This window comes from Gouania willdenowi, unplaced genomic scaffold (genome assembly GCF_900634775.1).
Source record: "Gouania willdenowi unplaced genomic scaffold, fGouWil2.1 scaffold_55_arrow_ctg1, whole genome shotgun sequence".
NCBI classification, from domain to species: Eukaryota; Metazoa; Chordata; class Actinopteri; order Blenniiformes; family Gobiesocidae; genus Gouania; species Gouania willdenowi.
The window spans coordinates 706,641-976,906 of record NW_021145219.1 but is presented as its reverse complement, the minus strand read 5'-3'; the positions used below and the strand labels follow the sequence as shown (position 1 = coordinate 976,906).

The following is a 270,266-nucleotide window of genomic DNA, read 5'->3' as shown; positions in this document are numbered from 1 at the left end:
TGCATTTGATTGTTGTCTGGTCATTTCATTTTTTTTTAGTTTCACTATGTCCGTGGATCATTTTAAAAGTGTCCGTCAGGCCATTTAACTGCAAAGCTTAGATCTTACTACCACTCTGACTTTTTTGTGTAGTTGGTGTCACACAAAACACTGCTCTGCATTGTATCAACCCGCATTAAATATAACACTGACCTGCATGAAGTGCCTGGTGAAACAGAGCAGGAGAGACTTGCAGAAAAGCTATGAAAAGAAAAAGGAAATTAAGCATCAAAGTAACTCCATTACAGTAAAGTGAGTACTTTAATCCGTTACTTTCATCCCTGCACCTGAGTGAGGAAGGAGTACAAAGGGTAGATGAGTTAGGGAGGACAGGACAATTAGGGATGAGAGAAAAGCCTTTCTGCTCCAAGTGCAGTGACGTGCCTTGAGCACTAGGGTTGGGTAGGCAGGGCGTTGCACAACGAGACCACCAATGTCAACGCCAATGACAATTCCATCTTTTCTACATCTTGCATCACCTCAACTCCCCAGGGACCTACGCTAGGATCCCGTTTGTGGATTTTAGCTCTGCGTTCAACACCATCATCCCGAACATCCTTCACCAGAAACTCATCCAGCTCACAGTGCCAGCCTCCACCTGTCAGTGGATCACCAACTTCCTGACTGACAGGAAGCAGCAAGTAAGGCTGGGAAGCATCACATCCAGCACCCGGTCACTCAGCATTGGCGCCCCCCAGGGGTGTGTTCTCTCCCCACTGCTATTCTCCCTCTACACCAATGACTGCACCTCAGGGGACCCCTCTGTGAAACTCCTGAAGTTTGCAGACGACACCACCGTCATCGGTCTCCAGGTCGGGGACGAGTCTGCCTTCAGATGGGAGGTGGAACAGCTGGCTCGCTGGTGCAGTCAGAACCATCTGGAACTGAACCCGCTCAAGACTGTGGAGATGACAGTGGACTTCAGGAGAAATCCCCACCCCCTTTCAGAATGGTAAGGGGGGGGCCCTTATCATTCTGAATAGCACAGTGGCTACCATGGACTCTTTCAGGTTCCTGGGATCCACAATCTCACAGGACCTGAAGTGGACCTCTCACATAGTCACTGTCAGAAAAAAGGCACAGCTGTCCTCTGGGCAGTGCTGGCATCAGGGAGGTGTCTTGTGTTGGCGCGTGGGTGATCAGGGGTGGCCGCCATGGGGGGGGGGTTGTATCGTGGTGCCGTGCGGGCCTGTGCTGGCCCTAGTGCAGGCGCTGACCTCTCTCCTGCTTGGCCGCTCCCTGCTTTGGCGGGGCTGGCTGCTCTGGGCCGGCGGGGGGCGCCCCTGGACCGCTGGGGAATGTGGCTGGTGCCCGGCTGTGCCTGGGGGGTTCCGTTGTGGCCGGCTTGGTCTTGTGGGTGCCGCAGGTTGGGTATCCGGCTGTGCTGCTCGGCGCATCCCTGCGCCATCTACCCTCTCCGGTGGCCCACCATGTGGAAGGGCTGGGCTCATACCAGACAGGCCTCCTACATGGACACTTCACTTCACTCACTCCTAGCTGGTCTGGCTCACCCACCTGGTGCACCACAAACATATACCCAACCCTTTGGGGGCTGGATGGTGGGGCTAGGGGTGGAGGGGGCCGCCGCCTGTGCTACTAAGTAGTGGCGCGGGGCGACACTCCCACCTCTGGTTGCCCTACTAATCCCTCCAATTTTAATTACACCTCAACACACCACCCCCCACAGGGTGGGACAACCATTTCGACCCTCTGGAGCTATTGCACCACATACACATATATACACATAGGTTGGATGGGGTGCACCGCTGGAACAAACTGTCACTTGAGTGTTCATGTACATTTTAATTTAAATGTTCACCTGCACAACTGCAGTATTATTATTATTATTATTATTATTATTATTATTATTATTATTATTATTATTATTATTATTATTATTATTATTATTATTATTATTATCTTGTTATGTTATATTAATTGATTTTGTTTTGCACATATTAGTCTTGATTGTTAGTTGATTGTTATTATTTACATTGATAGAGAGAGCACAGTTCACCAAGTCAAATTCTTCGTGTGTATAACATACATTACATGGCCAATAAAGTTGATTCTGATATGTTTCTGCTGGCAAGTGTTAATTCAATTAAAATCAATTTTTTTTGTATAGCCCAATTTACGACAAAGCCATCTCAATGCGCTTATCAAAATAGAAAATTCATAATAAGAAAGAAAAAAACCCAACAAGATCCACGTGAACAAGCATTTAGCCATCTAACAAAATCAAGATCGTAAATCGTACCATTAAAGAAACGTAAAGAATTATTTAACATAGCCTCCATACTCTCCCAATAAGATATATCTCATGACACGGCAGCGCATCCGTTGTTTGTGTTGGAAAAACAGAAACACGGAGAAAATGACAACAACAACTCAGAACAGCCTCAGTGAGGAGCATCCACAACGCCAATCCTTCCTTTCACTGTGGAAAATACAAACTATTTTCTGACCTTACCTTTGCTGACTAGACCCCAATAAAAGCAAGGAAGTTCTGCGTGCATGTGTGTGTGGAGCAAATTTCTCCCCAACGCGTTTTGTTACTTTTCTGATTGGTCATCATTGACGTATTGATGTGAGCGCACATATTGAATTAATAAATATTACGCAATTATTGAAACACTTGAGTGTTACTCTGCTTGAGTAGTTTGAAATTCAAAGGTGCACTTTGACTGTGAATATTAACATGGTACTGGGGTGTCTTGATTTATTAATGACAATTAATTTATGAAATAATTAACTAATGTATTTGTATTTAGCATCTGTGTATATGCATAAATTGATTTTATTTTTGATACTGACTTGGTTATTTCAAATGCAATACTTACGTGTATTTTTGGCCTTTTAGGTCAGTTTTTTATTTTTTATTTTTTGGACCAACTTTAAAGCACGCACACAGAAGCATTTAGAGAGAGTGTTGTGACAACAGAAGTTCAAGATAGACTCAAATAGTTATTGGCGGGCAATGGCAGCGGCTGTGCTCAAAGCGAACAGCGACACATGCACATTTCTCCACGAACACCTCATTATAAACGCTGATATTTTCATCACCTGTTTATAACCTAAGTCATACCTTGGGGATGTACATGACATGTTTGTGTGTAATTAATTTTACCACTGGGTTTTTTTTAGTTTTTCTTTGCCGAAGGAGGGTCTAAGGACAGGGGATGCTCCGGGACATTTATTATCTATTTGCTTAAGTCCAGCAAACATTGGTGCAAAGTGAAAACCTATTTATCAATTTATCATGTGCATGTTCCATACAATTAAAGCAGGGAAATCTCACACTTTTATTTTATTTTGCACCTGCAAATAAATTTCTTTATAACACTACAGAAAATGTACACCTCTTTGTACATCCAACTTTCAAACACATACTCATTTGGCCATAAATGACAACTCTACTTAAGCTCCCACATGAATACCTACTTCTGATGAGCACCGTACTAGTGTGTTATAAACGCAACAACAAACAGATAAACAGGTAAAATAACACCAGTGACGTGTAGTCAGGGTAGGCAAGGTAGGCAGTGCCTACCCAAGGGTGAATTGATATTTTGATTATTTGTTTTAATTATAATATAAATATAAATGATTTATTTTTCAATTCCCGAACAGCCAACAGTACCTATAAGTTTGAAAGTGTCCGCATTTTGTGCGTTTCATAGCCCAAATTACTAAACAGCGCTATTTCCTGGAACAGCTGCACAGTCAAATTCCGCTGTAAGGCAGAGGGAGGCCACGTCCCCTCCCAAAGGCAAGTTGCTCTTCTGCCTCCATTCCCATTGCGTGTTTTTACGTGTTTGTGCATGCACAGTCAGGTCCCCAAGATGACAACCATTTGACAAGGCAGCTCGCTACGCTGCCTTTGGACGTAACTGCGCATATGCTAAATGCTATACGTAAGTTCACAGTGCATTATTGAATCAATGCCATGTGACCGCTGCTGCTACATTCTCTAGCTAGTGGGTGGGATGACACTACAACAGCTTTTAAAAGATGGGAGACCAACACCTGAGCTACCAGAGCTTCAGCAAAGGTAAGGTCAGAAAAAGTTTCATACTTTCCACAGTGAATGGTACAAAAGGAAGGATTGGCTTTGTGGATGCTCCTCACTGAGGCTGTTCCGAGATGTTGTCATTTTCTGTTTCCTTTTTTTTTTTTGTCTCTTGTCTGCACATGCTGTCAAAGGTCAACACTACAAGAAGTGCAATCATTATGAGACAGCAATGCATGTTTTGTTATTGCAATAAAATAAATTGATTTATTTTATTGCTTAATTGTGACCATCACCAGCCCTCCCTAAGGAAGGGTAAGAAATATTTTTATTACAAGGAGGATACAAAAAGGGAGAGCAGTGTTACACCTAGGTGGAGGGGGGGAGCAGGGAGGAGAGACTCAAGGTAGGAAATAGAAAGGGTGGGGAAGAATAGATTATTTTACAGTGAGGGTGAGATGTGAAGTTGTAGAACATATTGTGCTTATTATGTTGTGTAATCAAGCCAGTATAGTGACAAGTGTGAAGCTTAGCTATAATGGTGGTGGCTGTGGACAGGGGGAATGAGTGAGTGGTAGTACCTAAAGCAGGTATTTGGGATTAACGTGTCTAAAGTTAAGCCCAGTATGAGTTTTATCCCACATCCCAAGGCGTGCCAGTGCATCGTAGACCAGTATATGTGCAAAAACCGCTACCGCAAACCCAGGAACTGACCCGGGCCCGCAGATGCAGCCAGGCCAGCAGAAAGAGCGGGGGCCAAGGAGCCCCAGGCCACCCCCCCCCCCCCCCCCCCCCCCCACGGCCAAGCACCCAAGAACCCAGGCCGAGAGGCAGCCACTGCCCCCCACACACACATCCGAGGAAGCCCCAAGCAGCCGAGCATCTAGCGCATCCCCCCACTGACCCCAACCCCCAACCCCAAGGCCTCCCGCAAGCATCCCGCCCCCCCCACCCACCCACACCCAAGCACCCAACCCCCCGAGGGGAGGGCCCAGAGAGCCCTGAGTGTTGATATGTAATTAAATTTAGAGGGATTAGTAGGGCAGCCAGAGGTGGGAGTGGGAGCACCACTACTTAGTAGCACAGATGATCTGAAGGGTTTTATTTTGAAAAGTAACCGGATGTTTTAATGTTGAGTATGTGTTCAACTTCCTGTTTTGCTTTTGAAAAGTAACCGGATGTTTTAATGTTGAGTATGTGTTCAACTTCCTGTTTTGCTATATTTGCTCTGTGCTAAGTTGATGCGTCGTGCTCCAGTATCCGCCAGAAATAGAAGTCCTGCATATCTCTGGCGAAGGCCTCCCGACTATCGGAGCTGGGACAGAGCAGATACGCAGTGCACCAGACTCGGTGAAATTTAACACATAGACTAAAGTGAAACCTATCAGCTTAGCTTCTCACTCAGCTTTTGCTCACTGTCGTGGAAACAAGTTGTTTCCTGTGTTACTCACCTGGCCATTCAAGACGCAACCGTCCAGAGATGGGACACCCTCATCTCAGCAGTCAGCAGGGAAACTGAAAGATCTGCGTGTGGGGGAGGACAGTGTACAGTAGATCAGGTCAGTCAGCCTCCCACCTCACGCATAACTGACTTTGATGATTGTGATACATTGTATTGGAGCTATGCAAGCACTGTGTCATCAGGAAAGACTGTGATTGTGCAAAATCTGCGAAGACTCTCAAACACTGACGATCTATTTTACACAGATGTTAAGACTATGGCATTGTCCTTAAAGCCTTAGTGGACAGCGGATCGATGGCATATACCTTAAGTAAAGCGGCTGAAAGTGAACGTTCAAAATCCAACCAGAACATTGAAAAAAAAATGAGCAGAAAATTTTGTTATTTTTGGCTGTGGTGGTAACCTTGTCACACCTTCTGCCATATATGACCTCACCGTTGCTGTTTATGGCTTCAAAGTGATAGTTCCTGTTTTGGTTGTGCCAGGTCAAACTGATGACATGATTCTGGGCAGCAATGCCATTAAGTGACTTATTTCACAAATGAAGACCAAGGTCGATCATAAAAAAAAACCTTTCAGCTGACATGAACAGTACCCAGATTGCCAATCTGTCCCACTTAATGTCTCTGCTTTCCAACTCAGATAATCCTGAAGACAGAGCGATGCCAGCCAGAGTTGGTACAGCCAAACTTTTTTTTTTTAACTTGTCTGCACATGCTGTCAAAGGTCAACACTGGTACAGCCAAACTTAAGAGATGTGTCACCTTGCAGCCCATGTCTGAGCATTTAGTGTGGGCTAAGTTGCCTACATCTAAAGTTTCTGTTGCAGGTAGTACAGTTGTCATTGAACCCACCAGTTCAAGATCCAGACCAACACAAATCTTGGTGGGGCGAGTTATCACTAACTTATGAGGAGCTGGATACCAGTAAAAGTAGTGAATCCCACAGATAAGCCACTCATCCTTAAAAGAAATGCAAAGATTGCAGATGTATTTCCATGTCTTTCTGTGCAGGACTTCCCTGAACCAGTTCCTATCCAATCCAATGCACAGTTCACAAAAAGCTCATCTCATGCAATAAGATCGGAAGAGGAGTTGACATGAGTCATGGCTGAAATGGGTCTGTAGGATTTGGACATCTCATCTTGTGAAGTCTCTCCTGAGTGGAAAGATAAGCTATTGTAAATCATTGAAAATTATGAATCCATCTTTTCGAGGCACAAAATGGACTGCGGTGAGGCAAAGGACTTTGTTCAAAGAATCCGCCTTGTGGATGACAAACCCTTCAGACTCCCTTACAGAAGAGTTCCGCCAAGTCATTATGAAAAGCTATTATTATTATTATTATTATTATATTCATATTATCATTATTCATCTCTCCTTGTCCTAGTTGTGAAACCTACAGGCACCTACAGGCACCTACAGGCACCTACAGGCAATATGATTTCAGATGGTTGAATGCAAGGACAGTAAGATGCACATCTATTGCCACATCAGACAGATGACCTTGCTGTTCTGGGTGGGAATGTGTCTTTCTCCACTATGGACCTTACATCAGGTTTCTACAATTTTGGACTTCACGAAGAAGAATACACTGCGTTCTCCTTCCCATTTGGCCTCCATGAGTACAACAGGATGCCTCAGGGCCTGACGAACAGCCCTGCAACTTTTATGCGTATGATGATGTCGATATTTGGCAACGAGAACTTCACAAGCCTGTTGTGCTACTGGGTGATCTTATGGTTTATGCTCCCTCAAAACAGGTTGCACTTGAACATCTGCAGGTGGTTTTTGCACGCCTCGCTGCTAACAACTTGAAGCTCTCCCCAAAGAAGTGCCATTTTCTTCGTTGAACTGTTAAGTTCTTGGTACACATAGTATGTGAAAGTGGTGTTAAAACTGACCCAAGTAAAGTGCAGGCTATAAATGATGTGAAGGAAGTGGACCTGATGGAGCCTGATGGGAAGACACCTAGTGCTAAGAAAATTAGATCCTTCCTCGGAATGGTTATTATCAAAGAGCATCCGTAGCAGTGAAGGCACTCAATGAGGAAACCAGGCTCCAAGTTTTGATGCATCAGTTTATCTGTTTATTTTTAATTTACACCACAAGCACAGTGTACTTCAATCTCCACTTAGCCTGTACCAAGCATGGGGTGAATTTGCATATTAAAAGTACAACAAATATTTACACAAACAATTCCTAACAGACATTATCACAAACAATAACCCTGTATTAATATCATTAATCTTATTTACATCCCCTAAATTATTAAACTACATATTAACATTGAGCAACACACATCAAGCTCCCCTGTTCCTAGTCTCTGCTTGGTCTCTCCCACCTGGAACTATAAAAACGTGTCCAAAGCCCCTGGGGAATTCTTTTACCAGAACACCTCAGGAAAGAGGAAGAGAGCATGCACAGGTAAGCTTTGTTGAAGATCACATCTCAATCACATGCAGAATCCCAAAATATATTAAATTGTTTTATTTTTCATGTCACTGCTAAGTTATTTATCAATTAAACTGAAATGTATTTTCTGTGTTTATCACTAGATGAATCCTGTGGCCTGAACCATGTGCATCACCACCTGTCTTCCTGATTACATGACAAAAAAATTAATTAAACCAATACAACAAAATGTGTTTTCTTAATTTGATTAAGCACTGCAGTTTGTCACAGTTTTACAATTTACTTTTTTAAATTACAACAATTCATAAGTGTATCAGTCCATAAGTAACATCACCTCGTCGTTACAGTTATGTATTACCATAATTTCATTGAGCATTGTTCTGCTAGGGCTAAGCCATTGTTCGACCTTGTTGCTGAGCCTGCTAAGCCATGGACAAAAGGGAGAGGACATAAACCTAAATTCAAGATAGGCCACGTTAAACTGACCCCTGATGACTGGACTGATACGTGCAGGGAAGCCTTCAGTATCCTGAAAAATAAGCTAGTAAACAGTGTCACATTAGCCCACCCAGATTTTGAAGCCCCTTTAATTCTTGCTGTTGACGCCTCTTTCGATGGCAATGGCGCTGTGCTTTCACAGTTGCCTCCTGGTGGGAAAATCGCCAGACCAGTGGCATTTGCCAGCAAAACTCTATCACTCTCACAGCTGAACTATCCAGTGCACCACTTGGAGTTTATCGCTCAAAAATGGGTGATTTGTGACAAGTTTAGCCATTGGCTAAAAGGAAGCATTTTCACTGTCTGGACAGACAATAATCCTCTTACGTACATCTTAACCAAGCCCAGGTTAGATGCGTGCGAACAAAGATGGGTTTCAAAGCTTGCAGCATACAGTTTTACCCTGAAATATCATCCTGGTTGTCGATGCACTGAGTAGAGAGCCGTTTGTCCAGTCGTGCATGAGTCACATGCTAGTGACTGAACCCTATGCAATGTTGCTAAACCAAGTGAGTGGTGTACTGGACAAAACAGTGCAGGATGCTTTCAAATCTACAGTTTTTGATCAGTCTGAAGAGGAGGCTATAGCATCTCCATCGTCTTCTCTGGGTTCTCTCATCTCAGAGGACGTTCAAGCTGTACTGAATGCACATGATTCTGGTGGCATTGGTCAAATGAGAGGAGCGGCTCCTGATATCCCTCAGCTTTCCGGTATCGAGAACATTAGGACATTAGGGCCTGGATGGACCAAAATTTTCTTCTTCTTAACTCAGACAAGACTGAGGTCATAGTACTGGGCCCATGACACCTTAGAGAAACCTATGCTAGCCTCACTGCCCTAGATGGCATTACTCTGGCATGAAGCACAACTGTTAGAAACCTTGGGGTTCTATTTGATCAGGATTTATCCTTCAACTCTCACATAAAACAAACTTCAAGAACTTCCTTCTTTCATCTCCGTAACATTGCTAAAATCAGATCTATCCTGTCTCAGAGCGACGCCGAAAAGCTAGTCCATGCTTTTGTTACCTCTAGACTGGATTATTGTAATTCTCTTTTAGCAGGCTGCCCGAGCAAGTCGCTTAAGACACTTCAGCTGGTTCAAAATGCTGCAGCATGTATACTGACTAAAACTAGGAGAAGAGATCACATTACTCCTGTCTTAGCCTCTCTGCATTGTATCCATAAAATGAAGAGTCCGTCCTTAAAGACTGCTCTACTGTAAAGTGTCTTGCGATACCATTGGTTATGATTTGGCGCCATACAAAGAAAAGATTGATTGAAAAAGATTGATTGATCGACCGGCCTGCTTCTATTCCAAAGAGTGAACTGATTAACTTGCAAGAGCCCTCTTCTACATCCAGAGCCACAGGAGACCCACTAGGGGAGAACGTGCTGGTGAGCCCTGTGGTGTAGTCAAACTGCTGAGACATTGGCCCAAGCTATCCATCAAAGACAGCCTGTTGTATAGGACAAAGAAAGACAGACAAATGAACATGACACTCCAACAGTTTTTCATTCCAGATTCCCTGAAAGGCCAGGTGTTCCAAGGCCTCCATGACTCAGCTGGTCACCAAGGCCAAGCACGTACACTGTCTCTCGCTAGGCAAAGAATCTTTTGGACCTGGAATGGAACGTGACTTTGTTAATCATGTGAGAAACTGCTTTCGATGTGTGGTTGGGAAGATCCCTGAGCCCAAAGACGTGTCCCTCTTGAAAGTATTTGCACCACAGAACCAATGGAACTAGTCTGTATTGACTTTTGGACTGCAGAACACACCGACAAGAGAACTGTTGATGTTTTAGTTGTTACAGATCACTTCTCTAAGCTAGCCCATGCTTTCCCATGTAGAAATCAGTGAGCCAAATAGGTTGCTCGGCGTCTCTGGAATGACTTTTTCTGCATTTATTCCATGTTACGCCCCGGTCTAGGAGCTCCAGGACGCAACATAACAATGTAATGTAAATAAAACTCGGTCTCCAAAAACCACCGACGACGGGTTCCAAAAATTATCACAGATTCTTTTTGAAAATAAAGTGCACTATATATATACAGGTGACAAGTTTAACCAAAATAATAATCACTTCACAAACGGGGATCACAAAAGTACGAACAGATTTGGAGACAGAGTTTTTCATACGGAAAAAAGAGATGCTGTTGCTGTCAAGGTTGGTGAACCTCGACTGACAGTTGCGCTGGCTTTTTGAAAGTGGTGACATCCTCCTCAGCCAATCCGGGCTGCCCACCACTCGTCCTGCTGGCAGTCAATCCTGGGAAGCATCATCAAAGCTGTTCCATTTGGGGGGGCATCTCACTCTGTCACAGAAACACACCCCAGGCAGCAACAAACAACAAGAGCACAAACTAAACACTAAATAATACGGCGAGGGCCGTAACCCCCCCTCCCAAAATTAAACATTTCCCTCAGAATGTTTGATCCCAGAAAGTGGTCTACATTCTTGACAGGGCATTAGCCAACACATTTTCAGTACCTTTTTTATGTACAATAATTATATTAAAATCCTGAATTAACAAGGACCACCTCATTAGTCTCTGGTTGAAATTTCTCATCCGATTCAAGAACACGAGTGGGTTGTGGTCGGTGTAGACCACCACAGGCAAAGGACTGGACCCTACATAAACCTCAAAGTGCTGTAAAGCAAAAAGTAGTGACAATGCTTCTTTTTCGATGGTGCTATATCCCACGTGGTGTCGGTTGTATGTTTTAGAGAAATACCCGACGGGATGATCGATACCACACGCATCTTCCTGCAGCAGCACCGCACTTGCACCTCTATCGCTTGCATCTACCTTCAGCTTGAAGGGGCGCTCGAAGTCAGGTGCAGTCAGAACAGGTGCACTGCACAGAAGAGCTTTAGCAGACTTGAAAGCTGCTTGACAGGCAGGAGACCACACAAACGGTTTTGAGGGGCTGGTGAGGCTGGTGAGAGGAGCTACAACTTGGGCAACATTTTTACAAAACCCTCTATAATAGCCAGCCATGCCCAGAAAATGGCGCAGCTCCCGCCTATTCTGAGGAATGGGGAAACTAAAACTAGCTTGGACTTTATCAGCCAAAGCATGCACTTGACCCTGGCCCACCTGTTTCCCTAAATACGTTACCATTGCACGCCCGAAATCACATTTGGCCAGGTTTAATGTTAATGAGGCCTGCTTCAACTTTTCAAAAATGACGTACAGGATTTCCAAGTGCTCGGCCCACGTGTTGGAATACGCCACGATGCCATCCAAGTACACCTCGCAATTTTTGACACCACCCAAGACCTTATGCATTAGGCGTTGGAAGGTGGCAGGTGCATTCCTCAGGCCGAACGGCATCACTGTATACTGTAAAAACCTGTCGGGTGTGACAAAAGCTGAGATCTCCGAAGTTCGAGGTGTCAGAGGAACTTGCCAGTACCCCTTAAGTAAATCGAGCTTTGTAACAAATTTAGCTGAGCCCACACAGTCCACACAATCCTCCATCCTAGGCAAAGGATAGGAGTCTGCCTTCGTAACATTATTTAATTTTTGAAAGTCAGTGCAAAAGCGAGGTGTTTTGTCTCCTTTTGGCACAAGAATACATGGGGCACTCCACGCACTAGAGCTGGATACAGCTAACTTATTCTCCAACAAATATTCAACCTCCTTCTCGATGAGTGCACGTTTGGTTGGGTTAACCCGGTAGGCGTGCTGTTTTATGGCTCCCCCCATCAATGTCATGTGCAACAACATTCGTACGTGAGGGAGTATCATAGAAAAGAGGCAAGAAGTTATTGATCAGTTTACAAATATCTCTGCGAGATGAACTGTCTAAATGATTTAAACTGGCCTCTATATTTTTTAGGGAGTCTGAATTTTGGAGGCAAGAGCAAGGCTCCATATGGCTGAGATGCAAGCCATCGCTCTCCGGATAATATTGGGTCTGGGGTACCTGTGTTACAGTTGACACGACATTTTGAGGAACGGAGGAAGCGGAAGAACGGGCGAAATATGGCTTCAGCATATTAATGTGACACACACGGGACTTTCTACGACGGTCTCGGTGCGAATAACATAATCAGTGTCACTTAATTTTTTATCCACTTCATACGGACCACAAAACTTAACCTGAAGGGCTGAACCGGGAATTGGAAGGAGAGACAACACTTTGTTCCCAACTTCAAATTTCCTTTGAACTGCTCTTTTATCATAATGTTTCTTCATTTTTCCCAGGGACACAGACAGGGCACTGGGTGCAGCCTTGCACGCCTTGTGTAAACGCTCTCTAAAGGAGCACACGTAATCAAGCACATTGCGGGTCGTATTCGATTTATCAATCACTGACAAAAACTTTTCTTTCAGTGCCCGCAGAGGACCACGCACCGTGTGTCCGAACACCAGCTCTGCGGAACTGAAACCGGTGAACTCCTGCACACTCTCTCGTGCAGCTAAAAGAAGGAACGGTAACCCCTGTTTCCAAACAAAATTTCGTTAACATCGACTTTAATGTTTGGTGAAAACGTTCGAGTGCGCCCTGTGACTGTGGGTGATATGCGCTGGATGTATGGTGTTTAATGGCAAGTGATTTTAGGACCTGAGCAAAAAGTTTAGAAAGAAAATTCGAGCCTTGGTCTGTTTGAATGGATTTTGGCAACCCAAATGTTGAAAAAAATCCAACTAAAGCTTTAATGATCGCTTTAGTCCGAAGTGTGCAGAGTGGTATCGCTTCTGGGTAGCGCGTCGCGGCGCACATTAAGGTTAACAGGTATTGGTACCCAGACTTTGATTTTGGGAGCAGCCCTACACATTCAATAATTATGTGCTCGAATGGTTCACCCAACACCGAGATAGGATGCAGTGGAGCCGGAGGAATCATCGGATTCGGCTTACCACAAACCTGACTCGCGTGGCACGAGCGACAAAACCTAGTCACATCCCCTTTTAAACCTGGCCAAAAGAAATGGGGTAGGATACGATTGTAGGTCTTTCTAATCCCTAAATGACGTGCAAAATTATCATGCCCTAAACTATAAATTTGGGAACGAAATTTCCGTGGAACCACCACTTGTCTAACGGACTCCCAGCCCACACTAACAGATGAGGGAGGACACCAGTTGCGCATTAACACACCATCGTTAATGTTGTACTTCCCTGCACTGTCAGTCGTAGCGCTGGCAACGAATGAGAAACAACCCACCAGAGACGGGTCAGCCTGTTGCGCTTCAATGAACTCTGCTCTGTTACCAGAAAAACACATATTAGCCTCAGCAGGCAGTAAGTTCTCATACAAAGACTTTTGATTTTTTTCTGGTGACGTTTTTGTCGTTTTCACATAATTTAACACATCAGAACACAGGAATGAATCAGACAAATCCATTACATTACCAAATTTGCGCGTCTGTGCGCATGTGACAGCACAAGCTGGCAACACCAAACTCGGCTTGACAGCAGCAGGAACAAAAACAAGCGAACCAGCAACAGGAACTTCTATCACTTCAGGATTCGAAAAAACTTTCTCCCCGGCCAAATCGTTTCCTAGGATCATGCCCACTCCCTGGACAGGCAGTTTGGCACGCAATCCGATTTGTACTGGAGCAGAAAAGAGCGGAGAACGCAAAAACACAGTGTGCAGCGGAGCTCTCAATACATTCATTTGAACTCCCCACACGAAAGCATCGGAACCGCAAAAAAAATCGGAAGAAAAAGGCAATATTGACCGCAACATCAGAGACTGAGTTGTGCCCGTTTTGCGTAATATTGTGATCGGCACCTGATTTTCCTCCTCTCCCATCAGAGAGACAAACCCTTTGAGAATGAAAGGCCGATAACCTTCATCCCCATCATTCATTCCATCTGCAGGGACAGGAGACCTAACAGGCTGAACAAAATTCACGCCGACCGCGGGGGTGTGCTGATGTTGCACTGAAGGAAAAACCCCACGGTGCGTCAGTGCAAACTCATCCGCGCACACAGCAGCCTTTGAAAGGGAATCAAGCTTTTGCTTATTTAAATGAACCACGAATTTCTTTCCGGTAAACACGTCTTAAACTCCTCCAGTAAAATGAATTCACGGAGCTGAGGAAAGTTTACGGCCTTACTAGCGGCACACCACTTATCGAACAATACAGCCTTCTCATGGGCAAACTCGACATAAGTTTGGGTGACAGATTTTTCACATAATCGAAATCTCTGCCAGTATGCCTCAGAGACGAGCTCATAAGCTCTCAGAACTGTGGCCTTCACCACATCATAATCAAGGCTTTCATCCATCGATAAAGATGCACACACCTCCTGGGCTTTCCCCACTAATTTACATTGCAGTAATAAACTCCAAACGTCTTTGGGCCAGTTTAGAGTAGCGGCAATGCGTTCAAACGCATTAAAGTATGAATCCACCTCACTCTCTAAACGGTGGCACCAATGCAACGTGTCTGCTGATGTCAAACTGTTCATGAGTGGAATGTTTTTTTTTTTTTAAATTACTTTATTAATCCCTGAAGGGAAATTATGTTACACTCTGTTATTTTTAGGGACATGCTTCTCACACACACAGGCCCGAATCACACACATGCACAAACAGGACCTGTGGACATGCATCAATGGAGAGATGTCAGAGTGGGGCTGCTTCCACAATGAAGGGAGCACACCAGAGCAGTGTTGGGGTTGCCTTGCTCAAGGGCACCTCGACGATGCTCGAGAAGTGCCCTGGCACCTCTCCAGCTACCAGAACAACTTCTGTATTTTGGTCCACATTGGGACTTGAACCGGCCACCCTCCAGTTTCCAACCCATGTCTCTATGGACTGAGCTACTGTGGGGGGTGGGAGCACTGGGGTTTAGCTGGCATCTGGGGCGGGGTTGCTTGGTGCTCCGGGATGATGCTGTTTGCTTGGGGGCGGCGCTAACTGTTTCAATAATTGAGGTTGCTATCGGCCGCTTGGTTGGTCTATCCTGCTATCTGTAGACTGGTGAGTGGGTCCGGGGCACCTTTGTCTGGGGGCTGCTGTTCCGCACCGGATGTGTTCCGTTGGAGTGCCTCCTTCCCGCAGTGGTGGCCGCCGGTCGCTCGTGCGCCGGTGGGGAGCATTGGCTTGTGCTGTCCGGTGGGGGGGCGGGGCCTGGGCTGCTGTTCTTGTGCCAGCTGGGGCTGTGCAGTCCTGCTGGGCTGTGGCCGGTTCATGGCCTGGGGTGGGAGGCTTCGCCTGGGGGCTTGCCCTTGGGGGATTCGGCGGGCCTGGCCGGCGGGCTGGGCCGGTCCTCGTGGGGGTCTTCTGGGGCGGGTGGTGCGGGCCGAGCCCTTGCATGCCTGTGAGTGCAGCGTGGGGTGGCCCCTGCTTGGGCGGTGCCCTGCAATAAAATAAATAAATCTATTTATTTGCAATAACTAAACATGCATTGCTGTCTTAAAAAGATTGCAGTTCTTGGGGTGAGGCATCAGCACTGTAGCCAGGCTAACACAAAGTCAGAGCTCTATGGAGCCCATGATTCCTCTAGCCCTCAGCTGTGAGGACTTTATGACATTTTTTAACGATAAAATTCATAAGATTAGAGAAAAAATTAGCCACTCCCTGCCTTCACCTGGGCCTGCTGTACCCTTAAATGTAAATAGGCCTAACCTAAACTGTTTCACACATATAGGACTTCAGGCCTAACTGCCCTAGATGGCATTACTCTGGCATGAAGCACAACTGTTAGAAACCTTGGGGTTCTATTTGATCAGGATTTATCCTTCAACTCTCACATAAAACAAACTTCAAGAACTGCCTTCTTTCATCTCCGTAACATTGCTAAAATCAGATCTATCCTGTCTCAGGGCGACGCCGAAAAACTAGTCCATGCTTTTGTTACCTCTAGACTGGATTATTGTAATTCTCTTTTAGCAGGCTGCCCGAGCAAGTCGCTTAAGACACTTCAGCTGGTTCAAAATGCTGCAGCACGTGTACTGACTAAAACTAGGAGAAGAGATCACATTACTCCTGTATTAGCCTCTCTGCATTGGCTTCCCATAAAATATAGAATAGAATTCAAGATTCTTCTTCTCACTTATAAAGCCCTAAATGGACAGGCACCAGTCTATCTCAAGGAGCTTGTAGTGCCATACAATCCCCCCAGAACACTACGCTCTCAAAATGCTGGACTACTCGTTGTTCCACTTGTCTCTAAAAGTAGTATAGGAGGAAGAGCTTTCAGTTATCAGGCCCCATTTCTCTGGAACCATCTACCAACCACGGTTTGGGGGGCAGACACCCTCTCTACCTTTAAGGTTAGGCTCAAAACATTCCTCTTTGGTAAAGCTTTTAGTTAGGAACCAGCTCATAGCTCATAGTTAAGATGCAATAGGCATAGACTGCCGGTGGGGGGGGTCTGGCATGCTCGGTTGGAGAGAGGTTGGAGAGGGCGTTAAGAGAGAGGTCATTTAGGTTAGAGAGGGACCGGAGAGGGTCCATTCCTCTCTCTAACACCCCCTCTATGTCTGCTTCTTCCCTTGTGTGTTTATTTTTTATTTTATTTTATTTATTCAGTTCATTTCCGACATGGTTGCATTCACAGAAATTCATTTGACATTCAGAGCAAAATCCCATCATTGTTTTTTTTTTTTTTTTTTTATCCTTTTTCATGCCGGAAAGGGCGACGGAAAAAAGCATTATGCTTATCTAGATCCGTCCCCTAATTTGAACACAGATAATTTTACATCCAACCTCGTTTCTTCCCTTTTTTTTTTTTTTTTTTTTTTTTTGTGATGTGTTCTCGTCTGCAGTCATTGTTCCTGCTGTTACTCCTCATCACAGTCTTTTTCCCCCGTATTTCCACGAGCTTTCTTTTCCAGTCGTTGTTTACGTTCCTCCAACTCTCCAAACGTGAAGTTCTTCTTCTCTCTGAGAACCTTCATATCCTCTGAGAGTCGCCTCAGCTTACGATCCATCCGGAAGGCACATGCACAGACACATACCCCCATCATTAGCAGGCCAAAGATCATGACTCCTAGCAGATAGATGTCCTCCACATCTTCCACTTTCAGCTGGGAGAGACAGAGCATCTGGCTTCTCCCTCGTGCGTCCACGACATATCCACTTGGGTATGTGTCCTTTGGACACGGTATTTCGTGCTGAAGCAATTGCCTCGTTGAGAAGATTTTGTCAATGGTGCTCAATGACCAGTTGATGAGTTCCATGTCGTTGCTGTAGCGTTCAATGAAGAGTTGACTTGAGATCTGTATGTGTGTAAAAATGTCCTCCTCGTTTTGTCCTTAAATTGTTTCAGATTATCTGACTGTTGTGTCTCTTTGTCAAGGCTGTTCCAGAGGTTCATGGCTCTATACACAGTACTATGTTTGCCAACGTTTGATATGATCCTGTTTGGTCTAAACACATTATTATGTCTGAATTCGTAGGGATTTTGATTGTAAGTGAAACGTTTTTGGATTTGATGTGGTAATTTTTTTGATGAAGCCCTAAATGCATGTATTTGTGTGTTATAGTGTATTATTTCTTGCAGTTTTAGGTATTTTGACTTCTCAAATAAATCGTTTGTGTGTGTGTTGTGTGGTACTTTATGTAAAATTCTTATAGCTTTTTTTTGTTGTTTAAATAGTGGTTCAAGATACGTTTTGTAGTTATTACCCCATATTTCGGAGCAGTAATTTAAGTGCGATGCTATGAGTGAAGAATATATTGTTTTAAGTGATTTGGTATGTAGGATTTGTTGAAGTTTCCATAGGATGTAACTGCTTTTGGCCACTTTGTTTTTAACTATTTGTATATGTTTTTTCCAGGTCAGCTTGTCGTCCATCCACACTCCAAGTGCCCTATATTCTTTTACTTGTTCTATTATTTCCTTGTTTAGTTTCAGTCTTATATCTCCTGTTTTTTTTCTCTTTCCAAAGTTAATGAATTTTGTTTTACTGACGTTTAGGGATAGTTTATTTACATCTAACCATGTTTGAATTTTTAATAGTTCTTCATTTGTTGACTCTATTAAAGTGTTAATGTCTTTGCCTGAGCATAGAATGGTTGTGTCATCTGCAAACAATGTTAGTTTTAGGCAATTGGTGACTTTGAAAATGTCGTTTATGTATAGAATGAACAGTTTTGGCCCCAAAATTGAACCCTGAGGAACACCACACTGTATGGTTTGGCATTTTGATGTATGTTCTTCAAAGTCAACATATTGTCTTCTATTTGTCATATAGCCTTTAATCCATTTTAAGGCGTTACGCTTTATTCCGTAATTTTGAAGTTTTTCTTCTAGAATATCATGATTAATTGTGTCAAAGGCTTTTTTTAGGTCCAGAAAAATTCCAAATACAAATAGTTTTTTTTCTAATGCTTCTCTTATATTCTCCGTGATGTCAATTATAGCCATTGCTGTTGAACGTCCTTTTCTAAATCCATATTGTCCTTCATGTAGTATATTATTGTCTTCTATAAATTTGTCGAGTCTGTTCATGAACAGTTTTTCCAGAATTTTTGATAATTGTGGTAATATTGATATAGGTCGATAATTAGTGAAATTACATTTTTCTCCACCCTTGTAAATCGGTCTGATTTTTGCAATTTTCATTTTTTCTGGGAAAACCCCATTCTTGAATGATAGATTACTTATATATGTTAGTGGCGGGGTTATTTCAGCTGTTATGGTTTTTATTAGACTCATAGTTAGATTATTAACGTCTCTGGATTTTTTTGAGGTACTGGTAGTGATTATTCTGTCCACCTCTGCTTCTGTTACTTCTTCGAGTACAAGATACTTATCAATGTCTTTCTTCTCATTGTCAAAATGGTTCCATTTAAGTGTTGGGTGTTTATTTATCTCTTTCTCTATGTCTTTTCCAGTATTTATGAAAAAACTGTTGAGTTCTTGTGCTATTATGTTTTTATTGTGTTCTTTTACATTGTTTATTATAAAACGGTCTGCATTTTTTTCTTTGCATTTGCGCATGTTTATGTTATTTATTATTTCCCACAATTTTTTGTTTTTGTTTTTATTCTCTTTTAATTGTTTTTCATAATATTCCCTTTTTTTTTCTCTAAGTAAATTATTAACTTTGTTTCTGTATTTTTTATAACGTATTTCTGCTTTTAATGTTTTTTCTGTTATATATTTTTTATATAGTATGTTTTTCTTTTTGCATACGTTGGCTATTTTCTTATTAATCCATGGTACATTGTTTATTTTACTTTTGGTTGTTATTTGTTTCAAAGGGCAGCATTTATCGTATATTGTCGTTATTGTGTCTGTAAATGTGTCATATGCTACGTTCACGTCTTCTTCCTTGAAGACACTTTCCCACGTCTGTCTTTTTATCTGTTGTTTAAAGTTTTGTAATTGTTTTTCTCCTTCCAGTCTCCTGTATGTCTGTGTGTTATGATTTACACGGTTCTTCTTCTCTTTTGCGTTTAGTATCATAAATATTGGTAAATGATCAGAGATGTCATTTATTAATATACCACTCTTTACATCTGTGTTTTGTATGTTTGTGAAGATGTTATCTATCAGTGTTGAGCTGTGTTTATTAATTCTGGTTGGTTGCGTTATGAGAGGTTTTAATCCATTTGTGTACATGTAATTAGTAAAGTCTTCAATGTGTGTCTTTTTTAAAGGATTTAAAATGTTTATATTGAAGTCTCCACATATCAGTAATCTCTTATTTTTAATTTCTTCTATCATTTTGGTTAGTTTCTCATTAAATATGTCTATTTTACAGTCAGGTGCACGATACAAACAGCAGATTATTATCTTACGTCCCTCTGGACTTGTAATTTTCACTGTTATACATTCCATTACTTCTTCCACAGTTAAACTCAAAGACTCTATTATCTCCATATCTATATTTTCTTTTATGAATAGTGCTACCCCTCCTCCTGGCTTATGTAATCTGTTCTTATAGACAAATTTATATCCTTTTATCATAAAATCCATGCCTTTTTTTTCATTCATCCAAGTTTCTGATAGTGCTATTATGTCAAATCTATACAATGTAGAGATGTAATCCTTAATGTCTTCAAAATTTGCATACATACTGCGACAATTACAGTGAACAAGTGACAGACCTTTTTCGTTCTTATTTTCCACTTTGAAGTCATTCTCTGTGTAGTAATGGCTGTTCGTGTATTGTTTCCAATGTGAAAAGTTGTTTGGGTCCACTTCGTCTACTTGATTAATCTCCCGTTGTTGATGTTGATGATGTTGCGGATGATTTTTAGTGATTCTGTCCATATCCATGACCTTTATCAGTGTTCTTGACTTTTAGGCACCTCATTCGTATTTTTCCAGGTCTTCCATCCTTTCGACTAGAACGGGTTTTCCATTTTCTCCTCCTGGAGGTGTGATGTAAATCCTGCAGCCTCTGGTCCAGTTTTTCACAATTTTTCCTCCTTTCTTCAGTTGGCGTGCTTTCCATGCGATACTTGCATTCTGCTTCGTCAGGTTCTCGTTCATAAACACCATCGTTCCGGCCAGTTTTCTTCCTTGTTTCATTATTTCAGCTTTATATTTCACGTTGGTGAATGTAATTTTCACATCTCTGGTGTCTTTGCGTTTTGGCAGCAGCTGGCAGTAGTTGATGTTGTCTGGGTTCACTTCAATGCCTTTCGAGTCCAGGTAATCAATCACCTGTTCTTCAATCGATTTTTCATCTTCGCTGGTCTGATCCTCTGTTTGTCTTGTTGCACTGGCGTAGCTCCTTGGCCTTATCTTTAGGCCCGTGATGATGACATCCTTTTCTCTTTCTTTTCTTTCCAGTTCTTCAACCCTCGCATCCAATGTTTTTATCTTTTCTGCATTCTTTACATTTTCTTCTTTCAGTACCTTGACATCATTCTCCAGTATTTTCAATGATTTCTCCAAGGCATTCGTCATGTTCTCCATCTTCGTAGATAGTTCTTGTCTTAAGGACATGAGATCCTGTCTCATCTCCTGTTTCATCTCCTTAATCATTTCTTTAAGCTCTTCTTTGAATAGCTTAAAGTTCTCTTCCATTTTTGGTGGCATGTCTGGGCCCAGTTTTCTCTCTTCAGATGCAGCTGGTCGCTGCTCGCTGGTAGTCAAGGTCGCGTTATCAGACGGGAGTATAGCTTTCCCGGAGAGAGCTCTGAAAACACGTCTTTCTCCCTTCCCTTGCTCCTGTACTCCTTCTGGCTTTTGTCTTGCAGGTCCGTGGGATCCTTAGTGTGGAGTTACAGAGTCTCAGCGGCTCTGTCTCCACCCTTTCCTCTGCACACACCCAACACAGCATAACGTGGATGGCTGTTCATCATAGGAATGGGATCCACACAAGGTTCCTGCTGCTTAACAGAAGGTTTTCCTTGCCGCCATGATGAATTCATGTTGGGTGTGGGATACATATGTATGTGTATGTACGTATATATGTATATGTGTGTATCCATAAAATGAAGAGTCCGTCCTTAAGACTGCTCTACTGTAAAGTGTCTTGAGATACCATTGGTTATGATTTGGCGCTATACAAATAAAAGATTGATTGATTGATTGATTGCATAAAGATCATTTAGAAATCAACACCTGTTTTCATAAATTTTATTCCAAATTATATACTACAGAATCCCTGAAAGACGAGTCTTTGCTTAGTTCATTTTTTAAAGAACTAAAGATACCTAAAATTGATCATGAAGTTGCTACAGATTTGGGAAGACCATTCTCCACAGCAGAAGTGATAAATGCCATAAATTCAATGCAAAATGGAAAGTCTCCAGGTCCTGATGAATTTCCAAGTGAATTTTACAAAAGGTTTGGTTCCCAGCTTGCCCCTGCTCTTCTCCCTGTGTTTGAGGAATCCTTTACCAACTCCTCACTTCCCCCTACGATGCGCCAGGCGGTTATCTCGTTAATCCACAAAAAGGATAAAAATCCCTTGGAGTGTGGTTCGTATCGCCCTATTTCCATTCTAAATGTGGACAGCGAGATTCTAGACAAGATACTGGTACATCGGTTAAAATTTATTCTTCCTTCTATTATTTCTGATGACCAAACAGGGTTCATCAAAAATCGCCACTTTTTTCAATATACGACGCCTATTTAATATCATCTATGACCCCACTCCATCCAACATCCCAGAGATAGTTTTATCCTTGTATGCTGAAAAAGCTTTTGACAGGGTGGAGTGGGATTATTTGTTCTATACCCTTAAACAATTCGGCTTTGGCTCCAAATTTATTTCATGGATAAAAGTGTTATACTCCTCTCCAACAGCTGCTGTACGTACGAACAATAATCTGTCTGCCTGTTTTCCACTGTTACGTGGCACCAGACAGGGATGTCCACTATCGCCCCTATTATTTGCTGTAGCAGTTGAACCACTAGCTGTTGCACTACGTGGTAGAGCTGATATGAAGGGGATATGGCAAAATGGTTCAGAACATAGGATATCCCTTTACACTGATGATATACTTTTATTCTTGTCTGAACCCTTGACTGGCTTACCGATCATACTGAACACATTGGGAGAATTTGGCAAAATATCAGGGTTCAAAGTTAATTTATAAAAAAGTGAAATCATGCCACTTAATACTACTGCCAAATTGATTAATTTTGACCTTTTTTCCCTGAAAAATAACACATGCAAATTTAAAGATCTAGGAATCTGGATCACACATGATTTTAATGACATTTTCAAAGCTAATTTCCCCCCATTATTGTGTCATTTAAAACAAGACTTGGAATGGTGGAGTATGCTGCCTTTATCATTTGGAGGTAGAATCAATATAATCAAAATGAATGTGCTGCCTAAATTTTTGTATGTTTTTCAGAGCATTCCTCTGTTCCTGTCAAGATCTTTTTTCACATCAATTGATAAACTAATATCGGAGTTCATTTGGAATAAGAAAACACAGAGAATACGTAAAAATATGTTACAACGCCATTGTCAAAATGGTGGATTTTCCCTCCCGAACTTTTAATATTACTACTGGGCTGCCAACATACGAAATATACTCTACTGGAAAGGATCCCATAACTCTGATTCAACCCCTAAATGGCTTCAATTTGAAACATTTGTCCTGTCATTCTACCTCTTTAGATGCATTGCTTAATACACATCTTCCTTTACTTAAACGTATATCTGAATATTCTTCAAATACAATAATTAAACACTCTTTTAAAATATGGACGCAATTCCGAAGAGTTTTTTCATTAAAAGATATTTCAATCCATGCCCCTATAACAAAAAACCATCTCTTCAAACCATCAATCATGGACAAAGAGTTCAATGTCTGGGTTAAAGGAGGAGCTACTACAATTGGAAATATATTTATTTATGACACTTTTGCATCTTTTGATCAATTGACATCAAAATTCAATATTCCAAGGTCACATTTCTTCAGATATCTTCAGATTCGTAATTTTGTATGAACATTTATCTCCTCTTTTCCATCCACACCGACCAGCTCTCTCCAGACTCGGTTTTGAAACTGAACCCATCTTCTAAAGGCTCGATTGGACTTGTTTATTCTTTAATTAACACTCACGACTTGAAACCTTTGATCAGGTTGAAAAACTGTTGGGAGGAAGAATTGGGGTTAGAGCTTTCTGAGAGAATCTGGGAAGAAGCTGTGGGAAATATACACTCTTCCTCCATTTGTTTAAGACACGCCGTGATCCAATTTAAGGTTATGCATCGCCTCCACTGGTCCAAAATCAAACTATCTAAAATGTTTCCTGCATTGATCCCTTGTGTGACCGTTGTAGGCAAGCACCAGGCACTCTTACACACGTTTTGTCCTGCCCAAAACTGGATGGGTTTTGGAAACTGATATTTTCAACATTTACAGACGTCCTAAAAACGTCATTAATACCCACACCCATAGCGGCAATATTTGGGGTTATACCACCTGACTTGCATGTCAGTCGTCGGGCCAAAACTATGGTTGCTTTTGGTTCTCTTTTGGCACGCCAACTGATATTGTTTAAATGGAAAGACAAACATCCTCCGAGTTTTTCAATCATGGCTAAATGATATTGTTCATTTTTTGAAATATGAGAAAATACGATACACCACAAGGAGCAGTGCCCAGAAATTTTATACTATCTGGCAACCTTTTCTCACTTACATAGAGAAAATGGAAGCTAAGGATACTGTAAATTAGAGCTGATGATCCCACCACTTTTTGGGTAAATTATTTATTTTGTTGTTCACTCATTTTTTTTTTTCAATTCGTTTTTAGTTTATGTATGCATATATGTGGGCATGTGTTTACATATTGTCACGGCAAATTTGCGGTTGACCTCATTTGGAGACATGATTTATTGCTCTGGTTGAATGATGGAGTCCAGTCAAAAGATGAAAAAAATTTATTATAAAACTAAATTAAAAAAAAAAAAAAAAAAAAAAAAAGTACAAAGATGGACAAAAATCAGTGACCGTCCGGCCGGACGTCCGATGACAGAGTGGCCCACAGTTCTAACTCATCACGTATATTCCCCCTCTGTCCCCCTCCCTCCTCCCCCCAGGAGATAAAGAGGACAGAGGTGAAAGAAGAGGGTGAAAAGAGACATTTTCTTCTTAGGTCAAAACAACCTGGTAACAACTCTGGTATCTCCTGATTGTCAGCTGTGCTGGAGGTGTGTGCGTGTATGGTGCTTGTGTGTATGAATGGATGTGTATTGGGTGTGTATGATTATGTGAGTGTGTGTGTGTGTGTGTGTAATAATAGAGGATGCCTCTATGTCTGTCCTTGATGATTCATGTGTTTTGGGAAGATGACCTGACCCAGCTGGAAGTAGAGCAGGAGGCACAATGAAAGTTACAACTTAAGGCTTAAAGGAATAAGATACATGAGTAAATGTATTTATAAACATAACTAACAATTTTTGCCATAACAATATGCATGTATTTATTTTGTATACTTTCTATAATTTACCCTTTCTCAGCATGTTTGAACTTCCGTTATTGTTTATAAAACATGAGAATAGCTCAGCTGGAGCTATGGGGTGGGGGAGGGGCATGTTTCACAGTTCTTAATTGAAACATCATTGATGTTAATGTTTTTGTTTATATGTATGTATAATTGAAAAAGTAACAATAAAAAGACCTTGAAAAAAAAATAAATATTGCAGTTCTTGTAGTGTTGACCTTTGAGAGCATGTGCAGAAAAGTAAAAAGATTTAAAAAAAAAAAAAAAAAGACACTTTGGTAAGCTTTAATTTTGAAACTGTTCATCAGAATGTTTTGAAACGTATAGGTTCACACCATGAGGTTGTGTACTACAACCCTGAAGTGGAATTAGACTGTAATAACAGGACGTTTAAAAAAAAATATATATATATTTCAAAGTCATATGTAATAAGTCTCATTTTTGAAACTTTGACAGGCTTTTATTTTTGAAACTACACATCAGAATGTTTTGACACTTATAGGGTCACACTATGAGGTCGTGTACTACAACCCTGAAGTGGAATTTGACTATAATAATAGGGCGTTTTCTTTAAAAATGAATCCAAAGTCTTATACAGTATAATTAGTCTCATATTTGAACCTTTGGTGAGCTGTTATTTTGAAACTACACATCAGAACTTGCTAGAATTATCTTAGCCATTGTGTTCATTTTCATGTTGGACTTTTTATTCACACAGATAAAATGTCATGGCCTCCATCTTCTAAGTCTTCAATGTGATCAGAATCAGTTTGGTAAAATAATCAATAATCAATTATTTTACTCCTTAGATGTTAAATTTATTAGTAACTCAGCCATGTCCAAACATTTCCACAATGGGCCGATGTGACTGTAGGTTTTTGAAAAATGTAGTGTGCCTACTGCATAAACACGGAACATCGGTAAAAAATTCAGAACTTCTTGAGACTGAAGTGCTGCTTTCATTTGTTTCCACTCATTTGTGAAACTGCTCTCATTCATAATTCTTTAGTTGGAGTTTGAACCTCATCGTGTGAATCTAAACAACACCATCTTTAACCCTTTACTACTTTTAAAATGTTCAAACCACAGAACTTTATTTTCACTGCTCATTAACAGATGATGTCACGTCCTGTTGGTGTTGGCATTGGTTTCTATTGGCTGCATAATCAGCATAAAAGCTGCAGCGCATGCACCCTCACGTCTCTAAACATTAAATCTGTGATTGATTTTATGGGTCTCATAAAGACATCACTTAATCTAAACACTGTCAGCTGATTGGCTCAGCTGGGGGGCTCCAGAGCTATGGGCTGACTGAGTGGGTGTGTCTTACTGCTACAGCAGTGCCGCCCATAATCAAAGCATTTTTTGAAATTCCCTCCAAGTGGCAGGTCAGCAGAAAGCAGGGGTTTAGTTACTCTTTAAGTTTCCCATTTTTCTTTTTTCCCCAATTGAATCAGTGAAATAAATACACTTTTCCAAAGATATTCTAATGCACTCGGAACCCGAACAAAGAAATGAAAAAGTCAGCATTGGTTTTTGTCAGATTTATTCAATAAAGTCAAACATTCTTTGTCGTTCACACTTCAATCAAACACTTCTATCAGGTATTCCACACCACTAATTCAAGCTGATAGCATCATGTCTTTGTTAGCATTAGCTCAAACACAATCAAATGCAGTAAGACATTTTCACAGTGCAATTCATAATAAAAACAAGTGTAAAATTTAAAAACCGTTTTGGACAGCTTACATTATCAGCTGTAGATGTTATACTGAGCATGTTATCACTAGGTCTGGGCAATATATCCAGTTTTCTGTTTTGGTGCAATTGAAAATTAAATGTATTGGTGAGTGAGTCCTAACCCAGACCTTCACCTAAACAAGCCACACTACAGAACTCACTCACACATGCTGTCCCTTAGAGGAGAAAAACACACATTGTTCAGCTGTTGGTTCATAAATGTGCCTGTGTGGCATTTTGCATCAGCAAATTTAACCTAGAATTGTCTTTCTGAGAAGAATTTGTTCAGTTAAAAATATTGAGATTTATATGGTATATATCGCCATTTTAAGAAAAAATGTTGAGATATGAATTTTGGTCCATATCACTCAGCCCTGGTTATCACGCTGCATAAGGATGAAGAAGTTCTAGTATGGCTGAGGAACAAATCCTTTAGGATCACAGACAGAGTCCATGGCCTGCTGGATGCTGCAGGAAGAGACAACAACAACGCTGTCATTCCTACAAACACCAACATTTAAACAAAATACATATTTTCACATTGACAAAACTGCCTACATTTTTTTTTCCAGACTTAGGGCAGTGTTTCTCAAAGTTTGTGGGGTGCGACAAACAGGAGGACATTTTTAATTTCATGCTAATCTTCCTAAATGTCTTTGTTTATGGCCAATAAAGATTAACACTAAAAAAACGCCTACACAAAGAAAGAGCATTAAATCATTAGACTGCATTAGCTACGTAAGCAAATGTAACATTACTCTAAAGTACAAAAATAATGATTTATGTCGGCATGTATTTCACATACAGTAGAGCAGGACAATAAACAAACTTTCAATAGCTGACTTAAAACATTAGTATGGGCTGAGATTTGTGCCACTACAAACTGAATTTGAATAGGTGGTATTGAATTTGAAAGTAACAACTTGAAATTGACTGTTCTGAAACTGAATTAGTAACTTCAATTTTTTTCCTGTTGAAAAAAAAATCATCTTAAAGGGGACGTATCATGCTAAATCCACTTTTTTAGCCCTTAAATGCATTTTCTTGTATATTTAGAGTGTTCAGAAGTACAGAAAAGTTCAAATTAATCTCTTCAGGTGCTCCGTAGATATCTTTATATTCTGTTTTGGTCATATTTTTCAATCTGTTTCGATTTTTCTATTCTCTATTACGTTTTTTGAACAATAACGTCACAGTATTTGCAGCAGAACTGCCAAATTAGGACATCGACTCCAGGCCCAACACTTCTAGCAATCCGCCATTTTTATTTCTCGCTTTTATTTTGTAGTCCAAGTTACGAGAGGATAAGTCAAAATGTTCAGTTGCTGGATGTAGTAACCCACACGCTTCATTACACCGTCTCCCAGCATCAGAACCTTTTCAAAGTGCCTGGTTGAGTTTTATTTTTTATGGAAATGTATCCACATCTGTGGGTAAGGTCATTTTTGTGTGTGTGAAGCACTTCAAGGATGACTGCTTCAGCAACCTCCACCAGTATAAAGAAGGATTTGCCGAAAGACTTTGTCTGATTGAGGGGTCAATTCCTTCTATCTTTGGAGACGACGAACAGAGCACTTTGGTAAGCTGTAAATAACGCTAAAAAGTGTGATAAGACGTCCCTGTCATTGTTTTGTTAGCATTAGCAGTTGCACCGTCTTCATATGTTAGCGCTGTGTGCTCGTTTTAGATCCTTGATGATATGGCCTACGTGATTTAATTTAAGTCTAAAGTTTTCATTAGTCATTTCATTTTGCCGTTTTTGTCTCCGAAAAGACTGTATTAAAATGCATTTCGTGACGTTAGCTTGGCGCTAGCGTTAGCTCACTTGTTAGAGTTCTGCAGGTTCATCATTTTCATTTTCATCTCGCTCCGCCGGGTCAGACTCTGGCTCGAACATGTAAGGCTGGATGGACAAGTCTTCAGTTGTTGACATTTTGTAAATAACGTGTGAATAAAAATTTTCTGCACCGCTACATAATCGTATCTCTTCTATCAATTTACAAAAATGGCCGAACAGGGTGGAGTTGAACCGAGTGTCACCTCTGCAAACTGGAGAGGGGGCGGGGTATGGAGTGTCTCATTTGCATTTAAAGAGACCGCACCAAAACGAGTTGTTCTCAGAAGCACATCAGAAAAGGGGTAGAAAAGGGGCCTGTGGAGCTATAATAATGAGGAATTCAGACCCAAGCTTTGCAGTTCCGCTTTATATAGACCACAACTGTATGATTTATATGTAAAAAGGAAGGATTTAAAACCATGATATGTCTCCTTTAATACATTCCAAAAATTTAATATATTTTTGCTTCTCAAATTCAGATTCACTGCACGCAAATAAATGTCACTACACGAAGACACACTCGGTCAACAAGGTTGAGCAATCAATCACTGATTCACGGAACTCATGTTTACATCTACAAAAACTCCTTTTTAAGGCCCGTTGAGGGTGTGACCATAGATATTGCTCTGAATAAACTTCAGATGAGTACATTTGCATGGAAGTTATGTTAAGACTTTTTTATTTAACGTGTCTGTTGTGTTCACCTGTGTATGTATGCATATATTTGTATGCAGATATGTTTTTATGATTATGTTTTCCTCAGCCAAAGCTCACAAAGACACTTTACCTGAAATGTCCCATCGCTTGTTTTTTGTTCTTTGTGTGATCTGCGCAAAATAGGAAAACTAATCCATCCTCAGTTATGGAATATTGTTTTTTGTCAATATTAGTGGGAAACACTGCCCTCTGTCTTTAAGAGTTTCTCCTCATGATGTTTTTCTGCAGGTAAAAAAGGTCTCACTACGTGTAGTGTTAACCCAGTGATTCCAAAATGAAAAACTCTCAGGGACCCCCCCATCATGACAAAAAAAAGAAGTATGACCTTTTTTTTATAAAAAATAAAAAAAAATAAAAAAATTGGAATATTTTTATTTAAATCCCCTAAAAATAACTTGGAGAAAAAAAAAACATTTTTTTAAAGAAACATTTACATGACAACAGTATTGAGCATATTGTCAGTATCAACATAAATAACAAATAAAATAAATGTAAATTAAAAAAATAAAAATAGCCCTACCATTGCCCTATTTGTTAATAATGTTATTGTTTAACAGCTGCATTGCTAGGTGTGACACCCTGACTGTCATAGCATTTAGAACTGTAATTCATATTTTTATTTTATAAAAAATAACTCTTAATAACTAATAATTTTAGAAGAGTAATAAAGCTCTTTATTAATAACAACAACAATAATAATAATAATAATAATAATAAAGACCTCTCAGGCCACCCTACTATAACAACAAAATATTATTATTTTAAAAAGGTCACTTTTTTTTACCCTTTCTTTTTTTTTTTTTAAACTAAAAATTAGAATAATCTTCTTCAGATCTCATAAAAATAACTATTGATAACTAATAATTTTAGAACGGCACTAAAGCTCTTTATTAATAAAGTGCGTCACGCCCCCAGTTTGGGAATCACTGTGTTAACCTAAGACAACAAATCCAGTCATGGAGGAAGTTTTCATTTAAAAATAAGGTATAAAGACACTTGGTAATGTACAATTGTGTAATTTTAAATAATTAAAAAGTAATTATAGGTTATAAATAAAGGTAATAAACAAACCTGTCTGTAGAGTAGCCTCTCTCACACAGGTTGACCAGTGCGTATAGATGTCTCAGAGCGTATTCAAACTGAAACACACACACACGTGTCAGACTCGTTGCTGTGCTTACTGGTGATACTGGGACTGGGAGCTCAGCTCTACCTCTGCTTTGTGCCAGTTGAAGCAGGTGTTCTTGAAGTGAGTCAGTGCAGACTGGTAGCACTGGTGCTGAGTCAGCTCCACCTTCTCATTCAGGACCTCCTGAGCCTTGAAGCTGTTGCCTGTCACCCTCTGGACCACCAGGTTCATGGTGTCAGCCATCTTCTCCCTGACCTGAGCCACACACAGTCAGAGAACGTCCTTCATCATATCATAATCACAGCATCAAACTCACCTTGTAATGGTTCTCGATCTCCAGCAGCAGCTTCCTGGCCACTCTGATGTCATTGGAGGCCATCATCTTCCTCTTTAGGATGGCGAGGGGGACGTCAGGGCCGGGGATCAGGTCTGGATTCAGCACTGGGGGCAGTGCCAGTGGAGCAGCAGCAGCACCACCTTTGGACTGTCCCTGAAAGGCCACGACCTTCATATGGGCCAAAGTCTGTGGGAACACATGGTCTGCACGTCATTAAAAGTTCATTTTGGCTCTGAACCCTGTCATCTTGTCCAGTTTTGGCTACACGGCGTGCTCCGAGCACGTTGCAGTTAGCACTGTACGAGTGTCTGCGCTAGCTGTCCGTGCCAGCTGCTACATGTTTAGCATTGGGGTGCTAATGGGGGCTGCAAAGCTCTGGTTGTCGGCAAACTCTTTCTTGCTCGATTTGCTAACAACTAGGCTTGTGTTTCCCATCCAGTGTTTTTATTTAAGCCAAAATTAATGCAAACAAAGCTGAGAAGCTGGGCAGTCTTCTGTCTTATATTGTAGCCGGTGCATCAGTATTATGGGTATACCGGGAACTCTTGAAATGAGTCTCCACTGTTGTGGAGTGAGGAAAAAAGTGATTAACGGCATTCATTTTTTTGCCTGTTATTTTTTTCCTGTAGTTAATTAACTAATCGCAAATAATGCGATAAAGTGACAGCCCTAGTTTTTCTTCACCTCAGCTGTGATGATGCTGATTGTAATCTTGGAAACTTCTATTTCCTTGCCAATGTAAAGTCCCACGTTGGTCCTGTTGTACGACAATGTGCACTCAGATTTGCACCCATTTTCACATAAGATTGATAAATAAAGGCCAATGAGCTGTGTGTCCACACACACACACAACTAGAGATGTAAGGATATCCTAAAAAAGAGGGGATTCAAATGGATACAGCACAGTATGTGCTTCAATACTCTGCTTAAACAAATAAACAATAGGGGACTATGTGACTGTTTTAGTGCTGCTTGTTCTGAGGCCTGTCTTGGTTTCAGCCGCGTGTGTGCGTGTGTGTGTCAGAGAATTAATGGAAATGTAGAGACACAGAGAAACCACTCGGGCCTAAACATAACACCTTGTTTAATCTAGGAATCAATAATTATTCCAGCCAACATGTCCTGGGCAGTGTTGCACAAAACCAGGATAAAGCCTGGATAATCTGCTATCCTGGATAAAATTATCCCCAAACCGGTTGAACGAAAGCCAGCCAAGTTTATCCAGGACCAGTAACCATGGTGATTAAGCCTCTACAGCTAACTTGCTGCAGAGCAGGTTAACAACCAGGATAAAGTTATCCCTGTTGTGGCTTTGCTGTCAGTTCTGTGAGAAATGAGTGTTTTACAGAATGTCCATGGTTTTTATACATGTTTCTCCACCCAAATATTATTAACTAGTCATTTCATTTGTCTGTTGACTTTTGTTTATTATAATAGTTTTTATATCAAGATGTGAGAAAGCAGGCAGTTTGTTAGGAATATTTTCCTTATTAATAAAACCCTAACACACTAATTATCTCTAAAGTTAAAGATACAGAATAATCTGACTTTATTTATTATGTCTGCAATGTAACTGACAAAATTTTTTTTTAAGTGTGTCCTAAAAACATGAAAATCAATACTGTACCATTGGATCTGAAGGGTTTCACATTATTCTGACTTCACTTTAACTTTACAATAACTCCATTTATCTATTTTATTTTTCTGTCAGGCCGACGGCTATGTTGGAATACTCGGTTTAGACGGCTGTTTTGGTTTTGTTAAAACTTATTTTTATGTATATGCGACATTGTCTCGGTAACAAGCAGTTTTACGGTTATTGTAATGGTGAATCAGTGGTAGAGTTTTCACCTCCCATACGGGAGACCCAAGTTTGAGTCCCAGCTAATACACTACCTTTTTTGTGTGAGAATTTCCCCTTTTGAGGGATTAATAAATGCTTTAAAAAAAAATTTTCTCCTCCGTTTTCCTGTGATAACGACTTTATTTTCTCGAGATAATGAGATTTTGTTTTCCCGTGATAACGGGATAATTATCTTCAGATCTCAAGATAACGAAACAATACTGTAGTAAAATCATAAATCATTGCAGGAAACATCATTCAGTGTAACAATGTCAAAGGAGCAGGAGCATAGAGATCACTGCATCAGGACTTCAGTAAAGTTAGAAAGACTCAAATAATGTCTCATTATGAGATACTGTAGCCAATGAGCAACAAGCTGCAACACGCTGATCTTCAATACGATTATTGATCATTTCAGCAGGGAAAATCACATTGTTTCCTATAAGCAGCTGACGCTGAGACGTTGCGCTGAAACCGTCAACAAAGTGAACCACCAACACAATAAATATTGAATATTCAATAAGTCTGATCATGCATAGCAACGTGACCAAATTTACTGCGGACGTTGATGGTCTGCACTTGGTCATACTATAAATTACCCTACTCCTACTGGACTTGCACGGACACTCACCTTGTTTCCAAACTGCTGCACGTGGCTGGTGTTGGTGTGTTGCTTCACGATCTTAAACTGCTTCAGCAGAGTTTCCTTGCTCAGGTCCTCCTGAAGGCAAATATCCATAAAAACCAATGAAATGTTTCATATGGAGGCATCACTTCTGTCAAAGCCGTCCTAGCAGCACTTCTTTGTTCTGTGAGGCTCAGTCCAAAGCTACATCACTTCCTTCTTTCACCTTTGGGACACCAAATTGAAATCAAAATAATGAGGAACTTATGGATAGATATCATCCATGGGATTTATGTGATGAAGAAGATATCCTCTTCCCTCACAGTTGAAAGAGAATAATTTCTAAGAACGTGAAACCGATCAGATCTTATTTAAGTTGATTTTACAAGAATATGTCAGTATGAGTGGGTGCGCTCCCTAGTTATGTTCTGTTTGTCATTGTTTTCAACTTGTTATATTGTACAATATGTAAAAAAAAAAAAAGAAAGTAGTGGCAGTATGGACAGAATTTTCTGTATATATATATATATATATACACACATGACCATCCTTTTCTATACTTTGGAGTTAATATTGTTGTAAATAATGTTTGTGCGTGCTTTCTAAATAAAACACGCAGATACAATCTGCAATTGACAAAATTACTCCAAAAACAAACAAAATTGCTCAAAACACATACAAAAAGGACAAAATCAAATACACAAAATTACAAATAATTGCACAAAATACAAAAATACATTTAAAAAAATGTTACAAATATTTGCACAAAAGAAAAACAAAAATATAAATACACAAGACTACAAAATGGTTAAAAATGTCCGTTTGCATTCCCAGGACACAGTCAAATATTTACTCTGGACATTTCTGTGTTTTTCTAAATTATTTTGCTTTGTTTAATGATTCTTTAAATTCTCTTAATATGGATTTTATTTGATAATCTTTTGGTTTGTGTGTAGAGCTGGGCAATATATCCATTTAGTGCAAAACTGTGATTAACAACCAGCTTATTTTCACACAGGGCCCTTTTCATTCCAATATAAATAATCTAAGAATGTTTAAAATGTATTTCTGTACATATTGTATAAATAAAACAGACTTCTGAGGGCCCCCCCACCCCCAAACCCACCCACCCGTGGCCTGATGCCTTTAACAGTAAATGTCTAAAACATGAGGAATAATAAAGACAGTGACCCACAGCATCCGAGTCCTCCATCCAGTTGACGCTGTACCAGTCCCCCAGGTAGGTGTCTCTCTTCTCATCGTAGTAGCAGGCGTATGAGGACTCGTGGGCGTTGGCCGCTGTCGTGGCATACACTGAAAATTCCATACATTTCCATTAGATTTCAATGCTTTGGAAGGTAAAACATCCACTTTACAGAGGGCAGGTCTGATGGAAGTGGAGCCACAGGACCTTGGACGATATCACATGATGTCTCACACCTGACAGAGAGGCGATCACCATTAAAGTCAGCTGCTCATAACGCTGAGCACAGTCACACTGAAGTCACAGGTTACCAACGTACCACGTTATGAGCTCTGGTAAATGATTGTTCTCTTCTAACCTCAGAGCTGAAAACACACCAACAACTAACACTCAGTGGCTACGTTTATATGAGAGCTTTAATTCAGAATACAAATTAAATTCTCTTCAAAAAGATTAAAAATCACTATTGTGAACAACTAATTCCAATTTAAACTTAAATCTAAAGTAGTTGGCTGGTGTATTCTGATTTTAATTTCAAATTGAATAAGTCCTCGATCAGGTCATTTTAATTACAGCTCAATTATGATTACAATGACCAGCATTTTTGCGACAGTTAGCCTGTGCCTATCTCCGGCTCACACTGGGCGTTAAGCACTGGACAGGGCACCAGTCCATCGCAGGGCAACACACAGACAACCACTCACACTCACTCCTATGGGCAATTTAGAGACTCCAATCATGACTCCAACAGTCAGCCAGAGTACCCAGAGGAAAACCACGCAGCACGGGGAGAACATGCAAACTCCGCACAGAAAGGACCAAAGTGTCCACCCCAGGTGCTGTGAGGCGGGCATGCTAACCACAAAGCCACTGTGCTCGCTAAAAAGCAACAGATTTTTTCAATTACGTTTACAATTATAACTGACCCCAACACTGTCCTTGATCTTGTATACAGTCTTGGACCAAAGTATTTACCCCCCTGAAAATTCTACAGAAAAAAATAGCATTTCTCCCAGAAATTGTTCTAATTACAAATGTTTTTGGTATACACATGTTTATTTCCTTTATGTGCATTGAAAAAAAGACCAAAAAAAAGCAGAGAAAAAAGCAAAATATGCGCACATATTACACACGAATTGATAATCATGAGGTGAAATATTCCGATATATCGCTGAAACAAGTTTTTCTTACAGCCTTAGTTAAAACAGAGATTAAATCCTTACAGTTTATGAAATAACATTTCTATTACCAGTACATTTCTCTATAATGTTCAATATTCTGCCTTGTAACATGTTGAATTAAATTTAAAATAGAAACAAAAAAGGAAGTAAACCAAGTACAGTTGTACTGTTAATACTGTTAAAGTTCCAGAGTCACAGGTGAGAGCTGAGCTCCTCATTATTGATCTGCGCAGACCTGACCAGGATCAATGTTTAACTCACCATCAACGTCAGAAGGCAGGTCGCTCATCATGGAGCCCGACTCACATGCTTCGATGTAGAACACCATCTAAAGAGGGAATGAACAGTGAGACACTTTAGCCTCATCTGAGCACATTTTAACACTACAGTCACTATTCAAAGTCCTATTGTGCACCATTGAGTGCACAAAGACCTCAGACTCTAAGAGGTCAGAAACTGAAGAACAACAGGATGTGAATCATTAGACTACAAAAGGAACACAATTAACTTTGATATCACTTTCATAACAGAATGTGACCAAATTAGCAGTGGATAAGTCTGGAGCTAACGATGCAGACCAGACATGACACAGGATTGGCTCTTAGAGCTGCTCATTTACTCATATTCATCACATTGGCTCGTACAGTGAGGTGAAAGGTGATTTAGAGCCATAACACGAGGAATGACTTTGAGATGTAATGTCACATTCAGCCTGGACGGTAAAACTGATCACGATAGAGATGTAATCAATATCAATCGAAAATATGTGCGATAGAATGTTCGATAATTTCACTGAACTTCTTTACAAAAGGCCCGGAAACAACCCCTGTAGGCAGAGGAACAGCTTGAGCCACTCCAAAGTAGCTGTGTACATTAGTAGTTCTCATGTTTTACCACCTGAAAGGACGAGCTGAGCAAACGCAGAGGTCAGTGCATGCTGCGCATACAGACACACGGGCGCACTGAACTAAAGCATGCTAAGCTAACCCATCGACACATGAGATGGGGGTAAGAGCTAACCACTTTATAAAAGGAATACACTAAGTAAAAAGTACACGTCTTGCTGTCAAGTGTTAAATCTTACTTATGGTAAGATTTAACAAATATCAAAAAAAATAAAACAAAAAAGATTCAGCAGCAGTTTATATTATATCATGTTATTTTTTATTATTATGAAAAGAATTTCATTATAAATGAGGAAACAAATGCCAAAATTGCCGACATAATATTTTTTTTTTTTTTCACCTTGTCTGCACATGCTGTTGAAGGTTAACACTACAAGAAGTGCAATCTTTTAACAGCAATGCATATTTTATTATTGCAATTAAATAAATGAATTTATTTCATTGCATAATTGTGACCATCACCAGCCCTCCCTAGGGAAGGGTAAATACTTTATTAAAGGGAGGATGTAAAAAAGAGAGGGCAGTGTTACACCAGGGTGAGGGGGGTGGGGGGGGAGTTAACAGGGAGGAGGGATACAAGATAGGAAAACGAATGGGTGGGGAATAGTCAATAAGTTTCAAGTGATGTGATGTGAAATTGTGGTTGTGTATATTGTGCTTATTGTTGTGTTATCAAGCCAGTCTGGTGACCAGTGTGCGGCTTAGGAATAATGGTGGTGGCTGTGAGCAGAGGAGGAAGTGAGTGGAAGTTACATAAAACAGGTATTTGGGAACAACGTGTCTATGGTTGAGCCCAGTATGAGTGTTATCCCACAGCCCGAGGCTAGTGCGTCCATGACAAATGTGATTCCAAGAGCCGCTACTGCAAAACCCATGAGCCGCCCCCGGGCCCGAAGAAGCAGTCGGGCCAGCAGAAAGAGCGAGAGATCTAGGGGCCCCCGGCGACCACCCCACGGCCAAGCAGCCCCCCGAACGCCCCCAAGGTCCCAAGCCGAGAGGCTGCCATTGCCCCCCCATACACACCCGAAAAGCCCCCAAGGAGCCAAGGACCCAGCGCACCACGCCACCGACTCCAACCCAGTTCCCGGCCACAGCCCAGCAGGACCGCACAGCCCCAGACGGCACAAGGCCAGCAGCCCAGGGCCCGCCGCCCCCCGGACAGCGCAAACCACGGGGCAGCGCCCCCCGCCGGCCCGCGAGCAACCGGCGACCCCCACCGCGGGGACGGAGGCACCCCAACGGCACACATCCAGCGTGGGACAGCAGCCCCCAGCCAAAGATGCCCCGGACCCACCCACCAGTCCGCAGATGGCAGGACATACCCACCAGGCGGCCGAAAGCAACCTCAACCACCGGAACAGCTAACGCCGCCCCCCAGTAAACAGCATCATCCCGAGGCGCCAGACAACCCTGCCCCAACCCCGGTGAGGACACCAGCACCCCCCCAGCACACCCACCCCCCAAACCGGCGAGGCAGGCCACCCCGGGCCCGCACACCGCGGGGCCCGCCCCCAAGGCCACCAGGAGAGAAAGCAAGCACCAAGCCACACCCAAGGGGGAGAGGCACCCCCGCGCCCCACCCGGCCGACACAGCCCGGAAAGACCCCGCAAGGAGAGACCCCCCGAGACCCACCGCCACGCCCGACCGCACCATCTTGATGTACTTTTACTCTATGCAGTGGCCCAGCCACCAACAGAGGGGCCAGGCCCCCACCGGAGAGGCCCAAATATGTGTACCAACCCACCACCCTGTTATGGTGCCTCTCCATTCCCCAATGGAGAGGCACTTAACATAATATTTTCTTAATACCTAAGCTGCTGCTCGTTCAATGTCAGATGTTAGTTCTACCTAAGGTCTGCACTGATTTATAATTTACAAAATGCACATTTTCTTTGATTAAGCATTTATTTAATGTCAATATTTATACATTTAACAGTTCATTTTTTTAATTGAGTTTTTTTCCATAGTTTTGTGGACCTCTTTTTAAATGTTAAGGATTATGTTTAAAATAAAAGTTTTGATTACTTATTTTGAATAGGTAAAAAACGAAACAAATTATGATATCGACCGATATGAAACACTTATTCAGGCATATCGTCTAGCCTTATGTCACATATCCTACAGGCAGAGATAAACCATGTCTTGCTGCTCACCTCTTTGTATTTCTTGTTGCTGTGCATGTACTTGATTGCATCCTGGAGGTCTTTTACATTGAGCTGCAGAAAAAAGGGAACAATTTGGATCATTAATCAGGAAACTCTAGATATATTCCATCAAGGCAAGTGAAACCCACAAAGAATGAAATGGTATTTAAATTTGAATGAAAAGCATTCTACAGGCAAATGCTGCTTCAAAATAAACTCCATGTTTACTTCCAATGAATGTGAAAAATGCCTTGAATAACCAACCACCTGAAAACTAAAGTGTTTACATGTTCAGTGATTGTGTGAGGAGACATAAAATCAGGTCTGAAATATTTCCAAGTGAACTTTCAGTCCACAGGATTATTTAACTACACTCTGGTACCAATAGTTGATCGTTTAAAGTCAACAAAGCTCTGGATCTCTTACACTCTCTTCAGTCACATTCTTTCTAGCTATGTCACGATGAAACAAGCTCATGGTTGAGATAAAGCTTCACAATTAATCACATTTTAATTGTGATTATGATTTTGGCCTCCACGAATAAATTAACCTGATCGTCAGCGAGATTTACATTTAAAATGCTCCTCTAACTGTGGTTTTTTTAGGTGTAAACAACTAATTAGTATTAATTAATTAATCCAGCAGACACAAAAAATGTTGACAGGCCAGTGTTTCTTGCTCCAAACCTGTAGGCCTAATGTTCTTAACTCTTCTTTATTCGCTGTAATTGTTTTCAAGCAGTTGCACTCAGTGTATTTATAGTTAGCCCATAGTACATTTTGGGAAATTCTTGGGTACATTTTAGTATTTATCAATATTCTTGTTCCAAGCTTTTCTTTTGCACTGTAAACTGTTCACATATTGTTTTTTAAAAAGTAGTTAAATAAAAATACAGATATTTTCCCTAAAATGATGAATAATCAAGATTCAACTACTGATCAAAATAATCGTGATAATCATTTTGGCCATAATCTTGCAGCCCTAGATTGAGAGCAGATATGGGCAACTTTGATCACCGTGCATGATACAGAAATGTGAGGCCACATGATGAGAATTCACATCAGCATTTAGAATTTAATAGATCTTTATTTTTATTATTGGCCACGGTTACATGATGTTTTTTTTAATTCAAATTTGGATTTAAGTTGAATTTGGAATTAAATTTGCATTAGGAATTAAGTGTTTACAAGGTCAGTTTAAAGAGGATTTAACTTTTATTCTGAATTAAAGAGAAATTAAAAGCTCCCATGTAAACGTGGCCACTGTCATTCTTCTTGTTGTTTTGTGAAATTTTGTTGTCTTTTGTTTATGTGACCTTATTTTGGAGGCCACAAGTATTGAAGGGTGTGTTTGATCTGTAGTCACCACACTAAAAACATGGATGGTTTCTATGCTAATTAGTTCCTGGTTCTGTTTTTGAGCAAAAAATGCAGTTTGAAGGTTTTACTCACATCATCAGAGGGAAAAGCCAGAATACCGGGTGCGCCGTGATCGGTGAAGTACACAAAAACGTGATCGTTGGGGCCGCTGGTGAAGAACAAAACACCAAGCTTGACAAACAGCTTGACAAAGTTATAAAAGTCTTCCTCTTTCAGCTGCAGCTGAGTTTGGAACTCACCTCTGCAACACTTTTCCTGAGCCGCCTTTGACAGCGGCAGCGTCGCCCTTCAGCACCGCCAGGAAGTTGTCAGGAGTGACATCCTGCAGGAGAAAGTCAACACTCCTTTAACATCTCACACTTTCCACATTCACAGTGACACTCACCTCTCCTGTGTAGTCTTTAGGAACTCCCTTGTACACATCTGTACCGTTGGGCCTGTTGATCACGATGCCAGGGGTGGGGTTCCTGGGAAAATGGGACACAAATCAACCAAACGATTAGGATTAATGCACAGAGGAAACATTCTGTGATACAACTTTTAGGATTGGAAACAAAAAAACACTACATTTGTGGTGAAACTTTGAAAAGGCAACATGGTAAGAAGACTACACGCCTACAGAGATTAAACTACTTTAAGATGTGGACTGATGCCCAACACTGTCTATTATTTTTCTTACTATGGACTTTATATTTTGTTAAGCACAGTGAGATGACTTTGTTGTAATTTGCGCTATATAAATAAAGTTGAGCTGAGTACACTAATGCTTTCCACAGTTCCTTAATACAATAAAAAAAAGTGAAAATCTACTTTTAGAATGCAGAACTGAGATTTGAACAGGAGCGATTGGTTCATAAACACATCTCAGTATCTACGAAGCACTAATACAGTTACATGAATTAAAGTGATCAAAGGTTTTCTATAGCTTGTTATACTGCAGAGTGAGGTTAATTTTTTTTTTAGAAATGAGTCTTAAATCTCTGTCGATAAGCATAGGTTTGGTGACTCCAACTCAGATCTTTCACTCAGGCTCATTTGTCAGTAATGAATGAATCACTAAAATTGTTTCCTTGTGACTCATCTCAGGAGAACTCGTTCTGCGGCAGCTACATGTCAGATCACATGACCACTGTATTATAGTTCACAGAGTGATCCACAAACATGTGACTATATCTGATCTGACGGTCACATGATTGTTAGAACACAATCAAGTGCAGATGAATTCTACTCTGATTACTACTGCTGAATCAAAACAAACTGAATATAGAAACCTGAACCAAAGCTTTCTCAACAATGATATAGTTTTAACTATATATATATTTTATCATGTACACATATACATTGAACGTCACAGAGGGGCGAGGTCGGGCCACCCATGGGAGGTTCGTCCCCTAAGGGTACCAACCATTGCTAGGCTAAAGCTAAGTTATTGCTATTTCTAGGCTAATGCTAGCTAATGTCATTGGCCTTGGCCGACACCCCCAGCCCAAAAACCATCAAGCGACGGGGGCATGGCAAGCCAGAGAGAAGTCTCAAATTGGCCACGCCCAGAAATAACTCATAAGGACACGCACGAAAGTGATCAGCAGACGCCTCTGAGGAAGACTGTCAGTTGGCAATCGTGTTATGTTTACAGTTTGCCTGTTCTTACTTATTATGTTTAAAGTTTGACTATTGTTCTTATTTATTATCATGTTTACAGACTAGTGTGCCTGTTGTTCTAAATATTGTTTACACTCATGTAGACAACTTGACATTTATTTGTTACAAGTTAAAGTTTTTATATTTAATTTAGCAGTATTCTGCATCTTTGTCTTGTATCATATTTATGTATTATACGAATACGTGTGTTCTTTTTGAGTAAAGTGTCAAAATATGAATTTTGCTACATATCGCCCAGCCCTACTTTAAAATGTTGTTCTAGACTTCCAAGCAGAGGCCAACTTAGCAAATATTCACACAGTACATTTACTACATCACACAGAACCAAAAACGCTCAACTCACATTTTGTTATTGGCCAAGTCATCGTACATCATGACCACGATCTGCTCGTCTGGGATTCCGTTCCTGTGCACGATCTGGTAGGCATGGCAAGCATCGGCCTGACGGGAACCAAGAAGCATCAATATTAAACATCATTATTATATTATTGTTAAAATATTGATTCACCATTCATTACGTTTTCCTTTTTTGGTGACAATATAAAAGGGATCCTCCACTGTTTATACAAATGTGGCCTAAAACCTTTGAAATGTCCTTATTAGAAGCACTATGTCTAACAAAACACATTATTTTGCACCATATTCATTTTATTAACTTTTAAAAATGGGACTACTTACTCATATATATATATATATATATACACACACACACACACACACACACACACACATTCCAGAGTTATATTTGTTTTTTATACAATTATAGTGTAATTTGTATTCTACCCTGACTCTTCATTGTAAAGGGAGAAAATAATTGTTTTTCATTGTAATTGGGGAAAAAAAAAAAAAAAAAAGCGGTTTAACTTAATCGAAATCGACTTGAGATAAATTAATGGGTAATTGCAATTTCAAAATGTAATTGAGGCCAACCATGCCCTGCTCACCCTCTCACCTGGTGCCGGTAGTTGTACCAGCCGTTGGATCCAGCCACGATCAGAACCCAGTGTTTACCGCCGTCCTCCACCTCCTCCAGCGGGGACGGGAACCCACACACCAGCCCCAGGCTCAGGCCCAGCAGGGCGAACAGGACACTCCGACACATCCCCTCTGCTTCAGCGGAAATCCTTACCGGGAACCGGAGGAGTTCAGGCTCGACTGGACAACAACAACAAAGTGTCACATGACTACAGCGTCATTACCGGGAAGCTAACCACAACCTGCTAACAGAGTGATAATAGGACGAGGGAGAGAGTTTATCATGTTAAACAGCATGACAGTTACAGTCCCTCACACAAAATAACACGGTATATTTTAAAAGATGGTGTAGGTGAGCTTTAGTTACCTTAGTGAGCAAAGGACGAGGAAGAAGAGGATGAATCTACTGGACAAACATCGTCAGTGAGTTTATATGGAAACAGTGGGAAGGCGGCGCGTGGGAATGGGACTACAGCAGCCAATCAGCTCACTGGAGGGCGGAACCACCTCGCTGTAAACGCTCATGTGATTTGATATGATTTAAGTCACATGACAGATCACAGAGCCACACATGGTGGTTGGGGTTCCTTTCACACTGCAACTGCACGAATTGGGGGTGCGGTGGGGGGTCATAGGTCAAGAGACACCAACTACCAAGTCAAAGTAAAATTCCTCGTGCTGTCTGAAAACTGCACTTTGCATATAAAACATATTTGATTCTGATCCTCGGTGGGATTTTGTGACCACCATACATTATTATTTATTTATGATGAGTGTCTCTTGAATTTAATCCAAAGAAAAACTAACAAAAAGACCCTAAAATATCATAGTAACACTGACTCTACACATTGGCAAACGAGATTACTGCTACCTGCACTGATTTTTCATTACAAGGAGAGAGAAATAAGAAAGAGAGAGATCTGAAAAGTGAGATATAATGAAAGAGCGTTGATGATGTGAGAGAAAATGAGATACAGGACTTTGAAAGTTCTTTACTATTTCTCGGATGTAAATGAATTTCCTAAACGTAAGACTTCACAGCTGAGTTCATTATTTTACAGTTAGACTTTGCTATTGACTCGCAGAACCTACTTATTGTAAGGGGATGAAAATATATGACACTATAAATATACATTTTTGAATTTGTCACTTTCGGTCCTTGGTCTGTTTAGGTGTAGATTCAAAGCAAACACACAAAATAACAGAAAATACAGTTAATTACAAAAATACACATAGGGATTCAAAAAATGACAAAAAACACAGAAAAACTCAAAAACAGACAAAATGACAAAAATAAAAAAAAACACACACACAAAATGACAAATACACAAAAAGAAAATAACACTAAAAGGACCAAAACATAAAATGACAATAAAAACACACAATATGACTAACAAAAAACACCCTACACAAAATACCTTCAAAAAATACATGAAAATACACAAAAAAAAGCACACACTCTGCTGTTTCTTGTGTTAATGCTCAGATTGGTTGATATTCTAATGCTGACATGAATGTTGATCATGTGACATTCAGATGAGATACAATCACATTTTTGTGGCTGTGCTGTGATAAAAGCTGATCATCTCTGAGTTAGATCTTTTTCCTTCTTACTGAGGAAGACACATTTTCCCACAGATTGTGGTCAAACACTTGTATAATGTTTATGATGAGTCATGAAGTGTGAGCAGTAGACCACTGGACCCATGTGGAGTTTGCCTCGCTGCTTTCAAATAGATCCCAAGATGTCTGCGAGTTAATTAGTTCACTAACCAATATTCACAATGAAAAATTAAATGCAGATTCAAGAAATATCTGCTTTTGTGCAACCTGTAAAAACAAACCAAATAAACTGCAGAAGTGTAAATTATGTAATAAAGAGCAAACTTATTTTAATTTAACACAGATGAGGCTTTAATATTCAAAGGTAAAACAAGTTACACAAAATGTTTACAGTTATGCTTACAGAAGGTAAACAATTACATTAAATAAATCAACTGTAAAAACTTTTTTTTCCCTAACCACAGGTTTTTTGGACTTTTTCGCATTCCAACGTCAGCCAGCCCCCTCTTTGTTTACCCTTTGAGTAGGCCATGTGTGTGTGCCACAGCCATGTTCAATTTTTTATTAACAGCGCACTATGCTGAGATTAAGCTACTGTGAAGTTGCTGTTGCACTTTTGCTTAAACCTGGTTAAAGCTTGAAATTGTTAATGACAGGGACTTGGGATTGTTCTATGTATTTTAACGCTTGAGAACAATTACAGCAATAAAGTTGCACTCACCGATCAGTGAATTAAAAAAAAAAAAAAAAAAAAAAATCACAGATCCGATCATATAAATTCAAGTTGTTTTTTTTTTTTCAGGTACCAACCTATGGAATCAGAACAGTATCATAATGAATGAACTCTTGCAGGGTTTTTCACGAATGCACATGCTTTGTTTCACAGTTGTATTTCAGATTCATAAATGCACACGATCTGTTTCACAAATATTATTTTGAGGCACACGTGTAATATAAATCCACAGATAATGCAAATTGCTGAATATGCATTTACAAACCACTTCTGTGCTGTGAAACTTCTGTGTATTTGTGAAAGAAATCTCTGACAAATTGACAAATTCAGCCAATCAGATGTGCTTGCTTTCAGCCAATCATATGGCTTCTTACATTTTCTCCACACTTTTCACAAATCAGTAGCTCTACAATTGGTTTAAAAGTGTGGAGAAAATGTAAGAAGCCATATGATTGGCTGAAAGCAAACACATCTGATTGGCTGATGAATCTGTCAATCAGTGTCATTTGTGAAAAACCCTGCCAGAGTTCATTCATTATGATACTGTTCTGATTCCATACCGACCAAATTCCTTCGATACTACCTGATACAGATTCACAGAAAATCAAACGTTACCATTATTTTCGGACCAAAACGCAGCCTTGTGACTGTAAGGGAGTGAAAGAGTTGAAGATTTTCCAAGCAGGACATGAACATAACATTTGTTGCCAGAGTGTGTGTGTGTGTGGCACTTTAACTGCGAATGAATGTGCTGGTCGCTCGACCAGTGTGCAGAGTGAGGGAGCGCATGAGACCGGAGCAAATTGATTATAAGCTGTACTCCACTCGTAACATGCTCAGGCTGAATAAACAAAACAAGCACTCGTACACATACAAACACACACATACAAACCCACATGTACAAACACACACAGACACTAACAGAGCCTCAGACTGTGGAAGAAGTCCGGCGCTCAGCTGATCCACTCTAACGAGAGACATTTTTGCACAGTTTTCACCAAGTTTGCACAAATGCAACAGGGTTAGCATCTACAAAAAGTTTCATCACGACAATGACGTCATTGATCGGATCGACGAATTAAGACATTACAGCCGATCACATGCATTGCATAAAATGCAACATATCGGCCAATCTGATAAAGCCTACAAATAACATTTGAAAGCTCAGACTTTTGTTTATAACATTTACATGTCAAACATCACATTTAAATGGTTTTTCTCCTGTGTGCATTCTCATGTGTAAATTAAGGTCAGACTTACGAAAAAAACATTTACTACAAACCTCACATTTAAATGGTTTCTCTCCTGTGTGGAACCTCCTGTGTGACTGAAGGTGATGCTTTTGAATAAAACATTTACTACAAACCTCACATTTAAATGGTTTCTCTCCTGTGTGGATTCTCCTGTGTGACTGAAGGTGATGCTTTTGAATAAAACATTTACTACAAACATCACATTTAAATGGTTTCTCTCCTGTGTGGCATCTCATGTGTTTCTTAAGGTCAACCTTTTGAATAAAACATTTACTACAAACATCACATTTAAATGGTTTCTCTCCTGTGTGGATTCTCCTGTGTCGCGTAAGGTTGACGTTCCCGTTAAAACATTTACTACATACATCACATTTAAATGGTTTCTCTCCAGTGTGGATTCTCATGTGTTTCTTATGGTCAGACTTTTGAATAAAACATTTACTACATACATCACATTTAAATGGTTTCTCTCCAGTGTGGATTCTCATGTGTTTCTTATGGTCAGACTTCTGAATAAAACATTTACTACAAACATCGCATTTAAATGGTTTCTCTCCAGTGTGGATTCTCCTGTGTCGTTTAAGGTTGACGTTCCCGTTAAAACATTTACTACAAACATCACATTTAAATGGTTTCTCTCCTGTGTGGATTCTCATGTGTCGTTTAAGGTCGACGTTCCCGTTAAAACATTTACTACAAACATCACATTTAAATGGTTTCTCTCCTGTGTGGATTCTCATGTGTTTCTTATGGTCAGACTTTTGAATAAAACATTTACTACAAACATCGCATTTAAATGGTTTCTCTCCAGTGTGGATTCTCCTGTGTCGTTTAAGGTTGACGTTCCCGTTAAAACATTTACTACAAACATCACATTTAAATGGTTTCTCTCCTGTGTGGATCCTCATGTGTGACTGAAGGTGATGCTTTTGAATATAACATTTACTACAAACATCACATTTAAATGGTTTCTCTGCTATGTGGATTCTCAGTGTTGAAGCTGCACTAAGTGATGCCCTCTCACCACCCACACATTTAGATGTCATTTTTACCTGAATCTTCTTCTTTGAACACATCTGTTGAAATGAACTCCTCTGTGTTTTGGAAGCTTTACAACCTATTTCAGCATTTTTACTTGAGTCAGACATCTTTCTCTTTTTCCTGGTGGAGTCACAGTCAGCTTCATCTTCAGTTTCAGACTCTGACAGAGGTTTCTGCCAACAGTCTTCATCATCCTCCTCGCTACTATCTTCAGTCTGAGATGAGTCTGTTTCAGTTCCATCAGGACCTGGATCTGGGTTCTGGGCTGCTTCTGCTCCTTTGCTGGTAATTCCCACAGTTTGTCTTTTCATTAATTCATTTAAACTGCAGGTTGAAGGTTCCTCCTTCATGTTCATTTCTGTTAGTTGTCTCCAGTGTAGCTGGGAGGCCAGAGGCTTCTCCTCTTCATCTTCACATTTAACAGGACAAGCAGCACTGTTTGTCTCCTGCTGCACACAAAGCTGCTTTTCCTCCTGACCTTCACTGAGCATCTCTGGTTCCTCCTTTATGTGCAGACGCTCTGGGAGAAGCTGCTCCACATTCTTCCTGTCACTGAAAACACCATCAGTGACTGAAGGCTGCTGGAGCTGTAATCTGTGCAGGTGAACTTTGTGCATGAAGGCAGTCATTTTAAATGTTTCAGTTTCATCTGTATTTGGAACAGATTGGGGACAGAATTGTCTACTGGTGTTATGGTGGAGACTGATGTCAGGAAGGATCATTTTCATCTCAGCATCCACTGGAACATCTTGCTCTCCATGTTCAGTCTTGATGGCTCGTAACGGAGGGGATGTGTTCACTGATGTCCCTGCTGTCTTCTGATGGGACCAATATTGATTTCGTTCGAAGACAACATTTCTCTGTGGACTGCAGTGATCTTTAAAGGCTTGAAAAACATCCTCCATTGTCAGCTCATCTCTCTCACCTCTAACCATCAGTGTGTTGAACACTTCCAGTGCATCCTCGCCGATGGTGTGGAGTAAAATATCAATCTTTCCTTGTTCATCTTTCTCCCCTGAGGCCGCTATGTACCACCGAAAGCTTTGTTCCCAGCTGCACCAGTTGTCAGCATGGTTAGCGGTGAGAAACAGTGGAGACGGTGCTCTCAACTGCTCCATTTCCTCCTCTTTTTCTACTCTCTTTACTCTTCCATCCTGTAGCGTCTCGGTGGTGCTAGCTCCTCTGCTAGCTCGGTTAGCATCTGCTCCAGCCTCTCTGTGTCTGTAACTCCGTCTTCTGACACCGTGTTGTGCTCTTTACTTTCCACTGGAGTTTTAAGGCGCTATTATAGTGTGGTCTGAGTCCGTCTGTAGGCTGGATATTAACAACATTCACTGTTAGACTCACAGAGACACGTGTTGTTGCCCCGCCGCTCTTTCTTCTTCTGCTGTTCGAATAAGCCTTTTCACACTCTGGAACTGCGCATGCGTGACCTGTGGGGGTCATAGGATATCTGAGCACTTTAGAGAGAAACAGACCTTCTGCTTCCACTACTTTGACAAGCTTTTAACTTTTGATTGTTATGTATTTTCTGTATTTGCTGACTTCTGTTTCTGACTTGTGTAGTTGTTTTAACAACTGTAAAATGTTTTAAAGTTTTTGAAAAGTACTTATAAATAAAATGTATTATTATTATTGATGGGACAAGCAATATTTCTGAGTGTGAAAAGGACAGTATGAGTTCTCACTTTGAAAAGGTAAATGTACGAGCTCCACCATTCACTAACCAGATGCATGATTATTTTTATTGAGCTATTATCTTAATTTAATTTACACATTTGAAGGAAGTGCACAAGATGGACAGGTCGATAAGTGGAGTAACGACGCCATCAGCTGAAACAGTTTGAAAAGGCAGCATTAGCTTTAGCAGCAAACTCGGTCTTTCTGCCTCAGCGATGTTTACGCAAAAAATATTTTAAGGAATCAACGATAAACAGTACTGAATCATAACACAACCTAACCACTAGAGCGGATATGGGCTCGTCTGTGAACGGTCTCATTTACAGACCTTGGAGCCACTGTTAGCTTACCAATAAACAGAAAGAGATTTGTCAATTTTATAATAAGTATTGACTAGGCCACTGGGAGTGAGGCCCAAGGCCAAAGCAGGCTGGAATGATAATAATGTATCATGTTTTTCTGCAGTCAGTGCCTTCTCCTTGCCCTTCTCTGTCTGCTCTGTTTCAGGTGTCATGAAGCTGATGATGGCAGTTCCTGATCTGTGGTTCATGGCTCAACTAGTTTGGGACACTCTGATGTTCTATCTCTCTATCCTGTTCTGTTGGTCCTTCTGTCCACGAACCCCAACCAGTCCACGCAGATGGCTGCCACCTCTGAACCTGCTTCTGCTGGAGATTTAAATACTTGTTCATGTGGATCTTGTTGGGTTTTCTCTTTCTTATTATGAATTTTATATTTTGATAAGCACATTGAGATGACTTTGTTGTAAATTGCACTATACAAATAAAGTTGAATTGAACAATCCAACAGGTAAAATAATCTAAATCTCTGTCAGACTCGCTTCCTACAGCGTCAGCCATGGGGAGTTTATTCCTCTTGACCTTTGACCTAATGCAGAAGTACTGAACCAGTGCAAGAGTGTGGAAAAGGCTTATTATAATTGTAATTGCGTAATTGATAATTAAATACAATTATGCCATGATTACAATTGTAATTGAGTTTAGATAATTGACTTTTTAATTGTAATTCCCCTGAAAATTCTATAAAATGATTAAAACCCAAAGTCCAATATTGTTTTATTATTATTAATGTTCTGAGGAAAAAGTCAAAATTCTTAGATTAAAGTCAAAGTCAGAATTCTGACTTTCTTTTTCAGAATTCTAAAATTGAAGTCAGAATTCTGATATTAAAGTTTGCTTTTTTATTCCTCAAAATTCTGACATTAATCTCAGAATTTTGATCTTTTTTTTCATAATTCTGATTTTATTCCCAGAATTCTGACCTTTTTTTTTTTCCATAGTTCTGACTTTAATCTCAAAATTCTGACTTTTTCCCCAGAATTCCAACTTTTTTTTCTTCAAAATTCTGACTTAAATATCAGAGTTCTAACTTTAAATTTAGAGTCATTGTCAATTATAACTTAACGCAAAACTGGGGAACCATGTTATGTTACAGTTCTTTAAATGTGTAGTTAACAATTATTAAAGTATGTTTCATATCAAGCTTTCCCACATTTTACCAACACAAAAAAGGCTCAGATGCCCACAACAAATACCAATTAATACTAATATTTTCATTGATAAGGAAGCCTAATGAGGTAACCAATCGATAATAAAGAAATATAGATGATAGAAATGTGTTTAGTGTATTTTACAGCTGATTTAGGGCCCGTTATCATTAGAGATGCTAACAGAAAGCTAACACAAGAGGAAGGTCAACTTTTACCAGGTTGTTTATTCCAGGCTCAGTAATTGTGAATAATTGTAATTAAAATGTAGTAATTGAGATCGTAGTTGTAATTGACTTTAAAAAAAATGCTGGTCAGTGTAATTGTAATTGAACATAGGTAATTGAAAATGTAATTGTAACTGAAAAATATAATTTATTCCAACCCTGATCAATACTATCAATGACTTTGGATTTATTTATTTATCTCAAACATAAAAATGATTTGATTATAAAAAATAAATCACTGCGGACAATTTTTATGTTATATACAATAATACAATTACAATTAACATATATATATACATTTGAGTTATAATTGGTTTTTTATACAGTACAATTATAACTAATGTTATAATGTAATTATTATTCTAAACTCGCTCTTCATGTTTTATTTATTCCCAATGTGTGAATTGTTATTTTCTTTTACTTTTCTTGCAGCTGAAACAAACTAAAATTTCAAAGTTATTGACGTTTAAAGATAGAAAATGTTCTGTACATGTGATTTCATGCTTCCTCATTTTTCTTTCTTCCTATTTAAATGTTCACATCCTGATACATTTATCCATTTACATCTCAGAATGTAATGTAGGGTTAATTCTTATTTAATCCAATGTAGTATATACGGTTATTTAATTCACATGTCATTTTGGTGATGTTTATACCTCAATAATACAAGTATTAATAAAGACGTGTTAAATATTTTTATTATCTGTATAATAAGGCATCTCCAAACTCTTACCCCAAAATTGGAAGCATCAAATTGTCTAAAAGGTTTAGTAAAGTCGAGTACGGAACACTATTAGTGCCACTGAAAAAAAATAAAATAAAAACATAAGTCCAATTTGTATTTTAATTATTAATGTCCTGAGAAAGAAGTCAGAATTCTGACTTTTTTTGAAAAATTCGGCCTTTTTTTTCCCTCATAGTTGTGACTTCTTGTGTTTTGGTTATTTTTTATAGTTTGGTTGAAGGTTTTTCTTTTTGTGTGTGTTTTTAAAATGTTGTTTTACAAATATTCCACAAGCAGCAGAAAAGGAAGTGTCTCAATTCAACATGACCCTCAGCACTGAAGCAAAAATATCCCATTTTAATAACCGCTCAATGAAAACGGTGATAAATCAAGCTTTTATTTCTCCATATAGAAAAAAGTTCAGTTAAATAGTGAAACAGTCCCATCAAAAATTGGCATCTTGTCCTTAACCAATGGTCCTGCATACATAAACCATGTCCCAAAAAGAAGCAAAAAAAAGGTGTAATATGTTCACAGTAATAAATATGCAAAACAAAACTTTTATACATTGACATTATGTGTACGTATATATATTTATCTATATATGTATATCGATAACCATATACAGTAAAAAGTTATTTTCAAGTTTATCAAACATAAAATATTCAAATAAAAATGGCTGAAAAGGTGATTGCATTTGTTTTTTGTTCCCAAGACACTGGTAACCATGGCCATTCAGAGTCTTTAATAAATAACGTGATTTTATCTTAAGGATTGTAGTGCATCACTGTAAAGTAATCTAAACAATAAAGAAAAACATAGTGCAAGTTGTCTTTTTGCGCAAATTAATCTTGCAAACGTCTTAAAGTAAACCAAAAATAAATGGACAACGGGACAGATTGTGTTGAGGACAGTTTTTGACCTTTAGGAAGGTTGAGCCCAAAAAATAAGTCTTTGATTTCAACTCATGATGCAAACGTTTCCTTTGGTCTGGAAGTATTTTATGGTCATACAAATAAATATATCCAAAGACAAGTGAGATCACACTTTATATCGCAAATAGACGTGCTTTTTCAAAAATAGACGCCAATTTGCTTGAAAATATCTACAGCCCATATCTTTGCTTCTGTTATAGCAATAATGACACATTTGGTGTCAAAATGTATAATGTGGGGGTCAAGGAATTTAATAAAATAGGTTTAAAGTTTAAAAAAAACAACGGTTTTCCCCTTCCTATCACAAAGTAAGGGTATACATACACATTGCACATAAAGGTTGTGTCAGACTTTACCTAATTTCTCCTTAAAAAAACTGTTTTTTTTTTTTTGTTTTTTTTTGATCTAATGGTAGGGTAAGTAATTTTCTCCAGATGCACTTTTTAAGTTTTTGGTAGAAATTGTCTTTATGTCCTGACAGAAATTAAGACCTTATGTGCTCTGAAAAAGAAATGAAGAAAATCCATCATCTGTAGCAGCTGTAAAGTTTAAATCTGTAAAAACTTCAACCAATGAAAAAAGACGATTCGGGGAGGGGGGATGTAAAGGCGGAGCCCTCGGAGGATGCTACATTCAAAATCATGCTCGTTCTTGAAAATGATCTACCCTGCCTTTAAGTAATGCAGCTACGGTACTTCTGTATATTAAATTTCAATTAAAAAATTGCATATTTTACCTTGAACTATATCACAACAAGGGGAATACTAACTTAGAACCTATTTTATGGGATTCCTTGACACCAAAAATGTACAGTTTGACACCAAGTTTGTCATTTTAGCTCTAACAGAAGCAGAGATATGAGTCTCTCATGTATGGTCGTAGCCTTTTTAAGAAACATTTATATTTTTGGTATAAAGTGTGATCTCACTTGTGTCTTAGGGTAAATGTATTTCTATTGTGCTAAGGTACTTCCATGCCAAAGGGGACCTTTGCATTATGACTTGAAGTCAAAAGTCTCTAAGCCTCCTCTACTACTCAGTCTATTCTTCTTCACGACCTTTCTCAGCAAGGTAACAACAAAATAATAATCTCATGAGTAGGGAACTATGGGAGATCTTACACAGACTTATTTGGCATTTTTTTATAAAAGTAAAACAAAATGTGAAAAATCTCCACAAGTCCCGTACGCTCTGCTGTATCTGTGGTTCCAACTGAAGTCCTCCATGAAATGCATAGAAATCGATGAGTGACTGATGAAGCAAAGCAAGGCAGACGCTGTAGATGTAGATGTAGCTGTAGCTGTAGCCGTAGCCGTGTGTGACGGTTGATCCTCTGCCTGTGCTTACGCTTTTTCCTGGCTTCATTTCCCCTTGTCGCTGAGGAATGGGGGAGGGGGGAGGCCTCCCACTTCCTGTGTGTATGCACGCTCGGAAGGTCCTACGTCTCGGTCTTCGCACGAGCGTGCACATGTGGGTGTGAAGAGTGTGCCCGTGTCCACTTTTTCTCTCAAACTTCTGCACCCAACTCAATGACCCCTGTCTCAATAATGGGAACCAGCTTATCTTCCACCTGAACCAGCAGGATGGTCTTGTCCACATGGGAGCGAGTGGCTGGGTCTCGACTACAAGGCACCCACCGGTGAATCACCTGCAGAGCACAAAGGGGGAGGAGCCTCAGGTGAAAACTAATCACTGGGGTGCAATGAAATATAGTCAACTTTTTTTTTCCCCTTTCTGTTTAGTACTTATTGACCGTGGCTCAGGTGCTAGTGGGTCGTCTTCTGATCGAGAGGTTGGAGGTTCGATCCCAGTACCTGACTATGTGTCGAAGTGTCCTTGGGCAAGACACTGAACCCTAAGTTGCTCCCAGTGGTCGACTAGCGCCTTGCATGGCAGTCCTGTCCCACTGGTGTGTGAATGTGAGAGTGATTGGGTGAATGAGCTGATATGTAAAGCGCTTTGAGACTGCTTCAGTGTGGTGATAGAGCGCTATATAAAATCAACTCCATTTAGTCCATTTATTGTGTATTTCAAGTCCAAACAGACTATTTCTCTGTTAGAGTTTAATATACAAAAATAGTTTTTTTTTCTTCTTTTTGTGTTTTGTTTTCTTGTCCCTGCTAAAAAAAGAAAAAAAAAATAATTAAGTGAATGAATGAAAATTAACAAAAAATAAATAAATTCTCGATGAAGAGCAACAAATCTTTGTTGATGAAAAACATAGTGTGAGACAGTGTGTGAGAGTATTCAGCTTCACAAATACAGAATGAAAACAAGTTCAAGGCTGTGTTAAATCTGTATACTGTTTGTTCTTTGGTTTTTCTGTTTTAAAACCAAATCAAAATAACTAATAAAAGTTAATTCTGTCATTATGCTCTATAGTTGTTTTTTTTAAAGTTTTCTAAGCAAAATGTGGCTTTGCCGTGTAACCGCTGTACCTACTATTAATGGTACGTGAACGCGCCTGACTTCAGTCGATCAGCCAATAGTAACGCTCAAAACAGCTCATGGAACACTCTGTTGGTAGAAAGATCTCCGATTGGCTAAAATCCAGCTTCACGCTCCTGGATGTCTAAACTTAATTTGCAGGGCCAGGAGAAAGAGAATAGAACCAATGAAAGCGGATGGCTGCCACCTCTGGACCTTATACTGGTAATAAATTGAAGTTTGTGGAGCGGTGCTGGCTCCTATGTGTTTACGGTGGGAAGAGCAAATAAAAAGTACAATAAGGTTGAAAATGTAAGATATCTCAGACCAGTTTTATTAGTAAGAAATAATAAACAGCAAAAAAGTGCACACAGAACTCTCAGGCTGACGTGACTTACACACACACGGAGAGAGCGAGAGAGAGAGAGAGAGAGAGAGAGAGAGAGAGAGAGAGAGAGAGAGAGAGAGAGAGATGAGAGGAGGAGAGGAGAGAGAGAGATCAGCCAGTTTATGATAGAAAAAAAGAATAAACAGCATAAAGTTGCCAAATAAAACACGTTACGTTTGTTCAGAAGTGATGGTGTCTGGACTCGATCGTGATCGCTCCTGAGGTAATGGTGCATGGGGGCGGAGAGAGCGCTGTATCAGTCTGGTTCCAGTAGAAAGTGACCATAAAAAAGTGTAAATGGACTGATATGTAAACGTGGGGCAGTGAGGATGTGATTTCATATGGAGATGGAAACTCGTCAGTTGAAACTGATCAGAATACGTGGAAATACACAAAAACCTCTGTTAACAGGAGTACAGCAGCCCGCCTACCTGCCCGTTCTGATTGGCCGAGTCGTTTGAAGGGCACCCTCATCAGCCACAGGATGCGGCCAATGTCACGGAGCAGCTTTTACGTGGATTTTTCTTGGAAAATTGCTAAACTATTGGAATGCGGCCAATACAGCGGTGCGTTCAATAGCCCCGTAAAATACAGTACTTTTTTTTTTTTATACAGCAAATTATCTTTGATTTATTGATCGATAAGGCCTAAACTGTATTTATCCGATAATAAATGTTTTTTCTCCAGTAGTTTTAATGTTAAAACAGTGAGATGGTCAAAGTAAAAGTAGATGAAATGTGACGATCACTCACATGTCCTTCCATGCCCTCTAGGGGGCTCCACTCCCTCCAGCAGCTCCGTCCCGCCCTCAGTCTCACGGTCTCATCAGGCCACTGCAGCTCCTTCCTCTTCGATAAGTGAATGTTGTCCAACACCTGGCCTGTATCCACGATCTGGGACACATCACAAACGTTCAGCTGAGCTTGATTTTTCACTTGTATGGTTTACATTTTAGGACAGCAGTTCTCAAACATTTTTAGTTCATTTCTCCTTTTTCTGAATCCAAGTACCCCCTTTGTCCAACTACAACATTTTGCTCAGAATACCAATAATAGTGATAACATTTTTATGGAGCACTTTGCTAAAAGGTGGAATTACCCAGCCTTTTTGGACCGTGACCCCATTTTGATATCAAAAACTTCAGGCGGCCACAAAGACACTTTTTTTTTCTAGAATTAGTTTTTGATCAAATTTGGGTAACACTTTGTAATAACTACCTGTTATAATCGCTGCTTAATTTGTAAATCACAAGGTCGTGGAACACAGGCAGCGTGTTGTCCCGGCAGTAAGAGAGAGACAAAAATGTTCAATTTTCTTAAAGCGCTTTTTACAAACTAAATCAACCAATAATATCACGTGAACACAAACGGAGCACATCCGTCTCTATCTGAGTGACATCTGTCTCGTTGCCATGTTTTAACACCAAGTACAGCGCAAAATCAATACTAATTTAGCCACTTTCATCACAAAGGTTACCGAACTTTCAGAACACAAAAACCCAAAAATACTAAATATTTACAAACTTTTACACCCATAAAGGTGCGTTCACACAGAACGTGACTGAAGCAACTAGATTACATTCAAAATCAATGTAAATGACGCAACATAAAGCGACGCGACTTGCGTAATTTTATAGTTGAAAAATTTGAAATTTTCAAGCGACTTCAAGCAACAACTCCTCCGGCCGTCACTGTCTGTAGAGCTGAGGTAGCAGCCCCTCCCCCCCCGCTACAGTGAGACGGCCGCAGCGGGAGGGCTGTACTACAATTCCTCAACTTACCGGGGTAAAACTAAAGCGGTGAACTCCTTGAATTAGCCTACATTCTGAGTGAACTAATCCTTTAATAACTCTGTAAAGTTTGATCATTTATGATAAATGCTGTAAATGTACGGCAGGAGAAATGATTAGCCCTCTCGATGCAGCAGCCCTCTAAGCGCTCTTCCTCACTCGCGCTCAGTGTCTACATTCGATTTTGTGTGTACAATGAAAAAATTCAAAATACATTATAAAAGAAGTGTTTTGGAGAAATATGCAAATGACGTTAGACCATAGCTCTTTTCCAAGTGTAGGTAACCCTGTAATATTTAGAATTCATTTAAATGCTATATCATAAACACCAATATAATGTATGTATAAATGTGTGCAGTTTGTGATAATTCTGTGTGACGTCAAAATGTACTAAAATGCTTTTCTCTTGTTGATGTTGCTATTTGTATGTTTGTAATGATGTCTTCTAAGCGTACTGCTTTTGAGCTTTCATTAACGGCAAACGGTGGATGCTTTTAAGATAAGACTTAAAACTCATCTTTTTACACAAGCTTAGTTTAACAGTTAATGCCTCTTTTTTTAACAGCAAATGTTTGTTTTAGTGCTGTCTTTAAATGTATGTTGTGTAATATTGTTTTAATCTTGTAGCACTTTGAGATTTGGTATCAAATGTAAAGTTATTATTTATTATTATTATTATTATTATTATTATTATTATTATTAATGATGTAGCTTGTGTTTTGTAAATATTACGAATGTAAATTACTCAAATAAATTAAACAAAACATTATTTTCTTTGGGTTTAAATTTCAACTCTACATGTTGATCACTGGCGACGCCTAACGACTCGTGGCGCTCCCCCCACCAACCTGCACTCTGTAGGAGATGTCGTCTCTGCGCACCGTGGAGACCGTGGGGTTGTGCTGCTGTGGGTAGTGATGATGGTGATGATGATGAAGATGATGATGGCTGAGAGGATCAGTCACGGCGCCGCACAGGCCGTCGTTGCCCAACAGGCCGACCAGAGTGTGGCGTTTGCAGGGAGGAATGCTGTGGCTAGAGAGGGAGGCCGAGGGCCCGCTGGGGTCAGAGCCAGAGCCCAGTCGGAGCTGCAGGGACGTGGGCAGAGTGCGCAGGGACAGCTGGCTGGTGGACGAGCGCCTGCACGGCTCCAGGCCCGTGACCGAGGTCCTCAGGGACGAGTGGCGGCTGCTGCTGTAGCGATATGACGACGAGTGGCTGGCCATGGACGCACGAGCAGGAGAGTGACGCACCAGACCCGACTGGACCGAGTGGGAACTCTGACTGGTGCCTGACCATGAGGAAGAGGAAGAGGAAGAGAAAAAGATACGTAACAAATTAATCTCCATTAGGCCTGAGCAACATATCGAGCAGAGTTGGGCTCAATTACATTTTTCAGTTACAATTACGTTTTCAATTATCCATGTTCAATTACAAATGAATTATGATTACGAAAACCAGCATTTTTTCCAATGACAAGGATTTTTTATCCTCAGAAAGTCAATTACAATTATGTTCTCAATTACTAAAGTTCAATTAAAATCAATCACAATTACTGAGCCTGAAATAAATAACCTAATAAAAGTTAACCTTCCTCTTGTGTTAGATTTCTGTTAGCATCTCTAATGCTAACAGGTCCTAAATCAGCTGTAAAATACACTAAAAACATATATCATCTAATTTCTTTCCTATCTATCGGTTTCCTTGTTAGGCTTCCTAATCAATGAGAATATAGGTTATTTTAGGTGTGAATGTCAGAGCCTTTTTTTGTCAGTATACTCCTGGATTTATAGATTTTTAAACTGTAAAATGTGGGAAAGATTGATATGAAACATATTTTAATAATTATTAACTACATATATGTAGAACTGTACAGAGAACTGTAATAGGGTTCCCCAGTTTTGCGTTAAACTATAATTGACAATTTTCATGACAATTACAAAGTCAATTATCTAAACCCAATTACAATTTAATTACGATTACGACAGCCACAGATTTTTAAAATTACTATTTCAAATTATCAGTTACAATTATAATTGACCCCAACCCAGATATCGAGAGTCGAGATATATCGCGATTTCTATTTTGGCGATATAGAAAAATACAATATCACCTATAATCAATGGTTCTCAAACTTTGACTAGACCATTTTGCTCAGAATTCTGTGAAAAAACAACTATAGAGCATAATGATGAATGAATAACTGATAACACACATTTTAAAGAATCACATTTTGTAAATAAGTGGAATGAAACAGTATTTAGTGCCTATTTATTTGCATTGTTTTTATCATTTACGGTCATTTCCTGCCTGGTGTGGGCCCAAGACTGACTCTTGTATTTTCAGTTTATGTTCTAATCAAGATCATTTCTACCCTGATTTTGTGTTTTTTGTTATTTTGTTCTTTTTCTAATTTTTGTGTGTTGTTGGTATTATTTAAAATAGTCTGTGTGTGTGTGTGTGTGCGTGTGCGTTTGGTGTTGTTGCTTATGTCGTTTTGTACGTTTCTCTGTTATTTTTGTGTGTTTTGAGGGGATCTTGTGTATTTTTCTCTCATTTGTTGTCGTTTTGCGCATTGCTGGTAACAGTATTTTTCTCTCTTCTTGATGTCATTTTGTGTATTTTATTCTTGTTTGTCTGTTCTTTTTAATATTCAGTTTATTTTTCTGTTATTGTGTGTTTTTGTTGTCGTTTTGTGAGTTGCTGGTAATATTCTGTGATTGTGTGATTATCATTTTTAACTAAAAATAAACATTATAAAACCCCATATTTTATATAATGATTTAATTTGCTAATCTTCTCTTTCTCTCAAGTACCCTCTGTAGTGCCATCACGTACCCCCATTTGAGAAACACTGGCCTATATGGATATATTTTTATTTTATCTTGGGGGATAGCTGCCCACACCCTCTGGAACTCTCTCCTCCAAACATCTGTGCCTCTGACTCACCACAATCTTTCAAAACATAGTTAAAAACCAACCTGTTTACATAAGCATTCAACTAAATCATCTCCTCCACTCCTGCTGCTTCCTGTAAAGCGTCTGAATTTTCTTTGAAAAACTGACTTAATATTGTTATTATTTTATATCTTACTTTTTGTTCAAAAAACAAATTTTAGAAGTCTCTGCTTTCACTGCTTTTCAGAACATCATGAAAAGCACAGTTACCGTAGATGATCACTGAGTGCCTTCTAACCCACACCTAAACAAGCCACACTACTCACTCACACGTGCTGTCCCTTACAGGAGAAAAGGCCAAAAGTGGCACATATTGTGCAGCTGTTTGTTAATGAATATGTCTGTGTGGAATTCTGCATCAGCAAATTTAAACTAGAGTTTTCTTTCTGATCAGACTTTACTGAGTTAAAAATATTGACATTTACTGTATATCGTAAATCGCCATTTTGAGGAAAGGTGTTGAGATGTGAATTTTGATCCATATCGCCCAGTCCTAATCTCCGTGATTCAAAAATCGGACATTTCTGCGTTCTCAGTCTGGAATGAAGCACAGATGGGCTGGAAAAGACCTGAAGACTTTAAAGATTCAAATCGATCAAAAATAGGAGAATCAAAGAATCAAATATTTGCAGGTTTCTAATGATTGGATTTTGTGAGGAGTTTTTTACATTTTTTATCGCAACATTAAAATAAAAACTAAAGATTGAACCCTGACAAACAGACTAGGGCTGTGCATTGCCATGAATCTGACGATAAGATTCACGATTTGCATGTCACGATACGATATATTCCGATACTAAACAATACACATCAAGATATCTATAATTACAAATTTCACCTTTACACGAAAAAAATTGTATAAAATACAATTCATTCATTTTTTTTTTATTTTTTTTACAAGTAAATGATAACTAATACAAGCACCACTATCAAAATCAAGTGATGTGTATCAAACTGTTAAACTTTTGCTTCTACAACAGATTCTGATTGTGTAAAGTTCTCAAATAGCTTAAAAATGAACCACATACATCTATAGAAGTGCCCAGTGTGTTTTATGAAAATAAAGTGCAATCAACTTCCAGCTAAAATGCACTGAGTGACGTAGTTTAACAAGGTCTGACGTGGTTCACGACACCTAGTGACCTGGTGTTTACCTGCTATGCATACTATATAAACGCAATGAAATGGTTATTTTTCTTTACAAAAAACATGATAAATGGACATTTTTTGAATCTATACAATAATCGCACATAGGATTGGGCATCGTTTGGATTTTAACGATTCTGAATTTTGATTCTTGTTCTAAACGATTCTCGATTCAGATTCTTTGAGTTGTGCAGGTCAACAGGTCAAAGATTTCACAGGAGATTTATTTCATTTGAAAAAGCCTTTAAACAGGTAAATTTTGTTAATTCACTTAGTTGATAGAGTTTAATTTGGATGCTGTAATGTAACTAGGGTGTTCAGTTACAAAGGTCCCCAACTGTAACTGTAAAACTGAAACTTGCTGAAATAAAACTACAAACAAGTTGTCAGCAGTCTAAAAAACAAAGAGCTACAGCCCAGGTAGATGTGAAACGAAACAAAACAAACTCAAACCCTGGGGGGGTGTTCATGTGGATGGTGGCAGAGGGAAAGAAGCTGTTTTTGTGTCTGGAGATTCTGATCCTGATGGACCGAAACCTCCTTCCAGAGGGGAGCGAATGAAACAGTTTATGACCGGGGTGGGAGAGGTCGGCCACAATCTTTCCTGCACGCCTCAGAATCCTGGAGGCGTACAGGTCCTGGAGGGAGGGCAGATTGCAGCCGATGACCTTCTCTGCTGAGTGGATGATACGCTGCAGTCTCGCCATGTCCTTGGCCGTAGCTGCAGCGTACCAGATGGTGATGGAGGAGCAGAGGATGGACTGGATGATGGAGCTGTAGAAGTTCACCATCATCTTTGTTGGCAGACTGAACTTCTTCAGCTGCCGCAGGAAGTACATCCTCTGCTGAGCTTTTTTGATAAGGGAGCAGATGTTCAGCTTCCACTTGAGGTCCTGGGTGATGATGGTCCCCAGGAAGCAGAAGTACTCCACAGAGCTCACTGTAGAGTCTCCCAGAGTGAGGGGGGTGAGGGGGGCTGGGTTCTTCCTGAAGTCTGCTATCATCTCCACTGTCTTTAAAGGGGACATATCATGCCAAATCCACTTTTTTAGCCCTTAAATGCATTTTGTTGTATATTTAGATTGTTTAGAAGTACTGAAAAGTTCAAATTAGTCTCTTCAGGTGCTCCGTTGATATCTTTATAATCTGTTTCGATTTTTCGATTCTCTATTACGTTTTTTGAACAATGTCGTCACAGTATTTGCAGCGGAACTGCCAAAGTAGGACATCAACTCCAGACCCAACACTTCGAGCAATCCGTCATTTTTATTTCTCGCTTTTATTTTGTAGCCCACGGTCAAGGATGCCGAAGTTACGAGAGGATAAGTCAAAATGTTCGGTTGTTGGATGTAGTAACCCATACGCTTCATTACACCGTCTCCCAGCATCAATGCCTGGTTGAGTTTTATTTTTCACGGAAATGTACCCACATCTGTGGGTAAGGTCATTTTTGTGTGCGCGAAGCACTTCAAGGATGACTGCTTCAGCAACCTCAGCCGGTATAAAGAAGGATTTGCCGAACAGGGTGGAGTTGAACCGAGTGTCACCTCTGCAACCTGGAGATGGGGCGGGGTATGAAGTGTCTCATTTGCATTTAAAGAGACCGCACCAAAACGAGTTGCTCTTAGAAGCACATCAGAAAAGGGCAAAAAAAAGGGGCCTGTGGAGCTATAATAATGAGGAATTCAGACCCAAGCATTGCAGTTCCACTTTATATAGACCACAACTGTATGATTTATATGTAAAAAGGAAGGATTTAAATATATGATATGTCTCCTTTAAAGCGTTGAGCTCCAGGTTGTTCTGGCTGCACCAGGACACCAGTCGGTCTGTCTCCACCTGTAGTCCAACTCGTCTCCATCAGAGATGAGTCCGATGATGGTCGTGTCGTCTGCAAACTTCAGGAGTTTGACCGACTGGTGAGAGGAGGAGCAGCTGTTGGTGTACAGGGAGAAGAGCAGAGGAAAAAGAAAACTGCCCTGAGGAGATCCAGTGCTTATGGTAAGGGAAACAGAGATGGTTTTTCCCAGGTTCACGTGCTGCTTCCTGTCAGACAGGAAGTCTGTGATCCACCTGCAGGTGGAGTGTAGCACGTTCAGCTGGGAAAGCTTGTCCTGAAGGACAGCTGGGATTATTGTGTTGAAAGCAGAGCTGAAGTCCACAAACAGGATCCTGGCGTAGGAGCCTGGGGAGTCCAGGTGCTGGAGGATGAAGTGGATAGCCAGGTTTACAGCATCGTCTACAGACCTGTTGGATCTGTAGGCGAACTGCAGGGGGTCCAGGTGGGGGTCAGTGATGTCCTTGATGTGGGAGAGCATGAGGCGTTCAAAGGACTTCATGACATCAGATGTCAGAGCGATGGGTCTGTAGTCATTGAGTCCTGTGGTCCACAGCTTTTTAGGGACAGGAACGATGGTCTAGGCCTTAAAACAGGGGTGCATGTCTCCAGTGAGGTGTTAAAATGTCTGTGAACACTGGAGACAGCTGATCAGCACAGTGCTTTAAGATGGAAGGAGAGACAGAGTCAGGTCCACAAGCCTTACGGGGGTTTTGTCTCCTGAAAAGTCTATTTACATCTCTCTTTTTGATGATGGTGTCTCTGTGGGGGGGGGGGGGGGGGAGCCTCTGTGAGCAGCTGTGGTGAGACTCTAGCTGTGATTGGGGTGGGTGGGTGGGGGGGTGAAGGTGTTGGAGTGATGCTGGTCAGAGGTGTGAGGGGGGATGGCGTCAGGTCTGTCCCATTGTCTGTCGAATCTACAATAGAAGTTATTCAGACTGTTGGCCAGGAGGGGGTCGTTTGCAGCAGCAGGGCCTCTGGGCTTGTAGTTTGTTATTCGCCTGAGCCCTCTCCAGACAGAAGCAGAGTTGTTTGCAGAGAACTGGTGTTGTACCTTCTCTGAGTACAAAAGTTTGGCTTTTCTCACCTCCTTTCCAAACGTGTACTTTGACTGTACCTGGCTCTGTCTCTACTCCTGAAAGCGACCTCTTTGGCTGCCCTGTATTTGGGGAGCTGGTGTGAGAGGTTACCTTAAGTCACCAAGCACAATGATAAAAGAGTCCAGGTAGGTTCGCTCCATGCACAGGATCTGGTCGGTAAGTGTGCGCTGTGCCTCGCGCTCATCAGCTGACGGTGGGATATACACACCAACCAGGATGAATGAAGCGAACTCACGGGGAGAATAAAAGGGTTTGCTATTGATAATAAAAGATTCCAGGTGAGGAGAGAAGTGCTGACGGATCACTGTCACGTCGTTGAACCAGTTGTTGTTCACATAAAAGCACACTCCTCCACCTTTCATCTTCCCGGTGAGCTCTGCGTCCTGGTCCGCTCTGTTAAGTTGGAAGCCGGCCAACTGAGTCCGGTACCGCTCCACACAGCCACGTTTCCGTGAAGCACAGAACAGAGGATGAGGAGAAGTCTCTGTTTCTACCCAACAGCAGCTGGGGTTCGTCCACTTTGTTACACAGTGAGCGCACGTTGGAGAGGAAAATCCCCGGTAACGGTGTGCGTCGGCCGCGTAGGCGCACAAGCGCACCAGCTCGTTTTCCTCTCCTCCGGCACTTCACAGCATGAGCAAAGCTGAGCGCACCTTTGAGTAAAATGTCCAGTAATTCCACAGAGGAAGCGATGAAAGTGGGATATAAATCCTTGGGGATTGTTGCCCTGATGTTCAAGACAAAATAGTGCGCACCAACACACCACAGCAGCCATCCGTGGCGCCATCTTCCAAATGATATATAAAAGACATAGATATAATGAAAAGAGTCCATGGACAAAACCATAAACATGCAGACTGTCACACGGACTTATTAAACACACACGGACCTCGGTAAATGCAGTAAACGCAACATGCTTCACCGAACGGCTGGCACTAGGACCCAGAGACGGAGTAAATGCGTCCCATTTTACCAGTTGTTAGAGCTACTATCTTTACCAGGGAGCAACTATTTATACCTTTTGATTGTTTTCTGGAGGTTTTCTGGGCTTTTTACCAGTGATTAGTTCCTATCTCCCTTCCGCTCTGCTGTCCAAACTGAAATCATAGCCAGTCACTGCAGTCGCGTTCTGAACACACCTTTTACAAACCCTGCGTAAACAAACAGAGCATGCGCGGAAACAAACTCGTGCGAGCATTTAGGAAAAAAAATAAAAAAAACAATCAAAATGCAAACATCTTCGTAACAGTTCCTATTTAGAACCGGTTCTCGGTGCCCAACCCTAATAGCACGGTTAAATATCTCAATATATCGCCAAATGTTTTTTTTTTCTCACACCCTTAAAACAAACTGATGACACGTACCCAGAGCATGTGGCTGGTAGGTGTGAGGATGAACAGGTCCTGGGGGGCCACCATGGGACACTGAGCTGTGCTGAGAGTCTCCTCCTGTCCCGTTCCCACTGCCACACGACAAACCGCCGCCGTCAGAATCCTCTATATTCCCTCCACTGTTACAGCCGGCACCACAGCCTTTACGCAGCCTGAGAACAGAGGGGGAGGGGAACGTTGACTGAAGGCCAAACGTGACATGTTAAAACGGAGACAAAGCCACACACACACACACACCTGTGCCAGGTGCTCACGACGAAGCTGCGGATGTTCCCAATGCTGATGGCGCCTCCCAGGATGCGTGTGAGCTGAGGGTGGGAGTTGCAGTAGGAGGTAGTCAGAGGGGACACGTAGATGGGGTAGCCAATGGGCTGGTCGCACGATGAGTTGATCATGTTGCGTAGGGCCTGCTTGGCGTTCTGGATGCTGCCTCGCTCTGGGTTTCTGTTCCTCAGGAAAACCAACTCCTGCTGCTGCCCCGCCCACAGGCCACGGACGCATTCTTTGTTCACCTGCAGGAGGAGAAGTGAGAATGGCTCATTTCCACATTCAGCTGAAGGAGAAAGGTTAGGGTGCACCCAAATATTACCTCCTATCTCTTTTCGTATTAACTTTTCCTTAACTCCCAGAAGTGTTTAAGTGGTGGCCGTGAAAAGGAGCTCTAAAGGATTCTCTAAATACTAAGGAAAGGAGGCTCAATGCTTCCTTCATAACCTCCTTTAGCCTCGGAAACAATGATGCATCCTTTACCAATGGAGAACACATAATGCTGAACCCACAATTTTTGCAGCGACAACATTTAAAGGGACACGCACACCTGAGCGTTCACAAAAACTCACAAAGATTGAAAAGGGACACATATCATGTAAGTTACCAATGCAATAATATGCCTTGAACAAATTATTCACAGAATCTTTTGCACATATGTGAATTTTTCCATTTTGTTGAAGGGGACGTTTCCATTGCAGTGTGCTGGGCTGGGAAACACTTCTCAATCAGCTATATTTGCTTTTTAAAATGAATGTAGGCTGCAGTTTTAATGGCACAACAAAGAGGACGTCTCATCATAGTGACAGTGAAAAAGTCCCTGAAGCTTAAACTGTTGCTCTTAATTTGGAGCCCTTGACTGTTTTATGTGATCCACTTATCTGTTACACACAATAAATCATCTACAGCAGAGATGGACAACTTTTATCACAAACATGTGATTGTGTCTGGATTTAAAATGGCTCAATCTCGTTATGACTGTTTTACCACCAAGATGTACAGCAACAAATACAGATGTGAAATGTATGTATGTATGCACTGCAATACTCTGAAAAAATAAAATAAAATAAAACATTGAAGGGGATCTGGACCAATATACTCAGAGCTTAATTTGGCCTGGAGCAAGATCCGGCACCTCCCAGATTTTGACCGCCACTTATTTGATTGGACCCAGCACCTCGTTTATTTATTTATTTTTTCCAGCACCTCATTTGCTTTTCTGTGTTTTGATTAAATTTTGAAGTATTATATTTGGACAGCTGTCTTTTATTGAGTTGAAATCACTGGAAATGTCATTGTACAAAATCGAAAGTAAAAACTGAGTGTGAATGCGGAAGACAAGGCAAATACAGGCCACACCCACGCTACATCTAAAGTGTGATTTTCCACAAAAATTGTGTCTAGTCAGCTTGGAAGATGGTAGAAAATGGCTAAAAAAAAGCAGTTGGATTTAAAGAGTTTTTTAAGCCAATAAGTGAAGCTACTCTTGAGGTAAAGAACCACAAATTTGTTTCTGTGGAAATCACAGAGCAGCAGCAGCAGCACAGCAGCAGTTAGCGTAGCGAGTAGAAGCACCTGTAGCTATGATGCTAATGCAGGAGAACCTGCCTCTAACAAACAGGACACAGGAGGAGAACTATCCAGGAGACATGAGGAGGACTCAGGGACAGACAGAAGAGGAGACAACAGTGAAAGTTATGATATGACAGAGGTTCAGTTCAAAGCTAAAATGAGCTGCTGCTCTAGGTTTATGAAAGACAAGCCTCTGCAGTGAAACATGTAAAAAAGGATACAAAATTCTCCTTCTCCTTTGGACAAATAAAAGGTTAGCACATGTTTAATTTTACATTTCTGCTGTGCTGCTGATTCATTAGAGGAGTTATGGGGTAAAAGTTTGTAAATATTTTGAATTTGTGGGTTTTTATGTTCTGAAAGTTTAGTGACTAAATTAGCTGTGATTTAGCGCTGTCCTTGGTGGAGTGAGAGACAAGTATGCTCCGTAACGGGCGATTGTCCATGCTTCTTCAACGCTGCTTCATCATTCTTTTATTAATTATTGGAGCATTTAGTTAGCAAAAGGTGCTTTAAAAAAATGTTTTTAATCTGTGACATTTTTATCTCTCTCTTACTGTCGGAACAGCACACGGCTGGTGTTCTGGGAACTCATGATTTATAAATTAAGCAGTTTTAAAAATCTAAAAATCCACAACTCGCATCACTGGCTGCATTTCAAAAATTCATAACTTGGATCAAAATTCACAGATAATAATAAAATCCAGCCCACGGCCACTTCCTGCTTTATTTCTACTACAGTAAACAATGAAGAAGAAGAATGGTGAAAGAGGAAAAAACTGAAGAAGCTCAAAACCACCTAAACTTTTCACCAAAAACAAAGCAGTGATTTTAAGTGTAAACTCTGAAGTTCCGCTGTCAATCATGAAAGCACGACGGAGATACACGGAGGGAGGGAGGGAGGCCCAAAACAGAAACACAGCCTCGGTTTGTCCTCGGACCCAGAGAGGAGTGACATCACTACCGCTGATATTTACCCAATCTTTCATTTCTAATCACATGCAAATGTGTTTGTTAGCCGACAGTCAGTGATTCAAATAATTATTTATTAGTAATAGATTTTATTAGGTCTGTGTGTACGTCTGAAAGCATGTTTAGCTGTATTCATCAGATAGTTAGTAACGTACCTGCTTTGAAATAGTTTTTTCTGCTGATACTAATGTTTATTCTGAACAGTAAACCTCTTTAATTTATTATGAATTATGTGATTTGGATAACATTAATTATATATTTCTGAACTTGTAAGGATTCTTTCAAACAATATATTGTTATTTATTCTTTTATTTTATGGACTTGATTTAAGTAAAAGCAGCTCTGTGATTGGTTTAAACCTCATTACCTCCACAACCTGCCGGTTAGCTTCAGCTTTTTAACGTTACTTATTTACACTCTTTGTTTACTATTATTAGTTTGTTCAAGACCACTTAAACTTTAACTTTGTGATATTTAATTTATTCATGATTTTATTGTGATTTCAATGATATTTTGTGTTAAATATAACTACACTACAAATACATGTTTTATGTCATTGTTTTAATTTCTCTGTAAAACATGCTGTCACAGAACAACAGGGACACATTCACAGGTGGAGGATTTAAGCAGGTGCGCTAAAAAAGCAGTCCAAAATATGTGCTTCAAAACAGAAAAATCATTGTGACTAGTCGACTGCAAATTCCCCCTTGTGGGACGAATGAAGGACATCTCATCTCATTTCATCTAATTGTAAAAATAATGAAAAGATTAATAAACTACAGAAATAATCATTAGTTGCAGCTCTATTTTCAAGTCATTTTGTGCGTTTACTTTGGGGGCCGCACAAAAACAGTCTAAGGGCCACATATGGCCCCCGAGCTGCCTGTTGGCTATATCTGCTGTCCAATCATATTCAGTAAAAAAAAAATAAGGTGAGAAGTTGAGTGATGGCATTAGTTGGAGGTAAAGGGGAAGTGGAGGCTTACCTTGATGACGCGGAAGCTGAGGTAGCGTCGGTTGAGCGAGATGATTTTGTACTCGTTGGTGCCTTCGTCCAGGACGTGGCGCAGGGCCAGCAGCGACGGGGCGTTGGACAGCACGGCACTCCTCCAGGCCGGGTCGCCCTCATGAGCAATGACCAGGTTCTGCTGGTGGGAGGAGATTGCCTCGAACAGAACCGCCGGCTCCTCGTACTCGTCGGGGGACGTGAAGTGGTCCTGAGAGGAGAAGCCAACACTTTACCCTCTGAGTCTGATGAGATGCTAACGTGCTAACGACGCTGCAGCTCACCTGATGTAGTTTAAGGGACATTCGAATTCCAGGAACAACAACTTTCCTGAGCAGCTCCATGTCTGCAAAGATCCACTCGTCTCTCACTGAAGAGATCCTGAAATCTCCTTTAAACAAAGCATGAAGTCCGTAGAGAAAAGACTCCACGTTGCTGTCATGGAAAAAAGCAAATTAACAATTTAGGATTTCATTTTTAAATAATCTTCTTCTAATGGCTCACACATGAGAGCCATTAGAATAAAACCATACCTGGGTTCTCGCCAGCTCCTCCTACCCTATAAGAATGTGAGCTCCTCCCTCTCAAACTACCTCACAGATAAAACAAACACTGCGATTTAATATAAAATATATATTATACTTTATTGTCATATATGTAAAGCTACATCCATGACATGTGTTCTCTGCATTTAACCTTACCCTGAGGAGCAATGGGCGGCCACGGTGTAGGCCCCAAGGAGCAGTTCCATGTTTTGTAGCTGTTATACCGCCTTGTATCGCCTTTGATCTAACGTGTTTGTGACCCAATGCGATGCAGCGGTTAAACAAAACAACTGATTCTCACCTTAAATGCACTGTTCTTGTGGTTAAGAGAGGTGACGATGACAAAAAAGTGACTTAGCATCTTAACACTCCAGTGAGTGTTTGAAACAGCTGACTGACTCTGCTACTGCTGATGTGATAGACACACACCCTGGAGCAGTGCTGAGATGGACTCAAAATCACAATAACCGTTTAAATATCCATGTGTTTTACTGTAATGTACAGTTTTTTAGCTGAAAACAAAAACAACAGTGTGGATAGCAAAAGAAAATTGCTTTGGTGATCACTGATCTCCCTCGCAAGAGCGAGACATGAAGTCTGCCTCTACAGACACACCCACTCATGCATATGCATGAAGGCCCCAAAAAAGCCTGTTTATAGAAGCAGTCATTAAAGTGACTTTTCAGAGGCTAAAACTCCAGAAAACAGGTGAGTTTGGGAAAATCAACCTCAAATACTATGTTGTTGGGGTTCTTAGAACAAATGGAGATGGGTAAAAATGGCATAATACTAGACCTTTACGTATTTGTTATCAAGAGATAAATTAATTTTAAAACCTTATGCACAATAATACTATATTTATCTACTATAGTGTATTTTCCCATTATAAGGTAGATTCAAGAAAACATTAAGTACTTTGAGTATGCCAAGGTCAAGCCAAGTGTCCTCTATTTTGAAAATCAAAATCTGGCCACCCGGCCTAACGTAAAGAACAAGATGAATAATTAACCTGGACATGTGATGAGCTGCTGTTCCCAGGGCTCTCCTTCCCAGAACACACAGGCCAAAGCAGAGCAGCACCAGAGCAGAGTCCTTCTCCGAGTCCAGTGGCTGTAGAGCAAAGGTCAGAGGTTAGAGGTCAGACTCCAGTCCACCTCAGGAGATTAATCTGCATTTCATACATGGTCAATGACGTGACACCTAAATATTCTGGCCAACTGCATTCATTTAAATGCATAAAAAGATACCAAATAGATATTACTTACGAAATTACTTTTGTAAATGTCAAAATATCATATGGTGCCACTGTCTGGCCAAGATTGGTAGTTTGAAAAAATCTTTAAAATGACTTTAAATCTATTTTAATGTATTTTCTGCCCTATTTTAGTTCTATTATAGTCCTTTAGAAGATTTCAAAGTATTTCTATTTTTATTTCCATCATAATATTTATGCAAACCTTGGCCGATGACGGACCTTTTCTGAAATATTATGCAGTAAAAACCCTATACATCATTGACCCACAAGTTAAAAAGTATGTTTATAGGAAACGTGGGAAGAGAGACGATACTGAAAAACCAATATTTCTCCTGAGAATCTGATTTATTGATCTATAATTCTCCATGTGTCCATGTGTGTGTTCATAGGTTAACTCTACATGTGACTGTGATGTGCTTTGTTTTATGGAAATATGGCTCATACTGTATATAGTTATGAGAAGTTCATGATTACACTTGGTTTTTTAAAGAAGGAAAATAAGGAACTTATAATCACATTACTTATTTCTATCCAATCACAAAACAGCAACTCAATATATACCAGATCAGCACTCGGGTATCGTGATAAAATCGAATCTGAACAATAGCACATGGTCCCCAGCGCTAACATTAACACTTCATTGTACATTTTTATCGTCTCTTTTCCAACAAACCTAAAGATGAGCAGTAACAGACAAAAGCCATCCAGTAGGAACGCACGGACCAGTGCTGTTCAACCCTCCTATTATCCTCAAATATTACTAACACATTATACCATTGGGGTCAAACTGACCCCAGGGATATTTGCCAACCGAAAATTATTTCAAGAAAATTGTTGACCAAGTGTTTGTGTCAGACACTTTGTTTATTTGTTGAATACATAAATACCTCCTTGATAATGAAACCTTAACCTGTTCTATAACACCACCATCAGGACAAACTTTTAGATTAAAATTAATTTATCTTTCACAGTTTTTATATCAAACTTCATCGATGACCACAACAGTATGAACCCTGTTGGTTGAGGTGATGATATTTCAGTTTTAGAATTAGTGTTTTAGTTAGTGTTTCTTGAAAATATTTCATCCAATTTTTTTTAATTTGGGGTGCACATTCGCTAAGTCTACCCTGCTGTTGAAGTGCGGAAAGGGACCACATTATATTTCAATTTTTGAAAGGGATTGTGTCTGCTGTAGGGTCAACACTCTCATTCTCATCAGATGTAAATGCCTCAAAATGTCTTTAACATAATCCTCCGTCTCAGACATATCCTCCTCGAGGCCACTTTTACTGTGAAAGAGCTGTTCCAAAATCTCATGAACAGTTAACCTTTTCCTCGAGCAGTGGTTTTAAATCTTTTCAGCCCTCGATCCAAAAACTAAAGGTTCCAGAGATCGGGGACCTTCACTGTAGCTGAAGGTGGTTGAACACAGACATGAACATTGAAGAACAGTCATGTGGAGACAGGGTCATCTCGAAGGGGGAATAAAGGGGAGAGATTTTTGGGGCTCATCCATAAAGTCAGCAAAATGATGGTCTATTGTTCTTTGAATATGTGATAACCACATTTATTTATTTATATGAATAACATCCACTGTATATAGAAAGTTTATTATTTTTGGAACACAGTTTATAGTCATTTTAAATCCTTGTTTTAATCAGAAATAAAATGAGTTAAAAGTGACCAAAGATGGCGGAAAAGCTGGTGAAATGGGATTTTAAAAACCATTAATTAAAAGTTGCAAATTAGAGTGTCAGAATACAGACGGAAAAAGTGGCAAAAAGGATTAAAAGTGTTAGGCAAAAATGGGGGGGGTGAAGTAAATTAAAAAGTAGGAACAATTAGTTTAAACACGCAAATAATGGGCATGACAATTTGTGAATGTGATTAAATTGGCCATAATAAGCATGAAATATGGTGAAAAGAGGTTAAAAGTGACAATAATGAGCCAAAATATGTGACATTAGGTGGGGGAAGTGGGGGAAAGGGTTTATAAGTGCAGAAAATGTCTTGAAATGCACAAAATGCATTAAAAAGAGCAAAAATATGGCAAAAAAAAGGTTATGAAAGTGAAAATGGTTAAAATATGTGAAGTTTAGTGCAGTTGCAAAAAAGGGGTAAAAATAAGCAAAAATGGGCCCAAATGGCAAGTGGCAACCCCATCCAATCCCCTGTCCTAGAGGACAATTTCTAGGGAGCGAGAGAGAGTGTGTGCAGATTGCAATACACACAGAGCTCAATGAGGAATGATTTGGATAAAGGGCTGCCATGTAAGCTTTTATTTATTTGCTCCTCCTTTAGTTTGCATGAACAACCAATGTCTTTATGGGAATATCTGCCCTCCACAGTGTGGGAAATATCAGTTCTACTTTGACAGGTGTGAATATTAGGCAGGGTTGGGGTCAATTATAATTGTAATCACGTAACTGAAAATTCATTAGAATTATGGCTTAATTATAACTGTAATTGTATTTTCAAAAATCTGTTGTTGTCGTGATCAAAATTAAATTGTAATTGAGTTCAGAAAATTCACTTAATTGTAATTACCATGAAAATTCTATAAAAATTGTCAATTATAACTTAACGCAAAATTGGGGAACCATGTTCCAGTTCTATATGTAGTTAATGATTAAAATATAAGTTTCATATCAAGTTCTCCCACATTTTACCATTAAAAAAAAAATTAATCGAGGGGTATAGTGACACAAAAAAGGCGAAGACACCGACAACAAAAATATTAAAACCTATATTTTCATTGATTATGAAGTCTAACAAGGTAACCAATAGATAGGAAATAAATTAGATCACAGATATTTGTTTGAAGCGTATTTTACAGCTGATTTAGGGCCTGTTATCCTTTGATAAAAGAAGAGGAAAATTAAGTTTTATGGGGTTGTTTATTTCAGACTCACTTGTGATTAATTGTAATTGAACACAATTAGTAATTGAGAATGTAATTAAAATTGATGAGGAAAAATGTAATTGTAAATTACTTGTAAAAAACGATGGTCAATAATTGTAATTGAACATGGAAAATTGAAGATGTAATTGGTCACACATACAGTACACACACACACACATTCATCCCCATAATGTGGGAAAGTTTCCATGAGAATACAGTCTAAGCAGGAGTTACCTTGGTCCTCCTAGAGTTGCAGTACTGGATCCAGCCCAGGTAGACCGCACAGAAGCTGTCCCTGGAGATGCCTGCAAGACGATGGTCGTAGTCCTCGTCAATGTTAGGATTAAAGGTGGGATCCAGATCCACGTAGTTCCTCTCCCCACATCCCCGAAGGCTATCCTTCATGGTCTCGTTAGCCAGCCACTCCTCCAGTTTAGGGGAGGCGATGACGTAGTAGATGATCCCCTGAGGTCAGAGAGGTTTGATCAACTCCACACCAATAGTGTGAGCTGCTCTTCAACGGTCCATTGTGAGCACACAAACCTTCACGTAGTAGGTGGTGAGGATGCGTCGCAGCTCAAACACCTGCAGCATGGGGGCGGCGCAGTTATCAGTGATGCTGTAGCCCTCCAGGACGTATTTGGTGACCAGAACCTCCCACGCCAGCCAACGCTGTCCGAAGGCGGCGTTGAAGGACAGGATGTGTGGGAGATGGCCCGGCTCACAGCAGCAGCAGCCCTCGTCCTCCTCCACCCCCTCAGTGATGGCTTCCACCTCCCTCTGCTGGCAGTAGGTTCCTGTGGGGTTCAGCAGGTTCATGTCATGTTATACAAGTCTACTCCTTTGCATCTACAGAGGTGAAAGTAATATATTACAAATACTTACGTTACTGTAATTGAGTTGCTTTTATGGGTACTTGTACTTTTCTAAATCAGTAATTTTACTTGTACTAAAGTACATTTTAAAAGAAGTAAAGTAATTTGTTACATTTCTACACCCAAATAATCAACACACATTGTCAAACTACAAAAAATGAAATGACTGGACAACTAGGCTTTACATGATCAGGATTTTTGGGCCGATCACTGATCCGATCATGTGAATTAAGGTTGGTTTTCTTTAGGTAACTACCAAATTCCTTCGGTACTACCCGAAACAGATTCACGGAAAATCAAACGGTACTATGTTTCAGGACCTAAACGCAGCCGTGTGACTATGAGGGAGTGGAAGAGTTAAAGAATTTAATGCAAGACCTGAACACAACATTGCACACACAAGAGCGTCATGGCTCTGCTTTTTAAAATGCAATGCAGACCGAGCACTAAACTTAGCTAAACCATTTAATTTAGCCCCTAAACAGCAAACTGTGTTGACTACAAGAGAGTTGGAGATGAAGCTGTGGAGGCAGACTACACTGGAACTATGTAACGCCTCCATCAGCATTAGTGGAGGAAAGATTCCTGACTGTGGCATCGCAAAACTTGCTTATAGTCCGTATTCACAGATGCACAGCGGAGGTGGGGCGCACACACACGTGCGCACTTGCGTGTCCACCATAACCCTGAAACGGACAGAAGTGGCTGGTATGAAAGCAAAAGTAAACAGGAGCACATCGCTCCGCTCTATGACTCCATTTTAATATGCTCGGGCTGAATAAACAAAACAAGCACATGCACGCGCACACACGCACACACACACACACACACACACACACACACAAAGAGCAGATGCTTTCAGAGCCAGTAGCCTGGGGAACTAGACTAGACTGGCTAAGCCGCTTCGCTCCACCCGATCAACATTTTTTCCGTTTGCTCATAGGTTTTCACCTTTGTGCACTAATGCAAGTGAAATAAAGCCGTGTCACGTAAAGCAAACAACTCTGGTGTAAATGACAGGGATAAAACAATGCAATGGGAGCATCTATAGAAAGTTTCATCACGACAATGACGTCACTGATCGATTGGCAAATTAAGACATTACAGCCGATCACATTAATTACATAAAATGCAAAATATCGGCCGATCCTATATAGCCGATCAGATTGCTGTAAAACCTATAGACAACAATCAAATTCATCAAATCATAGCCGACCAATCTGATTAAACATAATGTACAGCACCAAAACACCATTAAATGCAGATTATTTTTAGAGTTAATACATGTAGTTATACTTAAAGCCTTAAAATCTTATTATATTTTGAACTGAATTCATTGGTTTTATTCTATTTTAAAAAGAATGCTTTTATTTTATACAGATGCCTTTGAGGAAAAAAATATTAAGTTCCAACTGTACAAGATTTGGTCTCTTCCTTTTTAAGTTTATACATGAGATGTTGTTTACTGTATGTAAAGGAACTGTGGCAAAATTTATTCCAAAAAATAAATGTGGGGATGAAAGAAATTATTAACTTTTATTTTAAGTACTGTATAATTGAGCTACTTTATACTTGTACTTGAGTATTTTATGTATGACTTACTTGTACTTGTACTTGAGTACAATTCCAATCAATTAACAGTACTTCTACTTGAGTAGGATCTATCAGTACTCTTTACACCTCTGTGCATCTATTAGTTTCAGATAGAGATCAAAAAAAAAATGAAACAAACCAACAACAAATCCCAATGTTATGGAAAATAAACTGGATCACTTGGAGAAGGAGATAACAGCCAAACATTATGAGTTTAGGTAGATTCTTTAGATCCATTTACAAACAGAAAAAACAGAGGAACCAAAAAGTCAAGCCTATGATGGACCAGGTGAAATTATAATGAACAATTTGAGAAAGCAGCACAAACGTAGCACTGATCTATGGAACTAAATTCCTTAACAACGGTACAAATGTTTCATTGGTGAGGGTGAAATGGCAGCTCCGCCCACTTTGAATGGAATCGTTCACAGGTGAGACTTTTGCAGATGTTTTTGTTGTTTAAATGACAAGGCCTTGTAAGGACAGCAAAAGGAAACTCTAGGATTGAAACCAAAACAACTATTCAATGTTCATTTTACCTCAGTATTAATTCATTTTTATCAAAGTTTCCATCACATCAATGAGGCTCTGCCTTAATGTTGACTGCAAACGCCAGAAATGATTTGTTATTCTAATTATTATTTGTAAATTATTTTGAACAAACAAGGAGCTATTTATGAAGGTCGATATGTTGCAAAATGGGTGAGCATGTAGAATGTGATGTGAGCTTGTGTATAAAAAATCCACACACGTGAAATAAGTTTCATGTCAAACATGTGTGATCTGAATGTGAAATAACAGAAAAAATATTCACAAATGTGTCGACTAATATTGAGACAAATAAAATGACAATTGCAAACTTGCAAGCCAACATATATTTGCACGTTTTTTAATTACTTGTGTCAATGATCATTTACAACTACAACTCTCCAGTTACAACTTCTCGAATCTGCTGCTACAGAAACACAAACTACTTTTCTCACGTGAATCTGCGCTGCTTGAGTTTTGCAAAACACATTTTGCGAGACGTCTGTAGCAAAACAGCTTTGTGCTTTAGAAAAGACAGTTAAACCTTTTACGTGTGAAGCCAGCATTGCTGACACAAAGGGGATGAGTGTCACGCTAACCTCGTAGAAACTTTATTGGATCACATGATCTACAGCGAGACTGATGTCTCAGCAGGACGTTTCATGGTGGATTAAAGTCCTGATGAACAAGGACTTAATCACTTAAAAAAATATATTCTTGGATTCAACAAAGATAAGTGGCTTTTAAACTCTGGTTATTATATTATTTATTTCAGTGGTTATCAAACTTTTTAGGCTCAAATACCCCATTTCTGAATCCAAGAACTCCCTTTGTCTGACTACAACATTTTGTTTTGAAAACTATTTAAAAACAACTATAGAGCACAATGATGAAGGAACGAGTCATAACACACATTTTGAATAATCTCATTTTGTAATTAAGTGGAAAAAAATAGCATTAACAGATATTTATATATTTATTACTGCCTTTTAGCTTAATTAGATTTATATTTCACAAAGTATAATAATAAGAGATTGTGTGTTTTCATTAAAAAAAGAATAATACTTGAAAAAATTAGAAATCTATATTCTTTTTTTCAAAATATCAGGCGACCCCATTTAAACCCCAGTTGACCAAACATGGGGTCCCGACACCAAGGTTGGAAAACCCTGATTTAAGGGCACCGGAATAGATGTATTTCTACAGTTTTTATCCCATTCGATCACTTTATTTGTTAATTTCCCACTCTCATGACTCTTCATGACATCTCATGAATGAGACCATGTTACAGAGGGGGAGTCCTCCACGCCCCCTCTGCGCTTGCCTTAGGACAGTTTCCCGCCCATTGCTAATATGATAGCTGTGTTCATCGCCATGACAACTGTTGTGATGGTGATGAATATTATTTTATGGAGACGGTGTCTGTCCCCCGACCCAAATTTCACAATGATTTTAACATAAAACCAAATAAAAGAGCTATCAATTATAAAAATCTGAAAAACATTAAAATCTCAAATCTAGAAACACCAAAACATAAAACCATTAGATGTGCTCTATTAAATATTAGATCACTGAGATCCAAATCTCTACTAGTAAATGACCTTATCTCAGAAAATAACTTTGATTTATTCTGTTTAACTGAAACATGGCTGTATCAAGATGAATATGTTAGTTTAAATGAAGCCACTCCTCCCAGTCATTCCTCTCTCCTAATCTATCCTAAACCAAAGGCCAATTACACTTCCTTTGAAAGCCTGGTTCTAAATTTATCTCATACCGAATCAAAAACCTGCCAGCCAGTCTTATTTGCGATAATTTACCGTCCTCCAGGCCCTTATTCTGAATTTCTATCAGAATTCTCTGAGTTTATATCAAACTTAGTCCTCGGTTCTGATAAAATACTGATAGTAGGAAATTTTAATATCCATGTTGACAAAGATAGTGATAGCCTGAGCTCAGCCTTTATGTCCCTAATAAACTCAGTTGGCTTTTTTCAAACTATTAATGAAGCTACTCATCGTTTATATCATACTCTTGATCTTGTTCTAACATATGGCCTTGATATTAATGAACTAAACGTCTACCCTGAAAATCCTCTGCTATCAGATCACTTTTTAATATCTTTTAACATTATCCTAGAGGATCTCGCACTGTGCAATAAAATAGTTACGAGTAGAAATCTGTCCAATAGTGCTGTGGCTAAATTTAAAGAGGCCATTCCTGCTGCCTTAAACTCAGTGCACCATCCAATAAATAACTATGATATTAATTATAACCCCTCTCAACTGGATCTGCTTGTCGATAGCTCTGCTAGTCTACTAAAATCCACCTTGGACTCAATTGCCCCATTGAGGGAAAAAACTATTGAACGTCAGAGGAAAGCTCCGTGGTTTAGCTCTGAAACTCACACACTCAAACAAACAACCCGTAAATTAAAGAGAATGTGGCGCTCCAATAAAACAGAGGAGTCACGAATACTCTGGCAAGAAAGCCATAGTAAATACATGACAGCCTTACGACATAGTCGATCTACATAATATTCCTCACTAATTGAAGAAAATAAAAATAATCCGAGGTACCTTTTCAGCACTGTAGCCAGGCTAACACAAAGTCAGAGCTCTATTGAGCCCATGATTCCTCTAGCCCTCAGCTGTGAGGACTTTATGACATTTTTTAACGATAAAATTCATATGATTAGAGATAAAACTAGCCACTCCCTGCCTTCACCTGGGCCTGCTGTACCATTAAATGTAAATAGGACTAACCTAAACTGAATAACCAAGATGGCGCCGCGGATGGTTGCCTCGGTACTGCGCTCTCTCGTAGTTGTTGTGTTTTTCTTTATTTTTGTAGTTTATTGCTCCCCTTCTCTGGTCTCTTTCACCAGAGAAGAACTATTACAAGTTGGACAGTCCTCTGCTGATCTTTTTTACCGGTTCTCATTGAACCAGAAAGTTATGCGGAGATTCTCACCGGAGGAGCAGCCGCTCTCTATGGAATTTGCAGGAGACGCCGCAGACGCAGACGGGGTAAACGAGCAGGCGCGCTCGTAAAACTGAGGCAGCGGGGATTACGCACTGCGCTCCCATCCATTCACCTGGCAAATGTCCGCTCTCTGGCAAATAAAATGGATGAACTGCTACTCCTAAACACTAGAAACTCGGACTTTTGCAGATCCGCCGCCCTGTGTTTTACTGAAACCTGGCTCAGTGAACTCATCCCGGACAGCTCTCTACATCTACCGGACTTTCAGCTCCTCAGAGCGGACCGCGTAAAAGAGCTCTCTGGGAAGACGAGGGGCGGCGGAATATGCTTTTACATTAACCAAGGTTGGTGTACAGATGTCACAGTGTTGAAACAGACGTGTAGCCCTAATCTGGAGAGTTTTTTTTATAAACTGTAAACCGTTTTATTCTCCGCGGGAGTTCACCTCGTTTGTTATGGTCGGTGTTTACATCCCACCTCAGGCTTGTGTAACAGAGGCATTACAGCACCTGGCCGACCAGATAGCAGACGTGGAGAAACAACATCCAGACTCTTTGCTAATAATTCTCGGGGATTTTAGCAGAGCAAATCTAACCCACGAACTCCCTAAATACAGACAACATATAAAGTGCCCCACCAGGGGTGCTAACACACTGGACCACTGCTACACTGCAATAAAGGATTCATATCACTCTGTTCCCCGTGCAGCTTTGGGGCTCTCTGATCACTGTCTGATTCATCTCATCCCCACCTACAGGCATAAGTTTAAATCTGCTAAACCTGTAGTAAGGACTGTAAAGAAATGGACAGAGGAGTCAAAGCAGGAGTTACAGGACTGCTTTGACTGCACTGATTGGAGTGTTTTTGAAGCTGCATCAGATAACCTAGATGAACTGACTGACACTGTGACATCTTACATCAGCTTCTGTGAGGACATGTGTGTGCAGACCAAGACTTTCTGCACATACAACAACAACAAACCCTGGTTCACACCTCAACTCAGGATGCTGCGTCAGGCTAAGGAGGAAGCCTTCAGGAGTGGGGACTGGGTCCTGTTTAAGCAGGCCAAGTACACTCTATCCAGGGAGATCAAAGTAGCCAAGAGGTGCTACACTGAGAAGCTAAAACAAAGCTTCTCAAACAAAGTCCTTTCTGAAGTGTGGAAAGGCCTGCGTGAAGTCACCAACTACAGGAAACCCTCCCCCCACCCTACTGGTAACAAAAGACTGGCTGAAGACCTGAATAGCTTTTACTGCAGGTTTTCTCACCCACCCCCCAGCTCATTAGCATCAGCCCATCACCTGGACTCTGCCCTTCCTGCTCCCCCCACTTCCCCCCCTACCTCACCCTCTGACCCCCCACCTACCCTGAAGATCAATGAAAGAGATGTGTGCCAGCTATTGAAGAGACAAAAGATCAAAAAGGCTCCAGGACCAGACGGAGTATCTCCCTCCTGCCTGAAAGCCTGTGCTGAGCAGCTGGCCCCCATCTTCACACGGATCTTCAATACATCACTGGAGCTGTGTGAAGTACCATCCTGCTTCAAAAGCTCCAGCATCATCCCAGTCCCAAAGAAACCTGCCATCACAGGACTTAATGACTATCGACCCATTGCCCTGACGTCCGTAGTCATGAAGTCCTTTGAGAGGCTGGTACTGAGCCACCTGAAGTACATCACAGGACCCCTGCTGGACCCCCTGCAGTTTGCCTATCGGGCAAACAGGTCTGTCGAGGATGCAGTCAACATGGGACTGAACTACATCCTGCATCACCTCGACTCCCCAGGGACCTACGCTAGGATCCTGTTTGTGGATTTTAGCTCTGCGTTCAACACCATCATCCCGGACATCCTCGTGTGTATTCATTCACCCCTGGCCAATAAAGTTGATTCTGATTCTGATTCTGATTCTGACCTAAACTGTTTCACACATATAGGACTTCAGGAACTTAACTATATTATTTCATCCTCCAAACCATCGACCTGCCTTTCAGATCCGATCCCAACTAAGCTGTTTAAAGAAGTTGTTCCCCTAGTCTGCCCATCTTTGCTGGAGACAATAAATATATCCCTATCAATAGGCTACGTGCCACAGTCCTTTAAAGTAGCTGTAATCAAACCCCTTCTCAAAAAACCTACTCTTGATTCCAGCACTTTAGCAAACTACAGGCCTATATCTAATCTTCCTTTTATTTCAAAGATTCTTGAGAAAGTTGTGGCGGCTCAGCTCTGTGACTTCCTTCAAAACAACAACCTGTTCGAGGACTTCCAGTCAGGTTTTAAAGCTCAACACAGCACAGAGACTGCTTTAGTTAAAGAAACTAATGATCTACTCTGGGCTTCAGATGAAGGACGACTCTCAGTGCTGGTTTTATTAGATCTTAGTGCAGCTTTTGACACTATAGATCACTATATTCTACTAGAGAGATTAGAGGAATTACTTGGAATCACAGGGACTGCCCTAAACTGGTTTAAGTCCTACCTATCTGATAGGTACCAGTTTGTACACGTGAATAATAAGTCTTCTGTGTACACTAAAGTAAGCTACGGGGTTCCTCAGGGCTCTGTGATAGGTCCAATCTTCTTCTGTATCTATATGATCACCCTTGGTAATGTTATGAGAATATACTCTGTTAACTTTCACTGCTATGCTGATGATACCCAACTGTATGTATCAATGAAGCCAGGTGAGATAAATCAGCTACCTAAACTTGAGGCCTGTCTAAAGGACATTAGGGCCTGGATGGACCAAAATTTTCTTCTTCTTAACTCAGACAAGACTGAGGTCATTGTACTGGGCCCACGACACCTTAGAGAAACCTGTGCTAGCTTAACTGCCCTAGATGGCATTACTCTGGCACAAAGCACAACTGTTAGAAACCTTGGGGTTCTATTTGATCAGGATTTATCCTTCAACTCTCACATAAAACAAACTTCAAGAACTGCCTTCTTTCATCTCCGTAACATTGCTAAAATCAGATCTATCCTGTCTCAGGGCGACGCCGAAAAGCTAGTCCATGCTTTTGTTACCTCTAGACTGGATTATTGTAATTCTCTTTTAGCAGGCTGCCCGAGCAAGTCGCTTAAGACACTTCAGCTGGTTCAAAATGCTGCAGCACGTGTACTGACTAAAACTAGGAGAAGAGATCACATTACTCCTGTACTAGCCTCTCTGCATTGGCTTCCCATAAAATATAGAATAGAATTCAAGATTCTTCTTCTCACATATAAAGCCCTAAATGGACAGGCACCAGTCTATCTCAAGGAGCTTGTAGTGCCATACAATCCCCCCAGAACACTACGCTCTCAAAATGCTGGACTACTCGTTGTTCCATTCATCTCTAAAAGTAGTATAGGAGGAAGAGCTTTCAGTTATCAGGCCCCACTTCTCTGGAACCATCTACCAACCACGGTTCGGGGGGCAGACACCCTCTCTACCTTTAAGGTTAGGCTCAAAACATTCCTCTTTGGTAAAGCTTTTAGTTAGGAACCAGCTCATAGCTCATAGTTAAGATGCAATAGGCATAGACTGCCGGGGGGGTCTGGCATGCTCGGTTGGAGAGAGGTTGGAGAGGGCGTTAAGAGAGAGGTCATTTAGGTTAGAGAGGGACCGGAGAGGGTCCCATTCCTCTCTCAAACACTCCCTCTATGTCTGCTTCTTCCCTTGTGTGTTTGCTCCTGTACTCCTTCTGGCTTTTGTCTTGCAGGTCCGTGGGATCCTCAGTGTGGAGTTACAGAGTCTCAGCGGCTCTGTCTCCACCCTCTCCTCTGCACACACCCAACACAGCATAACGTGGATGGCTGTTCATCATAGGAATGGGATCCACACAAGGTTCCTGCTGCTTAACAGAAGGTTTTCCTTGCCGCCATTATGAATTCATGTTGGGTGTGGGATACATATGTATGTGTATATACGTATATATGCATATGTGTGTATCCATAAAATGAAGAGTCCATCCTTAAGACTGCTCTACTGTAAAGTGTCTTGAGATACCATTGGTTATGATTTGGCGCTATACAAATAAAAGATTGATTGATTGATTGATTGATTGATTGATTGATTGATTGATAGTGCCATCGCGTACCCCCATTTGAGAAACACTGATTATTAATTACAATTTGTTATCCAGCAGAGCAACTGGCAAATACATGTCATTTGGCTTTTTAGCTCTGACACCTATGGAGGACACGGAGTGCCACAATTAAATAAATAATTATTCATGAATTAAAAGTGTCAATAATTAATTAAAAGTGTCAATAATTAATTTAATCCATTTTACATTTCATTTTCAATCTTTAGAGTATGAAGTATAAATATTTCACTATTTATTTATTTATTTCATGGTCTGGTGTTGCAGCAGACCATCTCCCTTCGTCCAGATCCGTCCTTTGTTTCTTTGACTTTTTCTCCATAATGCATCTTTCTTTTCTTTCTTCTGCTTTCCCATGTAATGCTTTCACCTACGTCTCTGGTCTGGGTCGCAATTTTTACCTGCGGTAATGCACACACCTGATTGGTTGAGTCGTATCACGTGGGACGGCATAACTCACATGCATAATACCAGGAAATTCATTTTGTCTTCTTTTTTCAAATAATATGTTAAGGTTTCATTTATTCAGACAACTTTTTTCAGGAAATTTACTTTGAAGGGGTCACACCCAGAAAGAACTAATAAGGACACATCAAAGCGATAAGCAGACGCCTCTGAGGAAGCCTGACAGTTGGCAGTCGAAACATGTCAGGAGATCTAAGTAAATTAAACGCCTGCTTTCCTCTGACCTGCCACTGGGAGGGACATTCAAAAATTACCTTGATTATGGGCGGGGCTCCTGTAGCAGTTAAAACACGTCTATATTATAAAATCTCCAATGAACAATCTATGCTTTGCTAACTAGCTACTCATTACTCAATATTCACTCTTCTCTCAATCCAACCTACTCACCACAGTTTGTAGAACCAACAGGTGCCCCTTATATAAAAGGGGCGGAGCTAACGGTGCTTGTTTGTGACGCAAGATGGTCCCAAAACATCACATGATCTTGTTCTCAGCCAATAGTAATAATCAATTGTAATAGCCTGGTCTAAACCCATAGAGGGCAGTCACTCTGACATTTTACAACTAAATATGCCAAATTGAAATACTTTGACTAAAATGTTGAGAGTTGGACCAGGATCAATCAACAGCACTAATTCATACCAAAATACATTTGTATTCAGCAGAAAACCGTGGTTTTGGGTAGGGGTGTCCCGATCCGATATCGGTCCAATATCAGCCTGAAAACAAATATCGGATTCAAATTTCCGATTTTTTTTTTTCCAATTCATTTTTCATTTATTTTATTCAATTGTAGAATACTGTAGATAATATGTTGAAGTTTAAAATGTATGTAAACAATTGGTTAATAATAAATGGGTTAGTTTTTCTCATCCCTACTGTTGCTGACTATTGTTCTCTTAGTAACATCACTTGATAAAGCCTTTTCTAACATTCCACACTACAAAATAAGTAATAAAAGTATGTATGATTCGTGATGATATCGTATCAATATCGGGATTGGCCGATATGCAAGACTGTAATATCGGTATCGTATCGGAAATGAAAAAGTTGGACCAGGACATCCCTAGTTTTGGGGTTTAGTTACTCTTGAACATATTGCAATTGGTTTGAGCGTTCATTTTGGCTAGAACGCTACAGTAAAGACTGGAATAGAAAAGTGCTTCAATAAGTTTAATTAACAACTAATGTTTTGTCTGAAGGTTCAGACCCAGACTGCACCCAAGATCCAAAAACTTATCAGCCCTCAAATGCACCCTCCTCCTTTATAGAAGCAAGCACACATTATATGTAGTACTTTCGCTCTGCGCAGAACTAAAAAACAAACTACTAACCGTTCCAACACTTACCTCTGAACTCAAGCCCTCGGAGCTGAAAGGTTACCAGGCCATTACCGATCTCGATGAGATGCACCAGGGCGTTCAGGTAGTCCGAGGCCAGGATGAAACAATCCCCGGTGCCGAAGTTCCCCCAGCGGCCCAGTAGGAGGTCTCCACACAGGCTGTGCTGCAGGGAGCGGGTAAGGTGCTCGTAGAAAATGGAGTTCAGGTTGTTGTCATCAGAGCCTGAAGACGAAAACGCACAGGGAGAATCAAATAATGCACAGGATTCTTTCTCTATGTTCAAAGCAGGGTTGGGGTCAATTATAATTGTAATTGCATTATTTATAATTACAATTATGGCATAATTGTAAATATAATTTTAAAAATTGTAATAATATATCGTAATTAAATTGTAATTGAATTTAGATAATTGACTTTGGAATTGTAATTTCCATGAAAATTCTATAAAAATCATAATTTAATGCAAAACTGGGGAACCATGTTACATTTCTATGTACAGTTCTACACAGTTAATTATTAAAATATGTTTCATATCAAGCTTTCCTACATTTTACCATTTTAATGAATTTAAATTTAGGGGTATAGTGAAAGAAAAAAAGGTTCAGACACCCACACCAAAAATATTAAAACCTTTATTTTGATTGATTAGGAATCCTAACAAGGAAACCAATAGATAGGAAATAAATTAGATGGATATTTGTTTTTAGTGTATTTTACAGCTGATTTAGGGCACAATAGCATAAGAGATGCTAACAGAAAGCTAACACAAGAGGAAGGTTAACTTTTATTAGGTTATTTATTTCAGGCTAAATAACTGTGATTGATTTTAATTGAACTTTAGTAATTGGGAACGTAATTGTAATTGACTTTCTGAGGATAAAAATAGTTGTAATTGAATTGTAAATGAAAAAAATGCTGGTCACTGTAATTGCAATTGAACATAGGTAATTGCAAACATAATTGTAACTGAAAATAGTAATTGACCTCAACCATGCTTGGAGAATCAGAATTAAAAAAAAAAAAACTTTATTTATCCCTGAAGGGTAATTAGAAAGGCAAAGAGAGGCATATTAAAAAAATTAATTGGAAAATAACAATAACAAAAACAGCACTAATAATAATAATTACAACAGACCATAATCTTCTCACCTGGGTTTCTGTCCAGCTGTGAGGCCAGCCGAGTGTTGGAGTGGTCCACTCGTTTAGTGCTGCGTGAACATTAGAAGTAAAGACATTAGGGGCAGAACACTATCCACGCTGTGCTGTCTTTCCTTCGCTATGTGCTCATACTTGTAATCTCTTTCCCAGAACCGAACAGGCCGAACGTAGGAGGTGATGAAGATGGCGCTGCCCAGGAATGGGTTGAGGGGAGTGGAGAAAACGGCTGACACCACAGCCTGGACGAACAGCATGGCGGAGTCTGGAGACGCTCGAGTCAAGGTTTCAAATCACCACAAATGCATCGATACAACTCGTTCAATATAAAAACCAAGTTTCCAGCAGTGGAAGGATACGAGGCACGGCGAAGGGCTGAGCGAAGGCGTGGAAGGCAGAGCCCCATGTAATCTGCCAGGGAGCGATGTAGGTGTAGACAAAGTGCAGCTTGTAGAACAGCTCCCACAGCTGTGAGGAACAACAGATAAAGAGCAAACGCATATAAATTGTGGTAACAGCAAACAGGTTTTATTCCCCTGAGTCCGAATATGTGCTTGGTTTTCAAACAGAGTCTGAAATTAACCCGCTGGAGGCTTTGGGAGCTAGGAGGTGGGGCATGGTGGTGGGCTCTCCAGTGATTGGCTCGAGTGCGCACATGACTGTGGTGTGCAGTGATTGGGTCTGGTGCGCACGTGACTGTGTTGGCTTCGGTTTTGGCTCTGGTTTTTATGAAATAATTTCTTAACGGTATCATTGCAGTCCAAATACACAGAGATAATTGAGGAACAGACATCTGCAGCAGATGCCTCTGAGGAGACTGGCAGTTGACAGTCGAAACATGTCAGAAGACCAAAAAAAAGGAAATATTTTAGAAAAACTAGTGAACAACAAATGAATATAATACACAGAGGCAAGCTCTAATGGCCTCATGCAAAGGATTTTCAATATTCACGAGTGGTGAAATAACCAGAAGTTTGGGTCTAAAATAAAACTGAAGAAGTTGCATAAACAAAGTTTGGTTTATTTCCCAAGAAAGAGCAATTTTTATACTATACATTAAAACAGAAATCAGATTTACATTCCCACATGCAGTTATGGCCCAATGAAAATAGTAAAAAAAAATGATTTTTTTTTCAAAATTTAAAAGACTTGTCAACTAGGATTGGGCATCGTTTGGATTTTAATGATTCTGATTCTCGATTTCGATTCCTGTTCCAAACGATTCTCGATTCAGATTCTTTGAGTTGTGCAGGTCAACAGGTCACACATTTCACAGGATATTTTTTTCATTTGAAAAGGTCTTTACACAGGCCATTTTTATTAATTCCCTTAGTTGATAGTTTAATATGGTTTCTGTACTGTAACTAGGGTATTCAATTACAAAGGTCCCAACTGTAACTGTAAAAGTGAAATTTGCTGAAATAAAACTACAAACAAGCTGTCAGCAGTCTAAAAAACAAAGAGCTACAGCCCAGGTAGATGTGAAATGAAATAAAACAAACTCAAACCCTGGAACAGTCATGTGACAAATCAATCAATAGTTCTTGTTGAGAATTATTATTATTATTCTGGATACAGTGGAAACAGAAACTAACCACTTTAAAAAGAAAATAGACTAATATAAGACCTCTTTACATGGAGTATAAGACAAAAGAGCAGTGGAAACTTTGGACATTTTTGAATCCTTAAATCTGTTGATTAAAGTAAAAGTGCCCCAAGTATTTTTCTTCTTTATGTACATATGTAAATTGTATATGACTGCAAATAATGTATATGTTTTAAATAAATGGGTAAATGTGTGAATTGTTTATATTGTAATTGTTGTATAGAGTGCACACATCAATACATTTAAAAAAAAAAAAAAGCAACAACTCCCGCGGTCATAAGGCAGCCCCTCCCCCTCTACAGAGAGACGGCAGCAGCAGAGGACTGTCCTATACTTCCTCATTTAGCGGGGCTAAATTAAAGCTTTTAACTTTTTGAATACGCCTACACTCTGGGTGAACTCACCCTTTAGTAACTACCTAAGTTGATCATTTAAACCGTAGAAGCAGCACTGTCTATGATACAGCCAGAGAAGAAGTAATCAGCGCTCTCTCTCTCTCACCTGTCAGCCTATGGTCAGCAGCTCCGCACGCACGCACGCACGCATGCCCCGGACCCACCCACCGATCCGTAGATAGCAGGACAGACCTACCAGGCAGCCGACGGCAACCGCAAGCACCGGAACAGCAAGCGCCGCCCCCCAGCAAACAGCATCATCTCAAAGCGCCCAGCAACCCTGCCCCAACCCCATTACAGACGCCAGCACCCCCCAGCGCGCCCACCCCCCCCACATCAGCGAAGCGGGCCGCCCCGGGCCCGCACACACCAAGGACAGCCCCCAAGGCGACCATGAGACGAGACAAGGATCAAGCCACACCCATAGGGAAAAGGCACCCCCACTAAGCAACAGGGAGCGGCCGGGCAGGAGAGAAGCCTGCACAGGCCCGCAGGGCACCACAATACAACGCCCTCTAAAGGGAGGTGGCCCCGGCCCCCCCGGCAAGAGAGGACACCATCAGCCGCCCAAGCAGGGCCATCCCGCCACCCACCAATCGACAAGCGGGCGAACCCAAGCACCCCCAGCCAGGTCCCGCCAACCCACACCAAGTGCCACCAGCAGAACCCCCCCCACGGAGGCCACCCCCGGCCACACACACGCCGACACGAGACACCCCCCCGACGCCAGCACAGTCCAGAGGACGGCGGGTCCCAGGCCACCCGCCAAAGGCAGCGCGGCGCCACACCGAACGGCAGCCAGCTCCTGGGTGGACGGCAGGAGAACGCCCCAACCAAAGACCCACCTCCAGGGAACCCCCGCCCCGGAACAGCGCCCACGGGGCCCGGCGCACCCAACCAACAGACCAACCACCCCCAACGCGGATCCGCCAAGGCAAAAAGTGTTAATCCAATCAAACTAAAAATGTACAGTGTGCTTATTGGATAATGAAGGAACAACTGGTAAAAAATTCAGAATTTTTTAAGACCGAAGTGCGTGGGATGTCCTGAAAATGTTTTGAAATGACATGGAATGACCCAATATGTTAATAACTTGGAGACTAACAATGTACTAACGACACACATTAGCTCGATGCTAAAAACCACTATGTGTTTTTCTCACCTTGCTGAATATGATAGACATGAGGAAAAGGTCGAGCAGCAGCGTCTCTGACAGGTGACGGTAGTCAAATTTGAAGAAGAGGACGGTGAAGAGGATGGTGATGTACTGGTAGGTGGGACTGCTGTAGGAGGAGCGAAGCAGCTTCAGACCAGCGATGGTGATCATCAGAGCGCCCACTCTGACAAACCAAACATGGACAGAGGAGGTCAGTGAGTGGACTGGCTTTGGCAGCTGGAGATCCATCAGTAGCACATCCCCTACTCTGTGTCCAGCCTCTTGGGGCTGGCCAGCTCCCTAGCGCTGCCACTCAGCTCGTTGAGGATGACCAGCGGGTAGAGGACGTTCTTTTCCACGAACAGCAGCCAAACATGAAACTTTTCAAACCACATGATGTGAGCCGCGTCTGATGGGAGAACACATAAGAGAATTGGCACAAAATTGGCTATCTAGCTATTAAAACAACCCCAGGCGTGAGATTCCCTCTATTCAGGGAGCCACTAAATCAGTGTTTTCCAACCTTGGGGTCGGAACCCCATGTGAGGTCGCCTAGAGCTTAAATGTGGTTGCCTGAAATTTCTAAAAAATTATGATAGATTTTTTTTAATTTTCTTTAATTATTATTTGTTCTCTTTTTTTATTAAAACAACACAATCTTAAACAACTGTATTTCTACACTTTTGACTTTCATTAAAATGCAGTAAAAAAAAAAAAAAAAAATTATATCTGAGCTCAAACATGATCAAAATTTAATTCTAGAAAAAAATGTCTTTGGGTAGCCAGAAATTCTTGTTATTAAAATTGGGTCACAATCCAAAAAGGTTGGGAACCACTGCACTAAACACGGTTTCTTTTAACTTATATACAAAATGAGAATTTTTAAAATGTGTTATTACATATTCATTCCATCATTATGTTCTATATATTGTTTTTTCATAAAGGGGGTACATGGATTCAGAAATAAGAGAAAGGGGGTACATGAGCTAAAAAAGTTTGAGAATCACTGATTTAAACAACAGATTTCAGTATGTAGAAATGAATGGTATAAAATCACAACAAAAAATATTATCTTGTTGAATTCCACAAGGCTCAGTTTTGGGGCCTAAGCAGTTTATAATATATTCAAATGAAATTTGCAGTGTCCCAATATTCAAAACTAATTATATTTGCTGACGACACAATCATTTTTGTTTTGGACAAGATATTAATAATTCAATTTCATTAGTAGAAAACAAATTGAAAAAATTAGAAAAATGGTTTAAAAAAGCAAACTTTCCTTAAATGAAAAGAAAACAAAATGGATGTGTTTTGGATAGTGGAGGACAGATTAAACTTTGAAATTGAGTCTGAATGGAACAGAAATTGATTGTGTCTATGAGAACAAGTCATCATAGATCATGAGCTTTGCCGGAAGCCGCACATAGAACATATTAGCAATAAAATATCTAAAACTATTGGCATTCTACATAGAACAAAACAAACTGTTTAAAAAAATCTAGAACAATAAAACATATGAATATAGTAAGGTTAAAAGTGTTAGAGATTGTGTTACGAGCAAGAAATAAAAGGTAATATATATTGGGTAATATATCAATTATTAAACAAAGAAAAGGAAAATATAATTTAAGAGGGGTTTATATTTTTGAACAAAGTCAATTTAGAATAAATATTAAAAGAAGATGCATTTCTGTTTACGGTGTTAAAGTTTGGAATGAACTTGAGGATTCGGTATGTTCAAAAAATATTTTAAAAACAAAATGTTTTGCACCTTTTTGAAACCCAAGTTGGTAAGCTGATGAATAGCTCTGTTATTGATTTGTTTCTATTGTGTTCTTCATATAATGCTGTTTGGGGATGGGCTCCGATAATCAGTTACTGCTTCAGCCCATTCCATTTATGGTTGTTTAAAATAATGTTTATTCTTTGAATTGCATATGTTGGATGACAGCCAAGAACCAATAACTACTAATCGTTTCATGGTCACAGTCAGACACCAGCTCAGCATTTCACCTGAAATAATTTACCTCTCACTTCAAACTGGTAGTACTCCTTGGTTTTGAGCAGAGGGTGAGAGAAGCAGTACCAGGGCAGTTGCTTTCGGACTTGAGGCAGCAGGTAGTGGGTGAGCAGTCCCACAGCTCCCAGCAGGGCATACAGCACGTAACTGAGGAAAGGCTAAGAGGACAGCCACGTTAGAAACCACACATGATTTCATTCTTCATATTCAGTGCTGGGCTCTGTGAACACTGGGAAATCATAATTTCCTTTAAAATATATGAAATCTATTATTCACAAATCCATAGAATGTTCCATTCCATCACTGCAGAAAGCACTGAATGTTACCTTTGTGCATGGGCAGCTCCAGTATGCATATTAACAGAGGTCAAAAAAGTACTGATAAATCCTACTCAAGTAGAAGTACTGTTACTTCTTATCGATTCGATTCCTTGCCTATTCTCTGATTGATTCTCATTGGGTGAGGGAATGAAATGATACAAATAGATTTGTTTGCTTTAACTCTTTATTACATTATCTTTGTCTCTTTAATTTCCTGCAGGGATATCTCTCCCCTAGTTGTTACATGTGACGTCATCATCCGTGTGTGAACCAGTGTGAAAGAGCAAACTAAAAACAACGATCAGCACCACTGATTACTAGTTATGAGGACATAAACTGGCGATGAGGTGTGTTCTTGCTGAAGTTTGTCATTTTAGGGAGAAAACTCTGTGCAAGAAGCAACTTTTGTGCAAGTGTACAGAACCCGGAAGTGACTAGCGTAGCAACAGAGACGCTACAAGCACAGCACGGAGGACAGCACAGCTGTGGGTGGAGGAGGTGGATTCTCCGCAATGGACAGCAAACAACTATATGGTGGAAGGAGCTTGACTTGGTGCGAGCATAAACACACAATATACATGAGCTGGGGGAGTTGATTGTTACGTATTTGCGACGTAAGAGGAACCAATATGTGGAATTGACAGCGAAGCAAACAAACGATTCCTAGGAATTGGATTACTGGGAGCCGGTTCTCAGAAAGAACCGGTTTATGATTCCCATTCCTAAGTACAAGTATAACTAAGTCATACATAAAATACTCAAGTATAAGTAAAATGTAGCTGAAATAAATAGTATTCAAAGTAAATGTTACGAGTTACTCTCACCCCCCACGTTTATTTTTGGTAATAAATCTTGCCAAGGTTCCCTTGCATACAGTAAACACATCATGTATAAACTTAAAAAATAAGAGACCAAATCTTACACAATTAGAACTTAATATATTTTTAATAAAACATTCTCAGGCTCTAAGTATAGTTACATTTATCAACTCTAGAACTGAGAAAATAACCTCCATTCAATGCTGTTTTGCTGCAGTGCGTTACGTTTAATCTGATTGGTCGGCTATGATGTGATGCTTTTCAATGTTTTCTGGTCATTTAATTTTTTGTAGTTTTTTGTAGTTTCAATTTCGATCATTTTAAAACAAAAAATAATAATTTACTCAGTAACAGGTGGGTGTAACAAATTACTTCACTTCTTTTAAGACGTACTTAGGTACAAGTAAAATGACTGTTTCAGAAATATACTCAAAAAAGTACAAATACCCATAAAAGCAACTCAATTACTCTAAACGTAGGTACGTGTAAACTGTTACTTTCAACACTGGTGGGAAGTTAAGAAATACAAATTTAGTCATCGAAAACTAAATGCAATGACTAAAATATGACTAAAACTACATGCTTTTTCATCAGAGGACAGAAACCAACTCCCTGTGTGTACCTGCAGCACTATGAAGACGGTGCTAACGTGGATGGCGAAGTAGAGGACGGCGATGACCACGCAGACGATCAGGTCCGACTGCAGACGTTCATTCTGCCCACGTTAGAGGACATGTTATGACTGGGATCAGGGACTGAAGCAAAGAAACTCACACTGGGAACTCACCACTGAAGCCCGGAGCTTCTCTGGTAGCGGGTCCTGCACTTCTGATAAAGGGTCCTCTGGGTTTTTGTCTTTTAAATTTGGCAAAAGTTTGGATTGGATCAGCGAGCTGTGAAAATCACAACAAAAAAAAAAGAGAAAAGAAACACAGTTGGAACTGGTTTGAAAAGTGAAATATGACTACTTATATTTCATAAAAAGTGCATCATCGGGCAAGGTTTGCGTGAATATTATGAAGGAAATAAAAATAAAAATTCTTTGAAATCTTATACAGGACTATAATAGAACTAAAATAGAGCAGAGAATACATTTAAATAAATTTAGAGTAATTTCTAAGATATTTTCACGACAGCAGTCATGGCTGTCGCACCACAGGATATATGGAATACCCTGAAGTCATTTAGTAAGTAAAAAAAAATAAATCAGAATGAGAAACTTTTTATAAATTTAAACCTTTTTTTAAACTAAAAGAATATTAAGGTGTCACATACGTATATAGCATATATGAAGCCCCAAACACCATCAGTAAAAAAATAAGAGGTAATCCAAAATAATCACAAATATGTGATTGTATCGGAGAATCACGTGATCAACATTCATGTCAGCATTAGAATAAAGACCAATCAGAGCATTAACACAGAGTTTGTGTTTTTGGATTTATTTTGTGCATTTTTGTTGACTTTGTATATTTTTTGCTCATTTGCATGTTTTTCTTGTTGTTTTGTGTGTTTCTGGAATCATTTGGTGATATTTTCCTGTTATGAATTTGTAGTCGTCTTGAGTGTTTATGGAGTGATTGTGTATATTTGTGTACATTTTGCTTTTCTTTTATTATTTCCTTTACTATTAAAAGCTTTGGCAACAAATTTCATTATTGATTTGTTGCGTCGTGGGATTTGTCACTGACCTTGATGCAGAGCTGTTTGATTCACCTGCAGAACTGTGTGCGCGCGCAGTGTTTGTGTGCGCACAAGTGTTATTGTGTGTTTGAGTGTGTGCGCACGAGTGTTTGTGTGCACGCGCACACACAAACACACATGTGCGCCAGTGTCTGTGTAGAACTTGAGTGCGTGTGCATTTGTGTGTGCGTGAAAAATACTTTTATTCCAGTTTCATCAGCAGGGTTTAAATGTGCTTTATAGATAAACTGTGTTTTTAAAAAAAAACTGATCAAACAATTTATTTATAATTATATATCGATTATAATTGATAGTTGCAGCTCTATCGTTCTGTGTAAATTTGTGCGTTTTATCACCCAGGCTCACCAGTTCAAAGCAGTTAGATGAGGACACTTTGTGTGGGTGTGATTAGCAGCAGATGTTTAACATACACACTGACACCATGGCATGCGTTCTACAGAGTCTATGTGAACTTACAGCAGTGCAGACGGGTCGCTGCTCTGCCGGCTCAGATGGTAGGAAACAGCCACCAAGAGGCCACAGAACACAGAGAACAGCACAGGGATGTGATGAGGCTCCCACGTCTCCTACAGTACACACAAGCACAGAACATGTTCACCAGTGGCGCTGGTACATTTTTCTCCAGTAAGTAAATAAGTCATATTTATTTATATAGCATCTTTCACAGACAGATAAGTCACAAAGTTCTTTACATATCAGATCATTCACACTCACATTCACACACCAATGGGACAGAGCTGCCATGCAAGGCGCTAGTCGACCAATGGGGGGCTACAACTCCAAAATAAACAAACAAAAAAAAGGGTTTGTGCAGCTTTGAACAAATAAGGAAGGAACATTGCAGTCACAAGATTGCTTTAAAACTAACCACATTTATTGCCACAGAACCCATAAACAAGCCAGAAAAATGTAGTTTACACAATAGAGTGAGTGAATGTGTGTCAAGGTTAATATACTTTTTGAAATTTTATTTTTTCATTTTTTGTTTTAGTTAGTTTAACAAGTAATTAAATAAAAACGGGGGTGACAAAGGAAGTGGTAAACGAATATATATTATTTAAGACCTGACAAAATATAATTTATCACAGTTACTTTGTTCCTAGTTTGTTCATGTTTCATTGCCTTATCTGTTAAAAGTCTTTTAAAAAGGTCAGTTAGCCAGACCTTAATTCTGTCAGAGACTTCAATGAATGATTTCATTTCTCTTTCTCCATTTTAATTGTCTTTCTATTGTCTCCAACTCCCACAGCTTCACCTGTCAATCAGATACTTTATGACGGACGACTGGGACGCCAGCCCCTCCCATGGTGGGAGGTGGTGTTGTGAAACTGAGCGGCTGCATTCAACTCTGAGCGCAGAGATGTGCGCCCCAAGACAGCCTAATAGCTTGTATTGAAGAGGAGCTACTGAGCATGTACAACTTTTAACGAGAGTGAATGAGTAAAGATTAGTGCGCCCCAAAGCAGAAATACGTTACCATTCAGACACAGATGAACCAAATAACTTTACTAATCAATATCTATTAGTTTTATTTTATGTTCAATATCTATTAGTTTTATTTTAGTTTATAGTTCATCTTAATTCAATTTAATTTTATTTCTAATTAAAATTTAATGCAATGTTAATTTTATTTCTAATTAAAATTTAATGCAATGTTAATTTTATTTCAAATTAAAATTTAATGCAATGTTAATTTTAATTGAATTCTAATAAAAATTTTATGAAATCTTAATTTAATTCTAATTTAAATTAATTTCATTTTAATTTAATCACAAGTGAAATTAATTTTATTCTAATTTGAATTTAATTTTAACTTAATGATTTAAATTTGATTTTGTTTAAGTTTAAATTTTATTTCAATTACATTTTAACTTAATTTTAATTTAATTATTTAAATTTAATTTAGTTTTAGTTTAAGTTTAAGTTTAATTTAAATTAAATTTAACTCAAATTTATTACATTCAATTTAATTTTAAATTAAATTTAACTCAAATTTATTACATTAATTCAATTTAATTGTAATACAAAAAACAGAAAAATTACTGTATGATGCTTCACTAGAAATTAAAAATATCTTGAATCATGTTGCAAATGAACTCTCCACCTTGCAGTATCCCTGTGCACTCAAACGAGCTGAAGTCCTTCACGTGTACAGATTTAATGTGAATAACGTACCTTTAACGCTCCGTAGCAGAAACCATAGAGCAGAGCGACGGTGACGAGGCTGCGCAGGACGCTGTATAGCGCTGACAGGAGGCTGGTGGAGGCTGCAAAGGCGAGAAAAAGTCAACGTTGGTCATTTATCAACGGAAAGTTTTTCCGATGGTGCCCACGGCTGACTCACCGTTGCCCCCAAAAACGTGGATGTCCAGCTGCTCGAAGAGGTACATGACGAATGTGTTGACTTGAGGAAGCAGGCCCACAAAGAAGATGATGGGGAAACACAGAGTGAAGACTGCAAAGACACAGGCAGGAGTCTTACACACTGGAAGCTATTTTTAAAGGGGCAGTATTGTGAAAAAAAAATCACTTTATAATGCTACAGTGATATACATCCCTTTAGCCTCATTCAGAGGGCCAAAGTTGAAAAAGTTCTGTTTCCTCCCTCCCTTGCTATTCCTTCAAACGGGAGACTTAGATTTTTCTCGCATTATGACGTCACATCCCGTAAACTCCTCCTCCCACCCTATATGTGAGAATGTGAGCTCCACCCTCTTAAACTACCTCACAGGTCAAACTAACACTGCGATTTAATATAAAATATACATCATACAGTACTTTATTGTCATATACAGTATGTAAAGCTATATACACAAAATGTGTTCTCTGCATTTAACCCCTCCCTGAGGAGCAGTGGGCAGCCATGGTGTAGCGCCCAGGGATGAGTTCCACTTTTAGTAGCCGTAATACCGCCTCGTATTGCTTTTGACATAATCTGACGTGTTTGTGACACAATGCGATGCAGCGGTTGGACAAAACAAATGATTATCACCTTAAATGTACTATTCCTGTAGTTAATAGAGATGAAGAGGAGAAGAAAGTTGCTTAGCAGCACAACACTCAGCTGACTGACTCTGCTGCTGCTACACGTACACACACACACCCTGAAACAGCGCAGAGACAGACTCACAATAAAAATAGCCGCTTAAATATCCATGTGTTTTACTGTAATGTGCCATTTTTTAGCTGAAAACTGCACTGTACGACAAATCTACTTTGTTATTCAGGAAACAATGAATGTAGTCATATATTATTCAGTCTCTACTTTATTTTTAAGTGCAGTTCCACTGGTTTTGTTTTTTAAAACATGTACTAAATGGTTTAGAAAACAAGGTTCCTACAGGTTCAGTCACATTAACTTCAAGACTTTTTAAGAATGATTAATGCCATTTGAAATGAAATTTTAGACCAACTTCACAGTAAACACAATTGGGGAGAAAAAAATGTCACATCAATTACATAGAGTTAGGGTCCATTTTTTCCAGTGTCTAGTACAGCCGTGAAACTGGTGGCCCTCAAAGTGAACACACAAAAAAAAACAAACTAATATAATAAAAATCACTCAAAAGACACAAGTTGACTACAAAAATAGCCAGAAATCTATGAAACAACAAAAAAAAAAACATTAAAAAAGCCATGAAGAAAAATCTTCGTTGAATAGGTATACAGTATATTGTGTGTTGAAAGTTGCTACAAGCATGACGTGCATCTGCACAGAGTCCAGCTGAAAACACGTTACTGTTTTGTAGTTGGTTCCGCCATCATGACAGCATGATGTTACAATAAATTATTATTTCTTTAAACCAATGTTACCATTTATTTTGAAATATGAGACTAATTACAATCATAAAATCATACTTATTATGTGTTAAAATGTAAGATTTCTGAATAATTGTTTTAAGACATTTAATGTGAATTACAGCTTTATTTTTAGATTTATGAATTGAATGCCTTTTAAGACTTTTTAAGGAAACGCACGCACGCACATGCACACGCACACGCACACACACTTTCATAATCATTTCACTAAATCAATAACCATTACCTTGAAGATATAACCTAAATTATATGAAGCATTATGTCTTACTGACTACAAGTACTGACTTTTACTGTAATTGAGTTGCTTTTATTGGTACTTGTACTTTTTTGAGTATATTTCTAAATCAGTAATTTTACTTAAGTACGTGTTAAAACAAGCAAAGTAGTTTGTTACATTTTTACATCCAACTGTTACTGAGTAAAGTATTATTTTTTGTTTTAAAAGTATCAACAGACATTGTGAAACTACAAAAAATGAATGATCATGCAACAATCAAATGCATCACATCACAGCCGACCAATCATATTAAAAGTAATGCACGGCACCAAAACAGCATTGAATGGAGGTTATTTTCTCAGAACATCACCAGAAGAAGAACTAGCTACTGCTGCTTATGTGGACTGAAGTTAACCACGGACGATATAGGAGACGATCCAGAGAAATCACTACAAGAGAGAGATGAATGGATGATGATGATGCATCTTTGACATATTTGCATTTAAATATAGGAAAGCTGACAGTATCATAATGTAATGTAAACTTTGCCTGAAGCCTACCCAAGCAAATGGATGTTGCAGTGTTCAGGACTTCTGCGTCAAACATGGGTAAAAATGTAAAGGTAAGAAGCATTCACTGCTAATGTTGAGCAAAAACTGTATAGACCCACTCCCAGGATTACAACATCGTGTTGTTAAAACTAGACGATGAGTTACGTTTCTTAATGTACACAGAAAGTTTAAACAGAAACAAACGTAATATTGCTTTATTCCAGGCAACCAGACTCCATTAGAAAAACATTAATTTTGGGGGAGGGTTGGGGTCAATTACATTTTGCAGTTACAATTATGTTTTCAATTACAGTTCAATTAGGATTACGGTAACCTGCATTTTTTCCAATAACAATATAATTACAATTATTTTAACCTCAGAAAGTCAACTGCAATTACGTTGTCAATTACTAAAGTTCAATTGCAATTAATAAGTACTGAGCCTGAAGTAAATAACCTAATAAAAGTAAATCTCCCTCTTGTGTTAGCTTTCTGTTAGCATCTCTTATGATAACGGGTCCTAAATCAGCTGTAAAATACACTAAAAACAATTATCCATCATCTAATTTCTTTCCTATCTATTGGTTACTTTGTAGGCTTCCTAATCAATGAAAATACAGGTTTTAATATTTTTTAAATGGTAAAATGTGGGAAAGCTTGATATGAAACACATTTAAATAACTGTTTACATATGTGTAGAACTGTACATAAAAATGTAATATGGTTCCCCAGTTTTGCGGAAAATTAAAATTTGACCGTAATTATAGAATTTTCAGGGCAATTACAATTACAAAATCAAATATCTAAACTCAAACACAATTTAATCACGATTACAAATGCAACAGATTTTTAAAATTACAAGTATAACTAGAATATTTCCATTTCCTGAAGAAAATGCAAGTAAGGATGCATGTGCTGACCCGCGTTGCACTGCTTTAGCTTAGTTTTAGCATTAGATAGCAATAGCATGAATTTGCATTCGCACAAGCTAGTATTAACTAACATTTGCATTAACTTGCATTAGTTTGCAAACGCTAACATTAGAATTAACTTTCATTAGCATTATCTAGCATTAACATTAACCTAGCATTAACATTAGCCTAGCAATAACGTTAAGCTAGCATTAGCCTAGTATTAGTATAGCATTAGCATTAATGCTAATCTATCTTTAGCATTCGCCTAGCATCAGCATTTACCTAGCATTTGCATTAACCTAGCATTAGCGCTAATCTAGCACTAGCTAAGCATTAACCTAGCAATAGCTGAACATTGGCAATACAGTTGAAAAAGGTTAAAAAGGTTGAAAAAAGTTACAAAAGGTTCAAAAAAATTTAAAAAAGTGAAAAAAGTGGAAATGGGTTGAAGGTAGTAGTTGAACATGTTAAAGGTTGAATGGTTTGAATCAGTTGAAGAATGGCTAGGGATAACGGGGTTAAAAGTTAAAAAGGTGAAATTTCCAATAGAAATGAATGGGAAAGAAGAAATGTAATAAGTCAAAAAGTTTAAAAGTACAAGCATAAATCTCAGGAAGTTTCTAAACAGTTTGATATCTTATTTGTCAAAATCAGGCAAAAGGGTGTAGGAGGAGCTAATGCAGATGGAAAAAACACCCAGATAACAATAGTGAGGAATGATGCCTCGTGTATCCTCACTATTGTTATCCGGCCATGATTGTACCCTGGGGGTACCCGTACCCCACTTTGGGAACCTAGACAATAGAACACACGGGGGGATACGAACCTATGATGAGGTCCCTGGCCGAGGTGAGCACGAGGGAGCTGGTGAGAGCCACTCCGTACAGAGTGAAACGAGACGAGGTGATCCTCAGGCTGCTGTGGTGGAGCAACCACACCAGGCCACAGCACAGGCAGAAGTAGACGGGCCGACTGTACGCAATGATGCGGTTATGACCCTGCAGAGCACAAACAGTCATCAATGCATTCATCAATATACACATCTAATCTACCTATAAAAGCAAGGGAGGTCTGTGTGTGTGTGTGTGTGTGTGTGTGTGTGTGTGTGTGTGTGTGTGTGTGTGTGTGTGTGTGTGTGTGTGTGTGTGTGTGGAGCAAATATCTCCCAGACGAGGTGCGAGTTCGACCTGAAACTTAATCAACGGGTTCCAAATACCCCAAGTGTGTGTATCTGTTATTTTGGAGTAATTTGGTCATTTCAAAATGTTTATTTTAATTTTATTTCACTTCTGGACGGCCCCAAAATGAAACCTATTCAGCCCCCTCGCACGAGCTCCCGTGGACTTCTCTTTTCTCTTTTGAGGAAAAATACTTTTTTACTGTTCTTTATTTGGTGATAACATTTTTGAAACATTTATTTTCATGTTAGTTTGACCGTACGCTATTTAGATCGGACAGACCTCACCCGGAAGTTATTGACGGCAATGGCTGCTGTGTTGAAAGCTGCACATTTCTCAGCAGCGCACGTGTATGAGAGAGAACCAACGGAGGAGATTTGTGTCTAAGGTAGAGAGTCACAGAGTCTCTCATAAACAGAAAAATACACCAAACAACAAAAATATGAAAAATATTTATCCAAAAAGTACACAAAATGACAACAGAAATGCATTAAAATATACAAAAAGGCTCCAAAAATACACAGGATTACTCCAAAAAACACGCATTACAGAAAAATACACCAAACAACAACAAACATGAAAATGACTCAAAATACACAAAACTAAATATTTATAAAAAATACACAAAATAACAACAGAAATGCACAAAACTACACTAAAAAAGATACAAAAAGATTCCAGAATCACACTGCAATGGCAACAAAAAACAATAATTATACAAAAAATGCACAAAGACAACATAGAGAAAAATACACATGACTCCAAAAACATACATTACAGAAAAATACATCAAAGAAAAAAAATATAAAAATGAGTAACAAAAACAAAAATTATACAAAAAATACACAAAAACAAAACAGAAAGATACAAAAATACGCAATTATAGCCCTTATGCTCCCACATTAATGCATACTTCCGACGGGCACTGTACTAGTCTAACTAAAAAGCAAGGGACGTCTGTGTGGATGCGTGTGTGTGGAGCAAATATCTCCCCGACGCGGTGCGAGTTCGACCTGAAACTTAGTCAACGGGTTCCAAATACCCCAAGTGTGTGTATCTGTTATTTTGGAGTGATTTGGTCATTTCAAAAAGTTTATTTTCATTTTATTTCACTTCTGGACGGCAGCTTTTGACCGCATAGTGTAAGGGGGCACTAGCACACTATATGTTGAGAGACGACTTCAATCCATCTTGATCACAGTTGATTCGCCTTCCGGTATCCATTTTGATGGCGAAACAGATGAACAGTGATCAACTGCGACATCTAAAAAAAAAAAAAAATCTATCGGCATCCACGTTAATCAATCTTATTTTAGAGTAATTTGGTGTTGCAAAACGATATTTTATAATTACGGCTCCATCAGTAAGAGCGCAGTGTTGACCGCGCTACTGCCGGTTCCGGGTTCATAAAGTCACGGTGTTGCAGTTTGTTGGGGTTAAAAAAAAAAAGGTCAATATTAAAAATGTTTTGTACCACTAAATGTCATTTAAGTTAATATTTCATAGTTATTTAATATTATTCCCGTGATTCCAAACTTCCTTTAAATCTTGGGTCACGAACTCACAACGTTTTTGTGAACGTAAGGGTCCACAACACAGCTCCACTATGATTATTGTTTCTGGACGTACTATTCTGGTAAGTAAACATGCATTTTTATCCGTGAATACAGCATTATAAATGCTCATATTTACACCACATAAGCAAAACAAAAACACGTGAGGATTTTACTCCGGAGCAGAGCATCACATGCTGCAGCAGTCAAGTCATTTATAGCGCACAGGGAAAATCCCCGGAAAAACATGCAAAGTCCGTGTTAACATGCACATAGTTCTAATGTCGGCAGTTAAGAAAGTTAAGCTAAGCTAAAGCTTATCACATGGTGCTCGAGGTAATACACCTAGACGCTGCATCCAAAGAAGGAGAGATGAATGATGTGACTACATATTAGTCTTTCTTATTATTGTTTTAGCTTATAGTTACAGGTATTCTCATTGTATTATTGATATTACCTTGATATTTTATACTGGTTTTTTTATTATTGTATTATAGTTACTGGACTATCATTATATTTTATTGCTATTATTATAACTATTACTACTTCTACTATTAATATTATACCCCTATCTAATTGTACTACTACTTTATTATTGTTATTCTTATATTCTTATTTATTATTTTTATAACCATTACTATTACTACTTTCACTATTAATATTATATCTCTATCTAATTGTACTACTACTGTATTGTTGTTATTCTTCTTATATTATTCTTTGTTTATTATTCTTTTATCTTATAGTTCCTGGTATTCTCATTGTATTATTATTATTATTGCTATTACCTTATTATTTTATGTTTATTATTGTTTTTATTATTGTATTACAGTTACTGGATTCTCTTTGTTATTTTGTTATTGCCATTATTATTATTATTATTATTATTGTATAATTGTACTACTACTGTATTAATGTTATAGGCATTATTATGACCATTATATTTTAAAACTCCTTTTTAATTATTAATATTTTATATTATAGTTACTGGTATTCTCATTGTATTATTAGCATTGCTATATTATCATCATATTACAAAATCATTATTTAATATTTTCTTTATTGTTTTTTATCGTATTATTGTTACTAGATTCTTATTTTATTACTTTGTTATTGCTATTATTACTATTATTATTATTATTATTATTATTATTATTATTATTATTATTATTATCATTATAACCATTACTATTACTATTTTCGCTAATACTATTATATTCGTATCATCATCTTTATTATTATCAGGGCTCTACACAAACTTATCCAGTGGTGGCACTGGACTTTCTCTGTTGGTCGAGGGGGTGTACAGTATAGCCATGCATGCTGATGAATAGTTGATTTAACTGACGTACTGTGGTTTTGTATGAGGTAAAGATTGACAGCGACTCAAGATGTATTTGCAAAATGTTTTAGCGTCAATGTTAAGTTTTTCTGTAACAAGCAGTGGCTGAAGTAATTATAATAATAATAATAATGGGTCCACAACACGGCTCCACTATGATTGTTTGTTCTGCGCAAGGGTGAGTCTTTCTTATATTATTCTATGTGCTAAGAAAGATGCTAGCAGCTACAATGTAAACACACACACAGCTGATGCACGTTCGTGCACTACAACGAGATGAAAATACTGAACTCACACAGAGCCGTTTAGAGAGTTGCAACTTTGGTGTTGCAAAACGTTTATTTTTCGTGGTACTTCTGTGTCTCTCTTAACAACCTGCAACGGATTATGTGCAAGACGTGCGCGAGAGATAACGCATGGAGGAGATGGATGGAGAGACACACACACAGTATTTATAATAAAAATATACTAAATGAGTAAAATAAAACAAAAAATAAACAATATTTATACAAAAAATACACCAAATGACTCCAGAATCACACTACAATGGCAACAAAAAACAATAATTATGCAAAAAAATGCACAAAAAGACAACAGAAAGATAAAAAACAGAATGATTACATTAAACCACATATGCTCCCACATGAATGCATACTTCCTACGGGCACTGTACCAGTCAGTGTTATCAACAAGTATTCACAAAAAGGAAAACACTAGTGTTCATTTTGAAAGGAAAAGTCTGTTTTAGTCTTAGTTTTGGATGAGTCATTCTATGACATTTCAACAAATAGCCCAGGCACTTCGGTCTCAAAAATCCTGACATTTTTACCAATTGTTCCAAAATTATTCAATAGGCACATCAGGGGTCACCAACCTTTCTGAACCTGTGAGCTACTTCATAGGTATTCTATAGTCTGAAGGGCTACCAGTTAGAAAAGGAAGGCGAGCAGTAGCTTAAAAATGTAGGAAATGTTTAAGTTCCAACATGCACCACTTCATTTCTCCTAATGTATGCAATTGTTTCATTTTTAACTGATTGTATAACATGTAACATTTGTAAAAGATAACAATTATGTCGTATTTTACAAAAATCCAAAAAAAAAAATATTTTAAATCTATCATATTATATATAACATACCACTGACCATAGACTAAATCTGAAACACTTAAAAACATTGGTCACAATGTTTTCGTGAAAATAAACATTTAAAGATGGTTAATTTATTTAACGCCTAAATTGCAATTAATTAATTACAAGGATAAATAACACGCTAAAAAAAATTATGTTGAAAATCGCTTTTTGTTGCACTCCAAACAGTGCGGAGCCTTTCTCATTTCAAGAGTTCCCAGTGTTATGGCAATTATTATATTCATCATCATATCGTCAAATGTATGTTCATGTGTACAATTTGTCATGTTTTAATACATGATGACTGCATTACTCTTTGCATTTTTGAACAGCTGAATCATGTTAGATTAAACAGTACAGATCGTATTGTACTCAGTGCAACACAGAGTCTCTGCTGAAGGCCAAACTCAAACTCACATGCAGATATACACGCACACACACACTATCAAGGATAGATAAGAGTGGCGCCCAATCTTCCTCATAATATACACGTCTTCATCATCCTCAAACGTTTCCACTGTGGGGCATCTGACTCCCTCCTTCTCCTCACCTCAGGGTGGAACTTTTTCTGTTATCTGTATAAAAGCTTAAGCTGTGAAACTGTTAGTTAGTGAGTCTTGCCTTTTTGCTCTGCCAGGAGCCTTTTGACCATCCTTGTTGGGGCCTGCTTTTCATTCTTTCAGGATGGAAGCTTCTTTTTTACTCCTTTTTCATTTAATTTTATAATAAATCTTTTTTATAAATTCACCAATGCTCCGACTGGACTCCATCATTCAACCAGAGCAATAAATCATGTCTCCAAATGAGGTCAACCGCAAATTTGCCGTGACACCAGTATGCCCATAATACTGATGCACCGGCTACGATACAAGACAGGAGACTGCCGACCTTCTCAGCTTCGTTTGCGTTAATTTTGGCCAAAATAAAAACACTGGATGTAAAACACAAGCCTAGTTGTGTGCAAATCGAGCAAGAAAGAGTTTGCCTTATCACCGGAGTTTCGCAGCTTCCACTATCACCTCAATGCTAAACATGTAGCAGCTAGCACTAACAGTTAGAGCGGACACTCGGACAGTGCTAACCGCAACATGCTCGGTGTTGCCAAAGCTGTACAAGATGACAGAGTTGAGAGTAGGGCTGGGCGATATGGCCTTTTATAAATACCGCGATATTTTTAGGCCATGTCACGATACACGATATATATCTCGATATTTTGCATTACCCTTGAATTAACACTTTGATGCACAAAATCACACCAGTATGATGATTCTATATGTCTACATTAAAACATTCTTGATCATACTGCATTAATATATGCCAATTTTAAACTTTCATGCAAAAAAGGGGATATCACAACTAAGTCAAAGTTGACATAACTGTATTTATTAAACAGTGAGTGGCTCAAACATAAAATTGTCAACAGAAAGTGCACGTTCTGTGCAAAATTGTCACAGAGACATTTCAAAACAAGACATTAGTGCAGGATGCAACTCACATGGCATTTCAAAACACAAAATTAAAGTGCACTTTTTGTACATAATGCCACTACAATATTTTAAAACAAATAGTGCCCTTTTGTGCATGTTGTCATTAAGATGACATTTCAAAAAAAAAAAAAAAAAAAAATCAAAAAAAAAAAAAAAAAAAAAGTCCGCGAGTTTAACGGTATGGTCATTTTCAACACCGCACAGACTACAAGCTGCGATATATCGAGTATATTCGATATATCGCCCAGCCCTAGTTGAGAGCCAAAATGCGAAAGTCTTAATGTTTTTTTTCATTTGTATTTTCAATTATTGGGAGATTGACATGAGTACACATCACCCTGATGATCAAACTAAAGGTGCAGCAGCTCTTGCGACTAGTCTCACATAAATATACTTTAATAATATAAAGACACTTTGTTATATATCAATCCTTTGATCTGCCACAATATTGTAATTTAAATAAAAAATAACTCAAGTTGAGGGCATGTCTTAGCGATTTTTAGGTGTGATTAAAAAAGAGATCAATTAGATTACTTAATTAAAGATTAATAAATTAATCGCACCATTTTTTTTCATCACTTGACAGCACTAAATCTAATACTAAAACTTTATCAGGAGCATAAGTACTTAACTCTACTAAGTACTAACTACATCTGTCATATGTATTAATCTTTATTGATTTGAATCCTGGAAAGTAATTCAGATTATAGATGGAGCTCATTGGTAACTAGAGCTCCTGAGGGCCCATCACATGGTCCATGCGGGCTACCTGGTGCCCGTGTTGATGACCCCTGCTTTATACTATAAATCAAAACAGATTAGATTTATTTTTTTACTTTCCCACATGCAGTTATGGGCCAATGAAAATAGTAAAAAAAAAAAAAAGTATGTTTTCGGATTTCAAGAGACATATGTGACTAATCATTAGTAATGTGAACAGTCTATGTTAAATCGAACAATTTCAACAGTAGTGCTACTTTGCATTTCCAGGTAAAAATTATATAGAAGTATGTAGTATAAAAGGCACCGACAATATCCAAGCAATAGGTGACAATTAGCGACTATATTTATTTAATTTGGGGAAATCTTGTCAAATAATTTGAGGATTTTGGAAAAATTAGGTTTCTTTCAACAATCTGAGAGCAAAAATGACTTCCATCATGTTGTACAGGCATGGAAAAACTGCCGACCCCTGCAGATATTGTAGTTTCATTGAATTTATGACAAATTCAATGAAACTCCACTTGAAGAATTGTTAAGTTCTACTTCCAAATAAATCTGTGAAATGTTATGTTAAGTGTGTTATTTTGCATGGATGCCAATATTCATGTCTGGGTTAATACAGTGATTTAAAATTACGCCCAAATTCTGCTTAATTTAGAAAAAAAAAATTCATTAAAGGTTAAAATTTTTGGAATATTAGCTAAAAGTTCCCGTGGAAATTTTCCAGATATTTTACGCCCCTTTTGCAACCCTAGTGATATGTCCACAACTAAATCATTTAGTCATTTACACAACGATACATGTCTTCCCCACCATTTTTAATTTTACCCTGGGGGAAACATGGATATTTTAAAGGAAAGGATTTGGCCCCCAGGCCTCAAGTTTGACAAGTGGTTTAGCTGATGAATACTTACATGACGTGGAGAGGAAGAGTCTGGTTGAACACTCTGCCCGAAAAAAGCACATTAAACTTTTATTTAACAAACACAAAGTGATTTGTTTACGTCTAATTGGAAAAAAACATCAGCAGAAACTTTTGGCTTTTTATTTTTTTTACTTCAGTCTTTATAATCGTCGCTCTGTAACTTATACATCATGATTAAACAGATGAAAACAATACGTACTCACCTTTAATAAGGAGTACTGGCAACTTGCAATGACAAGGCAGAACTGAAAGACCCAGATGTCAGTGAAGAAGCCGTGAACGAGCAGCACCGAGCCCAGAAAGGCCACGAGGACCGCCAGCAGCACGGCCAGCGCGTTCTCCAGAACCTCTCGATTCCTGAGAAAAACAAAGCCACACACTTTAGAGCTTTCTAAAGAAGTCATCTTTGAAAAACATCAAGGAAAGAACAGCATTGGGTCACATATGTAACACACATTTGTTACAGCTCTTAAACAGTTCCGTTGTTATTGCTATGTTGAGCTAGTGTTTGTTACACTTTTATTTCTAATTTTTGTCTTTATATACAAATTTCTAAATTGTGCAAATAAATAAATAAATAAATAAATTGTCTCAGACAGATTTCTAAAGCAATATTCTATACTACAGAAGCCTGTTAATAAAGTGGGTAAAATAACTATTATTTATGTGCTGAAATTTGAATTTATAGGAAAAATATATTATGGGTGAAGCTGATATCCGGAGTTTCTGAGAAATCTATGTTTATGTATGATTCTTTTGAAATGTGAAAAAATACTGTTATGGCAATTATTATATTCATCATCATATCATCAAATGTGTGTTCATGTGTACAATTTGTCATGTTTTAAAACATGATGACTGCATTACTCTTTACACTTTTGAGCAGCTGAGTCATGTTATATTGTATTGTATCCAGTTAGATTGTATTGTATCTGCATGTGCAAACTCACATGCAGATATACACGCACACACACTATCAAGGACAGATACTGGGTGACTTTTTTCGGCATGTACAAAAAAGAAAAAAAAAAAATGAAAAAAAAAAGTGAATGTAACCATGTCGGAAATAAACTGAATAAATAAAATAAATAAATAAAATAAAATCATCATGCTTCGACTGGACTCCATCATTCAACAAGAGCAATAAATCATGTCTCCAAATGAGGTCAACCGCAAATTTGCCATGACAATACCTAACTAGTCCTTTACTATGGTCTACTGCCAGTGGTCATTCATATACATTAGCGTATACAAGTCCCTCCTTCGTCCTATAGACCACTATACAAATGGAAACGATCACCGAGTGCGCCCAGCCAATAGGCTTCAACTTCCTGTTTTTGAGACAATCAATCAAAGTGAATGCGGAACTGTGCACGGAAACAAGGCCGCGAGTCTTAACAGCAAACAAGTAAATATGATTTTAGCTCCTATCTGACCCATAGACGTATATCAATGCGACCTTGTTATGTTCCGCGATGCAAGTGCAGAAAAGCAGAGGCGTGGCTTCTGGTAGATTGCAGAGGCAGTGGGAGGAAGTGAAGCTGTTTCGGGCGGGAGATCGAGACATTTCTCAGAAACGCCGGATAGCAGTCTTAACCCGGTTGTGTTCCTTCTATAGTTTTATATCTGTTTTAATTATCTAAAAAGTGCTTTCATCATTATAATTTTTTTTTTAAATTACATCCAAGTATAAACTTCACTTCCTTTATAATTAGACTCATCAACATCTTCATATGCCACACCTGTGAGGTGGGATGGATTATCTCTGCAAAGGAGAAGTGGTCACTAACACAGATTTGTGAACAATATTTGTGAAAAATTGTTATTTTATGTATGAAGAAATTGTTTTAGATCTTTGAGTTCAGCTCATGAAAAATGGGAGCAAAAACAAAAGTGTTTGAATGGCCCCATTTTACAGGGTAGAAGAAAGCCGAGGCTGCAGCACCGTTAATCCCTCTAATTGCTAAGTGGCTGCCTGGCAGCATGGAGTGATGGGTCATTAAGCAGGAAGCAGACAGAAGGGAGACTGTAGACAGAAATAACTGATCCAACCCACAAACACAGCCGTTGTGCTCTCATATTCAGGACAGACATCTGCAACACAGACAAGTGTAACAGAGAAATGTGTAACACAGACAAGTGTAACACATACATCTGTGATACACACATCTGCAACACAGACGTGTAACAGAGAAATGTGTAACACAGACAAGTGTAACACATACATATGTGATACACACATCTGCAACACAGACATGTGTAACAGAGAAATGTGTAACACAGACAAGTGTAACATACATCTGTGATACACACATCTGCAACACAAACATGTGTAACAGAGAAATGTGTAACACAGACAAGTGTAATACATACATCTGTGATGCACACATCTGCAACACAGACATCTGTAACACAGATATCTGCAACAAGAACATGTAAAACAAGTGCAACAGAAATCTGCAACACATACAATCGGTGACGCAGACATGTGGAACACAGACATCCGTAATGCAGACATGTGTAACACAGACATGTGTACCACATACTTCTGCCACATATACATCCGTAACGCAGACATGTGTAATGCAGACATCGGTAACACATACTTCTGCAACACATATGTGTAACACACACACATGTGTAACACATATCTGATATGTCTGTGTTACAATCCGTAATGCAGACATCTGTAATACAGACATCCGTAACGTAGACATCTGTAATACAGACATCCGTAAGACAGAAACCCGTAACATAGACATCCGTAATACAGACATCCGTAACACAGACATCTGTAATACAGACATCCGTAAAACAGACATCTGTAATACAGACATCCGTAACATAGACAGCTGTAATACAGACATCCGTAACATAGACAGCTGTATTACAGACATCCGTAACATAAACATCTGTAATACAGACATCCGTAACGTAGACATCTGTAATACAGACATCCGTAACATAGACATCTGTAATAAAGACATCTGTAATACAGACATCCGTAACGTAAACATCCGTAGACATCTGTAATACAGACATCCGTAACGTAGACATCTGTAATACAGACATCCGCAATGTAGACATCTGTAATACAGACATGTGTAACACAGCCCGGGCAACAAAGCCAGTCTCCAGACCTCAACCCAATAGAAAATCTGTGGAGGGAGTTGAAAGTCTGTGTTGCCCAGGAACAGCCCCAAAACATCACAGCTCGAGAGAAGATCGACATGAAAGAATGGGCCAAACTACCAACTACAGTAGGGCTGGGTATCACCAGGTACCTAGTGATTCGATAAATCACAATTTTTAATGTATTTATTTTTTGCCCACGATAACAATATTATCACGATACAGTGATTCTGCAGTCATCAATATATCGCCGGTAATTTCATCCACTATACATTACGATATCTGTGTCACTGAACAAATTCAGAATTTATCGACTGCACTGAATCCATTTCACAGGAATTATAAAACATTGTCAATCAATTTCACATGAATGACAGCCACGTAAAACAAAGTGTAAACTGCACAGTGGCGCTTCTTAACACACACTGACCACAACTAGTCACATGTCCTTGTGTTAAGTTTAAGTCTTTAAGAGATGACTGATACAAAATAATGGTTCACCAAAATATTGTTAATGATGTTTGTGCAATTTACCTTGGAATCATTAAAAACAAAATGAACGCAGAAAATGCTCATTTCAGTGATAGTATTATTAACTTCTGTAAACATGGACACATATCAGTTCTGCTTCACAGGCAGAATTAACTTGTTTTATGAAAACTACAAAATTTCACTGCATATGAAAAATAAACATTTCAGTCAGTTCATTATAATATAAACAACTGGGTGGTCGATGAAAACCTGGGCACACATTTGAACTTATACATACCACCATGTGTAAAGTTTACCTTAAACCTGCATGACTGCACATACATTTCAGTGCTAATGCTAATATCAATTTGTTCTTTGTAAACTTGAAAACATTTAACTAGTGTTTAGTACTTAACTTGTGTTAAAAGGAAAAAAAAAAAAAAACGATATTTGGCGCCAGTGTATCGATATTGTACCACAAGACAAAATATTGCAATATATCATGTCATCATTTAACCGCTGGCTATCGAGGTGGTGCCCAGAAAACGAGGTGGGCTTCATTGATAATTGGAGATCCTTCTGGGGAAAACCGAACCTGATAGGAAGAGATGGAATCCACCCTACTTTGGAGGAAGCATCTCTACTATCAGAAAACATGGCACAGTCACTGTTATGACATCTCATGAATGAGACCATGTTACAGAGGGGAGTCCTCCACGCCCCTCTGCGCTTGCCTTAGGACAGTTTCCCTCCCATTGCTATTATGATAGCTGTGTTCATCGCCATGACAACTGTTGTGATGGTGGTGAATATTATTTTATGGAGACGGTGTCTGTCCCCCGACCCAAATTTCACAATGATTTTAACATAAAATCAAATACAAGAGCTATCAATTATAAAAATCTGAAAAAAATTAAAATCTCAAATCTAGAAACACCAAAACATAAAACCATTAGATGTGCTCTATTAAATATTAGATCACTGAGATCCAAATCTCTACTAGTAAATGACCTTATCTCAGAAAATAACTTTGATTTATTCTGTTTAACTGAAACATGGCTGTATCAAGATGAATATGTTAGTTTAAATGAAGCCACTCCTCCCAGTCATTTAAATACTCATATGCCACGAGACATAGGCCGTGGAGGTGGTGTAGCAGCTATTTATCATTCCTCTCTCCTAATCTATCCTAAACCAAAGGCCAGTTACACTTCCTTTGAAAGCCTGGTTCTAAATTTATCTCATACCGAATCAAAAACCTGCCAGCCAGTCTTATTTGTGATAATTTACCGTCCTCCAGGCCCTTATTCTGAATTTCTATCAGAATTCTCTGACTTTATATCAAACTTAGTCCTCAGTTCTGATAAAATACTGATAGTAGGAGATTTTAATATCCATGTTGACAAAGATAGTGATAGCCTGAGCTCAGCCTTTATGTCCCTAATAGACTCAGTTGGCTTTTTTCAAACTATTAATGAAGCTACTCATCGTTTAAATCATACTCTTGATCTTGTTCTAACATATGGCCTTGATATTAATGAACTAAAAGTCTACCCTGAAAATTATCTGCTATCAGATCACTTTTTAATATCTTTTAACATTATCCTAGAGGATCTCGCACTGTGCAATAAAATAGTTACGAGTAGAAATCTGTCCAATAGTGCTGTGGCTAAATTTAAAGAGGCCATTCCTGCTGCCTTAAACTCAGTGCACCATCCAATAAATAACTATGATATTAATTATAACCCCTCTCAACTGGATCTGCTTGTCGATAGCTCTGCTAGTCTACTAAAATCCACCTTAGACTCAATTGCCCCATTGAGGGAAAAAACTATTAACACTAGAAGTCCCAGGGATTTCTATATCCCCCCAGAAGTCCCAGAGCAGGGTCAAATGAACTCTAGGACCAAACTGACGACTCTGATGGCTACAATTTGTATCTATTCATTTGTAAATGAATCACCTGAGAAATCAGCAGGGGGGAGAGCCTGACTCTAACAATGGAAGTCTGGAATGTTAGGGGGAAGTACCCTGGAAGTTAAAGTCACAATGCCCCGTTTATTAACTCGTTCTGCTTGATGCTGGGGGAGAACAAACACAGACTACAAACATTGAAAGAAACAGAGTCACTTGAGGGCAAAAAAAACAGCAGATTTAATGTGTAGTGTAAATGGGGCCTGAGACAAATCCAGTAAGGACATTGTTACTGAGCACTTCAAGAACCTGGGTGTGCCTCTCAACAATAAACTGTATAATAAGGGCCATAGTGTAAAATTATCTTTTTTTTATTTTTTATTATCACAATCCCTTCACAACCTGGTCAAGACACTGATGTGCATCAGAATTTATGAACTTTGATGAAATCACTGCATGTTCAGAATGTGTTCAGAGTATGTTCACAGGTTGGGGTGGGGTAGGGAGGAGCTGGGATCATTTCCATACCTATAGGAATAGCCTATTTTCATGCAGCCTTTTGTGCTGTGGGGAATAAATAGCTGACTGCTTCCACCACACAGTCATTAAAAACAAATAATTTTTGTGTTGTTTTTGAATGAAGCTTATGTTGGAATGTTGGCATTTAAAAATAAAAAAGTAACCAGAAAAATTGTAGATGTTATACAAAAAATGACAAAATCAGGAAAAAAGGTTGCTGTGTCATAGAGGGTTAAAGCCTCCACCTTATGAGAATTTTAAATATATATTTCTTACATAGTCCATTAACACATGTAAAAAAACCCAAAAAGAGTTAAAATATCAATGCAACTGTATATAACTATATATTAACTGAAATTCTTCCTGAACCCAGGATGCAGGGCCCCTCCTGTGGTGCGACACTTACTGCCTCATTGACATGACAAAAGCAGCTGAGGACAGGCGTTAGCTCAAATCCTTTGGGTCAAATGACCCCTCTCTGGGTTTTATAGGTAAAAAGTTCATTTGACACCTCTGTGGGACTTCTAGTGTTAAACGTCAGAGGAAAGCTCCGTGGTTAATCTCTGAAACTCGCACACTCAAACAAACAACCCGTAAATTAGAGAGAATGTGGCGCTCCAATAAAACAGAGGAGTCACGAATACTCTGGCAAGAAAGCCATAGTAAATACATGACAGCCTTACGACATAGTCGATCTACATACTATTCCTCACTAATTGAAGAAAATAAAAATAATCCGAGGTACCTTTTCAGCACTGTCGCCAGGCTAACACAAAGTCAGAGCTCTATTGAGACCATGATTCCGCTAGCCCTCAGCTGTGAGGACTTTATGACATTTTTTAACGATAAAATTCATAAGATTAGAGATAAAATTAGCCACTCCCTGCCTTCACCTGGGCCTGCTGTACCATTAAATGTAAATAGGCCTAACCTAAACTGTTTCACACATATAGGACTTCAGGAACTTAACTCTATTATTTCATCCTACAAACCATCGACCTGCCTTTCAGATCCGATCCCAACTAAGCTGTTTAAAGAAGTTGTTCCCCTGGTCTGCCCATCTTTGTTGGAGACAATAAATATATCCCTATCAATAGGCTACGTGCCACAGTCCTTTAAAGTAGCTGTAATCAAACCCCTTCTCAAAAAACCTACTCTTGATTCCAGCACTTTAGCAAACTACAGGCCTATATCTAATCTTCCTTTTATTTCAAAGATTCTTGAGAAAGTTGTGGCGGCTCAGCTCTGTGACTTCCTTCAAAACAACAGCCTGTTCGAGGACTTCCAGTCAGGTTTTAGAGCTCAACACAGCACAGAGACTGCTTTAGTTAAAGTAACTAATGATCTACTCTGGGCTTCAGATGAAGGACGACTCTCAGTGCTGGTTTTATTAGATCTTAGTGCAGCTTTTGACACTATAGATCACTATATTCTACTAGAGAGATTAGAGGAATTACTTGGAATCACAGGGACTGCCCTAAACTGGTTTAAGTCCTACCTATCTGATAGGTACCAGTTTGTACACGTGAATAATAGGTCTTCTGTGTACACTAAAGTAAGCTACGGGGTTCCTCAGGGCTCTGTGCTTGGTCCAATCCTCTTCTGTATCTATATGATCCCCCTTGGTAATGTTATGAGAAAATACTCTGTTAACTTTCACTGCTATGCTGATGATAGCCAACTGTATGTATCAATGAAGCCAGGTGAGACAAATCAGCTATCTAAACTTGAGGCCTGTCTAAAGGACATTAGGGCCTGGATGGACCAAAATTTTCTTCTTCTTAACTCAGACAAGACTGAGGTCATTGTACTGGGCCCACGACACCTTAGAGAAACCTATGCTAGCTTAACTGCCCTAGATGGCATTACTCTGGCACGAAACACAACTGTTAGAAACCTTGGGGTTCTATTTGATCAGGATTTATCCTTCAACTCTCACATAAAACAAACTTCAAGAACTGCCTTCTTTCATCTCCGTAACATTGCTAAAATCAGATCTATCCTGTCTCAGGGCGACGCCGAAAAGCTAGTCCATGCTTTTGTTACCTCTAGACTGGATTATTGTAATTCTCTTTTAGCAGGCTGCCCGAGCAAGTCGCTTAAGACACTTCAGCTGGTTCAAAATGCTGCAGCACGTGTACTGACTAAAACTAGGAGAAGAGATCACATTACTCCTGTACTAGCCTCTCTGCATTGGCTTCCCATAAAATATAGAATAGAATTCAAGATTCTTCTTCTCACTTATAAAGCCCTAAATGGACAGGCACCAGTCTATCTCAAGGAGCTTGTAGTGCCATACAATCCCCCCAGAACACTACGCTCTCAAAATGCTGGACTACTCGTTGTTCCATTTGTCTCGAAAAGTAGTATAGGAGGAAGAGCTTTCAGTTATCAGGCCCCACTTCTCTGGAACCATCTACCAACCACGGTTCGGGGGGCAGACACCCTCTCTACCTTTAAGGTTAGGCTCGAAACATTCCTCTTTGGTAAAGCTTTTAGTTAGGAACCAGCTCATAGCTCATAGTTATGATGCAATAGGCATAGACTGCCGGTGGGGGGGTCTGGCATGCTCGGTTGGAGAGAGGTTGGAGAGGGCGTTAATAGAAAGGTCATTTAGGTTAGAGAGGGACCGGAGAGGGTCCCATTCCTCTCTCAAACACTCCCTCTATGTCTGCTTCTTCCCTTGTGTGTTTGCTCCTGTACTCCTTCTGGCTTTTGTCTTGCAGGTCCGTGGGATCCTCAGTGTGGAGTTACAGAGTCTCAACAACTCTGTCTCCACCCTTTCCTCTGCACACACCCAACACAGCATAACGTGGATGGCTGTTCATCATAGGAATGGGATCCACACAAGGTTCCTGCTGCTTAACAGAAGGTTTTCCTTGCCGCCATGATGAATTCATGTTGGGTGTGGGATACATATGTATGCGTATATACGTATATATGCATATGTGTGTATCCATAAAATGAAGAGTCCGTCCTTAAGACTGCTCTACTGTAAAGTGTCTTGAGATACCATTGGTTATGATTTGGCGCTATACAAATAAAAGATTGATTGATTGATTGATTGATCATATAGATATTTTGGCACACCCCTAAGCTACAGTGTATGCAAACCTGGTGAAGATCTACAGGAAACGTTTGACCTCTGTCAAAAAATTAGTTAAACTTGTGTTATTGACCAAATAATTATTTTCTGCACAATTATACAAATAAATTATTTAAAAATTATACAATGTGATTTCCTGGATTTTTTGTTTTCACATTCTGTCTCTCACAGTTGAAGTGTTTCTGTTTACATTTAAGGTTTACATATATGTATTCTATGTTTGTTTTGTTTTTTTATGATTAATTTTGACGAAGCAGATTAAGTGAATAACTTTCTGAAATACAACAACTATGGCTTTCATAAGGAACCAAGAATTGTAATGTGGCTTCAAACAGGAAGAAGTTCAGTTCATTTAATTTGGGTTTTATGCATTCTGAGTGGCATCGCCTGCAGGAAATGTGAAAAATCAATTGTCTATCATCAAATTACAGCCAGCAGCTCATAATGTCATCATTCAGAAAAAATAGTGAAAAAGAGATCGATCCATGGCCTGAAATGACGCTTACATTTACAAGTAAAGCTTAGACAAACACAATATTTTGTCTAATGTGTACTGAATGTTTCCCTGAGAGCACATAAAACAACCTGGAACGTATTCAACACAAAGCAGCCCTGTTTACAAATCTTAACCTCAATTGATTCTATGACTTTAGTGTGGACCTTGTTAAAAAGACACAAAAACACAACTGATAGGCTTCAGTGGTTTTAAACCAGGCATGAGCAACTGATGGCCCTCGGCCTAATGTAGTGATGTCCCCAAAGGAAATGCACTATTAACTTCAAAAAACAAACAAAATGACAGAAAAATACACAAAATGACAACAAAAACCCAAAAAATGACAACATAAAAAAACCAAAACAATAATGGCAACAAAAACACAAAATGTCTTTGTGTGGTTTCCTCTGTAAATGCTCTGATTGGACATTATTCTAATGCTGATGTGAACGTTGATCATGTGACAGTCAGATCAGATACAGTCACGTGTTTGTGAGCCCGCCCCCTGTGATAACAGTTGCCAATCTCTGTTTAAAGGCTATAGTTACTGAAGTCTGTGACATATTAGACATTTTGAGGTTTATTATGTATCATCGCTTTGCTGTGTTCTTATGAGTTCTTTCTGGGTGTGACCAACTTGACAGGCTGGCCATGCCCCCTGTCACCCTATGGTGACTTAAGGAGACAGTCCCAGGTGTGGGAATGTAAAAGTTTCATTTATTCAGACAACGTTTTTCAGGAAGTTTACTTTGATCACCTGACATGATTCGACTGCCAACTGTCAGTCATCCTAAGAGACTATCAGGCGATAGGGGGCGTGGCCAGCCTGACAGATCTGTCAAATTGGCCACGCCCAGAAACAACTCATAAGGACACATCAAAGCGATCAGCAGACGCTCTGAGGAAGACTGATGGTTGGCATTCAAAACATGCCAGGAGATCAAACTAAATTTCCATTGTCTGAATAAATGAAACCTTAACACGTGTGACTGTGCACGCTCACCTATCGAACAGGGCGAGCAGCGTGAGCCGATCAAAGTGCAGGCCGACCCATAGGTAGGGGAGGAGCCATAGGCGGTAGTACTGCTTGGCTTTGCCGGCAGCAGCAGAGGCTGCAGGATCCTCCTGACCCAGCGGAGCATCCTGAAGCTCCGGGCTCAAATCTCCATCCTGCTGCTCCAGCAGCTCTGGGTCCATCGTCAGCAGGCGATTTAGGCGGATCTGAGGGAGGGAAAGCCATCGCACACTTTGAATCATAATGAGACAATACAGGGTTCTCGCCAGCCCTGTGAGCGTAGGGACCCCCGACGCTGTTCATATGAAAGCCCACTTGGCCACAACTGTGCCCAATTTTCCACAAGTTTGGGAACAAGTGTGTAACTCTAATATGTCAGTCAAAATAATTCCTATCATTAGGCCCGAGCACCATGAGCTGGCGAAGGGCCTCTTGCTCTTGTAGTGGCCACACTACGAGGGAAGGGGAGGAGCCTATGCGAACGCTACGTGCCCGTCAGTAACCTGGGACCCTGTCATGTCATAGGCATGCCCCTGCGCTTTCCACAAATGTATAGTTCATGGTACTCAAAAAGGGGGAAACATTGTTATTGGGTTGGATTATTATTCTTTCTTTCTTTCTTTCCCGGTCTCAGAACCAACTCACCTACTTTTCACCCAGTGAACCATTATGTAGAGTCTCAAAAATTAAAACAAAATTCAATTGGAATTGCCAAAAAAATTAATTTGTTGTAGAATCATGAAAATTGACACAGAAGTAGACCATGACAAGACAAGTAAAAAATATTATTCAAGACCACGCCAAAAAATACACAGGAAGTCCAGAATCTTGAATTGAAAATTGCAAAATTGCTATTTTTGCTCACGCTGTATTTTAACAAATTTCTCCGACAACGTTTCACCGACAGGGTTCAAAATCACAGGAGATCATTTAGAGAAGTGGGACACCCTGAAAGATATCCATGGATTTTTGATAACTTGCATTTTGGCGAAAACATTTCGAAAATTATTTTTTTTTGAAAATGCTCCCATTTGCACCAACTGTACAAACTTTGATTTGGACCAATGTAAATCAGTTGTTAAACTGTCGGTGCTAAACCAGCTATATGTGTAAATACAGAAATTGGCGCGTTAGCTCCCCCTACAGAGTGAAGACAATTTAATATGGAAAAAAATAAATAAAATGTTTCTAATTTTTCACAAACTTCTGTTTTGGCCTCTTGATCAAAAAAGTCAATGAGAAACATGCTTTATTTTTTATCGTGTTATTTTGTATCGGGATACTCCCCATTTTGTGTTAATGGGAAATCGGCCAAATCTTGAAAATTGTCAGCTCAAACTTTAACACACTCCTCCTGTAATTTGGCTTGAAATAAACACATCTATTTTTATTCAGGTTTCTGCTGTGCCATACATGATGTTGTTTTTCATTTCACTCTTTGATGCTGTTATGTATGGGTGTTATTCGGCAATGCTTTGACCAATCAGAATGCTTGACACAGCATTGTAAGGACCAGAACATGTAAAAATTGGTGATATCAAACACTATGGGACCGGGCTTCAGCCCTGGCCAATCAGAGCTGGATAAAGGAGGAACCTGCCATTTTACGCACAAGCGCTACGCGCTCATTGGACAGATTTTTCAACTGAGATACCCATGTGACCACACGTTTTGGATTTATAAAAACATGTAGTTTTATGCACATTGGAGGAACTTTTGATAAGAAACAACAATGGTAAGACAACGTGTCATTATGGTTGACTTTTGCCGCTGTGTTTTTTCTGATTTTGTGGCGTTGTTTTGGTACATAACATACCCGACCTGTATAGCAGTGGATTCAGCTCAGCCTGTAGTGTCACGTAGTATCTTGTTATAGAGCTCTGTCTTTACATTGTGACTCACAGCAGTGGGAAAAGCCAAGTTTGCGGAGTTGTTGACTTTTCCCTCTGAACATAATGGGCTTGTGTGTGTGCTGTGGTCTTTTAATCTAACTTTGGGTTAGCTGAGTTTCTTAGGATTACGGAGAGGTATAGAATGTGTGATTTCATTCATTTTTGATAACATTTAGACCCGTGAAAGTCACAAAAGCTAGAAATACCCCCGAGGATGGGTCCGTTGGTGCTGAAGAGGTTAAAAGAAAGATGAAACCCAAAAAAACAGACATAAAGTGGGCAGTGAGAGGTGAAGGCAAAGCATCAGAGCAGTATCTCGTGGGTTCAGTACTCACCAGGTCATGAGGGTAGAAACGAACTGAGGTAGAACTGGAGAGGTGGGAGTCGGTGTCCCTGCAGGGCAAACAATAAGGCCAGGTTTGTTAAAGAAATCTAATCAAAAATGGTTTGAAATTCCCATTGTTTTGACTGCAAAGAAAAATAAAGGAAAGTGATTTCAGCCGTTCTATTACACACATGTACACACTGTAGATCAGACACAAGCAACTGTCATTATTGCATTAGAATAAAGACCAAACAGAGCATTAACACAGGAAATGGCAAAGGAACCGTTTGTTGACCTCTTCTGTGTTATTGGAATTATTTTGTGTATTTTTCTTGCATTTTAGTGTGTTTTTGGAGTCATTTTATGTATTAATGTAATGTTGTACTTTAGTGTGTTTTTGGAGACTTTTTGATACTTTTCTGTGTGTTCATTGACTCTGTGTGTTTTTGGAATCATTTTGTAGATTATTTCTCTAACTTTGTGAGTGTTTGTAGTTGTTCAGTCACTTAGTGTGTTTTTGTTCTCAGATTGTGTATCTAGAGTGATTTTGTGTAACTTTTTGTTGTCATTTTGTATATTTCTGCTGTTTGAGGGTCACAAACAATTAAGAGCGAGGGCTGCATGTGACCAGTTGCCCATATCTACTATATATAGAAAAAGTGTGCAGACTGTTAACAGAATTAGTTTAAACCATCAATAAGAACAAAATAAAAGTACAAAAAAAGCACACAAACTATTCCAAAAGCACAAATACACAGTGATTCCCAACATACCCAAAAGTGCAGCAAAAATACACAAAGTGTTTCCAAAGTCACACAAAAGAAAAACAAAAATACACAGCATGACTCCAAAAACACACAGAATGACAAATGTCAATAAAAATAAACCTAAGTACAACAAAAATATCCACAATTACTCCAAAAACACACTTAATGATACACTATATGACGCGAAAACACACAAAAGCACAACAAAATTAAGCAAAGGTACAACAAAAACACACAAAAGTGCAACATAAAAACTAAAGGGCAACAAAAACACACAAAATGATTCCAAAAACAAACAAAATGTCAAAAAAAAAAAACACGAGTACAACAAAAATATCCAAAATTTCTCCAAAAACACACGAAAATACACTAAACAACAGGGAAACAGACAAAACCCTTCGTTCTGTCCCGTCTTAACATTTGAACATTTTTTAAATGTGGCCCCTCAGATCAAAGAATCATGGTGATAACGATAGCTCATCTCTGCAGTAGTTTTATTTCTACACTAAAAAACAAATGCTTTTAGTTTTTAATGTACAGAATCTATTATTTTCCACTGACTCAAATGTGGGGCAATCATAGCATCCACTAACCATAGGATATTGGAGGCTCGTCTTGTTGCAGGTTCAAAATTGACCAGAGACATGTCACATCCTCCAGCCTCGTATAAGGAGGGCGTGATCTTTCCTGGAGACACAAGGAAAACAAGAAATAAAGAATGAGTGAATGTGTGTGTGGAGCCCACAGGCTGAGCATTGAATAACTTCATTAAACCTTAATGTTTGCATACACACACTTAGACAGCCTTGGCAATATTGCCAAGTTGAGCTGAGCTAATGAGATCACAGAGGAAAAGGGCCTCGCTCGTTTCCTCCCTCATATGAAAAACCATTGGCTGGTTTCCGCACGGTCTGAGTTTTATGTCACAGGGTCCTGTAATGAGCTACACAAGCACCTTTGGAATAGAAAGCACTAGAATTAAACAATTAAAGCCAATGAAACCTTGATGGTAAAGTTCGATTCATGCGTCGATCATTAAAGACAAAAAAAACATTTTTTCTTTTTTTTTTTTTAAGGAGGAAACAGACAGAATTACAGAGTCAATGGCAACACAAAGCCATTAACTGGGTGAACTAGATCCTTTTCAACTTTATGGGAACATCAAAGACTGCAGCTGTGAAGCTTTAGTACTTAAAGCAATATTAAAGGTGGGAAAAAAATATGGAGTCACGTACATTTGGCTATTTTTTTGTGACGATATAAAAAAAAATCTATATTTCTGTTGTTTTTAAAATTGCAATATAATTACGCCACAATTGTACTCAATTATCAATTACGCGATTACAATTATAATTCACCCCAACCCTGGACTGAACCATTTAGCGCACACACACACGCACGCGCGCACACACACACACTTAAAATGAATACTAATGCTTTCATCAGCAGCACTGAAGAAAGAACCAAACTATGTTGTTAAGTTGTTCAATGATGTCCGACACAAATAAAAGCCTCCTTACATGCACAACCAGCTGTCAGCACTGGGGGAGAAATGTGGCAACATCAACATCCAAGTGAGGTCAACCACTGGATACAGACACAGATAAATGGAGCGTGGATAATGGCGCTGAGCTCTGACTGATTACAGCGGCTCACTGAGCGTCACATCTCCCCCACAGCTCTACCCAAGGAACCACAGCGTCAGGTCCTCATGCTCTCCCTACCCAAGTCCTCCTGCAAGCTGGTGGCTCCAACAGTTGAAGCTTTGTCCTGAGAACCCTCCAGGTGTGTGCTTCCGTTCCTGGCCAGCAGGGAGGCGCTTGTGCTCAGCACGGTCACCTGAGATGAGGTTCGGGATGGCTGACTTTTCACCTGGGAAGTAGAAGGCTGGGAGGCCTGGCTGAGGGCCTCCTGAAGACTGTTGGAGGAGATGGGAGAGTGGAAGGAGATGAGCTGGGAGGGAATTGTTTTAGCGGTAGCATCAAGGAGCGGTGAAGAAACATGCTAGCTGGCTACGATTTAAGTCATTCTAACAGCCACCTTTACCACACAAGTCCTTTGTACTTGTTGTTGTTTTAAAAGTGTAATTTCTAAGCTTTCCAAAGATGTCATACACATCAAATCATAGAATATTTGTGGAAGTTATGACAGTGTGGTTCACAAAATTCATTTTCACCAAATATGGCCAGATCGCTTTTTGCCTTGTTCACAGTAGCTGTGTTTCCATTACAAACTTTTGCAAAAATAAAAGCGATATTTCTAAATGTCGACAAAGTATATTTGCACTTTGAACGTATTTCCATTGAACGCTGTTTTGAGCAGGAGCCTCGTAACTCCCATGAAATCTCATCCCGTGAGACTTTGCTGCAGAAAGATGGACGTTCAGAGCCTCTTTATAACACATAACAGTAATGATTTTAAGGCTGGGCTACCGGACTCAAAACCCCACTCACTTTGTTGTTGTTGTGTACATGAGTTAAAATTGCTACTCTTGTGTTATTCTTGAACAAATCGGGCTGAAATTTGGTAGGTATAATCTATGGATGTGTACGCATCGACGCTCGGAGCCCGATTTTTAATTTGGGGCCCCAAAAGAAGAAAAAAAAGAAACTCGATTTCTCATTTATTTGCGAGTCAGATATTACAACGGTTGGTGGTACCAAATCATTGGCACAAACCAACATATAAATGGGGCCCATTACCCTGTACCTGTAACGAGGGTGCCAGAGGTCCCCATTTTTCAAATGACTTCTCCTTTGTTAGTTCTCGTTAGATCAGAATGCAGTTAGGTATAAACACTATGAATAGTATACGATGAGACGCTCTGAGCTGTTTTTTGAAATGGGGCTGGGGCCCCACCCTCCATTTCCGGTAATTTCCAAATTTATGGGAACATAGTCTTCTGATATATCGTTTCAAAGGTAATTCAACGTAGATTACAATTATGCCAAGCACAATTCGATTGGGGCCCAAGGGGGGGGCTATTTTCGGCAATTTCAATTAAAGTCATTTTCTCATTTATTTGTGTGTCAAATATTGCGACAGTTGGTGGTATCGAATCATTGACACATACCATTATATGAATGGGGCCCATTATTCCGTATGTGCCACGGGGGCCCCCGGGAACCCCATTTTTCAAAAGACTACTCCTCCATTAATGCTCATTGAATCAGGCCGTAATTTGACATGGATATTCTATGAGCCTCTCGGTGTAACCGAGTCATTTGACTGAATTCTTGGGAACGTGGTACGTGTTATTCGCCACAGTCGTGGTTTATCCAAACTTGTTAAGTATAATGCTAAGAAATGTCCTGGTCTCTTCTTCTGTTTACATGTATGTGCCATTATTTCCATTACCTCTTTAGATTTTGGGGATTTCCAAGGGTAAGAGAAACGCAGCTATTGACTTTATAAACATCTGAAGCAAAAATGGAGTCAATCACTGCACATTTAGAGGTGGCACACTTTTTTCACAATGTTGATGTTTTTTCTATTTTCATAATACTTTTTGAACTGTTCTAATGTTCTTACTCATTTAGTATAAATACAGGGAGAAACTATTATTGACCATACTTAATATCAGTTTCTGATATCTGTGAAAGTTACGCATTCTTTGGTTAAGCAATAAAAAAAATTGTGAAAAAGTGTGCCACCCTTTATAAACGTTATATTGGCCAAATTTTTGGTAGAGATGCTCAAAATATCAATAAGAACAAGGCAAAATGTGATCTGGCAAAATATTGAAAACTTTTTTTTATACTATTATATTGTGAACCACCCTATTATGGCCATTTGAATGTTGACATTCTATAAACTACACAACAGTTATTGAAGGTTTGTCACCTCTAGACCACCCTAACACACAAATAACTGTGTATTAGGATGGGTCACAATATGATGGTATCAGTAAAAGTTTTCCAGATTGTGTTTTGCCTTGTTCATATAGACATTTTGAAAGTCTGTACCAACAGTTGAGCCAATATAACGTCAGTAAAGTCAGTTTTTAAAATTGTTATGTCTCAACTGATGAATGTGTAACTTTCACAGATATAAGAAACTAAAACTATATAAAGGTAAATATGGTCATTAATAGTTTACCCCTGTAATTACACTAAATGAGTGAGAACATTAGAACAGTTCAAACACTGTTACAGAAAATAGAAAAAACATCACCATAAAGAAGAAGTGTGCTACCCCTAAAATTTGGTGAAAATGTATTTTGTGAACTATCCTACCCAACACCCCACCAAAGGTTGTCAACAGAGATTTTAACAGTTTTAATTGAATTCACATCACATACATAAACCTATCATTGGTCAGCCCAAACAGACTAATTTATCAAACTCATCGATATGCACTGCTTTGAATACAAGAGTAAGTTGAAAGCTGTTATTTTCTTAAAGGTTAATATCAGTGCTTCATTTAACTATGTTTTTATTAATCAAACAATGCATTCATGTATCTTGACTTTTAGTAAAAGGAACATTCTTTAATCACATATCATGTGCATGCTTTACCTAACATCCATTTTTGTTGTTGATTTATTTATGTATTAATAATGTTTCAATTCACCGGTTTATCAGTAATGTGACTTATGTGTTGCTTCTTTTTTTTGTCCTGTAGTAAAAGTCCGCCCCCATCTGTGGGTCCCCGCTGTGTGGTGAGCTTAAATCATGAAGCTCTAGTCCATATTTTCCCAGTAAATATCCAAATATCAGACAAACAAAACAAGATTTAATTTTAAAACTACTGCTGTCAAGATATTAAAAAAATGGTGTGATTAATTAATTATGCTCTGTAATTAATTAATATAATTAATCCATTTCTTAAATCACACCTAAAAATTGTGAAGCAACGCCCTCAACTTGAGGTATTTACATTTAAATCTATTATTGTGGTGGATGAAAAGATTGGTATATAACAAAGTGTCTTTATAAAGTAACTCATTGATTTGAACAAACTTGAATAAATGCAGGTGTAGCCATTTACAAACCGCTGTATTTACTAGTCCCAACCTGTCATATTGATTTGTACTTCAGTACAAACGGGGCAACCGTGACTCAATGATAGAGTGGGTCGTCCTTTAACCGAAGGGTTGGTGGTTCGAATCCAGCTCTAACAAGTTATTGTCATTGTGTCCTTGGGCAAGGCACTTCACCCACATTGCCTAGCATGAATGTGGTGAGCGAGTGAGTGTTGGTGGTGCACCATGACAGACTCGCTTCCATCAGACTGCCCCAGGACAGCTCTGGCTACAATAGTAGCTTACCACCACCGTGGGTGGAGTGAAAGAATAATGCAGATCAATGTGAAGCGCTTTGTGTATGATAAAGCACTATATAAAATTCAATGCATTATTATTATTAGTCAATCAATAATAGAATAATAGAAAATATAAATGAAATAAAACATCGGGACTTTTTCATTTTGGCTCTGAACCCTATCATCTTTTGTTTTGGCAACACAGCGTGCATGTTGCAGTTAGCACTGTCCGCGCTAGCTGTCCGTGCAAGCTGCTTACATGCTTAGCATTGTGGTAGCGGAGGCTGCAAAGCTCCGGTCGTCTGCAAACTCCTTCTTGCTCAATTTACATTTGTTAGGTTATTATCAGTTGTTTTTTGTTTAGTTTCATTATGTACATTGTACAGTCTATAAAGATTATATGTTGGATTAAAATCATCCATATTGTTCTCTCCACAAACGTGTAATACAATGCAGTTGTACGTTTAAGAAGATAAGACCTTTGAGTCATGCAGATTAGAGAGAAACGGTGGCTGTAATGAGAAGGTGTGACAGAGGGATGAAAGGGGAGGAGTCTGAGAAGAGGGAGGAGCACACAGATCACATGCAGAGTTTTGACCCCCACCCCCCAGGCTTCCGTTGGAAACAAGCAGAGCAGAAGATGCAAAGCAGTGCCGATGCCCTGGTAACATGCTCATGCAACACGTCGACACAAGCCACTCCCCCCGTACCTGAGAGGAGATCCAATGAGGGAGGTGGGTGGGGTGGGGTTACTCCCCGCGTTGTGTCGTCGCCGTACAGCCTGGCGACGAAATGTGCTACGCTCACGGCGAAATATCACCGTCTCTTCACTTCCTGGGGCTGTGATGATGAAAGACATCATTGGCCTGTTACATTACATCAACAAAAATTATCAGCTTTGCGTACTGCAATCAAAAGCGATCCATGGTAACCTTCCGACAAGTGAAAAACTCACTTTACTGACCTTAGATGCCTCGGCTGATCACAAATAAGAACTCAAAAGAAGAGGGAACTGTTACAAAAAAGACTTCAGACCTGTCCAACTTGGGTGTCCCACCAGAAGACTAAGCTCCTGCTGGTATAGCCCTTAAGGTCACTGAGGCATACAAACCCCCTGACCACAATAAGGTGGCAATCTGCCAAGGAGAGAAACTAAATACAAAATAAACAAAATTTCCTTCATTCAAATTTTATCTACCAACACCACAACATATATCTTAACTGGATGGCCTAACTCCCAAATAAATGTTAACCTAAAGTAAGACTTCACACACTATGATCAATATTTACAAAACTGAAAGGTAGTCTTGTGAACAACTTCTCAGACTAATTTATAAAACAACAGATATAAAACATTTTATGTTTTCTTTCTTTTAAAAAAAATATATATAATATAATTTTTGGCTTTTTTGTTTTGTTAGCAACCGAACAATTCAAAAATCTCCTTTCTCTCTGGTTAAATTAATCTGTTTGTCATTAATTATTAATAGCCTCTGTAAAAAAATAACTATTTATTTAGATCGTTTTTTAAAGCTATAGGGAGCCATTGCAAAAGAGTCAAAGGGCCACATTAGGCCCCAGAGCCGCAGGTTGCAGACCCCTGCTCTGAGAGAACCAGTGTTGAACATCTGGCCTGGCATCATAGTCCATCAGTTCTGGTCCCTCCATGCTGATTCTCATGAGCGTGTACGCTTTATCTCTGCGCTCAGTGCGTTTTTCCTTTTTACTGCTGCTCTCAATGTGAGCGCACACTCAGTGAAGGGCTCATTATGTCTGGCTCCGTTCGCAGACCGGAGCACAATGGTGTTAATACTCGGTGCATTCACCGTCTCCTCACCCGCAGCGTGGAGCAAGTTCAGCCGCTCCGTCCAAAAAAAGGTCACCCTATACACACTCGCACGGATGCGACCAGACAAAATTTTCACTCACACACACTGAAAATATACTCGCATATGCAAACATTTTGGTCGCAGTCTTGAGCCCTGCATATGGAATGGTAATGCTTTTCTGGTACTCATCCTCTAGATAGAAAAATCATCTTGGACTTAATTTGAAGCTTATAAACTTGGCAGGTTTTTCCATGTACATGTGAGGCAGTTATATGTATTTTAAAAAGCTTGAAAATAAAAACTTTTTCTGCTAGTTTTCCCTATGTGTCAGGATACACCACAAATGTTTACAGTTATAAAAGCATTTATATAGCTGCAGTACCTTAATATTCACAATTATATCTTTTCACCAGAAGCTTTTCCCAAACATTTAGTTTTTTGGCCCCTGACACCAAATGGGGCCAAGTTAGGGGTGGTTGTTATCAACTTGTAATGGCCTAAGGTTTATGATATTGATAACGGGACATAATAGTGAAAAAAAAGGTAGCAAAAAACATCCTGAGGAGTGGCCCTGGCTCCTGGCCTAATAACCAAACAAAGGTTGCTTTTTGTTTTTTTGCTTGTCTTTTGATGTGAATGTTGTTTTTCTTTTTCCCATTTCCTGCTCTGTTGTAATTTTTTTTGCTGTGTTAACTGTCCTTTATTTTGTCTTGATTTTATTTTTTTTTATTTATCTTAAGTTAAAGTAGAATTGTGATATCAGTTATATCGTTATTTTAAACTGTGTAAAATATAAAAAGAAAGAAAGATGTTAATATGGGGAAGGGGGGCACACAAATGTAGAAAAAAGAACAATCTGAACATTAATACAGAAAAGAACAAAAGGTTTGTCTATTTTTATATTAGTTTTGTGTAGTTTTGGGAGTGATTTTCCTGTTATTTTTGTGAACACATGTAGTCGCATTGTTTGTTTTTGGTTTTTACGCTTGTGCAATTTCTGTAATTCTATAAATTGTATGTATGTTTGCCATTTTGTGTATTTTTGTTGCCCTGTTTTGTAATTTTCTGTGTTTTTATTTAGTTTGTTTGGTTGACTATGGGGCTGCATGTGGCCCCCGGGGGCAGAGCTGCTAGCTACCCAAGTCTGGCCTCAAACAAATAGGCTAACTGGATGGACTGAGAGAATTGCTACAGTTGAATACATTTAATGTTGCGATGATAACATGTAAAAAAACAACTTATTTAATTGCTATCAAAAGGTTAGAAGCCATTTCTTTGAATGGAGGCTCTGCGATCTTCAGCAGCTAAAGATAGCTTAATCTTGCTAAATTTTGGTAGCATTTATCTGTGTTCTCAACCTCAAAGGCAGTTTTTTAGCTAGTGTTAGCTAGCGGAAAAAGGACAAATTCATTTAAAAAAAAAAAATACAAAAGACACAATACAGACAATGTACTAATATGAAGAGTGGCAAAAGATTCTTCAGGAAGAGTTTTCTTTAAATACACACGACAATCTACAGCAAAACAATGCTGTGCTAGTATTGATTGATTGCGTATTGCTCATGAGCTACATCTGTGACTGAAGCCAGTTTTGCTAATGCTAATGATAGACCAGAAGCAGAATAATTAAGTTTATAACTAACACAAGAAGGTTAGCTTTTATTAGGCTATTTATTTATTTCAGGCTCAGTAACTGTGATTAATTAAAATGATTGTAATTGAATTGTAATTGCTTGCAACTGTAGTTGTAATCTAATTGTAATTGAACACGGGTAATTGAAAATGTAATTGTAATTGTAAAAATGTCATTGACCCCAACCCTGGAGGACTAATAAATGAGCTGTTCTACCCTCAGTCAAAAGCACACACTGTACCATCATGCTAAGAGAAATGCACCATGGGAGCTCCCACACCATGGAACCTCACTATAGTTACACTGACACGCACGCACACGCACACACACAACCTGTGAATTCTATTTAAAGCTGTGATCGTGTTGGTGATGAACATTTAACCAGGTTGCGTGTGCAATGCTACAAAAATGTGTGTAAAAGGTGAAGCACAGCGTTCAATGCAGCATGTCTTTTTAGTATTCAGTAAATAGAGTTAGTAAACCTGAGTGAAAGCATTGTGCACAGCAGACACGGGCAACTGGTGGCCCAGGGCGCACATGCGGCACTCAGTCTACATTTGTATGGCCCCAAAAAGTAAACAATAAAAAATTACTCCAAAAACCACAAAAAGTGAACTAAATTAGAACCAAGATACACAAAACTACTCCAAAAACACAAAATGACAACGTAAAAAAATTAGGGAAAAATATACAAAAAACCAACAAAAATATAGAAAATGACTCCAAAAACACAAAACAACAAAAATACACAAAATTATGGAAAAATAAGCAAAATGACAACAAAAATGACTCTGAAAACACATGAAACCGCAACAATATGGAAAATGATGGAAAAATATACAAATGACAACAAAAATACAGAAAAATGATTCCAAAAACACACAGAACAACAATTATACAAGAAAAACATAAAATGACAAAAAAAAAAATGCACAAAACCCCTTTGCTCTTTCTTTCTAATTGGTCATTATTGTAAATACTGACATGAATGTGGATCATGTGATCCTCAGATCAGATTGTGGACCCCGCGGCAATGAAAGTGGCCCATGTCTGGTGCTCCATGTGTGTTTGGTACGTACCCCGCAGGGAACCGACGCTGCCATCCTGAGGCTCTGAGAAAGCTGTATGATTGGGCAGACTGCTTCGGGACCGCGTCACTGACTCAAGCTGGGAGGCCCGGCCCAGGAGAGACGCTGCGTCTAAGACCTCCCCCTCTTTGGCTTCCAGGTCGGACTTGGAGGTGGTCAGGGGCCGTGGTGCAGCCGGAGCTCCGAGGCGGCTGGGGTCATTAAGGCAGGCAGCTGTACCACTGTCCAAGCTTAACACTCGAGCGTGTGTTTTGGCACTGCCCGTGCTGGGGGTGCGGCGGGACGAGCGCCGCTTTCCTCCTCGGCGAACCCCTGCCTCAGCTTTGGCTGCCATAAAGATGCTGGCGTTGGATTTCAAGGCCTTTGTGTTGCTCTCTGGTGAGTGGCGGGAACGGGAGGTGGTGCTGGACGTGGTGGAGTGGAGACTGGAGACACAGCTGAGTTCACTTTGGTCACTGAAGTCCTCCTCTCCCCCCCCAATGAAGACCGCACCACCGCGCATCGCCACATGGTCCTGATGACCGCTGGCGTCAAAGCTGCTTGCTCTTTTTTTGCCAGAGGGCCGGCGCCCGCTGTGTCCTGTTGACAACGAGGAGGTCCTGTGAACATTCTTTACTGACTTTGGCTGCAGGTCATTGGTTACACACACATGCTCCGTGGCGGTGGCACCCGTGGAGCCTTCAGAAATGCTGGGGACGGCGGCCTCCTCCCCAGGTCGTGTGCCTGCAGAAGACGGCGCCTCTGCAGGATGTTTCTCGCTCAGTTCATTGGCGTGAGGGTTCTTATTGGCCTCCTTGGAAGGAACGCTGGGAGTTGGAGACTCAACAATGGCGTTGGCCCTGTCCCGGACGCGTTCGTCCCCTGACAGCGAGAGCAGGCTCTCCACGTGGGTGGAACTGGTCTGCTCGCTGTGGAAGCTGCTCAGCGTGCTGTTGGTGTCTCTGTCAGTGCCACTGCAGTAGCTTTCTGTGGAGCCGCTGCTGCGTGTGCTCAGACTCCTCAGGCTGTCTACACTTCTCTCGCCTCCATCACACGACCCTTTCCTACTCCCACCCAGCTCCATCTGGTACAGACCTGAGCTACCCTCCCCCGTCTCCCTGGAAGCAGAACGAGCTACTCCGCGAGCCTCTTTGTGCCGGTAACACTGGACTCCAGAGGTGGAGGGCGTGGCCTGTTCCTGCAGGTACAGCTTCTCCGCCCTCTCCCTGTCGCTCTGTCCTGGTCTGTGTGGTCGAGCGGTCTCCTGCTCACAGACGGGGTCCAGGCCCCCTCTTCTGGGCGGAGGATACAGAGCAAACTCTGGCAGACAAGGGTCGGGGAACGCAGAGCCCACAGAGCTGGAGGTCCTGGGCAGGCCGCGAGCACGAAGCTCTTTCCTAAAACTCTGGGACTGCATGGACGCATGAGCGGTGACCTCTGCGTCGCCCGAGGAGTGGGACAGGCTGAATTGATACGCAGCAGAACTACAGAGATCAGCGGGCTCCCTGGACAGCTCTGAAGGACACAAGGATGTGGACGGCTGCAGGGAGGCGAACGAGTCGTTGGGAACCAGGCAGTACATCTTGGTGTCTGAGAGCAGATCTGGATCAACACAGAGGAGGAGTAAAGGTTACAGTTTGTGATATACACAGAGGTGTAAAGAGAACTGCTGTATTCTAGTAGAAGAACTGTTATTTGATTAAAATACAAGTAAGTCATACATAAAAAACCCAAGTACAAGTATAAAGTAGCTGAATTAAATAATACTCAATAAAAAAGTTACTAGTTACTTTCATCCCCCACGTTTAGTTTTGGTAATAAATCTTGCCACGGTTCCCTGCATACAGTAAACATCTCATGTATAAACTTAAAAAGGAAGAGATCAAATCTTGCACAATTGGAACTTCATTTATTTTCTACAAAGGCATCTGTATAAAATAAAAGGTTTGTTAAAATGGGCAATTATTTAAAAAAATAAAATAACACCAATAAACTTAATTCAAAATAAAAAAATTTAAAAAATCTCAGGCTCTCAGTATAGCTACATTTATGAACTCTAAATCAGTGTTATGCTGCAGCCAAATGTGCCATGTGGGTAACAACATAATAGGTAGAAACCAAAACCTAAATAATAGAAAGTGGCTGGGTGTTTATGAGAAATGGCATGACTAAGAACATATGGATTATGTTCAATAACCATCAATACCTTCATAAACTGCTGACCTGAAATCAGTACAGTACTGTGGTTTAAGGTACCAATTTTAACTAATCTACTCAGTAACGGCTAAGTGTAGAAATGTAACAAATTACTTCTTTTAAAACATACTTAAGTACAAGTATGTTACTCAAAAAAGTATATTTATTTTTTGAGTATATCCATAAAAGCAACCCAATTACAGTAACGCGAGTAATTCATTACTATTTTGTGTTACCGTGATCATGACTGCAGCTCTCCACGAGGGTCAAACTGATGTCATCTGAAGTCTTTCCACCATCTTCAGGAAAAGCAGAGAGAGAAAAAGATTTGAAAGATTCATAATAATCACTATTCCTCTGACTTTCAGTGGGAAGCATTTTGAGAGTACATGTGCAAGTGTGTGAACCAAATATACTCTTCAGTTTGAACAAAGGGCGACCGTGGCTCAGGTGGTAGTGAGTCGTCTTCTGATCGAGAGGTTGGGGGTTCGATCCCAGTACCTGACTATGTGTCGAAGTGTCCTTGGGCAAGGCACTGAACCCTCAGTTGCTCCCAGTGGTCGACTAGCGCCTTGCATGGCAGTCCTGTCCCACTGGTGTGTGAATGTGAGAGTGAATGGGTGAATGAGCTGATATGTAAAGCGCTTTGGGACTGCTTCAGTGTGGTTATAAAGTGCTATATAAATCAAGTCCATTTACCATTTACCAAAGAACAAAGGCTGGCACTTTAATGCATTAATCGCAATTAATTAACCACAAAAAAATAACGCACTAAAAAAAAAAAACTCTTAATTGTTTTGTTTGTTTTTTTTTTTTAACTCCAAACAGCGCGGAAACGTTCTCAATGCACGAGTTCCTGGTATACTTACATACATAATACTGATGCAGACCACAACACAAAAAACAGGAGAACCAGAGGAGACGTCATTCCTGTGCTTTGAGGGAGTTAATTTTAGTTTCAATTCAAAACACCAGATGGAAAACAAAAGCCCAGTTGTGTGAAAACTGTGCAAGAAAGAGTTTGTCAAACACCGGAGCTCTTCTAAATTCCGTCAGCACCTCAATGCTAAACATCTAGAAGCTAGCACCTCAATGCTAAACATATAGCAGCTAACACCTCAAATCTAAACATGTATCAGCTAGGACGTCAATGCTAAACATGTAGCAGCAAGCACCTCAATGCTAACATGTAGCAGCTAACACCTCAATGCTAACATGTAGCAGCTAGCACCTCAATGTTAAACATGTTGCAGCTAACACCTCAATGCTAAACATGTAGCAGCTAACACCTCATGCTAACATGTAGTGGCTAGCAGGGACAACGGTCCTAGTGGGAGCAGACAGTGTCTCCAATCCACACTAGACACTCAGACAGGGTTCAGAGCCAAAATGAATAACTATGAGTGACAAATGAATCAAGTCAGTGATAAATGATTGTAGTGAACAGTCGACCACTCTCGTGGTAGAGGATATGGGTGGGGCTTGAAGCACTACTACAGATAGCACTGTCTGACCCAACTTATCAACTGCTATGTAGAAAGACTATTTCAAACTAAATTCATCAGCAATGTTCAGTTACCAGTTCTCTGGAAAGTTTTGCTTTTTTATTTTAATTTACAAAAACACATTTGTTTTAGAACATTTACAAAAAATCCTGAAAAGCATGAATATTGTTTACTTAAATTTAATTTTGTGCTTTGTAACAAAGGAATCATAATATTCTATATTCATTCACAAGATTAGAGATAAAATTAGCCACTCCCTGCCTTCACCTGGGCCTGCTGTACCATTAAATGTAAATAGGCCTAACCTAAACTGTTTCACACATATAGGACTTCAGGAACTTAACTCTATTATTTCATCCTCCAAACCATCGACCTGCCTTTCAGATCCGATCCCAACTAAGCTGTTTAAAGAAGTTGTTCCCCTAGTCTGCCCATCTTTGTTGGAGACAATAAATATATCCCTATCAATAGGCTACGTGCCACAGTCCTTTAAAGTAGCTGTAATCAAACCCCTTCTCAAAAAACCTACTCTTGATTCCAGCACTTTAGCAAACTACAGGCCTATATCTAATCTTCCTTTTATTTCAAAGATTCTTGAGAAAGTTGTGGCAGCTCAGCTCTGTGAATTTCTTCAAAACAACAGCCTGTTCGAGGACTTCCAGTCAGGTTTTAGAGCTCAACACAGCACAGAGACTGCTTTAGTTAAAGTAACTAATGATCTACTCTGGGCTTCAGATGAAGGACGACTCTCAGTGCTGGTTTTATTAGATCTTAGTGCAGCTTTTGACACTATAGATCACTATATTCTACTAGAGAGATTAGAGAAATTACTTGGAATCACAGGGACTGCCCTAAACTGGTTTAAGTCCTACCTATCTGATAGGTACCAGTTTGTACACGTGAATAATAAGTCTTCTGTGTACACTAAAGTAAGCTACGGGGTTCCTCAGGGCTCTGTGCTAGGTCCAATCCTCTTCTGTATCTATATGATCCCCCTTGGTAATGTTATGAGAAAATACTCTGTTAACTTTCACTGCTATGCTGATGATACCCAACTGTATGTATCAATGAAGTCAGGTGAGACAAATCAGCTATCTAAACTTGAGGCCTGTCTAAAGGACATTAGGGCCTGGATGGACCAAAATTTTCTTCTTCTCAACTCAGACAAGACTGAGGTCATTGTACTGGGCCCGCGACACCTTAGAGAAACCTATGCTAGCCTAACTGCCCTAGATGGCATTACTCTGGCACAAAGCACAACTGTTAGAAACCTTGGGGTTCTATTTGATCAGGATTTATCCTTCAACTCTCACATAAAACAAACTTCAAGAACTGCCTTCTTTCATCTCCGTAACATTGCTAAAATCAGATCTATCCTGTCTCAGGGCGACGCCGAAAAACTAGTCCATGCTTTTGTTACCTCTAGACTGGATTATTGTAATTCTCTTTTAGCAGGCTGCCCGAGCAAGTCGCTTAAGACACTTCAGCTGGTTCAAAATGCTGCAGCACGTGTACTGACTAAAACTAGGAGAAGAGATCACATTACTCCTGTATTAGCCTCTCTGCATTGGCTTCCCATAAAATATAGAATAGAATTCAAGATTCTTCTTCTCACTTATAAAGCCCTAAATGGACAGGCACCAGTCTATCTCAAGGAGCTTGTAGTGCCATACAATCCCCCCAGAACACTACGCTCTCAAAATGCTGGACTACTCGTTGTTCCATTCATCTCTAAAAGTAGTATAGGAGGAAGAGCTTTCAGTTATCAGGCCCCACTTCTCTGGAACCATCTACCAACCACGGTTCGGGGGGCAGACACCCTCTCTACCTTTAAGGTTAGGCTCAAAACATTCCTCTTTGATAAAGCTTTTAGTTAGGAACCAGCTCATAGCTCATAATTAAGATGCAATAGGCATAGACTGCCGGGGGGGGGGGGTCTGGCATGCTCGGTTGGAGAGAGGTTGGAGAGGGCGTTAAGAGAGAGGTCATTTAGGTTAGAGAGGGACCGGAGAGGGTCCCATTCCTCTTTCAAACACTCCCTCTATGTCTGCTTACTCCCTTGTGTGTTTGCTCCTGTACTCCTTCTGGCTTTTGTCTTGCAGGTCCGTGGGATCCTCAGTGTGGAGTTACAGAGACTCAGCGGCTCTGTCTCCACCCTTTTCTCTGCACACACCCAACACAGCATAACGTGGATGGCTGTTCATCATAGGAATGGGATCCACACAAGGTTCCTGCTGCTTAACAGAAGGTTTTCCTTGCCGCCATGATGAATTCATGTTGGGTGTGGGATACATATGTATGTGTATATACGTATATATGCATATGTGTGTATCCATAAAATGAAGAGTCCGTCCTTAAGACTGCTCTACTGTAAAGTGCCTTGAGATACCATTGGTTATGATTTGGCGCTATACAAATAAAGATTGATTGATTGATTGATATTGCACATTATGTTAGCACTCAGTGATTGAAATAATAAATACCATTTTGTTGTTTAGCTCATTTATTGTTTTCATTGATTCAGTCGGATACCAAAATCCATTTAAAATGAAAAATATTGCCTCTCGTGTCAAACATTGTTGACATTAATTTAGATTATTTAATTACAGTCAATAATCAATTAAATTTGTTTGTTTAATCGAGTCTTACCACTTAAAAAAAAAATGCATACCGTTTACAGTGATTAAGTCGACCTTAAGATTCTTTGTTTCTCAAATCACTTTCTAAAGTTTGTGGAGAAAAAAAGAAAAAGGGACAGATAATCAGATCTCACGCAATGTCCTTGTCCTAGTTAGAAGCACGAGCTGCTCATTTAAACACTGCTGCTGTATCATCTTCTTTTTCTACTTTCCTGTAAAAGGACTCCTCTTCTCATGACTCAGCAGGGCCCATCACTACATCTTAGTGTGACTACTAGGTCACAGCAGTGCTGAGTCACGCCTGCCAGTCATGCAAGCTGCTGAGTGACCTTGGTCAAAGAAATGCTTGTTCCACTAACAGGGCCCTAAAAAAATTTTTTTTTTTTTCTAAATTCTGTGTTTTCTACATACATTTTTTAAAATTCTGCTTTCTTTAGAAATATTGTGTCATTTTTTATTAATTAAACAAAAATGTATGTCAAAAACCACATGTAAGCTCCAATTCAAAGGCAGATATAAGTTTTAGTGACAGAAATTATTCTGACTGGTCCTTTTTTAATTATTTATAATATGTCTTATAAAGATATATGAGAGCAGCATTGATGTCACCCATTGTCCCCTCAGGGATCAATGGTTTACTGAATCTGTGCAGGTTTATTTATTAAGTTTTGATCAACTTTATTTTAATGATCCTGAAGAAACCATTCCAGACAGTAATGACTAGACAAAAACAAATGGACACAAGGATGCATCAGTTACTCCACCACTAGGGGCGAAATATTTTAGAGTATTAGAAGCTTGCAACATGTTTAGCTCAGGACGGGAGTGGGATGGGGGGTGCACCGATTGAATGGTCCCCAGAAACATTTCCCCAGAGAAACGTTATTCGCTTCTTGATGTTGGCGTTTCATTCACATTATGTAATTTTCTGAGTTTAACAGTGGATTCCGTTTTTATTGGTCAATTCCGTGACTCCGTGAACTTGAAAATTAGAGGGCCGTAACCTACAGCAGTGGTTCTCAACTTTTTCAGCCCAAAACCTCAAAAATAAAGGTTCCAGAGACCAGGGACCCCCACTATACCTGTAGGTGAACACACACATCAACATTGAAGAACAGTCACAGGGCCAGATTTTTGGGGCCCATCCATATAGTCAACAAAATGATGGTCCATTGTTCTATGAATCTGTGATAACCACATTTATTTATTTATCTGAATAATATCCACTGTAATCCAAGAACATTTACTATTATTTGCACCATAGTATATAGTCATCTTGATGTAAATCAAAAGTAACCAAAACAGTCAGAAAAAGTGGTAAAAAGGGTTCTAATTGTCAATATTGGAACAATTAGCAAATAATAACTGGCAAATAATGAGCCTTACACATCGTGAATGTGGTTAAATTGGCAAAAAAAAAAAAAAGCATGAAATATGATGAGAAATGGTTCAAAGTGAAAAATAATGTGTGGGGATCAGGAGGGTGCAGTCAGGCGTGGTGGAGAGGTGGGTCTCTGGGGGGCGTGGAGGGGTGTTGCTGGGGGCTCTCTTTGCGGGGTCTCTCCGGGCGGTGCCGGCCTGGTGGGGCGTGGGGGTGCCCCTCCTCAACGGGTGGGGCTTGGTGCTTGTCTCGTCTCCTGGTTGCCTTGGGGGCGCACCTCGCGGCGTGTGGGTCCGGGGCAGCCTGCCGCGCCGGTGTGGGGGGTGGGCACGCTGGGGGGTGCTGGCGGGGCGGGGTGGTGCTCTTTGCTGGAGAAAATGGCGCTACGTACGAGAGTTGACGTTCCCAGCAGCGCACATTCAACCAGAGCATGTGTGGAACTCATGGATAGTGTGGTGATGGAGAAATAAAACATTAAAAAAAACAAGGAACACAGTGACACTCTGCATGTCCGGGAGGAGGAGGAAGTTGCGTGTGTACAGACTGACAGGAGAGAAAGTTGGAGGAACGCCAAAATACAGTAGGAAATCCATTCAACTCTGACCCAAAGCAAAATAATAATAATTTTGCCATCAAAAGCCCGGTCTGTTTTTTTTGGGTTTTTTTCTATAAGGAAACAATGTTCAAACATTAGAGTTGTCACTAAAACAAAAAAATAGCTTTAAAGTCACTGACGGGGTTTTTTTTTTTTTAGAAAAAGGCTTTTTTCTCAGCTTTTTGCTCTGAAACTGAAGATTTGTGTAAAACTTGCTCTATTTAACAGCTGATTACAAAAGAACAAAACGAGCAGAATCAGATAGTCATAGTAGAATATATTCTTAGAATCAGTCAAAATGCTCAAATACAGCTGGCACTGAGGGGGGTAGAGATTCTGAAAATGGCTAGCACTGAATGAGTTAATAGTCAAAACATGTCAGGAGATCAAAGTAAATTTACTGAAAAATGTTGTCTGAGTAAACCTTAATGTAGTATACCAATGTTTGGAAGAATAATGACATTAGGTAATAGGTAGTGAGTAGAGATATTTACCTTTGACAAACGTTGCCCTCCCATGTGAGGATGCAATCTAAAACAAGAAAGAAAAAACAGGTCAGAGTGCTAACCCTATTTTTCAAAATGACAAGCATAGAGATAAATACATAGAGAGAGAAACAGTACTGTGTGTGAAAGAGCTCCTATGATAACAAAACATTGGGCTCCTTTGTTAACACTGCAGCAGTGGAGCAGAGCAGGTTCGCTGATGAGTAAGTCAAGGACACGCTAAAACACAGAGCATGACCCCCATGTGGGAATCACAGGTTATTTATAGTAGAACCAAACGACTGCAAAAGAACAGAGAAATCTGCTGACACAGTACTTACAAAAACACCTTGCCTTGTACGTGTGCACGAGGTCAACACTGACAAACACTGCCTGACACTGTAAACTCATTATTAAACATGGCAAAAATGACAGGCAGCGTCAGAACAAAAACAAATAGCAAACACGCAAACAAGAAAAACACTTCTGTGTCAATATATGAAAGTTTGAGGATCCGTGTCACGGTTTCCATTCGTCCTCATACCAACAACTCTGTGGATTCGTCCTGAAAGCAAACATTTGTTAGAGCATTGGATTTTCCCGAAAAAGAGATAGAAAATACTAATCTCCTTCCTATTGATTTTTATATTTACTATCGTAATTAAAACAAGCCCTGCAATGAACTGGCGCCCTGTCCAGGGTGTGCCCCTGCCTAACAACCACTGAGTGCTGGAGACACCAGCAGACCCATGTGACCTGGAAAAAAGGAACAAGCGCTTCAAAAAAAATGGATGAATGAATAAATAAAACCAAAGCTATTCCAAATGTTATTGTGATTTATTTAAACAAAATCAAGCAGGAACTAGAATTTTTGCATTTCCTGAAGAAAATGCAAGTGAGGATGCACAGCTGAGACACACCACTATATGGCTGCTAGAACAAAAAAACAGAACCTGACAGTAGCATTAACATTAACAGTAGCAATGCATTAGCAGTAACAATAGCATGAACCTAACATTAAGTTATATAATCAACCAATAGCCTAGCATTATCATTAAACTAACATGAAATTAGCATTAACCTAACATTAGCAATTACATTAGCATTAACCTAACATTAACAATAACATTTCCATTAGCATTAACCTAACATTAACAATAACATTTCCATTAACCTAACATTAACAATAACATTTCCATTAGCCTAACATTAACAATAACATTTCCATTAGCCTAACATTAACAATAACATTTCCATTAGCATGAACCTAACATTAGCAATGACATTAGCATTAACCTAACATTAATAGTAGCATTTCCATTAACCGAGCAGTAGCATTAACTGTAGCATTAGCAGGAGTATTAACATTAATTTATCATTAACCTACCATTAACATTAACAGTAGCATTAACTATAACCAAAAGTTAGGTTATATCATCTACCAATCAGAAGCCAGCAGTAGCATTAGTCTAGCATTAGCAATAGCATAAACCTAACATTAACAGTAGCATTACCATTAACCTAGCATTAACATGAACAGTAGCATTAGCCTAACATTAACCTAACATTAACAGTAGCATTAGTAGTAGCATTAGCATTAACCTAACATTGGGTTACATCATCCACAAATCAGAAGCCAGCAGTAGCATTAAGCTAGCATTAGTATTACCCTAACATTAACAATAGCATTAGCCTAATATTAACCTAACCTTAACATTAACAGTAGCTATAGCAGTAGCATTAACCTAACATTAACAGTAGCATTGGCATTAGGCTAGCATTAACATAAAAATTAGCATTAGCACAAATATAATCGGATGCTGTGAATAAATGTTTTGGGACAATATCACATTTACAGAATTTGTCTTAATAAACAAGTGGACCGACTTCACCATCTGAAATGTAAATATCTCCATGACACGGACTAAACCCTCACCCACATGTTTTTGGACAATATAACACATTTACAACACATAAAACAGGTGGGCTAATGTTAGCTTTAGCATGTGTAGCAAATGGTTGGATGTCAAATCTGACATGATCCCAGTGTGCTATGTTTTCAGGAAGTTTAAAGGTCTGTAATGGCTTTGACTGATTAGAAAAAGCTCATGACGGAGGCTCTACTTTCTGTGTGGGGTTTGCATGTTCTCCAGATATTGTGAGTTTTCTATAAGAACTCCAAACACACAAGTATAGTTGGAGGGAAATGGAGGAGGTCTGAATGTTATGTGAAGGCATTGTAAGCAGTCAGCTGGAACGGACAACAGCGGATCTTCACGAGCCGTGCACGAGTTGGACTGTGCACGGTACGTGTATCTATGAGGACGTTAGAATGTGATGTGAGAGTTAGAGCGTGACATCGGAGTGTGTGAGAGTGTTAAAGTGAGAGGTGTGAGAGGGACGTGTCTGAGTGAAATAGAGATCAATGCTTTCTAAACGTATTTATATCATGGAGCGGAAGCCGGACCTCTGTCCGTACTGTGGGGCACAACAGCACTTTTTCAACCTTTTTGGAGCCAACGTACATATTTTCATTGAGAAAAAAATCCCAAGGCAGATCACCAACCCAAAATGTTAAAAAAATAAACTTCATAACCTATAGTAACAATATCAAGTGTCTCTAATAAGAATCAAATAAACACAAAAAACAAAGTTTTTATGATCTTTAATTTCTTCTTATAAAAAGTGCAATTAACAATCTGGAGTCATTTTGTTGGAGTGTTTTTAATAGAAATCAAATGACAAAAGCAAACAACAGCAAAAAAAAATCTATGATTTTTCAAATTTCTTTATTAAACATTAATAGCGTCAGATTTGATCCAGAGGCTGTTATTGCGGTATTTATGTTCAAGAATGAACTGAGTTTATGATTTAAACTTAAACTCTGATTTACATGAGCGATGAGAACTAAGTAGCAGTTACTGTCTGCCATTTTCTTTCATTATTTTATTTTTTATCATCAGACAAAAGCTCCTCATCTGTTCCTCCTCAGAGTGAGATCAGTCCTAAAACGCAGCAAAGCACACGTGGTGTTCTTATTGAGTGTTTTTTTAAATAGATTGTTATGATTATCACAAGTGAAGGTATAGCATTGTTTACACACATCCACAGAGGTGGGGTCTCCTCTCCACTCTGACCTGCAGCTGAAGTCAGGAGCTGCTGTGAAGCTGTCTGTCAGTGAGCTTAGGGACGGGGGAGGGGCTTACAGCAGCACAATGGAATATTTATACAATAATAAATTAATTTTAAAAAATTTTTTAGACCGATTGGGTGAAATTGAATGATTTCCTACGGCACACCTGACGATGAAAAACCCTGCTCTCAGCTTGGGCAATATATATCAAGTTTTCTATTTTGGCGATATAGAAAATGACAATATTGCTTATATCGAGATATCTGGGTTTTTTTTATTACTTTTTTATTTATACAATTACAGTACAAATCACATCATACAAGTATTTAATATTATTCATAGAGTACAATCAAACAGTGGCCTTTTTCCATATTTCTGAGATATCTATTTTATAGCTTATTTTGCATTAAAATACTTGTTTTAGGAGTTGCTGCTTTAGTTTCTTCTCAGAACAGCAGGAAAAGCACCGTTAAATGGTTGTCTGAGTGCGTCCTAACCCAGACCTTCCCCTAAACAAGCTACACTACCGAACTCACTCACACATGCTGTCCCTAAGGAGAAAATGCCAAAAGATGCACATATTGTACAGCTGTTTGTAAACAAATGTGCCTGTGTGTCAAATTTAACCCAGAATTGTCTTTCTGGTAAAACTTTGAGTAAAAAATATAGAGCTTTATATCAAATATCGCCATTTAGAGAAAAAATATTGTGATATGAGTTTTGGTCCATAATGCTAAGCCATACTCTCAACAATGACAAGGAGGGGTTACAACCTGCTTTACACGATTTGTGAGCAGCATTTTATGGTATTTACTTTGATTTCAAAATCCCCTGAAGGTGATATATTCTCTCCCTCTAACGAGCTCACCTGCTGGTTCAACTCCATCCCGATGTAGGAGTTCCTGGAGCTGCAGTCCACAGGAGGAGTCTGCTGTCTGATGAAGTCTGCCATCTCCATGCCTCCTCCAGGGTCCCTTTGCAAACACACAAACACAAGGACATGCTCAGTTTGGGAACCCAGAACACAGGTGTTTTATTATGAAAGGCTGCCGTTAGGAATGCTGCTTGTTTTTGGAGCTTGGGCTGCGTCCGAATAGTTCTTCCTATCTCCTTTCCTATCCTTTTTTCCTTAACCTCGTGGATTACATCAAAGGATTAAGGAAAGGTGAAAAGAGACTTCCTAAAGGAGTTAGGGAAAATACCATCACGTTGTTTTGACAATCAGACGCACTTCCACTAGGTGAAGTAATAATCCGACGGCGACAAAGGTTAGTGACGTCTGCCGTGATGAAAAAACTACAAATTTCCAAAAAGAGACTACTAAAACCACATTCATAACACTTTCCTTTGTGCCTCTAACCGCTGATATAATCTCAAATATTACAAGGTTTGAATGTAAATCAAAAGAAAAGAGGCTACGAGGAACTGAAGTGAAACTAAAAGCCCACACACCTTCCACTCAGAAATCAACATTAATTCAAAATAAGTATGATTTTATGAAATTGTTACATTTATGTAAGATATAGTTCTACATAACATGGTATGCATACACATGTACAACTGCACAAATCATTCCTAGGTCAATCAAATAATGTTGATTAAAACATGATGTGGCTAAAAATGTCTCTGATCCCTTTTTCTTGTACGACAGAGTGCTCTGTTTTCAGTCTCCGTGAGTTTCCCTGAACGCTTAGATATGAGGGTCCCTTTAAATGTTGATGTTGCAAGGAATTGTGGGTCAGCATAATCTAGTCTCCTTTGGTAAAGGATGCATCAGTGTTTCCTAGGCTAAAGGAGGTTATAAAGGAAGCATTGAGCCTCCTTTCCTTAGCTTTTAGAGAATTGGAACGCTCCTTTTCATGGCCGCCACTTAAACACTTTAGGAAAAGTGGATAGCAAAGGAGATAGGAGGGACTATTTGGACGCAGCCCCAGTTTTTCATCTTGAATACATTGTTTTGGAGTATGGAAAGTCCAGTGAGGTCTCAAACACGAATGAAAACACCCATGTGCATTTCATTTATGTCTATGTTTAGCCCAGACTTTTATGTAGGGGAACCGAGGGTATATGATATGGTTTAATTTATTCAGACACAGTTTTCAGGAAATTTACTTTGCTCTCCTAACATGTTTCGACTGTCCACTATCAAGTCTTCCTCAGAGGCATCTGCTGATCGCTTTGATGTGTCCTTATGAGTTCTTTCTGGGCTGTGACCAGCCTGACAGAACTGTCGCCCGATGGTCTCTGGAGAAGAGAGTCCCAGGTGTGGGTCTTGAGACCTCTGAGGAAGACTGACAGCAGACATTCAAAAACACGTCAGGAGATCAAATTCCTGAAAATTTGTCTGAATAAATGAAAAGAATTCAAAGTGTACTTGCTGAAATTATTACAGGAACTAAGGAGTGCTAGAATTCGGTTGTATTGAAAGTGTTCATCTAGATCACTTTGAGGTTGCTCATTAATAATCCATTTTCCCTACAGTGGGTTCTCTTTGGTAAGTTCAAATGTCTGAAGTTAAATTATTAACAAAAAACACAGGTAGAATTAATGCATTCATATTTAGAAAGAATGAAAATATTGATAATATCCAAGCATAATGTAGATAAAGACTACTAATATTCTAATTATTGGTTAACTGGTGCAGTGGTGAAGTGGTAATTCCAGCAAGTTCATTTTGTCTTCTTTGGAAGTCAAAGACACATCAAAGGGCAGTTGACAGTTGCAACATGTATAGAGATAAATTTTCTAAAAAAAAAAAAAAAAAAGTGTCTGAAAAAATGAAACGTTAATGAAGTGGTTTTTGGTTTTCATCCAATCTGGTCGATCACTGTGGGAGTCCCCTAAACCTAACTGCTCACGTTGCATATCGCTTTGGATAAAAGTGTATGATAAATGGTAAATGGACTTGATTTATATTGCGCTTTATCCCCACACTGAAGTGGTCTCAAAGCGCTTTACAATATCAACTCATTCACACACCAATGGGACCGGGCTGCCATGCAAGGCACTGGTCAACCACTGGGAGCAATTTAGGGTTCAGTGTCTTGCCCAAGGACACTACGACAGGTGTAGGCTGGGATCGAACCCCCGACCTCTTGATCAGAAGACGACCCCTCTAAATGAAAAAGACATTGTAATTGTAATCTTGTAAAATAAAAGTTTCTCAACAAGAACAAGTTCTCTTCTGGAGAAAAAAAACTTGCTCTAATCTAAACTTGGTAAACTCCAAGTTTTAAGCTTAATACTGCAAAAAGGGTTCTGATTGGCTGGAGTTTCTTGATTAAAGCAAAGCCTGATTGGTGGGGACATGAAAGGTGGTCATCTTAAAGGGATCCTCCACTTTTTTTTTTAACAAGTTTGGCCTAGAAATGTTTTAAATGTACCTATTAGAAGATCTAAGCCTAATAAAACAAATTGTTATGCACCATATTAATTTAATTGCCTTTTAAAAATGGGACTACTTTACAGTTTCAGAGCCTGTGTTTCACCATCTTGAAATCATGTGATTGATGATGTCATACGGCCCCACTCCCTGTAAACATCCCATTGTTTTCTATTGGAGTGAAGAATTCAGCCTGATTTTTAGAACTTTTAGCAGCTTCTTCACTCAAAATGACAACTTGTGTTGCTTTTGGTTGCACTAAAAAACAAGAAAAGTTAAAAAAAAAAATTTAAAAATCTGTGACCGCAGGGAAAGACAGTTTTAACTCTGCAGTTTTGTAGTTCGTAGTAGACAATGAAGCAGAGAAGAACAGCTCTGATAACTCTACTTCAATTAAATGAATATGGTGCATAATAATGTGTTTGTTAGACATAGGTCTTCTTAACTCAGTGCCATTGATGAGATAATTTGTCATTTGAATTCCAAACGCTCAGTGCCATTGACGAGAAAACTCGCCAGTTATGTTTTTTCACTGAGATTATTAGAAAACACCTTGGCGGAGGTCCCTCATCAATATCTAAGCTGTAGTGTGATGTAGATACCAACTGTGCCCTGAAGGTGGCAGCAGCGCACCTTTCGATGACAAATTAGCCACTGATGCTAACACTAGCTAAAGGGAGCGAAGCAGGGACGAGGGGGAGATTATGGCGCTGTGTGATATTGTGAAGTATCCAGCAGCTCACAGCACCACATACTAACACAGAACATGGGTGGACCTGAGTGGATTATTGATAATGCTGTGATCGTGAGATAAAACCATCAACTAACAGGGCCAAACGGGTCATCCCTGCATGTTGGAAGAGGAAGTTACGTCTGTGATTGACGGGGGGAGCAGATACAAAATATAGTAAGTAAAACATTTAACGGTGAGCCAGATAGCAAAATAATAATAATTTTGCCATCAAAATACTTGTTTCAGTGTTGTTGTTTTTTTTGTTTTTTTTAGAAGGAAACCAATGTTCAGATGTTATAGTTTTCAATAAAGCAAAAAAAAAATTACTATTTTTTTTTTTTATAGAAAAAGCCTATTTTTCTCAACTTTTTGCTCCGACACTGGTGATTTGTTTAAAACTTGCTCTATTCAACTGCTGATTACGGACAAACTAAAGCTATAAACATTTTTTTTTTTGATGAAAGTAAAGACTTCTTTCAGAATCTGATTTCAGATAGTCATAGTACAAAACATTCTGTGGGTCATTAAAAATCAGTCAAAATGCTCTAAAACGGCTGACACTGAGAGGGGTAGAAATTATGAAAATGGCTAGCATTGAGTGAGTTAATGAGTACATTTCAATGATTTTTAGACAAACTTGTACAAACAATAGGTGATCCCTTTAAAGTGAGGACGAAGAACAATAAAAAGTAGAAATTATGTTCTGACAGTGTGACATATGTAACAAGTGTATGCATGTGTGACACAGCAACAATCATATTTCCTTATCCCAAATAAAACTCAGATTTCAGACATCGCTCCTGCATATTTGACAGGTTTGTTCATCTTAAGGGTAACGTTTGTTACCAGGCCACAAAGGAAACAGTGTGAGTAATGAAATCCAACATGAGGAAACATCTTCATCATGTCTCTCTTCTGTTTCCATGTGTGAGGGCAAAGCTGCCAGTGACACTGGCTTCAATTCTCCTTTTTCCTTTCCCAGCGTCCTGCTAAGTGCTCCCACTGGAATGTGAACGTCACCACTCAGAGGCTTCTGCTTCCTTCCCCCTGTTTTCTCCTTAACATCTTCCCTTCAGTGATTGTTCTGCTCTTTTATTTGGCTTGAACGCTGATGAACTGCTTATTAACTCTCATCCATCACTTCATTAGCACCATTTTCACTGCATGCAATGTTTCCACCACAAAGAAGCAGGTGTTAGAACTGAGTGTCTGTTTATCATCCAAAATAGGCAGCAGTAGGGAGGGTCGTCTTTAAGGAACTTTTTCTCCACAACTTTCATTTTTTTGTATGCCTGTCAACTAACATTTATGCAAATGTTTAGCTTGACTGGTGAATATTTAGAAGTCACTTAAAGGGATCATGAAATTACCATTTTGACAACGGTTTTACTAATTCACTAGTAATTGATTAACCAATGGTTCTACATTGGTTAATCACAATTTGTATGCAATAATCTCACATTTTAAATCAGGGGTCCCCCATGGCCACTATCCAGCATGTTTTAGATGTTTCCCTCTTCCAACACACCTGATTGAAATGACCAGGATCGTTATCAGGCTTCTGCAGAGCTTGATGATGAGTTCATCATTTGAATCAGGTGTGTTGGAAGAGGGAAACATCTAAAACATGCTGGATAGTGGCCCTTGAGGACCAGGATTGGGGACCCCTGTTTTAAATGATGATCATTAGCAGTCACTGTATATTTGTTACTTTACAATAGCAATGTTTTTTGGACAATTTCCCCTTAAACTGAAGTATGGGAAAAATTGTGGGGCTTTGAGTGACCTCTAAACATGTGTCAATCTGCTGCATTTTTGCACTGCATCTTTCTTTCATGAGATAGAACATATTTAAACATGCAGATCTGGGTTACAATAAATTATTTTTCCCCATTATATCATGGACCACCCTAGTAGGGAGGGTGGTGAGGGTAGGGAGCCAGACTCACCCTGGACCGTTGCTGTCCTCCCGACAGGTAACGGCTCCATCATTGGCTCTCTCAGTGCCACCTCTACCCTGGCTCTTCTTGGCCTGATGCTCCACCACCTCCCCCTCGTCGAGGGCATGATGAAGGCGGTAGTTCACCATCTTCAGCAGGAGGAACATGGCCGCTATCACACCACAGTAGATTCCCACGATCACCATGGTCGGCGGTAAGGCCTGAGGAGGACATAAAAAGTAATTCTGTGTCATCATTAACAGCAGACATGGTGATCTAACATTGTGCGACCCCTAAAGCAAACACACAAAATACACTAATGGACAACAAAAAATGTCAGAAATACACAAAAACACAAAACAATTATACACAAAAATAATTGAAAAATAAAGAAAAGATCAACAAAAATAAACAAAATCACAACAAATATACACAAAGCGTCTGTACTACCAAGCTGGAAAATTATGTCCGGGATATCTTTCTGATAGTGGCGGGCTTCACCTAACCAAACTTTCTCCATCAGAGAGCCCCTGTACTACGAAGCAGGATATAAATACAGTACAAAGTGATTTCAGACAAAATACGTGCACGGGGTGGAGATTACAGCATCAGGCCAATCAGGGATAAACTGTAGAGCAATTTACGTCACAATTGATGAATAATTCTTTAAAAATATTAAGAATTAAAATCCATAATTCAGACAAAAAAACAACAGAAAATGCAGGAAGAAAGAAAACTTAGGCAGGAAGCTGCCGACACTGTTAATGCATAAAAACGTGAGATTATACAATATTTAGGGCTGTCACTTTAATGCATTAATTGCGATAAATTAATTAGTGGAAAAAATAACGCACTGAATTAAACTGATCGTCCTTTTTTTGCACCACAAACAGCACGGAAACTCTCATTGCACAAGTTCCGGTATACCCATAATACTGATGCAACGGCTACAAAGGTAGAACCTGAGAAGTCTTTGCGTGCTTTAATTTTAGTTAAATGAAACACACACCGGATAGAAAACAAAAGCCCAGTTGTGTGCAAATTGTGCAAGAAAGAGTTTGTGGATCAGCGAAGCTCTTCCACCTCAATGCTAACATGTAGCAGCTAGCACCTCAATGCTAAACATTAAACAGTTAACACCTCAAAGCTAACATGTAGCAGCAAGCACCTCAATGCTAAATATATAGCAGCTAGCACCTCAATGCTAAACATATAGCAGCTAGCACATCAATGCTGACATGTAGCAGCTAGCAGGGACAACGGTCCCAGTGGGAGCAGACAGTGTCTCCAATCCACACTGGACACTCAGACAGGGTTCAGAGCAAAAATGAATAACTCCATGAGTGACAAATGAACAAAGTCAGTGGATAAATGATTGTAGAGAACAGCCTCGGTGGTAGAGGATGTGGGGCTATTACTACTAGATGTGATTGACATCTCCCCCTTTACATTTGCCACAGGTTTGTATCCAAGGAACTTTACAAAAGATGTCAGTAGACGTTTTAATGCAGAGCAACCCTTCTGATTTCTCTACAGAGCCTTTCCTTAAATGCTCTGCATCCAAAACGTTGTACAGAAAACTACTGTTGGCAAAAAACATAAAGCAGCACACGACATCTGTAACGATGTGAGTGCACATCTGCGGTGTGTGATGTTACAAATGTGTGTCAAGGTAAATTGAAGTGTTCCTTGATAAGTGGTGTTCAGGTGGACGGAGCCAGGTAGAAACCCAAGGTTTCTTAGACAAAACCTGCCAGCGAGCAGGTTCAGTTCCTGAAGAATGTTACCATGGTGACAGACTCTTGCTTTCAGGAATTGGATATTCAAGAGTTTCCCATATTTGAGCCCAAACATACTCAGAGTTTGAACATAACCTGCTTTCTGGATGGATTACCCCCCAGGACACACTGAATGAATCCCGGAAGTTAGCCCGATAACACAAAATTCAGTTTTGTAGTACAGGCCCAAAATGACTGAAAATGTTACAAAACATCAACAGAAATATATATCAAAACAAATACTAACAAATGAAACAAAAATTCGAAAAATGACTCAAAATACACAAAAGGACAACTAAGAATGTCAAAAATACACAAAACAATTAAACAAAAATAATTGAAAAATAAACAAAACATCAACAAAAATAAAGAAAATGACAACAAATATACACAAAATGGCTAAAAATTTTACAAAACGCCAACAGAAATATACGAAAAAAATTACTCCAGAAACGCATGAAAGAAAATTCTAAAAATGACAGAACAAGAGAAAAACATGAAAACAAAAATATAGAAAAATGTCAAAAATATACAAAACGTCAAACAAAAACACACCAACCTTTTGATCTTTAACGTATGAATCTGTGTTTACAAGTTTGGCCTAAAATATTTATGCATGAGGAGATCTATGTCTAACAAAATACATTATTTTGCAACATATTCACCATTTACTGTAAAATTTTCAGTTATTTCTGTGAATTTTAGTCAACTTTGTGCAAGTTGTGTATGTTTGTTGTTGCTTTATTCATGTGTCTACTATGTGTCCTTTTGCATACATTTCCTTAGTTTTATGTTTTTTAAGTCATTTTGTTTGTTTACTTTGAGGGCCACACAAGAAATTGGTTAAAAGTTAGAATGGCTAAAAACAGAAAAAGTGGTTAAAAGGGTTTAAAGTGTCAATATTGGACTAGGAGTGTGACAATAGCTCTATACAGCGATATATCGCGACATTTTTCCGCACAATCGTTTATCGATATGCTCCCGCTAAGTATTGATTTTTTTTTTTCTTTCCCAAAACCTTTTCTGCTTTTTCACTAAAATGTGCAGGTACGTTTTCACCGAAATTTTGTCACTGTTTGTTGAAGGAACCAATATTTTGTTTACTGGAATATTGCACTATAATAGTGTCACTGGTAAGAAAGACCCTATTTATTGTTTACAGAAAGCACTATTGGAGATACTTATTCATTTACATTGGCATGTTGACACTGATTTACAGAAATGTTGCACTAAAATAGTGTCACTCTTCATAAGACACTTTTTCAATTTATTGTCTTCCAGAGATGTAAAATAAACAATTTATTTTTTCACCTAATCTTTTTTTTTGTTATGTCAGAGATTATCGTAGATTGATTTCTGACCAATATATCGATAATCGCAGAATCATCATATCGTGAGATAATTGTTATTGTGAGCTTTATATCGCGCATCGTATCTTGAGGTACCCAGAGGTTCCCCCCCTATATTGGACCAATTAGTTTAAACTGGCAAATAATGGGCATGACGCATTATGAGTGTGGTTAAATTGGCCAAATAAACATTTTTAAAAAAAAAAAAAAAAAAAAAGAAGTTAAAAGTGACAATAATGGGTTATCATATGCGACATTAGGTGGAAAAGTGGTGGAATGGGCTTATAAGTGCTAAAAATGTCTTGAAAATGTAAAGTAATGTAGCAAAAATGCATTAAAAGGAGCAAAAAAAGTGATGAAAATAGGTTAATATATGAAAAGTTTGGTGCAGTTGCAAAAAAATCATAAAAAACAAACAAACAAAAAAACATGGTTTCTTGAAGGTATCTGGCGACCCCAAGGTTTAGAACCCTTTACCTAATATATAACGTAAGGTACATTAATGTTGAAATTGCTCATTTTTCCAACATGTAATCCGCGGCCCACTTGAGATCAAACTACTCTGTGTTTTGTCCCCTGAACTGACATGAGTTGGACAGCCCTGGGTTAAAGTGAGCAAACAACAGCCGTGCGCGTACAACATTAATACAGACAGATTAATGCTGTCACAGCTGGTCACACCGGGGGGGGGGGGGATTACACTGGAACATCCTAACGGTCCTTAAACGCAGCACAGACACAATGGAGCACTGTGGTCCCATCTATTCTCTATGTTGTCACACAAATATACAGTGGAGGAGCACAGATATGTGCCATCAGTGTGTTGGAGACACGCTGACGGTGTTGTTTGTGAAGTTTGAGCTGCTCCAGATATTAGACACACTGCGACCTAATAACGGAGCAGTGTGTGTGGTTAGCTCAGCACCGAGGCGGAGGAGGCTCACCATGTACAGAGTGAAGGGGAAGCAGAGCAGGAACAGCCATATGTAGAGGTGCAGAGCGTTGACGAACGTGTTCTGGTCCGGGTCGTAGTACCATCCGCCCGTGACCGAAGCCCACAGCCCCTGTCTGAGGATCTGGAGGCTCTGCGACCCCATGGCGGCGGGTCCGACGGTAGCAGCACCGGGGGAGAGGGCGACTCTCCGGCTAATCGTCGCCGAGCATCACAAACAGCTCCTTGTTTCCAGACAGTGGCCTGAAAATCCCCTCTGCAGCCATCTTCTTCTTCTTCTTCTTCTTCTTCTTCTTCTTCTTCTTCTTCTTCTTCTTCTCCTGCTGCTGCTGCCAGCTGGGCCAGCGCTGTTTACTCCTCCACTGAGGAAGACTACAATCCCAGCATGCCCCGCGACAACACTTCCTGTTCTTCTTAACATCACCGCTGCCTCTTCGCTCCCTGTCTCCCTAAATCAGCGTTACTGTTATTGGCATCACTACTTTTGTGCTTCTATATAATATTTCACTTCAAGTGAAGTGTTACATTTTAATTTTCACTGTTCCCCAGGGATGGGTTAAATTGCAGAGGACAAATTTCAATATATATGTGTAACAACATATATAAATGACGAATAAAGGCTTAAACCCCAGTTTAATTTAATTTAATTTAATTAATGATGAACGTGCCAAGTTATATCTAGATGTAGCTAAATGCTGCTCCCTGCAGGACACAGTGTTACAGTGCAAAGGACTGGTCAATTGTAATTGCGTAATTGATAATTAATTACAATTATAGTGTAATTTTAAAAATATGTTGCTGTCATAATTAGGTTGTAATTGAGATTAGATAATTTACTTTGTAACCTCCATACAAATTCTATAAAAATATGTCAATTATAATTTAACACAAAACTGGGGAACCATGTGAGAGTTCTATGTACAGTTCTTATTAAAATGTTTCATATCAAGCTTTCCTACATGTTACTGTTTTAATCAGTTGAAATCAAGGGGTCTAGTGACACAAAAAAGGCTCAGATGCCCACACCAAAAACATTAAAACCTATATTTTCATTGATTAGGAATCCTAACAAGGTAAGCAATATGAAAGAAATTAGATGATGGATATTTAATTTTAGTGTATTTTACAGCTGATTTAGGACCTGTTATTATAAAAGATGCTAACAGAAAGCTAACACAAGAGGAAGGTTAAGTTTTATTAGGTTATTTATTTGAAGCTCAGTAATTGTGATTATTTAAATTTAGTAATTGAGAGCATAATTGGAATTTACTTTTTGAGGATAATTTTATTTGGAGAAAAAATCCTGTCACTGTAAATGTAATTGAACATGATGATGGTGTCACCGTTAAATTCCTTGTGGTGTTTTTTTAAATTGTACCTGGTGAATAAAATCCTTTCTGATTCTGATAATTGCAACTGTAATTGTAACTGAAAAATGTAATCGACCACCACCCTGGTCGGGTCATCTTTTAAAAAAGCATAAGAAATACACATTAACATTTCACATTTTATTATTAAAATAAGAAAAACAAAAAAAAAAAAGCAGCATTTTAATTTGAACATGATGTAATACAAAGTGAAGAAGGTTGAGTTGGGCTTCACTAGTAGTAGATAGTGGTCTGCTGCATCACTGCAGTCTGGCTCTTTTCTCAGGGGGGGGTTTACTAGGCGGAGCGGGGGCGGTGGACTTGGAGGCCGGTTCCCTCTCCTCTTGCTTTACACCTTCTGCAGGAGGTTCAGGTTCCTTCTTCACCTCGACTGGAAAACAAAAGCATAAAGTAAACCATGTATTGATCGGAGCCAAACCAGAGCCAATGTGTGTGATCAATGTCCATACCTGGAATAGGCTTCTCTCCAGGCTTGGGCTGAAAGAAACCACAAAAGTGGAATTGTATATATTTGGTTGGATGAAGTCAGAGGGTGTGTGAAACGTACCTGGTAAAATGTTGGAGGGAATTTGGACCTGAGGTCCAGAAGAAGAGTGTCAACACGTTGCCTCTGAAACAGAGAGCTAGGCTCCTCCTTCTTCTTGGACTTGGGTTTGGCTTTTTCTGGAAATAAGAGCGTTGTTAATTATCGTTAAAGGAAACATCTTCAACCACAGTCTAAGGCAGGGATTCTCAACCCTGGGGGCACGGCCCCATTGGTCGCATTTTCCTGAAGGCGACCTCCCACACAGGGAGGTTGCCTTCAAGAAACTAAGAATATTTTCTGAACAATTTTAGCCCATTTTTTCTGCAACTCCACCAAACTTGCCATATTTCAACCTAATTTTATCACTTTGACCACATTCACGATTTCTCATGCCCATTATTTGCCCCCCCGCCACCCCCCCATTTTTGCCATTTTTGCCATTTTTAAGCTAATGTTGATTGACACTTTCAACCCTTTTTCCACTTTCTCTGTCTGTTTTTGGCCACTCTCATTAGCAACTTTAAACCAATTTCTGTGGTTTTTAAAAATCCCATTTCACCACATTTTCCATCATTTTTGGTCACTTTTCACCCATTTTATTTCTGATTAAAACAAGGATTTACACCTTTAAGATGACTATAAACTATGGTGCAAATAACAATACACTTCCTGGATAACAGTGGATATTATTCAGATGAATAATTAAATGTGGTTTTCACAGATTCATAGAACAATGGACCATCATTTTGCTGACTTAATGGATGGACCGCAAAAATCTCTCCCCTTTATTCCCCCTTATTGATGGCCCTGTCTCCACATGACTGTTCTTCAATGTTCATGTGTGTGTTCAACTACCTTCGGGCACAGTGGGGGTCCCCTGTCTCTGGAACCTTTATTGATTGATCTAAGGAGGCCTTTTTTGTCCTCTCACCTCTCTCCTCATGGTCTTTAAAGTGCCACCAGTAGCCCTTGGATGGATGATAGCGGCAGTATGACATGGCTTCATCAAATGCAGACTGAATACCATGAACTGCAGAGAGCTGTTGATCACAGAGAGTCTCAATGAGCTTTCCGCAAAAACAAAGGGCTTCAAAATGCTCGTCATACCACTCTGGAGCTGATGACCGTGCCGAGGTCTGGGGCCTGATACACCACTCCAGCGATGATGTAGTAGTCAGATAAAGGAATCACTGGAAACACAGAGAACCATGAAGAAAGCTTTAATGTCACGGTGTGGATGATGATTATGATGCTGTTGCCATGGAAGCAGGAGCTCACCTTGTGTGGGAGACTGCCTCTGCTGTTTACGAATGATGTAAAGAATGGGTTCCTGAGCATGAAGGAGAATATACTCCACTCCCACCATCTGACTGATAATCACACATCAACAGGCCTTTTTATAGGAATGCAATCAGCACTTCATCACACAGATAGACAACTTTTATCACAAGGGGCGGGGCCACAAAACCGTGATTGTATCTGATTGATAAAAATTATATTTTTGTGGTTATTCTGGATTTTCAGAGCAATCTTGTGTATTAATGGTCTTTTTTTTTTTTTTTTTACTTGTCTGCACATGCTGTCAAAGGTCAACACCACAGGAAGTACAATCATTGTGAGACAGCAATGCATATTTTGTTATTGCAATAAAATACATTGATTTATTTTATTGATTAATTGTGACCATCACCAGCCCTCCCTAAAGAAGGGTAAGAAATCTTTTATTATAGGGAGGATATAAAAAGGGAGAGCAGTGTTACACCTAAGTGGAGGGGGAAGGGGAGGGGAAAGGGAGGAGGGAGGAGAGACTCAAGGTAGGAAATAGAAAAGGTGGGGAAGAATAGATTGTTTTGCAGTGAGGGTGAGATGTAGGGATGTAACGATTAATCGTAAGGCAGTTAAAAATTGATTCATAGGTACCACGGTTCACATCGATGCTCTGAAAATTGAATCGCAGTACTTTCTTTAATATATATTATATATATTTTATATTATATTATATATTATATATTAATCCTTCCAGAAGCGGACGTGACGGGCGGAATCTGCTACTATTTTCTTTCTGGCCGCCATTTACTGTTAAACATGCTCATAAATGATTCTTTACTCCTTTAGCACCGAAAGAATATCTGTAATATTACGTGAATATCTGTAAAAGTCAGGTTTTTCTATTAACTCTGTCTGCTAGCATAGCTTCTCTTCTTCACTGGTGGAATAACTGCATGCCAACCGACCACTGGGTTACCAGCGCCCTCTGCTGGTCTAAACAAATATCTGACGTAAATACAGTAAAATGACTTTTTTTTTTTTTTTTAAAGTCCAATTGTTAAGGCACAAAATACATTTTCAGTTGTACTTTTGAAAAGAAAAAGAACTATTACGCAGTTTTGAATTGTTTATTATAGAACCAGAATTTAAATTAATAGGCTTCTTCATTTGTATTATTCCTTTATTTATTTCATTCAAGATTTATTTATTTATTTAATAGTTTATCAAGGGATACTTTTGACAATGAAAAATAAAAGGAAAATAGTATAGTATTTTCCCCCAAAAAATAAAGGAAAAGTTTTCAGTCATTTGTCAACATTCCCATTTTGTAAAATAAATCGTGAGAAAATCGTATCGTGAACCCAGTATCGTGAATCGAATCGTATCGGGAGTTGAGTGAATCGTTACATCCCTAGTGAGATGTGAGGTTGTAGAATATATTGTGCTTATTATGTTGTGTAATCGTGCCAGTATAGTGACAAGTGTGAAGCTTAGCTATAATGGTGGTGGCTGTGAACAGGGGGAATGAGTGAATGGTAGTACCTAAAGCAGGTATTTGGGAATAACGTGTCTAAGGTTAAGCCCAGTATGAGTTTTATCCCACATCCCAAGGCGTGCCAGTGCATCGTAGACCAGTATATGTGCAAAAAAAACCGCTACTGCTAACCCAGGAACTGCAATGGGCCCGCAGATGAAGCCAGGCCAGCAGAAAGAGTGGGGGCCAGGGAGCCCCAGGCAACACCCCCGCAGCCGAGCAACCCCCCAGATGCCCCCAAGATCCCAGGCCGAGAGGCAGCCACCGCCCCCCACACACACATCCGAGGAAGCCCCAAGCAGCCGAGCACCCAGCGCATCCCCCCGACCGACCCCAACCCCAAGGCCACCCGCCAGCATCCAGCCCCCCTCACCCACCCACACCCAAGCACCCAACCCCCCGAGGGAAGGGCCCAGAGAGCCCTGGCCCGAGACTCCAGCAGAGGAGCCAAGGCCCCCGCCCAGCAGACGGCCAGAGCCGCGCGGAACGGGCAGCCAGTGGGCGCCCGTCGGTGGGCCCAGAGCCAGCAGGGTCCAGACCCAAGGCCAGAAGGACCCGGAACGGAAGCAGCACCGAGAGCAGCGCCCCCAGGGATGACAACCATGCCCATAGTCGCCGAGGGCACCAAGCGGATGCTGCAAGCTGCCCCGCAGGCCCCCAGGCGCACCGACCAAGCACCCCAGAGCGCGCCAGATCGCCTTTCCTTGATGCTGCTCGCGCGATGCGCCCCAGACAGGCCCCCCCCCACCAAAGGGCCCAGCCACACCGCAGAGCCCGGCTCACAGGGCGACGCCCAAGCCGGGGCCACCCGGGGCCGCACCCGCAGGTATGGCAGGGCGCGGCCCGTACCACCCGCCCCGGAAGGCCCCCGCCAGGACCGGCCCAGCCAGCCGGCCAGACCCAGAGGGCACCACCGCAGGACAGGGAACCCCCAAGGGCGAGCCCCCGGGCCAGACCTCCGCGGGGGGCACCCCCCCACCCCCCAAACAGGCCAGCAAGACCGCACAGCCCAAGACGGCACAAAATTAGCGGCCCAGGTCACGCCCCCCCCGGACAGCGCAAGCCACGGGGCAATGCCCCCCCGGCGCAAGAGCGACCGGCGGCCGCCACCACAGGAGAGGGACCCCAATGGCACACAACCGATGCGGAGCAGCAGCCCCCAGCCAAAGGCGCAGAACCCACCCACCCGCAGATAGCAGGACAGACCTACCAAGTGGCCGATACCGACCTCAACCCACGGAACAGCTAGAGCCGCCCCCCAGAGGTGCCAGAGGTGGGAGTGCCGCCCCCGCGCCACTACTTAGTAGCGCAGGCGGCGGCCCCCTCCACCCCCAGCCCCACCATCCAGCCCCCCAAGGGTTGGGTATGTGAGTGTGGTGCAACAAGTGGGTAAGCCAGACCAGCTGGGAGTGAGTGATGTGAAGTGTCCATGTAGGAGGCCTGTCTGGTAGGAGCCCGGCCCGTCCGCCCGCACGGCGGGCCACCGGAGAGGGCTGACGGCGCAGACGGGCACACGGCACCGCGGGCCCCAGAGACGCGCGGAGCAGCACAACTGAGACCCCCCGCGGCACCCCCCCGAACCGCGGCGGCCATACGGAGCAGACCCCCGCCGCCAGCCGGCCCAGAGCGGCCCGCCGCGACCGCGCAGGAGAGAGGCCAGGTCCCACACCAGGGCCAGCACAGGCCCGCACGACACCACGACATAGCACCCTCCACGGGTGGGCGGCCCCGGCCCCCCCGACGAGAGGAGACGCCACCAACCACCCGAGCAGGGCCACCCCGCCAGCCACGGACTGATAGGTAGGCAAACCCATGCTCCCCCAGCCAGGCATCGCAACCCCACATCAATGTCGCCAGCAGAGCCCCCCCCACCCACAATCACCCCCGCGCCGACATGAGACACCCCCGACGCCAACGGGCCCCAGCACAAGGCGGCGCGGTACCTCGCCAAACCGCGGCCTGTCCCCGGGTAGACGGTGGGGGGGCGCACCCCGAGACGCCGAACCCAAAGACTCACCCCCAGGGCACCCCCGCCCAGACATGGCACCCACGGGGCACGGCACCCACGGGGCACGGCGCCCCCAGCCAGCAGACCAACCACCCCGACGCGGATCCGCCAGGACAGGAGCCACCGGCCGCGCCCCCACACACATCCACCTAGCATGGCCCAGGGGAGGCCCCAGCGTGGGCGAGGCCCCACAACTCACCCTTCCCTCCCACCGAAGCTACACAAGCTGGCCCCTGCAGTCCCCCAAGTGAGCCCCCGGCGAGGGGGGGGCGACCCGGCCCACCGCGCCAGTGGCACCTTCAGCGAAGGCGCGCCCCAGGGAACCAGGCCAAGGCGCCCAGACCGGCCGGCGGAGCAACCCACCGCACCACCCCGCCACCCAACAACCCAGGATGCAAGTGCCGCCCCCAAGAGCAGCCACCCCCATCCCGGACCCCCCCGTCCCAAAGCCACGAACCCCACCACCCCAGGCCGCCAGACGAGCCAACCCCCGAGCCACCCACCCAGCGCAGCAATGCCCGCCCCCCAAGCGAAGGCCACAGCCCCCCCACCAGCACCCCGGGCCGACAGGAGCCCCCCACGCCAAACCCAATGGGAGAGCAGGCGCCGAGCGAAGGCGGAGGAGGGGGGGAGGACGAGACAGGGGGACAGAGAGCAAGAGTAAAGAGTGGCAGAGAGACACGCAGGCCCCCGGCACCAAGGGCCACCCAGACGTGCACGAAGGGGGCAGGAGAGCAACACCAAACCGCCCAGGGACCACGAGAGCACCCGAAAGGGACGCACGCCCCCACAGAGGCACCCAAAACACCCCAGCAACCCACTCAATCCACCCAGGTCAAGGCCACCCCACAAGCCCATGGAGGTCCAGGACTACAGTTAGATCAGTGAGTTAGTAAAGAGTGGTGCTGGCAGTTGCTTGCAGGCTAGATCATCAGGCTAAAAATGAAAAATCAAGATTCAATGCAATTAGAAAAGGAGTCCAACGCTCCTCAAAGCAGGTTATTTTATTTTTTCTGATAGCAGACATCTTTTCCATGGAAATAAATTCTATGAGGAGATTTCGCCATTGGTTTATGTTTAAGGATTTTTTATCTTTCCAATTCACTAATATTGTTTTTTTGCTATGGCAAGTGCTGCAAGGATGGATTGTGATTGGTTTGCTGGAATATCAAGCATAGTCAGGTCTCCTAACAGACATAGATTTGGAGATAGAGGAATCCTGCAGTCCAAAATGGAGGACAGTTTTTCAGTAATTAGAAACCAAAACTGTTGAACTGGCGAACAAAGCCATACGGCATGTAAATATGAATCAGCTGTTCCCTGGGTGCACTGAGAGCACAGAGATGTCTGTTGGGGAGAAGCCCATTTTATACATTTTCTGTTGGGTAATGTGGGATCTGTGGAGGACCTTGTATTGAATTAGCTGAAGATTTGTGTTTTTAGTCATCTTAAAGGTATTGCAACAAATTTCTGTCCAGAAATCGGTGTTCGTAGTGATTGAGAGTTCAGCTTCCCATTTAGCGATTGGTAAGTGATTAGAGTTAGTGTTCAAGAGTGCTCTGTATATTTTTGAGAGTTTTTTTGTTTTTGTTGAGATATTTTTCATATATATGGCCAGTTCTGGAGGTTGCAAGGTGATTAAATCTATTGCCGTATTTTTCTTAATTGTCTCTGTTACTTGTAGGTATTGAAGAAAATTACTTTTATTTATATTAAATGTTTGGGTTAGATTGTTATATGTCCTGAGCTTATCATTTTCGAAGAGGTCTTGGAGATGAATAATTCCGCTATCTTCCCATGTTTTTAGATAGAGCAGTGTTTTTCTGTTTCTAAAGTCAGGGTTGTGCCAGATTGGAGACAGCATGTTAGTTTTTAATTGAACATTTGTAATGTCCAGGGCTTTCCACCACGCAGTCAAGGTGGAGGCAATCAGTGGGTTTTTAAAGCAGTTATGACGTTTGAGGGTCGCAGTGATAAAAGGGAGATCAGAGAGTTTAATATGTTTGCAGTCTAGCTGTTCTATTTCTAGCCAGGTGTTATGGTATTCTTTTGGTTTTAGCCATTCTGTTAAATATAGAATTTGGTTTGCTAGGTAATAAGGCGTGAAATTAGGGGCTTCCAAACCTCCCTCGCTTTTATTTTTTTGAAGAGTTGAAAGGCTTATTTTGGGTTTTTTATTCCTAGCATAGAATTTTGTAATTGCAGAATCAGATCTTTTGAACCATTGTGTTGGTGGTTTCAGTGGGATCATAGAGAACAGATAGTTTATTTTAGGTAAGATTTTCATTTTAACTGAGGCTATTCTGCCAAGGAGTGAGATGGGGAGATTGTTCCATCTCCGCAGGTCTTCTGTGACTTTATCCAACAGTAGGTCTAGGTTCAGTTTAATTAATTCATTTAGGTTTGGTGATATATTTAAGCCTAGATATTTAATTATATTTGTGGGGGATACATAATCTTGATACATAATCAAATATCTTGATCTTTTTAGCCTGCGAGCGAATGCCACGCACATTCCAAGATGTTACTGTAAACTGAGACATGGAAAGGAGTGCGGTTTAGTCCTTACGAATGTGAGCATAACCAAGAGTCTGTGAGCATTTGTGCACAGCTGTGTCGTGATAGACTTCGATGCAAGAAAGAAAGAGAAGAAATGCTTATCATGCGATACCACCACAGGGTAAGGGGCTGGGTTGAGAAGGTTAGTGAGAAGCACAAACATACAACAACAACTAGTACCAAAAGAATAAAACACGCAACGGGTAATTATATAAAGCGTAGGAAGGGGGGGGTATTGAGTGGATGTGAAAGAAAAAAAAAAGGTTAGGGGTTGGAGAAGAAAGAGGTGACATGGGGGTAGAGAGTGTCCTGTGAAACTGTACGAGCCTATACGTGTTTACCAACATCTGAGCAAGCATACACACACATACATACACACACACTTAGTATATATACACATATGCATGATTTTATTTTATTTATCTTTTGAATTATTTCAATTATTTTAGATATATATATATATATATATATACATACATACATTTTGAATTATTATTGTTTATATTTCATTTTTTATTTGTTTTTTTTTATTTTTAATTTTGTTAACATACATAGATATATATATAGATATACATACACATAGAATACATACACACACGCACACGCACACACACACATTTTACCTTTTAAATAGTGCTACCTTAACTACACCATGAGTGGAGAATTATCCTTTCAATATTAACTCATAAATCACCTGGTTTTTTTTTTTATATGTTTTATTTTATTTTTCTTAGTAGAGCCAGGGGGTGATGTTAGAATCCCTAAATAGTTGGCCATCAATGTAAAGCTTGTCTACGACCAGTTTCGAATTACGGCCTCTCTGTCGGTTTTCTTTGAAGATAGGATATAAGGTTTTTTTTTTTTTGGATTTTCTGTTGAAAGTGTTCAAATTTGGCAATTATAGGGCGTGGGTGGTTACCTCTGCGTGGACCAAGATGATGGATACGGTGAAAGGTGATGTTTTTCACGGTTTCTGCCGGGATTTTAAGTGCAGATGACATGAAGTTTTTCAGCAGAGCCTCTGGGTCGTCGTTGGGGGTTTCTGGAATACCTGAGAATACTACGTTGTCTCCTTTGGTCCTTTTGGGTGCTTCTGGAATCATTCGTCAAATTTCCTGCCATTTTTTATGGTTATTCTAGATTGTTGAAGTAATTTAGTTTATTTTCTGTATTTTTCTAACATTTTGTGTGCTTCAGGAGTCATTTTTGTATGTTTTGGAGTTATTTTGTGGCTATACTGGATTTTATGAGCAATTTTTTGTATTTTGTTGTGCTTTTGTGTATTCTTATAACATTTTGTGTGTCTCTGGAGTCATTTGTGTGTATTTTTCTTCTCCGTTTCTGTATTTTTCAGTAATTTTGACTGACAACTGATCATATGTCAAACATGAGAAACTCTCTGAGTGGAAACTTGACACTCTATAGACATTATTGTGTTGTTCTTCATAAGCTGCATTGAATGAACTTACTTGAGGTGCTCCAAAGTTAGCCTCTGCATCTTCACTACCTCATTATTACAGGTGCGGTCATAGAAGGGATTGCTCCTCTCGGAAAAGTAATCCAGGACATTTCCAGGATTAAGGATTGGGACCCAGCCGCTGTCCACCCAGGATATCCCAAGAAGGTTGTCTGTAAATTAGAACAGCATTTAAAAGTTCAGGTAACAATTACTTCCAAAAAAAGGTACACTTCTTAATATGTGGATTCTAAAACAGTCTGCGGGTGAGAAAGATTTGATCATTGCATAAAGACATGCATAATCAATCAATCAATCTTTATTTGTATAGCGCCAAATCATAACCAATGGTATCTCAAGGCACTTTACAGTAGAGCAGTCTTAAGGATGGACTCTTCATTTTATGGATACACACATATGCATATATACGTATATACACATACATATGTATCCCACACCCAACATGAATTCATCATGGCGGCAAGGAAAACCTTCTGTTAAGCAGCAGGAACCTTGTGTGGATCCCATTCCTATGATGAACAGCCATCCACGTTATGCTGTGTTGGGTGTGTGCATAAGGGCACAGTATTATACACACAAAAAATCTCCAAAGATACACAAAATAACAACGAAACAGCAAAAATACACAAAAAACAGCAAAAGTCAAGACTCATGAAACACAAAACAACAAAAGAAAAAATACAGAATGACAGAAAAATATGGAAATTGGCAACAAAAATACACACAATTACTCCAATAACAAACAAAACAACTACAAATTAATAAATAAAAAAGATACATAAAATCTTACAACATATAAAAATGACTTGAAAGATGCACAAAATGACAACAAAAATATACAAAAAACAGCAAAAGTATACAATATGATTCCCAAAAACAAACAAATACACAAAAAATTAAAACAAAAAGTTAATCATGAAACACAGAATGACTCATGAAACACAAAACAACAAAAGAAAAAAAAAGAATGACATATTTTTTGCAAAATAGCAACACAAATTCACAAAATTACTCTCATAACACACAAAACAACTACAAATAAATGAAAAATTACCAAAATCCAAATAATACACAAATGCAGAGGTACACAATTTAATCATAAAACACACAGAGAAAGAAAAATAAGAATGCCGGCAAAATAGCAAAAAAAAAAAAAATACATAAAATTACTCCAATACCACACAAAACAATATAATAATAAACAAAAATAATTCCAAAGATACACAAAATTAAAACAAAAATACACACACAAAAAACAGCCACAGTACACAATATGATTCCCAAAAAACAAATGCACAAAAAATAAAGAAAATAAATATTCATAAAACACACAAAATGAATCATGAAACACAAAACAACAAATTGAAACTACAGAATGACAGAAAAAAATGCAAAATGGCAACAAATATACACAACATTACTCCAATAACACATAAAACAACTACAAATAATTAAAAAAAGATACATAAAATCATAATACACAAAAATGACTCCAAAAACGTAAAAAAAAACTTTAAACGACTAATACACTCAAAATATCACTAATATTACTAATAGGCTGTTTTTAGTCTACAAGTAGTACTAGCAAAACTAACAGATTTACTAATATTAATAGTAGATCTAATGCACATTAGAAAGGAGGGGCTTTAGCCAAATTCAGCGCTGTGATTGGTTGTCTTCTTTTCGAAAGCCAATGGAAAGCCTGTATATGCTTTTCCCCTCCTCTAATATCAGGAACCATAAAGCAACATATTACTATTAGGCATCACTAACTATTACTTTATTATTTCTTACACTTGTAACTTTGAGAACCATGTCAAACTAACGAGCTGACCGGCTAATGCAATATTATAAACTTTAGGGACTGAAGCTTCGACGCCAAAACAAAGATACCCGCAACATGCTCACAGAACATTTATGAACGAATGTGTACGTTTTGAATAACATCGTTTTAAAGTCTTTTACCACAAAAGCTTAATGATAATACAGAGCAGATAGATACCTCTGAAATCCACCGCCGCCATTATGTAAACACTAGGTCCCACGGAAATGAGAATGGTCTAGCGGAAATGACGCAAGGACGGATTCTTCACGTCGTGTTTTGATGACTTCACGAACAGTTACGAAGGGAATAAAAGTATAATATTTATAATCATTATTATTATTATTATTATTATTATTATTATTATTACGACATTCATCAGAAACATAAAAAGAGGAAAGAAAAGGGAATACTGTTAATTTGTAATTATAGAAAAACGTTTGTCCTGTATTTCATTTGCCATCACACAATCTCGCATAATCATTTCATTCTAATTGGGGTTTTCTGTTTTTTTTTTTTTTTTTGTTTTTTGCTTTTACATATTTTGTTGTTGAAATATTACCTGACAGATTGACAGGCAGACAAACAAAACGGTATGAAATCCTGACACTGACAACTGCAGAAATATATGTTTTTATTGGCTTTACTGCCCAATGCCCATCTAAGGATCTAATTAAGAACCAAATCATTATGGTGATGCATGCTTCATTTTTAATGTTCTAAATGGGCTTGCCCCTCCACCTTGAATGGATTTATATGTAGAAAAAACTAACACTGGAATAAGGACCAGAGCCTTAACTCAAGGAGACTGTGTAGTACAAAGGCCACGGATAAATTTAGCCAAATTGTGTCTATCAGAGGCACAAAATTATGGAATACACTTCCATAAAACATCAGAAACTGTGGCAACTACCCAACATTTAAAACAGTTCTCAGAAATTGGTTGAAAACAAAGCAGTCAGGCACCCAAAGATAATATTAAATTAAAATTTAAAAAAATAAGAAATCAGAAAATCTGGAAATTTGAAACCGATATCTGATATTCTTTTTCAGGCTAATATCGGACCGATATCCAATATCAATATCGAATTGGGACACCCCTAGAGGAAACCCACGTAAACACGGGGAGAACATGCAAACTCCACACAGAAAGAACCCAAGCGTCCACCCCAGGGCTTATTGTTATACAGATGCTTTACACTGAGGTTTCCGTCTGTTTTTCTATTATTTTGAATTAAAATAAGAAAGGCTGCAAAATGTTTGGTTGACTGGAATTAAAATGAGGTCGCATAAATTCTCTAGTAAATGGTAAAAAAAATATTCCTGATTATAATGATATATATATAATTATTATTCAGTGAATTCAATTTAATTCAATTTTAATTATGATCCATCAATTCATTCTCTGACCTGCTTGCTCCTTTTTTTTAGGTTGCTGGGTATTATTATTATTATTATTATTATTATTATTAACAATAATAAACTGTATATCTTTACCACACACAATCTCAAACAAAAGTATTCTATACTTTCACTTTCTCAAATAAAACTAATTCTGTGCACTAATCCTGGTTACTCTGTATCGGTAACACATTATAACAAACATGATAAAAACTAATTCTAAAGAAAAAATGTCTCCAGGGTCGCCAGAAATGTGTGATTTAAAAATGGGGTCACGACCCAAAAGAGGTTGGGAACCATTTCATTCGTGTATATCAGGATGACAATCAGTTATATTTATTGGTTTTGGGATCCGTGTTCTTCTTTGATGATCTGCAGCTTCTGTTGGTGATGACTGAAATACAGTCAAAAGATCAAACCTGGCTTTTGTGTGAGGTGTGAGGTCAACTTGTTTACTTTTGGTTATTGATCCCATACAGATGATCAGACTTAGATATGGGATATCATGTCCAACACACAGTAGCCTATGCCTGTGAACCTACAGTAAATCAAGCATTGGTATTACTCAGCATTAACAGACAATTTACATTGGTTATTCAAGAGCAAACACAAAACAACAACAATAATACAAAATCTCCAAAAGACACAAAGTTACGGAAAAATACACAAAATGACAACAAAAACGACTCAAAACTCACAAAAGATTAGATAAATATACAAAAAAACAGAATGATACTTAAAACCCAAAATAACCACAAAAATGACTTTAAAACAGATAAATACATAAAAAGGATGACAATAGTTCATAAAGTGCTTGTACTACAAAGCTGTATAATTATTTCCTGCATGGATATATCTCAGTTAGCGGGCTTCACCTAACCAAACATTCTCTGTCAGAGAGCCCCTGTACTACGAAGCAGGATATAAATACATTCATTTAAGTGAGGTGATTTCAGTGTGTGTTCTAGTGACAGCGGTAGAGATTGCAGTGTCAGACCAATCACAGTCACGAAGAAACTGTGGAGAGCAATTTACATTGAGGAATAATTCTTTAAAAATATGAAGAATTGAAATCAATAATTCAGACCAAAAATAACACTGTTGCTACAGAAAAAGCAAGAAAAAAGGAACACAAGCAGAAAGCTTGTTAATACTGTTAATGTGTAAAAGCGTGAGATTATACAATATTAATCCATGGGATGATAAACGGACAGTGCTCTGATCAGCTTCACTTTATTACAGCACACATGTTTCTATTCAGGTAGTCATCCTCAATTTATCACACACACTGGGATGAGAGCACATTGTTTCACTATAGTATGTTCATGCTGATGTGGTCACTGTCACTCAGTGACGTGCAGTCAGGGTAGGCAAGGTAGGCAGTGCCTACCCAAGAGTGAATTGATATTTTGATTATTTGTTTTAATTATAATCAAATTATACATTATTAATTTTTCCATTTCCGATAGCCTACAGTACCTATAAGTTTGAAAGTGTCACCATTTTGTGCTTTTCATATCCCAAATCGCTAGACAGCGCTATTTCCTAACCGCTGTAAGGCAGGAGGAGGCCACACCCCTTCTCAAAGGCACGTTGCTGCTCTGCCTCTGTTCTCATAGCTTGTTTTTATGCGTTTGCGCATGGGCAGTCAGGACCCCAAGATGAAAACTAGTTACGTAAAAAGGCAGCTCTCTACGCTGCCTTTGGACGTAACCGTGCTATGCTAAATGCTATACCTAAGTTCACAGTGCATTAGTGAATTGATATCACGTGACTGCTGCTGCAACATTCTCTAGCTAGTGGGCGAGATAACACTATAAGCAGGATGACAGCACTAGAGACGATAAAGAAACTTTCTTTTGAGGAAAAACGACAACTTCTAAAAGATGGAGACCAACACCTGAGTTACCAGAGCTTTAGCAAAGGTAAGGTCAGAAAATTGTTCGTATTTTCTACAGTGAATGGTACAAAAGGAAGGATTGACTTTGTGGATGCTCCTCACTGAGGCTGTTCTGAGTTGCTATTGTCATTTTCTTCGTGTTTCTGTGTTTGGTAAATGGACTTGATTTTATAGCGCTTTATCACCACTCTGAAGCAGTCTCAAAGCGCTTTACATATCAGCTCATTCACCCAATCACTCTCACATTCACACACCAGTGGGACAGGACTGCCATGCAAGGCGTTAGTCGACCACTGGGAGCAACTTAGGGTTCAGTGTCTTGCCCAAGGACACTTCGACACATAGTCAGGTACTGAGATCGAACCCCCAACCTCTCGATCAGACGACGACCCTCTACCACCTGAGCCACGGTCGCCCGTGTTTCCAACACAAACAACGGATGTGCTGCCGTGTCATGAGATATATCTTGTTGGGAGATTATGGAGGCTATATTAAATCATTGTTTATGTTTCTTTAATGGTGTTTTACGATATTGATCTTGTTAGATGGCTAAATGCTTGTTCGTGTTGATCTTGTTGGGTTTTTTTTTTTATTATTATGATTTTTTTATTTTGATAAGCACATTGAGATGACTTTGTTGCACTATTTGTTGCTTTCATAATTGCGCTATACAAATAAAGTTGAATTTAATTTAATTTCATTTCATTTAATTTCATTTCATTTCATTTCATTTCATTTCATTTCATTTCATTTCATTTAATTAAAACTTGCCAGCAGAAACATATGAAATTGTCATGTTGTGTTGACATTGGTGGTCTCGATTTGGAATGCCCTGCGTACCCTACCCGAGTGCTCACGGCACGTCACTGCTGTCACTATAGCGTATGAATGAATGAATGAATGAATTAATGACCTAATCCATTCAACACAGGGTTCATCAGCTGACTAGCTCAGTCCATCAGATGTAAATCTATATTTTTCCTAAAGGATGTCATTGGTAAATGAAAGGATTGCATTTCTAATTAATAATCATTCTTTCCTAAACGCAGCTGTCAGATCTGTACCAACCAGGGTTTTCTAACAATGGACAGCTCATTTTACAAGAGAACTGATTGGTCAGGAGGCGGGACTTTCATACTCGCTCAGATCTTATCCACTTCATAACCTGGCCTCTACCAGGTTAGGTGTTCAGCCTATATAGTTACCATGGTTAATTAGCCCAATAAGATGTTAGCCAGGGTTCTAGAAGACCACACACTAAATAAGAGGAATATAGAGGAATTCCAACTTTGTAGTACATGCCCCATAATGACTTAGAACACTCTAAATTACAGAAAAATACACAAAATGTCAACAAAAATACGTAAAAATGACTCCAAAAACACACACAATGACAGAAAAATACATAAAAATGACAAAAATAAAAAACTACTCAGTAATGGTTGGGTGTAGAAATGTAACAAATTACTTCTTTTAAAATGTACTTAAGTACAAGTAGAATTACTGATTTAGAAATAGAAATATACTCAAAAAAGTATAGTAGAATAGAATAGAATAGACCTTTATTGATCCCCATAGGGGAAATTCACAAGCTGCAGCAACACCATAGAATAGCAAAAGTGAACAGTAAGAACAAAAATAAATACCATCATAGGATAATAATGAAAATAAACAACTGTACGGCGGACATAAACTAGAAAAAGATTAAAATAAAATTTATTAAAATAAAATTTAAAGCAAAAATAAAACAACGGCATAAAAAACACAACAATGTGCAGATGACAAATGAAGGAATATGGTGGTGGTGGTGGGGGGTATCAGTGTTGTTACAGTTACACATAAAAGCTATTCAATTACCTTAACGTGAGGACTTGTAATCTGTTACTTACATCTATGACAATTGCCCATTCTTGGTCTATAATAATAATAATAATAATAATAATAATAATAATAATAATAATAAAGCATCCATGATGTGATCCAGCTAATTAATCAAATTTGAATGGTGATCACGATTTTCGATGCCACAATTAAATTGAAATTTAAATTAACCTGATTGTTGGCAATATTTACATTTAAAAGCTGTAATTGTTTCCAATGAGTTGTATTTTGTGAAAGCACTCTGTAATAGTGTATTTATTCAGTTAACCCTTGGTACATTTTAAATTCTTGGGTTAATTTTTTTAAAATTTTGTATAATTTTTAATTGAAGCTCAATTTTGACCGTGATTATCATTTTGGCCATAATCATGTTGCCCTAGATCCAGCCTGCTCCTTCTGCTGGCGGCCCCCAGGGGACCGCTGGCCCCGTGTTGACAACCCACAGGCTGCTGCTCTGTGGGGGGAACGGAGCGCGTGCGACACGGACCAAAGAGAACCTGAGCGGCCTCGCTCCATCACAGCGTTGTGTGTGTGTGTGTGTGTGCGTGTGTGTGCGTGTGTGTGTGTGTGTGTGTGTGTGTGTGTGTGTGTGTGTGTGTGCGTGCGTTCCTCGTCGGGAATATGAGCGCGGGGAAGGTTGCTCATGATGGGAAGGCAGAGAGCGGCAGAGGCGGCCACACGGAGCCCGTAGGACCCCCGAGGATCCAGCCTAGCGCACAGCCTCCTCCTCCCGGTGTTAGCAGGACCAGAGACAGTCACAGCAGGAACCAGCATCAGCATCAGCATCAGCGACATCATGGAGGCTCCATGCTCAAACAACCGTCTCTCAACGAGCCATCCGACGTCGTGCGGCGCGCACTGGACTTTAAGTGCCAGGGAACGCAGTGCTACAAGGATAAGAAGTACCGGGAGGCGATCGGCAAGTACCACCGCGCTCTACTGGAGATCAAAGGGCTGTGCAGGGTGCTGGGGGACCCGGACACCAGCTCCAAGTCCCCGGCCTCCCTGCTGCCCACCATCAGCAAGTCCAGCTCTCTGACAGACGAGCAGAAAGGAGCCATGGAGACCGCAGAGCTGGAGTGTTACAACAGCCTGGCTGGTAATAGATCATCATCTATACCTCACATACTTACAGGATCCGGGAGTAGTTAGGGCTGGACGATATGGACCAAAATTCACATCTCGATATTATTCCTCAAAATGGCGATATACAATATAAATCTCAATATTTGTAACTTGATAAAGTCAGACCAGAAAGACAATTATAGATTAAATTTGATGATAAATAAAGGCCACATAGGCACATTTATTAACAAACATCTGCATGCGCTATTTTTGCCTTTTTCCTCCTCTAAGGGACAGCACATGTGAGTGAGTTCTGTAGTGTGGGTGTTTAGTGATAGATCTGGGTTAGGGTGCACTCAGAAATCCATCAAACTGAGCTTTTCATGCTGTTCTGAGAAGAAGCAGAGAAATCAGCAATCCCTAAAATTAGTATTTTAATACAAAATAAACTATAACATCAAAATCTATCGATATAGGCGATAGTCCAATTTTCTATATTACCAAAATAGGAAACTTGATATATTTTGAATCTTGGTTTATTGCCCAGGCCTAGGAATAGTCCAGAGCTGAGTCCATAATCTGTCTCACTTCTTCTTTATTTCCACTTTTTTTTTAATTTCACCTGGACAACCAACTGCTGAAATGAAGATTAAATTAAACAGCCTTCTACTAGGCCTGGGCAACATATTGAGAGTCAAGATATATCAAGATTTCTTTTTCAGCTGTATTTTTCTTTTTTCCCCTTTATTTGATATGGACATCACAATTACATTAGTTACCCAGTAGGGCTGGGCAATATATTGTGATTCAAGGTAAATCTAGTTTTTTTTTTCTTTGGCAATAAAAAAAAATGACAATATCGCCAAGATCGAGGTATAACTACTGCATATTTTTCTAACGTGTTTTTATTTAACCAATCACACAGTACAAATCACATCATACAAGTATTTAATAATATTCATATAGTGCAGTCAAATAGTGTCCTTCTTTACACTTTTAACATATTTCTGAGATGTATATTTTTATATCTTATTTTGTATTAAAATACTCGTTTTAGGAGTCTGTGCCTTCATTACTATTCAGAACAGGATGAAAAGCTCAGATGATCAGTGAGTGCATCCAAACCCAGACCATCCCCTAAACCAGCCACACTACAGAACTCACTCACACATGCTGTCCCCTAGAGGAGAAACAGACTAAAGTGGCACATATTGTTCAACTGTTTGTTAATAAATATGCTTGTGTGGCATTTTTCATCAGAAAATTTAACCCAGAATTGTCTTTCTAGTAAGATTTTATTGAGTTAAAAATATTGAGATTAATATTGTATATTGTCATTTTGAGAAAAAATATCGAGATTTGAGTTTTAGTCCATATCGGCCAGCCCTATCATCCAGATGTATTGTTTTGAGTGTGTTAGCATATGTGCTAATTTACAGCACCTGTTCACAGGAGAAAATAACAATATCGCCTATAGAGCTTTTGTGTGACATCATCATATTGGAGCACAACACCATTGCTGTGTTAATAAAGCTGGGCGATATGAACCAAAATTCATATCTCGATATATTTTCTCAAAATGGCGATATATGATAGAAATCTCGATAAACTTATTTCAAATGAAGTCTGACCTGGAAGATAATTCTGTGTTAAATGTAATGATGCAAAATGCCACACAAACACATTTATTAACAAACAGCTGCACAATATGTGCTACTTTTGGCTTTTTTTTTCCAATAAGGGACAGCATGTGTGAGTGAATTCTGTAGGGTGGCTTGTTTAGGCTAAGGTCTGGGTTAGGACGCACTCAGTGATCCATCCAACTGTGCTTTTCATGCTTTTCTCAGAAGTAGAAAAAGCAGCGACTCCTATAAATGGCATTTTAAAATTCAATTCAATTGAACTTTATTTATATAGCTCAAAATACAACAAAGTCATCTCAAAGCGCTGAACAAAATATAGAGTCCATAGTAAGAAAGAAAGAACCCAACAAGATCCACATGAACAAGTATTTAGCAACAGTGGGAAGAAAAAAATCCCTATTTTTTATAGGAAGAAATCTCCAGTGGAACCAGTTTCAGAGGTGGCAGCCATCCGCTTTGACTGGTTGGGTTAGTGAACAGAGGGACAAACAGACTAGTTGAGCCACAAACCATTGATCAGTCCATACTAGTGTTCCAGACTAGTTGAGCCGTGAGCCATCAATCAGGAACCGCCAGCTCCAGCAGTATGATGGGTTATGCAACGAGGGACAGAAGTGGGGGGATTGTCTACAACCCACACAACTGTGTCTGACTGGACATCAACCAATTGCAGCCCATGAGAGCTATGTGTAGATGGTGGATTGTGTTTGAATATATAATGTTTGTGTTCTACTATATATTTTAGTTCCTATTTTGAGGTTTAGGGATTTTTTCCTAGTGGTTAGGTTAATGCTATTATACAGTATACGCTTTAGCAAATAAGTAAGTTTTGAGTTTAGCCTTAAAGGTGGAGAGAGTAGCAGCCTCCTGTACTAAGACCTGGAGCTGGTTCCAAAGGTGAGGAGCCTGGTAGCTGAATGCTCTGCCTCCTGTTCTACTTCTACTTTTAGGAACTTTCAGGAGACCAGCAGACTGAGAGCGGAATGTTCTGCCTGGATGATAGGGCACTAACAGGTCTTTATGATATACCGGAGCTTGATAATGTAGAGCTTTGTAGGCTAACAGGAGGATTTTAAGCTCTACTCTAGATTTTACAGGAAGCCAATACTGGGGAAATATGCTCTATCCTGTTTGTACCTGTTAGTATTCTAACTGCAGCATTCTGAATTAACTGGAGACTTTTTAGTGAGTTACTAGAACATCCTGACAGTAGGGAGTTACAATAATCTAATCTAGATGTAACAAATGCATAGATTAATTTTTCAGCATCACACTGGGCCAAGATATTCCTGATTTTAGAGATATTACAGAGGTGGAAGAAAGCTGTCCTTGTGATTTGTTTAATATGAGAGTTAAAAGATAAGTCAGTATCAAAGATAATGCATATGTTTTTTACTGTGGTGCTGGGTGACAGAGTAATGCCATCCAGAGACACTATTTGCTCTGATAATTTCTCTCTTAGTAATTTTGGACCAAATAAAATCCCTTCGGTTTTATCCTGGTTAAGAAGGAGAAAGTTACGGCTCATCCAGGATGTGATGTCTTTAAAACAAGCCTGGAGTTTTAATAACTGATCAGTTTCATCTGATTTTATTGAAAGATAAAGCTGTGTGTCATCCGCATAGCAATGGAAATTTATATCATGTTATCTGATAATGTTACCTAGTGGAAGCATATATAATATAAAGACTATTGGTCCCAAAACTGAACCTTGTGGAACTCCATGATTAACTCTGGCGTGCGCTGAAGAGAGATTATTAACATGAACAAAGTGGGTTCTGTCTGATAGGTAGGATTTAAACCAACCCAGCGTTGTTTCTTTAATCCCAAAAACACTTTCCAGTCTCTGCAGCAGTAGATGATGATCCACTGTATCAAAGGCTGCACTGAGATCTAAGAGCACCAGAGCTGAGACCAACCCTCTGTCTGAGGCTCAGAGGAGATCATTGGTTACTTTTACTAAGGCAGTTTATGTGCTGTGATGGGCTCTAAAGCCAGACTGAAAGTTCTCGTATAAATTGTTCCTAAGTAGGTTGTTAAGAGATATTCATTTTTGTACTCATGTTGTCTATATGTTACCAAGAGAGAAGAAGTGTTTAACTCTCACCACTATGTGGTGCAAGTTTTTTTTTTTGGTCAGGGACGCATGCTGCGTCATCACGTTCAGGGTTTGTGAGTGCGCACAAAAGTTTTTTTTATTCTTTTCCGCCTTGGATGTTGAGAATGTTCAGTGCAAGTGGGTGACAAATAAATATGCCAAAGAGGCTAAAGAAGAACATTGCCTTCGTCATGTATTTCCTCCGAGTTCAGCGCTGGTGAAGCTGTAATGCTCAACATAGGTGATCACATAGTTGACCTGCGATGACTTTTTCAAGAATTTTGTCAACAAAAGGGAGATTTGCCTATAATTGGACAAGTCACTTGGATCAAGGGTTGGTTTTTTAAGGAGAGGTTTGATTACAGCGGTTTTACATAACCTGTTACTAGAGATGTGTTAATCCAGTTAACCATATTAGTTCTAGTTAGTGGAAGAACATCTTTAAATAGTGGAGTTGGGATTGGATCTAAAAGACAGGTTGTTGGTTTAGAAGCACTGATTATTGAGGTCAGTTCAGATAGACCAATTGGAGTGAAACTATGTAAATAAAAGCTGCATGTTGGGAATATTTTAGGAGCTGTTTTGTTTAAGAAATTATTGAGCACTCCTGCAGAGTTTTGTTTCTAATTGTTAGAATTTTATCAGTAAAGACGTTGATGAAGTCATCATTGCTCAGGTTGACAGGAATAGAGGGTTCAACAGAGCTGTGGCTTTTGGTGAGCTTGGCTACAGTGTTGAATAGAAACCGAGGATTGTTCTTGTTTTACTCTATTAGAGTTGAATAATAGGGGGTTCTAGCTTTGCAGAGAGCTTTTTTATAACCTGACAAACTGTCTCTCCAGGCAGTATGAACTTCTACCATGTTTGATACAAAAAAACTCTAAAATAAAAAAAATATATATTGATATAGGAAACTTGATATATTATATATATTGAATCTCAATATATTGCTCAGGCCTAGCAATATTCCAGAGCTCATCAATGATAGACAAAATGAATCATACAGGTTTACTCCACAATATTCCTCACTTTATAATAATAACAATACTAATATTGCATTTTATTTGAAAACCAGCACTTTTCAGGTCATTCAAGGTCACCTTCAGTGCACAGTATACAGTGGCATCGCCCCCCTAGTGATTAACAGTTTTCATTACAGTTTTCCTAAATTAATTCCAAAAAATACAATTCTTAATATAATGTACATGATATACAAATATTTTAGGTGCCAAAAACACAGTGACCAGGAAATGATAAAAACAGCGACACAAAATTCAAAGGTTCACAAAATAAAATCAAGTAAAAAAGTATTAAAAGACCCTCCTGCTTCCCGTAGCAGCTCACAGCTTTGTTTACAACATGTGGTAAGCTGAACTCACACAACAGGCCTTGCAGTACAGTCGTGTCTCACAGATGAGCTGGGCTTTAGAGAAATGCGGCTTCACGAAATGCGCCAAGTCTCCCCACTTAGCCCGGGTTATTGATCGTCTTATCTCACGATCGCGACACTCTCAATAGTCGACTTAGGTGGAGACATGCTCCGCTTAAGTGTTAGCTCATCTTCGTTGTCTTCTCTCGTTCCCTCGTCAACTCTTGACCTCATCTTGGCTATACAGTAAATATCAATCGTGGTTAATCTCTCATCCATGTAGCAGTACTGCCACTTACAGGGCACCAGTTGGTCACTACACCATTGAACAAGTCTGATAGTCATGGGAGAGCTCCGCCACAGCGTTTCCTAGCAACCCCCGTACATATACGTCAATGGCAGTCAACAGTTGGATTTGAAATGACGTATATGTACAGTACGTCAGTGGCAGTCAATGAGTTAAAGAATACCTAAACCACAAACACACTTTTTTCTGCTGAATAAATATGTATTTGGGTATTAAGTAGTGCTGCTTATTAATTCTAGTCCCACTCTTCTAACTTTTACTTTTAATAGTATATGTATTTTAATTTTGCGTATTTAGCTGTAAAACGTCAGAGTTACTGCCCTCTAAGGGTTGAATGCCAGCTATTACAATTGAATTTTGCTATTGGCTGAAACGGATTCTTTGGATTTCCCTGCATCATCAACTTTCACTGTTGGCTCCACCCCTCCTATAAAAGCTGAGAGGAGGGAGAGAGTTTCCTCCAATCACAGCCCTCAGTGAGCATTGATTGACAGCCTCAATGAGGAAGTCCACTGTGTTCAATGTGAAACAACCTGCTGTATCGGTGATGTTTTTGACTCTGTGCTTTTATAAAGAGGCTATGTGTGTATTTACAGACACAATATGTGTGTATTCCTGTCTGTCTCTGCGTGTGCGGGGACGTGTGTATACGTCTTTTTGATATGTGCGTGAGGTGGTGGGAGAGCAGGGCTGTAGGGCTGCGTGTGACCTACACGTCGTGATGTGTGTGCCTGTGATTGTAGTGACACATCTCAGCTGTAAACTCACTATGTGTGTGCGTACAGACACATTATTGTGTGTTTTACCTTAGTCTGTCTCTGTGCACAGCTCTGTGGGCTGCCTGAGTGGGTGTGTCTTACTGCAGCAGAAGTAACGCCCATAATCAAGGCATTTTTAAAATTTAATTTTAATTTCCTTTTATGTAAAAATAAACAGGAAATGTTTCTACATAGAAATAAGTTGCGTAAAAATGCCTTATTCTGCTGTTATTAACTACAACAGTTGGTCTAAAAAAGACAACAGTGTTAGTCTGTTCCTCTTCCAACAGTAAATGAACGGGAGGGTCCCCCACACGCAGTATTGCTTTGTTGAAGTCCAGCACAATGGATTGGCGATATAATATATTATGCAGAAGTTCATAGATTAAAGACAAGACATTTACTGCAGAAATACCAGGAAGACATTCAATTCATCCCCTACCTGGAGTCTTTTAGGCCCTGTTTACACGACAATGTTTTTCTTCTGTTAACATTTTTGTTTCCAAAGAATGATGATCAAGATGATCTCTGTTTACAATAGACCACAGGAAGCATACAACGATGTAGTGTACTGTACATGCTATTCAAATCCGTGTGCACTGGGCAATATATCGAAATTCAAGACATTTTAAGTTTTCTATTTTGTCATCATAGTAAATTACAATACTGCTTATTTCAATATTGTATCTACAGCATAGTTTGTAGTAAAATACTTGTTTTAGGAGTCGCTGATTTTTCTACTTCTCAAAATAGCATGAAAAGCACAGTTAGATGAACTGCTGATTGTGTCCTTTCATGAAGGTAGATATGTTGCAAAATGTGAGAGCTTGTAGAATGTGATGTGAGCTTGTGTATAAAAAATACACACGTGAAATAATGCAAAAAAAAGTATAGACATAAAATTACAGCTACAAACTTGTATCCAACATTTATTCACGTATTTTTTAATTACTTGCGTCAATGATCATATACAACCACAACTCTCCGGTTACAACTTCTCCAATCTGCCGCTACAGATGCACAAACTACTTTTCTCGTGTGAATCTGCGCTGCTTGAGTTTTGCAACACATTTTGCGAGACGTCTCTAGCAAAACTGATTAATGCTCGTAGAAATGGCCCCTCCCCTCCCCGCTCCCCCATGTGTGGGATTGACCAATCAGAAGCGAGGATTTGGAGACAGTGGCTGTGTCTTCTTAGAGCAGCAGCCAGTGATATGGACTGGTCATGGAATATTTTATCTGTTTTGGAAAAGTGTTGGAAATGCAGCCTATTTTATTTTAATGTTTAGGATATATCAAACCCCAAAGATATTAAGCATTATCTCAGAATCATTGGGCGGGAAACACAAGATCTCACAAATTCACGCAAATTCACTTAATTTACTTTTTGAAATTGTTTCACTGTCTGACTACATTATTATTATTATTATTATTTTTACCTGTTTAATGTTTTTGCTTATTCAACATTTGGGATTAGAGAGTTAGGAAGGAAGGAAATGTAGGGAAGCAGGCTTGTAATCAGAGGGACACTTGTTCCAACCCAAACTTTGCTATTACTATGGGACGTTAAGCAAGTCCCTAAACCCTCACACATTGTGTTATACATCGCTTTGGATAAAAGTGTCTGCTAATTGAAATTGTAATGTTATAATTAAACATAGTAGCACTTAGTTGTTGTTTAATGTTACATTTAATATCTGATGCATCGGTATTTAAGAAAATATTACAAAATGGGAATCAAAGGCAATTGTGCCATTGTATGATGCTATGATAGATATTTCTTGCTACAAACCATGGCACACAGTCAGACCTCTGTTACATTAGTACACTGGAAAGGCCCACTCATTATTGTGCTCTAATGGTCTTGAATAGAGCTTAGCAGTTCAAAACATGGAAATTTAGTAAAATTTTATGGAAAAGTTTTGAAAAATCATTGTGAAAAAAGTGTGGAAACCCTGCCTCTATATTGACATATATTTATTTTATTGCTTATTTTGCATCAAAATACTCAGAAAAACATTAAGTCCCATTTAGATGGATTAATGAATGTGTCCTAACACAGACTTTCCCCTAAACAAGCTACTCACACGTGCTGTCCTTTAGAGGAGAAAAAGCCAAAAGTGGCACATATTGTGAAGCTGTTTGTTAATAAATGAGTGTGTGGCATTTCGCGTCAGCAAATTTAACCAAGAATTGTCTTTCTGGGAATACTTTATTGAGTTTAAAATATCTAGATATATTTGCTCTAAATCACCATTTTGAGAAAAAATATTGAGATAGGAATTTTGGTTCATATCACCCAGCCCTACCTTCTACTAATAATCATAACCTCTGTATCGCCCTCTCTCTTCTAGCCTGCCTTTTGCAGATGGAGCTGGTGAACTATGAGCGAGTTAAAGAATACTGTCTGAAGGTGCTTCACAAGGAAGGGAAGAACTTCAAAGCTCTGTACCGATCCGGAGTGGCCTACTACCACCTGGGAGATTTCCAAAAGGCCTTGTTCTACCTGAAGGAATCCCACAAACAGGAACCATCAGGTCAGGCCCCAGCCGTCACATGATGTCACACTAACTGTGTCTGTGCGTGAGAATCACATTAGACAGGTGTTCATTCATTGGTTGGAAGTAGGGCTGGGCAATTTATTGTGATTCAAGATAGATTGAGTTTTCCATTTTGGCAATATAATAAATGTCAATATCACCTATATTGAGATATATCTTTTTTGTTTTATTTATACAATCGCACAAATCACGTATACAAGTATTGAATATTATTTGTACAGTTAAATAGTGTCCTTTACAATTTTTCTATATTTATATATATATTTTGTATGAGTCGCTGCTTTCAATCATGAAAAACACAGTTAGATGGATTATTGAATGCGTCCTAACCCAGACCTTCTCCTAAACAATCTACAGAACTCACTCACAAGTGCTGTCCCTTAGAGGAGAAAAAGCCCAAAGTGGGACATATTGTGTAGCTTGTGGCATTTTTCATTAGCAAATTTAACCCAGAATTGTCTTTCTGGTAAGAGTGTGTTGAGTTAAAAATATCGAGATTTATATTGCCATTTTGAGAAACAAGTTCCGATGTACTACGGCCGGGTTCGCAGAACGTCTCCGAATAGCAATCACGAGATTTCAGTGAAATGACTCGGTTCCACCGAGTAAAACAAATGAAATTGTGCAATGTAAAATCAGAATCTATGTTGAACTGCCTTTAAAACAATATATGACAAATTTAGAAATTACCGGAAAAGGGAGTGGACCCCTGGGCACCCGTCCTCCCCTTTCAAACGGTCTCCGAGAGGCTCTTGACATCCGTTCATAGAATATCCATGTCAAATTACAGCCCAATTCAACAAGCATTAATGAAGGATTAGTCATTTGAAAAATGGGGGGGAGTGTAAGGGGAGTAATGGGCCCCATTCATATATGCGTCGATGATTCTGAACCACCAACTGTCGCAATATTTGACTCACAACTGCATTCTGATCGAACAAGAACAAACGGAGGAGTAGTCATTTGAAAAATAGGGCCCCCAGGTGTCCCGTGACACGTACGGGGTATTGGGCCCCATTTATATATTGGTTTGTGTCAATGATTCGGTACCACCAACCGTCGTAATATTTGACTCACAAATTACAGAAATCGACTTTCGTTTTTTTTTTTTTTTTGCCCCTGGGCCCCAAATCGAAAATCGAGCTTGGGGCATCGATGCGTACACATCCATAGATTATACCTACCAAATTTCAGCCCAATCTGTTTACGAATAACAGAGGAGTAGCGATTTTAATTAGTGTACGCAACAACAAGTAAAACAAGAAGAGGAACAACAAAGTGAGTGACGTTTTGAGTTTGGTAGTCCAGCCTAGAGATATTGAGATATGAGTTTTGGTCTATATCGCCCAGCACTAGGTGGAAGGCTCATGTATTTTTGAAAAAGATACGATCATTGTTATTATGAGAAACAAAGAAAGCTTTACACTTTCCGTCATATGACTTCAATGAGGGCAGTGGAGCTTTGTATGAGAATAAGGGCTTTAAACAGAATGTATGCAGTTCTTTTCCTTCTGTCAGTCTATCATAGCTGATCCTTGGTGTGGAGATTCACACGCAGCAGCAAACCAACGCTGATCAGTCATCCCATATGACCAGGTGTAGTTCTTTAAAAGGATGTGCAGAACATGTTCTGTCAAAAGGAAAATAGTAGTTTGTGTCTGTTTTCCATGTGCATCCAACTAACCATGGGAACATGAGTTTTGTAGAAGGAAAATGTGATTCATTGACGCTTTGTTGATGCATTCTGTGCAATAGCGGTTGGCAGGTCAATTACATTTTTGAATTACAATTATGTCTTCAATTATCCATTCCAAGTACAATTAAAATTAAAATTATGTTTTCCCCCTGAAAGGCAATTACAATTACGTTCTCAATTACAACAGTTCAAATTCCATTAATCACCTTCCATCCTTTCACACAGCTTCCATCACAGTTTCTCGACATATTTCTGCACTTCCAACACCGACTTACTTAGCCATGGCTCGTTTCTGCTGCTAACAATAGCTCTGTCCGTTAGGCTAATGCTGCATGCTGGGTGGGCGCAGGGATGCACACAAGAAGCAAACCAGGCTCCAGGTTTTGATGCATCAGTTTTGTCTTTTTATTTTGAATTTGCACCACCACCACAGTGCACTTAAATCTTCACTCAACTCTTTACTGAACAGAATGAAGGTCCCTATATACAGGTGCACCACTAATTAGCCTGTACCAAGCATGGGGTCACATTTATTTTCCATATTAAAAGTAGAACATAAACATTTACACAAACAATGCTTAACAGACACCATCACAAACAATAACCCTGTATTAATATCATGAATCTTAGTTACATTCCCTGAATGATTAAACTACACATTTACAAACATCAAGCTCCCCTGTTCCTAGTATCTGCTTGGTTTCTCCCACCTGGAACTATAAAAAGGTGTCCAAAGCCCCTGGAGAATTATTTTACCCGAACACCTCAGGAAAGAGGGAGAGAGCATGCACAGGTAAGCTTTGTTGAAGATCACATCTCACTCACACTCAGAATAACAGAACATATTTAATTGTTTTTATCTTTCATGTCAATGAAATGTATTTTCTGTGTTTATCACTAGATGAATCCTGAAATCCTGTGGCCTGAACCATGTGCTTCACCACCTGTCTTCCTGATTAAATGACAATCAAATTAATTAAACCAATACAACATGAGTGTAACAGTCCATAAATGTAACGTCACCTTGTCTTTACATTTATGTTACATCTCTCCAGCAGTACAGTACCTCAATTCTCATGTACTCTGGAAATGTTGTCTTTTCCAGCAATGTACTGTAAAGTTGTAAGGCCGGAGGGAGATATACCAATCAGTAAGATGCATATTCAGAATCAGAATCAGAAATGTTTAATGGCCAAGTACAGTTTTAAGGACAGTACAAGGAATTTGTCTTGGTAGATGGTGCACGAAACAAAAACAAAAAAACAAAGAAAACAAGAACAAAGAACAACCCAGCAACAATAATAATAATGATAAATATAAAGGATGAGGGATAAATAAAGGATAGATAGAGAAAAGGATATATATATATATATATATATATATATATATATATATATAAACAGTGCAGCAGATAATGTCATCATGGAGGTGGTGATCGGGTGGTGGTGGTGGTGGTGGGGGGGGGGTGTGTTCATGTGGATGGTGGCAGAGGGAAAGAAGCTGTTTTTGTGTCTGGAGGTTCTGGTCCTGATGGACCGAAACCTCCTTCCAGAGGGGAGAGATTGAAACAGTTTTTGACCGGGGTGGGAGGGGTCGGCCACAATCTTGGAGGTGTACAGGTCCTGGAGGGAGGGCAGATTGCAGCCGATGACCTTCTCTGCTGAGTGGATGATACGCTGCAGTCTGGCCTTGTCCTTGGCCGTAGCTGCAGCGTACCAGATGGTGATGGAGGAGCAGAGGATGGACTGGATGATGGAGCTGTAGAAGTTCACCATCATCTTTGTTGGCAGACTGAACTTCTTTAGCTGCCACAGGAAGTACATCCTCTGCTGAGCTTTTTTGATGAGGGAGCTGATGTTCAGCTCCCTCTTGAGGTCCTGGGTGATGATGGTCCCCAGGAAGCAGAAGTACTCCACAGAGCTCACTGTAGAGTCTCCCAGGGTGAGGGGGGCTGGGTTCTTCCTGAAGTCTGCTATCATCTCCACCCTCTTTAAAGCGTTGAGCTCCAGGTTGTTCTGGCTGCACCAGGACACCAGCCGGTCAGTCTCCCACCTGTAGTCAAACTCGTCTCCATCAGAGATGAGACCAATGATGGGCGTGTTGTCTGCAAACTTCAGGAGTTTGACCGACTGGTGAGAGGAGGAGCAGCTGTTGGTGTACAGGGAGAAGAGCAGAGGAGAAAGAACACAGCACTGAGGAGATCCAGTGCTGATGGTCCGGGGAGCAGAGATGGTTTTTCCTAGCTTCACGTGCTTTTTTAGGGACAGGAACGATGGTGGAGGCCTTAAAACAGGGGTGCATGTCTCTAGTGAGGTGTTAATGTCTGTGAACACTGGAGACAGCTGATCAGAACAGTGCTTTAAGGTGGAAGGAGAGACAGAGTTCGGTCCACAAGCCTTACGGGGGTTTTGTCTCCAGAAAAGTCTATTCCTCCACCTTTCCTCTTCCCGGTGAGCTCCGCATCTCGGTCTGCTCTGTGAAGTTGGAAGCCGGCCAACTGCAGCGCAGTTATTCAAGTCCTTCATCCTTTTTAGCCATTGTAGTGATTGATGATCCATCTCCAGAATGAAGTGACGTCCAAGCAGATAATAACGTAGAGCACTGATTGCCCACTTCATTGCTAGACACTCCTTCTCCACTGTTGAGTAACTTGTCTCTCTCTCCTGTAGTTTACGACTCATAAAAAGAACAGGGCGCCGCTCCACCTCAATGTCCTGCAGAAGTACTGCACCCAGGTCAACACCAGAATCATCCGTCTGTAGTGTAAACAGGCGAGAATAATCTGGACTCTGGAGAACAGACTCACTTGTGATAGCTGCCTTGAGGTTGCTGAATGCTCTGTCACATTTGTCAGTCCACCTTACTTTGTTTGAGGCTGAGGCTCTGGCGAGTTCAGTCAATACGGCTGCTCGAGAAGCAAAATGAGTTACAAATTTACTGTACCAACCCACCAATCCAAGAAAGGAACGCACCTTTTTCTTTGTGGTCAGCACAGGATAAGAAGGGATGGCATCCACCTTCCCCACACAAGGCTTGACAACCCCCTGTCCAACAACATGGCCTAGGTATTCTACCTGGTGGCGTGCAAGTGCACACTTGCCTGGATTAATGGTCTGCCCAGCATCCTTAATCCGGTGTAGCACCTGCCGAAGGTGAGCGACATGGTCTATCCAGGAGTGACTGAAGATAATCACATCATCCAGGTAAGCTGCAGCAAACTGTGGCACATCTCTCAGCACTTGGTTCATCAGTTGCTGAAGAGTTGACGGCGCTCCCAGGACACCAAATGGCATTACCTGAAACCAGAATTTGCCATAGGGTGTTACAAAAGCCGTGAGCTCTTTTGTCTCTGCTGCAAGGGCCAGCTGCCAATAACCTTTACTTTAATTTTATTTTATTTTTTTATTTATTCAGTTTATTTCCAACATGGTTACATTCACTTTTTTTTCTTTTTTTCTTTTTGTACATGCCGAAAAAGGAGACGAGAGAAGCAGTTTGCTTATCTAAGTCCCGTCCCCTGTTTTGAACACAGAAAACTTACATCAAAGCTTGTCTCTCTGGTCAAACATTCTTAGGTTGTGATGAACACAATTTCATTTTTTTTTTTTTTTTGTGTAGGATTTATTCTCATCTGTAGTCAGTGTTGTCTTTTTTTTATTCCTCTCTCCTCTCTATCGTTGTTCGTGTCGGCCTTGTTCCCTGCGGATTTCATTCCCAGACATTGTTTGCGTTCCTCCAGTTCAAAAGAAAAGTTCATCTTCTTTCGAAGTACCTTGATATCTTCAGAAAGTTTTCTTAGCATACGAAGGATTAGAAAGGCACATACCCCCATCATTAGCAGGCCAATGATCATGACCCCTAACAGGTAGAGGTCCTCCACATCTTCCACTGAGGGGATTGAGAGGCACAGCATTTGGGTTTTTCCCTGTCCATCCATGACGTAACCACTCGGGAATGTCTCTTTTGGACACGCTGGTTCGTGTTGTAGTGATCTTCTGTTCGTGAATATTAAGTCGATTGTGTTCAATGACCAGTTGATAAGTTCCATCTCGTTGCTGTGTTGATCTCGTATTCATGTAAGAATGTATTCCAAGGTTTTTCTTTAAATCTAGTCAAGTTTGCAGCTTGTTTTGTCTCTACATCAAGGTTATTCCAGCTGTTGATAGCTCTATTGAGAGTGCTGTATTTTCCAATGTTAGATTTAACCCTTTCTTGTATAAACACATTACTATGTCTTAGTTCATAAGCTGTTTGTTTGTATGTGAAACGTTTTTCTATTTCATATGGGAGTGTTTTAAGTGAGGCCCTAAATGGACCTACTTAGGTCAAGCGTTGTAATTCTGTAACTCTCCCCTACCACTCTTTCCAGCAGTTCATCAATACAGAGCATTGGGTAGGATTCAAGCTTTGATACAGAATTCAGGTACCTGAAGTCAATGCAGAACCTTAATGAATTATCCTTTTTCGGGACCAATACCACCGGGCTGCACCATTCGCTGGTTGAAGTCTCAATGATGCCCATCTGCAACATAGAGTCGATCTCCTTCTTAAGCCGTGGCACCAACCTTTCTGGGATCCTGTAGCTCCTGCGCTTGGGAAGAGCATCCTGCTTAAGGTGGACTTTGTGCTGGATCAGGTTTGTAAAACCGGGCTTTTGTTGGAACAGCTCCGGATCCAAAAGTACTCTCACCTCCTTCTGCTGGACCAGGGTCAGATGCGACACATCCACCGCAACATTCTCAGCAATGTCAGGAAGAAGTAAAGGCTCCTTTTCATCCTCTTCCGTTGCAGGACAGATGAGAAGGTTCTGGATCGACTGCTCAAATGAAGGCTCCTTAAATGCTTTCAACAGGTTAACATGAAATACCTGATGTTTCTTTTGTTTATCATGCATATACAGTTCATAGGTGACTTTACCAAGACATTTTGTGATCTCATAAGGTCCCTGCCATCTCCCCAGCAGCTTACTGTCATTGGATGGGAGCAGCAGCAACACCTTTTTCCCCGAATGGAAAGTTCTTTCTCTGGCACTCTTGTCATACCAGGTCTTCTGGCTCTCTTTTGCCAATCTCATGTGTTCATCTGCCAGTGGCGTCATCTGCTCCAATCTGTCCCTCATCTTCAGGACATAGGCCACCACACTTTCACGCTCAGCTCTTTCAGAAGGTCAAGTGGGCCCCTCACCTGCCGACCATACAACAGTTCAAAGGGGGAAAATCCTGTCGACACTTGTGGCACCTCTCTATAGGCGAACAGTAGGTAGAGAAACCACTGGTCTCAGGCTGACCCAGTTTGGGATGCAAACTTACGTAACATATTTTTCAAAGTTTGATTAAACCTTTCAACCAAACCGTCCGTCTGGGGGTGGTAGGGAGTGGTCTTAATGCACTTTATCCCCAACAACTGAGACACCTGCATAACAGCTTAGAAAGAAAATGTGTGCCACAGTCAGTGAGAACCTCCTTTGGGATGCCTACCCTTGAAAAGAGTTGTAGAAGACAGTTAGCAATGTGCTTAGCTTTCACAGCTTTAAGAGGAAAGGCTTCGGGGTAACAAGTGGCATAGTCACATATTACTAAAATGTACCGATTTCCTGAGCTTGTCCTCTCAGGGGACCCACTACATCCATGCCTATTCTTTCAAATGGTGTATCTATGATCGGCAGCGGCTGTAGTTGAGCACAGGCTACAGCTCTAAGGTATGTTAACTGACATATCTCACAGGATGAACAAAAGTTTTTAATATTAGTATACATTCCAGGCCATGCAAATCTACTGCCGAGTATTGTTTGGAATGCTAGGTGACCCAGCTCCATTACTTTATATGTAAGGCTCTGTGGTAAGCTATTATGATAGCTGTGTTCATCGCCATGACAACTGTTGTGATGGTGATGAATATTATTTTATGGAGACGGTGTCTGTCCCCCGACCCATATTTCACAATGATTTTAACATAAAATCAAATAAAAGAGCTATCAATTATAAAAATCTGAAAAAAATTAAAATCTCAAATCTAGAAACACCAAAACATAAAACCATTAGATGTGCTCTATTAAATATTAGATCACTGAGATCCAAATCTCTACTAGTAAATGACCTTATCTCAGAAAATAACTTTGATTTATTCTGTTTAACTGAAACATGGCTGTATCAAGATGAATATGTTAGTTTAAATGAAGCCACTCCTCCCAGTCATTCCTCTCTCCTAATCTATCCTAAACCAAAGGCCAGTTACACTTCCTTTGAAAGCCTGGTTCTAAATTTATCTCATACCAAATCAAAAACCTGCCAGCCAGTCTTATTTGCGATAATTTACTGTCCTCCAGGCCCTTATTCTGAATTTCTATCAGAATTCTCTGAGTTTATATCAAACTTAGTCCTCAGTTCTGCTAAAATACTGATAGTAGGAGATTTTAATATCCATGTTGACAAAGATAGTGATAGCCTGAGCTCAGCCTTTATGTCCCTAATAGACTCAGTTGGCTTTTTTCAAACTATTAATGAAGCTACTCATCGTTTAAATCATACTCTTGATCTTGTTCTAACATATGGCCTTGATATTAATGAACTAAAAGTCTACCCTGAAAATCCTCTGCTATCAGATCACTTTTTAATATCTTTTAACATTATCCTAGAGGATCTCGCACTGTGCAATAAAATAGTTACGAGTAGAAATCTGTCCAATAGTGCTGTGGCTAAATTTGAAGAGGCCATTCCTGCTGCCTTAAACTCAGTGCACCATCCAATAAATAACTATGATATTAATTATAACCCCTCTCAACTGGATCTGCTTGTCGATAGCTCTGCTAGTCTACTAAAATCCACCTTGGACTCAATTGCCCCATTGAGGGAAAAAACTATTAAACGTCAGAGGAAAGCTCCGTGGTTTATCTCTGAAACTCGCACACTCAAACAAACAACCCGTAAATTAGAGAGAATGTGGCGCTCCAATAAAACAGAGGAGTCACGAATACTCTGGCAAGAAAGCCATAGTAAATACATGACAGCCTTACGACATAGTCGATCTACAAACTATTCCTCACTAATTGAAGAAAATAAAAATAATCCGAGGTACCTTTTCAACACTGTAGCCAGGCTAACACAAAGTCAGAGCTCTATTGAGCCCATGATTCCTCTAGCTCTCAGCTGTGAGGACTTTATGACATTTTTTAACGATAAAATTCATAAGATTAGAGATAAAATTAGCCACTCCCTGCCTTCACCTGGGCCTGCTGTACCATTAAATGTAAATAAGCCTAACCTAAACTGTTTCACACATATAGGACTTCAGGAACTTAACTCTATTATTTCATCCTCCAAACCATCGACCTGCCTTTCAGATCCGATCCCAACTAAGCTGTTTAAAGAAGTTGTTCCCCTAGTCTGCCATCTTTGTTGGAGACAATAAATATATCCCTATCAATAGGCTACGTGCCACAGTCCTTTAAAGTAGCTGTAATCAAACCCCCTTCTCAAAAACCTACTCTTGATTCCAGCACTTTAGCAAACTACAGGCCTATATCTAATCTTCCTTTTATTTCAAAGATTCTTGAGAAAGTTGTGGCGGCTCAGCTCTGTGACTTCCTTCAAAACAACAGCCTGTTCGAGGACTTCCAGTCAGGTTTTAGAGCTCAACACAGCACAGAGACTGCTTTAGTTAAAGTAACTAATGATCTACTCTGGGCTTCAGATGAAGGACGACTCTCAGTGCTGGTTTTATTAGATCTTAGTGCAGCTTTTGACACTATAGATCACTATATTCTACTAGAGAGATTAGAGAAATTACTTGGAATCACAGGGACTGCCCTAAACTGGTTTAAGTCCTACCTATCTGATAGGTACCAGTTTGTACACGTGAATAATAGATCTTCTGTGTACACTAAAGTAAGCTACGGGGTTCCTCAGGGCTCTGTGCTTGGTCCAATCCTCTTCTGTATCTATATGATCCCCCTTGGTAATGTTATGAGAAAATACTCTGTTAACTTTCACTGCTATGCTGATGATACCCAACTGTATGTATCAATGAAGCCAGGTGAGACAAATCAGCTATCTAAACTTGAGGCCTGTCTAAAGGACATTAGGGCCTGGATGGACCAAAATTTTCTTCTTCTTAACTCAGACAAGACTGAGGTCATTGTACTGGGCCCGCGACACCTTAGAGAAACCTATGCTAGCCTAACTGCCTTATGACATTACTCTGGCACAAAGCACAACTGTTAGAAACCTTGGGGTTCTATTTGATCAGGATTTATCCTTCAACTCTCACATAAAACAAACTTCAAGAACTGCCTTCTTTCATCTCCGTAACATTGCTAAAATCAGATCTATCCTGTCTCAGGGCCACGCCGAAAAACTAGTCCATGCTTTTGTTACCTCTAGACTGGATTATTGTAATTCTCTTTTAGCAGGCTGCCCTAGCAAGTCGCTTAAGACACTTCAGCTGGTTCAAAATGCTGCAGCACGTGTACTGACTAAAACTAGGAGAAGAGATCACATTACTCCTGTATTAGCCTCTCTGCATTGGCTTCCCATAAAATATAGAATAGAATTCAAGATTCTTCTTCTCACTTATAAAGCCCTAAATGGACAGGCACCAGTCTATCTCAAGGAGCTTGTAGTGCCATACAATCCCCCCAGAACACTACGCTCTCAAAATGCTGGACTACTCGTTGTTCCATTTGTCTCTAAAAGTAGTATAGGAGGAAGAGCTTTCAGTTATCAGGCCCCACTTCTCTGGAACCATCTACCAACCACGGTTCGGGGGGCAGACACCCTCTCTACCTTTAAGGTTAGGCTCAAAACATTCCTCTTTGGTAAAGCTTTTAGTTAGGAACCAGCTCATAGCTCATAGTTAAGATGCAATAGGTATAGACTGCCGGTGGGGGGGTCTGGCATGCTCGGTTGGAGAGAGGTTGGAGAGGGCGTTAAGAGAGAGGTCATTTAGGTTAGAGAGGGACCGGAGAGGGTCCCATTCCTCTCTCAAACACTCCCTCTATGTCTGCTTCTTCCCTTGTGTGTTTGCTCCTGTACTCCTTCTGGCTTTTGTCTTGCAGGTCCGTGGGATCCTCAGTGTGGAGTTACAGAGTCTCAACGGCTCTGTCTCCACCCTCTCCTCTGCACACACCCAACACAGCATAACGTGGATGGCTGTTCACCATAGGAATGGGATCCACACAAGGTTCCTGCTGCTTAACAGAAGGTTTTCCTTGCCGCCATGATGAATTCATGTTGGGTGTGGGATACATATGTATGTGTATATACGTATATATGCATATGTGTGTATCCATAAAATGAAGAGTCCGTCCTTAAGACTGCTCTACTGTAAAGTGTCTTGAGATACCATTGGTTATGATTTGGCGCTATACAAATAAAGATTGCTTGATTGATTGATTGATTAAAGTCTCAACCTCACCATGTCTCTGGTAAAGTATGCCATCTTTTATAATATAGTCTATGTCAGAGACACAATTTACTTTGCCATTACTCACCCCTTCAACCTACTCACCCCTTCAACCCATTTCAAACCATGGTTTTAATGTGTGATCAGCTTGCTGCAGCTTAACAATATCAGAAGGGACCAGATCATTAACAACCAGTTCGGGTCATGTTTCATCACCGTTGATGCTGGCTGTACTCCACAACTTTTCCCTCTTTTTCTGGGCCTTTGACTTACGTCGCTTCACTGGTTCTGACCCTAGGTCAGAATGAAAAAATGGTAACTCTTCTAGGGTGTTTCTTTCTTTCTGAGCCCTAGTCATTACACTATTGCATACAGCTGATTGGGCACTTTGAACTGATTTATTAACAGGACGTTTGTGGTGTTTAACTCGTCTCTCCTGCTCTATTAAGTCAAGTAGAGTTGGAACATCATGCCCAAGAACAACTGGATATGGAAGTGTGGGCACTAATGCTACAGTGAGAAGATAAGTCTGACCCCCTACTGTAAGATAAATTTCAGCTGTGGGATACAACTTCTTATCCCCATGTACACAACTAATGTTGGAAGTCATCTCACTCCACATTTCCCTTGGCACTAAACTAGGCAGAACAGCAGACTGAAAACAACCCGAGTCAAGAAGGGCCTCCTCTCGCTGACCATTTACTAGTGCAGGGGTAGTAATTGCTTCACATAGAAGAGAGGGCTTACTTTGTCTGGTGGCAGGGCATGTGTATTGGGTGTGAGCAATCTCATTACACTGACAACAACGCACATCCTGCCTGGATGCAGAAAAAGATTTCTTATTAATATTTGGTCTACTAGGGGAAGTTTGTCTTGAGCTAGACTGATGTCTGACCTGTGAATGACCACTCCTTTCACCCCCATTGGACTTACGTCTGGCGAAGCTGTTGTCTCGGCCCAAAGTGGTTCGTCTTGATCCCGTTCTGGCTGACAGGAAAACCTCTGCAAGATGGGCAGCCTCTTCCGCAGACCTTGGGTCCCGTTCTCGGATCCAGACTCCAAGCTCAGGTCCCACCATTCTCAGAAAATGCTCCAGTATTAACATCTCTGATATGTCTTTAACTGTGTTAGTCTTTTCTGGCCTTGTCCATTTATTGAATAGATCCTTCAGCCGCACATAGAATTCACGGGGTAATTCACCTTGATTGATGTCCAGGGAACGAAATCTTCGCCTATAGGTGTCAGCTGTGATCCTCCAGCACCTGGACTCCCCAGGCTCCTACGCCAGGATCCTGTTTGTGGACTTCAGCTCTGCTTTCAACACTATAATCCCAGCTCTCCTTCAGGACAAGCTTTCCCAGCTGAACGTGCCAGACTCCACCTGCAAGTGGATCACAGACTTCCTGTCTGACAGGAAGCAGCACGTGAAGCTGGGAAAAACCATCTCTGCTCCCCGGACCATCAGCACTGGATCTCCTCAGGGCTGTGTTCTTTCTCCTCTGCTCTTCTCCCTGTACACCAACAGCTGCTCCTCCTCTCACCAGTCGGTCAAACTCCTGAAGTTTGCAGACGACACGACCATCATCGGTCTCATCGCTGATGGAGACGAGTCTGACTACAGGTGGGAGACAGACCGGCTGGTGTCCTGGTGCAGCCAGAACAACCTGGAGCTCAACGCTTTAAAGACAGTGGAGATGATAGCAGACTTCAGGAAGAACCCAGTCCCCCTCACCCTGGGAGACTCTACAGTGAGCTCTGTGGAGTACTTCTGCTTCCTGGGGACCATCATCACTCAGGACCTCAAGTGGGAGCTGAACATCAGCTCCCTTACCAAAAAAGCTCAGCAGAGGATGTACTTCCTGCGGCAGCTGAAGAAGTTCAGTCTGCCAACAAAGATGATGGTGAACTTCTACAGCTCCATCATCCAGTCCATCCTCTGCTCCTCCATCACCATCTGGTACGCTGCAGCTACGGCCAAGGACAAGGCCAGACTGCAGCGTATCATCCACTCTGCAGAGAAGGTCATCGGCTGCAATCTGCCCTCCCTCCAGGACCTGTACGCCTCCAGGATTTTGAGGCGTGCAGGAAAGATTGTGGCCGACCTCTCCCACCCCGGTCATAAACTGTTTCAATCTCTCCCTTCTGGAAGGAGGTTTCGGTCCATCAGGACCAGAACCTCCAGACACAAAAACAGCTTCTTTCCCTCTGCCACCATCCACATGAACACACCCCAAGTCAACACTGAAACCCCCCCCCCCCCCCCCTCCCTTCCCCCCGATCACCACCTCCATGATGACATTATCTGCTGCACTGTATATATATATATAGATCAGCTGAATAGCCCACTCTTCTCTTGGCTAACAGCAGACAGTAGCAATTCTTTCAAATGTTGTCAAGTAATGTTCAATATCCTCACTAGGAAAGAGAGGTAACAGCTTTGGCTCTCGCGGGATGTTAGGTGTCCTCACTGGTTTAGGTTGCTGTAGCTCCTCCTGCTGCTGGAGTTGGCTTGGAGCCGCACTATGTTAAACAATGTCATCATTCTACCCATCTAGACCAAGAACTCTGTTCTCATAGTCCTCTTTTAACTCTCTCATCTGAGCTTGAATCTAATTTAACTGGTGTTGCATACTTCTCCATCTCTGGTCTTGGCATCCAGACTCCTTTTCCATTTGCTGGTCCCTTGATGCCTGGGAGTGGACCAGAGGTTTTACCAGTTTTGTCAACTTCTCCAACCCATCCAGGCTGCTGGCTGCTGATGCACCCTACCGCTCTGCTGAGGTAGCTGGTTCACCATCATCTGGCTCCACCATCAGCTCCCCTTTCTTTCTTCTGGTCATGTGTCAAAGAGCAACCGTAGCAGTGGAGGCAGTCAATTAGGAAACCAGGCTCCAGGTTTTGATGCATCAGTTTTATCTGTTTATTTTTTTAATTTGCACCACAAGCACAGTGTACTTCAATCCCCACTCAACTCTCTACTGAACAGAATGAATGTCCTTATATACAGGTGCACCACAAATTAGCCTGTACCAAGCATGGGGTGACATTTAATTTGCATATTAAAAGTACATCATAAATATTTACACAAACAATTCCTAACAGACATTATCACAAACAATAACCCTGTATTAATATCATTAATCTTATTTACATCCTCTAAATTATTAAACTACATATTAACATTGAGCTACACACATCAAGCTGCCCTGTTCCTAATCTCTACTTGGTCTCTCCCACCTGGAACTATAAAAAGGTGTCCAAAGCTCCCAGGGAATTATTTTACCAGAACACCTCAGGAAAGAGGAAGAGAGCATGCACAGGTAAGCTTTGTTAAAGATCACACTCAGAATAGCAGAATATATTTGTTTTATTTTTCATGTCACTGCAAAGTTATTTATCAATTAAACTGAAATGTATTTTCTGTGTTTATCACTAGATGAATCCTGAAATCCTGTAGCTTGAACCATGTGCTTCACCACCTGTCTTCCTGATTAAATGACAAATTAATTAAACCAATCCATGTGTTTTCTTAATTTAATTAAGCACTGCCAGTTTATCACAATTTACCATTTTTAAATTATAATAGTACATAAGTGTAACAGTCCATTAATGTAACATTAATGATATTAATCTTCTCGTAACATACAAAATGGATGCTGCACATTACAAGGAACCTTAGCAACAGAAAAACTACACAACCACAATGTAAACAGACCTTTTACACCTCTACCTGCCACAATGCAACACTTCTTTAGAGACAGACCATGTCAATCATCAAAAAAACATAATGCATCATATCTTGACCAAAATGGCGACTCTCCATAGTTGATGCCCCAAGGTATAAAAATTGTCCTAAAAAGTCCTTTTAATGTGTTTTTTTAATAAAAAGGTGGACATTTTGGTTATTGGTAATAAGTTAAACACATTTTCTGTTATATGCATTTCTTCTACAGGTACACTTTAAAACTACTTTCCTCTGCTCCTTGTTTTCCTAGACACCAACGTTATCCGTTACATCCAGCTGACAGAGATGAAGATTCGTCGAAATGCCCAGAGGGAAAAGAAGGAGACAACATAAGCTCCCCATAGTTTGAATACCTTCCATGTGTCAATGCTGTCGCCTCCCAGTGCATTCCGCACATCTACAAAGTTAGAGGTCCAGGTGTATAAAGATGTGTAACTGTTGTGTGCTCCGGAGTGTTTTATAATCCGACCATCCTGTCCCTCGTGTGTGATCCTGTCCTGGGTGTGTTGTTCCCTTTTCACACTGATACGCTGCACAGCAGACACGGGCCGACACTTGTGATCGAGACAGGAGCAGCAGTATCTTAAGTTGAGGTTTTGTTTATTCAGACAAGGTTTTTGTTTCGACATGTCAACTGTCAGTCTTCATCAGAGGAGTTCTGCTGATTGCCTTTGATGGTTTCTTTGAAGTTTGACTTGACTTCCGTGTAATAGTTCCAGCAAGATTAATTTTGTCTTGTTTTTGAACACTGTTAAGTTGAGGTTTCGTTTATTCAGATAAGATTTTTCAGGAAATTTTTATCTGCTGGCATGTTTCAACTGTCAGTCTTTGTAAAAACATGAATTAAAAAAATTACGAACACATTTTATTGCACTAACATATGCATAGTACATAAACGCCTGGTGTCAGTGAACGCATCGTCAAACCTTGTTAATTACCTCACTCCTCAATGCATTTTAGTTTTATAAAACATACTGGGCACTTTTATAAATGTGGTTACTTTAAAAAATTAAAAATAAATTAAAAACTTAACATAGTCAGAATGTTCGCAAAAGGAAAAAAAAAATCATTTGTATTAATCTTGCTTGAACTATTACGAAAGTCAAGTAAAACTCCAAAGACGATCAGCAAAACTCCTCTGAGGAAGACTGACAGTTGAAACAAGTTGGGAGATAAAAAAAAAAATCCTGAAAAACCTTGTCTGAATAAAACCTCAAATTGTTCAAAAAGACAAAATGAATCTCGATGGAACTATTACATGAGCAGCAGGGTGGTCAGTGTGAGCATGGAACTATGAGTCAGCACAACCTGCTGCCCTGTGAAGGAGCTTTCACTTTCTATGAGCTCGTTTAATTATTACACTAGACTACTACTCAAGAGACATATCACTAAATGTACATAAGACACTTTGTTAGAGCACATTAAAAAGATTATACAATGATCAATCCCAAAACAAAGCACTTCATTCACATTTCCTGTACCTACAAAAACACTGTACGTTTACTGTAAATCTGTGTGTGTAATAGACATGTTTTGGTTGAATTTTCCATTTTTCCATGATCTCCTGAAATAAATCACTGGAGAAAAGTGTGTGTGTAAAAATATGAAATAAAGTGAATAAAGCAAGAAGTTCCTGGGTTCAAACGCTGGAGTGGACGCTTGGGCCATTTGTGTGCAGTTTGCATGTTCTCCATGTTCTCACCATCTAAACCAGTGTTTATCCAACCTTGGGGTCACCAAGAATGTCTAGTACTTGGTAAAAAACAAAAAAAATACTACCTAAAATTAGATTTCCTTTTTTTTTTTAATTATTCTTTATCAAATAAACAGACAAAATAACAAACAATACGGTATACTTAACATTTGTTAAATATAAATCTAGTTGAAATGAAATAAAAAAATAAAGGGTGTCACATCTTAATGTGCACTAATCCTGGCTACATTTGCTCTGTATAACAAACTAGACCAAAAACGAGTTCTACAAATAAAATAAATTGTTTCTGGGGTTGCCAGATATTTGTGAAATCAAAATGGGGTCATCACTTAAAAAAGGTTGTGACCCCGTCTCACCTGGGGATGCCTGTCCCCAAGTGAGACGGGCGTCAGCAGAGACCCGGAAAAGATGGAAAATGGATGGATAGCAGAAAAATACAGAAGCAAAGAAACACAAAATAACTCCAAAAAACCACCCTATTACAGTGAAAGAAGACAACAAAATAACAGAAAAACACAAATGAATTACATCCAAAACACCAATTACAGAAAAATACAAAGACAATAAAAACACACAAAACTGCTCAAAAAAACAACACAATTACAGTGAAATAACACAACAAAACAGGAAAACACCAAGTGCATGTACTACAAAGTATACCCTGGATATCTCTCCGCTTCACCTAACCAAATATTCTCTGTCAGAGAGCCCCCGTACTACAAAGCAGGATATTAACACGTTCACTTAAGTGAGGTAATTTCAGCCAGAATGTGTGCTTGTTCCTGTGACAGGAATGGAGATTACAGCGTCAGACCTTAATCACAGAAAAACTGTGCAGAGCAATTTACGTCACAATTGAGGAATAATTCTTTAAAAATATGAAGAATTAAAATCCATAATTCAGACCAAAAACAACAGTGTTGCTGCAGAAAAAGCAGGAAAAAAGGAATGCAGGCAGGAAGCTGCTGACACTGTTAAAAAGTAAAAGTGTGAGATTATACAATATTAATCCATGGGATAATAAACGGACAGTGCTCTGATCAGTTTCTCTCATTACAGCACACACGTGTTTCTATTCAGCTCGTCCTCCTCAATTTATCACACACACTGAATACATCCTGGAAGTTAGCGCGATAATAGGAAATCCAGCTTCATAGTACAGGCCCCATAACAATTACATCCAAAACACAAATGACAGATAAACTCACAAGAGGACAATGAAAACACAAAATGAAAAAAACAGCACAATTACAACAAAAGACAACAAAATAACAGAAAAACACAAAATGAATTACATCCAAAACACAAATTAGAGAAAAATACACAAGAGGACATTAAAAACCCACAAAATGAAAAAAATAAATAAATCACAAAACCTCAATACAACAAACCCACAAAAATTACAGAACAATACACAAATGGACAAAACACAACATTTTTCTAAAAATGACATTACTACAAATCCACACAAGACTACAAATATAACATAAAAACACACTAAATAACAAAATTTTACAAAGATGACAAAAACTCATGCTGTGATTGGTAATTATCCTAATAATGACATGAATGTTGATCATGTGACCCTCGGATCAGATACAGACACAGTTGTGATGAATGTTGCCATCTCTGGTCAAACACATATTTCCAAAACAAAACAAAAATAACTTTTATCCATAAAGTTAAAGAGTCAAACAATAAAAAAAAACACTAATGCAAACAGTGGTGGAGTCGGTTCAGAAACATCATGTTGAAAAATCAGAATCTGATAAAATGACATTGCTTCACATTATCAATAGTCACTCAAAATCAAAAAATGCAAAGGCAGATTTATTTTTTTTGTATGCGTTTACTTGAATAAGTGTTTCAGTGCAAATACAGTTAGCAACAGTAGCTTGTCACAAATGTAGCTTATCCGTGCTCAGTTTTTAGCTCCGTCAGTCGCTGAAAACGTGTTTATACATTGATCATGATCACATTCTCAGAGGAAAAACATTCACGTTTACAAGGATTCTTTTTTATTTCAAGATGTTGTTCACTTCTCACAGGTCATGTGACATGAAGCAAGAGAATAATGTTTAAAAAAAAAAAAAAAAAAAAAGGATTTCCATCAGGTTATAGATGTAGAACTCTGGTAATTATACTGTGTAGAGCAAGGGCATCAAAGTCATAATTCAGGGGCCAAATACGGATATGTTTTATCAGAAGTGAGCCGCAGAGGAAGGGTCACTTTCCACATTAGGGCTACTTTGCATTTCCATGTATAAATGATACAAAAGTACTCTGTATGTAGTAAATAAGGCACCTACAATATCCAAGCAATATGTACCAAAGCGGATTAGGGACAATTTTTATGGAGAAAATGATTCCGGGCAAATTGAGAATGAAGCTGACATGGCGAGAATAACGTCCAAAGAGAATATAATTGAAATGTAATGTTGAGATTAAAATAATTTAAAGTAATTTCGAGAATTAACTCAAAATATAATATTGTGATAAAAGTCGAAGGTTGGCTAATAAAGTCAAATCTACCATATGACAACAAACAGCAGATTGTGGCTGTCTACAAAATGTCTTGTATCAATGTTAAATCAGGGGTGTTAAACCCATTTTAGTTCAGGGGTCAAAAACAGACCAGTTTGATCACAAGTGCCTAAGTTTGCACTTCCAGTTATAAATCAGACAAGTATGGAAAATATCTACAATATCTAAGCAATAATGTGACAGATAATTAAATGTTCTGTAATTTATTATAATTTTGTAACCCCTTTTTACTTAATTTGGGTAAAATTTGTGAAATAATTTGAGGAAAAAATGCAGGATTTTGTTCTTTTAACAACAATTTACAACTTAATTATTTGGTAATTTACACAATGATTCACGTTCACTTGCTCCAGCGGACTGAATCAGATGCACTGAGGCAACGATGTCAAACTCATTTTAGTTCAAGGATCACATATGACCCAGTTTAAAATCAAATGGGTTGGACCAAACATTTTTTTTTACGTTTTTGTAAAAGAAAAAGCACAAATTCAAACAAAATCCTGAATGTTAAACAATTGGGCAACACATTTTCTGGAAATTTGCAAAGTAATTTGCCGGAATTCTGTGGGATATAATTTGAGAGAATTTTCCAGGTTTTTGGAAATAACTGATTTCATATTACTGTAAATAATGTAGTTCTGCAGTCTCCATTGTATTTTATCTACAACTTGTGATACTTTTACAAAAAGTCCTGTTTTTGTTGTGTATTTTATTTGAAACAAAATCTTCCCGGGGGCCGGACTAGATGCTCTGGCGGGCCAAATTTGGCACGCGGGCCTCGAGTTTGACATATGTGCATTAAACTATACTTCGAAGTTGGGTTCAAAACCAGCTCAGCTTTTTAGCTCATTAACATGGCGTTGTAATCTGTGGCTATTGAGGAGCTACGGAAACAGATTAGGGCCAGTTTGGATGGAGACTGTTGTCATATAAGGTGAATCATCAGCTTCCGTAGATTTGACTTTATTAGCAAACCTTTAACTATGGTCATAATATTGTATTTTGACTTTATTCTCAAAATTTTAACTTTAATCTCAACATTTTGACTTTATTCTTCATATTTCAACTTTATTCTTGATTTGCCCAAAGTTATTGTCTCCATCAAAATTGGCTCGCTTTTGTAAATAGGTGACAGTGTTTGACTATATTTATTTAATTTGGGGAAATCTTGTCAAATAATTTGAGGATTGAGCAGTATTTTGAAAAAAAATAGGTTTCTTTTAACAATCTGAGAATAAAAATGTGTTGTACAAGCATGGGAAAATTGTGAATCCCTGCAAATATTAGAGAGTTCAATTGAATTTGTGACAAATTCCACCTAAATAATTGTAAAGTTCTACTACCAAATAAATCTGTTGAAATGTTAGGTGCTTTTTTTTTTTTTAAAGTGTATTATGTTGTATGGATGACAGTGATTTAAAATTACTCCCAATTTCTGCTTAATTTCAATAAATAATTCCCATGAAAAGTTTTTATTTTTTGAACTATGCCAAAATTCCTGAGCTTAAGTTCCCGTGGAAATTTACCAGATATTTTACACCCCTTTGCAACCCTACTGAGATATTTACTAATTAGTTGGTTTTTTCAGCCATTTTCAATTTTTGCTTCATGCCGATTTGGATGTTTTTTGCCTCGAGTATGATACGTGGTGTAGAAGACGATTTATTCTCTGACAAATGAAAGAGTGAAAACAGAAAATGCCCTCATGATGTAGCTCCTCCATCGCTCTGGAGCATAAATAAACAGAATCATTCTTGTGTGGTGAAATCAGAATAAATTAAATGGAGTATGGATTGGATGTGTTTTCTATAATAATGAACTAATATTATGTTTACCCTGTTGTTCCTGAGACGAACACAATAAACCAAAAACGCACTGGATTGTGACTTTCTGTTCACAGGCAGAGATTAAACGTGTCCTGTTTGAAAGAATGAAGGTAAATAAGGAAAATACTCAAATAAACCAATAAATTAAATATATATTTATATAAAAAAAGCACATGCCACCAGGGCTTTTCTGAACAAAGTGAGCCGCTTCTCATTCACCATTCATGCAGTTTGCAGCTCACATTACCTCAAAACAATCAATGCATTCTTCTTCATCCGGTCTCCACAAACAATTCACAATGCAGACGATTTAGAAAAGTATCAAAACAATGAAGCGTTTTTATCTTTGTGTTGCATCCTACAGACAGTTTAGGTCCTGGGACCGGCTTCAAGCTAAAAATCAAACATCCCTGTTTCAAAATAAAAGCATCTGTTATTATCTTCCATTTGTTTTTTAACTCTTGTATATAGGGCTCTTGTTTTGAAGTTAACAGGAAGTTCAGTCAGTAGCACAATGGCGGGTCTCCAAAAATCTCCAAAATGTCAGCATGAAATGTGTCTACGTGAGTTTTATGGATCAAATGTAAACCCATGTAAATTTGCGATGGTAAAACAGGGGACGGGACCCGGATAAGCAAACTGCTTCTCTCGTCTCCTTTTTCGGCATGTACAAAAAAGAAAAAAAAAAAAAAAAAAAAAAAGTGAACGTAACCATGTCGGAAATAAACTGAATAAATAAATAAATAAAATAAATAAATGAGCAAATATTTATCCTCAGTGTGCTTCAGGTTTTTGTCGTTGTAGGTTCCAAATGCATCTTGGGAAACTTGGAAGTGGGAACGCTCATCATCCTAGTCATACTGATAGTATATAGTAGACAGTATATACTCATTGAGTGTGTGGTGTATAGTATGTTAGTATGTGATTTTGAACATAGCCCATGTGCCAGTGGAAGCTCGTGCTCTTCCTGTTCATCACGGGGATGAAACTAGGGCCCTATAAAATCCACGTAAACGGAATCATGGAATCTACCAATAAAAATGGAATCCACTGTTGAACACGGAAATTGACAAAATGTGAATGAAATGTCGTCTCCATGAGGCAAAGACATGTTTGTTTTTAAATGGGGAAAAGTTTTTCGAGACTGCTCATTAGGTACATTGTATCTTACTCATTACTTTAAATTACATTTTTATTTTTTATTTAATTATGGTTTTTTTTCCTTTTCTTTTTTTTTTTTTTTCTTTCTTTTGTTTCCTCGCAGGAGTTAAAAACTAATATTTTCAGATTTTTTTTTTAATTAATTTTTTTTTTTTAAACCTGAATTTAAAAAAAAAATATTGTGGAAAAAACAGAATTTGGAAAAAAATTTAATGGATTTTTGAAAAAAATATAATGGATTTTTTAGGGCCCCATGAAAGTGTGTGGAAGCGATATGTGAAACGCAGTCGATTCACAAGCATACGTGAGATTTTTAAGTTGTTCACAATCAGGAGATAAAGAAGCTTTCCATTGGTGAAGCTTCTTTTTCCTAAAGTATTAAAATGCACAATTATGAGCAAAGGAAGGATGTAAAGCTTTGTGTTAGTGACAGAACAAACCCAGTCTGATGGTTACGACCAGTATCCTGGTTTGTCCTCAGGTAGGCAGAGGGCCACGGTCCCATCCCGACACTGTCCCTCATCCAGCTGATCCAGCAAGGTCTCCCTCCTGTGGGGGGGGGAGGGTTCTCTCCCAAACTCTACAGTGGGTGGAGTCTCTGTGCTGGAGGTGTGGCTTGGAGACTCACCGCTACCAAGTGTTTGTCTGCTCCCTCTGGGCCTCGAGTCCATCCAAAAAACATCACAGCGTGTCCGCGGCGATGGTCGTGGCCGGGCCACCACGTCTAAGGTTTTGGGGCGTTCAAGAGCACATCGACGACGGGGCGTAGGTGGGAAAACCACGTTTGGATCCGGGAGACGAGGAACTGCAGAGCTCTCCTCCTTTAAACCACGGTAGCTGCTTAGTCCACCTGAAAATAAGGAGTTAGATAAATGTTTTCATGGTGAATGACTTAAAGGTATCGAGGACGATTTTCCTGAAGTTTAGAAAAGAAATGCCCTCTGCACATTCGCAACACTTGTAGCGTGCACAAGCCCAATTTTACTCGTGCACAGCTCTGTTTACAAGTTAGAGTCGGCATCGCTCATACAAACTTTCCAAAAGAAGATTTGCACTTTTCCCACTATGTTAGACTCGCCACCAGTAAGTGAAAATCCATTTTCAAAGTACCCAGTGCACACCGGGCACAAGCACGTATGACGGCCTATGTAAACATATCATCAGAATGATTGACAATTAGGAAGACAAATAGTTAAGATGATCCACCCGGAAGTTCACTATTACTTTAAGGGGCGTTCACACCAAACGCGACTAAAGCGACTCTGGAAACTAGATTATATTAAAAAATAAATATAAATGACGCAATGTCAAGCAACATCAAGCGAATTCCTTTTAAGCGACCAACTTGCGCGATTCCAGCGACTTCATTTGTCACTCATGGACTTATTCATTTTGGCTCTGAACCCTGTCATCTTGTCCAGTGTGGATTGGAGACAGTCTGTCTGCTCAAACTAGGACTGTTGTCCCTGCTAGCTGCTACATGTTAGCATTGAGGTGTTAGCTGCTACATGTTAGCATTGAGGAGCTAGCTGAGGCTAGAAGAGCTCCAGTGATCCACAAACTCATTCTTCCACAATTTGCCAACAACTGGGCTTTAGTTTTCCATCCAGTGTTTTTATTTAAACTAAAACAATGCCCATGCACAGCAACAACTTCACCTGTTTCTTGTGTAGTCTGTGCATCAGTATTATGGGTATGCCAGGAACTTGTGCAATGAGAAAGGTTTCGCACTATATGGAGTGCAAAAAAAAAAGATTAACTGTTATTTTTTTTCAGTTCATTAGTTTTCTGCACTACTTCTTATCGTTACATTATTAAAAACATTTTGAATCACAAATTGTTGCAAGGACTCAATTTTTCTACAATCCAAAACAAATAATCCCACAGAATCTTTTGAGTAACTTGGTAACAAACTGAAGATGTTGTCAGTTAGTTAAACGTGGACACCTCACCTGTGGTTTCCAGAGTGGATTTCTCTGGCAATGGTTCTAGACTGTGAGGGGGGCAGCTCTTCTTAATGGCTCCATCTGATGGCGTTCTGTGAAGGTTACGTGAGCAGCAAGGCGCAGAGGGCACGTGCGTGGGGGTGAGGGACTGGCGAGGGTTGCGTTTGAAGCTCTCCAGGTGGGTGTTGACCAGTGGGTTGATGGGGTGTGGGTGGGCTGGAGAGGGATGGCGGTACACCAGAAGCTCCTCGCTGTCTGACCGCAGCAGGGAGCGAGTGGAGTTACAGTCGGACACTGAAGACAAGGACAGCAAAGTGTAGGAGGGGGCAGGGCCTCGCTCAGGCGGCGGTGGCGCCGAGGGCTTTTGCGGGCTTTCCCGCCAAAACAGTCTACGAGTGGGTGGACTGGTGCTCCTCCTCTGACCCCCTGACCTGTGGAAGAAGCCGTCCCAGCGGGCTTTGGAGCCGCCCTCTGCTCGGGCCACGGCAAGGAGGTCGCAGCCCAGGCCGACGGCGGCCAGCAGAGCCCCACACCCCAGCAGAACCAGGGAGGAGCGCTGGCCTGGGCCTGGACTCTTCCTGCAGGGCGGCGTGCTGCTTTCAGCGGCAGCAGCAGACACTGGTTGGGGCTTGTTGTGAACAGGGAGGCAGAGATAGGACTGACCTGGAGCTGGTCCTGGATCAGCAGTGAAGCAGCAGTCTTCATTTTCTAAACACAGGAACCGGATCATTATTAATTCTAAAAATAATCACTAGCACAAGGCTCTGACTGTGTCCTGGCACATTAACAATCACAATTACTCTCATTTATGAACTGTACGTACAGATCTGTGTGTTTAAAATGCGCTTTTGACCAAATTCACGCAAGCTTCGGTATTTATCAATTGTGCTACTATCAGATCTTACATCACGTCTGAGCTCATGTGCGATAATCTGAGTGGATTAGTGGTTCAGCAGTCTGATCTGATTGAGACTGAAAAAAAAAATATGAAACAAACCTCATCGATCATTGAAGCATAAGCAGATACCAGAGGTGTAAAGAGTACCGATATATCCTGCACAAGTAGAAGTACTGTTACTTGATTGAAATTGTACTCAAGTAAAAGTAAAAGTAAGTCATACATAAAATACTCAAGTATAACTAAAGTAGCTCAATTAAATATTACTCAATGTAAAAGTTACTAGTTACTTTGCCCCATTCATTTATTTTCGTAATAAATCTTGCCACGGTTCCCTTGCATACAGTAAACATCTCATAAAATAAAAAAGGAAAATACCAAATATTTCAGATGATAATGCCATAATCAGGGTCCTCCTCAACACAATCCCCTGTCTGAAACACATTCTCCTCTAGGTCACTGTAACTGTGAAGGAGCTGTTCCAAAACCTCATTGACAGTAAACCGTTTTCCTAGAGGACATTTTCTAGAGCGAGAGAGAGAGTGTGCAGATTGCAATACACATACAATAGCTCAATAAAAACTTATTTGGATAAAGGGCTGCCATATAAGCTTTTGCTCTTCCCTTAGTTTGCATGAACAACCAATGTCCTTATCATCCTGGTTGATGTGTATATCCCACCGTCAGCTGATGTGCACGAGGCACAGCGCACACTCGCAGACCAGCTCCTGTGCGTGGAGTGGACCTACCCGGACTCCTTTATCATTGTGCTTGGTGACTTTAATAAAGGTAACCTCTCACACCAGCTCCCCAAATATAGACAATTAATTAAATGTCCGACCAGAGAGGAGAAGACACTGGATCACTGTTACACCACACTAAGCAGTGCTTATCACGCTGTTTCCCGTGCTGCACTGGGCTTATCGGACCATTTGATGGTTCACCCGATTCCTTCATACAGACAGAGGCTGAAGCTCTGTAAACCTGTGGTGAATGAATCTAAACAGTGGTCCAGTGAAGCAGTGGAGAAACTCCAGGAGTGTTTGGACTGTACTGACTGGGATGTTTTCAGGTCTGCGAACAGTTCTCTGGATGAGTTTACAGACGCTGTGATGTCCTACATCAGCTTCTGTGAGGACAGCTGTATTCCATCAAAGACCAGGGTGAGTTATAACAATGACGAACCCTGGTTCACAGCTAAACTCAGAGGGTTGAGGGCAGACAAAGAGGTCGCTTTCAGGAGTGGAGACAGAGCCAGGTACAGAGAGTCGAAGTACAAGTTTGGAAAGGAGGTGAGAAAAGCCAAACGTTTGTACTCAGAGAAGCTACAACACCAGTTCTCTGCAAATGACTCGGCTTCTGTCTGGAGAGGGCTCAGGCAAATTACAAACTACAAGCCCAGAGGCCCTGCTGCTACTAACGACCTCTGCCTAGCCAACAGTCTGAATAACTTCTATTGTAGATTCAACAGACAATGGGACAGACCTGACTCCATCCCCCACACACCTCTGACCAGCCTCACTCCAACACTTTCACCCCCCACATCAAAGCTAGAGTCTCACCACAGCTGCTTACAGAAGCTCTCTCCCCTATCTTCCCCCCCTCCTCCCGCCTCCCACAGAGACACCTTTCTCCATTAAAGAGAGAGATGTGAATAGACTTTTCAGGAGACAGAACCCCCGTAAAGCTTGTGGACCGGACTCTGTCTCTCCTTCCACCTTAAAGCACTGTGCTGATCAGCTGTCTCCAGTGTTCACAGACATTTTTAACACCTCACTGGAGACATGCACCCCTGTTTTAAGGCCTCCACCATTGTTCCTGTCCCTAAAAAGCTGTGGACCACAGGACTCAATGACTACAGACCCGTCGCTCTGACATCTGTGGTCATGAAGTCCTTTGAACGCCTCATGCTCTCCCACATCAAGGACATCACCTACCCCCACCTGGACCCCCTGCAGTTCGCCTACAAATCCAACAGGTCTGTAGACAATGCTGTAAACCTGGCTCTCCACTTCATCCTCCAGCACCTGGACTCCCCAGGCTCCTACGCCAGGATCCTGTTTGTGGACTGCTTTTAACACAATAATCCCAGCTCTCCTTCAGGACAAGCTTTCCCAGCTGAACGTGCTACACTCCATCTGCAGGTGGATCACAGACTACCTGTCTGACAGGAAGCAGCACGTGAAGCTGGGAAAAACCATCTCTGCTCCCCGGACCATCAGCACGGGATCTCCTCAGGGCTGTGTTCTTTCTCCTCTGCTCTTCTCCCTGTACACCAACAGCTGCACCTCCTCTCACCAGTCGGTCAAACTCCTGAAGTTGCAGACGACACGACCATCATCGGTCTCATCTCTGATGGAGACGAGTCAGACTACAGGTGGGAGACAGACCGGCTGGTGTCCTAGTGCAGCCAGAACAACCTGGAGCTCAACGCTTTAAAGACAGTGGAGATGATAGCAGACTTCAGGAAGAACCCAGTCCCCCTCACCCTGGGAGACTCTACAGTGAGCTCCAGGATTCTGAGGCGTGCAGGAAAGATTGTGGCCGACCCCTCCCACCCCGGTCATAAACTATTTCAATCTCTCCCCTCTGGAAGGAGGTTTTCGGTCCATCAGGACCAGAACCTCCAGACACAAAAACAGCTTCTTTCTCTCTGCCACCATCCACATGAACACACCCCCAGTCACCCACTTTTTTTTTTTTTTTTTGTTTCGTGCACCATCTACCAAAACAAATTCCTTGTACTGTCCTTAAAACTGTACTTGGCCAATAAACATTTCTGATTCTGATGGGAATATGCACCCTCCACAGTTCTACTTTGGCAGGTGTGAGTAGTAGGATAACACGGACGCATGCACACAGGCATGGTGTGGGAAAGTTCTCATGAAAATATTGTACACCTCCACCCCCCACCGTGTCATGTATAAACTCAGCAGGTGTGGGGATGTAAGGTCACACACAGACACACAAGTTTTAAACAGCTAAAACAGCTTGAGGTCAAATTGACCCCAGAGGAACACCAATGCTTGCAATATGTGCTCAGCACATTGAAATAATAATTGCACTCATCAAATTAGGAAAATATTTTTAAAATATTTTTTTTTTTTAATGCTAAACACTGAATGGGGTCAATTTGACCCCAAGGACAATAGGAGGGTAAATCATGTTTGGTACTATTTCAGAAGGTTTAATGGCCTGTAATGACTCTAGTAAGGAAAGATGATGAAACAAAAAAAAAATGGAAACGTGTGAACTGACTAAATAAATAATAAATAAATAAATAAATGAACCCTGAAACAGAATTTGGGGAAATTTTAAACTGACAATGGGAGCCTGGATTTATTTGATTATAGTGTATTTTCATGTTCATTATCATGGTAAGAAACGGTATCATTGTGAATTCAGATATGATGCCCAAATGTGAACAGCTGAGCCTACTCACCCATCTCCACCAGGCTTGGCACCCCAGGCACTGCAGGACTGTGGCGCGGCGACCTGCGGAGGTTTGGAGCGCTGCAGGAGCGCTGCCTGCTGCCCTCGTGGGGAGGCCTCACGCTGCCACACACATCAGACATGTTTCTGTGTCTTTAGTTTTGTAACACAGGGTAAGATAAAGCAAACTGCTCCATCCTTACCTGGCATCAGCGCTGTGCTCTCTGTATGGCCCACATCCACCAGACCTGCCCTTCTTCCTGGAGCCCCTCCTCTCAGGCTCATCTTCATCCTGGGGAAAGGCTGCACTGCGACCCCAGGCTGCACAGCGCTCACCTGGGGTTACTGCACAAGCACACCTTCAGTCACACTCTGTGTTATACATCAGTGGTTCTCAACCTTTTCAGCCCATGACCCCAAAATAAAGGTTCCAGAGACCGGGGACCCCCGCTGTAGCTGAAGGTGGTTGAACACAGACATGAACATTGAAGAACAGTCATGTGGAGACAGGGCCATCTATAAGGGGGGAATAAAGGGGAGAGATTTTTGGGGTCCATCCATAAAGTCAGCAAAATGATGGTCCATTGTTCTATGAATCTGATAACTACATTTACTTATTCATTTTAATAATATCCACTGTTATCCAGGAAATTTATTATTATTTGCACCATAGTGTATAGTCATCTTAAAGATGTAAATCCTTGTTTTAATCAGAAATAAAATGGGTTAAAAGAGACCAAAAATGGTGGTAAAGGTGGTGAAATGAGATTTTAAAAACCACAGATATTGGTTAAAAGTTGCAAATTAGTGGCCAAAAATTGGACAGAAAAAGTGGTTTAAAAAAAGGGTTAAAAGCAGAAGTGAAAGTAATGGATTACAAGTACTCACGTTACTGTAATTGAGTTTCTTTGAAGGGTACCTGTACTTTTTTGAGTATTTTTCTAAATCAGTAAGTACGTTTTAAAAGAAGTAAGTTACATTTCTACACCCAACTGTTACTGAGTAAATTATAATCTTTTGTTTTAAAATGATCAATGCACAATGTGAAACTACAAAAATGAAATAACCAGACAACAATCAAATGCATCACATCATAGCCGACCAACCAGATTAAACGCAATGCACGGGGGTTACCTTAGTCTGATAATTTTTCGTATTTGGAATTTAATTCATTAGTGTTATTTTATTTAAAAAGACAAAAGTACATTTTGACAAAGCTTTTATTTTATACAGATGCCTTCCAGCAGGAAAGGAAGAATGCTGCTGGCAAACGTCATTACCGGTATGTGACCGAACCCGAACACCAGTTCTAAATATCTGTTCGAACCCAACGCACCCGGTGCTGTCGGGTCCCGTCAGGGCTTGGTGAGGTATCCATCCTCTATCCATGATATCAGCTGTGCTCCGGTGATAAACAAACAGTTGACGCGAGCTCCCGCGGATGTTTGGCTGATGGCTGCAGTTACACTAACCACTGTGGTGTCACTATGGAGTCTGATTTAAACATTCTGCCTTTAAGTTCCAATTATGCAAGATTTGGTCTCTTCCTTTTTAAGATTATACTGTATGCAAGGGAACTGTGGCAAGATTTATTACCAAAAAATAAATGATGGGGGACAGGGAGAGTAAGTAGTAACTTTTACTTTGAGTACTATTTCATTCAGCTACTTTTTACTTGTACTTGAGTAGCATATATCAGTACTCTTTACACCTCTGGTTCAAAGTGTCAATATTGGAAAAATTAGTATTAACAATTAAAAAATGCATGAAATATGGTGAAAAGAAGTGAAAAGTGACAATAATGGGTCAACATATGTGACAATAGGTGGAAAAGTGGTGGAAAGGGTTCATAAGTGTTAACAATGTCTTGAAAGTAGAAAAAATTTGCAGAAAAGGCATTGAAATTTGATGAAGTGGCAGAAATTGGTGTAATGTAGTAAAAATGGATTAAAGGCACAAATGGCAAGACAAAGTGTGATGAAAATAGGTTAAAATATGGCAAGTTTGGTTTAGTTGCAGAAAAATGGGAAAAATAAGCAAAAATTTTGTCAGACTGTAAAAAATAAATAAATCTTAGATTCTTGAAGGCATCTGTCGACATGACTACAAATGGGGTCCTGACCCCAAGGTTGAGAACCCCTGGTATAGAATATAATAAATGTTTGCAGAGCTTACACTGTATGGCTCTGAGGCGAGGCAGCATGGGTGGACTGGTTGGAGGACTGGAGCTGCTGCTCAACACACTCCTCCGACGGTCGTGAGAGGGAGACGCCTGCACGGTGATTTTATGCTGAAAATCTAAAAACAGAATATACAAGTAAAGCAAATAAAGACAAGTGTGAAATAATGAGGAACTTTAATGGGATCAAGCACTGACACAAATTCTTACAAATGAAAAGATTTTTCATGTGACTTTATTTTAGCCAGGTAAAAGCCCATTAAATACAGGTCTGTGACCTGAATGTGGATTGTAATTACTATTTGGGAAGCCCATATTAGAACCATATAAAGATACGCACAACACTTTCCAAAAAAAATATTTCTGGGCTATTTTTTTTTGGAAAATCCAGTGGTTCTCAAAATTTTTTGGCTCAAGTACCCCCTTTCTCTTACTTCTGAATCCAAGTACCGCCTTTGTCTTTACTAATAAAATTGTAACAATTAAAATAATCAGTGCTTCTAAACCAACAACCTGTCTTTTAGATCCAATCCCAACTCCACTATTTAAAGATGTTCTTCCACTAACTAGAACTAATATGGTTAACTGGATTAACACATCTCTAGTAACAGGTTATGTAAAACCGCTGTAATCAAACCTCTCCTTAAAAAACCAACCCTTGATCCAAGTGACTTGTCCAATTATAGGCAAATATCCAATCTCCCTTTTGTTGACAAAATTCTTGAAAAAGTCATCGCAGGTCAACTATGTGATCACCTACTTAGGAACAATTTATATAAGAGCTTTCAGTCTGGCTTTAGAGCCCATCACAGCACATAAACTGCCTTAGTAAAAGTAACCAATGATCTCCTCTGAGCCTCAGACAGAGGGTTGGTCTCAGCTCTGGTGCTCTTAGATCTCAGTGCAGCCTTTGATACAGTGGATCATCATCTACTGCTGCAGAGACTGGAAAGTGTTTTTGGGATTAAAGAAACAACGCTGGGTTGGTTTAAATCCTACCTATCAGACAGAACCCACTTTGTTCATGTTAATAATCTCTCTTCAGCGCACGCCAGAGTTAATCATGGAGTTCCACAAGGTTCAGTTTTGGGACCAATAGTCTTTATATTATATATGCTTCCACTAGGTAACATTATCAGATAACATGATATAAATTTCCATTGCTATGCGGATGACACACAGCTTTATCTTTCAATAAAATCAGATGAAACTGATCAGTTATTAAAACTCCAGGCTTGTTTTAAAGACATCACATCCTGGATGAGCCGTAACTTTCTCCTTCTTAACCAGGATAAAACCGAAGGGATTTTATTTGGTCCAAAATTACTAAGAGAGAAATTATCAGAGCAAATAGTGTCTCTGGATGGCATTACTCTGTCACCCAGCACCACAGTAAAAAACGTATGCATTATCTTTGATACCGACTTATCTTTTAACTCTCATATTAAACAAATCACATGGACAGCTTTCTTCCACCTCCGTAATATCTCTAAAATCAGGAATATCTTGACCCAGTGTGATGCTGAAAAATTAATCCATGCATTTGTTACATCTAGACTAGATTATTGTAACTCTACTTTCAGGATGTCCCAATGACTTACTACAAAGTCTCCAGTTAATTCAGAATGCTGCAACCAGAATACTAACTGGAACAAAAAGGAGAGAGCATATTTCTCCAGTATTGGCTTCCCTTCATTGGCTTCCTGTAAAATCTAGAATAGAGTTTAAAATCCTCCTGTTAATATACAAAGCTCTGCATGATCAAGCTTCTGTATATCTTAGAGATTTGTTAGTGCCCTATCATCCAGGCAGATCACTCCGCTCTCAGTTTGCTGGCCTTCTGGAAGTTACCTAACGTGTCGAGAAGTAGAACAGGAAGAAGAGCTTTCAGCTATCAGGCCCCTCGCCTTTGGAACCAGCTTCCAGTCTCAGTACGGGAGGCTGCTACTCTCTCCACCATTAAGGCTAAACTCAAAACCTATTTGTATGCTGAAGCGTATACCGTATAATAGCATTAACTTAATGGCTAGAGCGGACATGGGCTCGTCCGTAAATGGTCGCATTTTAGACTCCTTGGAGTCGCTGTTAGATTTCATATAAACGGGAAGAGATTAAAATTCTGGTTATGATTTAAAGTCCGCATAAACAGGACTGAATCATAACATTAACTAACCACTAGAGCGGACATGGGCTCGTCTGTGAACGGTCGCATTTACAGACCTTTGAGTCACTGTTAGCTTACCAATAAACAGAAAAAGATTTGTCACTTTTATAATAAGTATTGATTAGGCAACTGGGAGTGAGGCCCAAGGTCAAGGCAGGCTGACTTGATAATAATGTATCATGTTTATCTGCAGTCAGTGCCTTCTCCTCGCCTTCTCTATTTCAGGTGTCGTGAAGCTGATGATGGCAATTCCAAATCTGTGGTTCACTGCTAGTCTCTCTATCCTGTTCTGTTGTTCCTTCTGTCCACTAACCCCAACCAGTCGAAGCAGATGGCTGCCACCTCTGAACCTGGTTCTGCTGGAGATTTCTTCCTGTTAAAAGGGAGTTGTTTCAAGCATTTAGCGACAGTGGGAACACTGTCGCCAAATGCTTGTTCATTTGGATCTTCTTGGGTTTTCTCTTTCTTATTTTGAATTTCATATTTTGATAAGCGCATTGAGATGACTTTGTTGTAAATTGAGCCACACAAATAAAGTTGAATTGAATTGAATAATGGTGGAATGAATGGCACATCTTAAAGAATCTCATTTTGTAAATAAGTGAAATTAAACAGTATTTAGTGTCTCCTGAATAAATTTATTTCTTTAGATTTTATCATTTACGGAAGTCTCCCTCCTAATGTAAGACTGAAACTGGCCTTTGTGTTTTCAGTTCAGGTTTTAATCAAGATAATTTCTGTCATCATTTTGTGTGTTTTTGACGTCATTTTGTTTACCGTATTTTGTTGTCTGTTCTTTTTATTTTTCAGTATATTTTTCTCTTATTTTGTGTGTTCTTGTGTGTTGTTGGTATTATTTAAATTATTCTCTCTCAATGGTCCTCATTTATCAACCGTTCGTACGTTCAGATCTGAGTGTATAACGTGCGTTCGGCCAAATTCACACAAGCTCCAGTATTAATCAGTTCTGACGTGATTGTATCAGATCTCACATCAGAGGGGTATTCCAGAAAGCGGGTGATGTTCAAACTCTGAGTATGTTCGGTTTCAAATGAACATACTTTTCTGTGTACACTAAAGTAAGCTACAGGGTTCCTCAGGGCTCTGTGCTAGGTCCAATCCTCTTCTGTATCTATATGATCCCCCTTGGTAATGTTATGAGAAAATACTCTGTTAACTTTCACTGCTATGCTGATGATACCCAACTGTATGTATCAATTAAGCCAGGTGAGACAAATCAGCTATCTAAACTTGAGGCCTGTCTAAAGGACATTAGGGCCTGGATGGACCAAAATTTTCTTCTTCTTAACTCAGACAAGACTGAGGTCATTGTACTGGGCCCACGACACCTTAGAGAAACCTATGCTAGCCTAACTGCCCTAGATGGCATTACTCTGGCACGAAGCACAACTGTTAGAAACCTTGGGGTTCTATTTGATCAGGATTTATCCTTCAACTCTCACATAAAACAAACTTCAAGAACTGCCTTCTTTCATCTCCGTAACATTGCTAAAATCAGATCTATCCTGTCTCAGGGCGACGCCGAAAAGCTAGTCCATGCTTTTGTTACCTCTCGACTGGATTATTGTAATTCTCTTTTAGCAGGCTGCCCGAGCAAGTCGCTTAAGACACTTCAACTGGTTCAAAATGCTGCAGCACGTGTACTGACTACAACTAGGAGAAGAGATCACATTACTCCTGTATTAGCCTCTCTGCATTGGCTTCCCATAAAATATAGAATAGAATTCAAGATTCTTCTTCTCACTTATAAAGCCCTAAATGGACAGGCACCAGTCTATCTCAAGGAGCTTGTAGTGCCATACAATCCCCCCAGAACACTACGCTCTCAAAATGCTGGACTACTCATTGTTCCATTTGTCTCTAAAAGTAGTATAGGAGGAAGAGCTTTCAGTTATCAGGCCCCACTTCTCTGGAACCATCTACCAACCACGGTTCGGGGGGCAGACACCCTCTCTACCTTTAAGGTTAGGCTCAAAACATTCCTCTTTGGTAAAGCTTTTAGTTAGGAACCAGCTCATAGCTCATAGTTAAGATGCAATAGGCATAGACTGCCGGTGGGGGGGTCTGGCATGCTCGGTTGGAGAGAGGTTGGAGAGGGCGTTAAGAGAGAGGTCATTTAGGTTAGAGAGGGACCGGAGAGGGTCCCATTCCTCTCTCAAACACTCCCTCTATGTCTGCTTCTTCCCTTGTGTGTTTGCTCCTGTACTCCTTCTGGCTTTTGTCTTGCAGGTCCGTGGGATCCTCAGTGTGGAGTTACAGAGTCTCAGCGGCTCTGTCTCCACCCTTTCCTCTGCACACACCCAACACAGCATAACGTGGATGGCTGTTCATCATAGGAATGGGATCCACACAAGGTTCCTGCTGCTTAACAGAAGGTTTTCCTTGCCGCCATGATGAATTCATGTTGGGTGTGGGATACATATGTATGTGCATATACGTATATATGCATATGTGTGTATCCATAAAATGAAGAGTCCGTCCTTAAGACTGCTCTACTGTAAAGTGTCTTGAGATACCATTGGTTATGATTTGGCGCTATACAAATAAACGATTGATTGATTGATTGAAATGAGGGAAACTGAGTATTCCGTTCCTCACCATGGTAACATTCTCCGTGAACTGAACTGTCTAAGAAACCCTGAGTTTCTACCTGGCTCCGCCCACATGAACACATCTTCTCAAGGAACACTTCAATTTACCTTGATACTTTTCTTTGACACACATTAGTAACATCACACGCCACAGATGTGCTCACATTGTTACAAATGCTGTGTGCTGCTTTTTTTTGCAAACTGTAGGTTTCTTTATAACATTGTGGATGCAGAGCATTTAGGGTAAGATACTGAGAGGTTGATCTGGATTAAAACGCCTCCTGATGTCTGCAGTAAAATCCCCTGTATACAAATTTGTGGGTATTGTAAAGGGGGAGATGTCAATTTAAAGGAACGATTGAAGAGAAATATATGAATATTACTGAAATACAACCGCAACGGGTAAGGAAGCGCACTTGGAATCATAGGGTTAGGGGTTCGAATCTAATTTTTTTTTTTTTTAGGACGTGCAGACGACTGGCGACATTACATTGAACATCAATGTAAATGACTGAGAGGGCTGTACAATTCCTCTACTTACTGGGGCCAAATGCCTTGAATAGGCATTTTAAATTCTAAGTATATTTTGAGTGAACTCATCCTTTAGTAACTCGTAAGTTGATCATTCAAACCGTAATTACAAGTGAAGCCGTCTATGATAAGTAGGGTTGGGTATCGGTTGGGTTTTATCTGATACAGGTGCCTACTCTGTATTTTTTAAACATTCCGGTGCTTAAAAAAAAAAAATGAAACCGCATACACTTTTTTCTTGGCCAAATTGAACACAATATTACCTTAAATAATATATATACAAGAAACATATGAAAATAATATAAACAAAAACATTTAAATAATATCAAATAAAACAATATTGTATTAAACTTTCTAATACTGAAGATGAATATTGTTATGATTTTATTTGTCAATAATCATTAAAAGCCTTTGTAAAAAAAATTTATTAACTATTTCTATATATTTTTTTTAAAGCTATAGGGAGCCACATGTGGCTCCTGAGCCGCAGGTTGCAGTAAACCCCTGAGCTAGCCAATCTGTTGCATTCCTGTGTAAATGCAAAACTGTGCCTTTTAAATCTGGTGTTAAAGCTTAAGTTCAACATTTTGTCTACAAACGCAACTTGTTATGAGCTTAACATTAAACAGAAAGTCAGCGGACACTGAGTTGAAGTATAGACATAGCTCTAAGAGGAAAAGCTGCTGTCATCATCTGTGATGACGTGCGCCACACTGGCTGCTGCTGCTGTTGTTGACGTGCTTGGCTCCGAACCACATAGGTTATCAAACATGGTGCATTGTTGGGCTTTTACGTAAACTCCTTGTGGCCTTTTATCTGTTGTGTTAGAGTTCTTTTACAAATAAAGGCCGCTGCTTTGGGTGAACACGGAGCCTCTTTATTATCATGGCTGCCACACACACACCTTCTTCTCTGGTGTCCTTTCATGCAGTACACACGCACCTTCTATGCATGGTCTGCCCCTAGTGGTAACACACGTACCAACATTCTGGATAACACTACATCCCCCTTACTGAAGTTAGGTTGACCCTTCTCAGCTGTAAACACACAAAACACATTTAGAATATCAAATTGTCTCAGTTCACATTGGTCACCTAACTATATTAGGGCAAATAAAACTTCTTTACATTTTAACAAACCCATACCATTTTTAGTTTTTCTTTTGAACAATTATTACCTGAACAATATAAAAGTCTTATGCAAAAATCCCATATTGCATTTTAAAGCAATTGTGCATATCAGAAACATTGCCATAACTTTTACAAATTTAACCTTTCTGTTTTTTTCACCTCCTTACCAGACCTAGTTCGGACAACACCTTGTTGTGCTTTAGGCTCAGAAACAGCCTCTGTAGGAATGCTCTCCTCATTAGACTGAGTCAGCTGTGGTTCAGTCTGATTCTCTGACATGGGTATAGGCATGAGATGACTGCGGTTCCTTCTGATTGTCCCATGTGGTCCACTGATGACATAGGACCATGGGGTTTGATGGACAGATGTCACTGTGCCCTGTGCTTTTGCATCAGTAATCCAAACTCAGTGTCCGGGTAACAGTTTGTTCAAATCTCTCGTTCTGTGTCTTGCATCGAAACGCGCTGTTTGTCTCAACCTTCTCTCCCTTTCCACGTGACGCACCTGTCGTAGATCTGGCACACATGGCTGCAAAGCCTCTGGAAGCATTGGCAAGGTGGTACGGAGTCTACGTCCCATAAGAAGCTGTCCTGGGCTGTAGCTGTTTGCCAGCGCTGTGGTTCTGTAAGCCAATAGTGCCCTGTACGGATCACTCTTTCTTGAGGAGGTCCTTAACCGTCCTGACAGCTCTCTCCGCCTCGCCATTGGTCTGGGGGTATCTGGGACTACTGGTGACATGCTCAAAACAGTATTCCTTTGCAAAGTGTTCCATTTCCTGAAATAAAAACTGTGGACCATTGTCTGTGATCAGCATCTCTGGTATCCCATGACGTGCAAACATTGACTTCAAATGCACAATCACATTGGCAGAGTGAGTTGGGCTGAGCTGGGCAATCTCTACGTACCTAGAGAAGTAGTCTATTAGTAACAGGTAGCTTTTATCTTTCAGAGTGAACAAATCAGCCCCCAACTTCTGCCATGGCCTTTCTGGTAGATCTGTGGGCATTAAAGGCTCTCACACATTGACTCTTTCTTGTATGCACTGTCTACATTTGAGAACAAGGTCACTGCCACCATACTGCCTGACGGGCGCGCTCTCTGCATTTAACCACCCCCGGTGACCCTTGTGTATCTTGTCCAAAACTCCATTTCTCATGTTTGCAGGGATGACCAACCTTGTGCCTCTCAGTAGTAGTCCATTGTGCACACTCAGGACGGCTCTCTCAGGCCAGTAGTGCTTCACCGCCCCCTGTAGCTGGTTACGATCCGGCCAGCCTTCCACGCAGTGCTTCATGACTTGGGAGCAGACGCTGTCGGACCGCAGCTGCTCTTGAAGATCTGCCAAGTATTTGCTGCTCGCAGGAAGACCCTCTAGCACAGACTGAACATAAATGTTAGTGTTCTCCATAAGATCAGTGTCTGTGTGAATAACACTGTTTGTGAGCGGTAAGCCTGAGAGTGTGTCAGCTGTGGTGAGACTTTTGCCAGGGATGTGCTTTATAGTGTATGCGTACCGCATTAGGGCAATGCAAAATCTCTGAATCCTTGGTGGAAGTGCATCGAAAGCTTGTCCTCCCAGTAGACTCACTAGTGGTTTGTGGTCAGTTTCAAGTTCAAAGTGCAGGCCAAGAATAAAGTCATTAAACCTCTCGCATGCCCAGGAGAGAGCCAGCGCTTCCTTTTCTAGCTCTGTGTTGTGCTGCTCTGTCAGTGTCGGTGATCGGGAAGCGTAAGCAACTGGTGACCACACATCTCCCTCCTGCTGTAACATGACCGCCCCCAGCCCATATGAAGAGGCGTCTGCAGAGATCTTCTGAGGTTTATTCGGGTGATAGAGCTGTAGCACGAGAGCAGAGGACAATTCTTGTTTGAGGTTGTGAAATGCCTTATGTTGATCTAGCCCCCAATACCACATGTTCTTAGTTGAAAGCAAGTCTCTCAATGGTTTGTCTTTTTTCCAAAAGGTTCGGAATAAACTTCCCAAGTTGGTTCACCATCCCGAGAAAGCTCCTGAGCTCACTCACGTTGCTCGGTTCCTTCATGTCCTGAACAGCTTGGGTTTTTTCAGGATCAGGACTCATTCCTACTGCTGAGACAATAAACCCAAGGAAATTGACTTTTCTTTTGCCAAACTCACATTTTGACATGTTTAATGTAGCACCTGCTTTCTCCGCTCGCTCCAGGACGGCATGTAGTCTTTTGTCATGCTGCTCCATGGTGGATCCCCAGACCAGGATATCGTCCATGTGACAGACGACTCCCTCGAGACCCGGTGTAACCTCCCGTCACCATCATATTTTGAAAATGTTCGGGCGCACTGGAAATACCAAATGGCAAACGGTTGAAGTGGTATCTGCCAAATGGCATAATAAAAGTAGTGAGGGGGGCCGACTCTTTGGACAGTGGTATTTGCCAAAAGCCCATGTTGTCGTCGAGCTTTGAAAAGTACTGAGCGCCTGTAAGCATGCCTAGCATTTGCTCCACAGAGGGGAGGATGTATCTTTCACGACACACTGACTCGTTTAAGGGTGTCATGTCCACACAGATACGCACTTTTTATTTGTCCTTTTTGGGAGCCACAACCATGCCACAGCACCAATCTGTTGGCTCCTCGACACGACGAATAACTCCCAACCTTTCCATCCTCTCCAGCTCCTCTTTGACTTTGCCCATGGGCGGCAGTGGCACACGCCTTGGCACCTTGAGTGAAAAGGGCTTTGCATCAGGTTTTAATTTTATTGTGTATGGCTTCTGAGTGAGCCCAAGACCATTGCATAACCTGGGATAGACTTTACTCACTGTCTCTTGGTCTATACTATAAACTCTGGCGATTACTTTCAGTCTCACAGAAGCTGTTCTGCTTAGTAGCGCCACACGCAAGTTCTTGACTACATAGATTTTCTCAATCGTGCTTCTGTCGCCATGTATAAGAGTCTCTGTGGTAGACCCTAACACATGCAGTGCAGATCCACCTGGGCCATTGAGTGGTTTTTGTGCTTTATCCAACTGTTCATTTTTGCCTTTGCAGTTTTCGAATGTCTGTTCAGAAATAGCTATGACATCCGCCCTGGAATCTAGCTTGAAAGTCAGTGTTTCCTCTCACAGTTATGTCCGCTAGCCATGGTCCAAAATCCACTTCACCAAGGAAAAGTCCATCCGCATTTTCAGCAACCTCATTCACAGTCGGGTTGGACCTACAGACCCTACCATAGTGCCCACGTTTCCCACAGTTATGGCATTCTGCATTTTTAGCCGGGCATTGTACTGCTGCATGAGCTGGTGTTTTGCCACACTTGGAACATGTCTTACTGTCCTGTTTCGTCTGTTGAGGCTTTGGGGACCTGAACTGTTTTTGTTCTTTGTTTTTGAACCTGTTCAGTTTGGATTTCCTGATGTCCATAGCTGCTTTGCTGGCACTAGCTTCACATCTTAAGTCAGTCTGTTGTCGTTTTATTTCCTCAGATTGTCTAGCCATTGTGATAGCTTTAGCCAGTGTAAGATTTTTGTCAAGCTGCATTATTTCTGACAGTGACGAATCTTTCAGCCCCACTACAATCCTATCTCTCAGTAGGTCTTCATGAAGTGCACCATACTCACAGTTTTCTGCTAGTGCATAGAGTGCTGTTATAAACGCATCCACTGGTTCTGATGGCAATAAACCAGCGTATTCACTTGGTTTGCATCTGTAGAGTTATTCGGGTTACTTGCCAGTCTAAAACGCTCGAAACGTCTTATTCACTTCTCCCAATCTTGGGGTTTTGCGAAGTCGAAGGGCTCCTGTGGTTTAATGGTAAAGGTAGCCGCCGCCATTACCGGACCTGTCGGCATGGTCCCTCGGACTGCTGCTCCTGCTGCCGAAACAGCCATCGCCACTTCCTCTTGGTCGTCCATTGTCACTAGCCGATTGCAAAGCTGACTTATCTCCTCAAAGCACTCCCACTTCTGACGCCATGTTGTGTTGGGTTCTTTTACAAATAAAGACCGCTGCTTTGGATGAAGACGGAGCCTCTTTATTATCATGGCTGCCACACACACACCTTCTTCTCTGGTGTCCTTTCATGCAGTACACACTATGCATGGTCTGCCCCTAGTGGTAACACATACCAACATTCTGGATAACACTACATTATCCTCTCGCTTAAGTATGAGCAACGGATGAGCAGCGCTGAATCTGCCGAGTAGCGGCCATGACGTCGCGATTCACAACCCGGGGGGGTGGCGGGGCACTGAAATGAGGCACCAAAATGTCCGTTCTTATTCGGTCTGGTTACTACCGTTTACGTCGGAACCGGTGCCATATTGGTACAATGTTTCGGTACCCAACCCTACTGATAAGTGCTGTAAACGTACGGCCGGAGAAGAAGTGATCAGCCCTCTCTATGCAGCAGCCCCGGCTCTGGATGCACATTCTATACATATTATTCCCCTGTCGTCACTAGATTGATGAAGTGATTCATTGATTGATTGATTGATTATACTTTGTTAGCCCCCGAGGGGAAATTCAGTTTCAGTTACATCCCAACCAAGAAACATGAACGACAATAACATATCACATGGGGGACAGGTACGGGAGTACTGGGGAGCAGCCAGCAAGAGCAGCGCTCCGTTTCTTAGGTGAGAAATATGAGACAATGGGTAAGAAGAAGTATAAAGGGCAAAAACCAAACTAGGCCCTTGTAGAGAGGGGCGGAGTTTGGAATCATAAAAAAAAATCTTCAGCAAACATTGCAACAAAAACACAACACACACAACATACAGTTCAATTCAATGGCATGTTAGCACAGGGAATGGATCTTTAGGATGGGTATGTTATGGCAATTATTATATTCATCATCATCATATCATCAAATGTGTGTTCAGGTGTACAATTTGTCATGTTTTAATACATGATGACTGGATTACTCTTTGCACTTTTTGAACAGCTGAGTCGTGTTAGATTAAACAGTACAGATCGTATTGTATCCACAGTGCAACACAGAGTCTCTGCTGAAGGCCAAACTCAAACTCACATGCAGATATACACGCACACACACTATCAAGGACAGATAAGAGTGGCGCCCAACCTTCCTCATAATATACACATCATCATCCTCAAACGTTTCCACTGTTGGGCATCTGACCCCCTCCTTCTCCTCACCTCAGGGTGGAACTTTTTCTGTTATCTGTATAAAAGCTTAAGCTGTGAAACTGTTAGTTAGTGGGTCTTGCTTTTTGCTCTGCCAGGAGCCTTTTGACCATCCTTGTTGGGGCCTGCCTTTCATTCTACAGGATGGAAGCTTTTTTTTTTAACTCTTTTTTTTATTTAATTTTATAATAAATCTTTTTTATAAAATCATCATGCTTCGACTGGACTCCATCATTCAACCAAATGAGGTCAACCGCAAATTTGCTGTGACAGGTAGTTTGCAGGTCAGCCACAGTGTGGTGCTGCCCTTATGGCGCACCTCCTATTGTCAACCGCTGGGAGGGAGGAGGGTTGGAGCCAAAAGAGATGGTGACAAAGACAGGATACAGTATGTAGTGATGTAGGAGGAGTGAAAGTGTTCGTTGAGATAAGCCTGTTTACTCAGACTCTGCTGCTGACTCTCACATAGAAATGACCTCGAGAGTTCGTTGGCAGGGCCGGGTCCAGGTGTACATGAAAAGTGAGGGTAAGTTCAGAGGGTCTAATCAACATTCCATCTTTGGAGAGTTTGGAGAGAAGAAAACAGACCACAGGCTGTTCGTTCCGGGGGGTGCCGAATGAGAATAGAGAAGGTGTTTTGAGACGGGCGAGCCATAATATGGCTGCCAGCCCTACTGTTCTTGATCAGTTTGATAAGTAATCCAATAGTGTAGCCAATTCCTGTGAGACAAACTATCCTCCTCTTAAAGTTCCATGGTGGAATCCATCTGAGAGAGTTCGGAGAGTCTGGCTCCTTTTGTCATTGACTGCTGCTCCCAATAGTGCTGCCAGCGTAATCCAATTTTGTGATAGATCAGGAAAATGCAGATCCAATCAGCAGAAGACCTAATATCATAAATTCCAATCTGGTGGTGGATGTCTTCCACGTCCTCAGGACTTGCGAACTCTCCCATTGCCCGAGATATTTGACCAAAAGCGAAGAAAGACCAGATAATCAATTCCATTATTAGATTCAGGATCAGGATGCTGATAGAGGCTCCTGTTAGATTTGAACAAGACAGAACAAGACAAAAGAGCCACAAGCAGGGAGATGAGGGAGAGGGAAAAATAGCGTCCTTCTCCTCTGAGAGCAAGCAGGAAAAAGCTTGCTTGGATGAAGCGACCAAAAAGCGAAACAATGTTAAAGTAACTCATCACAAGCAATTAAAGCAAGTATAATCGCTAAAGTGGCGTTCTGTGTGAACACACCTTTAGAACAGGCTCATATTCCGCAAACGCTGGCTTATTTCACCCATCTGGGTGAATAATTTACTCTCTTGCGGGTGGTTGCCATGGTCGTGTTATCTTTGTTCCATTTATGGTGATTTTTTAATCGCACTCGTGCACGTAAGTAACCCAAGGTTTACATACTCAGGATTGATTGACCCACTTCATACTAGCTGTAATGGAATCAGACACCCAGAGTTTCCCATCACGGGGTATGTTGACCCAGAGTTTTTTGACAGACTAAGAGTTTGTTGAATCTCCTTTCTGGAATACCCCTCTGGTCTGACCTCGTGTACGCAAATCTGAGTGTGTGGATTTGTGCTGCAGCACAGCAAAATGGGACTGAGACTGAAAATAAAGTATTAAACAAGCCTCAGCAACATAAGCAGACACTTTCAGAACAGATGAAAAGAGATTATTGAAACTAAATAAAATGATAGAGAGGGGGGGCACGGGCTGGCGCTCACAAGCCTGACTCAAATACTTTTTCTTGACCAAAAAGAAGCGTCAATCAAAAAACAGGGATTCACGTGTTTAGGCTGTGGATGAGTAACATTTCATTTAAACCATCATTAGGCATTGGTTAAGTTAGTTACGGAGAATTTAATTCAACCCTCAAACCAAGTCTGCTCCATCATGGAAACGCTGTTCACATCCTCCATTATTTTCTTCCACAAAGCGTTTGAAATGAGCTCCTTAAATTCCAGTTTTCACACTACCGAAAAGCACGTTTGTTTTTCTTCACTTCAGCTGTGAGGATGATGATTTGCATCTTGGAAATGTTTATTTTTTTGCAAGTTTTTGTTTGACCTCAGTGGGCGGGTCCTCGGAACCAGGAATATTTGAGGGCACAACATGTTAAAGACAATCAAATTCAGCCGCCGCATTTATCAACACCCGATCATTGGTACGCTGGAATTGGTCAGATAAGAATGTTTCATAAGTCGCACGTTGGTCCAGTCGTACGACACAATATGAACTCAGATTTGCACCAATTTTCACGCAAGGTTAATAAATGAGGGCCAGTGTGTGTGTTTTTACTGTCATATGGTTGTTTCTTATGTTGTTTTGTATGTTTCTCTGTCATATTTGAGTATTTTGTAGTGATCATGTGTATTTTTCTCTCATTTAGTGTGTCATTGTCGTTTTGTGTTGCTGGTTGTTATTCTCTCTTAGTGTATGTTTTTTTGGTGTAATTTTGTGTATTTTGTCAGTATATCTTTCTCTATTTCGTGTGTTTTTGTCAGTTGCTGGTAATATTTAGTATGATTATCATTTTTAACTTAAGATAAAAACCCGAATACTGTATGTAATGCTTTAATTTGTTAATTTTCCCCTCTCTGTCCTCTCTCAAGTACCCCCTGTAGTGCCATTGCGTACCCCTAGTGGTACACATACCCCCATTTGAGAAACACTGGTATAATGTATGTACTGTGCAAAATAGTTACATTAATTATAAAAATATAATTCTAATTAGTATTTTATTATTACTAGATATTTCAAGCAACCCAAAGGTTGAAAAACAATGCCCTACCTGAAGGCAAACTGATCCTGTTCCCATCCTTGAGTTTAAGGCGGTTGCGACGAAACTTCCCCTGCCTGCTCTCCACGCGAGGCTTCTCCTGGTAGAGCTGGTGGATGATGATGTTGAGCTCTCGCTCCAGGATATGGATCTCCCTCTCAGCCAGCTCCTGTTCACGCCTCTTTAAGGCCTCCTCCTGACACTTCTGCTGCAGCGCCGCTTGTGTCAGCTCTTCCTCCCACGACTTCAGCTCCTGGAGAACCCAAAGGAGGAGGAGAAGGAGTAGGTCAAGCATAAGCCACACACGTGGACACCAGGACTGCGTCCGAATAGTCCATCCTATCTTTTTTCCGATCAACTGTTCCTCGACCCCAGAAGTGTTTAAGTGGCGGCCATGATAAAGAGTGTTCCAATCCTCTAAAAGCTAAGGAAAGGAGGCTCAATGCTTCCTTTATAACCTCCTTTAGCCTAGGAAACACTGATGCATCCTTTACCAAAGGAGACCAGATAATGCTGACCCACAATTCCTTGCGGCGATGACATTTAAAGCAGGGGTCACCAACACGGTGCCTGCGAGCACCCGGTAGCGCACATGGACCATGTGAGGGGTCCTCAGGAGCTCTAGTCAGCAATGAGCACCGTCTAAAATCTAATTTATTTTCCAGGATTCAAACGCACAAAGAGAAATACATATAAGAGATGTAGTTGGTACTTAATAGAGTTAAATACTGCTGCATGTGATATCGTTTCAGTATTAAATTAACCATCTGATCAACTGTTTTTAAGTGTTGAAAATTGGTTGCATGGTCAGTGATATGTTATATATAATATGATATATAAAATGTTTTTTTTAAAAACACAAGGTGGTGTCAGCAAATTTAAGGTCGTCCTAGTTTAAAAACATGATTTGTGCTCTGGTTGAATGATGAAGTCCACTCAAAGCATGATGATTTTATAAGAAATGATTTATTATAAACTAAATGAAAAGGAGTAAAAAAAAAAAGGTCTTCCATCCTGTAGGAAGGGCAAGCGGCCAGCAACTAACTGAAAGTTTTCAGAGCACTAACTTTTACAGATAGGAAGAGCCCCACCCTAAGATGAGAACGAAGGAGGGTGTAAAGGGAGGAAGGAGTGGAAAATCACAGTTACAGAACTCTGCTTATCAGAGTGTTTGGTATTAGACCTTGAGCAGAGACTGTGCTGTATTCACAGTGCCAGCAAAAAACAATCTGTCTGTACTGAGGGTAATCCAATCTAACATGACTCAGTGAAGGAGCAATGTCTCAATGATATAATGCAGTCATCGTGTATAAACATATGACAAATTGGACACACATTTGATGATATGATGATAATAATTGTTACATTTTACCAATGTTACATGACCAGTTAAAAGTTGTTTGTTAGTAGCTAGTAAATAAGGAAGATGATCATTTTCTATGAAATGTAATGAAAATGAAACAATTTAATAAATTAGGAGTAGGGATGCACCGAAATGAAAATTTGTGGCCGAAGCCAAAGCCGAATAAAATATAAACGCTTGGCCGAATACTGAATGCGGTTGTTAAGTTTTTCACTATTTTTTTTTAAATAGTGCATAAATAGCCTTGAATACATTTTTACACATTATTTTTTTAAAGAAAGTCAATGTTTATTGAATATTCTGACATTTTTTAAATATTCCAGTAGCCTTTGCTTTTCAAAAAAAGCACAACAAAGTTTTTCATTTATATTAACCCTTCAAATAAAACAAAACATGCATTCCCAAAAAAATAATGAAGTGCATTAAAGGGGAGGTATGATGAAATAAAATCACTTTATAATGGTTTTGCTACAATGACAAACATCCCTTTATTCAGAGGGCCAAAGTCCGTTTTCTCCCTCCCTTGTTATTCCACATTTTGAATGTGAGCTCCTCCCTCTCCAACTATCTAACAGCTAAAACAAACACTGCGGCTTAATATAGAATATATATTATATTTCATTGCCATCTATGTAAATGAAAACTGCACTACTGGACGCCCAAACTGCACTACTTTTTCTGCTGTCAATGTAGGGAGTCACTGCTTGGAGCCACGACCATTGTTTACACACATCAGCTGTTAGCACTCCATGCTAATGCTACACCAGCCTATGCAGCAAGACCCGACATCGCTTGTGAACTGAGGAAACGATGGGGATGTTTATGGATTTGTGGCTCACAGCGATAACGGACTTGGTTGTGGAATTGAATGGCTTCCAACTTTTACGCGGTGATGTACGACGGAGAGTGGAAAGAAGAAAGTCTGGCTCTGTGGCGGAAAGGAGGAGTTGTTGCTGCTCCTGCTGCTCTGGTTCTACAGCAACACGCACACCCTTTTCTGACTCAAAATCACTGCACGTCGTTTGATTGTGTCATTGCGTCACACACTACTATTCGGCCTTGCTTTTAACTCACTCCACCAAATGTGGCTTTTTTTGCAATAATCAGCACAATATATTTGGCTACCAAATATTTGGTGCATCCCTAATTAGGAGAAATAAAGTGTTTCATGTTGAAACGTAACCATTTTTTCCTTTTTAAGTGCCTGCTAGTTTTCCTTATTATCTTAGCTTCTAATTAAAGTGAAACCGTGAAAATTTGGTATTTAGGAAGGTCTCTTCTGACCGGTAGGTCTTCAAACTATACAGTACCTTTGAAGTAGCTCACAGTTTCAGAAAGGGTGGTGACCCCTGATTTAAAGGGACCTGCTCGGAAAGGAAAGGAGATAGGAGGGACTATTCAGACGCAGCCATAGTTTCACTTTTGTTCCTTGTAGCCTGGTCGTCTCTCTTTATTTGATTTCCTTGTGATATTTGAGATTATATCAGCAGTTAGAGCCACAGGGAAAGTGTTATAAATGTGTTTTTAGTCACTAACATTTGCCGCCGTTGGATTATTACGTCACCTAGTGGAAGTGTGTCTGATTGTCAAAACTACATGATGGCCTTTCCCCTAACTCCTTTAGGAAGTATCCTAACACTTTTCCTTAACCCTGTGACATCATCCACGGGGTTAAGGAAAATTGGATAGGAAAGGAGCTAGGAGGGACTAATCAGATGCAGCCCAGCTCTCCTCTGTACCTTCTCCTTGGTCCTCAGCTGGTCAAACATCGCCTGGATCTCCACTTTCCACTCGTGCTGCAAAGAATGGAATGACTCTGCTGGCATTTCGAAAAAGCCGGACTCCTCAATGGCTGTCAGTTGGTCCAAAACGGCAGTGAACTGGGGTCGAGAGTGGGAATCTGAGCTCCAGCAGTCTGAGGAGGAAAATTAAAAAAAAAAAAAAAACAGTTCTGACCTGAGACAGCTTTATCTTTGATGTTGGCTTCTCAAAAGATTTAAAGATAGGGGAGGCAATTTTCAAAAGCTAGCATGATTTTGAATGTAGCCTCCCTGTTGGCTCCGCCGTTACACCCCTCGCCCCTCCCCTCTGTGCTCCGTGCACATGCAGCGCTGATAGAAAAGTAGAGATAAGCTCATCACTTGTATTGTGTAAAAACTTTGTCTCATGTCTCATGTCAGCAGTAAGTAAACAATAAACTTTACCATCATATATGTTAAAAAACGTGACCAAAAACTCTGTTTTAACTTTGTCAGCGGTGACGCACTTTCAGAACTCGTGCATGCGAGGGATGGAGAACGAGCAAGGAGGGAGACGTGATTGGGTAAAAAAAAGGTTCGTTTTTTTCCAATGGTTGAAGTTACAGTATTACAGATTTACAGCTTCTGTACAGTTGATGGATTTTCTTTGTTCCTTTTTCAGAGAACATAAGATTAATTAATTTCTGTCAGGACATAAAGACAATTTCAACCAAAAACTTCAAAAGTGTATCTGGAAGAAATCGCCGACCCGAGCTTTAAATTAGTCAAAGAACTCAGTCCAGACCAGACATGGACAACTTCTATCACAGAGGGCAGGAGCACATACTTGATATGAGGGTCACATGATCAACATTCATGTCAGCATTTAGAATAATGACCAATCAGAGCATGAGCACAGGAACAAAACAAGTGAAAAACTGTGTAATTGTTGTTGTTTTTGGATTCATTTTGTGTTTTTTTTGGGTGTCATTGGGCCGGTTTTGGAGTCAATATGCAAATCTTTCTCATTTTGCATATTATTCTCTAGGTGTCTAGGTGTGTTTGATGTGACTATTTTGAGTTTTATCTATTATTTTGTGTGTTTTTAGAGTTATTTGTGTTAACTTTTTGTAAACTATATTGAGGGCCGCATGTGGCCCCTGAACCGCCTGTTGCCCACATCTGATGGAGTCATTCTGAGTGTTTCTGTAGTGGTTTTGTATATTTTTGAATTAGTTTTCTGCACTTTGTGTACATTTCTTTTGTGATTTTGTGTTTTAGGGGAAATTGTTTGATATTGTTTTATGTATTTTTCCTGTATTTTGTGTGTTCTTAGAGTGACGTTGTGTGTTTACCTTCTGTAAACAAGACTGAAGGCCGCATGTGGCTCATCGACTGCCATATTTCTGTGTTTTTGCAGTTGTGTGTCATTTTGTGTGTTTTTGGTGGCATATTGTTCATTTACTTTGGGGGCCACACAAAATTAGGCCAGTTACCCATGTGATTACAATTTTTGCACATTAGGAAATATATTTAGGAAAAAACACTTTGTGGCATCCATTCTCAAAGGTCAGTCAGACATCGACAGCTAGATCACAAGGTCAAGCTAGTTTCGATATAACACTTTATTTCCCTTTGTCTCTTACCCTCCATAAGATGTGCAAATGGTTCAGGACATGTGGAGGGAATGGGCAGAGACAGCTTGTTCATGGCCACGCCGTACGCCACAGCCAGACAATCAATTCCTCGAAACGGGATCTCTCCAGTCAGCAGCTCCCACAGCAGCACGCCGTAACTTAGCAGTTGAAAAACAAGGCAAAACATGAACAATAAGAACACTTGATCCTGTAATAAGGAATAGTACTTAGCACTGGTGTCACATTTACATTCAAACACATTATATTTACATTGAAAACTGAAAATGTGACACAAGCAGGGTTTACACCTGAACTGCTCACTATGAGGTCTATTCTCCCGTCTGGACTTAAGCGCTTTTTTGCGCGCCTGGAGTTATGCGCTTCTCTCCTATGCGTATTATCCGGTCCAGGCTGCTGACACGCCCACCGTGCGTAAGGAGCCAAAAAGCACGTATGTGTGAATGAAGGCGGGTTGAAGGAAAGGAGGCATGATGCAATTTTTTTGGGCTGTCTAGAAAACACGGATCATGGAGTTTTCTCAACGCTTGTAAATGTCATTGAAATCTGTGAAAAATATAAAGTTCACTTTTAATTTGAAACGCCTTCATTGATAAACAATGTAACAGGTTGATTTGATCAGATTATTGCGGTGTGACTGAGTCACAGTTAAAATCTCATTCCTTGATCATTATCACCTTCATCATCATCATCATCATCACTGTAAAGCGTGGCCAGGTTAGATGCGCTGGAGATATGAGGAAAAAACCCGGCCGCAGAGCGTCCTGCTTTAATACAGAGGGATGTTTACAGTGAAACAGAACTATTGGCTTCCATAATACACAGTTTTAAATATAAATAGTTTAAAGTGACCTGAGCTGAGCCTCATTAAATAATGTGGGAACAGTTTGTGGTCCATCCTCATCTGCATATGACAGCTTGTTTCACTCTGAAGTGGATCAAACTGTGACTTTACGTTGGACATAGTATGAAAACAGCTGAATCACTGTGACCAACATGGACAGAAGTCTGCGTCTGTCAGAGTTTTAATTAATCATGCAGCAGCAGCTGAGTGATCACAGCTGCTGCTGCACGACACACGAGTCTGTGTGGCTTCAAATGTTTTTAGTGCAATCTAATTTTTCACCTTATCGGGGCACTGCACTTATTCCAGGGTTAGAAGCGCGTAAGAGGAAAAGGACTTGCGCACACCGGAGAATGCGAGTAAAGCCAGCTTTGAATGGGAACACCCACATTACAGGGCTGCTCCACCCACAGTGCGTAACTGGGATGAAGGTGCGTAGTGACTGACTACAGGGGGAGAATAGCACACAGCCCAAAACATTACTGCTGCACTGCTTTTTGGACTTACGCACATGGAAGAATAGAGCCCTGTGTCCCTTTGTTATGATAAGGGCTCCAGTAAAACAATTCTTGGAGTAATCAATTGCTCTATCCTTTTTTTTTTTTTAAAACCAATTGATCAATCTTTGATATAAGAGAAATCACACATTTTGCAGTCTTTATGTCTCTTGATCTTATTTCAACCTGGCCTTTTAGGTATTACTTGAATAAATTATAATAATTAACATGGCCTTAATAAACACAAAGTGCTCAACTGAAATAACTTCAACAATAAAATACAATTTGACATTTATCTTAAAGGGATCCTCCACTTTTTACAAGTTTGGTCTAAAGTCTTTGCAATGTCCGTGTTAGAAGACCTATGTTTAACAAAACACATTATTTAGTACCATACTCATTTAATTACCTTTTGAAAACGTGACTACTTTACAGTTTTAGAGCCTGTATTCCGCCATCATGAAATCACGTGATTGATGATGTCAAACGGCCCCACTGTCTGTAAACATCACATTGCTTTCTATTGGAGTGAAGCATTCAGCCAGATTTTTAGACCATTTAGCAGCTTTTAGATCATTTAGCAGCTTTTTCAATCAAAATTACAACTTGTGCTGCTTTTGTTTGCTCTAAATAATCAGCAAAAGTTAAAGATGTCAATGTAAACCTTTTGTTTACCGAAAGAGGATAAAAACAGTTGTGACCTGGAAGAAATTTGTGAACACAATTCTGGCTCTGCGATTTGGTAGTAGACAATGAAGAAGAGCTCTCCTAAGGGACCTTTACACTTCCTTAAACAGTGCACGGCTGATGCTCTGTTGGCTGAAATGAGAGAGTAATCACGGACTGTTGAAGATACAGAAACCATGAGGATAGTTTTGGGAGGGGTGGAAAGGTCCAGTGCGCTGCATGGAAGAGAGAGAAATACACTCTGTCCGTCTTCAGTGAAGGCAAATGTTTGGGTGCACTTTGGATTCTACAGTTTCCCGGGTAAGTAGGAGCTTGACATGACATATGCAGTTTACGAACTTGGAAAAAGGAAAATCAAGATAATTCGAGAACGTTCAAATGTCCGAGCCCGTTTTAAGCCGTCACCCGGAGCTAAAAGAAGCTAAACAGCTACTGCAACCAGTTCACTCTATCAGTTTACTAAACTTTACCTTGCTAAAGCAGGTACACTACTTTTTTAGTCTGATAAAATTGAGATGCACTCAATTTTGATAAACGCTGTAGGTACTTAAATGTCAATTTTGTTTTTTTTTATTTTTGTTTACTTTTGAAGCTAATAAGTGGTATTCATCAAAGAAATGTTACCTCTTTGTCCAAGATTTGCCTCTATTAATTTACAATTTTATAATCACTTGATTGAACATTGGAAAGCAGCATTTTCTTGAACATAATCAGTTTTTATTGGCAGCCTTTGTTACTAAGAGTATTGATTGTGAATCAAAAATCGGTTTGAATCGAAAATCGGTTCTGAATCAAATCTTCACCCCAAGAATTGGAATCAAATCAAATTGTGAGTTTTTGGAAGATTCACATCCCTATTAGCTAGCGCTAGTTAACTAGCGAAGAGCGAAAGGGAGACCAAGCAGCTCTGGAAACACTAAAACTATGCATTAGGGCTGGGCGATATGGACCAATACTCATATGTTATATAATATACGATAAAAGTCTCAATAACTTAATTTCAAATGAAGTCTGACCAGAAATACAATTCAAGGTTACATTTGCTGATGCAAAATGCCACACAGGCACATTAACTTATTATTATTATTAATTGATTAACTCTATAATAATTTGGATTCAAATTAAGTCTTACCAGGCAATTCTGGGTTAAATTTGCTGGTGCAAAATGCCACACAGGCCCATTTATCAACAAACAAATGCACAATATGTGTCACTTTTGTTTTTTTCTCCAAGGAACAGAAAGTGTGAGTGAGTTCTGTAGTGTGGCTTGTTTAGTGGTAGATCTGGGTTAGGACACAATCAGCAACCTTTTTAATGCTGCATTCCCACCAAATGCATCACGAAATGTTCGTGCGACCAGATCACATACTGTACAAAATCAATGGATAGCCCAGAGGCGAAATATTCTCACATTCGCAGGAGTTGAAAATACTTAACTCTTGCGACTGTTTTGCAAGACAAATGCCAATCAAAGCCTTTGTTGACGATGACGTCAACACAGACACCGGTCTGTTCACCCATTCAACCATGGAGTAGAAGCTGTGTGTGAGCACCTGGAGCTACTGTATGACACGGCCTTTAAAACCGTGACCGGACTAGGGAGGATTTGACGTGGAGGAAAATCAGCGAGGAGGTAGTAGTAGCAGGTAAAAGTCCTCTGTAGTTTTCATCTTTGAAAGTCGGCACTGAGCTAGGATAGCATTAGCCGCTAACCACACCGGCTTTTTTCACTGGTGGTTTATGTTTATGAGAGGAGAAAAAGGAGCGCAGCTCCTCTCTTCAGCGGGCAGTGAAACTCACCGAGTTGGATGTGTTGCTGGTGGGCGGTGCTTCGCTTTAAACGCACATATGAAGCAAATCGGGACATTTTTTGATGCTGCAAAACCTGCGTAACGTTTTGTGCAGCAAGCGCGTCCAGTGCCGCAGAAGACGCATTCGGTGTGAACGCAGCATAACTGAGCTTTTCATACTGTTCTGAGAAGTAGAGAAAGAAGAGACTCCTATAACTAGTGTTTTAAAACAAAATAAGCTACAAATAATATTTATTGATATAGGTGATATTGTAATTTTCTATATCGCCAAAATAAAAAACTCCATATATCTTGAATCTCAATATATCGCCCAGCCCTATGATGCAGTGACTCAGATCATTTTCTGCACGTGTTCAGTCAGTTTTATTGATGAATAGTTTCAGGCCTCGTTGTGATCAACTCCCATTTCACCTTAAGTCTGTCATTATTTCCGTGAGCCAGTCTGTGCCTGGTTACTATGGTATGGTAACTGCTGTGAGGGCTAAGGGTCACCCCGATTTCGTATCTGAGCACTCTTCCCTCTGCCCACCTCCAAACGTCGCTACCCTTGGAGAACACAGAGGAGCGGATGACCTCAGGAGCCATCCAGGCGTAGGTCCCTGCAGCACTCATCTTGGTGGTGCGATGCCACTCACGAGCCAGACCAAAGTCTGTAATCTTGAGGGTTTTGTTGCTGAGGTCTTCCATCTCGACCCTTTCCAGGATCAGGACTGGAACAACCAGGGAGGTGATGGAGAGGGATTGTTTGGAGGTTGGATGATGAGGGGGGTTGGGTGGATTGGCAAAGTAAAAAGTATCATTACAATCAGAATGTGGATTGTGAAGAAAAGCAGGGGGAGGAGTCCAATAATAAAAACAAAGCAGTTGGAAAGTAAACACAAGCCATATAAATGGGGGGGGGTGTTAAAGGATGAGAGCAGAGGTGAGAGAGAGAAGAGAGAAGGAAGAAAAACTGTGAGTTGACATTAACATAATACAAACTCAACTGTTCTATTAATAAACCGTGCTGTGTTGTGGTTGGGCCCAGAGAATAGCTGCAGGGGAATACAAGACTCCCTGAGCTCATTCATCAGTGCACAAGCTAAGTGCACTGAACAAATGGGAGGGAGCAATAGGCTCTATTGTAATTCACACATTCAGCCTTGAAACAACACCCTGGACTGTATAAATAAAGATTACATCTCAGGCTCTAAAGTGTTAATACATGTTCTTTGAGGAAAGTCTCAACTATCACCTCAAAGTCAGGGTTGGGGTCAATTATTTTAATCTTAGAGCACTCTAACAGTTCTAGGATCAGTGTTGTGAATACACCCTGAGGTTTACATGCGGTTCATCTCGTCTGTTATCACTCTCTCGCTGACTGAGTACGAGTGTTCACGGACAACTGCTTTGAGTCCTCGTGGACCTCTGTTTAGTCCATTCCACTCGATTATGTTTGGACCTTTAGTGTGTTGTTTCTCCACGTTGTTCTTCCTTTCTCTGTTTGCTTTGCCCTGTAACTGTTGTGCCTAACACCACAATGGTAACTTTTCCTGCTGGAAAGTTTTTACTACTTACAGGACGAAAGCGCGCATCTACTTTAGTCAAGCAGCAAATAGTAATGCCCAAAACAGCTCATGGAGCACTCAGTTCGTAAAAAAAAAAATTCTTTATTGGCTGAAAAGAAGTGTCAAGCTTCTTTTTTCTAAAGTTTGAACACGGAACCAAGAGAAGGAGCAGCGGTCCAGAGTCCTCTCAGAACACTTTAGATTAAATTATGATCAAAGGTTAGGATGGCGTTTGGACCAAATGAATGGGGAAAAAAAAACATACTGCAGCTTTAATGCTCAGATTGGTCATTATTATAAATGCCAACATGAATGTCAATTATCTATGTTCAATTAGAATTACATCGAACAGCATTTTTTTCCTAATTACAATTACTATTTTGCCCCTGACAGTAAATTACAATTACATTCTCAATTACACACAACTACCGAGCCCATTAAACGTAAACTTCCTCTTGTGTTAGCATCTCTTATGATAACAGATCAGTGTTAACCCATGTCTTAAATAAGCTTTAAAATACACTAAAAAATATTATCTATCATCTTATTTGTTTCTCATCTGTTGGTTACCTTGTTAGACTTCCTTATCCATGAGAATATAGATTTTGATATTTTTGGTGTGGGTGTCTGAGCCTTTTTTTCTGTCAGTATAGCCCAGGGGTCTGCAACCTTTACTCTTAAAGGAGCCATTTTGTCTAATCTCGACTGGATTAAAGTCTTTCCGGAGCCGAAAAAAAAACCCTCTTATGAAAACAATACAGCGTATAAAATTCTATACCGTTAAAATAGTATCTTAATAGTAATTTTATGAGTTAATGGATTTGAAGGGCTACAAAAATAACTTGAATTTGATAACACATTATCAACTCCAACTCATGCTAATTTCTTACAACATATCAAGCATGCTGGTATGTTAGCAGTTAAATAAATCTTTCCCCACACAAAGAAAGTCTGTATTTTTTTCCAGAATAGTCTTTTTTGTTATTTAAGTTATCTTACCAGAGATTTAAAACTGAAGGTTAGCCACTGGTGGAAGGAAAGTTAATGGTCTGTAGATGTTACAGGAGTTGAAGTAGGACGGTGGCAGTTATTCATTTTTAGGTTAACCAATTGTTTTATCATCATTTTATTTGAAGTTAATGTCATTAATCACCAGTACCCTCTGTAGGAAATAATTCATTTTTTTTATTTTTTTAAATCGTCAGAGAGCCATTGCAAAAGACTCAAAGAGCCACATGAGGCTCCAGAGCCGCAGGTTGCAGACCCCTGGTATAGCCTTAAATTTAAACTTTTTTTAAAAGGTAAAATTATCCTCAAGAGAACTGACAAAAAATCTTGATATGAAGCATACTTTAGTGATTGTTACTACATATGTGTAAGCCATCGTACTGTAACATTCATAGGTTATAGATTCAGGACCCAAAATTTAAATGATTCTAAGTATTTTTTTTATTTTTACATCATTTGGGCTTCCAGCTCATAAAACCCACAAAAACAGGATTTCAAAAAATTAGAATACTATGAAGAAATCACCATTTACTTTTCAGTTTTTGCAGGAAAAAAAAGAGGAGAAGAAGGACTGGACTGTTGGCCAGTGGTCCAAGGTCCTCTTTTCCGATGAAAGTAAAGTGTGTCTTTCATTCGGGAATCAAGGTCCAAGGGTTTGAAGGAAGACAAGTGAGGAACAGATTAGAACATTGCACCCCAAATCATGACTGACTGTGGATAATTCACACTGGACCTCAAGCAGCTTGGAAGCAAAAATCAGTGGGTTTATGAGAGAAAAAAACCAGACAACATAAAGTTGCCAAATAACCACGTTTGTTCAGAGTAGTCGGCCGGACAATTTTTCCGTGTTTTACTTGTATCGGCATCGGCCGATGCGCGCTGCTGCGTTATAAACAGAGCTGCTACAGGCTGCTCCTGTTACCGGAGACAGAGGATGCAGAGCCCCTCCCCCCACCAGCAGAGCGTGAAGAAAGCTCTTCAATCCCAGGCAGGTTTTAAACTTTCAAAGCATCTTTTAACTGTTTAACTCAGCGTTTGTTGTTTTGTGGGTATGTGTTGTGTCGCAGCTGGCTGGAGGTTTGGTGTGTGTTTCTTTCCCCCTCTCTCTGCTTCTCTCTCAGCTGCACTGAAAAATATTTATTCTTGTTAATGTTGATGCAATTTAGAACAGAAACTTGAACAGTTTGTTGCTTAATCCGCATCTGACATGTTTTTTTCGTCTGTTAATTTATGTTCTGGGAATGGACTAATATTCATGTTTTTTGTGTTTAATACTATAACTATATATATTTATATTAAATAATCCTGTTAATAAAATATATCTTCAGTCAGGCCAACTTTTGTCAAAAAAAATCGGTATCGGCATCAGCCCTAATAAAACCCATATCGGTAGATCCCTAGTTCAGAGGCGATGGTGTACGAGTCTGGAAGTGATCGTGATCGCTTCTGAGGCGATGGTGCACGGGAGCGGACAGAGCGCTGTATCATTCTGGTTCCAGTAAAAACTGACCATAAAAGCTGTAAATGGACTGATATGTAGACGTGGGGCAGTGAGGATGTGATTACATGTGAAGATGGAAACTTGTCCGTTAAAACTGATCAGAATGGAAATACACGGAAACCTCCGTTAACAGCCCGCCTACCTGACCGTTCTGATTGGCGGAGACTTTTGAAGGGCACCCTCATCAGCCAATAGGATGCAGCCTATGTCGCGTTGCAGCTTTTCTGTGATTTTTACTTGCAAAATTATTGGAAGGCGGCCAATAGCTCAGAAAATCTACCAATAAAAGCAAGGACGATCTGTGTGCATGCGTGCGTGTGTGTGCGAGTTCAACCTGAAACTTGGTCAACGGGTTCCAAATACCCCAAGTGTGTGTATCTGTTATTTTGGAGGAATTTGGTCATTTCAAAATGTTTACTTTAATTTTATTGCACTTCTGGACGGCCCCGAAATGAAACCTATTCAACTTTTGACCTCAGGGCGTGAGGGGGCGCTAGCGCTCCATCTATATCTATTTCACTAAACAGCTCCTCACACGAGCAAGAGTCGTGTGTGCGGCCACTCCTCCACTTCCTCCTGTGTCATGCCATCATTAGCTTCTCAAACACGCAGCTCTCTGAACAGATGATTTGAAACCGTCAGCCACTGGTGAGTCTTTTGCAGACACGTTTCCCATTGTTTAAACCATATAACTGTCTGTGTAATTGCTCAATAACGCGCTGTTTCACTAGAGTCGGTTTTGACCTCAACCCGTTCAATACTCCATCTGGAAAACTGCAGATTCTCTGTTGTGCCGTGCATGGAAGCTAAGCTCTGACCACTCAGTTCGAAGGTAAAAAATTATTTTTGTTTTTTTTTTTTAAAAAAGACAGCCGAATTGTACATAATACTTTAATTTACTTACTCACTCGTGTAGTTTGGAGTTTTACGTTCTTTTTTGCGCAGTTTTGTTGTTTTTCTGATTGGCGCTACAATCGCTATGGATTATCAGCGACTCAAACATTTCACGGAGCACACACGATATTGATTTATTTATAATCAAAATATACTAAATGAGTAAAGTAAAACACAAAAAAATGCACAAAAAGAATAACAAATATACATGACTCCAAAAAATATACATTACAGAAAAATACAATGCGGGTGCATGGAGGAACAAAAAACTAAACAATATTTATACAAAAATCACACACAATTACAACAGAAATGCATAAAAATACACAAAATTAAATACACAAAATGACAAAATAATCACGCTACAATGGCAACAAAAAACTATAATTATACAAAAACACAACAGAAATATACACAAATTAAAAAAACAAACACATTTATCATGTTCATGTCCCATAGAATTAAACCAGGGAAATCGCACACAATGTTTTATTTTGCACCCGCAAATAAATCCTTTATAACACTAGAGTACAGAGTATGTAAACCTCTTTGTACATCCAATCTTCAAACAGTCATTTGGCCATAATTAACTCTACTGAAGCTCCCACATGAATGCATACTTCCGACGGGCACTGTACTAGTACAGTAAATTCTGTTTAACAGTTTTTTTATGGAACGTTAATGCCAATAACCTGAACTCAATTACAAGAGCAACATGTTTTTCTAATTATGATTACAATTAGAATTATGTCATAACTGTATGTAATACTGTAATATGTATGTTTGTATTTGCATTTGTATGTGTGTTGTATATTTTTAAGTTTGTATTTATTTTTTGATTTTCAATTAATATTTTGTTCAAAATTTTAATTTGTCTTTGATATTAATTTTTGTGTACTTTGTTTATATATTAGTTTTCCTCATATATCAAAGTTTATTTTTTGCATTTTTTTCTCATGATTTTATAAGTGCGTGCAAGCCCATGGGCTTCGTTCCCTCCTTGCACCTTTAATGTAGTTTTTTTTAAATATGTGCTAAATTATTAAATGAAATGAATGAATTGTTATTACCAATTACGTGATTACAATTATAATTGACCCCAACCCTGGCTGAAGCATTAAACCCTGAAAGACGGCTGTGACCAAATACTTGTGTCTATATAGTGTACTAAGTTGAAGTGTGAGATGTGTTGGACCCTGAAGCTTGCTAAGAAAGGAGTAAACGTTTTGTTATTACAGTCCATGTGTGTGATGTATGATGTCATATGATCTCCTTTAGCAAACTGGGCTGTGGAGGCTAATCCAATCAGAAATATGGCAAAGCAAGGTCAAGACAGACAGAAGATCACTGAGTGGGTAACATGACAGAGTTTCAGCATTATTCAACATCAACAGGACAAAAGATTAGGAAAGAAAAGGATTTAGACAATTAGTGGTTTTTTAAGTGTTAGAAGGAAGGTATGCACTGTAGTTAGACTGACTGCTGCTTTAAAGCAGCCTATAGGAAGCATGTGTGTGTGTGTGTGTGTGTGTGCGCGCGTGTGTGGAGCAGGGGACAAATCCTCAGTAACAGGCTTGGGATTTAGGAGATCCAGTTTTGTGAAAAATCAGGTCAGTGACAGCCTCGACACAGACGTACAGACTTGAACATATTCTCTGGGTAAAGAAACCTGTAGAATGATTCTAAAAGTTTGAGTGAAACTATAAATGTGTCCTTAATGGAGAGTTCCAGGGGTCAAGTGACCAAGATGGAGGCTTAGCTGAGAAGCTCCCACACTGTGCTTCACTTTTCTGAAAAATACCCTACCTAACTGCCAACGTTTTAGTTAAAGAAGGCCATGTCAAAGTCATCAACTGCAAAACAGTGTGAGATCTTCACCTGCGGATGCAAGACAAGCACAAAAACAGTGTTAGCATAACTAGCACTACTGCTACAAACAACATGGACATTGCTAACATGGCTAGCACTGAAAAAGTTCTATCAGAGCTCAGGTCAAAGCGGTCTGACTTTGGAGGAAGACCGCGACCGTGGCTCAGGTGGTAGTGGGTCGTCTTCTGATCGAGAGGTTGGGGGTTCGATCCCAGTGCCTGACTATGTGTCGAAGTGTCCTTGGGCAAGACACTGAACCCTAAGTTGCTCCCAGTGGTCGACTAGCGCCTTGCATGGCAGTCCTGTCCCACTGGTGTGTGAATGTGAGAGTGATTGGGTGAATGAGCTGATATGTAAAGCGCTTTGGGACTGCTTCAGTGTGGTGATAAAGCGCTATATAAAATCTAGTCCATTTACCTTTTTTTGATGTATCGATCAGAGATTAATGAGCACGTCAACTACTCTCACAACACTAGAGGGTAAACTAATTGCCACAAACCAGGAGGTTACAGCTAACACTGGCCGAATCGAACAGGCTAAGGCCCGCATTGCTACAACCTTGGCGACGCAGCAGACGGCCGATGCAGACCTACAATCAGCTTTAAAGCGAATCGCTTTCCTGGAGGCAATAACAAAGGATCTTGAGAACCGGGCAGGAGAAAGAATCTGCGTATCTTTGGGATATGCGAGGGAATAGAGGGGAGCTCATTGAATACATAACCAAGATGCTACCAACATTGCTAGGTCTCCCACCGCAAAAAGTGTTTACAAATGTCCAGCTGTCCATGCTGGGGACAGAAAGACCCGGAAAAAAATAGAACGGTTCTGGTCCAGTTCCTGAAATTTCAGGACAAGAAATTTGTTTTTCGGGAAGCTAAAAAATGAGGGGCAAATAATCACGTTCGCGCAGGACCTTTCAGCTGAAACAGGTTACATGAGAAGAGGATTTCACCCCATCATAAAAGGCATCATTGACATGAATCCTTTCTGCGGATTTCAAAACAATCCATGCAAGCTCAGAATCCTGCACGAAGTCAAGATGCATCTGTTTTCCATACCGTAGGAAGCTTAGGATTTCTACAAGCAGCTACCATCTACAGTACAACTGAGGACACTCGCCCCTCGAGATGAGCAAGCTGTACTGTGCGCTGTAATACAAAACTGGTGGTAAAGGGCACTTTAAACATTCTCATGTGAAAACAGGTTACATGTGTCCTATATTGATCTGATTTTATGATCATTTGTTCTGAATGCAAATGTTGGCAGTTACATTTTTAATAATTATAGAGTGTATTGCTAGTGCTAATTCTCAACTCCTGTCCCTGGTTGAGTTTTTCCGTAGAAACAAAATATACAAAATGTATAAAAGCACAATTTTAAACACATATTAACTTATTTACAGCAGTGATCTTGCATTTTTACATTCCCACATTCAGCCCACACAGATATACTAACTAATCACACCGCAATTGCACTAAGAAAAACATTATTTACAAGCGGGTACAACTCTGATTTGTTATAAGCCACAACTTGAGCCTGGACGTGAACAATTTAAACTCTGTGGTGCATTTGAGATGAGTAGGCAGTGAGTTCCACAGTTTGGCCTGTTTGATGGTAAAAGCACACTGACCAAACGTGGTCCTACGGCTGGAGATTGTGCAGTTATTGCTGGAGGTGCTTCTGGTGACTCTGTTGCTGATTTAGTCTCTGTATACATGAACTTAGTGGCTCTGGTGCAAGGTTATTGATGCATTTAAATATTGGTTTAAGAGAATATCATTTGAGTATATTGCAGTGGTGGTAGTGGATTGGTTTTTGTCCATAATTTTTATTGCTTGGTTGTACAATGAACCAATGCCCTTTGTGGCTGAGGGAGCTGCTTGGCACCATGCTGTCATGCAGTATGATATTCAATTCAACTTTATTTGTATAGCGCAATTTATAACAAAGTCATCTCAATGTGCTTATCAAAATATAAAATTCATAATAAGAAAGAGAAAACCCAACAAGTTCCACATGAACAAGCATTTAGCGACAGTGGGAAGAAACAATAGAGAGATAGAACATCAGAGTGTCCCAGACTAGTTGAGCCGTGAACCACAGATCAGGAACTGCCATCATCAGCTTCACGACACCTGAAACAGAGCAGACAGAGAAGGGCAAGGAGAAGACACTGACTGCAGAAAAACATGATACATTATTATCATTCCAGCCTGCTTTGGCCTTGGGCCTCACTCCCAGTGGCCTAGTCAATACTTATTATAAAATTGACAAATCTCTTTCCATTTATTGGTAAGCTAACAACAACTCCAAGGTCTGTAAATGCGACCGTTCACAAACAAGCCCATGTCCGCTCTAGTGGTTAGGTTATGACTCATTACTGTTTATGCGGACTGTAAATCATAACCACCCGTTTATTGAACCAGAAAATGCGACCGTTTACAGACGAGCCCAAGTTCGCTCTAGCGATCAGATTATGTTATGATTGTGGGAGAACATCATCCCATGCATGTACAGCAGGGCCGCTTGATTTGGGATGCAGTGTCTAATTTATTTAAAACAACTGAGATTTCTTTTAATAGTTTTGGATATTTTCATAATATGTTTATCAAATTTTAGTTGTGGGTCTAGAACCAACCCCAAGTACTTGAATTCTGTTACGGTTTCAATTTGTTCATTTTGTAACATGATTTGGATATTTGGGTTCCTTTTTTTGATAGAGAAACAATCAGAGAACCAATCTCTTGATGAGATTTAGCACCATGGCTCACCTCAGCCATACATACAGACAAAATGTCTGCAGCCTGCTCAGGGGTCTTTGCCGGTGCATAAAAGACTGCATTGTCTGCATTAAGTTGACACAAGACATCTGGACAGGACAAAGGTAGGTCATTTATGAAAAGACAAAACAACAAAAGTCCAATTATAGAGCCCCGAGTGATGCCTATTTGATTATTTAAAAATGTGGATTTGTCCTGAGCCACTTTCACACATTGTGATCTGGAATAGAGGTAGGATGTAAACCACTGCATTGCCTCTGGTGAGATGTTCAAAGATGACATTTTAGACAGAACCAAGTCATGATTCACAGTTTTGAAGGCCTTCTTTAAATCTAAAAAGACTGCCCCCACCACTTCTCCCATCCATAGACTTTTTCAGATTTTCTATAAAACAGCAGTTTGCAATTTCGGTGGAGTAACCCACCCATAACCAAACTGCTGAGGGTGCAGAAGCTGATGGGCCTCCAGGTGGTTTGTTAGCTGTGTAGCTCCAGTTTTTTAAATTATTTTTGACAGTATAGGTAAACTAGATATGGGATATATTACTGTACAAGGTATTATTCTGTTACAAAACAAATATTCGATTAAAGTATATGGCCCAACTAGGAAAATAATGCATAATAATATAAAAGATCATAAGTTGCAAGACATATGGAGGGTTAAAAATCCAACAAACAAACTTTTATGTTTCTCAAGTATCCATAAATGCCACTCACAAATACATTATTCATAGAATTACAACAAGTGAAAGAATGTTAGTACAGTAGCATTGTAATGAGTGACCATGCTCCAGTCTCCATTTAAGTTCAATTGTATAAAGTTGAGCAGGGTCCAAAAAGATGGAGATTACAGTCTTTTTTGTTAAAAGAATGTTTTTGTCAAGTTTACCAAGCAATGAATAGACAATTATTTTTAACTTAAGGGTATTGTGGAGGATGTTATTTTGGCTTCAAATTCCAGGTGGATGATGAAGACTATTGGTCCTCCTAATTGTCAATCATTCTGGTGATTAGGGGTGGGAACCTCTGGGTACCTCACAATATGATACGCGATACAAAGCTCACGATAACGATTATCTCACAATATGACGATAATGCGATTATCAATATATTGGTCAGAAATCAATCTACGATAATCTATGACATTACAAAAAAAAGATGAATTGAAAAAATACAATTTTTATTTTATATCTCTGAAAGACAATAAATTGAAAAAGTGTCCTATGAACAGTGACACTATTTTAGTGCAACATTTCTGTAAATAAGTGTCAACATACCAATGTAAACGACTAAGTATCTCCAATAGTGCTTTTTGTAAACAAAAAATAGGGTCTTTCTTACCAGTGACATCATGTGTCCAAAGGACACATACCCAGGTGGATATGTCATGGATGCACGAGGGAGAAGCCAGATGCTCTGTCTCTCCCAGCTGACAGTGGAAGATGTGGAGGACATCTATCTGCTAGGAGTCATGATCTTTGGCCTGCTAATGATGGGGGTATGTGTATGTGCATGTGCCTTCCGGATGGATCGTAAGCTGAGGCGACTTTCAGAGGATATGAAGGTACTCCGAAAGAAGAAGAACTTTACGTTTGGAGAGTTGGAGGAACGTAAACAACGACTGGAAAAGAAAGCCCGAGGAGATACGGAGAAAAAGGACAGTGAAGAGGAGTAACAACAGGAACAATGACTGCAGACGAGAACACATCACATAAAAAAGGACAAAAAAAAAAAAAAAAAGGGAAGAAACGAGGTTGGATGTAAAATTATCTGTGTTCAAATTAGGGGACGGATCTGGATAAGCATAATGCTTTTTTCCGTCGCCCTTTCCGGCATGAAAAAGGATAAAAAAAAAAAAAAAAAAACAATGATGGGATTTTGCTCTGAATGTCAAATGAATTTCTGTGAATGCAACCATGTCGGAAATGAACTGAATAAATAAATAAAAATAAAAAAATTATAGTGCAATATTCCAGTAAACAATATAATGGTTCCTTCAACAAACAGTGACAAAATTTCTGTGAAGACGTACCTGCACATTTTAGTGAAAAAGAAGAAAACATTTTGGAAAAAAAAAAAAAAGCGATACTTAGCTTGAGCATATCAATAATCTATTGTGCAAAAATAAATTGCGATATATCGCCGTATCGAGATATCATCACACTCCTACTGGTGATTACTTTGCATAAGGTTGTTGTACACATTTTCTTTTGGAACGTAAGCTTGTATGAGCGATGCTGATACCAACTTGTAAACAGAGCTGTGCACGAGGAAAACTGGGCTCGTGCCCACTTGCCCACGTGCCCACGTGCCCTCTTGCACACTTTTCTAAACTTCGGGAAAATCCTCCTCTATATCTTTAATAAAGATTAAACTTTAGCTAGTATCAGATGGGAAGCTTTTAAAGCTTATATAAGAGGAGAAATTATCAGTTACACAAGTACGCAAAATAAAACATAACCAAGAAATTCTATTAATGGAACAACAAATTAACATTGGAAAATGACATTTATAGTAGTAACAACTCAGAAAAATGTAATAATCTAATTATCAGGAGAGCTAAATATGATAAATTGAAGACTAACAAAGTGGCGGAAAGTTTGTTGTGGACAAAACAAACACTTTATGGTCAAGGAGAGAAGGCAGGCAAATTGTTAGCCTGGAGAATTAATGATGAAATCAGACAGAACAATCCTTAGTATAAAATCAGATGTTGATAAACTGACCTGCGACCCATTAGAGATAAATAAAAGTTTTAGAGAAATTCATAAAAAAAACTATATGAATCAGAGTGTTATGTCAATGAAGAGGTTCAAAATGCATTTCTCGATAAATTACCATTCCAAACATTATCTGAGAAGGATAAAGAGACTCTTGATAACCCACTAACAAAATATATATATATTGGAAGCTATAAGAAATATGATATAAAAAAGATATTTAAAAACAAATGTGCCCAACCACTTCTTGACATGTTTAAAGAATCCTACAAAACCAGAATTCTCCCAGAATCCTTAAGATTAGCTACAGTTACTCTAATTAAACCTAATAAACCTCAAACTGAGTGCTCATTATACAGGGGGATCAGTCTTATGGGTGTGATATAAAAAGATAATGTAAAATCCTAACGAAACGATTAAAAAAACTCATACCAACATTAATAGTAGACGATCAACAAGGTTTCATTCAAAAGAGACAAGGTTGTCATAATATTAGACGTGTTTTAAATATACTGTATGAGAAACAAAATGCAAAAGATACAGTAATGCTGGCTGTAGATGCATGACAAGCATTTAACAGAACTGAGTGGGCCTATCTTCTGAAACTGCTTCCAAGATGTGGGCTAGGAGAGGAATTTATCAAATGATTGAGTTGCTATATACAAATCCTACTGCCCAAGTTTTAACAAACAATAACATTTCAAAACCATTAAACTTACAACGTTCCACACAACAAGGGTGCCCGCTTTCCCCAATACTATTTACTCTTGCTATGGAACCTTTAGCCATAGCAGTGAGAACTCAGGCAGGACTATCAGGGATATGTATTGGGAGAGAAAATCATCTGATATCTTTATTTGCCAATGACATCATGTTCTAACAGATAAAAAATACCATCCCTAACCTGGTGAACTGAATTGAATAATTTGTAATATTTCCTGGATATAAAGTTAACAACAGTAAATCAATACTTGTGTTTCTTAATGAAGAGGGGAGAGAAAAACTCCTACTCTGAAAACTAAATGTACAATTGCCACAAATGGATTTAAGTACTTGGGCATCAAAATTACTTCAGATTTGAACAAAATAGTTGCTCCTAATTACAACCCCCTGGTAGACGAGGTTACAGAAACTTTAAATCGCTAGTCAAACTTACCCATCTCCATGATAGGACAAATAAATATCCTGAAGATGTCAATTTTACCCACATTCTTGTATTACTTCCAGACACTCCCCATGCCATTACCACAATCATTCTTTGATAATCTAAACAAAACATTCAACATTTTATATGGAACAATCAGAAAGCGAGGCTTTGGTTTAAATTACTGTACTTTCCCTATGAAAGAGGGGGACTCCAACTCCCAAACCTTAGATGGTATTACAGTACATGGCTGCCCAATTAACATCAGCTTCAAATTATTTTGCACCAACTCACCCCCAACTTGGGTGACTAATGAACAACAATCTATTCCAAATTGGCCCCTTAATAGTTATCTCTTTTCAGCCAATTTAAAAACTCTTAAAAAACAGACTAAGAATCCCTTTTTAAAAAAACACTATTATCATATGGCACAATGCACAAACACATTGAAGACCCTTTATCATTATCCCGATTCACTCCCTCGTGTAACAACGAACACTTCACACATGGCAAACAGGATGGAGGATTTAAATTTTGGAAGGTGAAGGGTGTTCAAAACAGTTAAAGATTTATATGAAGATAAATTACTGCTTACATTTGGTAAGGAAAAGCCTTTTAGTGTTAAAATGTGATCAGTAAGTATTTTCCAAAGTAAGTTCCAAATTCCTACAAAGCATTTCTTCAAATACCGACAGCTAAAAAAAAAATTCTCATTTAAATCTGAAGACATTTTACAGATCCCCAATCTATTACTGATAGAAAAAAATTCTCTCAAAAATGGAACAAAAAAGTTTGATGTCAAAATATTATAATCTAATCATGTCTAATTCACAAGATTCTACATTAGATAAATGAAATGCTTGGAGAAATCACATACATGAACATATAGACGAAACAGATTGGAATGAAGCTTGTTTGAGGGCTCAAAAAGAAACAATTAATACACGACTAAAGTTACTCCAATACAAATGGTTGACAAGGGTCTATATAACACCTGAAATACTTCCATCACATGTCCAGCAATGTTCTAGAAACATTTACTAAATGTCGAGATCACAAAGGGACATTTATACACCGTGTATGGGAGTGCACAGATATACGACAATTCTGGAATGATGTGAATAAATGTCTATCAGAAATTTTTCAAGTGAAGATTCCCCAGCTGATGATCCATTTAGGGTGGTGTCCAGATTAACACACATGCAAGGGAAGCACCGGTGGAGGTGCGTTAGGCAGCAATGCCCAGCAGGTAGATCAGGTATCTTCTTCAATTTCAATCTGGAGGCATCCAGTGACTACTGTGAAAGGGCAGTTGGCATCCAGGGAAGACTGGAGGACAACCAAGAGAGACTGGATGACCGCAGGAAAGCCTGCATTGGGGTGGTACGCTAGTTACCTTACCCACCGGTCCCTAATGGGACACCCTAAACAAACTACGAAGACTAATAAAGATAAACAACCCGATGGCCCTCCGAGAGGCAGGGTGGAAGAAGGGCCAATCTTGACAGACTTTTTGGCAACGACCGGAACGGACACAGACAACAATTCTAAGATCGTGAGAACGTGCAGGTGTGGATGGGAGAAGGTGACCACTTTCAGAGATTTAAGGATTCACCAGGGAAAGAAGAAGAGTGAAGTGGGAGGCCAGCAGCGACATTGCACTGCAAAAGCAGGTCAGACAAGAGGAGCCCAGAGCCAGGTCGCTAACCAGTGCTGAGGGTTCCAAAGTTGCTGAGGGAAGGCAGGCGGAGAACAGAGGAGGGCCCTCAGTGGACATTTGCTTCTCTGAGGGTGGCACCGAAAATACCCCTAGAACACCAACAAAACTTAGAATACCAACAAATCCCATCAACCAGGAGTCAGGCCAGAGAACAGAGAGGAAACAACCTGGGCGGAGGCAGCCGGTCCAATGGCCGAAAGCAAATGAGGTGGCAATTTGGCAGCTGCTTGACAAGGACCTCAGCATTATCCTTGAGCACTCACTGCGTGGTCAGGTGGAAAGCAAGTTGAACTGCATTGGAGACATCCCGTGCGAGGAGTGCAGAGGCAGGTTTGGAGTAGTGGTTGAAAAGCAGAGCAAGGGCCCAAAGCAATAGGAGAGGAGGGACAGAGAGATAGAGCAATTGGTGAAGAAGTGACGTCAGCTCCGAAAGCAGTGGAGGAAGGCAAGCAAAGAAGAGAAGGAGGGCCTGAAGCCACTGTGGGAGGAAGTGAATTATAACGCCGGCCTTCTGGCAGCTGGTGTCAATATACCTATTGGCTATCAGATAGGTATATTGATATACCTATCTGATAGCCAATAGGTATATTGACACCAGCTGCCAGAAGGCCGGCGTTTCAGGTTTCCCAGGGTGCGTGGAACACTCTGCAGTCATTTGGGAGCAGATCCAGAGAGCAAAAAGAGAGAGACATGACCTACACGTGGTGTGGCTGGACCTTGCCAACGCATACGGATCCGTCCCCCACCAACTCATCGAGTATGCCTTGGACTTCTTCCACATTCCTGCCTGCATACATGCCCTGTTAGCCAAGTACTTTGGAGACCTTAAGATGTGCTGCACCCATCAAGACTTCACTACAGGCTGGCAACAGCTGGAAGTAGGCATTGCCATGGGATGTTCGATCTCGCCCATCCTGTTTGTTGCAGCCTTCGAGATCATCCTAATAGGGGCAAGGAAGATGGTCGGTGGAATGAAGCTACCATCAGGTCAAAGGCTACCACCAGTGAGAGGCTACATGGACGACATCACCGCCATTCTTCAGACAGCAGCATGTACAACAAGACAGCCGAAGAGGATCGACGAGCTTGTGGGGTGGGTGAGGATGAAGATCAAACCCACCAAATCATGCAGCCTGTCCCTCAGGAAAGGGGTAAAAAACGACTGTACCATCTTTGTCGCAGGCGGTGAAGAGATTCCAGTACTGGCAAGTCAACCCGTCCGTAGCCTGGGTCGCACCTACACAGCAGACCTCTCTGACAGACAGATGGGGGAAACAGTGAGGAAGCAGCTTGTAGATGGCCTGGCCAGGATCAATGAGAGCCAGCTCCCCGGCAAGTACAAAGTATGGAGTTACCAGTTCATACTGTACCCAAGGGTGATGTGGCCTCTGAAGATGAGTGAAGTCCCCTCCTCAGTGGTAGACAAAATGGATAGGCTGGCCAACTCATACATCAGGAAGTATGTCAAAATTCATCACACCTGGCAGCGAGTGGTCCATGAGGGTCGACCTGAGGAGGCAGCTCCAGTTCCCCAGGGAGGTGGTAGAAACATCGAGCATAAGAGTTGGGGGGCAGATAACACCTAGGGCATCAGCAGGGGGTGGCAGGGAGAGATCCCTGCCATCGCTCTGCCACCAGGAGATGTACTGGGGTTAAAGGAGCGAAACATCTATGACTGGTGGTCCCCAGCTGATGACCCATTTACGCCCAGGGTGGTGTTCAGATTAACACACATGCAAGGGAAGCACTGGTGTAGGTGCCTTAGGCAGCAATGCCCAGCAGCTAGACCATCATCCTGTATCTTCTTAGAATCCCCCTTCTACCAAACTTTACATACTAGGAATATACCCAGGAGATTTTACAAAAACCAAAAAGCAAAATAAATGACTGGACTTTGGGCCACTGCATGCCAGGAGAGCTATTGCGCTAAACTGGAAGAAGATGGAAGCTCCTTCAGTACAACAATGAATCAAAGAACTTTCAGAATGCATTGGACTAGAAAGACTAACATATATTGCAAGAGGAAAACAAAGGAACTTATGTTATGTTATGGGAATCTTACATGAACATTATAGCAAAAATCTAAGTGTAATTTTTTTAATTTATTTTTTTCTTTCACTATTGCATCTGTTACATTGTACAACTATGTATAGGATCTTCACGCAAAAGCTTCACTAGATGTGTGTGTGTGTGGATGGATGAATGATTGTGTGTCCTTTGTTTAGTTTTTTTTGTATTTGTATTTATTACAACATCTTTATTGTGTTTGTTTTTCTTTGTTGATCATATCCACTTTTTTATGTTAACGTGACCAGATCGTTTTATTTTTATTTTTTCATTATTCTTTATTAAAAACTGGACAACTTAGCCTCCCTATGGCATTAATGCTCTCGATTCAGAGCTGTCAAATTATACGTTAAGTATGTAAAGCACTGACAATATCCAAGCAATAAATGACAGATGTCATTCCCTAAAGGATCTAAAGAAATCTTAAAGAAATCCTCCACTGTTTTTACAAGTTTGGCCTAAAAACTTTGAAAAGTACTTAATAGAAGAAAACAGATTATTATGAACCATATTCAATTAATTGCCTTTTAAAAATGGGACTACTTTACAGTTTTAAGGTGCGTTCACAACTAATGCGACTTCAGCAACTATAGTTGCTTAAATCATCCGCAATAGCCACACTTTTTGCTCGCTTCATCTACCCTGCCACCAGGGAAGTGACGTAGGGAGAAACTCATTGCTGATTTGAAGTTACGACTAGTGCTGTCAAGAAATTAAAAAAAATTGCAATTTATTAATTATGCTATGTAATTCATTAATTTAATTGATCTATTTTTTTTTTAATCGCACCTAAAAATTGCTGCGAAACGCCCTCAACTCTTTTAATTTAAATTACATTATTGTGGCAGATCAAAACATTGATATATGACAAGGTGGCTTTATAAAGTCATTCATTGTTTCAATAAACCTGAACAGATGCAGGCATAGCCATTTACATTCCTCTGTATTTAAGACTAGTCCCATGGGCTATCTATTTTAGGGCTCTATAAAATCCATGTTAAGAGAATCACGGAATTGACCAATAAGAAAAAAATCCACTGTTGAATGCGGAAACTGACAGAATCAGGATAAAACACAGTCACCATGAAGCACAGCAAACTACCTAAAACAGTCTAAACACTAAACTACGCAAATGATCACTCACTCCAAACATTTAACATTGATTTTGAATGTAATCTAGTCGCCAGAGTCGCTGAAGTTGCTTTTGGTGTGAACGCAGCTTTAGAACCTGTTTCACCATCTTGAAATCACGTGATTGATGATGTCAAACGGCCCCACTGCCTCTAAACATCTCATCGTTTTCTATTGGACTCCCACCCAAAAGGACTTCTATCCTCAGGGTTTCTGTGTCTTCAACAGTCTGTGATTACTCTCTAACTTCAGCCATCAGAGCATCAACCGCACACTGTTTAAGGGAGAGTAAAGGTCCCTTAGGAGAGCTCTTCTTCTCTGCTTCATTGTCCACTACCAAACCTCAGAGTTGGAACTGTCGCCCCCTGTGGTCACAGATTTTTTTTCAGATGACAACTCTTTTTATTCTCTTTCGATAAACAAAATAACATCAGCATCTTTAACTTTTCCTGATTTTTTTAGACCAAAAGCAGCATAAGTTGACATTTTGACTGAAAAAGATGCAAAATGATTTTTAAAAAAAAATCAGGCTGAATGTTTCACTCTAATAGAAAACAATGGGATGTTAACAGGCAGTGGGGCCGTGTGACATCATCAATCACGTGATTTAAAGATGGTGGAACACATGCTCTTAAACTGTAAAGTAGTCCCATTATTAAAGGTAATTCAATGAATATGGTGCATAATAATGTGTTTTGTTAGACATAGATCTTCTAATAAGTACATTTTACAAATTTGAAGTCAAACTTGCAAATCCAGTGGAGGATCCCCTTAACTTTCTCCTGCGAGACACATTGGATGCTCTAAAGCAGCAGTACCCAATCTTTTTTGTCCAGTGTACCCCTTTTGCATTTTTGTCAAATCATGTGTACCCTCTCCATAATTTCCTATGCTTTTTCATTTGTGGAACAACAGGCTCTTCTAAACCCCTAACTGTGTCTCAAACATTGGTTCCCTGAGGCTTAATCTACAAATTCAAAACAATGAGTTGAATTTAAAAGGGATTTTTTTTTTTAATACCAATGCAATTACTTCAATACCATGTAAATACAGTCTTCTTTGTAAAATGTTGCTAATTATTGTCTCCTATTATCTGAAGTGTAACAAAATGGCCTTTTAGTACTTTTGTGGTCAATTTGTCCAAAAGTAGCCTAAAAAGGAACTGGAAACATTTCCCAATTATTCTAAATTAATCGTCAAATCTTTCCGAGTACTGAAAACATGGATTTCCACATTTCTCCAAGTCTTTTAGATAACAAACGGGTCTTACTGTTGCTGGACTTGAGGTCGCGGTGAATGATGGGGACGATGGCCTGACTGTGAAGGTAGTGCATGCCTCGGGCTATCTGCACGGCCCAGTCCACCAGCGTGCACGGAGGGATGCGCTTCCCGGCGAGCGCTCTGTTGAGAGGACCTCCTCGGGCGTACTCCATGACCAGGCACAGGTTGGGTTCCAGCAGGCACACGCCCAGCAGCGCCATGATGTTGGGATGGTTGAGCATGGCGAACAGCTTGGCCTCCTGGCGCACGCTCTCCAAGGTCTGGTGTGGGTCTTCCTCAGGGTCCCGCCGCGCTGCCTTCACGGCCACCTCCGTGCCGTGCCAAACTGCACGGTAGACTTTCCCAAAACCACCAACGCCAATGATTTCTTCCAAGGTGAGCTCGAAGAAATCTATTTCCAGGACTGAAAAGGAAAGAGGGACACATGTCTGATTGGATTTACAACAGCTGGAATACAAACAATCCACTCAGAGTGAGAACATTGCAGGTTGGGAATTAAGTTTTCTTTATATAGGATGTAAATTCACCTTGTTCTTCCAACCAGAGTAAAGCATGTCAGCTTTATTCACAAAAATAAAGAGGCTGTGTTGTAAATGTCATATTAACGTACTACTCATACTAAGTCTGATTTTAAAATGAGTATGTAGTGCATTCGCATTAGATAGTCTGAAAAGATTGAGTACGCAAGAAATACCTGGATGTATACTATATGGGGACATTTTTGAAGTATGCACGGTGGACACACTAGTCATACTCAAACGCCCCATGATGCATTGTGAGCAGAACGTAAAATCGTTCTGAGACCAGCTTCAAGCTAGAAATCAAACATAACATCCCCTTATCAAAATAAAAGCATTTCTTCTTGTCTTCCATTGGTTTTTTATTGGTTTTGTATATATGGCTCTCAATTTAACGTTTAAAGGTCTCTGAAAATCTCTGAAATGCGTGAATTAAATGTGTATACATGAGTTTTATGGATCAAATTAGCACATGTTGATATTCTACTTGGTCACTTTTTCACTTAAAGAATTAACAGATATTTAGCTGGGAATGCACATCATCATAATAATACTTATAGTTATAGGTGACTGTACTTAAATATTTTTTTCTGGTATCTTTACTTGGGTAGTTATTTTCTTTCTGTTCCTTGCATTTTAAAAATGCACTTTTTTTGACATATTTTATCTGTAATAAATAATAAGTACTAAATTATCCAGATGTAAGGAAGTAAAGTTTATTTTTATAGCACTTTTCACAGACAGAGGTCACAAAGCTTTACATATCAGCTCATTCACATTCACATTCACACACCAATGGAACAGAGCTGCCAAGCAAGGTGCTAGTCAACCACTGGGAGCAACTTGGGGTTCAGTGTCTTGCCCAAGGACACTTTAAACACATAGACCGCTATTGAATTCCCAACCCCTCTCAATCAGAGGATGACCCCTCTACCACCTGAGCCATGGTCGCCTTGAGGTGTTACATGTACCACTCTTCTACAAGTTCTTAAAAAAAATGAAAAATATGGAATTTTCTGGTTTAATAACCCTGTCTTGTTATTGAAGGGACATTTGTTTGACTTTTTACTTTGGTACATTTCGTAGAATGTACTTTTTTTACTTTTACTCAAGTAAGGGAGCAACTTCAATACTTTTAACAGAGTCATTTTTTATTTAAGTATCTATACTTTTACTTGAGTACTGAAGACTAGTACTTTTGCCACCTCTGCTAAAAGTATATAGTGGACAGTATATACTCGTTGAGTTTGTAGTGTGTAGTACATTAGTGTGACATATACAACACAGCCAGAAACTCGAACCACAACATGGGACAAAGTAATGACTCCAAACACACAAAGGCCCTATGCTACAAATCTAGATAATTAAATCCTGGATTAATCTCCGTTAGCAGGCTTCAACTAACCAAACATTCCCTGTCAGAGAGAAGCTGTTTTACAATGGTCGATCACAACACGCTTAGTTAAGCCAGGTGTTTTCAGCCTCGGTACGTGCACGTTCACAAAAAAGGGGAGGAGATTGCAGCGTCTGATCAATCAATGGAGAACCTGGCAGAGCGAGCGTCTTTACAATGGAGGAACAGCTTATGATCGTAACAGATATAATTAATTTAAATCCATGACGACAGCGAAGAGCAACAGTGTTAGTGCTGCAGAGGCGGAGCTTTTATACTTGCTCAGATCTGATCCACTTCATAACTTGGTCTCGACCAGGTTAAGTGTTGCTTATGTTTAAAATTATGAATATTTAAAATCCATAATTCTGACCAAAAACAACACTGTTGTTACAGAAAAGGCAGGAATGAAAGAACCCAGGCAGGAAGCTGCTGACAATGTTAATGCGTAGGAGCATGATATTATTTATGATATTAATCCATTGGATGATAAACGCTGAGTTTCACACGTTTTTCTATTCAAGTACACCAAAACCCACTGATTGCCTCCACCCTGACTGCGTGGTGGAAAGCTTTGGACACTACGAATACTCGATTAAAAACTAGCATGTTGTCTCCAATCTGGCACAACCCCGACTTTAGAATTAAAAAAACACTGCTCTATCTGAAGACATGGGAAGAAAACGGGAATCACTCATCTCCAAGAGCTCTTTGAAAATAACAAGCTCATGACATAAAACAATCTACCCCAAACATTCAATATGAATAAAAGTAATTTTTTTTTACAGTACTTACAAGTAACAGAAACAATCAAGAAAAACACTTCTGTAGCTCCAATTACCTTACAACCTCCAGAACTGGCTATATATACAGTATACTGTATATATATATATATATATATATAAAGAAAATTTCAAAAAAACTCTCAAAAATATACAGAGCACTCTTGAACACTAACTCTAATCACTTACCAATCGCTAAATGGGAGGCTGAACTTTCAATCACCACGAACACCAATTTCTGGACAGAAATTTGTTGTAATACTTTTATGACAAAAAACACAAACCTACAGCTAATTCAATACAAAGTCCTCCACAGATCTCACATTACCCAACAGAAAATGTATAAAATGGGCTTCTCCCCAACAGACATCTACTCTCAGTGCACCCAGGGAACTATTGATTCTTATTTACATGCCTTATGGCTCTGTTCCCCAGTTCAACAGTTTTGGGCTCGAATTACTAAAAAAAACTGTCCTCCATTTTGGAATGCAGGATTCCTCTCTCTCCAGATCTATGTCTGATAGGAGACCTGACAAAGCTTGATCTTCCAGTAAACCAATCACAATCCATCCTCGCGACACTCACCATAGCAAAAAAAAACAATATTAGTGAATTGAAAAGATAAAAAAATCCTTAAACATAAACCAATGGCAAAATCTCCTCATAGAATATATTTCCATGGAAAAGATGTCAGCTCTTTGAGGAGCGCTGGACTCCTTTCTTAACTGTATTTAATCTCGATTTCTTAGCCTAATGATCTAGCTTGCAAGCGAACTGCCAGCACCACTCTTTTCTAACACACTAATCAAACTGTAGACCTGGATCTCCCTGGGCTTGTGGGGTGGCTGGGTGCCTCTTCGCGGGCGTGCGTTCCTACTGGATGTCCTCTGGATGCTGGGCTGTTTGATTTTGCTCTCCTGCCCTCTCCGTACACGCCTGGGAGGCCCGTGGGGCTGGGGGCCTGCGTGTTTTTCTGCCTCTCTTTCCCCTTGCTCTCTGTCCCCCTGTCCCGTTCTCCCCTCCTCCTTTTCCTTTGCTCTGGCGCCTGCTCTCCTGTTGGGTTGGGCGTTGGGGGGCTCCTGTCGGCCCGGGGTACTGGTGGGGAGGGCTGTGGCTTTCCAACGCTGCGTCGTGTGGGTTAGCTCGGGGGTGGGCCCGTCGGGGGGCATGGGGTGGTGGGGTTTGTGGCTCCTGGCCGGGGGGGGCTGGGGTGGAGGTGGCTCTGGGGGTGGCTACTGCTCGGGGGCGGCGCCTACATGCTGGGTCGCTGGGTGCTGCTTTGGGTCGCTCCGCCTGCCTGTCTGGGCGCTTCGGCTTTGTTCCCTTGAGCGCACCGTCGCCATGGATGTCGCGCGTCTGCACATACAAAGACACAGGCTTCATCAGCTGACTGTAGATAAGTCCATCAGATATAAATCTATATCTTTCCTAAAGGATGTCATCGGTAAATGAAAGGGTTGCATCGATGTCTAAATATTCTCTCTCCTGTCAGCTGTCCGATCAGATCCACACAGTGACGTGTTTCCACATCACCTTTTATTGGACAGCTCGCTTTCTAAGAAAACTGATTGGTCAGGAGGCGGGGCTTTAGTACTCGCTAAAATTCCTAGCCAGAGCAAAACCTGCTCCCGACCAGGCTAGTCGTTCAGCCTAGCCTGGTGATTTAGCTCCGTAAGAGCTTCGTAGTCCAACACACACTGATCCTGGAAGTTAGCGCGATATGAGCTAATCTAAGACACAAAATAGTAGAAATAGGCACCAAACAATAACAAAAATACACACCATGACTTAAAAAAAACACACAAAATTAGAGAAAAACATACAAAATAACAAAAATACACAAAATGACTCCACAAAACACACAAAATGAAAGAAAAAGACAAAACACAAGAATAAACAAAAGACAACACGAACATAAAAGACCCAAAGAAATACATCTACAAAAAAAAACAGATAACTACAAAAATAAATCACAAAATCACACATAAAAAAATCAAAAATCAATAAAGTTACATCAAAGACATCCAGTGAGAGAAAAGTATACAAAATGACAAACAAATATGCAAAAGGACAAAGATTTACAAATTGACTCTAAAATAGACAAAAAGACAAAAAAAAAAAAACAAATACACAGAGTTAGTTGTTTCTTGTGTTAATGTTCTGATTGGTCATTATTTTATTGCTGACATGAATGTTGATCATGTGACCCTCAGACCAAAAACAATCACATGTTTAGTGATGAATGACAAAATCTCGTCTCGTCATCTATACCTGCTTATCCCGTACAGGGTCACAGGTGATGCTGGATTCACTTCTACAGTGATGATCTACAGCCTATGGTAGGGCTCGACAGAGACAAGTGGGAACGTACCGATACAGTATGTAGAATTGTGAGACTTGTATAGCACAAACAACGCTCCGCCCTCCCCTCCTAGTTTCGAATCCTATCATCCTTATCCTTGTGAATACGCACAACTGTGGAGCTCTTAGCAACTTTTTTTTCAATAGAAACTAGTGACAAATGTATGGACTGTAGTTTTCTAATGTTTTAGAGACATTGGATCCCAGACATCGTGATCCCAGTTGCAGACATATAGACAGATAGGGCCCCGCCCTATAATTTCCACATAAACGGAATCACGGACGGGATGACGGAATCAACCAATTAAAAAAAAATCCCCTGTGGAACGCGGAAATTGACAGAATGTGGATGAAATGCCGTCACCGTGAGGCAAAGAACAATTTTTTTAAATCAGTAAATGTTTCCAGGGAGAGCTCATTAGATGCACCGCCCTGCCCCCTCCTGATGTGTCCGGTTCAAACAGCGTCTAAACCACTCGAAACATCGTCCAAACTGCCAAAAAACTACGGAACTCATCACTGACTCTAAAATACATAGCTGATTAGTTCCCTGTTAACTTTTGTGTCTATGAAACTTCCTCTTCAAGCGCTGCAACAGAGGGGCTGAGCAGCTTCACTTGCTCAGAGTGTTTAACATCATCTCATCAGAGCTGCAGAAGAACTGTGGAGAAAAGAGTTGTTGTGTTGTTGTAGACAAGACCACCAGGGAATTCGTAGGCTAATGATATCTTCTAATAGTGTCAAATATTCTGGCCCCTAGTGGTGAAATAACTGTTGTTGTTTAATCACTACGGTCTGAAATGTTGTCTTCTGAATTAAACATTAGCATTGTAACTTATTTTATGACTACGTATTATCTTTTGATAATGATGAATGCAATTTAAGCAAGTATTTCTGAATAGTTTTGATAATATGTGCACACATCAGATAGTAAATTGGACCTGTTTTTCATACAGGCCAGGTTGATAGTGAGCTCGAAGCCTAGTCTGAGTGCTAAGCCTGAAGATTGTGCCTCTGACTGAACCAACAGAACCTCCACTGCTCTGGTCGTGCTGGTAGGACATTCTTTTGTGCAGCCCCCCATTCTTTTGTTTATACACTGGGTTTTCTATCAGATATTCATAAATGTCTGGCCATTGAACATCGGGCCAGGAGCGCACATCGGAATGCTGCATGGGTCCCACAATCTTTCATGTAAAGTCAGTATCCTTAAATAGGCGGCCACATCCTCAGGTGACAAGCTTTCTACATACTTCAAACTATTTTCAAGTGACACATATGTAAACAACATGGTTTCTGCACCGAGTATGCACGCATGTCAGTCATGTCTCATGTTTGTCCACATTGAAATGGGTCTATAGGTTGTCCTGCTCATTCTCCAATTAAAACTTATTAAAAACCAGTTGAGGAGCACAGTGGGACAGTAGAGACTGAGTGGACTTACCATGATGTTCATATAGAATGAGAGAGCAAAGAAAATGGACATACAGAGCATCGTGGACGAGTTCGCGGAGCACAAGGCTTGTTGTATGTCCTTCATATAGTGGTGAGTAGGCCTATAGTACTTCATATTGAAATAGTGTTCGTGAACATGTGGGCCTCTGTGCCAGTTTTACTCAACTTTATAGCTACTGATACAGAGTTGAAATGGTTAAAGTGGGTGTCAAAATGACACGGTCGCTATCCGTGGTGCTGAACTGCTTTGAATTTGTGTTGTTTCAATATTGGTGACCATCCTAATGTTTTTGTTGTTCTCTTGTTTTGTTATACTTCATGTCTGTCTGATGGACTTCAAAATGACATAGTTGCTCTCTGTGGTGCTGAAGCTTGTAAGCCTTGAAGCTTGTGGGCATGTGTATGTTGTAAAATGATGTTATCATGAGCTTTATTATTTGGGTGTAAAAGGCCCAGTCATTTGCCCCACCCCCAGCCCAGCTCTGATTTGTTCAACTAGTGTGTTATTGTTTAATGTTGGTTGTTTTCACCATTATAATACTAGATATGGTATCACTAAAATCTAAACCAGTGTCAGTGTCTCATTCTCCACTCCAAGAGTCAAAACTAGTCTTCTGAGTCTAAACCAAATCAGAACTCCATCATTATCTGTTAGTACCTAAACTGTATTTTAAATAGGATAGCGTACATGCTACATTTGGTATCGGAGAGGACAAACGGAATGGCGCAAAACAAATAATAGAAGCTGAAATTAAGTTGTAAAACTAGTAAGGAAAAAACAAACATGTTGAGATATTTATCGGGTGTTAAAAAACCTGAACTGCAAAAACTGAAGGCTGCCGTCGACAGAGGAAAATGAAGATGAAAGAGGATCTGAAAAGAAGAACAAACTGAGGAGTTTTAATACTAAATGGATGTCAGGTCGTGAGTGGCTGGTATTCCACCATTGTTCACCTTTAAAATGTGCACTGTACAGTTTGTGGGAAGTGGGATTTGTTTACATTTGAAGAGCATGCATGTTAGTAAAACTTTATCTCTACAGTACATGTAATTCTTAGTACTCATTACTTCTATTTTTTCTGACTTCAAACTAGATGTCGACCGATATATAGTCTTTTTCAAGATCGGCCATAAAAAAAAAAAAAAAATTTTGACCATCCCTTCCTAAGGAAGGGTAAGAAACACATACAAGAGAGGGCAGTGTTACACCTAAGTTAGGGGGAAGGGAACAGGGAGGAGAGACTCCAGGTAGGAAATGGAAAGGGTGGCAAAGAGTTGATTATTTTAAAGTGAGAGTGAGATGTGATGTAGTGCATATGGTGACAAGTGTGAAGCTTAGGTATAATGGTGGTGGCTGTGAAAAGAAGGAAGGAGTGAGTGGCTATACATAAAACAGGTATTTAGTTGAAACTGACTACTTGCACATTGTATATTGTTGTCGTGCTGTACTGCTACTTACCTGTCCTGTACTTTTTGTTTTACTTGGTTGTGTACGGGTATATTTAAAGTTCAATAAATGTTAAGAGTTCTATTGGTGTGTTAAATTTAATTTCTAATATATACATTTATATCATATGAGTGTTTCAATTGTCTTTCTTAATCAATGTGCTTTTTAAAAAAAAAAAAAGTATATCAGCCTCAAATATCTAGGCTTCCAAAATCGGCTTTAGATATCAGCCATCTGCTGAATTTCTTTTTTTTTTTTTTTTTTTTTAAATCGGTATCGGCCTTTGAAAGTCCCATATCGGTCGATCTCTACGGTGTTCCAGGGATGCAATTTTTATCTGAAATAAGTTTTATTAATTTATGAGAATATACTTTATAAAAAAGTTCACTTCTCTGACACACCCAAAGTTCCATATTGCACCTTTTAGGCATTGTTACAACAATGATTTTAAATTAAATGTTAATATATTTCTACCATTTTAATGTATTTCAGCATTCAACTAAAATAAAAAATAATTCAAAGAAACATGAACGCCCAAATCAATTCTGTGGTACTCATCATGTAGTTTATTTTTGCTGGAAAAAAAATATGCCTGGTGGAAAAAACTGGTTGGCTGATAACTTAAAGAATCTACTATCCATACTGACTGGTGATCTAAAAAGTTAATTTAAAGCCCTGAATATGTTCAAAGGATGGATGGATTTTTGACCAAATGAAGCAAAAAAAAACAAAAAAACAACTCACATACTGAATGAGATGGGAGACGACAACAACGTATAAGAGAACAGCAGCCTCTGAGAGAGATTTGGGAGCTAACATTCCTGCACAGACTGACCTTGATGAATATTTCAGGTGTGTGAAAGTAGGCCAGCTGTGTGAGCAGACTTAGGCTATGGAAAAACTACCACGGGCTCACATATTAAACTGCATTATATTTGTAGTGTGCTAATTCAATGCCACACACACACACACACACACACACACACACACACACACACACACACACACACACACACACACACACACAGTGTAGTGATGGCAACTGAGGGGTGTGTAAATGTGTAAGTGGTCCTGATGCTGAGGATGCTCCAGTCTGTCACAATGACACAGCACTCTGTGTGTGTGTGTGTGTGATACGTCTCTCTCTCTCTGAGTGTGTGTGAAGGCCGGGGCTACTCACGGTGCAGGGGGGGTACAGAGTACTGGTGCTGGTGTTGCTGGTCCGGACTGTCCCTGTGGATCTCCTCCTGGACTCCTTCGCTCACATAGTTGGAGGGGAAAATGCCGACCCGGTCTGCTATCATCCCGGTCCACCAGCCCTCATCCCCGGACACCAGAGAGTCCTTGGACAGAACCTCCACCAGCTCACCCCTCCGGAGGCTGAGCTCATCCTCCGCCGTTGCCTCATAATCGAACACGGCGGTCCAGAACCCACGCTGTGCGGCTCCTGCTCCGCGGTCCGTCTCCGGTGCGGGCCAGCGGAAAACATCTGCATCTCCCGGGGGACACACGCACGCCTTCGGACTCGGAGTGCATTCCGAAGCAGGTTTGAAGACATCCATGGACGCGGATCCATAGAGGCGACCTGGACTCCCGCACGGTTCATGTATTTGACGGAGGGAGCTGAGGAGCGGCTAAGCCCGGTGCTGGAGCCACTCACACGGCCTCCGAGCTGCCTCCGGCCCTGCTAACATCACAGCCTTAGCTCAGCTCTGATGCTAATCATTGCTGCCATCGCTCACGCGCACTGCTGTCAACTCAGAGCCAATGAAGCACAGGTGCGAATGATAGTAGGCTCCTGATTGGCTCACGGGGCCCCCATCGACTATTGGCCCCGCCCATTTTCTAAACGTCAAACGGGCTGGTCTTCTTTACTAATCCGCGTGAAGAACCCCAGTTTACAACTAAACCAAAAACATCATAGAAATATTGCCCTAAAATTTTATTTTTCATCTTTAAAAACAAAAAAAATGTAATCTTTGGTTTTATAATATTAATGTCAAAATTTCATATTCATAAATCAAAAATCTCAAAATACCTTCACAATTTTCATCTTTTCTTGATTGAATTTAGTTATATGAATATTTTAAATTTTTTGAAAAATAAAAAAGGTGAAAGAACTATGCTTCTGTATGAAAAAGTGTTTATTGTACCTGTAAGTGACATACTGTGGTGCCTGTATTTGTTTTATGATGATTTGTGAACTTGCAAAAAAATAAAAATAAAAATCTGTGTGAACCCCAAAAGAGGAAAATATCTCAACGAGGAAAGGCCTTCATAGGGAAAACTTTTGACAAACATTGACTGGGTGAAGGTTTGGACATTGCCTTACAAATTTTATGTTAACGGCATAAAAATAACATTATATAAAAATGTTTTTTCTTCTTCAGTAAATGCACAAAATACTCCAAACACACAAACAATAACAGAATATTACACACACACAAAGAAAACAAAAATAAACAAAATGAGACAAAAATACACAAAAACAAACTTTTTGTTGTTTCCTGTGTTAATGGCATGCTCAGATTGGTCTTTATTCTAATGCCGACATGAATCTTGATCATGTAACCCTTGTAGGGATGTAACGATTCACTCAACTCCCGATACGATTCGATTCACGATACTGGGTTCATGATACGATTCTCTCACGATTTATTTTACAAAATGAGACTGTAGACAAATTTTTTTTTTTGGGAAAAAAATTAGAAAATGCTGTACTATTTTCCGTTTATTTTTCATTGTCAAAAGAATTCCTTGATAAACTATTCAAAACAATGCAATTTAACTAAAAATAAATCTTTAATGAAATAAATAAAGGAATAATACAAATGAAAATGAAGCCTTTTAATTTAAATTCTGGTTCTATAATAAACAATGCAAAACTGTATAATAGTTCTTTTTCTTTTAAAAGTGCAACTGAAAATGTATTGTGTGCCTTAACAATTGGACTTTTAAAAAAAAAAAAACCGATTGCACTGATTTACGTCATATTTGTTTGGACCAGCAGAGGGCGGTGGTAACACAGTGGTCGGTTGGCATGCAGATATCTTGCAGTGAAGAAGAGAAGCTATGCTAGCAGACAGAGCTAATAGAAAAGCGTGACTTTTACAGATATTCAAGTAATATTACAGATATTCTTTCGGTGCTAAAGGGGTAATGAATCATTTATTAACATATTTAAGAGTAGAAGGCAGCCAGAAAGAAAGTATTAGCAGACTCCGCCCGCCGCCTACACTTGCTGGTTAAAAAAAGTACTGCGATTCAATTTTCAGAAAATTTTTTTTTTTTTTTTTTTTTTTTTTTTTTTTTTTTTTGCTTTTAAAAATTTAGATTTAATGCAATTAAAAAAGGAGTCCAACGCTCCTCAAAGCACGTTATTTTTTTTGTTTTCTGAGAGCAGACATCTTTCCATGGAAATAAATTCTGTGAGGAGATTTTGCCATTGGTTTATGTTTAAGGATTTTTTGTCTTTCCAATTTAGTAATATTGTTTTTTTTGCAATGGCTAGTGCCGCAAGGATTGATTGTGATTGGTTTGCTGGAGGTTGAAGCATTGTCAGGTCTCCAATCAAACAAAGATTTGGAGATAAAGGAATTCTGTAGTCCAAAATGGAGGACAGTTTTTCAGTGATTAGAATCCAAAAGTGTTGAACTGGGGAGCAAAGCCATAAGGCATGTAAATAGGAATCCGCTGTATTCTGGGTGCACTGAGAGCAGATGTCTGTTGCTGAGAAGCCCATTTTATGCATTTTCTGTTGGGTAATGTGGGATCTGTGGAGGACCTTGTATTGAATTAGCTGAAGGTTTGTGTTTTTTGTCATCTTAAAAGTATTACAACAAATTTCTGCCCAGAAATCAGTGCTCGGGGTGATTGAGAGTTCGGCCTCCCACTTCGCGATTGGTAAGTAATTACAGTTAGTGTTCGAAAGCGCTCTGTATATTTTTGAGAGTTTTTTTGATTTTGTTGAGATTTTTTTCATATATATAGCCAGTTCTGGAGGTTGTAACGTAGTTAAGTCTAGTGGAGTGGTTTTCTTTATTGTCTCTGTTACTTGTAAGTACTGTAGAAAGTTACTTTTATTTATATCGAATGCTTGGGTTAGATTATTATATGACCTGATCTTGTCATTTTCAAAAAGGTCTTGGAGATGAGTGATTCCACTCTCTTCCCATGTCTTCAGATAGAGTGGTGTTTTTTTATTTTTAAAGTCGGGGTTGTGCCAGATTGGAGAGAGTATACTAGTTTTTAATTGGCTATTTGTGATGTCCAGGGCTTTCCACCATGCAGTCAGTGTGGAGGCATTAGTGGGTTTTTAAAGCAGTTTGTGATGTTTGAGGGTCGCAGTGATAAAAGGGAGATCAGAGAGTTTAATGTGTTTGCAGTCTAACTGTTCTATTTCTAGCCAGGTGTTGTAGTATTCTTTTGGATTTAGCCATTCTGTTAAATATAGTATTTGGTTTGCTAAGTAATAATGCATGAAATTAGGGGCTTCTAAACCACCCTCGTCTTTGTTTTTTTGAAGGGTAGAAAGGCTTATTTTAGGTTTTTTATTCTAGTATAGAATTTTGTAGTTGTAGAATCTAATCTTTGAAACCATTGTTTTGGTGGTTTCAGTGGTATCATTGAGAACAAGTAGTTTATTTTGGTAAGATTTTCATTTTAACTGAGGCTATCCTGCCAAGTAGTGAGATGGGGAGATTGTTCCATCTCCGCAGATCTTCTGTGACTTTGTCCAACATCGGATCATGATTTAGTTTAATTAATTCATTTAAGTTTGGTGATATATTTAAGCCTAGATATTTAATTGTATTTGTGGTGGAGGGGTGTTGTGGATTTTGGTGTTCAGGATTCCAAGAGTTTTTTGTCAAAGGGAGGATTGATGATTTTGTCCAGTTAATGGAATAGTCTGATAATTTAGAGAAGCTGTTTATTAGATTAAATACTTCCTCTAAAGAGGATTGCGGTTCTTCCAAATAGAGTAAAATGTCATCCGCGTAGAGATTAATTTTGTGTTCTGTTTTGTGAACACAGAACACAATTTTCAGAAAATTGATATCAACCGTGAGACCTATGAATCGATTTTTAACTGCCTTACGATTAATCGTTACATCCCTACTACATATACAATATAAAACTAGACTCAAAGCAACTTATTTTTAAAAGCCTCAAGACATTCATTTTTTGAAATAGTCTCTGTACCAGTTGTATACAAGTTGTGACAGCAGATGATGTGGTAAATGGGACCCGAGGCAATGGATGCAATCATATTTCAGTAGGGATTTGGTGTCTCATATTGTTTGTTGGGACGTGGGGACCTCTGCTGGTCATTTTGGATTATGTTTTTCAAACACGACAGGCCTGCTAAGCGATTTCATGTGCCTTACTGCCTTACGATTATGTTTATTATAGAACCAGAATTTAAATTAATAGGCTTCATTTTCATTTGTATTATTCCTTTATTTATTTCATTCAAGATTTATTTTTAGTTAAATTGCATTGTTTTGAATAGTTTATCAAGGAATTCTTTTGAAAATGAAAAATGAAAGGAAAATAGTACAGCATTTTCTAATTTTTTTCCCAAAAAAAAAAATTTGTCTACAGTCTCATTTTGTAAAATAAATCGTGAGAGAATCGTATCGTGAACCCAGTATCGTGAATCGAATCGTATCGGGAGTTGAGTGAATCGTTACATCACTAATATGTAGTTCATGTTTTTCTTTTTAGCATATTATTAAATCCACATTTTTTGTTTTTTATTTTGCAAACTGTTAAAAAAAAAAAACCGGAGTTGTTATTTAATTATTCATAAATTGATGCAGTGGATAGTTATCTGTTTGTAGGACAGCAAATTATAACTTTTGCATTGTTTTTTTACATTGTCTCAATTCTTCAAAAATAACTCCCAGCAGCCAGTGTGGCTTTGAAGTAATTATTATTTTTACTGTTTCGCTGCCAAATAATGTTAAATCAATACTATATTTTGTGTTTATTTAGAGACAGTAGTTACTTTTCAAATCATACACAGAGGTAGATGCAAACCAAGCTTTTCTCCAATTATAGCCCATAAAAATGTAAAAGTTCAGTCAACCCATTACACTGTATGTTTTATTCAATAAACATATTTAGCAGCTTTGTTAAGCAGGTACATGTCTACGGCTGCCTCTGATTTTCATTCAGCTTGCTGGCCACAGTCAACTGGTATGTACAGTATGTATGCTTAATGACATCATGATAGTTTATTTATTTTGTGTTCAGTGACCTAGTCTTACACAGCAACCTGATGAAACCAAGACCAAGTAAATAAAAAATAATACTGTAATAATGATACACATCCAAACCCCTAATTCATGTATAAACAAAAATACTTTTGTATGAGGAAATAAGTCTTGTAGTATAGAAACATTCAACACAAAAACAATTCCTTCCGTATATCCTGCACTTTATAAACCTCAACTCAGCTGACAGATAAAGGCTCGTTGGAGTGAGCAGGCAAGGGCTGCTGGCTTCTACACGTCACAGCAAATCACTCACTCACACACACACACACACACGCACACGCACACGCACACGCACACACACACACACACACACACACACACACACACACACACACACACACACACACACACACAGAGAGAGAGAGAGAAAGCGATTCCTTGCTTTTATAGATATTTCATAGAAATATTGTTAGGACTGATTATATGAACATAGCCATTTTTGGATCAACATCAGTATTATAATTGTGATAAACATAAAGCCACTGAGGGACTGTATAGACTCTAGCCTATTAATTGACGTGCTTGCTGGTTTTCTCCTGAGAGTAAGATTGTGAAATAAGACAGTCCAATATCTTCTTTGTTTACAGAATATTTATTTCTCATTCAATGATTGTCTTCATTAATGCCATATGTACAGTATTCAATGAATAGTCCACATATTTCCATTATAAATCTCTATTACTTCATAACGTGGCGTACAGCAGTCAAAAAGGTGTAGGACCTATGTGCTCTCCGTAGCATCACACCAAACATCCCGTGAAAG

At 39.9% G+C, this 270,266-nt stretch overlaps 6 protein-coding genes across 10 annotated transcripts; 1 reads left to right on the top strand and 5 right to left on the bottom strand.

Moving 5' to 3' along the window:
- Positions 1-27,254: 27,254 nt before the first annotated feature.
- Positions 27,255-43,419, bottom strand: lgmn (legumain). Its single transcript, XM_028442583.1, has 14 exons — positions 43,319-43,419; positions 42,929-43,131; positions 42,320-42,417; positions 40,700-40,781; positions 40,554-40,636; positions 40,387-40,462; positions 38,945-39,007; positions 36,147-36,213; positions 34,696-34,814; positions 33,507-33,596; positions 31,012-31,218; positions 30,780-30,950; positions 30,638-30,705; positions 27,255-27,480 (listed from the first exon to the last, which is right to left on the bottom strand). The coding sequence occupies exons 2-14, from the start codon at positions 43,076-43,078 to the stop codon at positions 27,420-27,422; spliced, it is 1,335 nt and encodes a 444-aa protein (XP_028298384.1). The 5' UTR covers positions 43,079-43,131; positions 43,319-43,419; the 3' UTR covers positions 27,255-27,419.
- A 2,335-nt stretch (positions 43,420-45,754) lies between these two features.
- On the bottom strand, positions 45,755-48,940 carry LOC114460645 (zinc finger protein-like). Of its 3 annotated transcripts, XM_028442553.1 has the most exons (3): positions 47,393-48,940; positions 46,973-47,140; positions 45,755-46,804 (listed from the first exon to the last, which is right to left on the bottom strand). In XM_028442553.1, the coding sequence occupies exons 1-3, from the start codon at positions 48,657-48,659 to the stop codon at positions 46,440-46,442; spliced, it is 1,800 nt and encodes a 599-aa protein (XP_028298354.1). In that variant the 5' UTR covers positions 48,660-48,940; the 3' UTR covers positions 45,755-46,439. The 3 variants fall into 3 exon arrangements, with proteins under 3 accessions (XP_028298354.1, XP_028298353.1, XP_028298355.1); XM_028442552.1 differs by having other exon boundaries at positions 46,973-48,940; XM_028442554.1 differs by lacking the exon at positions 46,973-47,140 and having other exon boundaries at positions 45,755-46,529; positions 47,370-48,940.
- A 3,120-nt stretch (positions 48,941-52,060) lies between these two features.
- pcnx1 (pecanex 1) lies at positions 52,061-154,905 on the bottom strand. 3 transcript variants are annotated; one of them, XM_028442533.1, is made up of 36 exons: positions 154,546-154,905; positions 150,484-150,695; positions 145,288-145,393; positions 141,296-141,332; positions 134,918-134,980; positions 132,498-134,087; positions 128,668-128,797; positions 124,420-124,613; positions 123,289-123,382; positions 121,939-121,996; positions 119,700-119,917; positions 109,262-109,415; positions 109,048-109,080; positions 101,548-101,719; positions 97,565-97,675; positions 97,396-97,487; positions 95,677-95,786; positions 94,304-94,409; positions 94,139-94,231; positions 92,386-92,536; positions 90,626-90,767; positions 90,365-90,542; positions 87,561-87,669; positions 87,337-87,466; positions 87,196-87,254; positions 86,053-86,268; positions 74,712-74,965; positions 74,403-74,633; positions 71,021-71,121; positions 69,751-69,901; positions 69,447-69,677; positions 65,887-66,161; positions 65,623-65,801; positions 58,066-58,508; positions 56,181-56,321; positions 52,061-54,261 (listed from the first exon to the last, which is right to left on the bottom strand). In XM_028442533.1, the coding sequence occupies exons 1-36, from the start codon at positions 154,696-154,698 to the stop codon at positions 54,121-54,123; spliced, it is 6,858 nt and encodes a 2,285-aa protein (XP_028298334.1). In that variant the 5' UTR covers positions 154,699-154,905; the 3' UTR covers positions 52,061-54,120. The 3 variants fall into 3 exon arrangements, with proteins under 3 accessions (XP_028298334.1, XP_028298336.1, XP_028298335.1); XM_028442534.1 differs by lacking the exon at positions 52,061-54,261 and adding an exon at positions 54,522-54,733; XM_028442535.1 differs by lacking the exons at positions 124,420-124,613; positions 128,668-128,797.
- A 1,185-nt stretch (positions 154,906-156,090) lies between these two features.
- med6 (mediator complex subunit 6) lies at positions 156,091-167,389 on the bottom strand. The gene is made up of 8 exons (XM_028442582.1): positions 167,317-167,389; positions 165,307-165,466; positions 157,746-157,837; positions 157,575-157,657; positions 157,399-157,507; positions 156,489-156,604; positions 156,391-156,418; positions 156,091-156,311 (listed from the first exon to the last, which is right to left on the bottom strand). Exons 1-8 carry the CDS (start codon positions 167,336-167,338, stop codon positions 156,181-156,183), a joined length of 741 nt encoding a protein of 246 aa, XP_028298383.1. The 5' UTR covers positions 167,339-167,389; the 3' UTR covers positions 156,091-156,180.
- Positions 167,390-172,775: 5,386 nt separating this feature from the next.
- Positions 172,776-197,659, top strand: ttc9 (tetratricopeptide repeat domain 9). The gene is made up of 3 exons (XM_028442581.1): positions 172,776-173,417; positions 181,913-182,095; positions 197,210-197,659. Exons 1-3 carry the CDS (start codon positions 172,940-172,942, stop codon positions 197,290-197,292), a joined length of 744 nt encoding a protein of 247 aa, XP_028298382.1. The 5' UTR covers positions 172,776-172,939; the 3' UTR covers positions 197,293-197,659.
- A 6,797-nt stretch (positions 197,660-204,456) lies between these two features.
- On the bottom strand, positions 204,457-264,990 carry map3k9 (mitogen-activated protein kinase kinase kinase 9). Its single transcript, XM_028442592.1, has 11 exons — positions 264,403-264,990; positions 255,256-255,669; positions 236,135-236,315; positions 231,758-231,906; positions 230,112-230,287; positions 227,022-227,262; positions 212,656-212,778; positions 210,684-210,825; positions 210,491-210,603; positions 206,157-206,858; positions 204,457-205,054 (listed from the first exon to the last, which is right to left on the bottom strand). Exons 1-11 carry the CDS (start codon positions 264,782-264,784, stop codon positions 204,657-204,659), a joined length of 3,021 nt encoding a protein of 1,006 aa, XP_028298393.1. The 5' UTR covers positions 264,785-264,990; the 3' UTR covers positions 204,457-204,656.
- Between the last annotated feature and the right edge of the window lie 5,276 nt (positions 264,991-270,266).

Bases quoted from the DNA above. Each gene is read 5' to 3' on its own strand.
- pcnx1 (XM_028442533.1), bottom strand. From the start codon at position 154,698: ATGGGGTCGCAGAGCCTCCAGATCCTCAGACAGGGGCTGTGGGCTTCG. The intron at 101,720-109,047 runs GTAAGTATTCAT...TGTGCTCTGCAG, and splicing joins ACTCTTCCTCTCCACGTCAT to GGTCATAACCGCATCATTGC. The intron at 94,232-94,303 runs GTGAGTTCCCAG...TAACGTGGGCAG, and splicing joins AGAAGCTCCGGGCTTCAGTG to AATGAACGTCTGCAGTCGGA.
- map3k9 (XM_028442592.1), bottom strand. From the start codon at position 264,784: ATGGATGTCTTCAAACCTGCTTCGGAATGCACTCCGAGTCCGAAGGCG. The intron at 231,907-236,134 runs GTGGGCAGAGGG...TCAACTGCTAAG, and splicing joins AAGGGTAGCGACGTTTGGAG to TTACGGCGTGCTGCTGTGGG. The intron at 205,055-206,156 runs GTGAGGTGTCCA...CCTTATTTTCAG, and splicing joins ATCCACTCTGGAAACCACAG to GTGGACTAAGCAGCTACCGT.
- med6 (XM_028442582.1), bottom strand. From the start codon at position 167,338: ATGGCGGCGGTGGATTTCAGAG. The intron at 165,467-167,316 runs GTATCTATCTGC...TCTAATTTACAG, and splicing joins GGCGGCGGTGGATTTCAGAG to ACAACCTTCTTGGGATATCC. The intron at 156,419-156,488 runs GTACGTTTCACA...GGTTTCTTTCAG, and splicing joins TCCCTCCAACATTTTACCAG to CCCAAGCCTGGAGAGAAGCC.
- LOC114460645 (XM_028442552.1), bottom strand. From the start codon at position 48,659: ATGGAGCAGTTGAGAGCACCGTCTCCACTGTTTCTCACCGCTAACCAT. The intron at 46,805-46,972 runs GAGAGAAACCAT...GAATCCACACAG, and splicing joins ACACATGAGAATCCACACTG to GAGAGAAACCATTTAAATGT.
- lgmn (XM_028442583.1), bottom strand. From the start codon at position 43,078: ATGTGTCGGAGTGTCCTGTTCGCCCTGCTGGGCCTGAGCCTGGGGCTG. The intron at 36,214-38,944 runs GTGAGCAGCAAG...TTCCCTCTTTAG, and splicing joins GCAACAAGAAATACAAAGAG to ATGGTGTTCTACATCGAAGC. The intron at 31,219-33,506 runs GTGAGTGTCCGT...GTGTTCCCACAG, and splicing joins TGCAGCAGTTTGGAAACAAG to ACTTTGGCCCATATGAAGGT.
- ttc9 (XM_028442581.1), top strand. From the start codon at position 172,940: ATGAGCGCGGGGAAGGTTGCTCATGATGGGAAGGCAGAGAGCGGCAGA. The intron at 173,418-181,912 runs GTAATAGATCAT...TCTCTCTTCTAG, and splicing joins GTGTTACAACAGCCTGGCTG to CCTGCCTTTTGCAGATGGAG. The intron at 182,096-197,209 runs GTCAGGCCCCAG...TTGTTTTCCTAG, and splicing joins CCACAAACAGGAACCATCAG to ACACCAACGTTATCCGTTAC.